At 31.5% G+C, this 288358-nt stretch overlaps 5 protein-coding genes and 1 long non-coding RNA gene across 25 annotated transcripts; 4 read left to right on the forward strand and 2 right to left on the reverse strand.

Moving 5' to 3' along the window:
• The first annotated feature begins 13049 nt into the window (after window positions 1-13049).
• LOC139524606 (uncharacterized) lies at window positions 13050-21056 on the forward strand. Its single transcript, XR_011664822.1, has 3 exons — window positions 13050-14044; window positions 17295-17364; window positions 19162-21056. It is a non-coding gene; the product is annotated as an uncharacterized lncRNA (long non-coding RNA).
• A 5708-nt stretch (window positions 21057-26764) lies between these two features.
• LOC139524605 (interference hedgehog-like) lies at window positions 26765-165662 on the forward strand. 7 transcript variants are annotated; one of them, XM_071319526.1, is made up of 20 exons: window positions 26765-26901; window positions 29364-29477; window positions 50015-50102; window positions 51403-51561; window positions 67366-67477; window positions 97345-97380; window positions 105799-105870; window positions 130203-130363; window positions 140246-140536; window positions 140961-141107; window positions 147551-147706; window positions 155071-155235; window positions 155681-155791; window positions 156187-156627; window positions 157208-157617; window positions 158071-158296; window positions 160256-160468; window positions 160763-161001; window positions 161713-162133; window positions 162630-165662. In XM_071319526.1, exons 8-20 carry the CDS (start codon window positions 130276-130278, stop codon window positions 162737-162739), a joined length of 3018 nt encoding a protein of 1005 aa, XP_071175627.1. In that variant the 5' UTR covers window positions 26765-26901; window positions 29364-29477; window positions 50015-50102; window positions 51403-51561; window positions 67366-67477; window positions 97345-97380; window positions 105799-105870; window positions 130203-130275; the 3' UTR covers window positions 162740-165662. The 7 variants fall into 7 exon arrangements, with proteins under 7 accessions (XP_071175627.1, XP_071175626.1, XP_071175632.1 ...); XM_071319525.1 differs by lacking the exons at window positions 26765-26901; window positions 29364-29477; window positions 50015-50102; window positions 51403-51561; window positions 67366-67477 and adding an exon at window positions 79208-79406; XM_071319531.1 differs by lacking the exons at window positions 26765-26901; window positions 29364-29477; window positions 50015-50102; window positions 51403-51561; window positions 67366-67477 and adding an exon at window positions 79208-79406 and having other exon boundaries at window positions 161716-162133.
• Window positions 165663-197759: 32097 nt separating this feature from the next.
• LOC139524607 (tubulin-specific chaperone cofactor E-like protein) lies at window positions 197760-213962 on the reverse strand. 5 transcript variants are annotated; one of them, XM_071319534.1, is made up of 8 exons: window positions 213793-213962; window positions 210520-210632; window positions 208612-208757; window positions 206511-206689; window positions 205477-205819; window positions 204967-205118; window positions 203292-203672; window positions 197760-199054 (listed from the first exon to the last, which is right to left on the reverse strand). In XM_071319534.1, the coding sequence occupies exons 2-7, from the start codon at window positions 210629-210631 to the stop codon at window positions 203300-203302; spliced, it is 1305 nt and encodes a 434-aa protein (XP_071175635.1). In that variant the 5' UTR covers window position 210632; window positions 213793-213962; the 3' UTR covers window positions 197760-199054; window positions 203292-203299. The 5 variants fall into 5 exon arrangements, with proteins under 5 accessions (XP_071175635.1, XP_071175634.1, XP_071175636.1 ...); XM_071319533.1 differs by having other exon boundaries at window positions 197760-199834; window positions 213793-213951; XM_071319535.1 differs by lacking the exon at window positions 203292-203672 and having other exon boundaries at window positions 213793-213951.
• LOC139524608 (prenylated Rab acceptor protein 1-like) lies at window positions 213932-227254 on the forward strand. 5 transcript variants are annotated; one of them, XM_071319541.1, is made up of 7 exons: window positions 214184-214305; window positions 218105-218122; window positions 218733-218756; window positions 223103-223312; window positions 223898-223995; window positions 224545-224646; window positions 225502-227254. In XM_071319541.1, coding segments are annotated over exons 2-7 (531 nt in total). In that variant the 5' UTR covers window positions 214184-214305; window positions 218105-218120; the 3' UTR covers window positions 225597-227254. The 5 variants fall into 5 exon arrangements, with proteins under 5 accessions (XP_071175640.1, XP_071175644.1, XP_071175641.1 ...); XM_071319539.1 differs by lacking the exon at window positions 218105-218122 and having other exon boundaries at window positions 213932-214305; XM_071319542.1 differs by lacking the exon at window positions 218733-218756.
• A 5201-nt stretch (window positions 227255-232455) lies between these two features.
• On the forward strand, window positions 232456-255927 carry LOC139524613 (lysosomal alpha-glucosidase-like). Of its 2 annotated transcripts, XM_071319556.1 has the most exons (20): window positions 232456-232617; window positions 234024-234418; window positions 234704-234852; window positions 235403-235571; window positions 236157-236253; window positions 237186-237430; window positions 239681-239812; window positions 240543-240647; window positions 241730-241843; window positions 242845-242929; window positions 243194-243308; window positions 244036-244169; window positions 245988-246139; window positions 246819-246970; window positions 247445-247529; window positions 248860-249035; window positions 249722-249810; window positions 252089-252138; window positions 253342-253488; window positions 255818-255927. In XM_071319556.1, the coding sequence occupies exons 1-20, from the start codon at window positions 232467-232469 to the stop codon at window positions 255878-255880; spliced, it is 2805 nt and encodes a 934-aa protein (XP_071175657.1). In that variant the 5' UTR covers window positions 232456-232466; the 3' UTR covers window positions 255881-255927. The 2 variants fall into 2 exon arrangements, with proteins under 2 accessions (XP_071175657.1, XP_071175658.1); XM_071319557.1 differs by lacking the exon at window positions 232456-232617 and having other exon boundaries at window positions 234128-234418; window positions 234704-234860.
• A 2436-nt stretch (window positions 255928-258363) lies between these two features.
• On the reverse strand, window positions 258364-281538 carry LOC139524615 (tetraspanin-9-like). 5 transcript variants are annotated; one of them, XR_011664823.1, is made up of 8 exons: window positions 281103-281459; window positions 266315-266554; window positions 265759-265833; window positions 264872-264976; window positions 263547-263657; window positions 262800-262883; window positions 260540-260712; window positions 258364-260116 (listed from the first exon to the last, which is right to left on the reverse strand). XR_011664823.1 is itself a non-coding variant. In XM_071319559.1 (7 exons), exons 1-7 carry the CDS (start codon window positions 281166-281168, stop codon window positions 259672-259674), a joined length of 738 nt encoding a protein of 245 aa, XP_071175660.1. In that variant the 5' UTR covers window positions 281169-281538; the 3' UTR covers window positions 258364-259671. The 5 variants fall into 5 exon arrangements, 2 of the variants coding, with proteins under 2 accessions (XP_071175660.1, XP_071175659.1); XR_011664825.1 differs by having other exon boundaries at window positions 258364-260133; XR_011664824.1 differs by having other exon boundaries at window positions 260269-260712.
• Between the last annotated feature and the right edge of the window lie 6820 nt (window positions 281539-288358).

The following is a 288358-nucleotide window of genomic DNA, read 5'->3' on the forward strand; positions in this document are numbered from 1 at the left end:
GGTCGTCCCCTAAGACAACATGTCCACATAAAACAGCAATGCAAATTAATACTCAAACTAATCTTACCATAAAAAAAAAAACCATATTCAGTCCCCCTTTATTATGAGAACACAATTATTTATTATTAAGAAAATAGCCAGTTTGCAATATCAAATTGATAATCAGACATCCTACAGGCTAATTTGATGCATCTTCTGAAAGTCGTACTTAATTAATCAAAATGGCCTAAATGGTTAAGCCCTGATGGTATTTCTGGTAAGGGCACATACATGTAGTAAACTTTACCTGATGAAAATTCAAAGCCCAGTGCATATTTCAAAATATTTTTTTAAGCTGACATTGCAACTGCCAGTCTAGCTTCAGAACCATGGCTCTTAGGGACAACATCAAAAGATCAATGTAAGATCAAAAACTTAAATCAAATAGTTTGGGGGTGGGGTGGGGGGTCAACATTCCTGCTAGTTTTCAAGGCCGTAGCGCATGTTTAAAGTGAGGCAAATTGGCGAGCGAAGCGAGGAGAGAAATTTTTGAGCCTTTTTTCAGGAGGGTTCGGGTGCCTGAACCAGGAGAAGCTTATTTCAGCATTACTATTTATAATAAAAAAAAAAAAAATGTATCAGAAATGCGTTTTTTTTATTAGCTAGCCTAGTAAGTAACAACACAAGTTTCAATATTAAAGTTAATCTCTATTGGTCAACCAAAACTTTCCGATTATCCTGTGACCTGGACCTTCGAAAAGCTTCAACACACGTTCTTATGTATATGTGTAGGACTCTAAAGTGCGATGGGGACCCTAAAGTGCGATGGTCCGCGAAAGTATAGACGTATAAAGACATCATTCGTAAATATAAAAGCTCAACATGCAGACTTCTAATTGGTTCAGGTATTTCACATCCAATTTTTTATGGAAATATTCTTTATAAAGCACAAAGGTGTCAGTATTCACCTCAGAAACTTACAAAAACTTTGAATAGACTTATTAAGAAGGGATATAATTACGATGCTGTTGTCAAGTCATTAAAGATTGCATATTTTGGCGTTAATATTGAGTCACTTATAAGGTCTTTGCATCGGAACTAAACACATTTATTCTAAAAACAGTTGTTGGCATGACATGGGTTATGTTCTTCTCATATATGTTATGATGGTATGATACTAAACCCCTAACGGGAAGGATTGTGCCTGATGTTCATATGATGAAATCATAATCTTTTAGTCAGTTTAATTGAAGTCTGGAGCTGGCATGTCAGTTAACTGCTAGTAGTCTGTTGTTATTTATGTATTATTGTCGTTTTGTTTATTTTCTTTGGTTACATCTTCTGACATCGGACTCGGACTTCTCTTGAACTGAATTTTAATGTGCGTATTGTTATGCGTTTACTTTTCTACATTGGTTAGAGGTATAGGGGGAGGGTTGAGATCTCACAAACATGTTTAACCCCGCCGCATTTTTGCGCCTGTCCTAAGTCAGGAGCCTCTGGCCTTTGTTAGTCTTGTATTATTTTAATTTTAGTTTCTTGTGTACAATTTGGAAATTAGTATGGCGTTCATTATCACTGGACTAGTATATATTTGTTTAGGGGCCAGCTGAAGGACGCCTCCGGGTGCGGGAATTTCTCGCTACATTGAAGACCTGTTGGTGACCCTCTGCTGTTGTTTTTTATTTGGTCGGGTTGTTGTCTCTTTGACACATTCCCCATTTCCATTCTCAATTTTATGTAATAAACGTACTATGGATTATGACGTGAACGGTCTTTTATACAAACAAAAAATGAACATGCCGAAAGAAAAATGTAGAATATTTGATTAACCACTTTAAACCAATTGCGACAAAAGGCGAAAGCTCGGAGAACATTGCATTTCTCTCTCGTTTAAATTAAGAATGTTTTAAACAAATAATTGTTTCACAATGAAGGATTTGTATTTGTAATTTACAATGACAACTTCAAGGGGAGATTTGACATTAGTGATAAACTGTGTGAACAAGTTACGCCAATTATCCAAATATTTGATACGCCCGATTTTTTTTAAAATTTATATACAGGATATATAGATTTTTGTCACACCTTAACTACCATTTTAGCAATTATTATGTGATCGTTCTTCTTAATTTAGAAAAAATTAGTTATGCCTACCGGTAATTATAAAGCCTAGTGCTATCATGTATGTTATAAAACCTTATCATACTAGCTTTTGCAAAAAGGCTATTTATCATCACATGCGTGTTCTTTAAAGCTTTCAGCCCTTTAACATTACCCTTTTGGTCCATCGCACTTTAGCGTGATAAACAATCGTACTTTAGCGAACAAACAGCCGTCGCACTTTAGCGTGATACACCATCGTACTTTAGCGTAGACCATCACACTTTAGCGTGACCATCGCACTTTAGGTTACCATCGCACTTTAGAGTACTACATATATATATATATATTTATGTCCAACAGCAAGTTATAAGCTTCTAAAAGAGGAGGACTTGTTATAAGCATCAATTAGGATATATTTATTATACATAATCATTAACCATAAGAATAGGTACAGAGAAGACTAGACCAACATTGTTACTAAACCGGATTTTTGACGTTCTGATGTCACAAGTTATCTGTAAACATTCCGCTGGAAGACATGTCCACCTACCTGGACACATTATTCTACCAATTTTAAGTCATTGGTTTGACCTACCGGGGTTCGAACCCATGCACAACCTACAGCATTGGAATCAATGGAACACACTAGACAATGCTGATCATAATCAGACAAAGAAACACGAAAAAAATATTTTCAAACAAAACCTAAAATATATTTCATACTTTTTTTAAAGATAAATAAAAATGAATTGCCTTATACATTAAAGACTTCCATAGAAAAGGCACTTCATGATTTTGTTTAAATTAATTATAAATAATGATTATATTTTTGGTCAATGAATTATTTTATCGATTAGCATTTGTTTCAGTGAGTTGATAGTATAAACATTGGTAACTATAGCGTTATCGATTCAAAAATAAACCAAGGAAAGTAATAAGCCAGCATACTTATAGGGGGTGTTTATACTCATGAGTTACCTTTTTCATCTTTTTTTCTCTTCAAAGAACCCGTGTTTCAACCAGTTTTGTAACGACATTTAGATTTCGGAACACTTATTTTTTTACCGTCACCGCTATGGTAAAAGCGGCAATCGCTGCTGCAGATTGGACACACTGTATCACCCTGTATGTAGTGTGGTGGTAGAGAGTTTGAAACTCGAATATTGATAATGTAAAATACATAATTAAAAAAAAATGACACTTGTAAAGTTTGGTCCTCGTTTCAAAAGTGAGGCATTTGCCTCATTTGCCTCCATTACGCTACGGCCCTGGTTTTGTTAATATAAAATCGATTTACATATATCCCTATTGGTCAATCAATTTTTCCCAAATTAAGTTAAGAGGGGGGTGTGGGGGTCAGTGAAAAAACTATGTGAATTAAGTTTTTTATCCCTCATTGAACTTTTGATGTTGTCCCTAACTTGCTTATATCAATTCTAAATAGTAATTCCCCAACAATATTAAAAATTGTTGTCAACTATTTGAATGAATGCTTGTTGGTGAGAAACTCATTATTAAAAGGTACTTGATTTCGGTAATAATGTATATGCTTTTCTTTTATTTTTATATATTTCTCTCATAATTATCCACTGTCAATCCTTCTTTGTATATACATTATTGTAGTTTGTCTTTAATTTGTTGCCATAACAATTTATTATCAATGCGTTAGTGCTAATAAAGTTATCTTATCTTAACTGATAACAAAAATCTGTAGCTCTATGATTGTAGATAGTAAAAAAATAATATAAGGACCAAAAAGCTTCATATTCCAGAACTAATACATATTGTTTGCAACTATAAAATTCCATTTTTTGAATAACGTTTATTTTTTAATGGAAAATATGGTAAACATATAAATAGCTTCTTCAAACAGACATTGTAGGTTTATTTTTAAGACACACTGGCAACAAATTTGTAAAAATTAAAATAATTTAGTCATTGTATTGCCATTAACACTTTCACAACTGATTTTATTTTTTCCGCGGGTTTCTGTGGCCGAGGCAAATTTGCACGATCAGATTCCCCAGCCTGAATTAATTTCGTGACCAGTGCTTCAAGAAAAGTTGCAAATTGAAAACGTGCTGTAACTCGAGAACGCAGTCTCAGATCGCCTAAACAACTAATACAGAAGTTCAAAAGGTTGCTCTGTAAAAGATTTTCCTAGTGAATTAAAATAAAACAAAAAATAATGTCTTTACAATGCTTGAAAGATCGATTTTTGTTACCTTTTTAGCTCAATGTTGCCAAAATGTCGACATTCTGATGTACTGTTTTACGTTAAAAATGTGTTTAAACGGATATAATTCAGCAAATCATTATAACCGAGTCTTCTTATTTATCTTATCACTCGTTTTTTGTCATTTAAACATCATTTATAGCAAAACCGAAGCTTTTTATCTCTCCTAAATTAACCGTTTGACTTTTCGTTTCCGACTGCCATTTGTATTGATGAAAAGACAACTCTGTCAATCGACGAACGATTACTCGTTTTCAAAGTGATAGATCATGATACGATCATATACTCATATACAGATACCACGGATACGTTGTTGATGTTGTAAACACTGGTATTAAAGAGTGTTATTAAACAAACAAGATATGTTTGTTGTTTCATTTTCCCTGGTAAACATAACAATACTTTATAAAAAAAAAAAAAAAAAAAAAATCTGCTAAAAAAAAATATTTTTGGTTCAATCAGACATATACGTCTCTGGTTCAATTAGTCCATGCTGCATATTTTAGAAGAATAAAAAAGCAGAATATAGTTGGTCATGATTATCTTTTATAAGTAGATAAACAAAATGGATTAATTATTTACCAGGGTCAACCATTATATATAAATATACAAGTATTTTTGTAGTTGGTCTTTTTTTCAAAGGTTTGGTGTTTTTTCAACTTCCTCTATTACCATGATTACCAATATGCAACAGCTTTGTTCTAGATTTTCTGATTATGTAATTTGAAAAACTTTTAATCACTGAGTATATAAAATATATTAAATTACTATTTTAATTATGATAGATACTTTAGTTATCATATATATGCATGTACATTGTCATCATGTGAAGAATAATCACTTACACAATGAATTTCTACTCTCATTACATATGTACACATATCTGTCATATGTTTCATCCTTTCTTGATAATTCTTTCCCATATCAAGTCACAAAACTTTAGATTTTGATAAAAAATTAAGCAATATTTTCCCATTTATATAATCAGTATTACAATTAACTAAGAGAATTTGATAACTAAATTATGAACTTTCAACAATAAAATTTTAACAAACAACAAGAACAAATTAAATACAGCAAACTTGACTTCTCTCTTTATTGTTCCAGTTTGAAGGCATGTGTGTGAACTTATGTCTAGTAATGGCCTTACCCTGCTAACCCCAGCACAAAATATCTATTTATCAATCCTTTTTACCAGCAAACAAGAAAACTAAAGAAATTTTAGGTTGGATGAATGGTAAATAATATGTAGGCATTACAAATTTAACTATCCCAAGTAAAATGAAATATACTTTTTTGAGCCATTGCATGGTTATTTGATAATATCAATAATACTAGATGTATTGGTCAGCCACCCCTGTTTGAAGGGTAGTCAACAATGGCAAAGGGGTAGTTTAACCTCTTATCTTGCTAACTGGCCAACATTTATTACACATTGAACTTGACCAATATATATATTATATTAACAAGATTGAGACATTTGTTTTGTTCTTCAGAGTTTCAACTAATGAAACAACAGGTTTAATATTACAGAAAGGATCAACATTTTGTTCACGTAATCAAGTTTCATTTACTATGATGGTCAGAGAAATGAAGGTACCATAAAATATGGGCATACCTGTCCCTAATCATTGTACAAGAAAATATTGAGGTGACCATTATTGGATCTGTTAACCAATACAACTTAGTAAATGGTATGCAAGACCAAAAAATGCTTTCATTTCTGATTTGTAGCTCCAAGGCATTTTGTTGTCATTTGGCCTTTGCCTATGTAGTGAATATGAAAATAGGGAGATGAGGTATGATTGCCAATAAGACCACTATCCACCAAAGTTCAAATACAGTGGATGTAAGCAATTATAGGCAACCATATGGCCTTCATCATTGAGAAAATCCTATAATGTAAAGTCAGCTATAAAAGGCCCACCAGACATGAGAAATATTAAACAATTCGACTGAGAAAACTAACTACTTATATATATAGCTACATGTTCTTGATTACAAAACAATTTATCTAAAATGAAAATGACAGACATGAACCAACAACAACCAGTGAACTACATGCTCCTGACTTGGGACAGGCACATAATGAGTGTGGCAGGGTTAAACATGTTTGTGAGCGCTCAACCTTTCCCCCTTATCTGGGATAGTGACATAACAGCACCTTTAAAAATCAGTGGAAAGCTTAAAGTTATCAGTTTTGTTGATTTAGAATGCATTCAAGAAAAGGATTGTCCATATAAAGTTGCCCTAAATCTGACACCTCCTTTTCAGTACCCATGACATGACTTAGCCTAGTATTCCCCCAAGGGGCAAATATATGTGTAGACTTTTTCAACACTACTAATCTCATTGTTTGTGCCACCAATCACCACCATCTCCTCACCAATTAATATTAACCTCCTGCTCCCCTTTGGCTTCCTCATTGTTTGACTCATTATAGCCCTCACTGTCATCTTTCCCCTACCCATTCTGGCCAATTATTAACCTTTCCTCATTAAGTAAGTAAGATCTATTTTCCGGCATTAATAACATCAGTTTCACTGAACCTGCAAATTCTACATCAGTTTCGTCTGACGACATTTTCACACTGAAATACTAGCAGACCAAGTTGCACTTCCTAGACTGCTTTCAATTTCGTGCATTGTTCTCCCGTACATTCACAGCCCTTTCCGCTTATTTCACCCGATACTCAATCAAAGTGTATGTGTCACCCGAGTACCAGCTTTTCAAAGCCATATCTCTGTTCCCTCGAAATCGAGAATTGTTTTTGTAGCAAAGCCATGAACGCGAAAAAAACTTACTTGTCTAGTTCCGATTTGTTGGGGGAATAAAAAGATCGCTATCATATTTATTTAAGATATATTGAACCATTTATTTTTATTGTATAGTTAAAACTACCTAAGAATAATAAAGGGCTTCATCAAAACACAGAAAACAGCTGTACTTCCACTCCTCGTTATCGAGAGGAGCCATTTTGAAACCCACATGACCTCAAAACGTGTTTCCGGTTCTAATTTTAGAAAATAAAATTTTCCGATTTGATTTATTTACCTTTCACGATGTTTTTAATGCTGTTGAAGAACTGAAATAATACCCTCAGATATCGTAGATTTTAATTGAAACATTGATTTCAACTGTTAAGAACGGCAAATAGCGTAAAATTGCGGCTTTTATTGGGACAATATTTATGTATCCTGAAGGATACACTCGCCCTGCGCATCGTGTATCCTCAAGGATACATCCACCCTGCGCATTGTGTATCCTCAAGGATACACTCGCCGCGAAAGGGTTAAACAACTTAACATGCCATTTTGTTGAGATAGATGGTGCTTAAAATCATTTTGTAGAAAAACTGCAAACTAAGGGATCAAAATAGCAATAATAGATTTGAAATGTTACCACGAATAGCTAATTGTTAGCTAAACCTTTACCATAATGTGTATCTGGTGTATTTTTTCATGAAATTATTGCGACTTCACATGCATGCCATCAAACAACCATCTTTTAGGTAAAGCTGTATATAAAACATTTGATCATACTCTTTACTCTTACAATATTGTGTGTAATATAAATAAGATAATATTAAGACATATCTTATATAATATAAATTAGATAATAATAAGACATATCTTATATAATATAAATTAGAAAATAATAAGACATATCTTGTATAATATAAATGAGATATTATTAAAACAACAAGGGAGTGAATCATCAGGTTTACCTGCAAGACCTAATAAATCTTAATTTATAGAAATTTTTTTTATATTTTATAATATCACAGTTATGTCCCTTTGTATGAAACAATTTATATATTATTATAAAATGAGAAAAAAAATGTATCCATGCTTATATTATTTTTATTTCCAAAATTGTGGTCATTTCTCTGCATATTTTATAGGAATGGATCTTCATTTCTCTCCATGTACACCGTGAAGGTTTCATCGAGTGTTTCTATTTGGAGTTTGGTTGTCACTAGAGTAAGGCTGTAATGACCATTTACTAATTCTTGAAGAGGAAGCAGATTAACTGGCATTTCAGGTATTAGACCGTTCCAGGATATTACATACATTTCACTGTCTACAATACAAACACTAAATATAGATATAAGAAGATGTGGTATGAGTGCCAATGAGAGTACTTTCCATCCAAGTCACAATTTATAAAAGTAAACCATTATAGGTCAAAGAACCGTCTTCAACATGGAGCCTTGGCTTACATGGAATAGCCAAATGAATGGTGTACCAACTGTATGTTCACTGAACATCAGGTTCCTGACTTAGGACAGGTACAAACAAATGCAGGGTGTACCAACTGTATGTTCACTGTACCTCAGGTTCCTGACTTAGGACAGGTACAAACAAATGAAGGGTGTACCAACTGTATGTTCACTGTACCTCAGGTTCCTGACTTAGGGCAGGTACAATCAAATGCAGGGTGTACCAACTGTATATTCACTGTACCTCCTGGGTTATTATGTTCTGATCACTAGTTTTTAGTACCAAAATTAGCAAAATATCTTAAAAGTACATAAAGAATACACAAAATAAAAGTTACAACCTGAAGAAATTGGATAAATCATGAAAAATAATATAAAAAAAACCAGTTTAGATTTAAAAAGAAACTGAATTGCTATGATATTTGATGAAAGTTAAGGAGTGACTGTTTTCTTGTAACATGGAGATGTAATTTACATTTAAAGAAAATGCAGGATTATATTTTCTTAGAAGAAAATTGTTGTTTAAAAGGTTGATAGAAAAATAAACATAAAATACACTTTTTAATAGGTACCGACTATATGTACCCTTTACTTACTTGGTTCTTATGTTCTTATCACTGGTACAATTCAAAAATTGATACAGTAGCAAATTATCTTAACAGTGCAAAATAAAACTCTGAACAAAAGTTAGTACCTGAGGAAATTGGATAAATCATGAAAAATAATTTAAAAAAAAACAAAAAATAGTTTAGATTTAAAAAAAGGAGAGTGAATTGCTATTATGTTTGTTGAAAATTAAAGAGGGAATGTCCTCTTGTAACATGGAGATGTAATTTACATTTAAAGAAAATGCAGGATTATTTTTTCTTAAAAGAAAATTGTCGTTTAAAAGATTGATAGAAAAATAAACATAAAATACACATTTCCTTAACTTTTATCAAATTGGACTCCTTAAAACATATGTAGCCTTTTATCCTGTTATTATCTAAATGTGTTCTGCATGATAGAGATAATTATGTTAATGTCATATTAAATGGTATACAATCTTGTTAATGTTTTCTTTCCTCTAGAAATGGGATATTTTCTAATAAATACAAGTATTGATGCCTAGAGAAATGCCTTTACATTTTGGTAATGGGATTTTTTCTATGATTAAGATTTGACTATGCTGATGTAATTATATTAATGACTTTGTGTTGATTGAAATGCACTAGATCATATTATATGCCTTTTGGATGTGGAAAGCTGATAATTTCTGTGAGATTTATAATGTTTTGTTTATTTCTCATTAAATTACACCTCTTTATCATCTATCCGTCTTCCATGAGAATCTGATTCAGTTTTAGTTATGGGTTGTTTGCATACATTTTTTTTGGGTTGAAGTAGAGTGCAAGTTGTTTTGAACTCAATTCTTAAAAGGGACGTTTAAAAAGTCAGTCAGTGAAAATTATCAATATTTTTATTATTTGACTTAGAAGAGATATTTCATTCAGAAAAATATTGAAATTAAAAAGTTATTGGTTGAGTTTGTGTTATGGTAGACACGAAAAAAATTATGGAAGTTGCAAGGCAGGAAGCACAACTATATTTTTTAGGACCTGATAATGAAATTTGGTGTTGATAAGAATGCCAAATATTTCTGAATTTGGAATATGAAAAAGTCTATTTTTACATACACATATAGTTATGTAGACACACAAATCTACAAACTGCACCTGTGTATGTTTGAATGAAAGGTTACAGAGTTTACTGAATACTAAGATTACTTAATCTAAATTTTAATTACTTTAAACCTTAAAACCGAAATACATGTTTTTTGTAATGTATAAAATAATGTAAAAATTATACATAAAATTACACAATCTCCAGAAGTAATTGAAATCCTCATATTACAATTATCTCCCCTTTTTAATGTAATAAATGAAATTGTCATTAAGCACTGAGTGGCCTCCCCTTTGTCATACACTAGTGACAATATCAACAGCTACAAATCATTTTAATGTATGTTTAACATTAAATATGGAAAAATTATTCTGCCATGCATCATTGAAAATAGCTTAAATGTTAACTTTAATGTCTTGTTGGACAAATGTGAATAGAAGTAATTGTAAATTTTACAAAATCTTCACATAAAAGCTTTGTCTACAAAAATAAAGAAAAAAATTGAAGAAAAATTGATCTGTTTTTAAACACCTGTATACAGAAGACTTTGTACGGTCCTGAGAATTTTACATCCGAGCATAACTTCAAATCGTATCTCAATAAAATATGATAATTAATCAACATTTAATAAGTTTTCCCATTTTAAATTAATCAATGTAGATTAAGGAGATAAGTGTTCATTATGCTAAGCCATGTTTAGAGAAAATATTTGAGGTCAGAAGTCAAACCAATATTGATATATACATAATTAAAATTAATATTAATTGCTTTTTGTAATTTATATTATATATGAGTAATTCTTTAAAGGCCTGACATAACAAATGTAAAACAAATTAAAAAAAAAGAAAAAAACTATTAGTTATACACTAACAATGATATACCGGTACAGCAACAAATGTCAACCACTGAATTACAGGCTCAAGACTTTCGACAGACACATACAGTATTAGATATAAAAATGTTCTTATTCATTTATATATCAGTTTTCCCCCCTTGTGAGAAATTAGGATAATTCTTAAGAAATGACTATCTGTGAAAGAAAATTCCTGATAAGATTTACAAGTTAAACTGCAAATATGTACATGTATAAGTTTTCTGTAGTAACAAGACTTATGGATTTTGGAACACCTGATATTTGCATGACCAGGGGACTTGGTCAAGACTTACTGGAATTGTTAGACACCTGATAATTGCTTCAACTTAGGCTTCTCTATCCAAGACTCTAGCTTAATGAGTTGGACAATGGATATTTGCAAATTGGCTTAGGCCATTCTAGCTAAAGATATTAGATTTTAAAGCACTTGATATTTGCTGGGCCTTAAATATGACAAGCTGAACTTAATTTTATGACACAAAATATTGACTTTGTTTCTGTACTTTTAGAGGTAGACCTGATTCAAGGGAGTTCATTCTTATAGCCAAATAAGAATTTCTCTTAAGTTACTAATATTTGCACCTTTTTATGCAGCTTTTGAAATAATTTAAAGATGTTGAGATTATATTGTCGAGTTAAAATTATTTTTTTGAAGTTTTATGAATGATGTTCATTCTGTTTTGTAAAATTTATGACTTAAGATTACCATATAAAGAAAATATAACTAATGGAAAAGTTTTCATCATTGAAAGAACAGTCCATCATTAGATAAATGAACATTTTAATTGCTTCAAAAATATAAAATTTGACTGGATTTGTGTTGTTGATTTATTTGCCTGCAATCGGTGAAATGAAGTTGTAATAAAATTGTAAGCTGTATAATTGTTTATAATGGATATTATACGATGTGTATTTTATCATCTTTTGTGTTCCGAGACAAATATTAAGTGATATACACCAAAGTATTAAATCAAAGTATTGTTCAATAGCTATTAACATTTTTTAACTGTAATATGATTCATAGAACCCTTCCTTTGGGACAGAAATATATCTGTCCTCTATTTTAAAGAAATATTTATTGAATTCTTTAATCAATCATGCTACTGAAATATTTTCACCATTTTAAAGAAAGCAGCCAGTTTTCTTATCACGATTCCCTGATCTATATTGATATATAAGGTGATATACATGAATTAAAACAGGTGCTTTAGTTAAATTACGATTACCAGCTAACCACTGAATACTTTAACCATGTTGACGCCGTACTTTGACCTATAATGGTTTACTTATTACAAATTGTGACTTGGAAGGAAATTTGTCTCATTGGCACTTATGCCACATCTTTATATACCTAATTATTAGTTCTTATAATTAATTTATGATCCATGGCCACCTACCAAAATTATGGTCTTGTGTTAATCTCTCCCTCTGAATATTAGTCCTGTATCAAGTTAAAGATTTGGTTATAAGTAGTATACCATGAAGTTGCATTAAAATCAACTGGAAAATTAGTAAAAAATGTTCTTTTTGGTCTGAGAACAGAGTTATTGTTCTTTGTTCTTCACTGTAAACAAATATGGCTAGAGTTTATTTATAAGCTTGCAAAATATCTGCCTAAATTTTCCCCATTCATTTCTGAAATTAGTGAAGAGATTCGGGTTCACTGTACATGGCATTGAGTGTGATTGATTGACATTCTTCTTTGCATCTAGATAAGAAACGTTAGATATTTTCCTACAAGTATAGTATACCAATTGAAGTGAAAGATTACCAGTACATTTAGGCAATATAGTACTTTACTTGGCATAAAAAAATAATAATAAAAAAAGCAATAAGATATATGTTTAGGGCCCTTGGTTGTAAATTATTCTTTGAGCTAATTTGTATGGTTCAGTGATTTGGAATCTCATTTTCTCTGAATTTCTAGATTATTGAAGTAGATAGAACGTAATATTATTTGTGCTGTTAGTTAAATGGATGTCTAAGAGAAAACCATGCAAAATAAAAAAAAAAATTATGAAAGGGGTTGTGGAATTTTCAGCTGATTTTGGGTTCCTAGTAAAGTATTAAGTACATCTAATAGTTCTATGGTTAAAAAATGACAATTTATCTCAAATTATGTGAATACAGGGCAATTCTAGTTTAGTACCAAATTTGCTGGAAAATGTTGTTGAAAATGGACATTTTGGGGTTTTTTTTTTTTAATAGTTCAAAGTATTATATGACAAAAAAAATTGTTTGGCCTTAAAACTCAGACTTTCTACTAAAATAAACTGTAATTTGGATCTTATTTCAACCTTTATCTTTGTTTTTATTTTTATTGACATAATTGTGTTTTTTTTAAATTTGAATTCAGCCTGTACTGAAAATGTCCATAAAACCTCAAAAGTCACTCAAATTGAAAAAATATTTTGTTAAACGTTATGGTTCACTACAAACTAGTATTTCTTAACGGGATTTTGGTTGCAAATTGATATAAGCTTATTTGAATAAAAGATGAAAAACTGAAAAATATAGCTAAAATTATCTCCCTTTGTAAAACTCTTCACAATAAAAGGTAGATTTAGTGTCAATAACAGAAGGAGGGAAATCAACAAATGTGCAGAAGGATAGGAAATAATGGTATTTTAGATGAATATGGTGTAGCCAAAAACTTATTTTTATTGAAAGAGTGCAACAAAGACATAGCAAACCATGTGGCAAAGACATTCCCACTGCCACTGGGATAAGTCTGATCCTGATCAGATCGCTATAGTCTAGACATGACTCATGAAGCTAGACTATCACTATCATGTCTAGCCCTAGGTTTCAGACTCACATTTTAAAATGCATATGCTGCAAACATGGACAGGAGTTGGATTGCAGTAGACAAGAAGACAAAATGAGTTGCTGCCATCCTTTCATGACCCTTCCAAATCTAGCAACGGAAATTCCAAAGCAAAACTTTCAGTTTCAGTTGGTTCTGGTAAGTTTGTTAATTTTTTTTGTGGTTAGAAAAAGCAATTTGACACCATAAAAAGACCTACTGTAGAAACATCACATCAACACATAAATATAGGAAGAAGAGCATAGACTATTTCTCTTTGGGGAAAAAAAAGGGGGGGTGGGTATTTACATAATTTTCTTGAAGCAAACACTGATTTAATTTTCATTGACATACATTTATAATGATTTAAAATTCTTCTGAAACTAAAAGATTTATGTGTTTGCCTTCTAAATTTTAATAGAAAAACTTTTTTCTCTCTCAGTCTCTCAAGAAATCTATAATAATCATGATAAATATATAGTCTATTACAAAGCCCCCCGGTATTAGGTCTGTTCGCCCTGAGTTTGTTTTCCATATTGTCAATAGAGTCCATTGACTCTGTTTTTTTTCTCCTAATTTAAAAATAATGGTTGCTTCAAATCCCTTTTTAGCTCACCTGGCCCGAAGGGCCAAGTGAGCTTTTCTCATCACTTGGCGTCCGGCGTCCGGCGTCCGTCGTCGTCGTCGTCGTTAACTTTTACAAAAATCTTCTCCTCTGAAACTACAGGGCCAAATCAAACCAAACTTGGCCACAATCATCATTGGGGTATCTAGTTTAAAAAATGTGTGGCGTGACCCAGTCAACCAACCAAGATGGCCGCCACGGCTAAAAATAGAACATAGGGGTAAAATGCAGTTTTTGGCTTATAACTCAAAAACCAAAGCATTTAGAGGAAATCTGACATGGGGTAAAAAGGTTTATCAGGTCAAAATCTATCTGCCCTGAAATTTTCAGATGAATCGGTCAACCCGTTGTTGGGTTGCTGCCCCTGAATTGGTAATTTTGAGGAAATTTTGCTGTTTTTGGTTATTATCTTGAATATTATTATAGATAGAGATAAACTGTAAACAGCAATAATGTTCAGCAAAGTTAGATTTACAAATAAGTCAACATGATCGAAATGGTCAGTTGACCCCTTTAGGAGTTATTGCCCTTTATAGTCAATTTTTAACCATTTTTCATAAATCAAAGTAATCTTTTACAAAAATCTTCTCCTCTGAAACTACTGGGCCAAATTAATCCAAACTTGGCCACAATCATCTTTAGGGTATCTAGTTTAAAAAATGTGTGGCATGACCCGGTCAACCAACCAAGATGGCCGCCACGGCTAAAAATAGTACATAGGGGTAAAATGCAGTTTTTGGCTTATAACTCAAAAACCGAAGCATTTTGAGGAAATCTGACATGAGATAAAAATGTTTATCATGTCAAGATCTATCTGCCCTGAAATTTTCAGATGAATCGGTCAACCTGTTGTTGGGTTGCTGCCCCTGAATTGGTAATTTTGAGGAAATTTTGCTGTTTTTGGTTATTATCTTGAATATTATTATAGATAGAGATAAACTGTAAACATCAATAATGTTCAGCAAAGTTAGATTTACAAATAAGTCAACATGACCGAAATGGTCAGTTGACCCCTTTAGGAGTTTTTGCCCTTTATAGTCAACTTTTAACCATTTTTCATAAATCTAAGTAATCATTTACAAAAATCTTCTCCTCTGAAACTACTGGGCCAAATTAATCCAAATTAATCCAAACTTGGCCACAATCATCTTTGAGGTATCTAGTTTGAAAAATGTGTCCAATGACCTGGCCATTCAACCAGGGGTAAAATGTAGATTTTGGCTTATAACTCTGAAACCAAAGCATTTAGAGCAAATCTGACAAGAAGTTAAAATGTTACTCAAGTCAATATCTATCTGCACTGAAATTTTCAGATGAATTGGACAATCGGTTGTTGGGTTGCTGCCCTCCAATTGGTAATTTTTAAAGAAATTTTGCCGTTTTTGTTAATTATCTTGAATACTTTTATAGATAGAGATAAACTGTAAACAGCAATAATGTTCAGCAAAATAAGATCTACAAATAAGTCAACATGACCTAAATGGTCAATTGACCCCTTAAGGAGTTATTGCCCTTTATAGTCAATTTTTAACAATTTTCATTAATTCGGTAAATTTATGTAAATTTTTACCAAATATTTTTCTCTGTTACTAATGGGCAAGGTTCATTATAGATATAATTGTAAGAAGCAAGAACATTCAGTAAAGTAAGAACTTCAAACACATCACCATCACCAAAATACAATTTTGTCATGAATCCATTTGTGTCCTTTGTTTAATATGCACATAGACCAAGGTGAGCGACACAGGCTCTTTAGAGCCTCTAGTTTTTTAAATACAACCCATTGAAATAGAAAACATTCAGTAGATAGATATAGGAAGATGTGGTATGAGTGCCAATAAGACAACTATCCATCCAAATAACAATTTGTAAAAGTAAACCATTATAGGTAAATGGACGGCCTTCAACACAGAGCCTTGGCTCACACGGAACAACAAGCTATAAACATGATAAAGGACCCCTAAATTACTAGTGTAAAACCCTTCGAACAGGAAAATCAATGGTCTAATCTATATAAAAAAAGGAGAAACAAGAAACACGTATAAATTACATAAACATACGAAAACTACTGTACATTTATGCCAACTAAAAAGTATGTGTGTTAACCGCACTACCCTTACCTACCTTTATTTTTATCCCTACCCTAAAGATTTTTGTGACAGGTTTTGATTAAGTACTGTTAAAGTCACAATATAGGTCCCAAAGAGTTGTGAATTTCCTGTCTTTATTCATTCCTTTACCAGTACTACATGTACATTGTACAATGCAGCTAGATTGATACAATATATGGTTCTCAAACTCAAAAAAATGTTTTACAGACTATTAGCTGGGTTTTTTTCTCTCTAAAAATTGGTTACTGTGAGACTTTTTCTTTACATTTCCTTAGTGCAGGTCATGTATCACAGTTATAAACATGGAAAGAGAACTTGTACATGTCTTTACTTCTATCGTTAAGAAAATAGAATCTGAATAGAATATGCTTACAAATGTATTCCAAATTAAAGGGCCCAGAAGGGGCAACATGAGATTATAACATTACAGATTACTCAGATAAAACAAATTCAAAATAACAATACTGAAGAAATAAATTACTTGATGATGTGATTGATATCATAGCATTTATGACATTTACACAAATGAATTATCATATCTACAAAACTTTTTTTTTCAATGAACCAATGCATTATGTTGAGCCAACTTAATGTACAATGTACATGTAGATGTAACTCACTGTACTGATCATGCAAATGTACAAATATACAATATTTTATTTCTTATCAACAGGTTAATGTTGAAGATGGAAAAGCACAAAAATAATGTTAAAATGAAGCAGATATGATAGGAGATCATATAGGTAAATATATGATATAATTATAAAAAAAATGAATCAAACAAGTCATAACAAGAGACTACTAAATAGACAGCAAACAAGACCTGTGTTGTGGCATTATTTGTGAAATATAATCATATAATATAGAAATTGGAAATTGACCAGTTACATTTTTTATTGTAAAAACATGATAAATAATCAATAAATTAGATTAACCCTTCAATTTTAAAAGTTCAATCTGGTAAACAAAAAGTAAAAATAACACACAGAACACTCAAATTATTATTTTATGATCAATTAAGGGCCATATCAGTACAATTTACACAACAAAATTTTCATTACTCATCATTGGAATTGTTCTCTTTATAAGAATTAAACCTAGAAAAAAATATGTGTTTTTGTCAGCTTGACACTGAGATCCTCATTTATAGTATACATGCATTTATGGTAAACCTGAAGACTACATTTGTATTTTTCATTTTTGAAAAAACACTTTTACCATTATTACAGCTATTTTCCTAATGCGTGTAGAGTAAAACTTTGGTAGGTTTGCTTGCTCTGTTTGTATAAATATTAATTCAAGCTTTGTAATTAAGGTTGATATCTTCAAACAATAAATATAGGCATATTTGAACCTTTATGGAGTACTTTTAAATTTGATTAGACGTTATGTCAATTGCAATTGTACAATATACAAACCAACCATGCAAGCTAACCAAAGTCTTAGATTTACATGCCTTAGAAAATTAGCTGTAAAATTAATTATATATTTGTTTCCAATGCTTATTGTTTTACCAATTTCAAATGTTTTGGCTTGTTTTTAAATTGGTCTATATCAGCTAAAGGGTCAAAAGGGTCCAAATTTAAACTTGATTTCATAAAACAATTGAATAATTGGTGTTCTTTGATATTATGCAAAATTAAACGGTATATTGTACTTTTTTGGGTTAAATACTTCTTATACATGTTATATGTTTAGATTGTTAATATTCGTTTTCAAATTGCAAAAAAGACCACGGGGGCAAAAAAACCTTTGTTCGTTTATTAAAATATTATTGAAGGTTTTTTTTCTATGCTAAATGTTATCATGCATTTAGCATGTTTAGATTTATGATTTGGGCTCAGTTTTCAAGTTGATTCAAATTGGGGTCCAAACTTAAACTTTGTTTAAATTCATTAAAAAATTGCATATATGGGGTTTTTTGATATGATAAATCTAATTATGTCTTGTAGACTTTAGATTTTGGATATTGGCACAAATCCAATTTCAAAATCATCAGTTCTTTTACCACATCTATTCTGTGTCAGAAACCTACATGTATGATGTGTCTAATAATTCATCACAATCCAAATTCTGAACTGTATCATGTGAATCAAGTTTGAATGTAGTGTCTATATAGTGTCCCCCCCCCCCCACACCTAATGAAGGTGCAATCTCTGCATTTGTAATATAATGTACCCTTGAGCTGTTTTATTCTCATTGTTGAAGGTTGTACAGAGGCATTACATTCATTTCATTTGAACTTTTGCAATCAATACTCATCTCCCTATTTTTGTATTGTCATAACGTCATAAATACAAGATGAAATCTACAAAATTAACCTCATAAAAATTAAGTTTGCTGCAGCTTGGAATAAGAAAAAAATCAAATTTAGGTCCATTTTTAGCTAGTATACTTTATTTCTTATTCTATGTACTGGAATGTCAGAGTTGTGATAATGGAAAAACATTTTACACTAAGACCAAGGTAATAATTAATTTCTTTTTAGGAAATTTCAATCATTTAATGGATAACAATTGTTTTCTTATTATTTTTTACAGACATTTGGTGATCCAAAAATGACTGGAGTTCATGAAAGAAGACTGATTGCTGAGACACATTTTTGTTGATAAACATGTTTATGATGAAGAAAAACTTAGATAATATTACTGATACTTGAATAAGGCCCTGATCTGTCTTTGAATTTTCCTGTTGATGTTAAAAAATTGCAAGCTCAAATAAAAATAAATTGAAATGGAACTCATATGCTTTGAAAAAAAGGAAAAAAACGGCAATGTGAATCTCGCTGAAAACCACCAAGTCAACACACAGTTGCAACACAAATCATGCAAATGAGAAGAGAGAGATATTTGCTAGGAAATAGAATGTTCTCACTGTCTCACCATCAGCAAGGCTTTCTCATCAGCGAATAAGAAGTCTAAAATTACTTCTGTATTAAAAGGTCATCAGTATTGAAGACAATCAAGAAGATTACAAATGTACTTGGCCATTTGATAAACATAATAATATTTTCATTTGTCAGAAATTGTTTCTTAGATTGACTAACTAGTTTTATTGATTGAATTATTAGTAAATTACCTTTCATAGTTCATGTAGTTACATGTATATAAATTCTTATAAGATAGTATGGAAACAATTTAATACTTCCCTAAATTCCATACCTTATGCAACAATTGTCTTGTGCTGCTAAGTCAATTCGAATTAACTTTTATGTATGTTTATAATAATCTTATTCTTGCATGTAAGCACCATTTAGTGTTATTGTATTATCTTCATTGATTGTTAAATATAATACTAATGCTATAAAAAATAATAACATTTATGATCATTTATACAGATTGAGATATTTAAAAATTTATCAATGCTAAAAGAGAATTTATAAATTTAGACATTTTTTTAGGCGAATTTTAGAAAGTACTACAACAAAAGCAAACCAATACTATATGCTCAAATGCAATATTAACTCTCTCTCCAGATAACCAAATAGAGATATGTTTATATTTTATTAAATTGATGAAGTGTATGTTAGTTTAAATTAATATGTACATGCAATTTTAAGGTTTTAAAAATCAGCATTTTTATTGGATTATCTCCCTTTGTACAATAGAAATTCAGGTTTTATCCACACTGTCTCAGGTACTCATGATCAAAATGACTTATATGGTAACCAGCATGCAAGTAAAAGGTTGCAACGTGTCTTAATTTTGTTTACCTGTCAGACACAACTTCTGAATGTCAATACTTTAGATTTTTCAATATGATGAACTTGACATTGAATTTCATATAATTTTTCAGTAACCAGAATACAACTTTAGTAATTAGCAAGCTACATTAACCAAAAATAGGATTACTAGGAAGAAATGAATGGATTTTACTCTTTAAAGTAATAGGGACAAGTGAACTAAAGGAATTTGGAATAAAAAAAAAATACCAAAAAAAAGTTGTCTTTGGCAGCTCCCCCCTTTTTTAAGCCTAATGCTTACTATTGTTTGAGACACAAAAATCCAATTTTCTATTTGATTTACCTATATTGCATGTTACAATCTGTATAATTCAAGTATTTATTTTTGAATGCTTGGTTTCATTAAAATATGAGACATTCCTCAATTTATTGCAAAAATACAAAAAAAGGGGGGGGGGAGGCTATCTAAATGATCAATAAAATCTATAAAATTAATTTGCAACCGAAATCCCTTCAAAATATTTTGAACCAAAGAAAATGCAAAGCATTTCTGAAATTTAGGGTAAATTAAAGCGACTTTTGGGCTGTAGTGTCTGTTTTAGTGTGATTTGATGAAAAGGCCATATTTTTTATCATTTTATGTGTTTTGCCACACCCTTATTTTCTATATATATCATTATGTTTAATAAAATTATGTGATTTATACTTCATACACATCCTATCTGTGCTATTAAAGTATTTAAACACTCAGAAGTATTATAGTATTTATTTCTATTTGAGAAATTTATGAAATCTATGCATTTCAGTAAAAGCATCTATAAATAAACTCGAAAATACCCTAAATCCCTATCGTTGCCATGGTTACCAGCAGTGTAAGGGCTTCAAACTTGCATGACTTTCATATGAGGTCAACCTGAACATGTCAGCAAAGTTTCATCAAAATCAAACAACTTTGCATGGAGCACCATCTGCATGGTTTTGTCATAGATGTCCATTTAATGCTAGTGCTGAAACTCTGAGCCAAGAAATTGTTTCTCTTTTGTATCTAAAATGTTTTGAATGTATCTACAATTGTATTAATGGCACCTTGTTAATGGTCATTTGATTTTACGATATATCATAATATCAAGCTGCGACTTAATTACTTTTTTGTATGTCCCGAACTAAGTAAGTCCAACATTAAAAAGAAACACAATTAATCTGGCGTGATAAATATCTCGTTTAGTTTTTAAGGGCACAGGAAATATGATTCAATTTCTTAAATTCGTTTTTTTAATACGCAGAATTCCGTACCTGTGGAGCAGTTATCAGGTTGCACCATCTACCTCTTACAGTTAAATATATTTTAAATGATGATGGAGTCAGCCTGAGACCCATTAAGATTTAACATTGTCAGTATTATTTATGGGGAAAAATAATATTCGTAGCTACCGATTGAGAAAACACTATATTCTCCTAATGATTTCTGTCAACATGATAAACTCTTTGAAGTTATGCAAGAGTTACATGAAAAATGGATTCTTACTGTTTTTACAAAACATTAGAATTTGTTTGATATTTCAAAGAAAAGAGCTCATTTTCATATTAATCAAGCAGTTGTGCTTTTATTTTTGCAAGATACAAACTTTTGAAGTTCTAAGTTTGTATGGAATCTAGGTGCATAAATGTTGATACAATTTTTTACATGATTTTCACGTTAAGATTTTATCATGTCCATACACTTCTAATGTAGTTTTGTTTTTCCTATAATTTATGCACATATATCAAAATTGTCAGTTTAAGCTTTAGATGTGATAGATATTCATAAAATACATTATTATAAATTATTAGTTTTCTGTCAAAAAAATCATTAACTAAAAGTGCATATTTTTATTAAGCTCTGATGTGCACAACATAAATGATTTGTTGGAGTTATCCCACTTAGAAGTACTTTAGCAGCTCCACTCCATGAGGTAGATTTAGAAAAAAAGATAAATCAGTTTTGAGGACTTTCAAATACTCATTTTCAGACGTGTGTCTTGAGATCATCCCCAGTGTTTGATCGGACTCGTGTTGCTCAGTCTTTAGTTTTCTATGGTGTGTCTATCTAACTGTTAATTTTTGGACATCCCATATATGTTCCCAAACTGATCTGTGAATGTTTTGAACATCCCATATGTTCCCAAAGCGATCAATGAATGTTTTGGACATCCCTTATGTTTCCAAACTAATCTGTGCATGTTTTGGACATACATATGTTCCCAAACCGATCTGTGAATGTTTTGAACATCCCATATGTTCCCAAACAGATCTGTGAATGTTTTAGACATCTAATATGTTTCAAAACCGATCTTTGAATGTTTTGGTTATCCCATTTGTTCCTTAACCTATCTGAGGATGTTTTGGACTTCCCAATTTTTCCCAAGCCTCTCTGAATGTTTTGGAATTCCAGTTTTCCCATTTGTTACCAAACCTATCTGTTAATGTAAGACTTGCCCATATGTTCCCAAGAATGTTATGACTTGCCCATATGTTCCCAAACCTATCTGTTAATATTAAGGACTTGCCCATATGTTCCCAAACCTATCTGTTAATGTTTAGGACTTGCCCATTTGTTCCCAAGCCTATCTGTTAATGTTTAGGACTTGCCCATTTGTTGCCAAGCATATCTGTTAATGTTTAGGACTTGCCCATTTGTTCCAAAGCCTATCTGTTAATGTTTATGACTTGTCCATTTGCTCTTAACTTACTTAAGCCTATCTGTTAATGTTAAGAATTTGCCCATTTGTTTCCAAGCCTATCAGTTAATGTTTAAGACTTGCCCATTTGTTCCCAAGCCTATCTGTTAATGTTTAGGATTTGCCCAATTGTTCCCAAGCATATCTGTTAATGTTTAGGAATTGCCCGTTTGTTCCAAAACCTATCTGTAAATGTTAAGGACTTACCCATATGTTTCCAAGTCTATCTGTAAATGTTAAGGACTTACCCATATGTTTCCAAGTCTATCTGTAAATGTTAAGGACTTACCCATATGTTTCCAAGTCTACCTGTAAATGTTAAGGACTTACCCATATGTTTCCAAGTCTATCTGTAAATGTTAAGAACTGACCCATATTTTTCCAAGTCTACCTGTAAATGTTAAGGACTTGCCCATTTGTTCTCAAGCCTTTCTGTTAGTTTTTAGGACTTGCCCATATGTTCCCAAGCCTCTCTGTAAATGTTTAGGACTTTCCCATTTGTTCCCAAGCCTATCTGTTTGTTTTTAGGACTTTCCCATTTGTTCCCAAGCCTATCTGTTTGTTTTTAGGACTTTATCATTTGTTCCCAAACATATCTGTTACAGTAAGAACTTGTCCATTTGTTCCTTATCTGATTCAGTTTAGTCTAGAATTTGTATTTTGCAGCTAACTCAAATTGATACATTATGGAAATATTCAATAAAATTGAGAATGGAAATGGGGAATGTATCAAAGAGACAACAACCCGACCATAGAGCTGACTCAAAACATTTTCTTTCAAGGACATGATACATTTAGCTTTTTATAAGTTTAAATTTTTAGAAAAGCTTCTGTCGTTCAGTTCGACTCAATTAATTTTTCTCATATGTTTGTCCTTATCAATATCTTTATTTTTCATATGGGGAGGTTTACCTTATAAATAAGTAAGTGTTTTACATATGGTCAAGTTTACTTGAAGAGGTCAGTAGTTTGTACGAATAAAAACTGACTTCTGTCATAAAAATGGTGTTAAATGTAAGAAAACTCGCACACACATGCATCGGAACATTTCATATTATTTAGTTATTTTACATATTTTTCAAGACTAGTGTTTTATGATGGACTTAATTTTAATACAAACTCTGTTTTTATGGCCCTGCAAAGAAGTTGTTGGTGCCATATAGTTTTACCCTTGTCCAAAATTCCGATATTTTGTACTTCGGAAATTCCGTTTTTCTGTCATTCTGCAACAAACCATTATACAGAGTTTTTTTTCTAAACACCTTCAGATATTGAGCTGATTTTTGGTATGTGAGTTAACCATGATGAGTTACAGATCAAGTTTAAGTTTTGTTCCGCTCCACTAATTTTTTGCCGAAATTACGGTCTTTGGACTTTGAGAAATTGTTGAAAATCACAGTTATACAGACTTTTTTTCTATACGCCTTCAGAAATTGGGCTGATATTTGGTATGTGAGTTAACCATGATGATTTACAGATCAAGTTTAAGTTTAGTTCGGCTCCACTAATTTTAGCGGAAATTACAGGCTTTGGACTTTGAAAAATTGTTGAAAATCACAGTTATACAGACTTTTTTTTCAAACGCCTTCAGATATTGGGCTGATTTTTATGCCCCACCTACGATAGTAGAGGGGCATTATGTTTTCTGGTCTGTGCGTTCGTTCGTCCGTTCGGTCGTCCGTCTCTCCGTTTGTCCGTCCGTCCGTCTGTCCCGCTTCAGGTTAAAGTTTTTGGTCAAGGTAGTTTTTGATGAAGTTGAAGTCCAATCGACTTCAAACTTAGTATACATGTTCCCTATGATATGATCTTTTTAATTTTAATGCCAAATTAGAGGGTTTACCCCAATTTCACTGTCCACTGAACATAGAAAATGATAGTGCGAGTGGGGCATTCGTGTACTGGGGACACATTCTTGTTGATATATGAGTTAACCATGATGAGTTACAGATCAAGTTTAAGTTTTGTTCGGCTCCACTTATTTTTGCCAAAATTACAGGCTTTGGACTTTGAGAATTTGTTGAAAATTCTGATTTTTGGTATGTGAGTTAACCATGATGAGTTACAGAACCAAAATTACAGGCTTTGGACTCTGAGAATTTGTTGAAAATTGTTGAAAATCACAGTTATACAGACTTTTTTTCTAAACGCCTTCAGATATTGGACTGATTTTTGATGTGTGAGTTAACCATGATGAGTTACAGATCAAGTTTAAGTTTGGTTTCTCTCCACTAATTTTCGCCGAAATTACGGTCTTTGGACTTTGAGAAATTGTTGAAAATCACAGTTATACAGACTTTTTTTCTAAACGCCTTCAGATATTGGGCTGATATTTGGTATGTGAGTTAACCATGATGAGTTACATATCAAGTTTAAGTTTAGTTCCGCTCCACTAATTTATGCCGAAATTACTGGATTTGGACTTTGAGAATTTGTTGAAAATCACAGTTGAAACTGTCTTTTTTTCTAAACACCTTCAGATATTGCGCTGATTTTTGGTATGTGAGTTAACCATGATGAGTTACAGGTCAAGTTAAAGTTTAGTTCTGTTCTGATAATTTTGCTGAAATTACAGGCTTCACAGTTATACAGAATTTTTTTTTCTATACATCTCCAGATTTTGAGCTGATTATTGATATGTGAGACCACCATCATGTGTGTGTCCACATGTGTTTATATTGAAATTGCAGATTTTTCAACTTTTTGGGACGGGGCCATTCGTGTCGCTTTGACACATCTAGTTTTTTTTTAAAATTAAGTTTATATATGAAATTGGAATGACATGATGTACAAGTGTTATGTTCATCAATATGAAAAATATTTATGGCATCAATTATTTGTAGACATATTTTATAAGAAAAATAACTTTTGTCAGTGCATTCTAAGACTTCTTTGGAGAGAAATGGATTTTAAATAGATCATGCAGAAATCGTCTGTTCTTGTGTCAAATCCAAATTTCCAATGATATACTGGCACAGACTTTTGTTGAAGTATCATTACTACGATTTAGATTTACCAAGTAACCAACATATCTTCATAACTGCTGCTTGTTTACTGCACCTCATAAAACAAATGTTCTTGAATGATCTTTGTAGTTCTTGAATGAATCATATTTCTGTTTTAATGAAATATGAGACAAATATTCTGCAACCATGAAGATGTAATATTTAAAGAAACTTTATGGTATTATATTTTTACAGTTTGAATTGCAAAAAGCTGCAAAAAATTTAAGGAAATTTTATGGTATCATTTTTTTACAGCTTGAATAACAAAAAGCTGCAAAAAATTCTGCCAATCAGTCTTACTAACAACAAACATCCATTTAATTAATGAGTTTACTAATCACACCTCTGTCCTCACAGTATAGGTGCAGTTCAGTTTCTGTTCTGGCAAGACAAATTTTCTCAAAAACCATTTGTGCATTAATGAGTTAGCTCCCCTAAATGTGCATGCTGTACCGTTTATCAAATAAAGGAATTCACATTAGTAGCTGTGATAATTACAGCATGTATATCTCCAAGCTTTGTGATGTCGGCTAATGTGCATACAACTTGAGATTTATGGGTCTAAGCTTGGCATGTGATTTGTAACGGCATACCACTATTTAATTAGCATTGCTTTGCACTAAATAGAAACATTTTAAAGATGAAAACATATTTAACAGTGCTGGTGTAATTTAAGTAATGAAATGGCTTTGGCTCTCTGTTGCTGTTATATTTCTGTTTTTCTTTCAGTCTGGATGACCATGTTGACATGTAAAGATCTATTAATAAGTTATTACAAAGATGGCGCTTTTGACCTGTAAATATCTTATTAATATGTTATTAGAAGTCAAGATGGCGCTGTTGACCTGTAAATATCTTATTAATAAGCGTTAACCTGAGGTAATTATCATGTCAGTTAATGATGGCACCATAACATTAGGGCACCATAATAAAGCAGGCATTTATTGCTAGATGTTGCCATGTTTTTATAGCTCTCCATATTTTTAGGGGCGTTAAAATTGGAATTCTTAAATTTCAGCTCTATTTAGATATATTTAAATTGGCATAATATTTGTAACAATTGCCTTTTTTTTTTTGAGAAAAAAAATATCTAAAGATTGAATTTAAGTTAAACTAAGTTTAAAAGGTTCAGAACTTTCCAGTGTTTTTACTTGTGAGATTTTTTTGTGAAAATAATTGCAGCACTTTCAGCTGGGGCATAAGTATGAACAATAGGAGATCTTGCATACATTTTATAGAAACAGCAACACCAGACCTGCCAACTATCCCGATTTTTGCGGTATCATCCCGATTTTCATCCCTCAACCCGAATCCCGATATCGGGATTCTAAAACAAGTCAAAATCCCGATTTTCACAAAATATACCTGAAAAAATTATTTGGTTTCCGATTTTGAAGTTTTTCTGATAATCTATAATTTTACCTGGGGACATATTATGACAAGTTTACAATACTACGCTAATCAACGGTCACAACAGGTGTCATAATTTGTTGTTGCAAGTAATCTGATGGGTCATAACAATCCTCAAAATTAATTAATATTATTATTTGTAAACAGAAAGTCGGTCGGTCAGTTGGCCTTTCATTTTTAATCAGTTTATCATACGAGCACAATTTGCAACGTTTACTGTAGTTCCATAACGAAATCGTAATTAACTTAAAGATGAGAACTGTATTGAACTATTAAAAAAACATCGTTTATCTTGAAATCCATTTAATTTTTGAAATCAGACATGTGTCTGTTGATTTAAAATCGACGCCATTTTGTATTCTTCTACTGTGAATAAACCTCCGCCGGTAGGAGCACCTCCGAACACAAAGAAAAATAACTCAACTTTTATCTATTTTCTCATTAATACTGATAGACTTAATCAAAATCTGTATTTATCCTTCTAACTTTAGGACATATAGGTTTAGGTCTTTTGAGTCATGGTCCAAAGATAAGAAGGTTTTTGGAGGGGGAAAAGGGGGGTTTTCACTAAGTATCCTTTATTTTTTAATGCCATTTTTCTCTATTCTTAAGTTATTTTGTCAATTTTAAAATAAGTACAAGAATCATGCAAATAAAAGAAATCAAGGCTTATAAGATCATTATCAGTATACCAAAAGAAAAAAGAAGAGACATGAGACTATTTTAAAAGTAAAAAACAGTGCACACAGAAACGCCGCAAAAATTGTCCCTTAAAAATCTGGTCGCGCACTAAATCCCCCATGGAGATTTTCAAAAGTTGGCAGGTCTGCAACACTAACAACTTGAGGAGGCTCGCGGGTGTAAGATTTTCAGAAAAAAATTAAACATTAATTTTTCATTACAAATTTCATTTATTACCTTAAGTAGTTGTTACTTTATCATATGGTACAAAAATAATTCCAAAAAATCAATTCGTGTTGGCCCCAGCGAATTTTTGAAATGTAGTTATCATTGAAAAAGCTCCAAATTATCTCCCTTTGGTGCAAAAATGCCATTTTTTGGCATTAAAATTGAAATATCTTTTTTAACTCATCGGTGACCTATATTTTTTATTGTTGTTTTCGAATAAGCTGTACATAAACTAAATAATTGTAAAATTTTAGCGATTTCTGTAATTTAGTTCTTTTTTTATATCAATATTACCGCTATTTCTCCTATTAGTTCAACAGAAAAAAAGGACATTAACAAAAATGTATGCTTCTTTCGAAGGCAGATTGTGAGCGTAAATGAACGGTGACCCCATTTTTTTATTTCATTTTTCCATTAAGTATAAGATAAAGTTCATTTATAGAAAAATATAGAGAAATCCTATATTAAATAAAAAATTTCATTTAGACCCGCGAGCCCCCTTAAAGACAGGTGTCTTTGCAGTATATTCATAAGCTCTTAGTAAAAAGTAAGTGGCCTAGGTGGTCTAAGAATTTCTACTACTGTAATCAATGTGAATTCAAACCTTGCTTGTGCAGGTACACCTGGCTCCAATCTTAATTGACTAGAATTGTCAGTTTTCCTATCTCCTGGAAATCTGGCTTTCTCTACAAATAAAAACTGGTTGCCATGAAATAGCCCAAATGTTGAACTAAAAAGTGTCGTTAAAACACTGGTCAACAAGCAATCAATCGAGTCACAATTCTTATGGAATATAATAAACAATAAACATAAATGACATGTGAATCTGATCAGCATCACAAAAAGTCTTATGACCAAAGTTGATAATAAGTGTACTTAAGTTTTTTTTTTTTAAAGTGATCACTTGGAAAGCAAAGTAATTAACTACAAATAATTCAAAAGCCTGGAACTGAAATTACAGATGAGCAATACAGGCTCTTATGAGCCTCTTGTTGATATTTATCTTAATTTTCTGTTAATAGCTTTGTTATAAAAAGAGAAATAAAGTTACTGAGACAGTGACAAAGAAAGAAGACACAGAATTGTGTATTTCCCAAGACAATCTGAATGAAATATGGAGCAACACAGGTGACAAGGCAAGCCAAACTATTTTTATGGATCAGTTGTAGAACAAAAAACGATTAAAAATAAATATGGCATGCGTGTCAATGAGACAGTAACCCAAGAACAAAATCAAAGCTAGAAGTCAACACTTTCTCTTCAACATAACAGTTGTCTATACAGTAAGAACAGGTGGCTCGGTGGCCGAGTGGTCTAAGTAGTTACTACTGTAATCACTAGCCAGTCAACACTTAGGTTGTGAGTTCGAACCCCACTCCTGCAGGTGCTTTTGACTCCAATCTTAATTGACTAGGATTGTCATTTTTTCTAACAAAGGTCAGTGGTTTTCACCAGGCACTCCAGCTTCCTCTACCAATAAAAACTGACTGTCACAAAATAGCCCAAAAGCAGTGCTTAAAAGTGGCGTTAAAACACCAAAAATCAATCAAGTACAGTAAGAACACACATTGAAAATTTACTGAAAACTTGAGTACAAATACATTTACGGAAAAATAGTAAGAATATCTAATGAGCATTTGAATGTTAACGAGCAAAAGAGACGAAAGTTAAAGATGGTGTATCTGTTACATGATACGGTAAAGGAATTAGACTAAGTACTGTGAAAGAAGTTTGTCGCTCACTTTTAAATAATTTCTATCAAATGTTTGTAATCATATCTATGGAGACAAATTTTTGTTTACATAACAACTTGATTATGACGGGTATTAATAGTAAGAAAACATTCCCGTCTATAGAGATAGTACTTTTTGTTATTCCCCGTATCAAATTATCAGGTCTGAGATATGATTTATGTACATTATGTGTTTTGTAGCCACCCTGATAACAATAGTATTTAATATGCAAAATCATGCATACAAAATTATCCACAGGTTGCTTATAACATTTTCACAATTGAACAATAGGTTTTATGTAACTAGTCAAATTTCCTATCCAGCTGATACGATGAGCTATGGCTTCATCCTACAGTTTTATATCCAACCTGTCGTTCGGTAAAGAATTACGTTAGGTCAGTAACCTACGGTATCCCTAATTGAATATCAACTTTGTGCTCATGAATATTTCAGATTTAACTGAAACCAATATAAAGCTGGTCATAATAAACAATACATAGTTCCTTTATGACAGGACATATAATAGTCTTATAAAGATACCAGTCATATTTTATGGCCTATTTTTGGAGCCCAAGATCTGTTTATTGGAAAAGAATAGATTCAATCTTTTTGTTCCGTTTGGTATAAAGTTATAAAGGCATCCTGTTGTGTGGAAATTGAAAATATTTAGTTTCATCTTACAAAACGTCTTTTTATGTAAATTTTTACTTAATATACATTATTTGTACATTTCCTACCTATTAGATTTTTGTTATACAACAGTTAAGGCTTAAAAGTACTAATGTTGGCTCTTAAAAGCTGGTGAAGGTTTGAAGAAATAGATATATTTGTTATGTGGTGAAACTTATATATTTGTCAGGGTATGACTGAGTGAAATGGTTTGGATATACCACATTCATTTTGAATCAGTTGTTTATTTTTATTGTGAACTAACGTTTTGATTGATTGATTGATTGATTGATTGATTGATTCATTGTTGTTTGCTTATTAAATTATTTTAGACAATTAACCAACTTGGCCCTTGGGTAAAAACAAAAAGAATGTATAGATGAATGCAAGTAATTCCCTGATATCTTGAAAACTAGAAAATTTGAAAAGGGTTGAACTTTTTAAAATGTCAGCAACATTTTCCTTTCCTCTTAAATTTTCTAATGCCTTAGGGACCGTTCAATATTTACCAGATGGATGGGCCAGTGCATTCTTAATATTGTTTCATTAAAAAAGCTAACGCCCATCCTTTTAAATTCTGAAAAAAAGTCCTTGCCCATCTAAAACAATCTATAAAAAAAGTCCTTGCCCCTCTAAAACTATAACACAATCAAAAATGATTTAGGTTCTTTTTCTATTTTAAAGTTTTTAAATTTTATGTCTTGAAATTAAAGAATAAACTTTGGTGTTAATACAAAATTTAAAATGTGCTAGTTAATTCCATATATATGTATACATTTAGTTCAAATATGAATATTCCTTTATCTGTTCTACTTTTGGAAAAAGAAATTATGGTCCTTTTTAGCAAATATAGGCAGACATGTTTTTGAATTTGATGCAGCCTTTTTCGCCTATTAATTAATTCCCTAAATTTGACAACTAAACACCAAACTATCAAAAAACCTAGCATTCTGTAAGATTGATATATAAATGAGAAAGCTGTACAGTTATACGAAAATCTAAGTTGATTTGAAAAAGTTAAAAACAAATTTAAAGGTGACCAGTCACCATCCAAATTTGGTCCAAACTTAAAATTGCAGCTTTTTTTAAAGCTATTAACTAAATCCATAAAAATGACAGCAAAAAAACAAAGTACTAAACAGCCTGGCATTCAGTAAGATCAATATAAAAATGATTTAGCAGTAGAGTTTTATGAAAATGCAAGTTGATTTGAAAAACTTATGAACAAATTTAAAGATGACTATCTTGAAATAACCAAAAACAGAAAATTTAGCTTTTTCTTAAACCTTTTTATTAAATCCATAAGAATGACAACAGCACACCAAACTACCAAACAACCTGGCATTCTTTTAGATCAATATATAAATGAAATAGTTGTAAAGTTTTATGGAAATCCATGTTGATTTGAAAAAGTTATAAAAAAAATTAAAGATGACTATCTGGATTTAGCATATACTGAAAATTTGAGCTTTTTCTTAAACCTTGTTATTAAATCCGTAAGAATGACAGACATACACCAAACTACCACTCAACGTGACATTCTGTAAGTTCAATATATAAATGAAAAGGCTGTATAGTTTTATGAAAATCCAGGTTGAATTAAAAAAGTTATAAAAAACATTAACGATTCAGCCTAAACTTAAAATTCTAGATTTTTTTTACCTATTTATAAAATCCATAAAAATGACAGCAATACACCAAAGTACCAAACAAACTGGCTTTCTGTAAGATCAATATATAATTGAGATAGCTCTTGAGTTTTATGAAAATCCAAGTTGATTTGAAAAAGTTATAAAAAAAATTAAAGTTAACTATCTGAATTTAGCCTAAAATGAAAATTTGAGCTTTTGTTCTTACCTATTAATAAAATCCATAAATTTAACAGCAATACACCTAACTACCAAACACCTGGTTTCTTATAAGATCAATATATTAATGAATAAGCTGTATAGGATTTTGAAAATCCAAGTTGATTTGAAAAATTTACAAAAAAATTAAAGTTGACTATCTGAATTTATCCCTAACTAAAAATTTGAGCTTTTTTTCTTACCTATTAATTAAATCCATAAATTTAACAGCAATACACCAAACTATTAAACAACTTGGTATTCCATAAGGTCAAAATAATTTATAAGATAGTCCGAACAGAAAATTTTAGCTTTTTTAATCCTTAATTAAATCCTTAAAGTTGACAGAAAGCTACCAGTTTTTGAGTGCCCGCAAAAGAAATTTCTTACACACCGATGAAATGGATAAACAAATTTCCTATAAAATATGTTCTGGCCCATCCACTAAATATTTAAAAAAAAGTTCTCGCCCATCCAAATATTTCCACAAAAAAAGTGCTTGCCCCGCCCCATTTTGCACCGGCCCATCCATCTGATAAATATTGAACGGTCCCTTAAAATAGGAGTTATCAGAGGCGGATTTAGAGGGGGGCTCGGGGGGCCTGGGCCCCCCCCCCTTTTTGGGAAAAAATTTGGTTGCTTATATAGGGAATCACTGAAGCGTGACTGGAGCCCCTCTTAGGTCAGTCAGTTGGCCCCCACTTATGAAAATTTCTGGATCCGCCACTGGTTATTGTTCTTACCCTTTATAGTATTTTGTCTATCAACTTGAAAACTACAAATGTATCTAAGAAAATGTTCAGAAAACGACATCTATGATACAGGTTCAGCTGGTTGGTCTAGCAAAGCAGGGTTCATATTCAAATCACATTACCATGAATTCTGAAATGCAGGTAATATTTGTCACTGGATTTTTATCTGAAATGTGCATCACCACCATCTTAAATTTATTTATTGATGTTTAATAATAAGTTTTTAGGAACTTTTTTTTTTATGATCTTGAAAACAATGATGGATAGACAATAACAGTATGTTTAACAGAGTCAATCTCTAGATTTATGAGAGACAATAACAGTAAAAGTTACATATTTACAAGCAATAAAGAGAAAATCATTTCATTGATTGTTAATATTTTGCTGATCTCATAGTGGAGGGAAATAATGCACCCCCTCCCCCCCCCCCCCCCTCTAAAAAAAAGAGGGAGGTAATGTGTTTTCAGAAGGAAATGAGTCAGCTTCATAATTCAGATTTTTTAATAAAACATTTATAAAAGTTAAGATTTTAGTAAATTAATAAAAGTGAACAAATTTTGGTTTGTCATAATTTGTCAGATTTCTTCATAATAAGACATTTAGGTTTTTTTCATCCTTTATATTTTAACCAGTTTTCAGTTGAAATATTATTTTACATCAAATTACATGTAGCTTGTTTTAACTAGTAAACACATATTTTATATTTTAGACACATTTAACTCCTATACACATTGTATTTATCATATGTAATTTATCTACATTCATTACAAGTTTGACAGTGTAATTCCCTATTGTTAGTTACATTCATGGACATATGGTGACATATATAGCACTATAAAAGACAAAAAAGGTGTTATTTATGTCATTGGAAAAACACAAACAGTCATTTTAATTTTGTCTGCATGTACATTTGGTAATTAAGTGGATATTAAGAAATTTTGTTTCAACATGGTCGTGTAACATTTTTCATTTATATAAATGATAATAATCATAATTTGCCACAGTGAGAGATGCAGCTCAAAGAAAAGTGTTGATTATTGCTTTGAAATGTGAACTGCCAGAAACAAAATATTTCCATAGTGCTTGATCATAGGGAGATTTTTTTTTTTTAGGGAAAAATTTGGTTTGCTTATATAGGGAATCACTGAAGTATGATTGGAACCCTCTCCTAACTGGGAACAGTGAAGTTACAGAACGAGACAAGAACAAAATTTAAAATTAGTTTGAAATTGCTTGACTCTTCTGATTGTGAGGAAACACAATCACAAATTAATATTAAAGTTGCTGAAAGCTCGTTCAAAGACACTAAACACTAATGAAGAAACCATGTTTCCCAGTCTAAATTGTCAATCAGAACATAGTCAACAGATTTAGTTTAGGATGTCATAAACACTCTGTAAAAAAAGCATGACCTTGTACAATGCCAATGGTTTGCTCATGACCTTGTACAATGCCAATGGTTTGCTCTAATGGTTTTGTGAAACATAGATATAAAAAAGAAGATGTGGTATGATTGCCAATGCGACAGTTCTCCACAAGAGACCAAAATGACACAGAAATTAACAACTATAGGTCACTGTACGGCTTTCAACAATGAGCAAAGCCCATACCGCATAGTCGGCTATTAAAGGCCTTGAAATGACAAGGTAAAACAATTCAAACGAGAAAACTAACAGCCTTATTTATATAAAAAAATGAACGAAAAACAAATATGTAACACATAAACAAACGACAACCACTCAATTACATGCTTCTGACTTGGGACAGGCACATACATACATAATGTGGCAGTGTTAAACATGTTAGCAGGACACCAACCCTCCCCTTAACCTGGGACAGTGGTATAAGAGTACCTACCACATAAGAACGAACTATAAATCAATATAATACTGAATAGTCTACTAGAGGCTCCTTTGGGATTGAAATTAATTCCTTGCAAGAAATCTCATCAACCCCCTGAAATCAATTAGAGACATTTTATGTCCCATTTTTGGGCATTATGTTTTTCGGTCTGTGTCTGTCCGTCTTCAGGTTAAAATTTTTGATCAAGGTAGTTTTTGATGAACTTGAAACTTAGTATACATGTTCCCTATAAAATGATCTTTCTAATTTTAATGCCAAATTAGAGTTTTTACCCCAATTTCACTGTCCACTAAACATAGACAATGATACTGCGAGTGGGGCACCATGTACTTGTACACATGCTTGTTTAAACTGAAATAATTTTTTTTTATCTATTTCTAAGTAACTTTTTGTGGGTTATAGAGATTGATTAAGGGAAATTATTTTCATTCTCAAATGAGTCTTTGAGTACATAGGACCTTAAGATGCTAAAGAGATAAGTTGAGAGGAATTAATTTTTCATTTCTTAGTAAACCAGAATTCTGCAGACTGTCCAGAGTGTAATTATTACTCATTGATGTATACTTTACTCTGGGTTATCATATGTAGATATAAAAATGTATTAATCTTAACAGTGATGTAATACTGCAGATAATTATGATAATCCGATCCAACTTCAAAGTTAGACATAAATTTACTTTTGGTTGTGTTTTGTAATTGATACTATATATTTTATTTTATTTATTCATTCATTGCCATTACACTCATATGGGGTCAAGGCCAAGCAAAAAAATACATGTGTACTATTATGGAATTATATATGTTTTGTTTCCTTGAAAAAGATTATTATTTTACTAAAAATCCATAATGAATTGCACCTTAGCCTTTTTGCACCCATGATGCCATTGTAGTTATTTTACGACCAGTCTAGGAGTGGGGCTATATTGCATTTTCATTGTTTGTCCAATTGTAATTGACTAGGTTTGTCAGTGGTTCTCTCTGGGCACTCCAGCTTCCTCTACCAATGAAAGACTAGGTTTGTCAGTGGTTCTCTCTGGGCACTCCAGCTTCCTCTACCAATGAAAGACTAGGTTTGTCAGTGGTTCTCTCTGGGCACTCCAGCTTCCTAGACTAGGTTTGTCAGTGGTTCTCTCTGGGCACTCCAGCTTCCTCTACCAATGAAAGACTAGGTTTGTCAGTGGTCTCTCTGGGCACTCCAGCTTCCTCTACCAATGAAAGACTAGGTTTGTCAGTGGTTCTCTCTGGGCACTCCAGCTTCCTCTACCAATGAAAGACTAGGTTTGTCAGTGGTTCTCTCTGGGCACTCCAGCTTCCTCTACAATGAAAGACTAACCACCACATAATAGCACAGTAGTGCTGAAAGTCAAACTGTAAAGACATCTCTTTTCTTGAAGACTGAATACATTTGCTGCCTGGTTCACATAACTTATCAGGTCTTGGATGTATAGTATTACTATCAAAAACAAAGTCTCAGTTATATGACAAACAGTTTGAAAAGTAACTGTTAAAAGTGGAGAGTGGTCTCATTGGCAATCATACAACATCTTCTTTTTTTATAGTTGTACATCTATATGACTACAAAAATGAAGTCAAACTTGTTATATGTCATGATGTAAAAACGATGAATCAAAGAATTCAACTTTCTATTAAAAATAACACCATTCCTGGTCCTTTTTATTTGTTTTCAACCTAAATAATATTACCAATAAATTCCAATTCCATGTGGAATCTGATACTGATAGTACCTGTTACATAATCTGAACATTCTGCCTCTGTCAGGTGCACAACCCAATGATATATATACAAGGGTCATAATCACACCTGAATTTGAATGCCTTTGTCATTACATACAGATTAACACCACTAAATTCAATCGTTGACCAAATAAAATAAATCTACAGATTGCCACCACTAAATTCAATCGTTGACCAAATAAAATAAATCTACAATGACTTCAGTATTCAGCTAACAAGCAAGTACCTTTACCTACACACTCAATGCAATCAGCTGTAAGTCACTTTGGAATTTTAAGAAGGTCCTTTTTAAAGTATTTTATCTTTTTTGTAGTTCCAAAACAATATTTATGTTTAACTTCTTATTATGTATCTAGACCATGAAACAATTTAGATATATTACAGCATCTGCTCCTATACTAAACAGTGAAATTAAAGAATCTAATTTTTTAAATGAGTTATGATACTCATTTATTCTGCACAATGCACATGTTCATAATTTAAATGCATTTGGTAATTTATTTGATGTGTCAGCGTTTTACAGTAATTTATTTGAATTTCTTTGATTTATTAAGGATTAAATTCTCAAAGTAACTGGTGTTTCTCATTGTAATTCTAATTTGCTGTTGGAGATTCATAATGTTGTTTTTATGCTTTGAGTTGAAGTGTGTTAAGGATAAAAAATAGAAATATTGGAATACAATTTATGATAGAGAAAGAAATGTTTCCTAAAATAAATCACGGAACCATTTGACAAAATTTTGTTTGTAATTGTATTAAAAAATGGTTGCTAAAATTTTCTCACATTCTTGTTTATGGTATTTTCATTATTAATTTGTGTAATATAGGCAATATAGGAAAGATGTACTGACATAAGTGGTCTCTAAACACATTAACTCCAAATAGAGCTTTCGTTAGTAGAAGCCATGTTAACTATGTGTATCAGTGAGAAAAATGTAAAAGCATAAAAATATAGTATATATACCAATACACATAATTAACAGTGGAGTTAATGGAGTGTTTTTGAGGATGTTTGTTTTGGGACAGATTTTAAACTTTAATTTACAAAAAAGTAAATTTAAAAAGCATTTTATTTTAAGTACAGAAAGTTGATAATTTTTTCTGTTGCTAAGTTGACCTCTGATCTTACATTATACTCAAGACTGAATTACCTTAATGTTCTACAGGTTTGAAAGCATACTATTAAAACAGAAATATAAAAGAATTTATACAAACCAAGCCTCAGTTGCAGACAGGAATTCTAGCCTGGTATCACTTATAGAAATGTTAATGTTTGGCAATTATTTAAGTTTGAATGCTTTCAATTGTTTTAAAAATATATTTGATGGCTGATTTGTGGTAGTTTCTGTTTGATATTCATTAAGAACTATTTTAGCCTCTGGAGGATCAAACACTTTAAATATGTAAATACACCTGTCTATAAGTTAAGACTTTCAGTACGTTGAGCTATACATGTCCTTTGTTATTTGTGTTGTTTGGATGCTGTCACATTGAGGTACATCTTCTTGTATTATATTTCATGAGCTTACAGAAAAAGTCAAGAAAACTAGAGTTATTTCCCTTTCCTTGAAAAAACTACACACCAAATAGTTAAAAAGTTTATTGAAAAATTGATTTGTTTCAATATATATTTTAAATATTTATATAGAAAAAATTTTGAATCAACATTTTTATTCTTAGATCATATTTTTTCTTCTTTTAAAATTACAGACTTTCAGCAGGGGGTTAAGACATTGTGGAAACTTATTCTTTATCTCTTTCATAAACTTTTTAACAAAACAAATAAAACATTTCAAAAGTTTTTTTCTTAAATAGATAATCAATTTCCTACATTATGATTAAAGTAGAATTTTCTTTAATAGGTAAAAAAAATAGTTTGAAATACTATTTGCAGTATTAGAATAGAGTTTTTGAATAAGTACAAGATAAATATTTGTGTTTTCGTAAGTCAAGATAAATAATAAAACAGACAATAATAAAAGTCCTTGATAAGATAATTGTGTTCAAAGAGGTTTTTTACAGAGAAATATGAGTTATGGCGTAGATTATGAAAAGAATATTCTATTTGTTTATTTGTTTTACAAGACTGCTGTTTGTAGTCCGTGGCCTATATACTGGATCTGCACGTTCTGACTTAGACTGGCGACAAAACTGGGAGCTAGCATACAATTATATGTTTAAACTTATTTTACCCAAAGAATTTTATAAAATATAATTATCTCTTGGCCTCAGGTCCCTGTTTTAATTCTGACTTAAACATTTTCAAATCTACTGCTAGAGATTATTTTACAAAAGGGATCTGGACATACAGTTGCCTATAACTACTTACATCCACTACATTTGGACTTGTGTGGATAGTGCTTACATCCACTACATTTGGACTTGTGTGGATAGTTCTTACATCCACTACATTTGAACGTGTGTGGATAGTGCTTACATCCACTACATTTGGACTTGTGTGGATAGTTCTTACATCCACTACATTTGAACTTGTGTGGATAGTGCTTACATCCACTACATTTGAACTTGTGTGGATAGTGCTTACATCCACTACATTTGAACTTGTGTGGATAGTGCTTACATCCACTACATTTGAATATGTGTGGATAGTGCTTACATCCACTACATTTGAACTTGTGTGGATAGTGCTTACATCCACTACATTTGAACTTGTGTGGATAGTTTTCTCACTGGAAATCAAACCTTATCTCCTTATTTTTATAGGGACTAATTAATCTTTTAAAGGGGCATTAGTTTTAAAAATTCATGTTCACCTATTAAACTCAAATTCTTTTATCTGATTTATAGCATACTAAAACATCTATCTAAATTATAAAAACTCCAAAAGAAACAATTTACAATGCATGGACTCGTTTAATGGATCAGTTTTTCATGTGTTTTTCACTTAAACTTTTAACATGCATCTAAGCCCATATCCAGCTGAGGGTTCAAATGCAGGTTCGATGAATACTTATTAGCTATAACTTTGATACTTATTGGCCAATTTTCTAACATATTCTCCACTAAAACTACCAAGAGATATGTCGTTAAGGAAATTGATGATCAGGAGACACACTACAAACCAGGCTCATTTAAAGTTGATGGAGAGGAAGCTTATTACATAGTTTTCTCATTGAATCCATATGAAACTTTCTATATATAAAATTCTTATTGTTAGAAATGATGAAAGGAACATCCTCTTGGAATGTTTATAATTTGGTTCCAAAGGATAAAAGATGATATCTGCCAGAGTCAAGCTTTTATTCTGAGAGGCCAATAGAAGATTCCTCCTTCCATCAGAGATGTTTGACAGGAGTTAAAGTGTCTCTGTTTCCATCAATAAAAGTGTTACCTGCATATTCCCAAACCTGAGTATTCAAACATCCTGCTTTAACCAACACATTTTCATGGTCCAAATATATATGCCTATCCTTGCAGAAAAAAAACTGAGTATTCGGACATCCTGCTAAGTGCTTAATCCGGTGTCTTCCTCGAATGCCAACATTTTATACGTTACCTATTCCTTGAATGCCAACAAAAATATTTCAATAGATGTTTATATAATAACAATAGGTGTTTTCATAAGTATTTAACTGTTAAAAATAATTAATGAACTGTATAGAAATGCAACAATGTTTGGAATGAATATTAAAAATTTTAATGAAATTTTAGTTTAATACAGTTATTTAAGGAATGACTGTAATATTTTTTCTGTCTATGAAGAAATAACATAAAAAATTTGGTGCACACTGAATAACGCGCATAGCGAGTTATTTAACAGTGTGCACCACATTTTTTTTTTTATTTTGAATAGGCAGAAAAAATATTACAGTCATTTCTTATAATTTAATTCTAAATTCCATTTTAAAACCGTAGAAAACCTTGAAAAAACGTTGATGACGTCACGGTCACATGCCTTAATTATGTCTATGGTCTGATAACAAAATAACGTCGGCCAATCAGAAGACGTGTTACATCCAAAATTAAATTATTTCCAACTAAATAAAGGATATAAGAGATTTGTTTAGTTCCATATCTATTTAAATATTTTATTAGTTAATATAAACTATATGAAGATTTCAGTTGTACACCTAATTAAATTTAAAAAATAATTAAGTTAATTTGATAACTTCTAAGCTGGAAACTTTGCAAAAGTTTGAAGAAAACTCATAAATTTATGGATAAAAAGAATTCAGATGAGTTGCGAACATGACAAACAACTAAACAATGTTATTTTACGAATCACTTACAATAAAAAAAAAGAGGGTGTAATTGTGTAACCAAGAAAAATTTCCTGAACAAACTGAAATAAACAAAATAGTAATCTAGCATGAGATACAAAGTTTCAAGAAATTTAATCAGTAATATGGTAGGATATTACAGTACACACAACTATAGAAATATTGAAAAAAAAACGACTTCAAATCCAAAGAGTCTATTGTAGAATTTGTGCAAACTGGAATTCCTTACAGTCCTGACAATATGCATATATTGACTTTGTGATGCAACACTTTTGAAAGTTTTATTTTCAGAGAATCCATATTTGTTCAAGCAGGAGCAGCAAAATATGATTTTTAACAACTTAACAAACATGAACTAGATTTAGCTACCTGTATTTACCTATCTGTTTAATTAGTATGATTTTTTTTATAAGCATGCGGGCGCACTACGTTTGCGCGCATTTGGGGATTAAAATGTTTTACGTTTGCACGCAGCTTTTGATTACATTTGCGCGCATTCATTTAACAGGAAAACTCAGGTAAAAATATAAATAAAAATTAAATTAAATTTTAATTGACTATATGTTTTTTTTTATTTTCATAATAAATATGACTATCACTTTTTAATTTTGAAAGTATTTCTTAATTCAAATTATATATTGTTCATATTGAATTCTAAAATAAATTATAAAGTGATCATCATTCACGTAGTATAGCTTTAAAAGACATACATGTAACTTCATTGCGAATATTTCAGAGTGAAAAGTGTTTCAACGAATAGTGATCGTTTTTAAAATTAGTAAATAATTTAAGTTGGTTAGTAAATTAGACCAAGACACAAACATGGAGTTTCTGCACGTACCGAAATGTAAAGTAATGAATTTATCAATACTTTTACCTTTAAGATTAGCTATGTTTTAGAATTTTAACATTTTTATCTGTATATATTTCTACGATTTAGTGCTTGTGCATAACAAAACGGACTCACCTTGCTCGATATCCCACTTCCAACTCATCATTGGTGAGCAGGGGACTAAGGGGACTAACGGAATGAGTACTTATACTTGTAAATAATTGAACAAATTATAAATAAATAAGTAGTATAAGTATTTTACCTGAGTTTACCTGTCAAAAAAATGCGCGCAATAGTAATCAAAAACTGCGCGCAAACGTAATGCTTTTTGCGCGCAAATGTAATGGTAATGCGCTCAAATGTAATGCACCGAAGCATGCACTTTTGTTGTGATAGCTACTTGCACCTATTCCTTGAATGCCAACATAATTTTACAGGTTAATTGTCGGTAGATCAAAGGATGTTGGCATTCAAGGAATAAACCCTTAATCCAACATTTGTTCTGGTCCCCAATTGTGTTGGATTACAAAGGTTACATTGTATATCAAAGTCATTAAGCAATAAATCTGTGAAAAAAATATATATAAGACACACATGTGCACCTTCTCCTATGTGATATGTAAAGACTTTGCAGCTTTATTGAGAAATTCTCCATTTTGGGGCTGTAAAATATTTTTTATGCCCCACCTACGATAGTAGAGGGGCATTATGTTTTCTGGTCTGTGTGTCCGTATGTCCGTCCGTTCGTTTGTTTGTCCGTCTGTCCCGCTTCAGGTTAAAGTTTTTGGTCGAGGTAGTTTTTGATGAAGTTGAAGTCCAATCGACTTCAAACTTGGTACACATGTTCCCTATGATATGATCTTTCTAATTTTATTGCCAAATTAGAAATTTTACCCCAATTTCACGGTCCACTGAACATAGAAAATGATAGTGTGAGTGGGGCATTCGTGTACTGAGAACACATTCTTGTTTCTTAGTAAATTATGAAAATAAATTCATCTTTGTCTTGTATAATTCTGATCAAAAATCAATGAATGATCACTATGAGTTAATAGTTTCATACCTCTATTTGAACATAGAAAAACCCTCAAATCTCTTTATTTATTGGTCCAAGAATGTATTCTGTATAACTTAAAATTTGAAACTAAACATAATTTCATAAATATGTTAATTTGCAATTGAAAAGAACATGTATGCTAATTTAGTGACCTCTAACTTTGGCATTTATTAAAAAATGATTATCTGTCTAAAACTTAATGTGATAGCGTTATATGCAGTTTTCATCCCAAATTGGGTCAAGTGAGCTATTTAGTACTATCCTCAACTTATTTCACACTTACTGAAAATTTCTTTTTCACTCAAAGTGATAATGGTTGAATTCTTTTTTCTTCGCCATTTATTTACCATTTTTTTATTTTGTATACCATATTATGTCATAGGCGGATCCAGGGGGGGCCCTGGGGGGGCCAGGCCCCCCCCTTTTGTGGGAAAAATTTGGTTGATTATATAGAGAATCACTGAAGCATGACTGGAGCCCCCCCCCTCCCCCCTTTAGGTCAGTCAGAGGGCCCCCCTTATGAAAAGTTCTGGATCCGCCACTGTATGTTGCCTGAGTGTTTTAGTAATAGTAATAAACAGGCAACACTTGGCGACCTTTGGCGTCCGTTGTCTATGATTGTCTGTTTAATTTTATAAGATTTTCTCTTTTGAAACCTATTATACTACTTGTAATGGTCCCAGCTGAAACTCATCTGTAAATGGGACCCAAACTTGACCACAATCATCATTGTAGAAAATGTGTCCAATGATCCCATCTGCCAACCAACATGGCGGACAGACTACAATGTAATCTGCCTAATCCGACACCTGAGTATTCCAACATCCTGCTTTAACAAACATATTTTCATGGTCCCAAAATAAGCTGATCCTTACCGAAACAAAACATGAGTATTCCGACACCCTGCTTTATCCGACATGTTTTTTTCTGGTCTGCCAGTGTGTCTGATAACACAGGTGACTTAACCCTTTCGCTGCCAAACAAATTGTTTACAAAACCCCTTCAGTGCCAATGCTTTTTTTGATTGTCTTAACGAGACCGCAAAAAACGTCGACATCATAGTAAAGGTATAATAGCGCCAAAAGATGTTAACTGCGAGTGGCGGGAAAATTAAACTTTTTTTACTAATAGTCCATTTTCCTACATATAATATCAATTTTTGACTCCGAAGTTATAATATTTAGACAAGTTACGTGTAATAAGATATTCTGGTCCCGGTTCTAGTAAAAGCAACAAGATAAAGTAAAATATTTTTTTTTGAGGGAGGGGTAACTATTTATGTTTTCCATGAAACATGACAAACTAATTGCACCGATTTTAAGTTTGACTTAACTTCTTTTAGTTGCCCTCACTTGAACTAATACCAGAAAATCCCTACTATAGAGACGGTAACCTGTCTAAAAATCATATACTCCTGAGTCAAAGGTCGGTAATACGAAAAGAGATAATGCAAATTAATTTGTCACTACTTATAAATTAAAGAAAGTTTGTGATTATTTTGTGTGAACAACTTCATTAAATGAGCTTGATACAAAATTCCAGATTCATATTAACATTTCTCAAGAAAGATATTTTATTGGTCGGTGTTACATCGTCTGTCGTGTTTCTTATATTTACTACATGGTTTATGAACAATTTTACGACAGAGAGCACACATGCATATACATGTTTCGGCCCTTTGCTGCAACCAGGCAGATGCGGATTTAGACGGGGGCCAGGGGGCCCGGGCCTCCCCCTTTTTGGGAAAAAATTTGGTTGCTTATATAGGGAATCACTGAAGCTTGACTGGAGCATGCCCCCTCTTAGGTCAGTCAGTGGGCCCCCACTTATGAAAATTTCTGGATCCGCCACTGCCAGGGACATTTCGTACAGAACACACAGAACAGTCTCTTCTTTTCGACCCGGCAATTTTCTCAAATGTCGTTTTGTTCTTATTATATGATCTTCGAAAATGTCACCAAACAATTAATTGTATAAAATAAAGACCTGATCTAACATTGTCAGAGTTCTTTTAATGGGAATTTTCTATCGTATCTTAATATGAAAAATAATGTGTTCATTAATTCTTGACAACCGTGATTAACTGTGATTGTAATTTTGAATGTATAATTGTTCACAAAGTTTTCAGGTTGTTTGCGGTTTTGTGATTGTAATTTTGAATGTATAATTGTTCACAAAGTTTTCAGGTTGTTTGCGGTTTTGCTATCTTTTATTTTGGAAGACAAATGGAAGAAGGGATAAATAATAAATGAGTACAGACATGCACCGATCAAAGAACACGTAGTTTACTAGGAAACATGTTACATGTATCAATTAAAAGTGTCATGTTGACCTGGAATGTTAATTTGGCCGGCACAATCCGGCAATACTCTTTTTTTACGATGCTTTACAGGACATTGCATTTTCACACGATAAATAAAATATTAAATATTTTCCTTGTATCTCTTGTATTATTCATGTTTAACTGTTTTGCCTTTGAAATTTATTTAAACGTATGCCGTATAAAGCCTAGAAAAATTAAACGCAGCAAAACAAAAAGAAATTAACGAAATTTGTTCCATGCATTAAAATTCTCTGGTGGCGTTTTAATGGAACATGGGCATAAATGTATGTTATCAAGACAAACTTCTTCGTCGAATGAATTGTGAAAAACAGCACGATATAGGCAATGGTTTTGAAATTTCCCTGCAGTATTCTTTTATATGGCCTACATTCTGGTTAAATAATGTGTGATCCCTCACTCAGGAGGATAACCACGGATAAGGATTAGCAAATAATCCGATGGATGCGTTATAAATGAATCACGTCATTAGATTAATTACGTCATTAACATGTAGTGCACTTTTTGCGTACTTTTTCATCTTTTTAAGTTTTTGATTTTTTTTGCGCTTTTTCTAATCCGTTCTTTGTTAAGGTATTTGAATAACTTCTATCTTCTATATTTTATGTATGTAAAATTTTATTTTTATTATATTCTTCCAATTTTGGAAAGTAAACGCTTAAAAACTTAAGGCAGTTTAGGAAAGTACGTAAGCCTAGAAGATATAAATATACTAAATGGCCTACTGCAATAGCGTCGGGACAAAAGAGTGGATTTGAAACTCTATAGTTCTAAATATTAAATTTTTTTATTTATATTTATAAACGCATCCTTACATAATTTTATTTTCATAAATTTCATAAAAAAGCTCCTCTTTCATATCTTTTAATATTGGTAAAAAAAACGCGTGAATGTTTCAAGACGGAGGAATTAAATTTATCACAAAAACGGCGACGTCATAGTACATTACGTAGTTCATAACATCATTTCAATCGGCCGATGAATCGGCCCTTTGGCACTGAAAGGAGTATGACTTTAGGCCGATCATCGGCCCTGTGGCACAGAACTCGTTAAAAGGGTGTGCTGTTTATTCATGAATATAAATTATTGCAAAATTTTATTCCTATAATGATGACTTGTTGAATGCAACAGACATGACACTGAAATAGAAATAATTTTGATGACTCAAACTTGTAATTTCTTAGAAATCGACAATGATACTGCAGTCTGAGACAATGAATAAAGACTGGAAATCTCAATATGATAACGAAATATGAATGAAATTTGATTTATATTACATGTTTTGTTTTACTATATCAAGTGGGAGGAAATTATTGTATTTTATTTTTCATTCTGTTACTAAGTGTTTTAACTGATTATTGTTATGCAACTGTTTCAGACTTGTGAAAAAGGATTCAAATCTCATACTAGTTCAAAAAGGGAAACACTTTCATGTATATGTATCCTTAGTATACAGTAAATACCTTTTCCATTACAATTATGCTTTGGTTTGTAATTGTTGAATCCATGCTTCAAGGGAGAAAGTCAGGTACCATTGAAACGTTTAATCCCGCTGCAAATGTTTGCACCTGTCCTAAGTCAGGAATCTGATGTACAGTAGTTGTCGTTTGTTTATGTAATTTATAAGTGTTTCTCATTTCTCATATTTTATATGGACTAGATCATTGGTTTTCCTGTTTGAATGGTTTTACACTAGTAATTTTGGGGCCCTTTATAGCTTGTTGTTTGGTGTGAGCCAAGGCTCCATGTTAAAGGCCGTACATTGATCTATAATGGTTTACTTTTAATTGTTTATATTTGGATGGAGAGTTGTCTCATTGCATACCTGCCAACTGTCACTATTTGCGGGGTATTTCCCCCATGGAGGCTCCCAAATTGAAATTTTAAAAAAGTAATTTTGTCCACAATTTTAAACAAAACAATTAATTTTACAATGAATTTAAGCTTATAGAAGTATAAAGAAGCCAAAAAAACAACATTGAAATGTATTTGAAGCCCCCCTTGAAGGTTTTTTAGGACTAAGACAGCCAATTTGTACGCAAAACCCCCCATGGCCATTTTGAAAAGTTGGCAGGTATGTATTGTCACTCACACCACATCTTCACATATCTATTCATCAAGATGCTTCATATTAAACAATGGGAGAATGACCATTAATAAACATCTAATCAGCTGAGGTACTCCTTAACTTAAAAAAAAACAACTTATGTTATACTGCAACACCACTGTCTCAAGTTAGGGGGAGAGTTGGGATCCAACTACCATGTTTAACCCCTCCACATTCTATATGTATGTGCCTGTTCCAAGTCAGGAGCCTTCAATTCAGTGGTTGTTGTGGGTTGCTGTGTTACATTTGTTCTTCGTTTATTTTTTGTATGTTAATTAGGCTTAATGTTTGAATTGTTTCACATTTTTGATATCCGGGCCTTTTATAGCTGACTATGTGGGACAGGCTTTGCTCATTGTTGAAGCATGTGACCTATGAATGTTAATTTCTATATATGTCATAATGGTCTCTTGTGAAGAGTTGTCTCATTGGCAATCATTCCACATCTTCTTTTTAAAACTCACTGAAAAAAACTCTGCTCAAACTTCAAGTAATTTTGAAAGAAGTTTTGATCAAAAGGGTCTTAATAACAAAAGCCTAAATTACAGATTATAAATACATAATTGTTTTTTTCTGCTCGCTGAAATGAACTACTTGTTCCAGTAGGGGACAGTGATAACAAGTTATGAGTGTTTGCGTGGGACTCCTTTTTTACAGAATTAATTATTATATAGTGAATTCAACTGCACTTAATTTTAATCTGCAGCCTCTTTTGTGTTTTAAACTGACATGCATATATTGTAAGTTATAAAACACTTGAGTAATAAAAAGGAATTATATCAGTACAATGCTAGCACAATACCTTTATGTGATAACTGTTTGAAATTTTTTTTTATTGAGTTTAAAGTGTTTTTAGTTTGATTTTTTAAATATTTTTTTATAATATTTAGTTTTGATTTCTATAGATATCCCCTGGTATTATGCAATGACTCCTTCCTAAATTTTCTGATAATTGAATATGGAATTTAAATTGAATACACTATTAAATGTCTAATTATTAAACCTTACACAACTCTTGCTTCTTAAGACTGACTTTACAAACATTTTAGTCAATACAGTTTGTTTGAAAATTGAAATTAAAAATTAGAAATTGAATGGAAACGTACTGAGGAACCCTAAGTGTTTTTGTAAAAAAAATCGTCAATTTGTTGAAAACTGATGAGAACATGGGGTTTCTTTCACATAGTATGTTTTGCCGTGTTTTCTTCTTTTGAAATAATGATGGGTATTTAGTTGTACCTGTAATTGTCACCAGTGTTGAACAATACATTTTAATATCATGGGTCTACCAGCTTAGTATAATCCTGTTTGAATTTTGATTTTTTTTGTGTTTGGAAATGAAAATTTAAAAACTATTAAGAGTATAATATTGTATTTTATTTTATAACAGTTTGGACTTGCAGTAATTGGTTGCCCTTTGCTAGAGGAGTTGTTTTGATCTTTAGGAAAATAAGTTCAGACTGGATTAAAGTTTTCTGCATTTGAAAGCAGACCTTGCTGCCAGATTAGAAAGAGCATTTTGAGATTTTTCCTGTTTTTCATAGTTGTTATATATACTGGTCTTGATTTGAGTTGTTGAGTTGATCATAAATAAATTCAATAAGTTAAAAAGAAAAGGAAAGGAAAAATAGTAGTTACAAACTTAGGGAATACAATTTTGTTTTTTTAAGTGTATGATATTTTGATTATTATTTGATTAAGCACTTGTTTCTAAATGCTCTTTGGTTGCAAATTGTTTATAAAAAGATATAAGATGATGTGGTATGAGTGTCAATGAGACTACTCTCCATCCAAGTCACAGTTTATAAAAGTTAACCATTATAGGTCAAAGTATGGTCTTCAGCATTGAGCCTTGGCTCACACGGAACAACAAACTATAAAGGACACCAATGATTACTAGTGCAAAACCATTCTAACAGAAAAAAACTGTTCTCTCTTTCAGTTTTCAAAATTCAGAAAATGGGACTTTATCTCTTGTTGGCTGATGCAATTTTCTTTTTACAATTTGAAATGTGATGTCCCTAATTTCTAAATTGTGATGATTTTCAAATTATTTTTGCATTGAAATTACTGAATACTTTGTTGATATTAAAACCTATTTCATAAAACACTTTAAGTTGCACTTAACTGTTTAAAAAAAATGCAGTTTCATGATAAATGGTGTGATTATAGGGTGCCAGGGTACTATTTTAAATCATCTGTTAATTATATTGTCTAAAATCTAACTTTTTGATGAATCAGTGTGTACTTTATTGGAATTCCTCATTAAAAATGAACTTCTAGACCTATCAGTTTTCTCTAGTAAAGGCTAGTGAAAGACTCAATTAGCCTCTCTGGCAGACATAACTGCATTTATCTTTATAACTTCAAATTATATAATAACGACTATAATATTTAATTTTTGACCCGCAATCCATCAGTGTTAAAAAATTGAATTAACCTGAAATATTACTAAAAAAATTTCTCTTTTTTTACAGGATTGATGGAGAAAGTCAGATATTTCAACACCATCAAATCCACAGGATACCATCCATCACACTATCTTAAGGTCAAGGATACAATGGGGTATGACAAATGACCAAAAAATAACAAGGTTTATTTATAATGGAAAGTATTCATAAGAGTAGAGTTACAAATGTGGTGGAACATGAGTGTTATTTTTGTAACATATTCTTTTCTCAATATTATATGTACTGCCACAGATGATTTATGTACATGTATTATATTATATTAAGTGATTAAATTTGAGAATAATACTCATATTAAACAATATTTTCCATTGGCAGCTTGTGTCACTAACATTATAAATTGAGTCAACTTTCATGAATGGAAATTTTCAAATTTTTTTTTTTACTGTTTTAAGATTTATAAAAATTTCGTAGGGAAATGTATTGAAAAATATTCTCCTTGAGCTGGCCTCAAGGTCATAACACTTTTGAGTATGATTATCGTACTTGACTCATAAATCAACCAATCAAATTACTGGATTTTGTGTTTCAAATTTGGCTTGAGAATTTGATTGTTCTTAGTTCAGTTTTATCAGTCAGGACAACCATTTGATACAGTACATGAATATGGGAGAATTGTTCATTCATTAGTACTGATATTGAACTGTGCCGTTGATGCCATCAACTGATCAATTTGGTTGCAGCTGAGGTTCTTGCGTTTTCCAGTCAGGCATTTGTAAATTAAAAAAATGTTTGGTATTTGACCTCAAGGACTTATTCTTGTACATGTTTATGTCCAGAATCATTTCTTTTTGCCTTTGTTGATGTGCTGACTTTTTTGTTGTGGACCATTTGAATTAAGAAGTGGATTTGGAGGCCTAGAGGAAGATTTTGACAAAAGCATGATCCAGATGTTATTGATAATTTTAATATTATGATTCAGGTTTTGAAGAAAAATAATAACTTTCCCTTGATTAAACTTGAATACCCTTAAAAAGCTTATATTTGAAAAAGTAATTAGTTTCATATAAAAGTTTTTGATTGTAGTTTTTTGCAAGGTGATCCTCTTGGGTTTTTTTTAACTTCAGGGAACCACATTTATCTTTCGTGCAATTCAAAATAAGGCAGAGTATCTTAGGACCAGGTCTTATTCAGAAAGTTATCAATTTTCAAAGGAGATAGCTGCTTTAGGATTTAAATTCAAAATGCAAAGCACCAAAGTTTTTATTTTGAGAATGATGCATTACACATGATATAGCAAAGGGACTTGAATAGGTAAATTAAATTGTCTCCCCTGGCTAAAGTTAAGCTTAGATTAGGAAGATTTTACTGTACATAGAAAGCAACATTAATAGCATATTAAATCAAATCTGTTTGGAAGTGATAAAACTGATTTATTGTAGAATTTTTTTTTTTAGAAGTCGTGAACTTTATCCTTTACTGTAAGAAATTTACGAGTGTAGAAATGATTAGAAAGTGGAAAACATACAGAACTGATTGTTGGTTATAGTGGAAAACATTTGGAGAACTCTGACTTTACTGTGACTTTGAAACTTAGAAAGATCAGTAAGATCCAGGTATTTGAAATTTTAGGGAGATAACTCATTAGATATGAACTATTGTTTCCTTTATGGTGGAATACATTTGGAGAAATCTGACTTTACTGTGACCTTGAGACTAAAAAGATCAGTAAGATCCAGGTATTTGAAATTTTACTGGAGATAACTCATTAGATATGAAATATTGTTTTCTTTATGTGAAATTAATTCACGATAGACAAGTCATTAATCTCACTTTTTATCTTGAGTTGAGATATTTATTCAGTCATAATTTTTGATACATTATTTTTTAATTTTTTGGATGAAATATAACTCTTTTCTATTAAAAAGATCATGATTTATAATTTTTCTTCAACAAGAAGAGAAATTACACATGTAATAGTATGATTTTTTTTTGGAGAAACACACCTCAAGTGTGCCGTCAAAACCAACATTTAAATAAATGTTTGTTTTTTCAGTTCATCTTCAAAGAGAAAAAATGGCCATTTATTTTTCTATCTTCAATTACATCTAATAAATGGGCCTATTAACATGATAGGGTATAATGACTACCAGATCTTTGGGTTCTAGATCCAGCCTTACCTTTTGATAAATTGTCTAGTTGGTTATACTGATGTATATTTTGTGATAATTTGGTTAACGTTATTTGGTAATGGGAAATGTCATATTTTGTGGGCAGAAATAGTGAGAAATGTGTTTTTGAAGGGTAAACCATTAACTTTACATCTCCTAATTATCTGCTAAAAGTCGTTCCACATTTATCTTTCAAATCTGAAGACTTTTTTTTACTAAGGTAAGTTTTTAAATCTTGATGACATATTATATATTTTATATTGGGGAAAATGTTTTACATCTCTTTATAAACGATATGGGTCCAGTTCTGTTGTCTATTTAAAACAAATTTAAAAACTGATTTCAAGGTTTTCAAGAGACACTGCATACATCAAAAATACAAATATGCATTAAGAAGATTAATTTCTCTTTATGAACATTGGTTTAGTCCATTTAAAACAAATTTGTTCTTCATGTGGGCTTAATTTTAATTCCTGTCTTAGGGTTTTGATTATTCAATCTTTTAACATCATAGTCTCATGCTTTTTATATTGATCAGAATGCATTTGATGTTAGATATACCCAGCAAGACCTTTTTCTGTTGTCCATTTAAAACAGATTTACGATTCTTGTTCCGATGGAATTATTGGGTAGAAGACAACCTAATATATTTTATATTGATCATGTATGTCTGTCTGCCCTGCAGGATCATATCTCTGTTTTGTTTGTTACATGCTGATGAAATGGGGTGTCTTGGCAAACAATAATTAATCAATCATTTCATGAAAAAAGTTACAGGAGAATATAAGTGTCTCTTTGTCCTTTCTTCATGCTTGTGTAAGAAACAAATGCTTTCCTGGCCTTGTGGTCGTAAAACTTTCAAGTACAATTTTTGTACTCAGACTCAGAAATCAACCAATTAAAGAACTGGATTTGTTGTATCCTCAATTGGGCACACATTTTGAACTCAAGAGTGCTGAGTAAGATTTATGACTGAGAGCCTTGATAATTAACCTTTGATAGATTGGAATGAAATAAACAGGGAAGCTATAGGGGAGGGAATAAAACATTCACTTTTACTACTAATTAGAATATATTTTTGCCTTATATTAAACCAGTTTGGACTGTTCTCATCACTAATTCTTTATTAGACACTTAGACACTTACCCACTATATTCTTAAGTTATCCAGTATAAAATTGTATTCTTAGAGTTTGTGTTGTTCAACCAACCTTAACATTGCCACGCTTTTTTGTACCTTCAAGCTGCTAACTATGAATAAAAGGGAGTTGTGTTCCGAAGGTCCTTAAAAAATGTGATGGAAATATTGGTTAGATGAGCCGACAGGCAAAGTGATTGTAATTTAGCCCTAATACAATAATAGTATTAAAAAAATTGTTGCTAGCCCAGTGGCGGATCCAGGGGGTGGGGGGTTCCAGGGGTTGGAACCCCCCTTTTTTTGGCCGATCAATGCATTTGAATGGGGTCATATAGTTGGAACCCCCCTTTGTCCTGGGTTGGGAACCCCCCTTTTTAAAATGGCTGGATCTGCCACTGCAACCACTATATTTTTCCTGGAATAGTCCTGACCTAATTGTTATGTTTGTCAACAATAAATGTACATATTGGTTAAGTGCACATTCTTATTTTAAATGTCAAATGAACAAGGTATTTGATCTGATATCACTAAAAGTGTACAACTTAAAAGGATGATCATGCTTTTCTCTTAAACAATGCTGCGGCAAATGCATATGAGTATAAATAAGTCATTTCAACTGGCGACACCAATGTGGATTCAGTTATTTTCGTTAGTATTAATTTTGGTAGATTTCTAAAACTTACATATTCATGATTATTTGATTTCATGTTTTTGCCAATATTTGTATACAAAGCCTATTAAAAATATGTTATTAGTAGATTATTTGAAATCGTGGTTCACCTGTATCCACGAAAACAACAATAAACTGGTATCCAACGAATAATAATGAATCCACACTAAACTATAACAAGACAGTCACTTTAGGCAATACACATGTTTGACAAGTAATTCTAGAACTTGAGTGATTGATTATAAAATCCAATATGATAAAAATATATGATCCTGGGTGAATGTCTTGCTGAAAAGGATCTGACAACACTCCATTCTACTTTATGTTCTAGTAATTATTACATTAGCGAAAGAAAGTCCTTCCTAAAAAATTGTGAAGGTGTGTATCATTGCAACAAAGCAAGAAGATGCCCCAAAAAATCTTAAGATTGGAAGGTAGAACAGAGGCTTGTCAGATTCTTGTAAATGTGGACACAGAATCTTTAATTTAATCACGTTGTAGAAAGCAAACATTTTGAAGTTCAATCCTTGGTTAGGACATAGTCTTATTTGAGGGATATTTGTGCTGAAGGTGGTACCAAACACCTTGAGTCAAACTAATTTGATGGTTTAATTTTTATAAAATCTTGCCAAAATATTTACTCTGACCCTTTGACAAAAATAAAAAAAAATCACAAAATTTGAATCACACACTTAACCTTTATCAGAAAAAAAAATCATTGGCAAACACAAATTTTGTTTATTGAAAAGCTGATTGCTTCTTTAACTATAGAACATGATTAAAATGTTCACCTGAATTTTATAGAGTTATCTCCCTGTAGTGTTATGTCATTCCTTAAGTTTGATCATTACTATGTAGTTCCTCAGATAGAGTTTTCTTATACTTTACCAAAATGTAGATTTTACAATGTTTTTTTTTCAAAAAATATTGTAAAAAATATGGGTCAATTATAAGCTACAAGTTTTACAAAACTGTCCAATTTTGCAAAGGTTATTTGTGAAGAACCCCCCACTTTTTACGAAAAGAAAGAAATCTATGAGATATAATTTGAAATAAAATACGAGAAGACTAATTTTATGATATGCTTTTAGAAATTAAAATGAACAAATGATGCCACCAAACTTAATTTCTTACTCAAAGTAGAAAAGTATGATTCCAATATAAAATAATATTACTATATGAGTTATCTCCCCTTATATGAATAAGTTGAAAATTTGATTGAACAGAAACATATGCGGCTATTGTAAAATCAGTAATGCTTTAATCATTAAATTGTGTCGTAAATATGCAGATCAAATAACTGGACTGATTGTGTTCTGCTATTTTACGATTCAAGATGGCGGTACAATAAGTTGTTAAACCTTTCCTCCTTGATTTTTAGGTCATCTGGCCCTTAGTGAGCTTTTCTTGTCCGGCGTCTGTAAACTTTTACAAAAATCTTCTTCTCTGAAACTACTGGGCCAAATTTTACCAAACTTGGCCACAATCATCATTAGGGTATGTATATTAAAAAATGTGTCTGGTGACCCGGCCAACCAACCAAGATGGCGCCATGGCTAAAATTAGAACATAAGGGTAAAATGTAGATTTTGGCATATATCTCTGAAACCAAAGCATTTAGAGCAAATCTGACATGGGGTTAAAAAGTTTTATCAGGTTAAGATCTATCTGCCCTGAAATTTTCAAATGAATCAGAGAACCCATTGTTAGGTTGCTACCCATGAATTAGTAATTTTAAGGAAATTTTGCCTTATTAAGTTATTATCTTGAATATTATTATAGATAGAGATAAACTGTAAAACAGCAATAATGTTCAGCAAAGTAAGTTTTATTAATAAGTCAACATGACCGAAATGGTCAGTTGACCCCTTAAGGAGTTATTGCCCTTTTGTGGTAATTTTTTAACAATTTTTCATAAATGTTTGTTATCTTTTACTAAAATATTCTCCTCTGAAACTACTAAGATGAATTTAACAAAAGTTGTAAACAATTTTGTTATTATCTTGAATATTATTATAGATAGAGATAAACTGTAAGCAGCAAAAGTGTTCAGCAAAGTAAGATCTATAAAAAAGTCAACATGACCAAAATGGTCAATTGATCCCTTAAGGAGTTATTGCACTTTATAATCAATTTTTATCAATTTTCATAAATTTTGTAAATTTTTACAAAATAATTTCTACTGAAACTACTGGGCCAAGTTCATTATAGATATAGATAATTGTAATCATCAAGAATGTCCAGTAAAGTAAGATCTACAAACACATCACCATCACCAAAACACAATTTTGTCATGAATCCATCTGTTTTCCTGGTTTAATATGCACACAGACCAAGGTGAGCGACACAGGCTCTAGCCTCTAGTTGTTTTACATGCTGTCTCACAAAGTTTATATACCCTAATGTATAATCTTATTTATGACTTTTTAAACAATAATTTTGGAATTTAAAAAGTGTAGAGAATTAATTGGGGGTAGAGTCTCAAATGGCCTGAAAACACAGTTATTTAGTAGTGCATGTATTTTAGACAATAAATTCATATTGAAAAAAATTGCACCTGCTCTATCTACAAAAGATTTTGACAGTGTAGTGTACTACTGGTGTGACAAATAATGTCAAAAGTATAGATAAGTCTACCAGCTTTAACTCAATATATAGACAATTCTAAGTTAAGGGGGTCTAAAATTCAGTTTGACAGCTTCAGACATACTAATTTTTTAGCTTTTTTAACTGGACCAAATTACTTCTGAACATAAAGATTCAGCATCCAAAATTTTTTTAACATGTAATTTCATCCCCCTACTTAATATTTCATGCATAAAATATCGAGATTTTGGGAAAGTTTATGAAAAAAAATGCAAGTTATACACTGTTCACAATAGGGACTTCATTTGTAGAAAACGAAAACCAAAGGATGATAACTGTGTCTTTGGATCAAATTAAGCATAATTACTTATGACAATTATTTGTACCAGTTTTAATGAACAAATCACTGATGAATTTTGTTTGAAAGTAGATATATGGATACAAAGATAGCATAAAAAGCCTTTTGTTTTTTCTTAAATTTTGAAAATTCAATAATAATTAATACTTTCAAAAATGTGTTACACAAATTTAGAGTAAACATGTATGAAAAGAAAATATTCCAATGTTTTTACTTGTGCAATAATATGTGTGCGTTAGATATGTCTGTCCAATGGAGAGAAATTGAGTATAAATGTCTAAAATTTTAACTCTTTTACCTCTTAAAGAAGCGCATAAAGGTATATTTTGTCATTACATATTTGCATAAACTGGATTAAAATTAGCTTGCATGCAAATTTCCCTGGATGGTTCATCGAAGGAACAAAACTGTAACATATGTATATACCTTAAGAAAATAAAGATCTTGTGAGGCAGGGTTATTCTTACCCATGCTTTTGCACTGCCTCATTTCTCTATTAAACTATTCTTTTTACCGATTATACTTTAAAAACCACAGTGCTTTGGGAGGTCTTGGAAAGATTTGGCAATAATTTACAGAATTGGCAAGGCTTTCGCTGTGGATAAATGTCTTTTTGTAATTCAAACTGAAGTACCTAATGTACAGAAGGTTCATGAAAAAGATAAAGTGTAACTAGAAATATCTGTCATTAAAAATGAATTTGTTTAACAATTGATATATCAATAGTCTTTCTCTAAAACTGATGACTTGTTTTGGTCATTGATGATGGAGGACGGTCGTGGGATATTTTTGATAAACTTATGTTTGATTACAAAACTTAGGAATTGAAATATATGTTGATAGGACTAAACTGAATTTTTAATATCTTTTATTTTAAGTGTTTAGGGTAAATATTCTTTTATTCCTCAAAATTATGGAAAAAATAATAATTAGACTAACAAATCTTCATTATAGATATTCTGAATCTAGCATTTTGAATCTCCACTGCATCTTATAGTGCGTCTATATGTTTTATACATGTTTTTTCAATGGGTCTCTTGATGCATATGTGGAAATAGCATCAGTTAACCTATAACAATTGTTTTTAGCCAACAGGAAGTCATTGGCCAGGTGTAAATGTTTTTTTTAAGTTTAATTAATCAGTGTTTGTTTATAAATTATCACCTGTCATGTGTCATGTAAGTTTTACCTGTGTTTTTTGGTGTTGTATTTTTTATGAGCCTTACAAGAATACTTAAAACAAAACCTCTACCATGTTTAGCATTCTCGGTAGAGCAAAATGTCAGAATTTGAAATTTTAATGTGTAACTAAGGCAGATCTTAAACTAGTTTTTTGTTTATTTTTTATAATCCACTCTTAATTACTTCTACTGTACAAAAATCAGTGTCCTTGATAGATTATGAAATAGCACTTTTTTATATATAATTACTTGTGATTCACTTGAGTAATGGTTTTAAAAATTTTAAATCTTGTTTCTGATGACAAATTAGAGGTCAAGTTCAATACTGATGATTCTTACATTTGCCATTCAGGAGTTCGGGTTCCAGTGACTGATTGCAAAATGGCACTTTATGATGCTTCTTTCTGATAAAGCTTGATTCAATTTTGGTATGTAATGTCTTGTGAAAAAAATGAGGACAAGGTTGTTTTTCATTTTTTTACTGCAAGAGTTTTCTAGATGGCTTTTAAAAAGACTCAATTTGGTGCCATTTTAACAGCTAATTCATGACAATAACTTTTATCCCTTTGTCATGGACATGATTTTGCTAGTCTTTGACCAGTTTTATTTAATCCCTTTGTCATGGACATGATTTTGCTAGTCTTTGGCCAGTTTTATTTAATCCCTTTGTCATGGACATGATTTTGCTAGTCTTTGACCAGTTTTATTTAATCCCTTTGTCATGGACATGATTTTGCTAGTCTTTGGCCAGTTTTATTTAATCCCTTTGTCTGTGGACATGATTTTGCTAGTCTTTGACCAGTTTTATTTAATCCCTTTGTCATGGACATGATTTTGCTAGTCTTTGACCAGTTTTATTTAATCCCTTTGTCATGGACATGATTTTGCTAGTCTTTGACCAGTTTTATTTAATCCCTTTGTCATGGACATGATTTTGCTAGTCTTTGACCAGTTTTATTTAATCCCTTTGTCATGGACATGATTTTGCTAGTCTTTGACCAGTTTTATTTTCATGTATGAACATTTTAGTGCACATGCTTCTTTAGCTGATATCTGCCTACTTTCTAAAACCACTTCATAGCACATAATATTTGTACATTTCTGAAAGATTTGTGTTTTGTTCCATTGTTAAAGTCATTGTGGCTGATGAACTTCCTCATTTTTCTTCAACAGTGCATTTTAGATATGTAAAGTCAAGTATATGATGGAATAATTAAAGTGTCATATATGCTTTCAATGCATCTCAAGTGGACCTCATATTCACATTTCGTGTTATTCTTGTGTGCTTACTTTTCTGGTTAGATTATGCCCAGATAGTCTTTTAAGGTAGCACAATACAAAGATTTTTTCACTCCCAATCAGACAACTTTAAACTGATGTAATTCATTTCATCCTTCTTCATATTTTAAAAATGAGGTACCAAAAGAAAGAAGAAAGATTACTCTTTCAAATTGTGATAATTTCATTATGACATAATTATTGCATAATTAATTATTATGTAATTAGTTGCTATATTGTGATGTCCACACTTGGATGAATTTAGCATCTTTGTTCTTTATAGCATCCCAAAATATTTTATAGATTCTTGTACAACACAGCTTGACCTCCAAAACTGTGTTCCAAAAACATCGATAGAACAAATTTTATACCCAGTTGAATTTAGTGGTCTCTTATGAATTGATGTTGCAAACTTTATTGAAGATTTATGAGAGAATGAAATGCAATAGGAAAAATCTGAGACACAGTTTCGGAGGTCAAACTGTGTTGTGCAAGAATCTATAAAATATTTTGGGATGCTATGAGTAACAAAGAAGCTGAATTCATTCAAGTATGGACATCACAATATGGAAACTTATTACATAACAATTAATTATGTTATAATTATGTCATAATGAAATTATCACAATTTGAAAGATTAATCCTTCCTCTTTCTTTTGGTAACTCATTTATAAAGTTTAAAGAAAGATGAGTGGAATTACATCAGTTTAAAGGTGTCTGATTGGGGATGAAAAATCTTTGTATTGTGCTACCTTAATTTGATATAAACATAAAAATATTGGTATTGTAATAAGTACAGTATATGCAATTGTACAACGATGATTAATCTAGCTAGGTTTGTTTTGAGTTTTTTATGCCATAGACAAAAATATATATATGTAAATGGTATCAGAAGGATTTGGTCCATAAATTAGAGTTCTTTCTAGTGGCTACTTTGTTTCACTTTTAAATGTTGACATTCTCTTCTTTTTGATAACCATACAATCTTTAAACATGCACAATCCATCTTAAGCTGAGGTAAAATTGAAAGCTGTATAATTATGGATTCAAATGTTATACTTTTGATCTGCAAGCCAATAATAAAATATATGATTTCTTTGTACCAATGCTGCACATTTCAGGAGATATAGAAACACTGGGTGCTTTCTGTCCATCTGGTGTTTTTATTGCTCTGACATGTACAATACTTGCCAGATTTTTATGAATCTAAGAATATATCACAGATTTAAATCAGCAATGTCGTCAAAGAGATTGAAATTAGTGCTATCAATGATTTAAAAAAGAATTATGTAATGCCCCTTTGATACATTAGCACTCTCATGTGTTCATTTCTTACCAGAATTTTATGAAACTTAAATCATAGGTTTATATCAGTAATATCTTTGACAAGGCTGAAATTCCATGCTGATAAATAGTTTTTAAAAGAGTTATGCCTCCTTGAAATATGTGTTGTATGGAAAATTGTCTTATGAGCGCTCATAAAATGTACAATTCTTGCCAAATATGTATAGAATAAATATATGAGTTTATATCGTCAATGTCTTTTAAGAGTTCAAAAATTTGTGCTGATCAATTATTTTTAAAGGAGTTATGTCCCTTGGATATATTGAGTTTATGGAAAATTGCATTGCCAGTGCTCTCATGTGTTCAATTCTTGCCAAAATTTTATGAAACTTGTATCATAAGAATATATGATCAATGTCTTTGACTTTTTCCATGCGAAGGACTTTTACAAAACTCACTGTTTTAAGAAAATTTAGCCACAAAAGTTTTCTTGGCTTGTATGAAAGGGAATAATCAAATTGCTCCAGTATATGTGATACCTCAATTCCATGCTGATATGCAGGGCCAGACCTGGAATTTGTCTTTGTTTGCTAAGCCTAAAAATTAAATATGAAAGACATACACTCTTTCTGGTATAGAATTCATTATTTACAGTGTAAACCCAACATTAAAGATAATTTGGTAGTCCCTTAGTCTTACAAAAATTCAAATTGTGCTTGAAATTTAAATTCTAGATTTTTTTTGTGAAAAGCATGATATGCTGTAAGTGTAACATTATGTCTGACTATAAATTGAACCATTTATATTATAGTAAAAACTAAAAACAGCATAATAATTGTGTTTTATTTTTATGTTTACATTTTTTTCTGATGAAAATTGTTGCATGTTAATTGTTTGAAAATTTATTGAACACGTTTATTTGTTCTTGTGAAACACATACTTAGCATAATGTTACTATTTTTGATTTTCAAAAACATTATTATGTTAGTTTATTAACTAAATATAATATAATGTTCTCTCCATGCCAATAATTTTGAAACATGTAAGATTGTTAAAGGTTAAAGGAAATTTGCCGTTATCTAAAGTATAATGGGCAATATTTTCTCAGAACTGTATAATTCTGACGCCATAAAATACTTATACAATCAGAACAAAATGGCTACATAGGAAATTCTTTAGGGAATTCTCAAACATGTTTTCTTGTCAATATTTAATAAATCTATGATATTAAAAAAATTCATGGAGTACTTTAGTAAGTTGGGGGAGGTGTAACGTCATTAAAAAAAACTGTTGATGCTCTAAGTCAGATCGTCAGATCATGGTAACATGAAGTACTAACATTTTTTATTGATCCATGGAAAGAGATATATTCTATAAGTTAAGTTCTATAGTACTTTGTCCTTAAAATATAAATGAATCTTATTCAAAAGGTTTTATTCCAGGTAAGTCAAATCTTTCCATAATAGTAGCAAGAACATCTACAAAGTAAGCACAGTTTTGTTGAAATTTGATGATTTTGTGCATTTTTTTTGGACAAAAGAGCTGTAAAAAATGAGGCTGCAAACCAAAAAGTGCAATAGATGATAACAATTCCCTAGACACAAATATTTTCTGCATTTCAGATTGGGCCAGACTAAATTAAGCCCTAACAGTGCTCAATACACATCAAAGGAAAACAGCATTTATTAGATTGATTTTAAAATTAGAATGCCTGTCATAAATCAATCATATTTTATATGAAGTTGCATTGGTATCAGTACTTTTCAGTTTGATAACTATTTTGAGGTCATATTCTGACTTTAAATTAATAAGCAATTTCCAATGGTAATTTTTCTGCTTTAATTAGATTGACGGGCACAATAGACAATTACACTTCCTATAAAGTTACCTTCTTCCAGTGAAGAGACTGTATTGAATTTTTAAATGTACACAATTTTATTTAGGGGCCAGCTGGAGTGAGATTTATCTTGCTGCATTGAAGACCCATTAGTGGCCTTAGGCTGTTATCTTCTCCTTGGTCAGGTTGTTGTCTCTTTGACATAGTCCCTATTTCCATTCTCAATTGTACCATTACTGTTTGTACATCTCAGTTTGTTGACCATTTTGTTGGCCCTGTTTACTAGTTCATAGTTCATGGACTTTGAATTGATTAGCAATGTCCATCGGACTATCTTTTTGTGAATATTATGCCTATAGGAGAGACATATCTCTGTGTCAACAGTTTATTAATATTTCATGTTTGACTTTGTTATCAAGAGTACATGTACTGATGATCTTATTAATTTGACCTTGACACAAGTTTCAAAGTTGATATAACTTAAGAATATCCAAGCATATTTGACTTAGTATACAAAAAAAGTAGGTATGAAGTTTTATAAAAGCAGTGCATCCTGTTAATTGATGATTCCATTTGACTTTTTGGTCCTTTGTCTTAATTTCCTATGTCTGTCTCCAAAGAAGTTTTTATGCCCCACCTACGATAGTAGAGGGGCATTACCGGTATGTTTTCTGGTCTGTGGCTCCGTTCGTTCGTCGGTCTGTGCGTCCGTTCAGGTTAAAGTTTTTGGTCAAGGTAGTTTTTGATGAAGCTGAAGTCCAATCAACTTTAAACTTAGTACACGTGTTGCTTATGATATGATCTTTCTAATTTTAAAGCCAAATTAGACTTTTGACCCCAATTTCACGGTCCACTGAACATAGAAAATGAAAGTGGGAGTTTCAGGTTAAAGTTTTTGGTCAAGGTAGTTTTTGATGAAATTGAAGTCCAATCAACTTGAAACTTAGTATATATGTTCTCTATAGTAAAATCTTTCTAATGTTCCAAATTAGATTATTACCCAATTTCACGGTCCATGGAACATGGAAAAGGATAGTGCAAGTGGGGCATCCGTGTACTTTGGACACATTCTTGTTAAGGTTCCAAAACAACAATAAGTTGCATACAACATGGAAATATCTAGGGCAGATTGTGAAAACTGTTTGTTTTGGTATATAATAATTTATACAGAAGATGGGAAAATAATGTAAATCAATCATGTCAGAGAGGTTGTTTATCATTGTCATAGAAATCGCTTTAAAATGAACAAAATATTCCGTTACTCTGTTGAATAAACACAACTTTTTTCTCTTCCTCAGCAGTCGAAGTCAAACTTAATGGATAAAACAGGCAATATTTGGAATGAAACTTTATCTTTGAAATGAGAAAAATGTTTGCAAGAACATTGTAATCAAACAATTCCATAAAGACAGTCAAGAACATTTCTTCGCAGTTGTCATAAATTGGTAATGATCCGTTACTTAATGTTTTTTACCCAGGGCCAACACATTTGAACATTATAATGGAAAAAACAGAAATGGTGAATGTTGATTTTAGCATGGCAGTCTATTTAGCTTTTCATCAGACTTTTTAGATAGGAGTTGTCAAGATTTTCCACTGTTAAGAGAGTGCCAACCACACCCTTGAAGAAATCATTCTTTTATTTTAGAATGTGAAAAAAGTGGTTTTACCAGCAGAAATTTCAATCTGATTTTTTTCTCATTTTATATCAAGATGGGAAGTTGATCTGACAGTAAGATTTTGCTAAGCTCATCAACAATAGCTTTTTGTGCCATTATTCTTACTTTATAAGTATTTACAGGGCATTCCAAGGGACCTTCTTGTGTCCTTTGCCAACTATCCAATGTAATAATTCATAAAAAATAATGAGTATTTTGGATATTTGGTAGATATGCCCTATCAACCATTTTGTAATTTAAGTCCTCAAAATGACTGATGATCAATCCAGAAAAAAATAAATTGGTGTTTGACATCTGGTCAAGTGTCAGAGAATCTCAAGTAGCATTAAGGTCAGTTGTATGAGAAGTAACAGATTCACAATGCCTAATTGTCTATCTAATATTTGTTATTTTAGTTTAACAAAACTTGTGCCAACCATATTCTGTTATCTTAGAAAAAATCCTAATTTTTCCATGCATACCTTTTGGATTATTGAGGCTTTCCTATCTTTAAAGGATTCCTACATTTGCTATGTCTATCTTTCTATTGCTAAAGGTTTCCCAGTTATGCCCTTTGTACTTGTCTATCGTCAAATGATTCCTGGATGTGCTATCTACATTTCCTTTATCAGATAATTTTTAGATGTTACCTGTCTACTATCATAATTCCTAGATGTGCCCTGTCTACCTGTCTACTATCAGATGATTCCTAGATGCACCCTGTCTACCTGTCTACTATCCGATAACTCCTATATGTGCCCTGTCTACTTGTTTACTATCAGATGGTTCCTAGATGTCCCCTGTCTACCTGTCTACTATCAGATGATTCCTAGATGTGCCCTGTCTACCTGTCTATTACCATATGAATCTTAAATGTCCCCCCCTCTACCTGTCTATTACCAGATGAATCTTAAATGTCCCCCCTCTACCTGTCTATTACCAGATGAATCTTAAATGTCCCCCCTCTAGCTGTCTATTACCAGATGATTCCTAGATGTACCCTGTCTACCTGTCTATTACCAGATGAATCTTAGATGTCCCCCCTCTACCTGTCTATTACCAGATGAAATCTTAGATGTCCCCTGTCTAGCTGTCTATTACCAGATGAAATCTTAGATGTCCCCTGTCTACCTGTCTATTATCAGATGATTCCTAGATGTCCCCTGTCTACCCGTCTATTACCGGATGATTCCTAAATGTGCCATGTCTAGCTGTCTATTACCAGATGATTCCTAGATGTGCCCTGTCTAGCTGTCTATATTATCAACAAATCCTAGATGTTCCTTGTTGACCATTATAAGACAATTCTTAAGTATGCCGTGTCTACCTATCCTTTATCAGACGTTTCGTAGATGTGCCCTTCAAACCTTTCTACCTGTATAAATTATTAAGATATGCTTGGCCTGCAGTTCAATGAGAGGATTCAAACAAATGCTTCATGAAAAAACTAGATTGCTGGTCTAATTTATCTTGTGCTTCTTGTTGGTGTTTACTTTTATTTTTTTACTCTAAATACAAATGATATTTTTGATGAATGTCTTGTATTTATAAATAAATGTGACATGATTTCCCTTGAGAACAGAATTTTTGTTGAGTATGACAATTTTTCAAACTTCAAAATTTAAATTATTGTCATCAATTTTCTAGATAGTTGTGACACAAATTTCCCTAGTTTCAATCATCGTCTGCTTAACAATCTGACAATAATGACAATGACATTTTAGGTCAACAATCTAGGTCCTCTGTATGTTTTACCCCCTTCTAGAATTACAATGGAGCAGGTTTTGAATATGGCATGTGGACGCTGAGATGACCCATTCAAAAATCACAATACCTTCTGTTCAGGTACTATAACATGCCATAGATGATAAATGTTATGGGGGATAAATTAAACATTTTTTTGACATTTTTCACTTTTTAAGAATGCAGATGTGATTGGTGTTTTATTGATGCATTCTTATCATTACAAAAGATGCAGGTTCCATATTTTCTCTTTTGAATATCAAGTATTCCATTAAATTTATTCAGAACCATATGGGTTATCTGATTTGAAGAAAAGTAAAAATAAGTTCCTAGGAATAAAAGTGATGTGCTTCAAAAACCCAATGAATATAAAATAACCTAAAAACAAAATCAGTAAAAGAACTCTAGCAGACAATAAGAAACTCACTTCAGTCTTAATTGTTCTCAAATAAAGTGGAGCATACATATATTGGCTAGTTTTATGTAATTTTATGTTTAAAGGAATCATTGCATATATTAAATTTTGACATTATGAAATATAAGCTCATGAAATGTTAAGATCAAATTTTTAATGCATTTGTATAAAGTTTTTGACATTATGAATTATAAGTTTATGAAATGTTAAGTTCAAATTTTAATGCAGGTTTGATTAATTCAAAAAACGTCTCCCCTTTAGTTAGAAAAGAATTTTGTGTTGACATCATAGTAGGAATTTTTTTTCCAGAAATAAAATTTGAACTGTTAGTCTAGTTTCCACCAATTAAGAAATAAAAAGGGGGAAGTGTTAGAGCTCTAAACATTTAATTGGCCTTTTCAGAATCTAAAGGACTATGGGTAATCCCATTGTTCGTACACCAAAATGAGAATAATGTTACATCATTGGTTGAATTTCTATTGTTTATCTCATTTTAAACCAATCACAGTGCTTAACGGTGTACGCTTTTGGAAATATTACCTAAAATGCATTAGATTCTGTAACAGCAAATTGGATCATGGCACATGTCAGGACAGATGTTGTCTTTGCTAAAATTGAAATAAAAACAACATATTTAATTTAATAACAGATAAAACAATTGAATTAAATTGTTGAATTTTACTTGATATGTTGTATTTGAATTATATTTCAGATATTTATAGACACTTTATAAAACAAGAAGACATGGCATGATATCAAATGAAACAACTATTTATTTAAGATATACCTAGATGTTAGAAACTATTGGTCATCTTCAATATAGAACAAAATGTATATCCTATAGTAAGCTAAATAAGGCCCCAACATGACAAAATGTCAAACAATTCAAACAAGAAAACCCAAGTACAGCAACAAATGACAACCACTAATATCACAGGCTCCTGGCTTGGTACAGGCACATAAAAAAAGTTGATTTTCAAACAATTCAAACAAAAAAAACAAGTTAACCACTAAATTACAGGCTCCTGTATGGGCACATGCATAAAGTTGCTTGTTTGTAGAAAACAATTTTTAAAAGATGTTTATTTTTGCTTCATTTCAGATGACCAAATGCTAAAAATACAGTTTTCAGCTTAATAATGAGATTTTGGAATAGAAAAGAAGAGAATTGAAGTGACTGGTAGAAGATGTGACAGGAGGCAGTATTAGAGCTAGTAAGATTAATGTATTGATAGTTAATAGGAATTTTTCTACAAAGATGAATGCATGTTTTGTTGGGGAATTTAAGGCTTGGTTTAAAATATTTTGATAAATATTTAATCAGATGCCAAAAAATAAAATTATATTGTAGTGACTGCTTTAAAAACTAATTTCCGCCTTTTAATGATAATTGCAAATTTCTTTTGAATTACACCGAGAAAAATTAATCTGTTTTAAAATATACGTTTGAAGAACATGATATGCAAAGTTGATTCGTTTAAAACTTTTAAAATTCTTTCTTTTTTTTCACATTTGGAACCATAATGAAATGTTTTCTAGAACATTAGCTAAACAAACAACAAAATTCTGCCTACACATTTACAAAGAGAACACATTTACCTAGGGCCCTAGATTCTAATGATAGGAAAATATTAGAAAAACATGCTAATTTGTATATAAATCATACATCACTATTTAACACAAGAACATTACCAGTTTTTGTCAGATCGAGAGTCTTTGTATGTCCTATATTCATGGTTATACTTCAGCGACTTTCAAATCCATTAGGATGACTTTTTGGTGTTTTCTTTAGAGGTGGATAAAAGAAAGATGTCATAAATCAAATATGCATTGCTTTTGTGAAAGTCATTCTTAAATAATGAAAAATTATAGAAAAATTAATATGGTAGGGTTTAATGTGTACAACACGGAGAATATTTCTTTCTTTAAATTATTAAAAGAGGTATAGCAGTAATGGTGAATAAATGGTTTGATATTTGTAGAGAAAAGTTTTTTGGTGAAGTAGTTTACCTTTGATGCTTTCATCTATGTATGAATTTGCTTAATTTTGTACAAATACCGTAAAAATGTGAGGTCAGAAAATTCTATAGGTTTAAATATTGATAATAGCTGAATCAAAGAGCCTTCCATTTGCAACAGAGCTGGATTTTTGAATGTTTTTAAGAAGCTTGTTTAATATTGATAATAGCTGAATCAAAGAGCCTTCCATTGCAACAGAGCTGGATTTTTAAATGTTTGTAAGAAGCTTGTTTAATATTGATTGATTGATTGTTGATTGATTTACGCACTCATCATCACAAAAAGGCTATATTATGGCAAAGTTAAACATTGATAGTTTAATCTAGGTATGTCCTGCCAGTGTCTTGTAGTAGGGCGGTTAATTCTTATTCTTTGCATCAGTATTGTCAAGTTAATCCAATGCATTTTCCTAAAGTTTTATTCAATGTAGTTTATGAAGCACTGTGAAATATTCATATACTGTTACATCAGAATATGAGCTTTTTATGTTATAGGTTACAGTGGGATGATATGACCTAATTTATATGGTTCAGTGATCATAGTTAAGTTTTAAATTTCAGTTTTATGTTTGAAGGTGGTATTTTGATGAAAAAAGATATCACAATATAAACTCTTTACAGAATACATATAGATATAAATTATCCAAAATAAATCTTGATTTACTTATATGAATTGTTACTTGGATGGAGAGTTATCTCATTGGTACTCATACCACATCTTTCTATGTCTTTATAATAAACCTTAGGTGCACAAATCTGTCTGGCAGGCATCATCTGACATTGACCTCATTTTTATGATTCTATGGTCAATGTTTAAGTTTTTGTGTTTCAAATACTAAAAGGTCAGCTACATGTATATTTGGTGTATGGAATAATTGTAAAGTGCACATGTCTGTCTGGTAAGTTTCATCTGACCTTAACCTGTTTTTGTAGAGTTCATTGGTCAATGTTAAGTTTTTGTGGTATTTTTTCAATTAGCATATGCAACTATTTGGTGTATAAAAAAGTTGTAAGGTGTATATGTCTGTCTGACATGAATAATCTGACCTTGACCTAAGTCTTATTGATCGTTTGCTTCTTTTTCATAACCTTAAGTCAAGAACAAGAAAGGATGATTCATGAAGTAGCAGTGCCTGGTTAGTTTAAACTGCCAATTGTTTACTTTGGATGGGATCAAACTGGATCAAGTGGTCAAATATAATCAAGGAAAGTTCTCAATAGAATGAAAAGATAATGATGTTGACTTTCTTAATTGCAACATTGCAGATACTTAAAACATACCTATATTTTTTTATTTTTTTTTTACAGTATGGTCTGATTACACAGTTATCGTCCTTTGATTTTCGTTGTCCACGAATATAGTCCTTAGTGTGGACAGTGTGTTACTTGCCAATTTTTGTTATACCCCTTCCAAATTTATTTCTCCATGTTTTATGCCTCATATAGCAAGTTGGGGGGTGAAATGAAACTGTAAAAAAATTTGGGTCATAAATATTAATGTAAAGTAGTGATTAGGTCCAGCTGAAAAAGGTAAGAAATTAGCACTTCGGAAGCTGTCAAAAGATTTCAAGACCCCCTTAACACGAAATTGTCCATATTTTGAGTTAGAGCTGATGAAGTTTTCTATAATTTTGATATAATTTGTCCCAAAAGTAGTACAACACACTGTAAAAATATTATTGAGAAAGCGCAGGTGGGATTTTTTTAATTTTCATTTATTGTCTAAAAGAAATGCACTACGAAATAACTGTGTACTCGGACCGTATAGGGGTTTCGAAATTATTAATTTTGAATCTTTCATTGAATTGGAGTCCTACTTAAATCTATGGTCATGTATCTGATTAGGGAGGGGAGGGGTATAAGAATCCTATTGATCATAAGTTCAACATTTCCAAAAGTTTCGGATAAAACAAAATTGTAGAGTTTGGGATGGAAACTTGAAGGAATGTGTTTTAGCCAACTGGATCAGGGTTAAAAGTCTAAAAGAATAGATCAGCACTTCCTGTAATGGGAAGAACCTATTAAAAAGGGGGTTAGTTGATCAACAAATTTGGTTCTTAGGAAAATAATAAATCTATTTTTAAAGAATTGAAGGATGCAAAATTACTCTTAGCTTCACATAACAACTGTAAGATACATGTGTTATTCCTTAATTGTTTTCTTGATGTTTCTTGGATTTTGAGTACACAGTTCCCCTGATATTAATGAATTCTGTCGTTATGACTAAGGAACTACTTAAAGGGCAATTTGACGCTAAAATAATCATCCATCTTCATAAAAAATGGTCCAGTATTATTCTGTTAGAGTTAATGGCCATATATCTTCATAAGTGGTTAACTTAATTTGGTAAAAGTTTAGTAACAACTTCTCACAGAATGCAAATAAGTCTCATAAATAACTAATCTGTCTTGTTCTATTACAGGCAAATGCTAAATGGACAAAATAAAAATTAACACGATTTATTATTCTCATAAAATTTAGAAATATTGTTTATTTAGCTTATTTTTAATTCAACATATGATACTAAAATATATGTAATTAAGCAATTGAGAATAAAATTAAAAAATGACAGAGAGGTAATTTAATGTCTATCTACACCTTTTTCTCTTAGCATACAAGCTTATCTCGTCAGTTGGCATCCATTGTCCTTGTAGTCTCTAAATATTTAAAAAAAAAACTACTCCTGAAAATTTTTGACCAAATTTGATAAAAAATTCATCATTAGGGTATGTCTGATGACCCAGCTTGCCTACTAATATTGCTGACATGGCTAAAAATAGAACACAGGGGTAAAATGCTGGTTTTGTCCGTTATCTAGAAAACGCTTTTGATATACAAAATCTGAAGGGTAGAAATTTTGAGAATGTTGAGATCTAACAGTAATATTTAACACATACAAAATGAATAATTATTTCAAAACGCAGATCAAGTGAATTTTAGTGGCGTCATTAAACAGTTCTAGAGTTATGTCCCTTTACAAATGGAAAAATCCTGAATTTGTCATTTCTGTTCTCTCACTTAAGTTTGCCTTAACCAAATGTTAGGAAACTTACACACATTGCTTATTACCACAAAATACAGATAAAGTGTGTATTTTAGTGGTGTCACTTTAAACGTTCTCGAATTATGCCCCCTTTACAAATGTAAAAAATGCTGACTGTTTCAATCCAACTTTAGTAATCCTCAACCAAATGCTAAGAAACTTAAACGAAATGCATATAACCACAAAAGAAAGATCAACTTTGATTTCTGATGGTGTCATCTTATCTGTTTTAGAGTTATGCCCCTTTACAAATGGAAAAGTTACTGATTTTTTATACGCCCGTCAAAATTTTGACGGGACGTATTATGGTATACAAATGTCCGGTGTCCGTCCGTCTGTCTGTCTGTCCGGCGTAAACATGTCGCACCGTAACTTGAGAACGACTTATCTAAATTTCATGAAACTTGATATAGTTGTTTTTTATGATGGTCAAATGATCTGTATTATTTTTGGTGAAAATAAGATTTAAACTTTTTGATTTACAGCACTTTGTAACTAAAACAGGGGTGTTTTTTTTTTCACATGTCGCACCGTATCTCAAAAATGATTCTTGATTATTGCTTAAAACTTTACACACTTCTTAGTTATATTAATCTTAATATCTGTATACTTTTTGGTGATGATTCAAAATTTCATTTTTGAGTTATTGAATATTTTGTAAAAAAGGGGGAGGGTTTTTTACATGTCGCGCCGTATCTCAAAAACGATTTATGATTATTATTTAAAACTTTACACACTTCTTTGTTATATTAATCTAAAGATCTGTATACTTTTTGGTGATGATTCAAAATTTCATTTTTAACCAGATTTTTGTGACAAAAATGTCAGTTATTGATTTGGGGATGTACGGCGGGCGGGCGGGCGGGCGGGCGGGCGGTCGGGCAGTCGGTCGGTCGGGTGGGCGGGCGGGAATCAAATGTTGTCCGTGCATTAACTCATGAACCGTTCAACCAAAGCTTTTAAAATTTTAATATGTTGTTACTGACAACTAACAGGGATGATTCCACTATAAAATTTAGGGCCGCAGAGCGGCCCTTAAATTGGCCAGCGGCCCCAAAAAAATGTACATGAAAATGAATTCCCAATTCAGGGAAATAAAATAAAAATTGATATTTCCGGAAAAGTTTCTGTCACCGATTAAGGCAACTATAATTTTTCATAGTTTGTTGTCAAAACGTTTTCAAATCCGGATAAGAATGCTGTTTACGATCGCATCTTAGTAACAACGATTTAATTATGTCAACATGTGGGAAACAATTTTAGCAGCCGAATACAATTAATTAATATGTTATGGGAGTATTGGATCTTGTAAAAGCAGATCGCCCAGCAGGTTGATAAAAATGGGTGTCAAAGCAGACTTCGGCAGAGAGCAAATTCAAATTTTGATATAACATTGATGGATAAGGTTTAATGGACGCCGATCTCGTAAAAGCAGATCGCCCAGGCCTAAATTAAAATATTGTTTGTTTGCCCTTTTCCGACCCTATGTTTTGAAACAGGGTAGGAAGGCAGGTAAAATATTTTATTTTTTTCCCCAAAAAAATAACTTGGCTCGGTATATTATTTGTCATGGGTAGGCAGGTAGGTAAAATATTTTATTTTATAGATACAAAATCTGCATAATGTCATTTTTTTGTCCGTTTGTTTTTGCAAATAAGTTTACCGCTGGGACTATTAGTTTTGAAAAAAAAATATATAAGAGATAACTTTGTACTGGTAAGATAATGTCCGGGCAGACATAAATTACTAGAAGAAAAAGTCCCTAGAGTGTTACAAATTTCGTGTGTGCCTTTTTTTCCAATAAAAATGCTATAAGACTTAAAACTCAATTGTCACGTATTTTGCATCACATTTATAAATGATCTGTATGGAAAACTTGGCGATTTTACTGCCAGATATTCTCCACTTTACAGGGTTTTTGTCACTTTTGGTTCATGTCAGATATAAATAATTTAGCGGCATCGTTAACATAATCATTCTGATATGCGGATCACAAAAGGCCATCCCTACATAGAATTCAATACAACGTCCGTTTACAAATTAGTTTGAACACACGTAAATACTTTTGTATCAAACGAACTTTTTTGTAAATGAACCCTGCTCTTTAAGTTTAAAGGTACAGAGTAAGGCAGCAACCATTTGATTTTCTGGGGGGGGGGGGGGGCTATGGTTTTTTTTTTGGAAAAAAAAGTTTGTTTCCAGTTTTTTGAGAAAAAAATAATTTGTTTTTGACTCTGAGAAAAAAAAATTGTTTGTTTCACCCTCTGCTGCCACTATATGTAATGCTAAAATTGAAAGAAAAAAATTGTTTTCGACTTGTCATAGGCGAAAAAAAAATTTTGTACAGAAAAAAAACCATAGCCCCCCCAGAAAATCAAATGGTTGCTGCCTAACGTACTTCATATCATGATTTCAGAAAGCGTTCAACATCGATTTCAAACAAATGCTGTTGAAACTTCAAATGCAAGTGTTCATGTCAAACGCTCAGGTGATACCAAACGGACTGGACCTTATACGTAAAGATAAAACCCGAGGATTCCGGTAAAAAAGTTTTGAGCGGGAAATACAAATATAAGATTTTTGGTAGGAACAAAAAAATAAAATAAAATAAAATCTTGCTGGTAAATACAAATAAAAGATTTTCAGGCGGAACGAATTGATAGGGTCGGTCGGTAAAGGGCAAACAAACAATATTTTAATTTAAGCCCCAGCAGAGCCGGTAATATAATATGATGAAAACTTGTTTTGTAAAAAAAATTATTTCCTCAAAAGACAAAAGTTTGAGCGTTTTTTGAAAATAATGTTGATGATAGACCATTCATGAAATACGATGTCATCATTATTGAACTATTTCAAAAGTTTTGAAGATGATCCAAATAATTTTAAAGAACACTGGTTCAATGCTTTAAATATCTTATCAATCAAGTATATGAACCTTTGTAATTGCTTTTCTGAATTCGACAATTGACCAGTTCAATTTGAAATCCATTTGAATTCAGGTAAATTTATAGAGATGACCTGCTGTTGAAAAAATACCAGATGAATGATTTTTTTCGGTGGTTTATGTTAGCTGAAATATATGTTTTTATAATAGGTCTAGGTAACTATAGCTAAGATGATAGACTAGTGCATCATGTTCAATGATATTCATGTAATAACAGTAGCCCATCCAGAATTATTAAAAATTTACATGAACATCAGTGTACCGGCATGACAGGTTAAACTTAATAATATACATTTTCTGTTTTTCAGGAAAATAATGTTATTTCGTCTTAGATTTTATTCTTAAAAAATTCCCAATTAGAATAAAAATTCCCAATTTGATGTTCAAGGGACCCATTTGAAAACACCTGGAATCATCCCTGAACTAAATGAAGGTCAAGTTCAATAATGGCGATTTTGACTTTTACCGTTCAGGAGTTATGGTTCTTGAAAGATTGAAAAATGGAGTTTCCAGTCGTGTCCCTGCATTTATGCATGAACTGTTCTACCTAAGCTTTCCAAATTTTAATATGTTGTTACTGATGACAAAATGGAGATCAAGTCCAATAATGGCGATTTTGACTTTTACCTTTCAGGAGTTATGGTTCTTGAAAGATTGAAAAATTGAGTTTCCAGTCGTGTCCGTGCATTTACGCATGAACTGTTCTACCTAAGCTTCCCAAATTTTAATATGTTGTTACTGATGACAAAATGGAGGTCAAGTTTAATAATGACGATTTTGACTTTTACCGTTCAGGAGTTATGGTTCTTGAAAGATTGAAAAATGGTGTTTCCAGTCGTGTTCGTGCATTTACGCATGAACTGTTTTACCAAAGCTTCCCAAATTTTAATATGTTGTTACTGATGACAAAATAGAGGTCAAGTTCAATAATGACGATTTTGACTTTTACCGTTCAGGAGTTATGGTTCTTGAAAGATTGAAAAATGGTGTTTCCAGTCGTGTCCGTGCATTTTCTCATGAACCATTCAACCAAAGCTTTTGAAATTTTTATATGTTGTTACTGATGGCAAATAAGAGGTCAAGTTCAAAAATGACGATTTTGACTTTTACCGTTCAGGAGTTATGGTTCTTGAAAGATTGTGAAATGGCGTTTCCATTCACGTTGTTGCATTTACTCATGAACCATTCAATCTAAGCTTTTCAAATTTTAAGATGTTGATACTGATGACAAAATGGAGGTCAAATTTGATATTGACGATTTTCACTTTCACCATTCATCAGTAATGGTTCTTGTGATATTGCCAGGACACAAATAAATATTAATAAATCCGGTTTGCTGTCATTGTGACAGCCTCTTGTTGAGTTATTGAGTATTTTGTAAAAAAGGGGGAGGGGGTTTTAACATGTCGTGCCGTATCTCAAAAACGATTTATGATTATTGCTTAAAACTTTACACACTTCTTTGTTATATTAATCTAAAGATCTGTATACTTTTTGGTTTGATTCAAAATTTTATTTTAGTGATATTTGTAAATAAAAAACAGGGTGGGGGGGGGGTTTCACATGTCCCGCCCTGTCTCAAAAGCAATAAATGGTAATTGCTTAAAACTTTCTCAGAAACTATTTATGAAATTGCATAAAACTTTCACACAAGACGTCGGGCGTATCATGCGCTCATGGCGCAGCTGTTTATTTTAATCTGTTCTCTATCTTAAGTTAGATGCAACCAGATGGTTTGAAATTTATACACAATGCTTATTAAAACAAAATACAGATGGAGTTTGGATTTTGGCGGTGTCGCATTTACTGTTTTAGAGTTTTACCCCTTTACAAATGGAAAAATTGCTGAATTTTTCGTTTCTGTTCTTACCTAAGTTTGCCTCAACCAAATGTTATGAGACTTATAACCAATATTTATTACTACAAAACTCAGATCAAGTACACATTTGTGTAGGGTCAATTTTACCAGTCGCTTTCATGTCAAATTTTACTGCTTTTTGTCAAGCCTTGATTTTTGTCTTAAAAGCTAGACATAGCATTCCTACATGCTGTTGTCTGCAGCATCCACAAATATTCATTCTGTGGTTAATGTTTTGAAATTTTATTAACTTTCTGATTCTATCCTGGATTTCTACCAAACTTGGACAGAGACTTGTTTATGATCATAAGATAGTATCTAGAAGTAAATTTTGTTAAAAAAAATCTTTTTTATCCGTATATTACTTATAAATGAACTTTTCTGCCAGTAAACATTATATACACTCTGTCTTAAAGTTTTAAAAGTTTCTGAAATTATCCTGGATTTTTACCAAACTTGGACAGAAGTTGTAGTTGTTGAAGATGCACATAAAACTAGATATGTAGTACAAGCTCTTAAGGGTCTAATTTAACAACTGTCATGAACATCCCAAACAGTAGAGTCAATATTTTCTGACATTTTATGCTTTAATATGAAGGATTTTTGTTTTTGTTAGATTAAAGACAACATTTTACAATGGAACCAACATTTTTACAATGGAAATATCTCATTTTACAACTGTATAAAGAATGTGAAAGCAATTCCTTACAGCATTGCAGTTTTAAAGTTTTGAAAAAGATAACAGGTCATAGTTTAATCTTAATGTATAAAAATTACTTTTGTTTTGAACATAATGAAATTAGAGATTTTTTTAAAGAAGATTTGTGATTTTTTGTAGGAAGAGGGTGTGGAATCTGTAGCTTGTATCATGTAACACTCACTAGTTTAGGAGAGAAGCAGGGAAATAAAGTAAACTGCTATGATCACACTATAAGAAAAAAAGTACACTGCTATGTCCATGCAGTTAAAAAATAAACAGCGTTCAAATTGTAGGTATGCCACATGAAATTTTCAATAGAATTTATAGATAAAATCAACCATTTTATTTGATGAAGCATAAAACACTGAAATCAGAACACTTTACATTTTAAAATTATCTCAAATGGTTCAAAAGTTATAATAAAAGAAATATTTTAAACGGCGGGGAAAAAAATGAACAATTCTATCCAAAATAGCAGGTTTTTTTTGCTCACCTGACCTGAAAGGTCAAGTGAGCTTTTCTCATCACTTGGCGTCCGGCGTCCGTAAACTTTTACAAAAATCTTCTTCTCTGAAACTACAGGGCCAAATTTAACAAAACTTGGCCACAATCATCCTTGGAGTATCTAGTCTAAAAAGTGTGTCCGATGACCTGGCCATTCAACCAAGATGGCTGCTATGGCTAAAAATAGAACACAGGGGTAAAATGTATATTTTGGCTTATATCTTTGAAACCAAAGCATTTAGAGCAAATCTGACGAAGGGTAAAATTATTGATCAGGTCAAGATCTATCTGCCCTGAAATTTTCAGACGAAATCGGACAATCTGTTGTTAGGTTGCTGCCCCTGAATTGGTTATTTTAAGGAAATTTTGTAGGTTTTTGGTTATTATCTTGCATACTATTTTAGATAGAGATAATCTGTAAACAGCAATAATGTTCAGCAAAGTAAGACCTACAAATAAGTCAACATGACCAAAATTGTCAGTCAACCCCTTAAGGAGTTATTGCCCTTTATAGTAAATTTTTAACAACTTTTCGTAATTTTTTGTAACTTGTACAAAAATCTTCTCTGAAACTACTTGGCCAAATTTAACCAAAATTGGCCACAACTATCATTGTGGTATATAGTTTAAAAAATGTGTCCGATGACCCCACCTACCAAACAAACTGGCCGACATGGCTAAAATTAGAACATAGTGGTTAAATGCAGTTTTTGCTTTATATCTTTAAAACTAAGACATTTAGGGCAAATTTTTCAAGATTTAAATGTCCATCAGAATTAGATCTATCCCCTCTCAAATTTTCAGATGAATCCGACAACCTGTTGTTGGGTTGGTCAGGTTGCTGCCCTAAAATTATTAATTTTAAGAAAATTTTGCAGATTTGGTTATTATCTTGAATACTATTATAGATAGAGATAAACTGTAAACAGCAATAATGTTCAGCAAAGTAAGATCTACAAATAAGTCAACATGATCAACATTGTTAGAGGACCCCTTAAGGAGTTATTGCCCTTTATAGTCAATATTGAACAACTTTTCGTCATTTTTGTAATTTGTACAAAAATCTTCTTTTCTAAAACTATGGGCTAAATTTAAGCAAACTTTGCCACAATCATTACTAGATTATCTATTTGAAAAAAGTGTCTAATGACCCCGCCTACCAACCAAGATGGCTGACATCAGTAAATACAGTAACAGGTCAGCGACACAGGCTCTCGAGAACCTCTAGTTTATTTAATATAAAAAGCATAAAAGTTTTTTACCAATTTGTTGCATGTAAGTTTCTTCTGTACCAATTCTTGAAACTGGAAAGTAATTTTAAATACTTAAATTTAATATTCAATTTAAACTATTCACAGATCTTCAATGTTTTTGCTTATAAATGAGACAATAGAAAAAGGACAAATACGTATTTTGTAGAAAACAAAAGACTAAGAATCTCAAAAACAGTCCCCCCTTTTTCAGCTTTTACAAGGAACAGTAAATAGATATTTTATTACACTCATAAACAAAAAGCTGCAAGAGATTCTTTGGCAGCATTAAAAAGTCATTTCCACGTTAAAAACAGCACATTTCAGTTAGCAACTAAAATTAATTAATCATATTTATGAGAGATAGTTAGGCCTATAAGATATGTCCTCCCTACTTCAAGTATAATCTTCCCTATAACTTCATCTGAAAAAAAGAAACGCTAAAAAACGCATTAGTACAAGGATTTAGCCATATTTGGATTCTATCTAATTAAATTAATAAATTTCTCATTTTTCATCCTCCAAGTGTCAACACTTATTTAAATATAATAAATTATATTTTTCTTTGAACAATTGGCTTGGTTGGTTGAACGACTAAAGCCGTTGAGTATAGAGCTATTTTTCTCTGTCATTATGTAGTGGTACGCCCCAGTGGGCAGAGCGCTATGTTATACTACAGCCATACAAAATGGATTGCTTCAGTATGTGATCTGTATGTTATTCTGAAGGTCTGCAAGCATTTATTGTCAAATTTTATGACTTTTAGTGGATTTTGTGACTTTTAAAGCTTTTTTGTGGATAAATCTTAATTTTTGTCTTGATTAAGGTAAGTAAGTATTGTATGTTTTATTTACATCGTAAATACAGCCAGGTAAACAATAACTTACCTGTAATCTACAAACAATATGTAAAATGATAAAAAAAAACTTTCATCGACCTGTGAACTATATATTGTATCAGATTGCATCTTACTTATATCCCTACTTTTAATTTTTACAGTTTATAATAATTAATGTCAAATTAAATTTTGCTAAACTTTTTATTGTGCATGTTTTCATTCATTCATGTGGAAAAATAACATTTAAAGAAAACGCTATAAAACCTATCAATTTACAGTAATTTCTCATATTTTCATTTTAATACCTCTCATAAAATGTTTAAATATATGTTTACTAGCCCTAGAAAACAGTTAAAATTGACTAAGGAGCATATGGAGTTAATACTATCAACATCCTTACGCTATAGCCTCAGCAGAGAAATACAGTTACATAAAACTTATCAATACATACTCATAGTTTGTTACCAACATAAAACAAATTTTATGTGTTTTTTATCATCCCCATGTGGAGTGAGTGTGAAATTATTTGAATTTGTGTGTAAACAAATTAGAGAGGTATAAGAACATGGACATATGATCTCTCTTATCAAAATGTACTTTTATTTCACGCCAAATTCCAATTTAGAAAAAAACGCAAATAATTTATTCTCTTGTAATAAAAACTAATGGATTTTGATTGAAGAATTTCTGAATGTGAAATGTTATCTTAAAATTTGAATTCGGTTTCTGCTTCCATTTTTAATAAAAAAAATCAAAAAAAAAATCCCATCCACAGAGAAAACTAGAGAGAATGAAAAACAAAGAAACAATATGTCTTATATGATCATCAAAAAGAAAAGAATATTTGAAGAAAAAAAACTGATTATGAAACTAATTCATGTGGTCAGGTAATAATAGAACAATGTAAATTACTATTAAAATCTACATCATGTTAATTTTACATGTCACAAAAACTCAAACGAGACATAAATTATTCATATTTAACATGAATTGAATTACATTACAGATAATTATCATTACTTTACAACAAACAGTTTCATTTCTGACAGAAGTGTTTTTTTAGCCATGAATAGCTTCATACCATATACATGTATTTTTTATTTTCTTTGATATTTCTTTATTGATTTATTACCTATATTGTTTTACTTTATGAAATAGAAAGATTTGAATTGATTGGAAGTAATAATTTATACATGTAGAGGTTTTAGAAGTGATAAAAGTGTCAAGCTTTGGGCAATACACATCATTTTCCTAGTCATATCAGTTTACAAGTAGTTAATTAAGATAAAACCAGCTGTGAACAGATTTCTAGTAATGGTCCTGATGCCTCAAATTCTTATAATTTTTAAAAATGATACGAAATTCAGTGTTTAGTTTGAAACCTAGTGTCTGTGAACAGATTTCTAGTAGTGGTTAGGATGCCTCGATTTCTAAAAATATTGAGAAATGATATAAAATTCACTGTTTGATTTAAAACCTGCTTCTAGAGATCACATTTGACTCTGTTTCTAATATCTTTGAGAAATGATATGAAATTGCACTGTTAAATTTCAAAACCTGTTTCTAGAGTCTGTGAACAGATTTCTAGTAATGGTCTTGATGTCTCTGTTTCTAATATTTTTAAGAATTGATATGAAATTCACTGTTAAAATTTAAAACCTGTTTCTAGAGTTAAAATTTTTTCTTTAGATAAATAATTTCATATGAGGAAACTATAATTATTAACATGTGAATTTTTTGGGGTTGTTTATCCATATTATGTCAAATATTTCAGAAGATTTATTTGAAAGAAAGATAAAAAGAAGATAGATTACCCGAAAGGTTATTAATTCTAACGTCTTTGAAGTCTGTTACCGATACATAGAATGAGTAAAAGCAGGATTTTTTTGCAAGTTTTTCTTTAGTATTTATACAAAGTACATCAACAGTTTGCAGTTTATCTGTGAAGAAGTTAAATACATTTAATATGAATATAAACCTCATACTTTAGGAGATTTCATCAAATTTCAAAGGGGTCTAACTTCTGCTACATTCATTAGTAAAGTGCAAAAAACTTAAATCCCACAATTCATAAGAAAAGCGTGAAAAATCATATTAAAAGAAATACTGTCGTGGTTTTTAAATTTTTGTTTATGGGCGTCAAAGATGAAAGAGAGAATTTAAAATTCCATTTTATTGATGGCTATTAAATATATTTCTACTACACAATGCCCATTTATACTGACGGGACAATTCTCTGCCTATGTATCCCTGCATTCAACATAACTTCTTACAATAAATCTATTTTTTCTCAGTTAGATATTAAAATGATTTTCGTAGGGATGTGATCCATCAATATTTGAAGTTTACGAGTTCTCCTGTGGAGGAAGCGTCATTTGTCTAAAATACAGAATATATTTGGTAGATTTTTGGTCTGCTGTATCAATACATCTAATAGGAAATGGAATATTTGTTGGCCCATAAAATCTTATATTTTAGTCATAATTGTAAAATGGTCAGTAGCTAGAGTTTATTACAAACAATTCTAATTTCTACTTAACCATCCTACCTTTGAATATTTAATCAGAAAATTTACCCATTTTAAAAGCTGTGGTTTTATAGGGATGTTATATTTTATAAAAGTTGAAAGAATACAAATCTTATTCAAAAAGACTGAATCACTGAAGAACTATTCTCTCTTCTGATGGGCAGATTTACTGTTCATATTTTTTTATAGAAACAAATATTTAGGACTTTTTTTTATCTAAAACATTTCAAAAAGGTGAATTAATAATGATAGTGATTCATTTATTTCATATCTTTTAAATTTCCTGATATTAAATTCTAATTGTACTCATTTAAAAAAAAATAACAATGCACAACTGTCAGATATCAAAATATTTTTCTGTAATTAAATTGCCAAAACGTTTAAATGGAGTTTGAGAAATCAATAGTCAAAATTTCTGATTTGAATGTGGAAAGAAAACGCTAAATACAAATTGATAAAGAGAAAAAACACACCATTGAATACATGGTGCATTTCAGTCACTCTCTGACAAAAACATGATATAAAAGAATTCAATCTATTAAAAAGTTTGAATATTGGCTTCACAAAATTTCGTAGTTTTGATTTTGACTTTTCTGACTTACATATTAGTCATGTTTTCAATGATATTTTATACCTTTGATAGAAATAAACAAACAAAAAGACAGAAGTTATCACTGTATACTTGGATCATTAGTTTAAAAAAATTATCATTAATGTAAAAATCAAACTAGAAAAATTGGTTAGGTCTCCTTCCTATTAAATCAAGCTGTCACCGTCGACTTGAAGTTTCAATGATTAAATGACTTTTAGATCAGATTTAATTTAAAATTTTAGAATTGATTCAGGCTTTTGTCAGGTAGAGAGACAGGAGTCAAAATATGGAGGACATTTTGAATATTAAGGGATAGACCTTACCAGTCACGGTTATCATTAAGTGGCAGTCTTTTTGGAAACTGTATTTTGATAAAATTAGATTCTGGAAGTTTTCCTAAATAGTGATTATATTGATACGTCTGTATGATTGTTACAAACTCAGTGACAAAGGTTGAGATTTGTATGTCAAGTACCTAAAGGTGTTATTCACTTTGACATCAGTTGAATAGTCACATCACACTCTACAATCCCTCATTTATTTTTATTTATGAATGAAATGCATTTTGGTAAAAAAATGTGAAGGAATAAAAGAAATATTAAGAAAATAGAGTTCCAACTCCCTCATTTTAAGTTAACCTTTGCTGAATTTGGTTGTCATTTTTCGGTCCGTGTTAGTCATTTAGCTCCTGATCTTTTTCTGTATTCAAATGTCCCTGTCTTTAACTTTTTTTTTAATTAATGTAATTCCTGATGAAGGTGAAATTAGAAAAGATATTTGGATGCACAAAACTTATAAAGAGTTATTTTCATTGTCAGAACATTTTTGGTTCCCTATAAATTCTCAAACTCTTTATTCTGATGATAAATAAGAATAGACTTGTGTTTCCAAAAGATAGCTGAATTATATCTAAAATCCTGATAATTTTATCATGATAGTGTTATTTTGGTAATAATTTTGCAAGAGAATCAAATTTGTTTCTCAATTTAAAAAAGATTCAATTGCCAGAATTAAAAAATCTACGGTTCCAAATTTATTCTAAAAATTTGGGAAATACACTAATTCTCTAGCTTTCTTTTGACTAGATGCTTATATATAATATCCATACGATGTTCCCATAGAAATTTGTTTTTGATGTCTGTAGACATCATTCTGGCTTCCTCCACCAACAAAAACTGGTCGCCATGAAATAGCCCAAAATTGGCTTTAAGACATAAACAATCAAGCAATCAATCAACCTGTAGACATCTTGTCCATTTAGAATTTAGAAAATTCTCCAGAGGAAATCTTGATTATTTGCTTCTTATCTGAAGATTTTGACATCATGTTCCTCTAGGATGTCCTATGTTGCCTACTGTTCCATTCAAAAGGTGCCATATGAGTGATTTGACTGTATCCTTGGGCAATCTGTTCATATCTCATCAGTTATAATATTCCAAAGGACTTAGTTGAGTGATGGGACCTTTTCCATTTCAGAACTGACAATATTGTGAAGACTTACTTACTAATGAAATATGATTCTCTTGTAATAGAGGTTTATGATGACAGATGATAATTATAAGGAAGATATACTCAGATATAGAAATATTATATGTAGCAGAAACCCCATTTTCTTTGAACTTGGATATATAAGTAGGAGAAGGAGTAAGGTTTTTCATCTTCAACTCGTTTTCTCAAAAACAATATAAGTCTTTATCATTAAAATTAAGCCTGGCTGTTGGTCAATATCTTCATTAATTTGATTGACCACTTTTAAATATTTCTGTAACTGAAATTGTTTTCCAAGAGTTGATTTCAGTCTTCATATCTAATTTTACTGGAAGTAAAATACAATGATCAATGCATTTTATTCTATCTATGTTTAATCTTTCATAGTTATTAAATGTGTTTTTCATGTGACCACTGAGGAAGTTTTGATTTGTGGTTTTTGGTCAGTTTTTGGTCACTTAGATATTGACTTTGTGGTCACTAAGTGCTGGCTATTTTGACCATTAATGATGACAAATGAGATTTTATATTAAGTGTAAATTACCATTTCCTTCAGAGTGGGACTTAATATGTTAAAAAAGTGATATGTCGTGTGATTTACTGAAAAAGTGACCTGAGGACACGTCCAGAGTCTGTGACAATACTTGTGATCTATGGCTGCTTTAATTTTGATATTAGCATTGGTCATTTGGTCATTTTGTTTGGTACATGATGATCTAATGAATAAACCAATATCATAAATAACTCATGCAGACATCGGCAGTCACATGGTCCAGTGACCATTGACGTTGGACCAGTTGACCGAACTTGATGAAAAAGAAAGTGATCATATTTCTTAAGTGACATGGACGGCTATTATCATTGATATGAACGGTCACTCCCATCACCGATTTAATTACTGGCTTGCTGTTCGGTACAATGTCTATTGTTGGATCCACAAACCATCAATTTAATTATAGAATTGATAGAGAAGATTGAATTCCCCCTGTATTACCCAATTCTTGTTACAATACACTATTATTGCACTTTAAAGTAGGGAAATATTGAATTGAATTATACTGGAAAGGGAGACAATCTTGCGAGTGTCTGAGAAGCTGTGAATGTTGGTCATTAAGATTTTATTGTCATACGACCACAATTTAAGCAAGGTCTTTTGACCGTCTTGTTAGTGTCACTATGAACAGGTTATTGTTGAAGTAATAGAATTATTGTTGACTTGACTTCTTGTGCCCTTATCATGTCCAAAAAGTTGTAATATGGCCAAGGTTCTTAACATGTCAGGTTGAAGGGACTATTATCTGTCATAGAAATTTTGTTGAAACTGAATTTATGTGAAGGTATCATGTCACTTTTCTATTAGACCTTTGACCTTGTTCATTTCGTTTTGAATGATTTAACATTGAAAGCATATGACATTAAGTGATAGCTATTTGAGTAAGATGTTAGTCCTTGGACATAATTCTTAGAACCAATCTGTACTAGTTAGGTGTCTGAACTACCACTTTAGGACTGACTGTTGTAGAGGTTTCTCTGTGCTCTGCCACTCTGGTTAATTGTCTCAAAAGAGGAGAAATTTCAATAGAACAATATGTAATTTATGCTTCACTTGAATTAACAGTGGTAAAAAATAAATACAATGATATGCAATGGATTAATTTATTTTCAAGGTACATGTACTTATTTGACTTTTACGAAAACTTGAAGCTTTGTGGATACTTAAGGATATATTATTTTAGTTTTGTGAACACTTGATTTTGTGGTTTTAACTAGTTCAACAAAACTGTCCTACAGAAAATCTATATTTTGTTAGCTTCAAGCCACTAAACCAACAAACATTAGTATCCTGTTTATTATAATGGATCCACTGTACTTGGAAACAATCAAAAAGCAAGAACAGTGTTCCTATCCTGGGGACATTTATAGCTTACTTTAAGGTACGGTTTTTAGCCATTGTTGGAGGCATACAGTGACCTGTTGTTGACATCATAAAATTGGCTTTTGGTGAATAGCTCTTGCAATTAAACCTACTTATTTTAATATTTCTGTGTGCATTCTACAATATTACAAAAATGGGGTGCTATTCCTTAATTGAAAGGTATTTGTACTTTGCTGAAGATGTTTATGGACATTAAACTTTAATTTAAATTTTATTTTAATAAAAATGCCTTGGGAGTTTGGGGTTGTGATGAGGTAGTATTAAATTACCAACTCTGTTTTATGAGGAGTTTTATCTACTAATTGTTAATAGGGTAGGCTGACAAAATACTCAATAAAATTCACTATTAAACCATCAGACTAAATCTGTGTAAGGTGAAGTAATAAAATAATACAAGCTCATAAAATCCTAATAAAATGACACAATAAAGGTTATGATTACTGTATAAAACTATTATCAGGGATCAAAATTTTATTGCTTTTTGATTGGCTATTTAGTTAAATGGAACTCAATTTTCTATGGTTTGATTGGTCTATGTTGAGATATTTTTTATATCAAAGTGATTATGGAGACAAAATGATGATTTGCAGTTTTTTTCTTGGTCAACTTACAATTGAATTTATTTTTGTTATCATTTTTCATATTTATAAAATACATTTTTTATGTGACAATTAAATAAATTGAAACAGTAGAAAGTAATTTTATACAACATTTTTACTGGTGTCGCCAGAAATGAAATCAAGGATGAAATGATCATTGTTAGTTAGACACTTAACACGCTACATCATAAAGATATTGTTTAAAACATAGTTCTAACCTTCTGATCTTTCAATAGGATAATAGTATATCCTTGTACAAGTATTGGTGTCATCTGAAAAAAATGACATGATTTTATCGTTGGCTTTGTCATCACTGGTATAAAATAGTCTTATTTTGGTTTCGTTTTTTGTCTAACCACATTGTCCATTGTTAAGTTCATAGCACATTCTACATTCTTGGATACATTTTTTAATTCTTTTTGTTAACTATAATTTTCATCCTAAAAGTTTACAGATAATGCCTTGGAGAAAGAAGCTGCTTATAGAGATAGGATTATAATCATTGCTGAAACTTTAAGATAGCTAGACTCTTTCCATATTTGATTTTGAGCCTTTATCAGCCCATGTTTTATTTCAGTACAAATAAAGGCAGAGAGTGTTAAACTAACCATGTTTTTTTTTTCATGTTTCATAAACAGCATAGGACAACAATAGCAAAATAACCACCATCATTGTTCCATTTCTGTCATGTCGATGCACTTTCTTTCAAAATATGGCCACCCACATTCAACATGCTGACCGCTGCAATGAAATCTAATTTCTAAAATGTCATTTAAGTTGTCATAGTGATTTTGTTTTGTATTAGAGGTCTTAGTTAACAATGGACGACTGACAGATTGAAATTGTTTGACATTGAACTTTTGTTATTGAAACTGAAAGGTTGGATGTATTGTCATGTTAGATGTCCATACTAATTTGGATGAAAGTGATGAGACTTTTTTGCTTGTTTTTTTTTGTACTGGATTATTGGTGTAATATGAATAGTAGTAAGTAGATTTTGTTCATTCATTAATTTATGCATCACATAGTTATTTGTGATTAGGTTATATATAAATTTCTAAATTTTTTCTATGTTTACCATTTAAATTTATTTTTTTATCTGTTTCTTTTGAGCCTATAAAATGTTTCTTTTTGACATGCACATATTACATCTTCAGTAGGTATTTGCTTCTTTGAATACATGAAAGGGTGAACTCTTGGGTGTACTGTATTCAAAGTCATTTCGTAAATTAATATTAACCAAGGGAATTCAGAACAAAATGCTTCAAGAGATAGAGTTAAAAACCAATATGGTAAGAAAATTGTAAGGTATAAGCTTTGTGATAAAGATTGTTTTTACAAGCCGAACAATGAGTTGTCTAACCTGGATACTCAATACTTTATTAATCATTGTGATAAAAGATGGTATTACATGTACATAGTCCAAAATATTCTATGTTAAGTTCCTAAAATGTAAGATATAAGATTGCACCAAAGAAGTCTTAATGCTTGTTATTCTTTTGCAGTAAGCTTTGTTTTGTTGACTTGGTTTATTTGTATCAATTCTATTTTATTTGTTTTATACACTACATAGTAAGTGTAGTTGATGGAATTCAATAAATCCTTTGCTATCAAAATAATGATTTCATGAGGTTTCAAGAGCTACTTAAACTTATATATACTGAAGATAATTCTGTGGAAGACTTGGGGTCTGTATGGGTACTCAAGAGTGATTTTCAGGCTATTCCCAAGTTTAAATTCAACACTTGGACTGCTTTTAAAGTCATTCAATATTAAAGTAATGGTCTCTAGTCAGACAATTGATAAAATAAGCACCTGAATAAGAATGAAGTAATCTTTTACAAGGAATTATTCCAACTTAAGTCTAATAGTATTGGTTGAATCAAATGTTTGTTTGGTACCTTGCAGCTTGCCAACTAAACCAGGTCTGTAAACAGATATTGTGAAAACTGCACAGTGATCTATAGTTACTTACTAACAAATCTATACCATTTGATCTCTTAGTGGAATATGGTCTCATTGGCTATCATACCACATATCTCATTTATTTCAAAAAAATTTCAAGCTTTGTCCATCTGGATGAAGTCTAGCTGATGTGTATGCTCATTCCTTTTAGTCATTGTTTTTAGAAAATTTGATGTTTGAAATTCTGACTTTTCATCCGAGTTTTGATCCTAGACCCTCCTATTTATTCTATTAAATCCTCATTACTTCAGGTTTAATTATATCTGTTCTCAATAACCCAATATTATCAGTATGTCTTGTATCATAATTTGAACAATTTGTAATGATAGTGTGTATATATATTTAGATATCCTATAGGCCTATAATGTTCTTAGAGAAGGTGATGCACTCAATAACGCTTTCATAAAAATTGTGAAACTTCTCACACATGTAATTAGTTTTTAAGGAGTTATGCATCAGACATTAGATATTGCTGAATTTTCTTACATTATACTGAAACTGAAGCATTACGTAGACATAGACATGTTCTATCTGAGATTTTAATTTGTATTTTTGTTATTTTGTTTAATATTCTATCAAAAATAATTTCTATTTAATAAAAAGGTATATTAAAGTTAATATGTATAAGAGGAGAACAAAACTGCAATATTTTAAGCATTACCAAAAATCCAGGGAAAAAACATCAGTAGCAGTTCCAGGAATATGAAAAGGGGTTAGGGAGACCTGAGGCCACCAAGGTAATGTTAGGAAAGGGACAGTAAAAAGTCTTATGTATTAACCAATAATCCATGTAGCCCCATAAGTTCTCACATTCAAAGCATTCTCAGAATATCTCATTCTGGTATAAGAGCCGACTGTGCAAGGGCTGTATAGCCAGTCAAGGTTGTTAAAAACTTCCATTTATTGGTATAAGATTCATCACTTCCATGTTTTTGGTTCTTTTATCTTGATCATTGTGAATGTTGCTTTACCACTACCAGCATGGATGGCATGTCATGAATATGAACTTCTTTACTCAGTATAAAGACATAACGATCTTTTGTTCGCTCGTCTTGTGGTCTCAAGTACTGTTTTATATCTGTTTACTTCGTATCTCTTCATTGATACACTCTGAAAACATGTTGTTTAAACAGCTTAACTTTCTTTCTCTGCAGCAGATATTTTGATCAAATGTTAAGTCTCAAAATGTTAAAAGACAAACCATTATTTCTTGGATTCAAGTGACACCTTTAGACCCTCGTGTCTTTGGGTTCTTGAAGGTCGTGCACTTGATCACTTTCTGATAATAATTGTGCAAGTTTTCACACATGTATTCAACAATTACTGACAAATACTGCAAGCATTGCCCAAGTGTTAAGATCATGCTAAATAAACTTGACTTTTGTGGATCACAAAAACACTCTTAATTTGTCATTTATAGCTTATAGTCTTTTTCAAATAACAAATCATGTATGTCTAATGTTTAGGCACTTTTTTCTGTTAGGCTTTGACAAAGTCAGACAAGTAGATAGGTTCCATTTAACCCAGTATAAGAACTGTTGCCCACAGAACATTTGTACTAGTATCTCATTGGCAGCTGCTGTTCAGAGTTATCAATGAAAACCTGAAAAAAAAAGGAATTTAAACAGTTCACTGCCATAAAGAAAAAAATGCATAGCAAACAGTACTTAATAAGATTTAAAAAAATCTGTTGATGGATTGGTATAGAGAAATTGTACAGAATATTATAGATTCCTATGATATAACTCAACACAAATACCTTTGACAATAAAAAATCTAGTAAATTCAAGTTTAAGAGAGAACAAAAATTTGTCTGTTTAAAAAAAAAGTCCACCCCTCTTCCCAATCTCCCAAATATACCTAAATTCCTGAGGGGATAAATTAATAGAATTTCAGTAAAGACTATGGCATGTCACGATGTGAATTACAGAAATGATCAGAATTGTACATTACTGGCAATTACATAATGGATTGTTTGTAAGAGAGTAACTATTTAATCTACGTTGATCAGATATATAAGATTTCATATGTTATTTTCATAGCTCGGCTTCTCTGTCAGATTATGAGTTGTGTTACACTTTTATAAGATATTTACTGACATTTATGTGTTTTTTATTAAAATTGAGCTATAGTCTGTTTCACAAATGTTATTTAATGCTTGGTTGATTATAAAGGAAGTAACTAAGATTTCTATGATATCTTTAATTGGATTTTTATAAAGTTTATAGGCATTGAAATCATAATCTGTAAACTAACCGAAAGAAAATTTTATTTTGATAAAGAATTTGTTTTTTTTAAAGGGAAAGGATTCACAAAATTTGTAATACAAATCTAATTATCCTGCAGTGGTCACAGATGTTGCATGCTATTAATTAAACATCTTGTGCTTATTTTTCATTTTTAACCCAAAGAAAAGAGTATAAGAACCAAGAAGTTTTGAAATTTTTGAATAAAAATTAAATTTTACAAGTGCTTAATTGGAAACTTTTGAACAATGTATAATGTTTGTGTTGGGGAGAGGGGATTTGTGGTGAGGTCATGACTATAGGTCTGGTCCTCTTTTAACAGATTTTTATCTGATTTTAAAAAAAATTAGAAAGAGGGTTTGAAACATACTCTTTCTTTGTTTTATATGGCATTTTTTTTTATCTTTAGCTATCTTTCGCCCTTATTTTAGAAGTTATACATCATCAAGTGCTTTTAGAATTATGAAATCTGGCAACTAAAGTCCAACCAGGTTGAAACTGTGTTTCGTCACTGTCTGAATGCTTGAAACATTTCTATTTTGAAATAAAAAAAATCATGGTGCAAAATTTGCATGAACCAAGACAATCAGTAAATTAGCTTCATTAGACACGTTTATTTTGGAATTTATCAGAATTTCATTTCTGAATCGTTACCATCATTACCTAAATATGTTTACAGTTCACAAAGAAAATAAGGAAATTAGCAATAATTGAATCACATGACATTTTCAATCAGACAGCGTTTCTGTCAATTTGTTCGAACCAAATGTAACTCAACATCAGTTATCAAAATAATACAAACTAGCGAGTATTTAGTTAAATAGTCATGTACTGTATGGAAACATGCTGCTAAAGTAAAGAAAAAAATAGCAAGTACTTATAGTTAAATAGTCATGTTTTGTATGGAAACACACTGCTAAAGTGAACATTATTGCTAGGATAGTTTCTTAAAAAAACACAACAAAGACGGATCATTATATAATAACGGGTGTATGAGGCTTTGTAAAAACATCACATCAAATGAATGTAGTTTGGAACTTTAGTAATGTTAGTAACAGAAGAATCAAGTTTACCGTATCTATAATAAATAAAGCAATTTACAACAAGAAGCATTTGTAACACATTTTTTGCATTATTCGATAATATCATAAATATTTATTTTCCCGTACTTATCAAGTTGATTTTTTGGCACCTGATCCCATCCTTTACATATCAAGATGAAACATATCAAAATTAGACGGAAATTGGAAATGATCCGTAGATCCCAGACGAAGCTCTGTTTGAATATTGTTATATATTAATATGCATGGCACAAATGTTGCATGTCCGCGTTGTATCTGGGAATGTATGAACAAGGTTATACCATGTTGATGACATGTGTTATTAACTGGTGTTTGATTGACGTAGTTACGTAACATGGTAGATATTGTTTTCATTGCAGTGGCTTTTATAGGATCATTCTTTGCAGTCATTCAAATCTAAGTACTGACTGTTTTTGGTACAAAAATTCAATGCACATTAAATTTTTCTTGTGAAATAAGCTACATATCTAAATGACATAAATGCTTAAAATACGGTCACAAAAAAATGTAAGTTTGGATTATAGTTGTATGATAACTGCTGTTAGCTTAAGAAAAGAATGGATGCACGCTATAGTGATCTGCTAAAAGTTAAACATAGTAAAAATATTCTAGAATCAAACAAGCATTTAAAATGAATGTTTTCCCCATTGACGGAGACATTTTTCCGTATCATAAGCATGATTACTCCAGGTTTTGTGAATGTTAATTCTAGTTGATTGGATACAACAAACAGCAGTGCACCGAACAACCCAGTACAAATTTGTCAAATTTCACACAGTCTTTAATTTTCAAATACTCTACTGAAGAACTTTTTTTCTAGAGTATTTATCAAATTTGTATTAAATTTTATGATTTGATGTTTAAAAAACAAAATTTAATTATTGCTTTGTTAAAGGATGTATTTTATCAATACCATATCAAACAGCGAAAGGACAAAGAAAAGATTGAATATATAAAAATGAATATGTTCGTCTTTAGAAATAGGGAACAAAGCCATTCGGTTGTTGTTTAAAGAGAATGTAGCAAGTCTGTCAGAAATCCCATGTCCAATTTGTCCATAGTATGTAGACATAAAAAGACCTATTTTCTGTACTAGTAGGGGGCTATTGGTTCAAAGATTGCCATTCAAAATATTTGTGTACTTGTGAAAGGTTACAAATATCATTGGTATTTTCTTATGTGTTTAAATATGTTTTAAATGTTTATCGATATCATTAAACGATTAAAACAGAAGTGGGGATCTTGATAATATTTTATCTTGAAATTATATACTTCATTATGATTTTTGTAAACATTTACATAATAAACATTGTGTGAATGAGTACTTAGAAAATTGAATATAACATTTAATTTATGTAAACATTGATAGATATCAGGCTTGTAAAATTATAAGTATGTTAAAATATAGCCAGAGTGGAAAGATAAACATTATTGTAACCCCCTTATGAATAGTTCTATCCATCCGACAGAATATTACCGTAACCATATTTAATGCTGCCCAGCTGTAAGATTTGTTTTATATAAAGCTCCTGTCATACAAGGTTTATAAGTCCAGGCAAGGAAATCAAAGGCAGGAAATATTAAGATGAGACCTGAACATGGCAAAGTTGTCACTGAATAGAATTTTCTTCATAATATAAGTTTCAAGTGGATGAAATATTCTGTAAAATTGTTTCCACTGGAACAAATATTTACAAAATAAATGTTATAGAATGTTTGTTCCAAAAGGAACAGATATTATGACATTGTTTATAACAAAGTTTCCAGGGGGAATTCTTTTGGAGGTGACAAAGTAAGGGTACCAGTAGAGAAATCATAAACAGTAACCTTTGACTTGTGTTAACTCTAAACTTGATCTCTGACCTGTGTTAACACTTAACTTGATCTCTGACCCTTGTTAACTCTAAACTTGATCTCTGACCTGTGTTAGCTCTAAGTTGATCTCTGACCTGTGTTAACTCTAAATTTGATCTCTGATCTTATCTCCAGTAACCCCTTCATATCACAGGCCAGGATGTTAACAGGAGCATCATTATTTTACATTGCAACATACTCTAGTTGCTCAATACATCTGAATCATTTGTTCTAAGGTGGATAGCTGTCTCATTGGCAACCATGCCACATATTATACTTATTGAGTTTGTTTTTTTTTAAGGGAAGGTTTGCCGTTTCAAATTTTGTTATGTCAACATTTCACCTTGATCTACAATAAAGAAAACAAATGATGGCCTTTTGATTGGTCATTAAAATACCAGTGATAGAATCTTCAAATTATTCACAAAATCACCTTAATAGACTTTAAAGTTCAGGCTGTCTAAATTTCACCCTATTTCTATTACATACAATGTTGTGTCACAAAATTGAAATAATACACAAAATATTAAATTATCTATTGACAAAAATATAATTATATGCAATCTTTAAAACTGCAATTATATATTTTATAGTAATACAACCTTGGAGGAGAGGAATTACTGCAAATATTATTTGTAATTTAAAACTGTTTAATTATTGTATCATTAAACAATTTGAAGACGACTCCAACAATTATTTGTCATTCTGAAAATGTTTTAGTTACACCAGTAGATATGACACGTGGCGTAAGGTATTGACAAATTCCACTTATGTAGTAAATTTTCAGATATCCATGCTGTTTGTTCTGTCTCTATCTGTATATTTCGATGACAATTTTAAGTATTTTGATAAAAAAATTTACGAAGAATTTTTAAGCAAAACTCCTTTTGTTAACACTACTATCTAAAGGTGACACAGAAAAAAATGTTAACTTGATCTTTTACTTTTATTTTCTGCTGACCGGTAAATTTTACAAATTTCCTTTGTGGTTGTATTTTGTGGCCGAATTTGTTTGTCATGGTTACCGGTCTGGTATTGATACCAGATTGTTAACAATGTTATATCAGTTTGAAGATCTATAAACCATTGTGTAACCCGGTGTCTCAATTACATTCCGAGTCCATAAATGAGCATTTAGTCTGTTTTTATTGCCGTATCGACACCCGACTTGAAATAGTTTAGCACGATATGCATAGAGGATTTCTATGGACTTAGTTAAGATATTTTTTTTAAAACCAAAGACGCTTAGTAAAATTGAATTGACGTTTTTTATGATGACTGAAATTCTACTCCAGTCACATACAATGGGTCTTTACGAAAAAATGTATCAGTTTGAATAAGACGGGTGTGTTTTCAAAGTAATTAGTCATGCTAAATAACCCACGGTGTCTAAGTTTGAATGGAAATCTTTACAAATCTTTAAGATTGTTTTTATTAGATTGCTTGAAATTGCATATTCAGAAAGGTGTTATATTTAGGGGGTCAATACTCTATACATATACTCTGCTAAGTTTGGTTTTTTTAACGAAAGATTAGTAATACAAGATATTCTTTAATTATTTAAAACAGGGTAATATTAAATCATTGCTTTAATAATATGGGTAGTAGAGTGGAGATTTCCTCTGTATTGAGATCAAAGACTTGTATTTTACAAATTTATTAGGTTTTATTTTTCCGCTTTATTCTTTTCTCTGTTGATTAAATGTAGTTTTGAAATATTAACATTGAAATTGATTAACATATGGCCATCTGCTTTTATGGTTCAAATGACCATATTAATTTTTATTTAATGTTCACAAGTGAGTTTTTCATGGTAGATAGACAATTTATTTGTAAATTTAACTTGCTTCTGTTTGATATTTAGTGTTTAAATTTCACACCTAAACTTTGAGAGTCGTCAATCTATTTCTTTCATAAAAAACAATTTTGAAGAAATTGACCATATAAATGCATAGTTTAAAAAAACGAATATTCACAAAAGGGTGACGTATAAAATACTTCTTTCACAAACCTTCCATTGATAATTTATATGAGCTATTTTGTGATTCGAAATTGGTTTAGAAAAGCTGTTAAAAATGATGGATGGAGAATTAAACTGGATAGCCAAGTACAGTTCTAAGTCCGAAGTTTCATTTGCATCCATATCCTTACAAATATACCAACTATTGAATCAATAAAATCATTTATTCCAGGTGCTGATTTCGTTGGAAAAAGGATTTACTAGCCATTTATATTGTTACCTTGTCGTGAAGCAAATAGAAAATTTGTCAATATCTTTAGCTTTTATTTTCCGTTTAGAAAGCAATTATATGACGGTAATGTTTTTGAGTACACTTGACTTTATTCATCTTGCCGTAGATGATTGTCCCATATCATTGTGATAGACGTCCACACGGAACAAAAGTTTGTAACATATCGTCAACATTACCTAACTTTCTTCACCTGTTTCTTCGTCAGTACAACACTACATGCATACATCAATCATTTTACCAAGCTTTCATACACCTTTTTAAATCTTGTGTATTCATTGGCCTTAAAATAACGTCCAACTGATTGTCATGACCTGTTGCACCAGCTTGAGATACAGAAATAAATGAACCGTTTGGAAAAATCAATTCTAAAATATACTTTGTCCATATTTGTCTCAGTGAGAGTCACTTGGGTGCAAAATTACCTTTAAATTTGCTAACTCAATTGAAGAAGAAAATCCTTTTTCTGCCAGAGTGAATTTGATGTATAAATTTAGAACCAGGAGGAGGGAGTACACATTTTTCTTTGATATTTTTATAGTTGTGATTTATTTATTTGGAAATATTATATAATGGATAGTTTGAACTGTATTAATACCACTTTAGGAGGGAAGTACTTTTGTATTAAGGGGACATAACTTTAAAATTGTTCTACATTTGTCATTTTGGGGCCTGTTATAGCTGACTATGTGGTATGGACTTTGCTCATTGTTGAAGGTCGTACAGTGACCTATAGTTGTTATTTCTGTGTCATTTGGTCCTTTATGGAGAGTTGTCTCATCAGCAATTATACCAAATCTTGTTTGTATAAGTCAATCAATCAAATTCAGCTATCCTATAGCTATGTAAGCAGGGATATGACAGAGCCTTTTATGTTAGAAGTCATTGTGTTTTTGATTTAGAAAGCATGCCTTCAGTTCGGCTATTAAGTGCAAGGCCTGCTATATTTAGCAGAATTGGGCAAATAAATAATCCCTACCTCCAAATTCTAACTGATGTCTGATTAGAACTTCCTGTCTGTTGCAAGAGTTCGACAGAAAACTAATAATTTCTAATTTAAAATGTCTTTTTGAATGAAACCCATTTAATGATGATGTATAGTAAAAAAAAATAGTAGATAATATTTTAAGGATAAAGCTCACCATAAACCACTATATGTTTAGCATGAATCAATTTGAATTTAACTAGAATAGTAAAATAGTCAACAAAAATTCCTTATCTAGCATGTAACACAACACACACTATCCATGGTGCTCAATTTGTCCTGTATAAGGCATTGGAAGCTCCTATTGGGAGTGTTGCTTTCTAGAATTAGTCACACATACTTAGTTGTTATTGCAGCAATACATTTGGTGTAAAATGCTAAGTATTTTCTTCTTCTTTTTCAGGTTTGAGTTGATAGTGAAGAGTTCAGAGTTCAGATAGTAAGTAAACAAACAATTACAATGAAATTTAAGAAATTTAAGAATTTTATTAATCTAATCAAGAACCCATAAGGGCATCATTTTACAACACAATATACAATGTATATAGTTTTCTAATCACATGAAAATTAATTGTTATTTTTAATTCAACAAATATTGCCATCCAAAAAAATCTTATAACATCTCGAAACATAACAATTGAGGCTTAAAACACAGGTAACCTAGCATTTAGAATTATTTTTACGTAAAACTTGAAGCAAGCACACTGTGTAGTAAAAATTTACAGACATTTTTGTGATAAAACTATGGGAAAATTGTCTCAGAAAAATGTAAAACAAGTGACCAGAGATGTTTGTTCAGTAAGGACATTAGTTACGGACTGAGCTGTCGTGTTTGTACTGGTTTGACATCGACAGTTTCCTGGAGTAAACATAAAAACTTCTTTGATTTTGAACTAACAGTCCAAATAAGACAAGAAAACATGGTGATATGACATTATGTTAAAATCATGTACTTCATATATGTATGTCAGTTGTCATGCAGATTCTTTACATTTTTATAAATGTGTCGCTATTGCTTACAATAAAAATGTTTTCTGATGTGGAAAGTAGTTAATAACAATGAAAACTATTTTAAAGTGGCTAGGGGAAAAGTCTTATATAAACTTATTTTGATTTTTTTTTTTTTAAATTTGAAATAAGTTGTCTTCTTTTGTCAGGAAGTGAATAGGAATGGAAACACATTTTCCTTTAAAAACAATTTTTGGGTTTTTTTTGTTTTTTTTTTTTGCTGTAATGACCCTTTTCAGTAGGAGTTATCTCCCCTGACTTTATGTGGTGTTCATTCAGAATTTCATTTCTGTAGTAGAAAGGTCCATTTCTCAAATGGCTAGTCATATTTTCTCAAGATGTTAAAAATTGATTGAAAAAGTAAAAGATGTTGGAAGTTTTTTTCTGAGGAAACAACATTTATAAAGATAAATTCTTAATGTATTTTTGTTACCGTGGAAACATAAATTATGAGGGACAGGTGGTAATTTTATCAATTGAAGTTTATTACATAAAACCTATAGCTCCTAGTTTTGCACTGTTACTTAATAGTTTTATGCTGAGAAGTACCTGGAGAATTTGTACTAATGTTCTCTCACACCTGGTTAATCACTTACATCAAATTTAATAAATGTATTGTTATTGAAATTCTTTTTTAGACTTTTAACCTTTTGCAAGCCCCCATAAAGTGATGGGAAAGGGTGTAGTTCTGTTACATTAAAATCCCATGACATTGGTTTTAGGTCCTGAACGTTTGTTCAACTTATGTATTGGTTTCTGTTCCTTTAAAGTCAGTTCAAAGGTATTCTTGGAAATTACTATTATTTATATGGGAGAAGGATATATCTAAGCTATTCTTTGGTAACATTCTCATGAAAAACCTAAACTATCATCACTTTTCGTTATATTGTTACATGCAAAATTTGCTTGTGTTAAAGTATAAAATTGGCAGACATAAAAGTAGGATTTGGTATTGGTATTGTACACTATCATGACTGAGCTCTCTGTCATAATAAGTAAAGTAATTGTTATGAGCTATATGTATAGAGATATTTTGCTAAACATATACAATAAACCTTGCTCAGTCCACAATTACTGCTGTGGCTGATGGTGTCCCTCTGATTTTTCTCATAAAAGTTTCCATGCAGGAGGATAATATTGAAAAATCATTAATAAGTTTAAAAAAATATCATATGACAGAAAGTTGATGTGTTTTCAATGTTCTGTGAAATTATTCCTGTTTATGATGTAAGGTTAGAAATCCTAGTATACTCCCTACTGTGTCTAGATACATTATAAATAATGAAAACTGTCAGAAAAATCTCTTAGATTCATCTTTGTTGCAACAACTTGATTTTGGACAAAATGAGCAGACTTTTTGAAATCAGGTGTCAAATGCTTTTTTTAGCAATGTAATTGGTCACTGATGATTTTGGACAAAATTAGCCAAACAGTTTGAACTAAGGTGAAGGTCAAATGTTTTAGCAATGCCATTGCTCACTGATGATTTTGGACAAAATGAGGCCAACAGTTTGAACTAACGTGAAGGTCAAATGTTTTTAGCAATATTATTGGTCACTGATTTTAGTTATATTTTTGATATGTCTTACTAAGGTTTGGTTTGTTTATTAAGATATATGAATTTTGATGTTGAAAGTTCTAATATCATTTCAACCTGTTTATATAATTTCAAGCATTTCTTATTATTGAAAAATAGAAACTGTGTTAGACCAGTCTAAGCAGGATGGGTTTTTGGGAACAGTATGAAGTGAATTTTCCAAACATTTTATGGATGGGATTTGATGTATTTATCACAAACCTATGTTTCTTTAGCTGGATGTCAAAATATCGTGATTTTTTTATGCTTCTGTTCCATCTTTTTCTTTGAAAACCAAAATCTTCCATTAAAAAAAAAATCATCAGTTTCCATTAAAAATATTAGAATTAAACACACCAGTCTCTTTGATGGCATTCTAAGGATGACTTTAATCTAATTTTATCATTGCGATGGTCCAAAACCATGTCAGTAAGTTATTTGCAAGTTCAAACTGATAATTTTTATCAAAGCAACAAAATTCTATATCCATCAAAATTTACAATTATAGTGAATTTGATGAAAGATTTGAAGAAATTGTGTGTGTAACTGATTCATGGCTATGTCAGTGAGGAATTCTGGATATCTCATGGGTACTTCATCTAACTGTCATGTACAGGGTCACAAAGCTAATCAACAAACAATTCTAGTTTATGTGATAATAGATATAATTCTAGTGATTTTACTAAGATGAATGGATATAAAAGAATACTGTGGATTCATTTATTTTGGTGGGTATCAGTTTTTGTGGATTCCTGAAAACTTGCATATTCATGGATATTTGATTTTGTGGTTTAGCTGTACCCACGAAACCCAGGAAAAATGGTATCCAACAAATAATGATGAATCCACAGCAGGACATTTCTTTGGATTTTAGACAGGATTTTGGAATATAGGAGGTTTTTGGAATTGTAGTTAAGACCATTACCTACTGTTGACCCAGGAATATATAACTTTCCAACAGGTTACCAACTCTGTGGTAGGATGTTCTGGTTCTTGGTCTTTGAGGGCAAATAATAGAAGAAAATCAAGCTATCTATTGGTGAAATTTGGGGGGAAATAACTGTTGTATATAGAAAGCATAACACCTTTAATTTTTTCATAAAAATTCACAGATTGATAGCTTAATTTAAGTTGCTCCTCCTGTACTGAAAACCAGAATATTCTGCAACAGAGAAGGTAAGCTGTCTGAAAGTTATATACTCAGGAGTCCAAAGTCATAATTTCTTTTGAAAAAAAAAATCAGTTATGAGGAAAATAGAAAACTAAATATGGTAATGTTAGACAACAATAAAACATCATTTGCAAAGTCCATACTTTAATCAAATACATGATTTTCCTACTAAAATAAATGTAAAATCTTTTTGTAAATCTGCCCAACTTTATAAAGAAAAAATAATGTAACAACTGATACCTTCAATTAATGTGGGTTGACTTGTCTTAATTTAGAATCTTTACAAATACCAAAACGTTTTTGCCAAAATTTTTCAAATTTATCAGAAAAAATGATTATAGACGAGAGACGCTGTGGTCATAAATCTCATGTCAAAAAATTCTGTTTGTCGAAAAAAATGTTCAAATCAAAATGTGATTATTTATTTGGTGTATCTGTTGGTTTATTTAAACTGTCAGATTCCCTCTGCTTGCCATTCATCATGTTCTCCAGCTATAAATACAAACATTTGTATCATCTACCAGTAACAATCATCATCTATACAGTTGTGCAACAATATATATTTGTTTTAATATCATTCATTTTTGTCAAGAATTTGGCATTATGCATCCTTGTTTTGTCTTTAAATTATTTTTTCTGGAGAAAGGAAAAAACAGAATATTAGTCTTTAATTACTATACCATCTGTTTAGATAGAATTGTAGTTTATTATACAATCATTTTTCATTCAAGTGAAAGCTCATTTTTCATTGTTTCGTGCTAAAGAGATGTATCATGAATCTTAGATTCTATATAATTTTACTCACAAAATAAAACCCACTACTAAGATTTTATCCAAAAAAAAAATAGTTTGTACACATCATCATCAAGGACTTTATTTACAATGTTTCCCATAATCTTTCACAAGTAGATTTTTCAGTAATTTCTGTATTCAAAAAGAAAAGTAGCAAAATATTATGCTATGGCGGCCTGGCTCAATACATATCAATGAGTTTATCATTATACTTTTAAAGCTGACCATAGCTCACCTTATATAATGATTTTCTACCCTACCCTACATACCCCCATTTTTTTGTGATAGTCAAAATAACTTCAAAATCCCTCGCTTTTAAAAAACTATCTAATTGATTTATTGAGTTTATGATACAATTTGTACTCATCTAAAGGTATGATACAATTCATACTCATCAAAAGGGGTTTCTAGTGGCACAAAGAAATCACAGAACAGTATGTAAATTCTGTACAATTTCAAACTTATTAGTAGCTCTGTAAATATTACTTCGATTTATCAAACGAAACAAAATGCTAAAACATTGTAACATCTTCCTATTAAGAAACAATAAAGCCCAAAGTGGAAATAACTGCGGTCTTTTTGTAACATTCAGTGATAATCCATGTCATGTTTCTCCTTAAAAGAACTATATATTTCCAAAAATAATTTGAGGAATGATATGTGCATCTCAACTTTGAGCATAATTTTCAGGTCTATGATCTATACATGTTCAATTAATTCAAATAAGATTCTTTTACACCCCTCCTTAAAATATGTGATAACTCTCCCTGAACAAGTATATTGCATATTTTTTACCATTCAAGATAACACATAAATACAGAAAGTATAATGTGTTACTATAGTAAATAATATTAATATTGAGTCAATATTTTCAAAATTAAAAAAAAACATGAAAGGAGGGAAATTTCTATGGTTATGTCAAGTTTACCTTTACTTGCCATACATGGCATTCACTTTGAACATAAGTTGTAAGGGATAAACCCTTTCCAAGAAAGACTCAATGATAAATTTACTGTAATTCTATACAAATAACTAACAAATTAATTTTTGTAACAGCATATCATCAATCAATCATTCTCAGATTTTGACATGCATTTTTTTTTTTAATATTCTTAAAGGATGGTTTATTTTTGAAAAATTTCTTGTTCAGACATTTAACTGGAATGATATTTTTCTTCCTGAATGTTTCTGATTCTTTACCGTCAAACCTTTTCCATCCTAGAATGAATTTGCATTGCCCCCAGTTCCCCCAATCATTACATTTGTTGATTAACATCTATATGGTGTTATAATGAGATAGATTTTGGTATGTTCTGCAGGTAAATATCTCACCTGATACATCATCCTGTCACATTTTTATCTGTAACCCCAAGGCAACTAACATTATCACTGGTTAAAGGGAAGTAACTCTAATGCAATAAACTGGTTCCATTCTTTTAAGCTAACATAGAATAAGAAAATTTTTTTTAACTGTTGCAAATAAAATTAAAAAAATTATGAAATGAAAACTAAGACTAAAATAAAAAGTGGAGTAAAGAAGTTTTTTTTATAGGAGATTCATTATATGCAAATATATTTTTTGCTTTATTTCAGTTATTTGGCAAATAAAAGACCCATGAAAATGCATGATAATTTTCCTGATGTGTCAATATTGTTTAACCAATGAGCCATAATATAGTTAAAACTTATAGGACTGTCCTTCTCATGAAATGAAAAAAAAATGTTAATGCTTTATTTTCCTATGATTTAAAAGATTATATTTATTTTGTATAAATATTTCAGAACGATAATATTTCTTCTTATATCTTCTAAATAGTTTTTTGTTAATATATTGATGTCCCAATAATCATATAACTTTGATCCTATCTTTCAAAAACTTTTTAAATGCTTATCCTGTTACTTATGTCTTGTACATCTCGATCATAACAACATTTCTTGTACTAATTTCACAAGTCAGACCGTGTTAAACCCATATCTGCAGAGCTATGCAAATAGTAAAGATATTAATTTTCTTATGATTGAAAAATCAGAAATATGTTGCAAGAAAAGAAACAAAATACCTGTAAGCTATGATAAAGCGTTACATAACTCTCCGCTTGTCATTACTACTTATCGGTAAATGTAATTATTGTAATCTATTCTCTCATTTCACGTATTGTCCAAGTAAAAGTGAAAATCAATGAAAGATATGCACATTGCATTTTAATTACGAAATTGACGGTTAGATTTTTAGTTCATTTATAAACATTTTAATGATATAGATCTGGCACATTGTATCATAATGTTGTAAAATTCAATAACAAATAGAACATGTAATTAAGTACAGGTCTAAAATTCTTTATTGTTTCATACTTGGATGATTTTGAATACTGCGGACGTCAACCGTGTAGAAATATTTGCACCTTTAAATAAGCTACCAATACCCTTCTCTTGTTGGAAATTTGACCTGTTCAAGTTGACAAAAACTTGTGAACAATACCCAAAACATTATTTAAAGAGGTCCTAGAGGGGATTCTATTCTCATACAGGTTAATGGTTTTTATTTTAATTTTTCTTCTTATTCTTTGGGTGTCTTATTTTAGGATATATGTGCCATAAAGGGCTATATTTTTATAATCCTTTAACCCTGCCCAAACAGTTACCAAAGCTCTTACATTTCTTTAAACTTAACGGAAACATAATCCTACCCCTAACGAACAGGGTCTTTAAAAGTAAAAGGAAACAATAATCTTCAGTAGCGACAGGGGCCAATATTGGTCTCTTTTGGCCTTAATATTCACAGGAATTTATATTTAAGATTTCTGTTTATTTCTATTTCAAATTTCCAATGATACATAACTCAAAACAGTCATTAAGGATTTCACAATAAAAAAGTTATGACATTGTTTAAAATAATTGTTAATTTTGTCTTCAAGTGCTGAATTGTTTTGCTGCACTGAAGGCCTTTTGCAGTTTTGTGCTCTTGAATGTGTTGTTGCCTCCTTGACACATTCCTAGTTTCCATTCTTAATTCTATACAAGGGCTACTGAAGCCATTTTTTTCCCCAAATTGAATTCTTTTGATGCTCTTAAATGTTTATGCATTTATTTATCCAAACTTTTAGTCTCAACAGAAAATGAAACTTCAATTTTCTCATAGGGTTTCAATATTGCAGCCATTTATGATCAAGTCATTACTAGATAAAAATCTTCTTTCCAAACAATAAGATTACTGCTGTATATTTGGTACTGCTGTTTGTAAAAGCAGTAGATATTGCATCAATACTGACAGGATTGAAATGATACATTGTTTAGATATTCAGCTTATGAATCTTGTAGTTTATAGTTGCCACTCCCTCAGGCAAACTTGACACAACTCTTTTGGCTTATCTGCTTAGGTCTGTGTTTAGAAGTGATGCTCTTAAATGTTCATCTATTTGCCTCTAAACTTTGTTCTGTGAAGGAACAAACATTTGGTGTTCTTTGGTGTTGTTTTTTTGGTAAATAACACTTTAAAAGTAAATTTTTAGTGCATGCATTTTTTTTTTAAAAAGACATTAAGTAATTACCTTATATTTTGTCTGTTTATATTTGCTTAATGTTTCATTATTCTTGGAAAAGGGAGATAACAAGCATAAAAGTTCTATTCCTACTGATATTCTTATTTATTCTCTTGAAATTTTGAGTGATTACCTCCCTTTGTGTATGCTTTAATCAAGTAGGCCTTTATAATTATATGTGATTGTTCTTTATCCCCAATCAAGTTCATAATTGAGGGCCTACTTTTTTAAGGTTTTGGATGAGGTTTGTTTTCTATGTGTTTTTTATTTGGGGGATTGGGGGATGATCAGGAGAATTTGAAAATTTTAATTGAGCTCTGTTTTCCTTGAAAAACTACTTGATTTAAAAAAATTAGGAGATAAAAAAAATTTGAAAGACCAAATTATTTTTTGTAGGATCTGGAATGTGTCTTTTGCTGGTAACTCGATCATACAAATTGTATTAATTTATTCTTGGTTTTTTTGCATAGGAAATTAAAACTTTTTATAATATGTATTCTTTTTACATCTTTTTTGCTCAGAATCTGGATTGGTCACCAAAACAGGAAATATTCTTTAAAGCTGTCACCAGAAAACATTGCATACTCATTGTAGAGTAAAACAGAGTAAAAAAGGTTCATCTTTACATTATTTCTGAATTATTATACCCAACTATTTGAAATGAGTTTTTGGAAGCAATGATTGATTTTTGTAATAATAAAACCTTTTTACAGAAATAATATATAAATCTTCTTCTATACATATATTTTTTATGCATCTTATCTTTTCCAGAATTGCTGTATCCAAGAAAACTGAGAAGCGAAGAAATAAAATCCAGACAAGAGCACCACAGGGTTTTTCAAAGTAGGTTTCTTATCTTGTATGATCTTTATGTATAATAATTATATTACCATGAAGATTTACCCTATTTGATGGCCTCTTAGTTGTCAGTCATCAAATTGAAGGTAATGGTTTAGGGAATAGAACACGTGGTCCTTCAAACAGGCAATGAATGGGTTGTATTCTTTATGTAGTAAACCAAGCGTGAAAACTTTGTGTGTTGGTTGTGTGTAAATGTTTTCATAAAATACAGACGATGGACAAGGATTAAAACCTATGTAGAGAATAAATTGTGTACATTTCTGTAGCAAAAATGCATTTTCTTATAATAGGAGGTTAAAACATTTTATTACACTATGTAGGGAATTATACTTGAGATTTAATTTGTTTATCGGATATTAAATGGTGGACAATTTTACCTGTTTTTTTTCACCTGATCATGAAAGGTGAGTTTGTGTATAGCATTGTTACATTTTACGGTAATGTTGATGTTACTCTTTGTTCAAGAGATATTACGGAGCGATTTGTATATATATTTCCTGTTTGTACTATTCATACAACTATGTTTATCTACCTATCGGAAATTTGTATCAAATTATGCCACAAGAAATATTTGTTATTCATTGAAACATGAACCTCAATCTGGCAGTAAGAAGATTAAACTTTGTTGACATTAAGTAGAAGATTTCAACGATTTTTTCATGACAAATGTGAGGGTTATCACAACAAAAGCGTAAAATTGTATTTGATTAAGAATACAAAAAAGAGCACTAACTTCCAAAATAAATATTGAAAATTTACACTTTTAGTGCAAGTTTTTGTAGCATTATATCCATTGATTCTAAGTTCAATGTAAACTGTATTAACATTAGGCTCTGTAATAAATGTTTTAAGCATAAAAATTGAATTAACAGATTCAGTGAAATTTCTTCTTAACGTTAAAGCTGATATGGTTATAAAAAACCTGTTGTCAGAAACCAATGACTTGTTTTTTTTCTGTTTCTGGAGCTTGTTAAAGTAAGTTGCATCTACTTTTTTAAGGCCTTGAAATCGAGTAAAATCTTTTTAAAAGCAATGAAAGATCTTTTTTAGAAAAATTAAATTTTGACTAAATATTTTTTCTATTTTGTTGAATTAAGTTGAATATACTTTTTTCATACCTGAAATTTGAATATGACCTTATTTGAAAAAAAAACAAGCTAATAAATATCTCCTTTGGTTTTGAACACTGACCTTTTTTTTTTTTAGAAAACACTAAAATAAAGATGAGATCATCATATCTGGTCTTGTATTAAGTGTTATCTTAAGTAAAGAATTGTGTCCTATAAAATAATGTCATAAATTATCCGTGGGCCATTACAACCTGTCATAGTTCTTTTAGGTCATAGGCTAAACCTTAAAACAAGTGTAGTACATTTGTGGACTTGACAGAAATATGTTAAGTTCTTAGTTAAGAAAGACTTAATTGCATATTAGTTCTATATATTCATTGTATTATGATTTTAATTTATTGAAAGTATAAAAACACATTTAATGTACATTGCATTCTTAAAATATTTATTTGAAGACCGATTTGAAAGTCATTTTTGGCTTTATTGAAAGTATAAAAACACATTTAATGTAAATTGCATTCTTAAAATATTTATTTGAAGACCGATTTGAAAGTCATTTTTGGCTTGCTGCATACTGAAATGCGAGATAATCCAAAACAAAAAATTATAAAAATTCTCTTGACATAAATGCCAATTTCAATAATTCTAATGTTCCCCAAATATTGAAGCTAAAGATCAATGGTAAGGGAGCATTTTTCACGCAGTCAATCAAATTTCTCCAAAATTTAACACTAAGGTTTTGGGGAAATCTGTGTTCAGAATATTTCTTTTTGTCATCTGCTTAGCTACAATAATTGTTTTCATCAAATAGGGGATCAGAATATTTTTTCAGGAAAACATTTGAACCAAAGTTGGATACCAAAATATTTTTTTTGGTCAGTTATAGTTTCGGAAACTTTTATAATTAATAGAATTGATCTTCAACTTTAAACTGAATTTTAACAAAAAATGTGTGTTTTTTTTGTTCAAAGTTTGTTGCTAAAGAAGATTCTAAATTTCAACAATATATAATTTTGTCAGTTATGTTTTAGTTTGAACCTTTACATCTATTTATAAGTCTGTTTCCCTTGTAAATTTTTTTGAAATCAGCCTATGGGCTTAAGATGTCAAAGTTCAGAGATTAACCTGGGTCAGCATGGTTCAGGTATAATTAATCGGTTTTCACACAGCCTATTTATTCATACACATTTTTTGTCAAGGGAAAGGATACCTGGCCTGTATAATTAATACTTTACTCATTTCTTATATAAAATTCCTTAATGTGATAAATTGTAATGTAAAATTTGTTAATTTAATATCCAGCAATTTCCCAATGCGGTATATGAATTGATGTATTTGTTGCTTTGATACAAATCACCATTTTCTGTGTGACTAGACATTATTCTCTACTTTTACCAAAACCATACATCTTTCTTTTGTTGTCATGCCAAAATGAAAAATTTCACCTAACTTTTGAAAGGGTTTTATATTTCTTCACATGGTGGAGATCTCCAAACTTCAATTATTGTATTATTCAGGGCTTTAAACTCATTAATTTCTGCCATTGTTAACCCTAGTGTGTAGCAGTTTAATGTAATTTTTTGCGATCAAGTCATTTTCTTTTTCTCTCTTTTTTCCCCTGTAAAGGGTATATTACATAAATGTTTATTAAACGATATGAGTACGTGACTTCTAACAGATTTGTAAGGGTCTATTCTTAATTGTTGAAAATGTTATGAGCTAAGAAATAAAAAGAAAGTTGAAAAATCATAATGTTCTTTTATTAATATTAAAAACTACACCTTTTATGATGAGGCACCTTTATGTCCTGTTATATATATATGGCATTACTCTAAATACAAGAAAATATCCTTATTTGATTTTAAGTTTGCACTGTAATGTTTCGCTGAAGCCTACTGTTGAAAATTTTTATTTATTAATCAAAAGGAAAGTGCTCTCATGACTGCATGTTGTCCTTCTTTTGTCTTTTGGTTTATCGTATTGTTACGTTGCTGTCTGATCAACAAATACACCATATCACCTTTTTTAGCTCACCTGGCCCGAAGGGCCAAGTGAGCTTTTCCCATCACTTTGCGTCCGTCGTCCGTCGTCCGTCGTCTGTCGTCTGTCGTCCGTCGTCCGTCGTCCGGCGTCGTTAACTTTTACAAAAATCTTCTCCTCTGAAACTACTGGGCCAAATTGAACCAAACTTGGCCACAATCATCATTGGGGTATCTAGTTTAAAAAATGTGTGGCTTGACCCGGTCAACCAACCAAGATGGCCGCCACGGCTAAAAATAGAACATAGGGGTAAAATGCAGTTTTTGGCTTATAACTCAAAAACCAAAGCATTTAGAGGAAATCTGACAGGGGTAAATATGTTTATCAGGTCAAGATCTATTTGCCCTGAAATTTTCAGATGAATCGGTCAACCCGTTGTTGGGTTGCTGCCCCTGAATTGGTCATTTTGAGGAAATTTTGCTGTTTTTGGTTATTATCTTGAATATTATTATAGATAGAGATAAATTGTAAACAGCAATAATGTTCGGCAAAGTTAGATTTACAAATAAGTCATCATGACCGAAATGGTCAGTTGACCCCTTTAGGAGTTATTGCCCTTTATAGTCAATTTTTAACCATTTTTCATAAATATAAGTAATCTTTTACAAAAATCTTCTCCTCTGAAACTACTGGGCCAAATTAATCCAAACTTGGCCACAATCATCTTTGGGGTATCTAGTTTTAAAAATGTGTGGCGTGACCCGGTCAACCAACCAAGATGGCCGCCACGGCTAAAAATAGAACATAGGGGTAAAATGCAGTTTTTGGCTTATAACTCAAAAACCAAAACATTTACAGGAAATCTGACATGGAGTAAAAATGTTTATCAGGTCAAGATCTATCTGCCCTGAAATTTTCAGATGAATCGGTCAACCTGTTGTTGGGTTGCTGCCCCTGAATTGGTAATTTTGAGGAAATTTTGCTGTTTTTGGTTATTATCTTGAATATTATCATAGATAGAGATAAACTGTAAACAGCAATAATGTTCATCAAAGTATGATTTACAAATAAGTCAACATGACCGAAATGGTCAGTTGACCCCTTTAGGAGTAATTGCCCTTTATAGTCAATTTTTAACCATTTTTCGTAAATCTTAGTTATCTTTTACAAAAATCTTCTCCTCTGAAACTACTGGGCCAAATTAATTCAAACTTGGCCACAATCATCTTTGAGGTACCTTGTTTGAAAAATGTGTCCGATGACCTGGCCATCCAACCAAGATGGCCACCACGGCTAAAAATAGAACAGGGGTAACATGTAGTTTTTTGCTTATAACTCTGAAACCCAAATCATTTAGAGGAAATCTGACAAGGAGTTAAATTGTTAATCAAGTCAATATATATCTGGCCTGAAATATTCAAATGAATTGGACAACCGGTTGTTGGGTTGCTGCCTTCCAATTGGTAATTTTTAAAGAAATTTTGCTGTTTTTGGTTATTATCTTGGATACTATTATAGAAAGCGATAAAACTGTAAACAGCGATAATGTTCATCAAAGTAAGATCTACAAATAAGTCCACATGACCTAAATGGTCAATTGACCCCTTAAGGAGTTATTGCCCTTTATAAAATTGAGAAAGGAAATGGTGAATATGTCAAAGCGACAACCACCCGACCATAGAGCAAACAACAGCCGAAGGCAACCAATGGGTCTTCAATGTAGCGAGAATTCCCGCACCCGTAGGTGTCCTTCAGCTGGCCCCTAAAATATGCATAATAGTACAGTGATAATGGACGTCATACTAAACTCCGAATTATACACAAGAAACTAAAATTTAAAATCATACAAGACTAACAAAGGCCAGAGGCTCCTGACTTGGGACAGGCGCAAAATTGCGGCGGGGTTAAACATGTTTATGAGATCTCAACCCTCCCCCTATACCTCTAGCCAATGTAGAAAAGTAAAAGAATAACAATACGCACATTAAAATTCAGTTCAAGAGAAGTCCGAGTCTGATGTCAAAAGATGTAACAAAAGAAAATAAATAAAATGACAATAATACATAAATAACAACAGACTACTAGCAGTTAACTGACATGCCAGCTCCAGACCTCAATTAAACTGATTGAAAGATTATGTCTTCATCATATGAATATCAGGTACAATCCCTCCCGTTAGGGGTTTAGTATCATACTATCATAACATATATGAGAAGAACATAACCCGTGTCATGCCAACAACTGTTTTTTTAGAAGTAAATGTGTTTAGTTCCGATGCAAAGACCCTATCAGTGAATCAATGTTAAAGCCAAAATATGCAATCTTTAATGACCTGACAACAGTATCGTAACTATATCCCCTTTTAATAAGTCTATTTAAAGGTTTTGTTAGTTTCTGAGGAGAATACTGACATTTTTGTGCTTTATAAAGAATATTTCCATAAAATTTTGGATGTGAAATACCTGAACGTATAAGATGTCTGCATGTTGAGTTATATTTACGAATTATTTCCTTATACCGGTGATAAAATTTAGTAAATGTTTTGACCAGTTTGTGATATCGAAAACCCTGGTGTAATAATTTTTCAGTAATACATAAATTTCTCTCGCTAAAATCTAATACATTGTTACATACACGAGCGAATCGTACAAGTTGAGATATATAAACACCATAAGATGGTGACAAGGGAACGTCACCATCTAAAAATGGATAATTAACAATAGGAAATGAAAAATCATCTCTTTTATCATAAATTTTTGTATTAAGCTTCCCGTTTATGATATAGATATCAAGATCGAGGAAAGGGCAGTGGTCATTGTTATCATTAGCTTTATTTAAAGTAAGTTCTACAGGATAAATTTCTTTAGTATACATACTGAAGTCGTCATTATTTAGAGCCAATATATCATCCAAATATCTAAAAGTATTGTTAAATTTTTGTATCAAATGTTGTTTTGATGGGTCTTTGCTAATTTTAGTCATAAATTGTAACTCATAACAATACAAAAACAGGTCCGCAATAAGTGGTGCACAGTTAGTCCCCATTGGAATTCCAATAACTTGACGATATACGGAATCTCCAAAGCGAACAAAAATGTTATCAAGTAAAAATTCAAGTGCATAAATAGTATCAAAGCATGTCCAATTGACATAGTTCTTTTGTTTATTGCTACTAAAAAATGATCTAAAAGAGTTTGAACATATGTACTCGCATTCCGACTTTTTAAATGCCCAGTTAATTAGGGATGTGAATTTTTTCTTAATAAGAATATGAGGCAAAGTGGTATATAGGGTAGAAAAATCAAAACTTTGAACAGATTCAAAATCACCAATATATGCATGCAATTTATCAAGTACTTCCAACGAGTTTTTGACACTCCAAAAGTAATTAATTCCACTATTTTCAAAGGCCTTATTTGAACAATTTATTATCAGGTTTTTTATTGTACCAAGTGTACTAGTAAGTAAAACAGACAATTTAGTAGTTGAACAATGGCTGGAAGATGAAATAAATCTATATTTGTAAGGTTTTTTGTGCAGCTTCGGAAGCCAGTACATAGTTGGGACTTTCATTGTGTTTGGTTCTGCTTGTAAAGAAGTAGCTAAAAGTTTATGTTTGTTACAGATGTCGTTTTCTGAAAATGAAGTCAGTTGGAATGTTGGTGAATTCGTGATTTCCTTTTGCAGAACCTCTATATAAAATTTACGTCAAACAATAATGATATTATTAGCAGCTTTATCAGCCGGGACAAAAACAAATTCCTTGGCTAGTTCTGTTAGTTTATTTTTGATACGCGAAATAGGGTTTTTATAGTTTTTGTTGAGGGTAAAATGTTCTTTAAAATGTTGTATTCGAATATCAACTATCTTCATTACTGAATTAATAAAAGAGTCCAAAGATTTTTTGTCAGCTTTTTCCCGTTTTACCCATTTCAAACAGTAGGCGCGGAGTGAGTCGTTGATGATATTACGACACTCATTCCAGTTAATAGTTGACGGGGGACGATATTTAGGTCCTTTACTGAGGAATGATTTTAACTCTCGGTCGCGAACGATGTTAAGGTCTCCTGTTATAACATGGGAAATTGGTCCATAGGTGTATTCTGAATTACTGCAATTACACGACATAGGTGTATTTTCAGTGATATTTACATCTTTACACAATTGGCTATAATTAAACACATATTTTCGGGTAGATTTCTTGTAAATATAACAAATGAGAGGGAGTTCAGTATTATCAAAATATCCAGGAATTTGGTCTTTAACAGAATGGTCGTTAAAAATACCGGCAATATTTACAAAATCAAAACCTTTATTGACATACTTTATTTTAATAAAATGTTTTTTATGATCTTCAGGTCGATCAATTTTTGGAAACAGTTTAGAATAACAATATGCCATTATAATTTGGACAATTTCATACTTAGGACTGTAATATGAAATTGTGTTGCAATCCTCTAAAATTTTATTTAATTTATTTATAGGTAAAGAACAAAGCTTGGTTAACAGATAATGTCTGCCGTTGTTTTTTGAAATGGAAATTAGGTCCGAAATATTTGTATGGTTGGTCCGAAATTTTCTTTGATTGCGATTTTTTCTGCGTCCATGAGAACGATTTTTACGAACAGTTTTAGAAACTATATCCAAAATGTTAACAGAATCGGTTCTTGATATATTGCCAATTCCCATGATATTATCATTTAGACCGAGAGGGTAGACTGTCTGTAATTTTTTAATCCAATTTAATTCATTTATTTTTCGTGATCGTACAAACTTGGAATGAGATTCACCAGGCTGCTTATTTACTACTTCTAAAGGTTGAACTGTTAAATATTTAATAGGATGACTGTGCTTCTTAAGATGTTGATAAATGATACTTTTGAATTTATTGGGTCTTTTAAAACGATACAGGTGTTCTTGCGTGCGTTTAGATAAATATCGCCCAGTTTCACCTACGTACTGAATACCGCATCCCGGTTTGTTTCATGTGAGTAAATAAATAATACTGTTTGTTTTTCAAGTAATATCAGTTTCAAAATTTAGAGAAAATGTGCGACCATTAAATGTGGACCTTACTGTATTGTTGGTGGAAAGACGGGGACACGTAAGTCATTTTTTGGCATGACACTTATCGATAGAAGGGTAACCACGATTTTTATTGTTAAAAACGTTAGCTATAGTAGTATTTTTAGATAAGCGATTCTGAAGATTGAGACGTGTAGATACCCAATTTTTAACAATTTTCATTAATTTGGTAAATTTATGTAAATTTTTACCAAATATTTTTCTCTGTTACTAATGGGCAAAGTTCATTATAGATATAATTGTAAGAAGCAAGAATGTTCAGTAAAGTAAGAACTTCAAACACATCACCATCACCAAAATACAATTTTGTCATGAATCCATTTGTGTCCTTTGTTTAATATGCACATAGACCAAGGTGAGCGACACAGGCTCTTTAGAGCCTCTAGTTTTTTTTTATGACATCCAAGGTACAATGATATAATGCGGGAGTTTGAAGCGAATTTAATTTATAGTAAGCATACCTATAACTGTTGTTAATACCTTCATGAATGATTAGATACACTTTAAATAAAACTATAATAAAGAATGAAACATGTCCAACATGACAAAATAGTTGTCAAAATTTCCTTTAGTTGAAATGCACTGTTAGAATTAGTCACCATGTGACACAGCTGATATAAAAGGTATCAACCCTATGAAGGATATCTGACAAGAGACTTATAAACCTGGCCAGAGGCTGTGTATCGTATTGTTGATGTAACCTGAAACACACGGTCTTATCGCCCAAATATTCCTCGTCTATTGAATTATGAAATATTTTCTTTTCCGATTTTCTATCGTCCATTGTCCAGTAAACATTTTACATGCTAAGTCATAAGAACAAACGTCTAATCTTAGTTTTGTTATTTCTCTATAGGTGAAGTAACCATTAATAATTTCTTATTAAAACTTTGTATAAGGGATTTAAAAATAGGGGTATGGTTAAATTTGGCAGAGAGTTACAAACATTCCTCGTAATTCATCTCTTTTGGAAATTATATTAGTGTGTTACTGTAATTCACTTTAGGTTTGTATGTCAGTTTCTTCTAAATTTTAATGTAAAGTGGCATTGTTATTTGTAATCGAATCTCAAGACACTCATGAAAATTATGATATATTTTTTATGGTTTCTTTATATCTTCAAAATATAGAATATCAAGATACCTAATCAATATGATATGCAGAAAGTTTAAATGTTTTAATTTGAAAGCATCCAAGTGATATGTTACCACCCTATTGATTTACTAGTTTTTTAATTTGATTTTGAATGGTATGTGAGAACATAAAAAATACCACCTCTCCAATTTTAGGTCAAGCATATAAATAAATTGTTTATCTACAGAAAGTAATCATTGTATTTAGTTAAGATATATACATTGTCTAATTGTTAAGGATTCGTTGGTAGAGGCCATAGAGGGTTGAAATCAGGAGGTTAAAAAAGATTTAGTTCAGGATTTTAAATAAAAAATCACCACAAAGGTCTGTCCAAGGTCGTGAAGATTTTTACTACTCAATACCTTTTAAAAAAAATGCAAGGTGATGTTTGACTTTCTTCTTCAGACGGTAACCTGTTAAGTCGGCCCTTGATCAGAGCAAAAATAATATATTAATATAAAATCCAGTTCAACTTTATGCAAGTATTTTAAAAACATACATAAACCTATATTTACGTGTAAAAAGTGCAAGGTGTTGATTTAAAAATATCGTTTGGAGGAAAATGTTTATGAAAGTAAATATGTTTATATGGTAACTGATCTGCAGTAATCCTATCGCCTTTTTTTTTCCAACCTCCTTGAGAGCACCCTTTAATTATTCATTATTTGCACAGACTGAGTGTTTTTTAGGATTATGAAGACTAATGACTTTATCAGTGTTTGTCTATTACTTAATTCACACATTTGTGTCAACATTAAAACTTCTATCTATCACCTAACAGGCCACAGACTTGATCACAGAAGTTAATTTATTATTCTATAATACCTCTATGAGGTATGACTTCATTGGAACGTGATATATAACACCAGAGAACATTTTAAGGGGCTAGATTATGTAGTGTTATGCAGATATTTTGGTTTGATAGTAGACTTGAGACTGTAATTGCACAGTTATGCTCACTTGTATAATGGACTCTTGTATTAAGTAATTTACCTTGTACATGTACTTAGAAAATTGAAGTTTTAATCTTCATACTTTTGTCAATCTTTTGTCAAACAAAACTCAAAAGTGTCATACCTTTTTTAGGAGGCAGTTTATCATGTTACCTATTCGGCTGTGATGTTTGTAATATTTGTCACTGGGACAATACATAATTAATCAGTTGATCACAGTTTAACTGAAGACAATGGATCTAAATTTATAAAAAAAATGAATCGCTCCCAACACTTAAAAAAAAAAAATAAAAAATTGAAAGAATTCTTGCTTTTGATTAAAATAAAAGGAATTTTGTTTCATTCATCTGCTTTTCAAATAAAGTTATAAGACACCTTAGCATGATCCTAAACAGTGTTCAAACGGTTAAACGTATTGTAGCTTTTCTATAAATATACAACAAAGACCCGACTCAAGGGGACATTTGTCATATTTAGATTGATGAATACCTTTAATATGAAAAAGAGAGGCTGATCGATTCCAACAACAAAAGCAAAAGCTCGGTCTTTATAAATTTGAATTGGTCGTTATGGAAACAGGTGAAGGTAAGGAGGGGAATGTTTGGTAACATTTTGTACCCATTATAGAAAAAACTTCTCAATAATTCAGATGTGTTCAAACGATTAGCCATTAAGTATTGACATAAAGTTTTTAAACATTTGACTGTAACAAAGATTTGTATTGTCTTGTCACCGTTACATTCAATTCTGGCTGAGAGAAAAAAGTAGATTGAGTCGAAAATATCTAAAAGCGTATTTCTGTAGTTTTATTGTGTTAAGTGTTTATTCTAATGTAATAGGTTCATTCTGCTATAGATCTTGTGACACACAAAACAGCGTTTATTGAAGTCGTCAGAGAAAACAACATTATATTATACCCGACAGTGTAAGGGTATATTTAACATATAATTTAATGTAATTTTCAAATGATGAATATGGCGACACAGAAATAAATAGCTAGGCGATTGACACAGGATCCTTTGTATGTTTTGGGAAAGCTATTTTATTTTGCACTTGGTGAAACCATGATTGACATTGTTCTCGACTTTAAACCAACCTATAGGCCATTCAACAACTTAAATTATCGTTCTTTTATGCAATATAATTTTGGCTTGTTCATTTTTTGAATTCAGCACCTTCAAATGGTCCAAGTTAATTTTACTATAAATGCTCCAGATGTAAAAATATGAATCTATTAAAGTATAAGAACGTGATGTGTTATACTAATTTACATTTTTTAATTGAATAATTTTGATTCCTTAGAAAATGACTTATAAACCTTAATGTCATTAGAAGTTTGGTTTCAATGATAAATGTAGCTTTCATATTTGTGGGAAAATGGGTTCAGTATTAAATTTTACAATTTTGAAGTTCAACCTTTGACATATTTGATTAAAGAATGTAGTAAATTTTAAAAGATGTATTATATATGTTGTACTAAATAGCCTAAAATATAGATTGCCTTAATGTTTTCAACATACTAGTAGTCTGAATATCCCCATGTATGCAAGAATTCTTATGTAACATAATCATTATAATATAATGAGATATTTTTTTGTCATTTAGATGATTTGATGTCTCTTTGAAATTTGCAACAACAAAAAACACACCTTCATATAAACTTGTAAGTTTCTGAAAAAATAAATCCCTTTTCAGTGCTTTATCATTATATCTTTTGTAGTATGTTTTGATATCAATTCTGTAGGATTTTTTTATTGGCAATGAGCTTGTGCTCTGAGCTATTGTTTCTATTGCCTATATTTTCAGTATGTTTTCTTGTCATTTCAGTAGGAGTAAGATCTTTGGCAATGTGCTCTTACTCTAATCTATTGTTTCTGTTGAACTTTGATTTGGTGTCAGTTCAATAAAGGTAGATACAAATGACATCTGTGTTTTTACAAACATTTCCTGGTCGCGTCACTCAAATTTGATAGAAATACAGCAAACAATTGTTCCAGATATTACCATCAAAAGGAGCTCATATCTATCATTAACAAGTTACCAGAGAGGCGATAAGTCTGAGAATTTTGTTTTTTGGCAGTATGTAGCAAGTTTGAAAAATGATTTCCTAACAAATTACAGTCAGGTGAGAGGGAGAATGATGAATTGTCCATGAAATGTTAGAAGTAGAATTTGAAAACCATTCCAAAATATGTGCAGAAATTGTTCAAAATGTCAGCGGGGAAGGAAAGTAATCTTACACATTGTGAAAAATGATATAATGACTTAAACAGACACAAGGTGAATTAGTTCTCTTGGAAAATTCTATTTTATCTTTAGGTAGATATTGGATACTTGTGAATTAATTGACAGTTAAGTAACAAGGTTTTTTACAACAATTTGATAAGTCATCTTCATTAAACTCTAAATTTTATTTGTTGTCTTGCTATTTATAGTAATTTAAATCAAATAGATTATACAAGTTTTTACCACAAGATATTAGTGACACCTTTTTGGTGAGATGGACTTGTCCAAAGGCATGTTTATGTATAGTACTCAGGCATTTTGTACAAAAACATTAGTGTTTTTATATTTTCTGCAGTTTGATTAATCTCTTATAGAGTTATTTCCCTTGATTTTGATTGACACCACAATGTTGATTTAAATCATTAGGGAAGATGCCCAGTAGGTGTGAACTTAATTAAGATTGCTTTTTTGAGTGCAGTTTGGTTGAAAAACTTATATAAATATCTTTGGAAGGTGTAAATTAGTGTATTTGACAGGTGCCATTATTTGGACTCTTTTTCTAAGATTTAATGGATATGCATGCAGCTTTTAAACTGTGATTAAAAACATTTGAAGAAAAAAAAATTAACAACTATAAAGTTTGGCTTTTGAAAATTAGGAATGTTACCCGAATTAGAGGACATTATTTTCACACAAAATTACTTTTATGAAATTTGTGTTCCTTTAAAAAAAAATTTAGGGGGGATGTGGGGGGGGGGGGGTACTAAACAGTATGGGTTTTTGTACAATCAACCGTAAGTTATTTGATTTCTTACATCTACATCATTTAATCTCTGGTGAAAGTTGTCTTATTGTCAAACATGACATATGTCCTTATTTTTTTTTCAGAAGTAAAAATACCAATTTACACTATGAAAGCTAACTTTAAGAGGACACAAAATGATACAAACAAAATTAAGAATTATAGATACTAGATCAAGCTTTGACTCCATCATGTCCATTCATTTCTTATTCAAATATATTAAGTTTAGCTAGAAATTTCAAAATAAGATAAAGAGAACATATTATGCTTTAGAAAACTTGAAAAATTTAAGTAGTGCAATTTAAAAATATATATTCAAAGGAACAAACAAAAAATTTCCTCTACTCAAGTTTTACATATTGTATAACCACCTGTGTTCCTATTGTTAAATCTATATGTAATCTACCAGACGTTTATTGGTTATTTGTGTTATTGGGTTGCTGTCTCATTCACATATACCCCAAGTTTCTTTCAACCATTCACAATTATGAATTATTTGTTTAAAGAATATTCTGATAAGATCTATGAAGAAATATTTCATAAAATTCCCTGTTTTCAGCCAGTGTTAAAAGAACACAATTACAAAAACTATTACCACAAGAACCTGGTATATAATCAGAAAGCTTTCCTTTATCAGCATTCCTCTGCTCTCTGATGAAGTATCAAGTGTACGAACATGTGGAGAAATTTATATTTTGACAAGAAAAACATAGAAATCTTGCCCTGGTAACATGATACTATGATACAGTTAATTCACCCCTAGCTCTGCTTGTGTACAAGATGGTGGATAAAATGAGAGTTTATAAAATGGTTTACTTTGTTTTTGTGCAGGAGGAGTAATTGTTACATTATGTTTCTAAAGGAAATTATTCTTCTGCTTCATTTGAAAGTTTTGTTAGTGGAGTTTTTATGAGGAAACCATGAGCTAAAAATAGATACTAGTTGTGTTGAAAGTTGTGTTGTACATATTGCAAAACAATGGAAACAAATGTATAAAACACAATATTTGTTGTTCAAAACTGTTTTGAGATAGTTGGATATGTTTATTTGTGTATTTTGGATTATTTAATTCACACAATTTAATTCCTTATGAATGTAAGTATTAATGAACTGTGTGCTATGTGTATGTTTGTGTAACACCTTTGGTTACAAACCAATCTATTTTGTTTCCGTTTGAATTAGATAATAGAATATCAGTGTTAGTTGCATGTTTTCATGCTCTAGCCTCATATTTACATGTTTTACGATAGGTGGAATTTAAAATGTGCAGCACATTTATTTTACCGTAGAAGAAATATTAGATCATTCATTCTTTTCAAAAATATTTTAAAACCGCTAACAGATACACTTAATGGTTTTTACAAAGTCTTTCTCAAGAATGAAGAATTTTTGTTTTATTGTATTTATTTATAATGTACTTTAAGATGTTTTGACCTGTAATTTATATTCTTTATTTGTACTTTGTTCTGTTTTATGTTTTCTCCCTTCAGAATGATAAAATTATCTAATGTGAACTGAAAGCTATGTCAGGCTTTGAAAAATGCTTTAGGCTAAAATGTTGGACATTAGCTCTATATATATATTATCATCAAAAAGGATATGTTGAAAAATTTATTCAAGTATGGGGCTTTTATCCATGTTATCTTTTGTTGATGGTGAAATATTATTTTGTTCATTGCATTGTACAATACAATAGGGAATCTTTTCTGCTATTGTTCTTTTTCTATCAAGAAGTCTTCATCAATAATGAAAATATAACCTACCCTTTAGACATGTGAGAACTGGTCCTGGCAACTGTTATAGAGCCACATATAAGGTTAATGCCTAGATGTTTTACAAGATGTGTGTCAAACGTTGCCTTCTTGGGCTCCTGTTTTCAAAATCCTGGTTCTGCAATGAATTTCCACATTCCTGTATAATATCAGGATTCTGATTAAACAAAGATGGTTTGATATTTGAAAATAACAGACTTTGTTTTGTATAGTAAGATGTTAGTGGGTTAATGTGTCATTGATGATTGTTAGTGACTCTCATGATGAAGAACATCAATATAAGCTACACTGCCTCAACCCCCTTCAATCCCTGCTTAATATTTATTTATTCTGAAAATTTTATAGTTAATATTTTAAAATATCTTTAATGTAGTTTGAAAGGATTCATAATTATTTAAAGAAAAGCTATTGCGTTATGACGCTATCACAAGTTTCCTGAAGACCTATAGACCTAAACAGATTTGTTATACACCTGTACCTACCCTAAGGCTTTGTTTACATCGGACCTAACAGGTGTGTTATATCAGGACTATTAACTAGTAATACAAGATGGCCAAATATCTCAGATATGTAATTAGGATGAAGTAAAATGGGAATAAAAAAGGAAAGGATATGATATGGGACAATTTTACTAACATAAAGATCAAATCTATTTACAATTTGGTTGAGGAATTATGATGACCCACTGACATTGTCTAAAAATGGAGTGGTCCAATTTTCTATGATCTTTTTGCATACTAAGGTGACTTATAGTCCTTATTTGAGGTGAACTCGTAACTCAATTATAGCTTCCCTTTATTTTTATGGTTATAATGATTGACATGTTCTTGTGACCTACATATACATTTGTTCTTATGCTTAAACTCATGTGTGCTTCTTGAGATGATCTACATTAAGTTTTGTGCTCATGTGTTTTTGTTGAGATGACTAGCAATTAGTTTTGTGCTCATGTCTTCTGGTTAAGATGACCTAAGTTAGCTTTGTGCTCATGTCTTCTGGTTCTGATGACCTAGTTAGCTTTGTGCTCATGTCTTCTGGTTGAGATGACATAAGTTAGCTTTGTGCTCATGTCTTCTGGTTGAGATGACCTAGTTAGCTTTGTGCTCATGTCTTCTGGTTGAGATGACCTAGTTAGCTTTGTGCTCATGTGTTTTTGTTGAGATGACCTAGTTAGCTTTGTGCTCATGTCTTCTGGTTGAGATGACCTATAGTTGGTTATGTGCTCATGCTTTCCTGTTGAAATGGCCTTCAGCTAGTTTTGTGCTCATGTGTTTTTGTTGAGATGACTAACAGTTAGTTTTGTGCTCAAGTCTTCTGGTTGAGATGACCTATAGTTAGTTATGTGCTCATGCTTTCCTGTTGAAATGGCCTTCAGCTAGTTTTGTACTCATGTTTGAATGACCTACAGTTTACTTTTGTCTAGTTTTTGTTTGCACACCTAAGGCTTTGGCTACCTTTGCACTCAATGTATCTTTCCTCCTTCATTATGGGAAGGCTATTACTCTGTTTTATGGTCGATAATTTCTTTTCATTAATAAAAGATTGCGTTCATTGACATATTTTTTTGTTTGTAACTAAGTGCATGCAGGCATAAATAATTATATATAAAGCCAACATTTTCTACTTTATCCTAAATGAAATTCCAGCAAAGACTCGGGTAATCAGTGTTATACTGCCAGAAATAAAATATCATTAATTTTTCTAGTGTGAAATTTTTCTAGTCAGTTTATAGGATGTACAGAATCTGTGGAATCTTTTATCTGTTTCAAGTGTATAATGTTTGAAATGTTCGTTGTGTGAAGAAGAAAAAAGCAGCGTTAGGGGTCAAGTTGTATTCCAGCTGTGTATTGAGGAAGGATTGTTTATTTGGTGAAGGTTCATGATGATAAACAGTAATTATTGTAACAACATAACAACAAAATTTGTATGGAAGATATCCAGGAAGTTAAATCTATCATTCTGTTTGGTGTCCAATAGATCATTGTTGTAACAGGCTCAGAAGGTCATTAGGGTGTGAGGTTAAGGAAGACCTACACTATTTTTTTTTTATCTGTGTCAGTTTGCAGCTTAACAAAGAGATAGCCATTTTCATCAGCTAACCTTTCTTTCTACCATATAAAATAGTCAGGGGCAATTTCAACTATATGTCCCCATTCAAATGCATTGATCTTTTTTTTTAAGGGGGAGGGGGTTTCAACCCCCTGGATCGGATCCACCACTGATAGTAATAGCATTTCCATCAAGATTTTTAAAGAAATTCCTTAGATGGCATGTAGAAAAATGTTGTGTCCAGATCTAGAAATCCCATACATAGCATTGGATAGAGAGTGTAAATCACAGGTAGTGTCCATTCTAAACACCTGTTTATCTGCTGATTTAGTCCATATAAAAATACTACAAAAAAACTATTTTGAGATGAGTCACTATGTACGGAATAATTACAGCCCTATAAACCTACTATTGCATGCTAACAACTGGTAATTAAAGGTTACTATTCTATACCTGAATAAATTGACCAGTGAGCCACAAGGTACGGTGTCCTTGAAAGGTATAATTACCAAAATTGGGTACATTTAAAAAGTATTTTGAGTTCAAAGGTCTGTGACTCTTAATTTCTTCCGTTGCTTTTGTTAACTTGAAGAAGTGTTGACAATTGTGTAGCCACTCTTACAAATAATGTTTGCATCGTAGGAGGTCACTACTCGCCATTGTAGTAGCAGTGAATAGTAATTAAAGTAAATTGCTGAATAAGATTTATACCTTTTTTGCGATTAAATCTCTATCAAATTCTATTCCCTTCTTATAGTTTAGCTTTTATTTTAAACACTTCAAAATCTATCCACTACTTTCTATTATTCCCTTTTTTACTGCGGTCTAAAGGGCCAAGCAGGTTTTGTCTAGATCACAGTAGCATTAATCTTGAGGTCTAGTGTTGATTAATAACCTGTTCCGTACCAGAGGAGAAGGGGTTAGGATTAAGTAACAATAATGTCATTTTTTAATTAGAAAGATTTGGTTGGTAAAGCATTACTACTGAAGCTGAAATCTTGATCTTTTAAGTGTATCATCAGTTTGAGATTCTCATTGAATAAAGAATTTCCTATGAAATTGACCCTCTCTAGAAAATCGTGTGTTTAGATAAGGTAACACCTGGTTGGTTAGAGGAAAGTAATTCATCCATAATTATTCATTCATTTTCCATGTAAAATATTACAGAGCAGTCCTAATTTTAGATAAAATTTATACAATAAATACATTGTAAAGATTGCATAACTAAATCCAATCTACCGTATCAAAATAATGTCACTAGACTATTTGTACCCCTTGACTTTGAAAAAGGGGTGTAATGTAGCTTATAAGTTAAATCAACCATTTTTCTTTATTTTGACATACAAATTGCTATATTTAATCATTTTGTACCATACATGCTGCACTGGATCTTAGGGATTGTTTGATCAAACTGAATCCACTGCAATAATGAATAGGTACGCTGACTTGAGGTCCTTACAATTACTGATCGTTCTACTTGTATTGTAGTACTAGAAAGTAAAAATCTTCGAAAAAATGTGTATGAATCAGACAAAAAAAAGGTTTCATTCTTGTGATGATAGTTCTGTCTTTGTTCTGCTATAGTTGACATGATATTTCAGTGAGTATGTGTTGTTGGGTGGCTGGCCACATTGATGTTTACCTCAAATCGTCTATCTTATTAGACTTTTGTTCAAATTGTATTCCGTTGAGCCTCAACTTTATAGTAATCTTGTTTATAATTTAGTAGTCTTGGTTGAGTTTTTATCCACCCTAGTCCTTCGTGAATAACCAGTAGTGAGATTTATCAACCATGATAGTTTAATGATAGACCATTTGATAAATTTGGGTGTGTTGTTAAAAAGTCTGGTCTGTTTGGTTGCATTGCTCTGAAAACATTTCTTGTATTGCCTAAGAAAACTTAACATCTTTTACAACACAAACCTGACAAGTGCCTTTGGAGCACTGAAATGTGTATTTAACATTTATATCACTTGTCAATTAAAAAGTGGGTAAAAAAAGAGCTTTTCTGCATTTATTTACAAAATGCATCATGTAAAGAGTACAAGGAAAATTACTGAACAAAAGACAATATTAACTGTTCCCAATGATAGCATATCAGTATAATAAAGTGCTTTTTATTGATTTAATAAGTTTGTAAATATTTAAACAAATAAATAGATTATATTATCACAAATTAAATATAAACAAGGGGACATTAATCTACTGAAGTGTTTACAAGGAACTGTTCCAATGGCAGAAGTGTAAACCTTAGATAACATTAAATGATTGTAAAATTGTAATTTTCCATAATATATTGTTTTGGGGTACTTTGGTTCAGATCAGTAGCCTATTGATCACTTAAAGCATATTTATATTTTCTTGACACTTCTTTAACCAGCTTACAGCCCTTGTAATGTTTAAAATAGAATTAATTTTTTTTATTAGTAAGTCACGTTTGAGTGACATTAGCAATCATGTTGGTTTGAGAGTATATGTAAGAGTGTTGATAAAGATTAAGACAAGTAGAGTGCACCCTTGAAAGGAGGATTTAGGCAAGTGTACTGCAGTTTAGGAGAATAATTTAGGTAAATAGAGTGCACCTTTGAATGAAAGATTTTGAGAGGTAATTTTAGTTTGACTGTCCCTCTGGTATCTTTTGCCCCTCATTTAAGATTAAGGCAAGTAGAGTGCACATTGAAAGCTTTCTAAAAGTTGTACTGATATCAGCTCATTGGACATGCTGTTGTTTAGCAAAAGCTTATTTTATAAGGTCTCAGCTTGCTTTAAATAAAGGCAATCCAGCTGTTCCAATTTGAAATAGTTATGAAATAAAACAGCATTTGAAATAATTTAAGATGTAAAACAACATACCTTCCTCTTGTGATTGGTAGTGTTTTCGGCCAAAAAGTTATCAACTTATTGACACAACAAATAAAATAGTAATTTTCAGTATCACATCACTGAAATGAAAAGAATATTGTTTTGACAGAAGTTTCCTTATCTTTTGTAAAGTATTACATAACCCAGCAGGAGCATTCTTACAGAGATCTTTGTGCAGAAATATACCAATGGCATTAAGAAAACAATTATGTTTGTTATAATTGTAAAGAAAGCAAGCTATTGGGGTTAGAAGTCAATTTATAAGTTGTTCAAGTCAGATTCAAAAGAAGAGGGTGCCTAGGAAGAGTAAATCTTTAATTAACTCTATTTTATAAAGTACTTAATAAAAGACTTTTCAATGAAGAGGTAGACACAGATTACTTTCACAATTGCCGCATCATTATGGATCATCTCAAATTGGTTGTACATTGAAATCAACGCTCTCTATACACCCTGTTCATTGCTTGTTTTGTCTTACAACAGCTGGAATGAAACCATGTTGTTGGACTTTTTATGGAATAAAATACAAAATATTCAACTTGTTTGTTCCAGATAACTTTTAACTGCGCTGTACTTTTCTTTCAATATTTATAACTTGCGGTATTGTCTTGATTGATGATGAAAATATCTTAAAATAGGTAACATGGCGTTAAAGGGTCAACAAATATAATATGCTTTTATTGGTGATATACATATCATTTGTCATAAACTTCTTTCAATGAATATCTTAATATTGTCATTTCATGTGTGAAAAACAATCAATCTTTATATTCCCAAGTTAAGATTAAGTAGCTGTGGGCTATTCTAACCAAATACCAAGATGTTTTGTATAAATTTGTCAAAATGAAGGATAATTATTCTAGTAATATATGTCTAGAGAGGTGATAGTTTTTGTTAATTAGACAAATCTGTGTAAATATAATTAATATTGGAGTCATTTGTAGCTCAGTATTTTGTACAAGACCACATCAAATGAATTGCAGTATCTTTGTATATTCAACAGAGACCAAATGAATTTGAAATGTTCATAATATGTCTTATTCTATTTACATGAATTGTGAACTGAATTTGAAATTGGCCTTTTAAGATCTAAAATTCTGAGTCGCAGAAGAGTCTCAATTTTTTTAGGACATACGCATTCACCAATTTTAAAAGTTGTTGAAATTATTAGAGGCCTGCATGTTTGTTGACCAATCAAAGAAGCCCATTTCGATCCGGGGAGATAATCAAAAGTTATATCTGTACATTAAATTTTTCTCTTTCCCCAAGAATCCAGATAATTTTGTTTTTCTACTAAAATAACAAGAAGGTCAGATGAATGTCACCTAGTTCCTGCTTTATCATGTTTACAATCAGTGTTAATCTGGTCTGATTATAGAATCAATCGGTCACTTAGCAGCTTTATGATACAAATGACCACAGGTGGCAATTTAACTGACCAAATAACTGACCAATCAATCATCTTCAAATACCATCACATAAAGGCAAACATGTTTATCAGTAGATTTTATTGTTCAGGGACTATCTAGTGATTAGAGGAATCCTGTTATTAAATGGCGCAAAATTTGGAATGCCCAATCAAAATCTAGTTATTATCTTGTCATAAATGGTGCCAAATTTGTTTTCTGCATCTAAATCTACTCATTATCCTGGAAAAAAGCAAAAGACTTGATACTTCAGAGAATTTTAGAAAGATTCAGAGGGAAATATTTTGGCAATGTATATCCAAAAAGGCCTGAATGGTTGTTTGGTTGTATGCATTTGGTTTTGCTGAAGTCTGCATATATGCCAATAGAAAATTTGTACTTGTTGAATATTTAAATTCATGTATTAACTCTGAGTATTAACTAGACTGGCAAAATCTACAAAAAAATTGATATCCAACAAATGATAATGAATTCATGGTATCAGAAATAAATAATTATGAATCCCTGGTATCAGAAATAAATAATTATGAATCCCTGGTATCAGAAATAAATAATTATGAATCCCTGGTATCAGAAACAAACAATTATGAATCCCTGGTATCCGAAATAAACAATTATGAATCCTGGTATCCGAAATAAATAATTATGAATCCCCGGTATCAGAAATAAACGATTAAGAATCAACAGTATCAGAAATAAACGATTAGAGATGGTGAGTAAGTTGTGTATTTTGTTGTGCCGACAGATGGAGACAGCTTTGTAGGTTATTCAGCTGTACCCTGAAGGAACTTTCTGTAATTGTTTGCTTGACAGGAATAAGTATCAGTAAGCAGAAAGTTCCCCCACAGACTTTGTTGATAGATTATATACATTCTTCTCGGAGATAAAACGATTCACCTGTTTAAGTTGGCCAATCTTCAAATGATAAGTGGTCATTGATTATCATTGAAATGACCAATCATTAGGCTGAGATTATATCACAATGGTCAATAGGGGGTGTATATAATAATCGTGATAATACTTTAGAAAGTTTGGAACAGCGGGATTTTGGATTAACATTCTTGTATTGAGGTATGGTCATTTTGTACACCTGAATCATGATGGAGATTTATACCGTCATGTGATGTTACAATCATTGCCAAAAAATATTACAGGAAATTCATCACATTAATAAAAAAGTTTCTTTTTCTGTATGTTAACATAGTTTATGATACGGTTTATTGATCGCATAAATAGATCTTGTATTTCAAATGGTCATCAGGGCAATAATAAATAGCGAATCAATGGACTAAAACAATATTGACAATAAAATTGTCATTTCATTTTGATTTTGGCAATTTAAAAAAATTAAAATTTGAAAAAAAGATGTTGTTTGCTCAATTATGCATTAAAACAGCAAATTCAACAAAATCTTTAAGTGCACAAAAGTTTTGTTCATAATGACTTAAAAATTGTTGCTATTACTAACAAGCAGACAGACATGACAGAAGGTACATTTGAATTTTCAATTGATGCATTTATTAAACTATTTATTGTTGAATTTTAACCAATGTTTGCACACCTGAACTGCAGTTTGTCAAAGCAGAAGGCTGAGCTGTACAAACCAAATTTTGTCCCAATATGCAATCCTATGAATAAACAGAAAACCTGTTGCAGCTTACGAATGATTTGTAAAAATCATTTTGGTTACAATATAAAACATAATAGAGTTGGCTTAAACCAGCTTTCTCTCTTCTATGACCTTGTGTTAGTGACATTTAACATTGTTATTGGACAATACAAATTGCTTTTATTCTTTATGTTTTCCAAATACTTAGAGTTTCATGATTTTAGAGAATTATAATGAAGAGGAGTTTATAATTTTTTATTAATCCTTGATACAATTTCATAATTCTGTTTTACATGTTATATATAGCTGCATTTCCGTAAATTTATGAGGAACATATATAACGCAGGATTACCCAAATTATGATCAAAATGTTGATTGAGAAATCGCAATTCTATAAATCCCAGGTCATCTTTCACATATAAAACAATTTCAGTTCTTGAAGGTGTTTCAGTAAATACATAACAAATTATCTAAAAAGTAAATTGACATAGTTTTTACAGAGAAAAAAGTGTATCTTTATAAAAAGTTGCCAATTTTGATAGTTGAATGTATTTGAGAAGTGTAGACAGTTATCCAGTTCTGTTTGAAAAAGGTCGTAAAAGTTGTTTAGATTTACTTACATCCATAGATTTACGACTTTGCTACCAGTATACAACTTCACTTCTGTTGCTGGTTTTATGGTCTGTTATCACGGGTTATGGAATGCTAGCAGACTTTTTATAAATAGACTAATTTTACTGTTTTTTTAAGGGATTTTTATGTCTCTAAACAAAAACAGGGAACATGTAATCCCAAAACATTACTTAGTTGTGGTTGACTTAAATATATAGGGTTTAGAAAGCATATGCTAATAATTTGCACATGAATTTGACAGTTATTGTTATGAATAGATATTTAGATAAGCTATACAATTCTTTGTTTTCTGGGCAATATAATTATAGTTCTTCCTATACGTGATTGATGAGTGAATTTCCAGCATTTGTCAAATTTTAAAAATAAAACTCTAATTTTCTAATTTCTTATTGGTTACATTTAAAATGATTTTTACAGAATTTGTGCAAAATCACTTTCCTTTTTGTTTATTTTTTGGTTGATGCATAAATTCTGTCAGTAAATTGTCAAAACAAAAATGGTCAGAAAATTGAGTAGTACATGTACTGTCAAAAAGCAAATACTGCCAGTATGTGTGAATATACACATACTGTTCTGTTAGAAAATAATATAAAAAGAAAAAAATACTACCTCTATGTTGAATTTTGTTAGAGTATGTTGAATAACACTGACAACCTTTCAATAATTTTTTTACTGACAATTTTTTAATCACAGATATTTTTGTATATTTCAGGATTGTTGCGTGGATTATAAACGGGTGATTCAATGAGTGGATTCTATTTGTCTGTGTGTCTTTATGACAGAGTATGAAGAGGCCTGGCATCAACAGGATGCTAGTAGAGGCTCTGTTACTATGGATCCTGGTCGTCATGGTGAAAGCCACAACTTCTGAAGGTAAAATACAGAAATAATACAGAAGATTGAACAGTGATTTTACTGTTGGGAATAATAAGAATTTTGTATATGTATATATATATTACGAGATTTCATGCAAAAACTGATTTGTTCAAATATCAAGCCACAGTTAAAAAATTATATTTGAATAAGCGTAAGATTTCACATGATCAGAAGGTCACTTATGTCGGCTCTATACTTAAACAGATTGAACAAAATATTTGTTGGATGATTTGGTGTATTACTACTTCCAATAGTTATCTCCCATTTCTTGAAATTGACAAGATTTCTCTGTCTCTTTGTAAAGTTTTTGAATATTTCTCAGTGTTATGCCATTGAGTTCAATCTTATGATACAAATTTGTTATTGAGACCACACAAAAATTCTTCATAGCAATAGCCTTGTTGAACTATTAAAGTTAAGAGACTGCACAAATTACAGGGCATCAAATACTATTGTGGCATTGATAGGACAATTGAATTTTTTTCCTTTTTACAAAAGTGTGTACATGTACCAGGCAGTACATAGATACTTTGTTCATGACCTTCAATTGTACCAGGTAGTACATTCACGACCTTCAATCTTTTCAACATTTCCTTAAATTATAAGAGTAAGAAAAATCAGAATTAGTTCATCCAGGTTCACTCTTGTCACATGCAAGAAGCCATAGGGAGTTAAATGAACAATCCCTGAAGAGGAACTTGGAAAATGTGAAATATCATCCACTCCTCTACAAACAAGTTCTTACAAAGAAGCAAAGAGTTGTATGTTGACAATGACACTGCAACCTAACAACACACAGAATGTCTAGTTAATTGAGGATTTCAGTAAAATGTGCAGGATTCACCATATTTCCTTATGGAGAACCCCTTAAAAACCTATAAATAAATCAATAAGGACATCTTGAATTACAGAAAACCTTTGATCAGTTTTCGGTTAAACCATTAAAGTAAAAATTCATTTTGCCTGTAAAAACTATATGATTTATGTATAGTAATATTGGCTATATATTAGTGCTATCTGATTGGTGTCTAGTTACACTGGGTTATTAAAGGAAATCTTAATGTGTTTTTTTCACAGAGGTTTACTGGCATGGTATAAAAATAGAACAGGTCCTCTGAATTTAATCTTTGAAGGTTTAAGAAAAATTATCATCAGGTAGAATCTCGCTATTTAGAAATTTAGAAATGGTGGTTAATGTTCTGTAGGTTGATGATTTCACAGAAATGAATATTTGGTTTTGAGTAATTTATTAATGTTATAATCAGATCTCAGACAGGCATGCAGTTTTCCATGACAAAAATTAGAGACATTAATTAAAAAAGAGGGATAAATACACGGCGGGCAAAGTAAAATTGTGAATCAACAACAAAAACGGAACCTTTTCCAAAGAATAAAGAAGCAAGAATTAGCAATATTCAGAAGAAATATATCTCAAGATTGATTTATAATTACTAGAACTTATAAGTAAAACATTAAAGTTTAGTCCAGATAATAAATTCAGAACAACCTAAAAAAAATAATTTTGGAACTTTAATTTTCTTATAGTTTGGATTCTTAAACTCTCTGTGTTAATTTTTATTGATGTGCACCCTTCATTATTAAAGTACATTTTAGAATTATATTTATGTATTCCCACAAATGTTTTATATCATTATAAATTAGAAATACATTGTATTACCAATAAAATCTTTCCTTATAAACCTACAGGAAATGTTTGAGCCTATTACAGTGAGTTGACTGTTAGTGTTGCTCTCCACCAATTGCAACTCATTCAAAATTTTGACCAAATTGCAATTTGTTTTATTAAACCAAATTGTTCAACTGGTCAGAATATTGAACAAATTGTTCAGTCAAAATGTGAAAGTGCAAGGTGATAAAATAAAATATACTTACAATCCTATTAGACTTTAACTCCACTTTAATGATGTTGTGACAAAATTAGTTTATCAGTTTGTATAGTTATATTATAGTCATTTCCATACTGAAGAGGAACTGTTTATTTTGAATTGCTATAAAATTGTCCAAACTAAGCTTTCATATAGTTTTTCTCTCTAAAAGTATTCTATATTTATAAGAATCAGATATCATTTTAAATAAAACATCATATATTCAGTAAAATATGTGTGAAATAACAATATGCTTTTGATAAGTTTTCAGGGGAGATAACCTAAAATATTATTCTTTTGAATAAAGACTTTTTGAAAGAAAAGTTATTATCTCCCCCATGGAAACTTCCTACAAACATATATTTCAATTTTACACATATTTTACTGAATATGAAATGTTTTAATTCACATAATGTCTGATTCTTATAAATATAGAATACTTTTAGAAAGAAAAACCATATGAAAGCTTATTTTGGACAATTTAATAGCAATTCAAAATAAACAGTTCCCCTTCAGCATGGAAATGAATATAATATAACTATATAAACTGTTAAACTAATTTTGTCACAACATCATTAAAGTGGAGTTAAAGTCTTATAGGATTGTAAGTATGTTTTATTTTATCACCTTGCACTTTCATGACTTGGCTGTGATTTTCTACAGCAGTTGGTTCAAATTTCTGACCAGTTGAACAATTTGATTTTATAAAACAAATTGCAATTTGGTCAAAATTTTGAATGAGTTGCAATTGGTGGAGAGCAACACTAACAGTCAACTCACTGTAATATAACAGAAAAAAATTATAAATAGGTAGTAATTTAAAGCATGCCTTTTTAGTGTGGACAACTGATGAAAAATGTAGATATGGAGAGTTATTTATGAGAATTTTATTCAGTAATGAAACTAATGACTATTCATGTTACGCTTGGTTTAGAAGTTAAAAAAAAAGGGGGGATGGAGGGCTGATCAATAGGTAAATATCTATTTGATATTTTATATTATTTCAGCAGTGGTGCCCATGTTTTGTTATGGTTAGTCACCTAAGAATCTCAACCAGTTACACCTCAGACATGATAGCCAAGGGAGATAACTCAATCTCAGATTACCTCATATTAAAATCTATTTATTGTTGGTCATCTGCTTTCAAGATAATGATGATGATCTATATTTGATTAACGTCCAGTGGCAAATTAAAATGCATATTCATCTGACTCAGAGCCAACAGCAGCAGTCTTGCAGTCACATTTTGGGGAGAAATTCATTGTAAATTATTTTTGTATTGTTGTATTTTTTTGTTCATTCTAATGAACTCTTTGATAATTTGATATTTGACGTAGAGATGTCCCTTAGAAAATAGAGAAAATTGACAGGGGTTTTATAAAAAAAATACAGTTGAGACAGTTTGCTATATATGAACCCATTTGAGTATGTGGGAAATCTTTGACATGAATGAAGATTTATTTTCAAAATATGGAACATTGTCATATTTTTGTAATCTAGAAAATGTAAAATTAGTCATAATGTCTTCCTCCAACAAACATTTATATGGTAATGTGTTAATTGGTTGGTTACAGGTTTGAATACAAAACTCATTCTAATTACTTCTTTCAAATTTGATGGCCTTAAATCATACTAGACATGAATTATAGTTGTTTTTTTCATTCATTGTGACAGAAAACATTAATATATACAATTGCTACCTTATGATCTCTGACATTTTTTATATTTATAGACTGACCAATCACATAAAAGATATGATTTACTGCGTGTTAATATGGAGCTGTTTTGTAATAAAGTTAAAAATGTGCAATATAATTGATAGATTAGCATTTTGTCCTTATTGCACTAGTGATAAGTTTAGCAGGTATAAATGACAAATTTGATGAAATTAAATTAAAAATAGAAATTTTATATCAGTTGTGGTGACTTTGACAGCAAATGATTTATTAGCCAATGGAATCATTTTTAAACCTTTGCAAATCTGGCTTTGCTTAGTATAGAATTATGACCAAAAGACTGTGTACGTATATTCATCAGTATTGATATACTATGAATTGAATATCTTTTATTTTAAGAGTATAACTGCAACCAGTTTCCACTTTATAAAACAGTTGTTTGTAAGATGTGCACCTTAATGCCAGGTCTGAAAATTAAAGGAGATATATGTTTTAATTCAAACATTCATGATATTTTACTTATATACAAATTGTGACTTGGATAAGAGAGTTGTCACATTGGCGCTCATTCCATATCTATTCAACTAAGTAAGGATAAGGCAAGTGGCAAAAGCTACGAAAAATGAGAATTGTTTTCTGTAAAAAAAAAAAAAATACCACAAAAATGTGGATCTACGATGCATGCAAAAGCCATTGTAGAAACTGTCATTGGTATGTCTTAGACATTACACATTACAGCATATTCACATGTCCATACTGCCAACATTAGGATGTTAACAGTGTAGATCTGACTGATCTAATTACCAACTCAAAATTCTCAAACACATTGACAACAGTAAACAACAATGGCCTATTTTTACAAAAGTATCAAACTGAAGTAATTTTCTTTGAGTTGCCAAATAAACCATATATTGATAGATAAATAATCAATGGTTTTTCGACTTTCTTTAACCTTAGTAATTTTCTAAAGGGATCTCTTTTTCACTAGTAGTAAAATAACAATTTGTGTAATTTTGTAAATTGTCAAGAATATGACAAAACTCAGAGAGAGAGAGAGAGAGAGAGAGAGAGAGAGAGAGAGAGAGAGAGAGAGAAAGAGAAAATAAATCACAAAGAAAAATCGGCTAAGAAGGTTTTCAGTTTATGTACAAATATATAAGTTTTATTTGTCATTTTCAAATTCTACTTAAAATATAGCCCACAAAGTTCAAATGTCAATAATAATTTCCATTGTAACACTATTGTGTAATTTCATTGTATAGTACTTGACCCCAGAAAAAAAGTTGCTGAATCAACCAGCACTAGATGTTAATGACATTTTAATCGGAAAATTTATGTTTGAATTCTAAGTTCAGTATCAAAATGAACCTGGTCATCCATGGTCAAACATCCATAAAACAAAACATTGAAGTGAACAAGAATTCCTGAGCAGAAGATCAATCATTCTACCTGCGTACCCTTGACTTGGTTTTGTCTATTACTAGGCAGTATAACCCGGTACAAAATCATCTCGTAGGACACAAAACCCATGTATAAGGAACATTTATAAACATTTCCAAAACACACCTCCTTTAATTCAAATCCCCTATTATTTCATGATTTATGTTTTTAAGTGAAATTTCTGAATGCATTCAGCCAAACACTATGTACAATACCTTATGGGTCCATTTGCATAACATTCTATCCACACCTATAGAAATGTTCAGATCCTGATCTTGTTAAATGGTTATTTAATGCAAAGTAGAGACATTAACCTTCAGGATATAGCTGAAGTCCAAACTAGATTTTCACTTTAATTTTGATATTTTCCTCATTAATCTTTAGAATTGATGACTTTGATCTCATATTTTAAAATGGTGCCCATAAATTAGTACAACATCAGGATAAAATGGCCAACACTGGGAACTATAGGTACCAAATTGTGCAGAGAACATAAATTTGATTTGATTTTTGGTGTTTTAACGCCACCTTTAAGCACTCCATTTAGGCTATTACGTGGCAGTCAGTTTTAATTGGTGGAGGAAGCTGGAGTGCCTGCAGAAAAACACAGACCTTCGATAGGAAAACTGACAATCCTAGTCAATTAAGATTGGAGTAGAGTGCACCTGCATGAGCAGGGTTCTAACTCACAACCCCAGTGTTGACTGGCTAGTGATTAAAGTAGTAACTACTTCGGCCACTGAGGCCCCTAAACAAAAATTTGAGATAGAGGTTGATATAATATCTAATCACATCCAAAGCAAGGGGTCAGGGGATTCAAACATCCCCTACCAGATTATGCTCCAAAACTTTGATATAGAGCTCAGCCTGAACATAATATCTAATTGCACTCAAAGTCAGGAGGTCAGATGATTCAAACATCCCCCACAGGATTGTGCAGTAGAAGAGACGGATATGTTCAGAATTTTGCTATTGTGATAATTTGGTGTCATGTCAATTTGGACTAAAATGTATAGTGTGAAAAGTATTTTCCCATTGAATACTTCATAAATTGGCTCTGGCTTCTAACTTTAAAGAATTGTTATCAGGGACAGCAAACTCGCACATGTTGGGATTCCGCGTATACTTATGGCAGAAATTCAAGCTTATCTTTATTTGGTTTTATTGTCTTCTAGGTTGCTGTCTTATGAACGACAGCTCCAGCATTCTTGTATTCATATCAAAACAGAAGTAGAAAAACATGAAGTTTTTCTAAAGCAATAAATTTAAAGTTGTTTTTATTTCTACTTTATACAAACTTTCAACAGATCGTTTGGATAGAGTGATGAATTAGCTACTATCTTTATCATTTCTGCATTCTATAATGTTTTATCAATGAAGACTTGAAATCAACCATACACCTCTAGACTGTATAAAAATGAAACAGGGCATGTTTTACATATCGTAACATCAACAAAATATCTGTATTTAAAATTTCACGGGTCTTGTGAATTTTATATCTTCTATTGATATGGTGTGTGATTCAAATCGTCATAATATTAATTCTTATTCCCGTCATAAAACTTATAAAAATTTTGTATTATCTTCTGCATCATTTAACCTTGACCTTGATGGTTTAACATTTGTATGACAAACAGGGTATATGTATCTAAAGTGTGTGTTTTTATGGGGTATTTGATAGTTGTTTTATGAGTGTTAATATAGACAAGTTATTGTTATCATAGTGAGAAGAGAAACTATAAAGTTAAATCAGACCACACTAGCGATACCCTGAATTACTCTTCAGAAAGACGTCATAAAACTATAACTTTAACATTTTATGGATATTGTTTAAGAAATATCTTGGCTGTGATTTGAGATGTCAGGCACTTAAAGAGCTGTAATAATGTAATACCTACATCATTGCTTTGGTTAACTGTAACTGTACACTGTACACCACGGCCTCAAATGATACATTAAAAATACAGTACACATGATAAAAAGGAATAATACATTTTAATGGAATATGTATGCCATATGTGCTTTTCCTTTGGACTTTATCAGTTTTCATACATTGTTTATTAAAATAATGGACAAAAAATAGTTCCACTAATGTGTATCCTTTGCCACTCAGAGTTAAAGATTTAGATTGTGTTTTATTTGTAACACCTGTACTTTTGGTAGTATAACACCATATAAGTTTACAGCAGGCAGGGGCGTTGGTGTACTCCCGACACATTTAGTTTCATCATTACATTTTTGTTTAGGGCCCACCTGATCCCTGCCTCAGTGCAGTCTGCACCAAAATCTTTTTCATCTACTAGTCCAAAGACCAATATTTAGACATTTTTCTTATTGGTCCAAACAAACTTTGGCAAAAACTTGCTTGTCCAAATGAAATTTTACTAGTCTGGGGCATCGGACTAGTGGCTAACCATGCAGACTGTCAGTGCTGAAGACCAATTGGTTTCCTTTGGCTGTTTTCTGCTTTTTGGTTGTTTGACAAATTCCCCATTTCCATACTCAACTCCAACATTAATGAACTTCAAAAATCAATCTGTTTTATATAAATGTGAACAAACCTATTGATTTGGTTGACTTCACTGTAAAAAGTCCAACGAATTTACTAACTTTGCTTGTAAGCATGAATACGTACCAATACTCAGAAACAAAACAAAACAGAGAAAAGTTTTAATCATCATATAAGCTTGTTTCCTGTAAAATAAATTTATTTGGGTTTCCATTTCATATAATTCCAGTTTGACAAGTAGGAGTAAATGAATTTCAACATTTTCTAATTTGTTATATTTCAAGATTTTCTAAAGAATGTTTTGGCATTCTGCAATAGTTGCAGAGTAATTGCTTATTTGAAAATTGAGCAAACTTGATAAATTAGAGTAAATATGTTTTAAATCTACTACAGATGGTCGATAGGCAAAAGAAAATGACAAAAATGTTTTTGAAAAAGACATAAGCAACACACATTAAGTTAATATGTTTATAAACTGATTGTAGAGTGCTGTATTACATTCTTTGTACTTGGCACTACATGGCCATTAAGAATATTAGACAGATGTGATACTATATAATAATGGCTGAAGAAACAAATCTTTCTTCTTTGCCTGCTCATTTACAGAGTGCAGATATCTCTAACATTTATCTAACTCTTACAGCAAATATGTTTTTATATCTAAATGTGAATCCATAAAGCGTTTTTCAAGTGTGTGAGGCTGTTAAACCATTATTTTCTATAGTTCTACAATCATCTGATATTTCACTAAGTTGTACAAGCAGGGGAAGATAATTTATTTTCTTTTGAACATGATAAAACTAATGAGGAAAGAAGTTAGACGTTTAGTAAATGACTTTAGATAATATCCAATAGGTAACACCTTAAAATAGTCTGTACCTAATAATAATCATGGGTGGAGTGTTCCTAGATGAACAGGAGGGAGTTGTTTTTTATGAACAGTATGGAACATTAGGACGGAACCTCCTTCATGAACAGGAGAAAACATATAAACCATTACCCTAAAACTGAACTGTTTAATAGTCAAGGCTATATATATATATGATTGTTTATCTCTTGAATGCGTAAAGGATAGAATTAAGATTTGAAACGGGGAATGTGTCAAAAGAAACAACAACCCAACCAATGAGCAGAAAACACCCTGAAGGCTAGCAATTAGTCTTCCAACTCTGAGAAAATCACACACCATGGAGGTGAGCTTTGGCTAGTCCCTAAACAAAAATGTGAAACTATTTAAAATGCTGAAGTTATTTTCAAAACATTATGGATCTCATTTGGAGAGAATTAAGATTCTATGTAGAGTATCCTGATTTGAACTACATCTTTCAATGTGGATTTCATTTATTGTTTTATAAGGACAGTAATGATAACATATATAGAAGTTTTTTTGGTAAAAAAATGGTTTTGTTTAGTTGCTGCCTCAATACATCTTATAATTATTTTCAATCAAAGTTTTAGTTTTAAATCATTATTTGATTATAGTCTTCTTGAAGCATGCTCCTTACTTATTGTTGATAATTTTTATGGAAACCTGGAGTGTGTATAACAATGTCTATTCTGTGTATTTGGATTAAGAACACAATATAACAATTGTCAAAGTAAACTGAAGAGTCTACACATATCGGTGTGAAACTTTGATACAAGATTGATGTATAAAATATTCACGTCTAATCTGAATGAAATATTTATAGAGTTTAAATGTAAATTTCTACACACTCTGATTATTTTTCTATTAGAAAAAAAATATCATTGTTAGAAAATCTCCATTGTGTCGTCTGCTTCAAAAGAGAAAAAAACCTCCATTTATATTTTTTGTATTGTTCTGGTTTCCTGTTCTTGCTTTAGACTGGTTGAAATTTTATCTGCAAAATACAATAAGATCAAGAGTATCCAGAAATTTGACCTTTAAATTAATATAGATTTATATCATGGTAAAAAGACAAGATTTTTCACTGTCCAGACAGGCAGATATTGAAAGTCTCATGATGGTGTCTAATTTCATATTTACGATTACTCATGTAATAGATTAAGATGTTGCATGCTAACTTAATTTTAAAATGAATAAATTCAAGATATGGAAAATTTTACAAAGTGTGTATAACAACCTTACCTAAACAAGTTCATGTTTAAGCAATATGAAGCCAGTACCTCATACAGCAAACTCTAAATTTGCATAGAAATTAAGCAATTTGTCAGGAATTCTGCAGAAACCGTTGAATATCTTGTGACTTCAAATTCCTAAAAAGTTCCCCCAAAAATAAGATTTTTATGATGATATAAAAAAAACTTTGCTATTTCATTATTAGTACTATGTATAAAAATATTGATATTGTTTCCGATTAATAATTTTTTATTTTTTTTATTTCAGATTCTTTGCCTATCTTCTTAGAAGAACCAGAATCAGCTGTAATATCCCATCATGCATCAGTGACGCTACCATGCAAGGTGTTGCCTTCTAGTGCTGTAGTACGGTGGAAATTCAATGGTGACACTGTGAAAGAGGGGGGATCAAAGGGGTTTAGCATTGTTGGAACAAATCTACATATAGCAAATTTTAAACATAAACGGAAGCAGGATAGTAACGAAGGGATATATCAATGTATAGCAGAGACATCTGTTGGACGTGTGGCTAGCCGGCCAGCCAGACTTTCTAAAACAGGTATTTATGTTGACAAATTATCTATTCTTCAAGTAACCTAAAACAGTTGATAATGTCACCGTGTAAGACACCTAAAAGAAATAGAATTATGATTGTTGTGGGGAAAAGTATGTGATACAAAACAAAATAATGTGTAGACCTAGTTACAATTATTTCATACCAATTCAGGATGACAATAAGTTAATCATATATTAGTATATTAGGAACTTTCTTAGCAAGGTACTAACTGACAGTTGGAATAAATCTAGATACATGTAGCTTTAAAGTTTTAAATCTTGGCTACCTTTATGGTGGGGTTTTCAGTAGAAAGTATCTTATCATTGAACATTTTGTAAATATTCAACCCTCATTCCATTTTTAAGAAAGATAAAGTGATTGAAAAAAAAGTCTGGAAAAGTTAACCTTTTATTTTTTTAAATTTCAGTATTAAAAAGATTCCAAAGTCGAGAAGATTTACGATTGAATGGAACTATAGGCTATAGTATAGTATTGCCATGCCAACCTCCTATCAGCAGTCCAGAAGCAAATATTTTATTTGAACTGAATGGAACAATTATATCAACTTCATCTGGTAAGTCAGAATCTATGGATTGTCTCCCTTGGATTTATTAAGTTGGAATCTAGGGTTGTCTCCCTTGAATTTGCTTAGTAAAGGGAGATAGTTATATGGTAAGATTGACCTCATACACATAAATTTTGCACAAGATTTTTTTTACTGTGGTTTCAATATTATTTTTTGTGTTACCCTTTTTCATGGATATCATTAGTACAGGGAAACCACAAATCTAAATTAAAGATTTTTGGAATGTATGCAGACTTTGGGATAACCATGAAATCAAACATTCATTTGAAGTCAAATTTTCTCCAATTTATAAAATTGGTACCCCCTAAAATAAATGAATCCTTAGTAGTTAGAGAGTTTATATCCCAACATCATTCACATTTTTGATAATGTTTTTCGTTTTGTAACATATATTTCTAATTCTTGTCATCTGTATATTTCTCAACATTCTTTTTTTCATCTTACAAAAAATGTTTTCCTCTCTGCATAGTTCATTCAAATTACTTAAAAAACTTAAAACATCTGTTAGAAATTTTCAAATATCATCATGATAAATATTTTAATATGAGGTTGAAATATTTGAAAGATATATGAGTGTAAAGTAGGCTAATGTCATTTCTACACTCCTTGTATCAAATTTTCCACAGAAAAGTATTATCCATTTACTAAGACATATATATGGTTAATAATACTGAAACCTAAGCAATATTTTTAAACTGATAGCTTAAGGTAGCAAAAAGAGGAATTTAGATTTATGTTTTTATAGTTCTTTATGAGACTTTGACCAAAGTGTTAAACGATTCTCTATAAAATTTAGGAGAAATAAACACCCTTTTCAAGTGGTACCAATGTCATTAAGAGATAACTGGGGGTTAAACTGGATTAACTATGATATCCCGCATTTCTAAGTTACGCAGAAACTTGGCATCATAACACACTTAACCTAAAAGAGTGCAAGAAAACTAACCTTAATTTTTTTTTTTGAAGAAAAACAAATCTGCAGAAAAAGTTTCCCAAACAGCACCCCTAATGTTTTCAAAACATTTGTTAGTGATAAATAAGAAAAATGAGAAGGAATTGTTTTTGAATGATTCTGGAACTTCTATTTTCCCATTAACACGTCTTGGTGGTGTTTGAAATATATAAATGAGCTATGTCCTTGTAATAAATAGAAGAAAAAGAGAATTTCTATAATGTATGATAAAAGAATGTGAAAATGATTACAAATGCTTTCTTTCAAAAAAAAACGTTCAGGTGACTCTGACAGATACAAATGAGAATTTTTTTGGCGTGTAAAGCTCCCCGCTGCAGACGAACACATTAGTATGATAGGACTAGGATGGATAGATTACTTCAAAGTGCCAAGTGGAAAGCCCCATCTAATATATCTTAATTTTAATAATCTTCTGCTGGGGTTGTATATAGAAATTGTTACAAAATTCTTTACAAACTTTGCAGGTGCTCTAATGACTTAAGGGGTGCAGTTAAGGTTTTTTTACTGTAATTAATAAATGAATTAATCAGTTCAATATATTTGATTTTTAATTGCCACTGTTTTGAATCTTTAACAAAATGAGCTTCAGTAATAGGTGGAAATATGTTTTAATATACTGTACAAAAATTAACTTTGAGATTCTCCCTTTAATTAGTATCGCCCCCTGATGTTTAAAATGTATCATGTTTCCATGGTAGTGACTTTTTAACAGCTGCAGTTTTACAACAAACATATATTAATCATTTTGATATATTTTGGTACAATCAGTGCTGAAGTAATGAGGCTATAGAGTAGTGCTTTAGTTTCACTGGCAAAAATCAAATTATGTAATATTCTGGAAATTTATAACTTAATATTGGTAATTCTAAGAGCATGTTTTTCCTATCAGTAAAAGATGTTTTCATATTTGACGCTAACTTAATTTTATATCTCTTTTTGAAAACAAATAGGAAAAAGAAAACATTAACAAAAAAATCATTGATAATATGAAATGAACAAAGAAGAATAAATCAAGTTATAACAAAGACATTTTAATATTTCCCAACCATCAGAAAAATCCATTTGTTATCTAAACTTTTTGAATTTAAAAAATAAAGATCAAAATTCTTGACCATAGCAGAGACTTAACTTGCTTATAATCAGATGTAATGCTGAATCAGAACAAAACAAAATTCCAATTAGGTGTAATACAGAGTATATCATTGGCCTTAGGTATGTGAAGTGTGATCGGATATTATATTGTTCCGTAAGTTTAAAGGGACAACAACCACATTGACCCTATCCATGCTTTTGTCTTTATTCTGATGTCTATCATACCAAGGAGAAAATTAAATGGCTCTGCTAATTAGAATAATCAGTAACTTTAGGAGTAAATCATCCTTTTCATGTAAGACAAATTAGTCAAGTGTTTAAAACTCCGTGGACAAATTAGTGGAGATTGTATATAAAGGATAACATGTTCAATCAGATAAATTCTCCTAAGTTCCTGCACTTCCAGTCTTTAGGCAATATTCGTTGAAAATTTATAGTCTTATATTGTTTTAAACTAGGTTTAAATCTGAAACGTGCGATCTGCTGTAAGAAATATAATATGTATGATAAAGTGAATGACTTCAAAGAAAAAATGTTTTTGGTTTTTAACTGTATTGTTTTATTTTAAATTTGTTAAATTTTAAGTCTGGAAAACTAAGAATGTGAAAATCAGAGAATGATTTATGTATTCAGAAAAAATTAATATGTAGTGGCATTTAAACTTGTAATAAGAATAAATTTGAAATACTGTAAATTCAGAAATTATTGCGTGCATTTATTATTGCGATTTTGTAATATTAGACTTAAATGCACCTTTAATTTTGACGATTTTGAGGAAAAATCGTTTTTTAATTGATATATAAATTATTTCAAAATGCAAGTTTAAATTATTACGTTTACAACTCTGTCCCATTTTTCGCAATAATAAAAACCTCAATTTCTGAATTTACAGTATGTAGATATTGATAAAAACTAATCCAGGGGAGATAACTCTATGAATTCAAAAGTTACAAAACTATCATGTTAAAAGTCATTTATGTTTGTGAATAATAAAGTATGTCAAACTTCCAAGGCTACAGGTATTAAATGTTAATATGTTTTCCACGGTCAGTTTCATTTTAGTAATAGAGTCCTTTGAAATCAGTAAGATTGGGAAATCTGGGTGTTGATTTAAAACTGTATGTTAATGTGATTTGTACATGCAAGTAACAATGTGAGAACAACTCTTTGACATGTTAATGTATTTCTAAAACAATATCAAAGATTAAAGTTACATATATTAAGTTAACTAATGTATTTTGTATAAAATCTGCATTTAGATTGTATTAGTCAGGTTGCACGACACAACTCGTTTACTTGGCCTTTATTTTAGAATAGATGAGTTCTTTAAGCTAATGGGTATTTTTTAATGCATTTTCAAAGTCAATTTAAAAAATTTAATATGGCTAGGTCAGTAATTTTGCAAGATAAATGTGAATTCATATCAGATAGGAGTACTCCTTATTATGGCGTAATTGGTTTTCACGTAATTAATTACCTGTATTATCTTATTTATTTTTTTCCATTTGTAATTTTAACCTCATGTAGAGAATGATATATGTATTTTATACATATTTATTGTGAATTTAAAACCTTCCAACATCACCCCTTGCTGATATTTTATCTATAATACTGTGCAATGGTATATCTTAAAAGGCATTATTTAAGATTGTCAAAAGTTTATCTGAATGCAATGGTAACAAATTTCATAAGAACATTTTAAGAATGTAAGTTATAAGGATTCAGACTTTTATCATCATCAATTTTGACACATAAATTAATCATCAGACAAGACTTTGAAATTTGACCTTCCTTCAATCCAACTTTTTGTCCATCCCATTTTCATTTGAAAAGCAAGCTTGAGTGATGGACACATTCTTCTTTTATTTAGTGCCATAGTTTATGGTGGTAACATGCTGAAATAAAAATGGACATAACTGTGAATTTAAAAAAAATAAAAAACCTTTATTACCCTCTTTTTAGTTACCAGTTACAAATGACTTTGACATACTAGAACACTAAATGCATCAAAACTATTTTAAATTTGCATGAAACCATTAACCTGAATATTTATAAGTATATTAACAACATGAATTATACAGTTGGAAAGGTTATATAGGACCTAATATTATACTCAGCTAAGCATTTGCAGCTATTGAAACTTAACAGGCTTAAATTGATTGTACTGCAATGGTACTGTTGTTAAAAGTCCGACAAAGTGGTTGTTTTACCTTATAAAGTTTATTGTTCTTCTCCTATATTATTTTTGCCTTGGATCTGTCTAAAACCTGTAACGGTAATAAATTATATCACCTTACATGTTAAGGTAATTGTTATAATCACACTACACATAAATTTATAATTTCACAAGTTTTATTCTTGATCATTTTCTTTTTATTGACAATAAAAATATGCCTCAAACTATTTCATACTTTTGATAAGGCTCCAAAAGGATATTTTATTTTTTTTAGAAACATGATGGGGATTATGTTAATCTTTAGGAAATATATAAAAAGGAATTGTATATTTGGCGTTAATTTAGTTTAAGATTCACAGTTTCTCCTATAATGTTGTAAAAAGGTAAAAATAAATATCCATTTGTAGGCTATGTTTTTGTAAATTCCCCCTTGAAATTGTGAAATAAATAATAGAAATCCATTCATATATCTCATTTAAATCACCAAAGTATGAGACTCGATAGAGATTATGTAGTAACGGATCATTAAGAGAATATATTTTATCTACGCTGCTTGCGATTATAATTTGAATTTTTTACTTTGTTGATGAAGTAAATTTGACAATGTAAAACTAGACTACAGAAGTCAGTGGCCTTGTACAGGAGCTAAGAATGATAAATGATAAATTTGTGTTCCTCTCACAGCTGTGCTTTGTATAGCTGCATATTTAAGCAATATGGCAACTGCCAACAGTTTCATTTACCAACCATCATTAGGTTACATATATTTTTGCAATGTATCGACATAAAATATGATAAAGTATAATTTGTTACCATAGTAACCTAAACCTGGCAGGAAATGTCTTATCTTGAAACTTGTCTGCAATTTATGAAATGTTATTAATTAATTATTTATTAAAATCCTTGTTACTTTTTTGTATGATATTGTGTTCTGGATTTTGTCAAGTTTTTTTTCTGTTTGAGAATGAGATTCTTTGAAGTGAATTTTTTCTGGGGTTCATTGCTTCTAATGAAACCTCTGTCTGATGTCAGCCATCAGTTCAAAAGTTTCTGACTCTCTGATGCTTCACCCAGGTCAAAGGTTAATCAGCTCATTACATCATGGGAGGTTGGGGATAGAATTTTTAAGGAAAGGGGTGCTGTGACAAACTAATTTTTCCATAATTTGAATTCAAAAGTGTCCATTTGTTTCCTGCATTTTGAGGTTAGTTAAACATATAGTTAGGTATTTAGACATTTCTTTTCATATCCATTTGCTTATTGTTTACATTTGGACCCATGTACATAATTCTTAGTAAGCTCAGATGAAGCACGGTGAGATTGATCCTGCACAGATGTATGTCATCGTAAACAGGACTCCTTTGTAGTTAGATGTAAGTTATTCTAACAATCTAGGGCCTCACTTTTGATGTTTGCACACTTTATCAATTAGGTATATTAAATATTGGGTAATTAGCTGCAATCTGTTTAATGTGTTTTCTTGTTTGTTTTATCTCTGCTTCTGTATCTTCTTTGATTCATTCTGATGGATATTAATTTTACTAAAGATTAACTTATACTGTGTTCTGTGTAAACTGTAAATTACTGTTAATTATTTTCATTTTATATCTCTGATGATGAAAGTATAAGAATGTGCAGACTGTCAGGTCCTTTATAGGATTAATCAACAGAATGTGCAGACTGTCAGGTCCTTTATAGGATAAATCAACAGAATGTGCAGACTGTCAGGTCCTTTATAGGATTAATCAACCATCAATAAACTGGCTTGAGAAATAATGATATAAAATTTCATAGGCGAATCAAAATGGGGGGGGGGGGGAGTCTGTCCACTCCCTCATGTAGAAAAATTTGGTTGATTATGAGGGAATCACTGAAGCATTACTGCAGCCCCCCACCCCAATATGAAAAGTTATGGATCCGCCACTGAATTTGAAATAAAAAATTCACATGTACTGATTTAAAAGTTTTTCAGACGGTGATTATTTATCATTTTTTTAAAAATTGAAAACTTTTTATATTCAAAATGGTCTAATGTTGAAGCAAATGGAAGATGGGAAAAACTTATTTAAGAAACAAATTGTGTCCAGATATGGATACAGAAAGCAGTGACTATTGTAAATATCAACCAAATTTTCAATGTATTTCTAAAAAAAATTGTGAATGATTTTCAGTGTTGCATTTTTATTTCAGATCATTACCGAATTTTATCATCTGGCAATTTACTCATCAGAAACCTTACATTAAATGACCAAGGGACATACCGGTGCATTGCTGTGAACCCAGTATCCAATCAAAATAGAACATCTAGCCACATCATCTCACTCAGTGTCAGGAATTATACCCAAGGTAATTATTCCATAAATTCTTATTGCTATATGAGAGCAATTTCTGGAAATGCCTTATAGAAAAAATGGTCTCAGAGTTGAAAAAAATGCCATAAATAAATGCCATAAATAAATGCCATTCTCACCCCATTGCATTTTAAAGAAGAAAAAAAATGCCATATAAATGTAAAGTCCTAATTTTGCTTCATCTCTGTGTGAAACATTTTATGATGAGAATGTGTCAAAAGATATTTAACAGCAATGAGCATTTTCAACTCATCACCGTAGGATATACTAGAAAATTTGCAAACTTTTACAGAATTTAATCCAAATTCGTAATTTCATGACTAAAAAAAATGTATGAAACACATCTTACAATTATATGTAACTGTCTTAAAATATAAGATTTTTTTAAACTTTTTTTCTATCTCCACTATATAAAAAAATCAAAGTGAAACAGAAGGTGACCGATTTTTCACAAAATGCAGATCATTGTAGTTACGATGGTGTCCTCCAAGAGTTGAAGATCAAGGAAGGGAACAGACAGTACATTATATATTCTATGTCTAATGATATTTGCACTTATACTCACCTGTCTGTTTTAATCTACAAGATTATATATGTGTATGAACACAGGACCTTTGAAATCTTTTCCCTATCATATATGTGTGAACGAATATAAATTTGACATTTAACTATTCATGAGGGTATATTAAGAGCCATAAAACTCATGAATGAGACATTTCAACAATAGTCTGTATTAATATAAAATTTAAGCTTGGTTAAAAACAAGTACTGTTTTTGATCATCGGAGGTGGTCTTAAATATTTCCAAATTATTTATTAATCTTAAATAATTTGCTAGGTTCCAAAGCGTGGTGCTTTGTTCAAAAGTGAAATGAGCTCATAATAGTTCACACGTTGCCCAGTTAAAAACTTTTATCTTTTGGGAAGCATTAATTTACGGGGCAGGCACCTGGCGCTTACTGAAAAAGATCAAAGACGATTTCTTTGATTTATACTTATATTTTCTACCTATTATCTGTATGTTGATAAAAAGACTGCCAAAGGTAACGAAATCTGAAATAGATTCCATTATCTCTGTGTATCAACATTCTCACCAAAACCATTTATTTAAAGTACTACTGTAATTAAATAGTAACTATTTATCTGCTAATAGTAAACAAACATTGTCAAGTTATACTATAAACTGTCTACATCTATAAAGTAGGTCACAGCTACCAAATTATGCCTAAAGAAGTGTAACTTGTTTATCAAAGCTTTATGATTCTGACCTTAGCCATTAATTTGAAGTTCTCTGTAATTAAATAATAACTATGTATCTCCTTCTATAAACAGTCTACACCATTAAAGTAGGTCACAACTACCTAGTAATGGCTAAACAATATTAACTGGTACAAACTATGTTCTTTTAACCTTAGACATTTATTTGAGGTACTCTGTAATTAGATAGAAACTATGTATCTGTCTACATCAGTAGGTCACATCTACCTAACTAAGGCTTTTGAGTAATAACTTTGCAAATTAATATTCTATCTATTATGGGCATATTTAAAAGTTGGTCGCATCAACCTAAATATATTCAGAACACTTATCTTTGTAAATTTTTTACTGTAATTGCCTTCATGTAAAACAAAAATTACAAATTATGAAAATTGTAATTAATTTATTAAAAGATCACAATAACATAAGAATTCTATAATCTTACATTTTGTTAATTATTGTTCAAACTGTCTGCCTCACTTAATAATAATAATAAGTCGCAATTACCTGAAGGTTTGTCATACTTTCAAAAATAAAATTAAAAAAAAAGTGAGTGTTTTATTTGTGTTGCATATATTTATGTAATTTGAAAAGAGATATTGTAAGGAGAGAAGGCATATTGTATTAAACTTACGGTAATAAAAACTTAAACTTAATTTAGGAGAAAGTTTGATTGTTTGACATGGGTTATAAATAGAAATAATTATGGCATTTATTAAAAAAAATATTTGAAAATGTATGGAGTGATGATTTAGACTGTTCACCTGTTCAATAGAGTCACATGATTACACGAAAAATAATACTGATTTCAATAAAATAAATGGTATAGAAAATGGTTGATAACAACTTTGTTATGTCAAAGGTCAACCTGATTTCTGTGCTGACTTGTTTTTAAGGTAACCGATACGATTTTTTCTCAATAGAATGGCATGATATAGTTCTACCATGCAGAAGTAATACATTCATATGAACTACAGTTTACAATATTAAGGCATGATTTTTTACTTTGATAAGACAGCCATTACAATGGCTTTTAATATTATACACCGATATCACCAAATTCCTATGTCATATTTTATAGAAGTGCTATTATAGACGTTTATAATGGAAGTTTGGTACGTGCCAATGAAAATATTTTATAATTATGGATCTCTATTTACCAAATTGTCAGTTGAGATTTGGCAAAATAAATCAAATATGAATTATTATAATAATTGTTAAAAGTCCTTGAAAGTAATGTTCTGACTTTACTGAAGAAATTATTATGAAGTCAAGTATGGCGGTTAGATAACAGAATTAACTTGTATAATGGAATTTACATGTAGGAATTTATGTGACATAACATAAAAAGTGTTTAAAACATTGGGTCTAAATGTAATTCATCCTATTAAATGTTCTTCACTGGGTTTATGACACGTGAACAAGGTTATATATTTGTTAGGGGATTGGTAAATATTCAATTGAAATACAATTCTAAAAAAATAAACATGGAAATAAGTGCTGAAATTAAAATTACTTTCAGACAAAGAATAATGATATTAGAGATGCCATATATAATTTTTTGTGACATGTTAGAGTGTATTTTTATACCAAGTTTACGAAATATTTCAGTAATCTTCAAATAATTAATTTTAGTTTGTTAGTTTGAGAAGTAAACTATAAAAGTGCTTTGAGCGCTTTGATTATTTCAAGACAAAAACCAGTAAATGACAGTGTAAATGCAAGTAGTTTATTTGTAAACCACTACATTTTTACATTCAGATATTTTTCTCAAAGGATTTTTTTTTTTTTTTATCTAAAACTAAAAAAAAAGCAATATACTTTTTACATCTGACAAATAAATCTGAGACATTATGTTTCCCCAACATTTGTTAATACCATAACATTACATTCAACCCTAAATTCATTTTCTATAAACCTTATATTAAAGTTGATTGACACCAACCTAATGTAGTGAAACTTTGACATACACCAACTAATAAAGCATCAATAGGCCTATACCATTAATGGTTCTAATTATTTCAGGGTAATTAAACTTTCAAAAATAATTTGGCCAAATTGTTGACTGTGTTCATTGGGCTAGAAAGATATCCTAAGATTTTGAACATTCATAATGGACAAATTGTTCAGGAATTCATGAAGGATAAAACCAAATTTATTTTGTCCATTTTTATGACCATGAATTATTCTGTGTTTCTTTTGATTCATCAAATATTTTGTTAAAATATGACATCAAAATAAAGACACAGATTTGTCAGGGAATCCTAAAGGGTTTTTTGTATCTCTTCATTGTTCATTTAATTACACAGTAAAAAAAAGTGCCCACCCTATGATTTATAACCAATATAAATTTCTTAAGTTAACTTTAAAAAAAAAAATTATGTACATTTGCCTTGCGTCTTTTTACTTGTACAAATTTGTTAAACAAGCTATTTTGACATCTGTGTGCAATATTTAATTACCTCAAATTTAGATTTAACAACAAATTAGTGTATTAATTACAAGATTTTAATGCTTTATTATTAAATGTCATGCAATTTGAAAAAAAAATAAAAACAAAGGGGAGTAACTCCTAGAGTCTAAGATTTGTAATAAAAGTAAGAAAAAATTAAGTTGTATTTTGCACATTTCCTATAATTTTAAACCACTTATGATTTATAATGATATCCCTTATTCAGTGTTTTGAGTAGGATATTTGCACCAATGTTTCGGGATGACTAACAGCAGAATAACCCAGTACTTATAATGGTCGGCTACATTTATGATTGGGTTTATTACTTAACTACAGTTCTAAACTGACAAAGCTACTGAAAATAAGGATACAGTAATTATAAGTTGTCATGGGTGAACAATCTACCAAAACAGACGAGCATGGTATTAATACGCCAAATTTATCCTTTAAATTACGGAGAGGAAAGAAACATGAGTGTGTAATTTAGCAATCCGGTACACTTTTTGATTCACTGAATATAATAATTAAATTTTTGAAGGAATGTGTTTTGATGTTAGATTTAGTCCAGGTTTGTTTTGACAGAATTTGATATATAATAAGTATATGTTTCCACATGCTTTTAATATGAATTCTTTTGTCCAGTTTTGATTTTTTACTCAAGGTCATATTTAAACTAAATATTTTTTTTCACAGAAAATTTGCATTCAATAAAACTATATATGGATAAGAGATCAAAGGAATTTCCTTGCCATGAAATTATATCCTAGATTTATTTTTAAAATTCCAGATCTTGCATATTTGTTTTCTTGTTTGCTAGTAAATAAACTCCCATCACCCTTCTGACCTGAGAGAAATGACAACTTGAGCGATAACTGCCGAAAGATGCATTTATTTTACTTGTTGGCAAAGCCTTCATATTGTTGGTAGACATACTTCTTAGACATATTCTGATGAAAGAAGTTTTCCTACTATATCATTATTCATCTTCAGAAATTAGACATTTTCAATACCATGGTGAATATGTGAATGAGTATCCTGGTTCTGATACCAGTCAGGTACCGCCTGTTGGTTCCTGTCAGCTGCACAGTACTGACACTCCCTCTTTACAGATAACAGTCAGGGGGGACAGTTTGACAAATGAGATTTTAAAGTCATAGAATTATATCATTGGATTTGATATGACCTGGAAATGGATACCAGGTCATTATTAATGGCATTCTGATTAATAAGGGTACCAGTAAGGGTAACATTTGTGTTCATGTTTTCTTTAGAGGGGTGTTGTCACCTGTGCAAGTCACTAGAGGTATAAACATTATGTCATTAATTTCAAATGCCAAAAACTGAAAAGAAAAAAGAAATTGAAAGGGGACAAAAATCAGCTTCTCATTTGTATGATGTTTTCATCCTCTATGATGTGAAATGTATCTTTGTGATTAGAAATGACATTGATAAGTGTTGACCATTAAGTGACCACTGAGATGACCAGATAGTGACAAGAATTGTATGTTGAATATAATGACAGGTGTTAAATTCAGGTGTAGGGCATGTCCGCCATGATTTAATAGGCATACCATTCATAATGAAATCTGACCCTTGTTTTTTAATAAAATTTAATTTCATTAGAAAAATACTGAAGACGATTAATCTAAAATGTTATCGGATGCCTTTATATATTAGAAAGTGAGAATAATGATTGCACCCCATGGCTGGCCCCTGTAGATGTGGTTTTGGTATCTACTGGGTGATTGATGAGTTCGCCTGCTATCTGATGATGAAAAATGATAATGTTTGTGAGGGTCCAGGGAGGGGAGTTATTTGATTTGATCTTTGTACAACTTTGCACTAGATCCAAGATAAGGGTATATGGTTACTACAGTTTTCATATGTCATATTTTAGAGAAACTTGACATGTTAGTTGGTTTATAATAAATGAACCCTTAAAATTAATTAAAAAAAATTAAAATTACACTTGTTTCAAAAGTCTTATTTTGCCCTTAAATAACAAAGAAGCTTGTATATTTGTCTGATAATCTTTTCACTACAATTTCCAAAAATAAACGAAGACAGAAACAAAGTTTAATAATTTATTTTTTTCGTGAATATAATCTAATGGCCCGGGTTAAACTCATTTTTAAATTTAGAGAAATCCAGACTACTTAGATAGTAAAATAAAACGTTATTAGAAAGATACATGTAAAACATCTATTTTATAGATTTTGTCAGATGTATATATCTAAATCCTAATTATCAATAAGTTTGAAACGGCAATATTGCCAAATATATCGTTCTATTTTTGTTACTTTCCCATTAATCTACACGTTCAGGAAACCTTGCCAGCTTTCCGGATGGTTAATCTATGTTCTTACCAAGAAAACATTATTGTAGCAACTTCAAACAAAAAAATAAATGACTTTTGAATTCACTATTTTGGAGAAAAATGTCCATTTATCACATGTTTTTCATTACAGTATAATTACTCACTGTTAGTTAGATGATCATTAAATAAATGGGGTACACATTACCAATCGCTAATGACTTTTTAACAACAGTACTATAAAAACAGATGTGTACCAACAAAACTGCCATTTTGAGCGAGAGGTTGAAGCCTTATTATTTACTTAATGTTACAGTTTATAATATATAACGCGATCAAAATAACTTATTCTTGAGTTTAGAAGAAATATTAATTCCGACATGAATGTGCAGTAATTACCTCCCCTCTATTTTTCACTTCTATATCAGAGTAATAGGCTATTAATCCACAAGCTAAAAATCTTGTTGAAGATAATTTGTTAGATATGAACTTATCTTACAAAGTTTGTTTTACAAATTAAATATTTTTAATAGATAATAAAGTCTTTATTTTTTGCGAATTAAATATTTTGATACGATAATGAATTCTTTGTAATTTTGCAAATTGCATGTTTTAATGAGGTATTAAATGTTGTATGATATGTGAAAACATCAATTAAATCAGCTACTTTAAATATCATTTTGCCAATAAACCTTGATTTTCTATAGTTAGTATAACTATAGCTAAAATTTGAATAGAATAATGTATAAGATATAATTGCAAATTAATTTGAAATGATATTTTGAAGAATTTTGGGAATTACACATCATTTGCCTTTGATGGTTTTCCTTGTTTACAGTCTAAGTTTATTAATCTGCAAACAAAAGAGTCCTTACTAGAATTACATTAAATCATCCTGTTTATGCCCCACCTACGATAGTAGAGGGGCATTATGTTGTCTGGTCTGTTCGTCCGTTTGTTTGTTTGTTTGTTCTTCCGTCTGTTTGTCTGTCTGTCCTACTTCAGGTTAAAGCTTTTGATCAAGGTAGTTTTTGATGAAGTTGAAGTCCAATCAACTTGAAACTTAGTACACATATTAACTATGATATGATCTTTCTAATTTTAATGCCAAATTAGAGTTTTTATCCCAATTTCACGGTCCATTGAACATAGAAAATGATAGTGCAAGTGGGGCATCCATGTACTGGGGACACATTCTTGTTTGTTAATGATAATCATTTTGTTAGTAATTTTGATGGCGACTTCTCTGTATGCAGATACATATAGCAATTTATACAACAGTCAATTTAGTTGGAATGACACCATTATTATTTCAATTTTGAAATTTTATTTTCCAGGTTCAACTACTGGTAATGTAAATGTTTACAGACCAACAGAAGTTGAAGCCCATGAAGGAGAGGATGTAACGATAGAATGTGTTGCTATAGGTCTACCTCAACCTGTTGTATCATGGGACAAATATGGTGGCAGTTTTCCAAAGGAAAGAACAGACACTATTCAGGGTAGGTATTTCCTACAACCCACCATATTTAACCTTGTTATGTCTAAACTGGCTGTTCTAAATTCCATTTCTTCATTTTTGTGACTTAAATCTGTTCAAATATTAAGTGTCTAACATGCAGATTTAAAAACAAATTTTACAATCAGTCAAAACATTGACAACAATTAATGGAATATAGTCCAAATTTTGAAATGAAAAACTATAAAACATTGTTTGCCTGCTAATAATTTTAAAAAGTATATTTTGACAGAAAGACCTAATTCAATTTTACATTATAAAAGTTTGTAGTTCATTAAGGGTATGTTATATTTCACACACCACATTTTGCTGAATATTTAAATTTGTGGTCACATAAACCTCAAAAGGAACTAAATTAAGTACTCCAAGAACAATGAATATGATATATCAACAGTAATAAAGATAATCATTTGGTTCTTTTTTTGCAGGAAATTTAATAATTAGAAATGTGACTCAGGAAGATACAGGTACATACCTGTGTAAAGTGAACAGTGGCAATGAAGAACAGACTGTAAAGGATGTTTATCTGAAACTAATAGGTAAGTACTAATAACCTGCCCACGGCACCAAAAAATTGTGATTTGAAGATGTTTTATTTATAATCCTATTGTAGCAAATTGATTCAAACACTCTGGATTATTTGAATATATAAATTATAACCAATAAAATGAAGCTGTATTTTTGTGGATATTAAAATTGTAGTCATATAGTCATATATTTAAAGTAGCAAATATTGTTCAAGGAAATTAAGATAAAAGAATGTTTTCTCTTCATCAAACTGAATAAAGGGACAATTGTTTTGGCAAAAAGTATGTGGAAAATACAATATCCAAAGTTTTAACTGTTTGGACAGTTATTCACTATGCAATATTTTTCAACCAGTCGATAATATAAATGTATGATCTTAAATGTTTTCTTTACAATTTATTTACAGAACCTCCAACAGTTACTGCAGAAACTACCTCAGTTACCTTGACCCCATCAAATTCTGTCAAGTTACGTTGTCAGGTGAGAGGTTCACCTAAACCAGAGGTAATATGGTATCACAATGCTGTCCCAATTTCTAACATTCTCAATGTAGATGAGAATCAAGGAACAACTTACAGCCTAAATAATGTGGTCCACGATGATGCTGGACTTTATCAGTGTATGTCCAGTAATGACATTGGTGTTGATTATGCAGTTATTAGAGTGGACATCACAGGTGATAGAATGGCTTCTACAACATCCAATAAAAACAATAACAATCCCAGACAGAGGCCTAATGTTAAAAGGAAAAATGGTAAACGTAGAAGGAAAAATAGGAGAAACAGAAAACAGAGAAAGAATAAAAAAACAAAAGGTCCTCAACCTGTTAATGATGGTCCTGATAATAGTAAGTTAATTCTTTACTTTAAAAAAAAATACAGACACTACTTTAAAATATATTTGACAACAGTAAGAAAAAATGTATTTATGTATTCTAGTTAAATTACTTTCAATATTTGAATATGTGACATGAATTCCCCTTTTCAGAATCTAAAGGACTGGGTAATTTCATTGTCCTTACACAAAAATGAAAATAACGTCGCATCATTGCATGGATGTCCATTGTTTTGTACGTTTTAAACCAATCACAAGTTTTGATGTATGCTTTTGCATATATTACCCTGAATGCATTAGATTCTGAAACGGTGAATTAAGAACTAATACTGCAATATAGGCTAGCTAACGGAAAAAAAAAGAATCATTATTTAAAAAAAAATATGTCTGGTAACAACTAATTAGAAAAACAGTCTCAAAACCACAGAGTATTATACTATCTGTATTTGTTGTTTTTCATTTAAAAGCTTGATATGTAATATAAAATTTTAAAATACAATTTTCAACTTAAAACAAAGTACAGATAGACTAGTTCATAAAGCTTTATCCCATGTGATTTTATAGTCATTGTAATGTCTTGTCTTGTTTTGTAGCCAATGTAAAACTGGTACCCCCTTCAGCACCAGATGTGTACCAGTTATCAGATACATCAGTCAAGTTAAATTGGACTGTACCAGCCAATGATGGACTGAATATTATATTTTTCCGTGTTCAGTATCGAGTGATCAAACCAAAGAAGAGTCCGTGGCAGACAGATGATAACGAGATTCAGGGGGATCGTAGGCAGTACGAAGTCAAGAACTTGGTTGCCGAGGGAACGTTTAAGTTTCGTATTGCAGCAGTGTACTCCAATAATGACAATAAAGCTGGTCCTAATTCAGACAAGTTCACATTACATCTACCAACGTACCAGCAGCCACAGGTTCCTAAGAACCCGCCGACTATTGTAGAAGTTAAACCGATTACATACATGGATAACTATGCTCTCAATATCAAGTGGAATGTAAGTGTAGCAAGTTTTCTTATAAATTAGGACGTTAGTTTTCTTGATTGAATTTTTCATGTAGGAGCCATTTAAAGTGGACTATATAGTGTGGGGTCTTTTATTGTAGAAGGCTGTACAGTTGCTTATAATTGCTTATTTCCACTTCATTTAATTTTGGTGGATATTTGTCTCTTAGGAATGACATTTTTTTTTCAGACTAGGCAGATGTTCTCTTTTCAAACAATAAAATATATAGGTCTTTGAGGGTCTTGTTAAAGCTTGATGCATTTCATAGATAAATGTGCTTTTCGTTGAAGATGTTGACCTCTAGATTTCTATTATTTGTGTTGTAGGGTTGCAGTACATTGACATATTTTCAAGAATTTCTTTTATTGATATACCAAGTAACAATAGGTTTCATGGACTAGTTTTAAACTGCAATTACTTACGATTCAAATTCTTCTCTTTCAGTACATCCCAGTTAAGTCATCACCTATAGAAGGATTTTTCTTATATTATAAACCATTCAATTCCAAGGGAGATTATAAGAAGGAAATGTTGATGCAACCATCCATACGAACCTATCTGGTGGTCGAACTGAAAGCAGCGACAGAATACTCACTTAAAATGCAATGCTTCAACTCAGAGGGGATGAGTGACTTTAGTAACACTGTGGTCATGAAAACTCAAGGTGAAGGTTAGTATAGTGTGTCTATATATTGTTAGTGACTTTAGTAACACTGTAGTCGTGAATACTCAAGGTGAAGGTTAGTATAGTGTGTCTATATATTGTTAGTGACTTTACATCACAAGAGTTCATAGAGTCAATACAATAGAAAAACAAAGGATATGGGATATCTATCTATGACACAAAATCAGTACATGCTCAACATGAAATTAAAAGGAACAGTACTTTTATTGCTGTTCTTCATCTCAAAGTCACAGTGATGCCTCTACAGGAGAAAAAAAATCTCACCCACAACAAGTTTAAGACTGCCCCTAGCACAGGCATAAGAAGAATTTTTGCCAAAAATAATTTTGATTGCAAAAATAGTTGCAGTATGAATTATAAAAGGTTCATTTACAAATTCCCTCCTAGTTACAATTAAACTTGCTAAAATTTTGGTTAAGGTAAAAACAGGTTATAATCAGTTTGATGAAAGTATAACATGAATGAATGCATTCTAAGAGTTCATACCTATTGTATGATATGTACATATATATTATTTATGGATTGATAAAATCACTTTAAATAGATAGTCATATCATAAACTCATTAGAATTGAAAGTTTAAATATTACATTGTAGATAAACTTGATAGTGTTTTGCTGAATCTTGCACATATAAACCACACACATCGATAGCATGTGCAATAGACAGCAATTTCATCTTTTGAAGATTTTCTCATGTTTACATTTTAGAAAAAGGACAAAAGTAATGGCTCCACTCTAGTGGTACGAGTATGTCTCATCCTGAATACCTGCAAAAAAACAGTGTTGTTTTCTAGATTCCTAAATATTAAATATTTAGTTCTTAATAATGAGAATAGATATAGGAAGATGTGGTGTGAGTGCCAATGAAACAACTCTCCATCCAAATAACAATTTATAAAAGTAAAACATATCTCGTCTTGAGAAAAATGAATTTCCAATCTTGACATTCATAATTAAACCACCCCTCACTCTTATGTTTTGACTAACTGGTGATATTTTTTGATAAACACTGATTTTTTTTCTTCAAATTTACCCATAATGCATCTTAATTTTCTAGAACTTACAAACAGGAGAGAGAAGAATAATGACATTTTTGTTTTTGAAAGTGACTTTATCAGCAAGAATATCAACAGCAATAACATTGACCTTTGCACAATTATTAATAAAAAATCAGAATCTATTACTTCAATCAAATAAATAGGTATGATCTTATCATCTAATGTTTTATTTCTGTAATTACAAGAAAAATGTAAAGTGAATTACAAATCATGACTGTAAAACAGTTTGGTGCTAAAACATACATCAAATATTTGTCAGATGATAGACTTGATAGATGCAGAGGGAGCAAAAAGCTCAAATTGTTTTGTTTTCAAATATCCAATAAAAAGAACTTAAAAAAAACTATATAGGTGAATTATTGTTACTTTTGATGAGAATACCTTCTCTAGACAAAAGATGTTATGCAATATTTTGATTTAATTTAATGGCAGGAAATTTTATGTCAGTGAATGCATAGATAACTTCCGTTGTCTGAGAAACTTTGAGTAACCCTTTGTAACTAGGGGATTGAATTTATATGTGACTTACATTGTATCAATCACCCCTATCTAAGAAGAATTTTAAATTTAGATGCATTGAAAAAGTAAAGGCTCCTTAAGATGTATATATACAACTTCTATTCATAATTTAGTATATATCCATTCTATCAATGTCTTAATTCCAATGACATCTTGAAAGCAGATCACACTAACCTACATTATATGGAGTGTGTTGAAGAGTTGTCTCATTAGCAATCATATCACATCATAGTATTTATAATTTTTTTTTTTTTGGGGGGGGGGGGGGGATTGTTCAATCATTATCTTAATATGCAGATAGCCAGTATTTGCAGTAGACCTGTTTATAATAATCAGTGAAATTACAATGCTATTTGTATTTTATAGGAAAGGAACCAAAGTTTCCATTTATCCCACCATCCACATCCAAACCACCAGCAGAACAGAGTAACGAGGGTTCACCAACTAAACCTGACAATCAGGCTAATAGTGAACTATTATACATGATCCTGGGAATAGTCTTCGGTGTTCTTATGTTGTTGTTGATTGTTTTTATCTTCATGTGTTGGTGGAAACAGAGACAACAAAGAAGAATGATGGGTAAATTTTTATTATAAATATATTTTCAAAGTTTTAGAGATTTATTCAGCACTCTATTAGCCTTTACCATTATTGAAGAAAATGATTTGAATGGACAATATAGAAACATTTTGTACTAATTTGAGAATAATTGAACTCAGTTATACTCTTGCTTCAAAGAATGCTAGTTGAGAAATTTCAATAAAATTTTCCTAAGGATTTTTTTTAAGTAATTTTCAGAGAATACATAGCATTTTTTTAAGGATTTTTTTCCCTTTCATCCTTACTTCAACAAAAATCTCTGTCTAATTACAGATGCTATGAATGATGCTGTTCTGAGAAATAAATTTCAAGATCCATCTCAAAGAATTTATGCTGACAGTCTGCGGAAGAAATATGTTAATGGTGGATATTCCGCTGTTCCTACAGCGCCACCTGTTCAGAATGGACAGGTTCAAAATACTTATACCAAGATGAATGTTAATGTTAATCCATTGTCAGAAATGGACATGCATTCAATGAGCAATGGACACACTGGGAATCAACTTCACCAGGTATGTAATCAGGGTCAGAAGGTCATGTGTCAGAGTTCATATGCATTCAATGAGCAATGGACACACTGGGAATCAACTTCATCAGGTATGTAATCAGGGTCAGAAGGTCATTTAGATAGGGGTCAGAGTTCATATGCATTCAATGAGCAATGGAAACACTGGGAATCAACTTAACCAGGTATGTTATTAAAGTCAGAAGGTCATTTAGATAGGGGTCAGAGATCATATGCATTCAATGAGCAATAGGCATACTGCACATCAGTATCAACATCTATTTTTATATCGCTATGCATGTAATATTTGTAACTGAATGTTTTAAAGTACCAATTCAGTATCATCATCAGCAAGTCAGATTGGAAGAACATGCAATCTTTGCTCTGTAGACTAATTAGACATTAGTGCTATCTGGTATGTATTCAGGGTATGGGACATCATATACAGTTTGAATCTTATGACATGCATTTAATATTGATGTAAGCTTCATTCTGAAAACCTTAAGGATTGCCACTTTCTTATTTGTTATGTGTTCAATTTTCAATACTAAAAAAACTGGTGCAAATCTGTAACATATGACAAACACAGTAAAATATATATGTATATTGAAATACAATGTTGGTATTCCAATTGTCAAAAATATAAATCTGCTTTTCAAAATAAACCTTACATTACTTACACTTTAACATAAGATTGACCTTTGATCTGTTTTTTCAGCAGTCCACCACTTTTGTTCCGAATGGCACCTTACCTAGTCAATATAGTGATAATAACAATAAACAGAATCTGGACAATTCTTTGGAAGGCAGTCAGTGTCTCAATACTCCAGATTCTATGGGTAGTGGGGAGGCACCGGCCATCCCGCCCTCGCCTAATTCTTACAGTGTGCCAATTGGTTATGATCAATTTACAACTTCAGACTCTCAGGAGCAATATTCTAATAAGTCATGTGATCAGCTGGCTGAGTCACATGACCCAAACAATTTAGATTTTGTGAAGCAGTGTTCTAATGACAGTTCTGTGGCCAGTGAAAATAGTGTTCATTCAGGAAAACATAAGCGACGACGAAAAAGGAAAGCAGCAAGTAGTGAAAATTCTACAAGAGATCAAGCGACGAATACTGATTTAAGCAGTAATGGTTAGTATATTAAATAATGAAAGTGACAGAATGTAAACCATCAAACTTTGTTTTAATGTGAGAAAAAAGTTACAAGCTATATAGTGAAATAAAATTACTGTAGCATATAAATATATATAGGAAGATGTGGTTTAAGTGCCAATGAGACAACTCTCCATCCAAGTAACAAAACACGAGTAACAAAACACGTTTTGTTTTCTTTCTGAAATATATAACAGTAAGAAATAAACCAGTTTTAAACATTTGTTGTCTTTTTAGTACATGTTTGAATGATAAACAACATATTTTGCTTATACATTATTCAATTGTGCAGATCTGAATGTTAAGCATTATTATTACACCATCTTTCCATGTGCACCTCTCAGCTTTAAGCAATAATTAATATATATATGATTCATTCAGTAATCTGTTATTGTGCATCTCCAAATGAAAATCAGCTATAAATCATTTATATCCTGCAAAATATTCATCTATTAAATCTCAATTTATTTTTCAGAAGGAACAATGGAGTTTTCACATGTAAATAGAGATACAAATTCACCAGAAGCATTTGAACAGTGTTATACACGGACTAGCTCCAGTGAAGATTGTGATCAGGTCGTATGACACGGAACTAACCTCAAATAAAAGACTGATATACACAGCTTTTATTCAACAAAACGAGAATAATGTACAGTCTACCTGGCATTTCATTTAATACGAGAATCTCTTCTATGGTGCATCATGTTATTAATACTCAGGATTAAATACTTGTATGGAGTGCATCATGCTATAATTCCATTGGATAACTTTACTGCCAAAGATTGGACATATTTTTGCAGTTCTTTATATAGTAACTGTAACAAATAACCAAAGTTATTTATAGTACCATGGAAACTGTACATCACAAGTAAACAATAATTTGATTGGCTGTGATATAAATTCCTGAACAGGAAGTTACTTGTGATGTGACATTGTTGATTGAAATCCATGGAAAATATTTTCATTTTTGTGAAGTATGAAAATATTTTCTAAAATGAAGTATTGTTGACCCCTGCCAGGTCGTATCGTTGTATACTGGTACCCTGTTAAAGGGTAAACCAGTCCTATAGGGTAAATCTACAGATTGTTATTTGTGCTCAAATGGGTACTTTAATTCAAATTTATACAAGTTTTAAGTTAGCAGAACAATCTTTCTTCACTTCATATTTCATTCAGATTCTTTCTTAATTTGCAGAATATTATAAATATATAAATAGATAATAAGCCGAGAGAAACCATTTGTAATCTCTGCAGCATTTCTTACTTATTATTAATATTCGGAAACAATATTTCCATTCAAATAATAGCTCTAAATATGGTCATTTTTCAATAATAAAGACATTCATGTTTTTATATCTTTTATTTAAAAGTGTCATAGCTTAAACATAAATTCAAATGAGAAATACTATTCAACAAAGTTTATTTTTAACATGGATCAGACTTGGATGACATTTGTCGAAATCTTTAAATATTTAATTTCAATTTAAGAAGTCTTCATTCATTAAGCATTCACTGTACATTTACATTGGGGAGGGGAAAGTAACATATCGTCCAATTTTTTTTTTTAATCAATGAAGTGAAGGAAGATTGTGTCACTGTTGTGTATGATTATAACGAGAATTTTCCCTAAATTATATCATTTTGTACATAAGCATTGTTCAGTATTAAAATTGGTGTCATTGTTATGTCCCACCTATGCAATATATTATAGAAATGTTAGCAACAATCAATGCACTGATTGACAGTAGGAAAAACAATTATGCATTCACATCTCTTAGGATCATAATCTTGTTATCAAACAACAATGAACTTTGTAAAGGAACATTACAGTCTCACATAGTTCTTAAAGAAGCAGATATTTTATTTATGAAATTTGACACATCTTCAAAAATCCCTTATATTGAATGATACAGATAAAGATACTTTACACATAGAATATGACTGTAACATTTGTAAAACAAGGTATGGGTTTTGCTCATTGCTAAAGGCCGTACAGTGACCTATAGTTGTTAATTTCTGTGTCACTTGGTCTCTTGTGGAGAGTTGTCTCATTGGCAATCATACCACATCTTCTTTTTTTTTATATTTTATGATCATTCAAATTTGAAATATGACTTAAAAAAAGTCCCTCAATATTAGCTATATTATTCACAGAGTTTTTTCCTTTGTCAGTCAGTGTTAGTCTTTCAGGGTCTATATTTATTTCTGTCGATGGTGCTATCTAAATCGAATGAAGAACATATTTGATTGTTGCATACAATTCCTTATCTACAAGTTTTTATGTATTTTTGGTTGTAAATTTTTGCAGGGAGAAATTGGTACTTATTTTAGCAAATTGTTTTTGGAAAAGAAAATAAAGATTAGAAATGTAATAACATTAGTTTCTATTTGGATAATTTATATGATGGAATATTTGTAATTGGAAGGCAATATTTTATTCTTGTCCTCAGATTAAATGAAGATATATTCTGCCCAAACATACTGCTTTCAATGGGTTTTTGTTTTTATAAATATATTTCAAAAATTTGAAAAAATCAAACAGATAAAAAATCATATTTGAAAAATATTCTTTAAATTACATGAAAACTTGCAGACCAAAATGTTTTTAAGGTTGTTAAGAATATAAGTTTGTTGTTGATAGAATGTTTAGGGCATCTGTTGTTGAGTGTGTATATGTGTAGTGGATGTAAATGTTTGTGTATGTGTGTGCAGATGATACTTAAGAAGATTTTGAGCCACCTTATTATTAATGAGGATTGTATTCATGAAACGGGTAAAATTACTTTTTTTAGTTTATATTGTCTATCATTGCACCTTTTTTTTTTATTTACAATCATTTTGTTTAACACTAGAATACCTGGAGACTTTATAGTTAATAAACTTTGGCCAGCTGAATTATTTTTGTGTTCTCATCTTCCTTTTACAAGACCATTTGATTTATTATTCGGTTATTATTTATATTATTTAGTTGTTTTCACAGAAAATTGTGTTATTTTTCAAAGAAATAAATTAATAAAAAGGGGATGAGAATCTAAAATAATTTCATGTGGTCTTACAGGGATTTGAAATATCATTACACCTTGATCATTTAGTAAAAACTATTGTGACTTACGGTCAGTTTCGAATTATTTTTTTTTTTTCGGTAGATGTGACTTTTTTTATTAGATTTTTTTTTTAAAAACATTTTTATATCTTTTATTTTCTAAAAATACAAAAAACTCAGTCAGAAAAACATATTTTTTTTAATTTGAATGCCATATAAAACAACCCAATTCATAAGTATCACCAGAGAAATTTTCTTATTCACAATTCACGACAAATATGTCAGTATTTATTATGCTATGAATGATATATTTTGTTAAGACTGGTTGTATGAATGTTGAAATGTGTGTATCAGCCAATGAAAAATCAAACCTTTGTCATGTGACGTTAATGCCAGTCTTTGTTATAAGTCAATATTGTATATAATATTACAATAAAATTTAATACAAAGTTAAAAACAATAAAACTTGTTATGTTATTCAGAAACCTTACTAGGATTTGAGTTCATGGTAAAGCTAAAAAGTAGAATAACAAACAAAAATGAACTACAAGGAACATTCAAATGGAAATCCCTTATCATACGGCAAATTCAAAAACTCAAACACATCAAACAAATGGAAATCAACTGTCATATTCCTGACCTGGTACATGCATGTCCTTTTGTAGAAAATGATACATCAACTTAAATATAACACTTTCGTATATAACACTTACAGGTTACCTCTCATTTAACCTTAAACAATAGACACTCAAAAAAATAAAAATGATTCCTTCTGTTTTAAATGAATTTGGCAGATGAGGCACACTGGTGAATGTTTTTAGTTGGATATTTTTGCACTTCAAAAACTGAAAACTGAACCAATAATCAAAAGTATTCTATACAATAAAGAAATATGTGTAAAGTTGACACTGACATCATCATGATCATTCTTACACTCAAATCGTTATGCTCATTTAGATAGCTTCAAATGGAAAGAAATCCCCCTTACACTCCTATCAATATTATCAGACGGAAGACAACCATCATTGAGACAACTCCAGATGGAAAGAAATCCCTCTTACACTCCTATCAATATTATCAGACGGAAGACCAGCATCATTGAGACAACTCTAGATGGAAAGAAATCCCTCTTACACTCCTATCAATATTATCAGACGGAAGACAAGCATCATTGAGACAACTCTAGATGGAAAGAAACCCTCTTACACTCCTATCAATATTATCAGACGGAAGACCAGCATCATTGAGACAACTCTAGATGGAAAGAAATCCCTCTTACACTCCTATCAATATTATCAGACGGAAGACCAGCATCATTGAGACAACTCTAGATGGAAAGAAATCCCTCTTACACTCCTATCAATATTATCAGACGGAAGACAAGCATCATTGAGACAACTCTAGATGGAAAGAAATCCCTCTTACACTCCTATCAATATTATCAGACGGAAGACCAGCATCATTGAGACAACTCTAGATGGAAAGAAATCCCTCTTACACTCCTATCAATATTATCAGACGGAAGACAAGCATCATTGAGACAACTCTAGATGGAAAGAAATCCCTCTTACACTCCTATCAATATTATCAGACGCTCCTATCAATATTATCAGACGGAAGACAAGCATCATTGAGACAACTCCAGATGGAAAGAAATCCCTCTTACACTCCTATCAATATTATCAGACGTAAGACAAGCATCATTGAGACAACTCCAGATGGAAAGAAATCCCTCTTACACTCCTATCAATATTATCAGACGTAAGACAAGCATCATTGAGACAACTCCAGATGGAAAGAAATCCCTCTTACACTCTTATCAATATCAGTGGCGGATCCAGAACTTTTCCTAGGGGGGGGGGGGGGGGGGGGGGCTCGAGTCATGCTTCAGTGATTCCCTATATAATCAACCGAATTTTTCCCACCGAAGGGGAGGCCCGGGCCCCTGGATCCGCCTATGAATATTATCAGACGGAAGACAAGCATCATTGAGACAACTCCAGATGGAATGAAATCCCTCTTACACTCCTATCAATATTATCAGACGGAAGACGAGCATCATTGAGACAACTCCAGATGGAAAGAAATCCCTCTTACACTCCTATCAATATTATCAGACAGAAGACAAGCATCATTGAGACAACTCCAGATGGAATGAAATCCCTCTTACACTCCTATCAATATTATCAGACGGAAGACGAGCATCATTGAGACAACTCCAGATGGAAAGAAATCCCTCTTACACTCCTATCAATATTATCAGACAGAAGACAATCATCATTGAGACAACTCCAGATGGAATGAAATCCCTCTTACACTCCTATCAATATTATCAGACGGAAGACGAGCATCATTGAGACAACTCCAGATGGAAAGAAATCCCTCTTACACTCCTATCAATATTATCAGACAGAAGACAAGCATCATTGAGACAACTCCAGATGGAAAGAAATCCCTCTTACACTCCTATCAATATTATCAGACGGAAGACAAGCATCATAGAGACAACTCCAGATGGAAAGACATCCCTCTTACACTCCTATCAATATTATCAGACGGAAGACAAGCATCATTGAGACAACTCCAGATGAAAAGAAATACCTCTAAGGTTAACATCATCAAGATAAATATGAGTTGTGTGAGAAATGACAGTATGTACCTATATAACTAAGGTGTTAAACTTTTGTAACTAGCGTTTGAAGAAAGTATGAATTTCGAACAGCGGTATACTATATACTGTTGCCTTTTATTTACAAACTAATGCAAACTTTGAATAATATTTTCCAAGCCCCAACACATGCTTGCATTATCAGAAAACAGTGCTCAACATATATAACAAATTATAAATTAATAGGGATAGTTCTGAAAAGTCTTATCCAAGTCAAATTTAGTTCATGTAGAAGAGGGACGAAAGATACCAGAGGGACAGTCAAACTCATAAATCGAAAATAAACTGACAACGCCATGGCTAAAAATTAAAAAAGACAAACACAATTACACATGACACAACATAGAAAACTAAAGAATAAGCAACACGAAACCCACCAAAAACTAGGGGTGATCTCAGGTGCTCCGGAAGGGTAAGCAGATCCTTCTCTACGTGGCACCCGTCGTGTTGCTTATGTGATAACAAATACGGTAAATAGTCTTATTCGGTAGGTCACATTCATGAAGGGAAGGGGATTGTAGTTACGACGTAAGGAACATATCCGATATCATCTGTGAAACGGTGAAAGCTATCTCATGCTTCTTTAACTACATGTACTGTATGTACAGAATGAGAAGTAAAATAATATTTTAAATCATATTGAATCCAGAGATATATACAAAAATTCATCTACTTAAATAATTACATGAAAAAGTTATATTGCCAAGGGAGCAATGCTAACCATAAGTATCCAGAATCATTATAATAGCCATATCAAACCAGAAATAAAGATAAACAACAGTTAAAGAGGGACAAAAGATACCAGAATCTGGTAACCAGAGTGACATTGAAACTCATAAATTAAAAATAAACTAACAATGCCATGGTTAAAAAAGAAAAAAGACAAACAATAGTACACAAGACACAACATAGAAACTAAAGACTAAGCAACACCAAAAACTGGGCGTGGTCTCTGGTGTTCCACAAGGGTTAAACGCAGTATCTTGATTGAGCTACATTAATCTTAAAATAATTTAAAAAAAAAAGGTGCTCCGCAGGGCGCAGCTTTATACGACCGCAGAGGTCGATCCCTGAACAGTTGGGGCAGGTATGGACAAAACATTTAAGCGTGATACAGCTCTGAATTTGGATTGTGATCAAGTTTTTGACCTTATATGGGTTTTTTACACAAAACTAATGTCAAGCCACTCCATCATCATCATCATCATCATCTCAATTCAAATTTTAAATGGACTTTACAACCATAAACACTCATTTAAATACATCAGAAAATTATAAAAATAGAAAATGACATGATAGTCATGTCTGGCAAATTTCCAACATACATTATCTAAAAACATTTTAGAAAAGATGAGGAAAAAAAGCTTCATCAGCAACATTTTATATTGGCAAATTTCCAATGAAGTTATTTACATAAAGTTATTGGCAAATAAAAATAGAAAATGACATCATAGTCATGTCTGGCAAATTTCCAACATACATTATCTAAAAACATTTTAGATAAGATAAGGAAAAAAAGCTTCATCAGCAACATTTTATATTGGCAAATTTCCAATGAAGTTATTTACATAAAGTTATTGGCAAATAAAAATAGAAAATGACATCATAGTCATGTCTGGCAAATTTCCAACATATATTATCAACTACTATTCTATACAAAGAAAGATAACTCCAATTGAAAATTAATTGCTATTGCACAATATTGTGCAATTAGATATTTCCTGCTATTGTGCAATACTGTGCAATTGAAAATTTCTTGCTATTGCACAATACTTGATATGGAATCCTGATTTGGACCAACTTGAAAACTGAACCAATAATCAAAAATCAAAGTACATGTTTAGATAAAGCATATCAAATAAGCCCAAGAATTAAATTTTTGTTAAAATCAAACTTAGTTTAATTTTGGACCCTTTGGACCTTAATGTAGACCAATTTGAAAACTGGACCAAAAATTAAGAATCTACATACACAGTTAGATTTGACATATCAAAGAACCCATTTATTCAATTTTTGATGAACTCAAACAAAGTTTAATTTTGGACCCCCATTTGGACCAACTTGAAAACTAGGCCAATAATTAAAAATCTAAGTACATTTTTAAATTCAGCATATCAAAGAACCCCAAGGATTCAATTTTTGTTAAAATCAAACTAAGTTTAATTTTGGACCCTTTGGACCTTAATGTAGAACCAATTTGAAAACGGGACCAAAAATTAAGAATCTACATACATTGTTAGATTCGGCATATCAAAGAACCCCAATTATTCAATTTTGATGAAATCACACAAAGTTCAATTTTGAACCCTTTGGGCCCCTTATTCCTAAACTGTTGGGACCAAAACTCCCAAAATCAAACCCAACCTTCCTTTTATGGTCATAAACCTTGTGTTTAAATTTCATAGATTTCTATATACTTAAACTAAAGTTATGGTGCAAAAATAATGCTTATTTGGGCTCCTTTTTGGCCCCTAATTCAAAAACTGTTGTGACCTCAACTCCAAAAATCAATCCCAACCTTCCTTTTGTGGTCATAAACCTTGTGTTTAAATTTCATTGATTTCTATTTACTTATTCTAAAGTTATTGTGCGAAAACCAAGAATAATGCTTATTTGGGCCCTTTTTTGGCCCTTAATTCCTAAACTGTTGGAACCAAAACTCCCAAAGACAATCCCAACAGTCCTTTAGTGGTCATAAACCTTGTGTTAAAATTTCATTGATTTCAATTCACTTTTACTAAAGTTAGAGTGCGAAAACTAAAAGTATTCGGACGACGACGACGACGACGCCAACGTGATAGCAATATACGACCAAAAAATTAAAAACATTTCGGTCGTATAAAAAGGGTATAACAAAGGCCGAACAAGGTCAGAACAGTCTGCATAGTATAACAGAAAACTAAAGATTGAACAACACTTACCTCACCAAAAGCAGAGAGAGATCTCGGGTGCCATGAAAAGGTTAGCAGATCTACCCCACACGATTGAGGCTCCTGCCGTGTTCCTCGTGCAAGATCAAAATCGTTTACTTAGGTTGTTATAAAAAGAGTAAATAGCTTTTGAATCCGTATTAATAACTATAATGTTACTAATGTTCTATTCTAGTAATTCATTGTAATTTGTAAGGCGTGATGTACAGTAAGCCACATTTGAAGTTGATCGGTGTTGGTATCCGCGATTGGTATATGCACTATGCTTTACTATGTCACAAAACCAAAACACATGTGAGTTGGTATTACACGTATATGGGTGTTGCTATCTCTGTATATACACTTTGCCTTACTAGACCAGAAAACCAAAACACATCTGACTTGGTATAACAGGTATATGTGTGTTGATATCCCTGAATAAATACCATTCCTAACAAGGATTTGGCACAACTTTGTGGAACTTTGGGTCATCAATGCTCTTCATCTTACTGGGCTTTCTTTACTATTTTGACCTGAGCGTCACTGATGAGTTTTATGTAGACGAAACACGCGGTACCTTTAATAACTATTAGCATGTCGTAATGTTCTATTGTATTGTTTATTTGTGCATTTCTCTGTCCTGTATGTTCTTCCATTTATTTGTGTTGTAGTCCTGTCATGTAATGTTGTCATTTTAGTGTTATATTTAACATTGCCTTAAAAGCAGGAGGTATGGCCAGCCACAAAGCCAGGTCAACCCACCTTTTTTTTCTTAAAATGTCCTGTACCAAGGCAGGAATATGGCAATTTTTATCTTATAGTTCGTTTCTGTGTGTGTTACATTGTCGTTTGTTTGGTGTTTTTTTTTTTTTTTTTTTGGTGCTCTTTAATGTTTCTGTTGTTTTGCTGTTTTCCTCTTATATTTGATGTGTTTGCTTCAGTTTTAGCTCACCTGGCCTAAAAGGCCATGTGAGCTTTTCTCATCACTTGGCGTCCGTCGTCGTCGTCGTCGTCGTCGTCGTCGTCGACGTCGTCGTCGTCGTTAACAATTTTTCAAACATCTTCTCCTCTGAAACTACTGAATGGATTTGAATGAAACTTAACATGATTGTTCCTTAGTATATCCTGCACAAAATGTGCGCTTCGATTTTTGATCCGTCAAAAAACATGGCCGCCGTTACTTAAAATAGAACATAGGGGTCAAATGCAGTTTTTGGCTTATATCTCAAAAACGAAAGCATTTAGAGCAAATCTGACATGGGGTAAAAATGTTCATTAGGTCAAGATCTATCAGCCCTGAAATTTTCAGATGAATCAAACAAACCATTGTTGGGTTGCTGCCACTTAATTGGTAATTTTAAGGAAATTTTGCAGTTTTTGGTCATTATCTTGAATATTATTATAGATAAAGATAAACTGTAAACAGCAAAAAAGATCAGCAAAGTAAGATCTACAAATAAGTTAATATGACCAAAATTGTCAATTGACCCCTTAAGGGGTTATTGTCCTTTAATGACAATTTTTCACAATTTGTTCATCATATTTGCTAACTTTAAAAAATCTTCTCCTCTGAAACTACTGAATGGATTTGGTTAAAACTTAGCATGGTTGTTCCTTAGATTATCTTGCACAAAGTGTGTGCTTTGATTTTTGATCCGTCAAAAAACATGGCAGCCGTTACTTAAAATAGAACATAGGGGTCAAATGCAGTTTTTGGCTTATATCTCAAAAACGAAAGCATTAAGAGCAAATCTGACACGGAGTAAAAATGTTCATTAGGTCAATATCTATCAGCCCTGAAATTTTCAGATGAATCAAATATCCAATTGTTGGGTTGCTGCCACTTAATTGGTAATTTTAAGGAAATTTTGCAGTTTTTGGTCATTATCTTGAATATTATTATAGATAAAGATAAACTGTAAACAGCAAAAAAGATCAGCAAAGTAAGATCTACAAATAAGTTAATATGACCAAAATTGTCAATTGACCCCTTAAGGGGTTATTGTCCTTTAATGACAATTTTTCACAATTTGTTCATCATATTTGCCAACTTTAAAAAATCTTCTCCTCTGAAACTACTGAATGGATTTGGTTAAAACTTAGCATGGTTGTTCCTTAGATTATCTTGCACAAAGTGTGTGCTTTGATTTTTGATCCGTCAAAAAACATGGCCGCCGTTACTTAAAATAGAACATAGGGGTCAAATGCAGTTTTTGGCTTATATCTCAAAAACAAAAGCATTAAGAGCAAATCTGACATGGAGTAAAAATGTTCATTAGGTCAATATCTATCAGCCCTGAAATTTTCAGATGAATCAAACATCCAATTGTTGGGTTGCTGCCACTTAATTGGTAATTTTAAGGAAATTTTGCAGTTTTTGGTCATTATCTTGAAAATTATTATAGATAAAGATAAACTGTAAACAGCAAATATGATCAGCAAAGTAAGATCTACAAATAAGTCAATTTGACCAAAATTGTCAATTGACCTCTTTAGGAGTTATTGCCCTTCAAAGACTTTTTTCACAATTTGTTCATCATGTTGACTTACTTTAAAAAATCTTCTCTTATGAAACTGCTGTATCAATTTCAGCCAAACTTAGGCTAAATGAGTTTCAGAGTTTCAGAGTATCTAGTATAAATTTTATATTTCATTTCCTTGTATGTCAAGAAACATAGCTCCTATGGCTAAAATAGAACATAGGAGAAAATGATTTTTTTTGGCTTTTGAAGAAAATAGGACGATTCAAAGAACATTTAAATAAATTGAAAAGACAAAATAATCATTGATGAGAGATTAAACCAAAAAAATTCAGGTGAGCGATTCAGGCTCTTGAGAGCCTCTTGTTTGTTTATAACCCGGATTTGTATTTTCTCAATCTTTTTATGACTTTCGAACAGCGGTATTATACTTTTGCCTTTATTAACAAAGTCAGAAAACGAATAAACACATCTGACTTTGTATGGTTGGTGTAGGTATCCCAGATTATGCACTATATCTGAAAATAAAAGCAATGAACATATTTAACCGGGTACTATTTAGTATGACAAGTATATGAGTGTTGCTTTTCTTGAATGTACACTGTAACCCACTGAACCAGAAACAATTTGAAACAACTGACTTGTTATGACAAGGATATGGATTTGGGTATCTCTCAGTATACACGGTAGCCAACTCCATAATGAAAACTAACGAACAAAACTGACTGCCTCTGTAAGTATTAGTGTATGGGTGCCCTGAATATGTACTATAGCCATAAGATACGAAATCCAGTGATCATATCTGACTTCGTATTATAAGTTAACGGGTGTTGGTATCTAAAGAATATGTACTATACCTCACAACATCAGAAAACCGATTAACACATCTGACTTCGTATTACAAGTGTGTTGATATCCCTGAATATACAATATGCACCACAACGCCAGAAAACAAATGAACACATCTGATACCGTATTACAAGTGTTGATATCCCTGAATAACCAATTTACCTCTCAAAATCAGAAAACCAATCAACACATCTGACTTCGTATTATAAGTTTACAAGTGTTGATATCCCTAAATAATCACTAAACCTCTCAAGATCCGAAAACCAATGGACACATCTGACTTGGGATAGCAATTATTTATCTGAATATGTATAAACATTTAACACAATAAAATATCATTTGACAAAACTGACTCGCAACTGCAAGCACATAGGTATGGATATCCCTTCAAATGCACTTAAACTAGCACGGAAAGAAAACTAGCGAACACAGCATTACTGAAATGTCATTGCAAGTAACAATGTATGGGTATCCCTGAAATATGCACTTGAACTCATATGTCTAAAAAAACCAATGACATCACTGACAAAAGGATAACTCAATAAAGGCAACAGTAGAATACCGTTGTTCAAAGTTATAAATCATTTGAAAAAATACAAATCCGGGTTACAAACTTAAACCAAGGGAAACAACGGAACAACTAAAACACTGAAGTGCAACAAAAACAAACGCCAATGTAACATACATATAAGCGAACAGTTAGATAACAACTGACATATTCCTTACTTGGCACAGGACATTTTAAGGACAAAATGGTGGGTTGAACCTGGTTTTATGGCTAGCCAAACCTCACGCTTTTATGGCAATGTTACAAATGCAGCTAAAATGACAACATTAGTTGACAGGAATACAGTACAATTAAATGTAAGAACACTGAGGAAAGAAAAATACATTAATAAATTATATAATAGTACAATTCGACATGTTAACCACAGAATAATATCGAACACCTAAACTGAATTTACGACAGTATACAAATACAGCATAATAGAATTATGAACTGTGCGTCACACAAATGTATCAACGCTACAGAAAGTCACAGGTAAATTTTAAAAAAATTGAATATAGAATCAGAATAAAGTTTGTAATGGTGTTATTTGAAGTATTTTCTCACAATTACAAGAATAAAAATATAGAATTGTGTTAGTTGTGGTATTATTAATTGTATTTTCTAACCATGTCAGTTATTCTTCTAAATCAAACTGTTTATAAACAAACACATCCTGTGCATATTGTTGCTTTAAACTAGCAATCATTTAAACGAACTATAAAGGATTAATTGTCTATACTTTTACATACATATAGAAAATAAAAATAAATTTAAACCATAAACTGTGAGATATGAAATAGTATAATTAATATCCAACAAAATTACAAACAAAACATAACTAAATACATGAATGTTGGATGTATAAATAGTAAATACATCGTTAGATTCAGCATATCAGAGAACCCCATATATTCAATTTTTGTTGAAATCAAACAAAGTTTAATTTTGAACCCTGATTTGGACCAACTTGAAAACTGGGCCCATAATCAAATATCTAAGTACATGGTTAGATTCAGCATATCAAAGAACCCCAAGTTTTTGTTAAAATCAAAAGTATTTTTTTTACCCTTTGGATCTTAATGTAGACCAATATGAAAACGGGACCAAATATTAAGTTTCTAAAATTTTGGACCCTTTGGACCTTAATGTAGACCAATTGGAAAAACCCCAAAATCAATCCCAACCTTCCTTTAGTGGTTATAAACCTTGTGTTAAAATTTTATTGATTTCTATTTACTTATACTAAAGTTATTATCCGGAAATCATCCGTCATCGGACGACGTTGACGACGACGTGATACCAATATACGTCCATTTTTTTTTTAATTTTTGAGTTGGTATGAAGACCCACGAAAACAACATGACTTGCCACTTCCTATATGGGAATGTTGGTATCTTTTAATGTGCACTATAATTAATACGACCAGGAAAACAACGAAGGCAACTGACATTTCATTTCAACTATTTGTCTACTTGTGTCCGTTTAGATGCACTTTAACCCTTTCGATCAAACATATATTGAAACAACTTTCCTTTTTATATGACAACGCCGTGGATTGGGGAATCTCTCAATATGAACTATGACCCACACGATCAGAAAACCAATGACCACAACGAAGTTGGTATTGCAAGTCTTTTGGAGTGGATATCACGGAATATTCCCTGATACTAGAAGAAACTTATTGAACATAATTTTTTATTGCAAGAATATAATGATTTCTTTCTATTAATAATTTTTTGATCCCTGTAACCCACCTTAGGTTTGAATCCCTCGTGTATAATCTATTTAACAGGAAAAGTGTTCCGGCTTCAATATCAATTTTGAAAACATTGAATTTTCTAACATAGAACCGCTATAAAGCTGTATTTTCAAAAATGACGGCTTTTCGGGAAACTGCAATTGTTTTTTAGATTTTCCTTTTGAATTAGCAATAAGCTTGATTAAAGTCGTTGCTATCTTAATCAAGGTTTCACTAGTTTTAAATTAGGTGAATAACAGTTGTCTCTTATAAACATGCATGGTGTGGTTGTTCCCCTTTTTTCATTTGAATCTACAGAGAGAGAGAGAAAAAAACAATTTTATTTTATTAAAACTACGTCATTAAAATTCTAATGGGCATATGATAAGTGACTAATAATCCCCAATCTAAAAGTCTTTCCATTTGCACCCATTGGTTTGTTACACAAAAGACATTATGTATAAAATGCTCACAACTTGAAAAATAAGTCATTGTACGTCCTTGACTATTGATCTTGATTTAACTGATATTGCTACGTACGAATATTTGATGACCGGGCTAAAATATAATACAGATGATACGCTTTCAAACGATATATAACTTTTTAGTTTGGTGCATTAAGAATGAAGTGGTATGGTTTAGTATTAAACTCATCACAGATACCAGGATTTAAATTTTGTATATGCGCCAGACGCGCGTTTCGTCTACAAAACATTTATCAATGACGCTCGAATCAAACAAATTTAAAATGCCAAATAAATTACGAAGCTGAAGAGCAGTGAGGACCAAACATTCCTATAAGTTTTGCCAAATACATCTACGGTCATCTATTCCTGAGATAGAAACTATTGTGGGTATTTATGAAACTAACAACCACCGCGTCAGGAAATAGATGAACCCAACTGACTTGTTATAACAAGCATTGGGACGACGGGTTATCCCTAGATATGTACTAAAACTCAAATTATAGGAATGTCTATCGTAATAACTGAATTGTAACTGCAATTATATATACTTTGGGATTCTAACAGAAAATAACAATTTTTGTTAGCGTGTGTTTGGTTTGAATTTTTAGAGCTTTCCTTTGCAACACAAAAAGAGAAGCACCCATGAGAATAAATGTTGTATCATATTTTAACATTCCTATACTAGTATTATAATTTTGTAAAGACAAAATTTAAACTAGGTATGATGATTATCATTTTTTGCCAGCTTAAGTCTTTAAATTGATATTCTTCGGACAAAGCGGCATAACTCAGATCTGTATAATGCAGCAGATACATTAAATTGCAGTGATTTCACTCCACGTGTAAAACTAAAATAAACAAAATGGCGGACAGCGGAAATTTTTTGAACACAGACAATATTATCAGAGAACATTCATTAGACCTGACAAGTATCTATGATGATTATCCTTATGAAGATATGCCAAATAAATTTAAATTGCCAACAACTGATAAGGGGAAACAAATATTAATTGAAACCATAGACCAAAATCTATACGCGGAAGCTGCTCACATGGTCGCCTTTCGCATTCCCCATGATAAACTGTACCCTTGGATCAAAGCGTTACATCTCGTATATTATGAACACTATGGTAAATCGACCAAGTATGCAGTGAGCTGGTTTGATGAACCTGACAACTGGTCAGAGAAAACAGGAAATAAAACAGTCTGTATTGAACTATCAACAAAGACAGATCAGCCAAATCCATTACTGTATAAAATACAACTACACATAAACACTGGCCTGATTCAAATACAAGGAAATCACAAAGATACATTCGTTACAATTGACTTCCCTGTCTTACTCCAAATTGTTGAGAAAGTTGTTGCCCATAATTTGTCAACTAGTGAAGACAAAGACTCAACAAAGATTAAAAATGCCAAACAAACATTACAATCAGATATCACGGATACGGCTACTTTAGATATTAACCATAACACCTTCGTAAAGAGCCCATCAGGCACTAAAGAAATATCCAACAAAAACAATGAGAACCAAACATTGGAACAACACGAAAAAAATGTAGTGTCTCAGACAGTGGACCAAAATAATAACATGGAAAAATTTATGACATGTATGGAAAAACATTTTACCAACGCTCTTGATAAAATATGTCAACAACAAACTGACATGCTGGTTTCGAAAATGACTTCAATGGACATTGCATATAAACATACCATTCAACAAAATGAAGAAAGGTTTACTCAAATGATGGACAAAGTAGAATCTGTGATTAACAAAAAGGCTAATTTAGAAAGAGAAAATGGAGAACAAAAATGCAAAATTCAGCATATAAATCATGAAACTACACTTGAAAAAGAACTACTGAAAACCAAAATGGAAACTAAATGTGAGATGCTTACACAGAAAAATAAATCACAAAGTGACAAAATTAATAAACTAGACCTGGATCTTGGTGAAATTAACAAGGAGATGCAGGTAAGGAAAAACAAAATAGAATCATTAGAATCATCATTTACTGCTCTTCGCAAAGACATTGAAGACAAAGAAAAAGAGATTCTTAGTTTAAAAATACATGCCAGTAGTGGCGACGGAGAATTCCAAACTGTGCCAATATCTAGACCATCAAAACCATCAGTTATTCTCATGGGCACCTCAAATACTGAAAACATAGACCCTAGAATCTCACCAGACTACAATGTGCACAAAGTTACAGCATATACCCTTGACGAAACAGAAAAAGAACTCCAAAAGCTTGAGAGTGAACCAAACGTTATTGTGTTACACTCCTTAACGAACGAGTTAATGAACAAAACTCCAAATGACTGTGTTGACAGAATGACTAGGATATGCGATGATATACGTTCACGTTTCAATAATATCAAGATCGTGATCTCCTTGCCAACACCGAGAAGCGATTCTGAAGATTATAACTCAGATGGACAACTTATAACAATTCTAATGAAAACCAAGTTCAGGGGAGATGACTCTGTTATCCTATGCGACAATAGCAACTTGGCATACAAAGGACAAGTGATGAATAGATATATAGCTCAGGACCAATTTCATCTTACTCCTGATGGAACTGCTGTACTAGCTGCAAATATCCGTGACTGTATCGATAAAGCCCTTAATTTGCCTCCACGCAGTACACAGGGAAGAACTGGATATGGAAGAGGACGACCCTATAGAGGTAGAGGAGGCAGAGGCGGCAGACGTGGCTATAGACGTGGCCGTAGAGATTACCGATAGACTGTTAAAATTACCTATAGTATAAACCTCATTGATATCTTCTTTTTAAACAAATTGTACTGAGCTGTGTTGTTATTTTGAATATTATATCAGCTAAATAATCCTCAGGTAGAGAGATTATTTCAATTAACATTTTTTAGTACTATTTTTTTTATATATAACATATCGAGTAAATTCAATTTTTTGTGTACAACTAAAAATAGATCTAGATATACAACGTAATAGATATTCAAATATATTGTACAACCAAATACAGATATAAGAGATTAAAAAAAAAAAAGGCTAGTGTAGTGTGTACACATAAATATACAAATACATATATACGTTATTATAAGATACAATATGAAAACTAGTCTAAATATATGCAGCTGGAATGTTGGGGGGTTGCTGTCAGAACATCATGATAAGTCAAATGATAAGAATTTTTTATCAGAATTAGCACAAAATGATTTAGTTCTATTAACTGAGACCCATGTTGGTTATGAAAATCATTTGAAATTTGATAACTTTTTGTACTATCCATTCTGCAGACCAAAATCTAAAAATAACAGATATTTTGGTGGTCTAGGGATTCTCATACGTAAAGAAATTCGTAAAGGTGTAAATTTTTTGAATAACGGGACCTCAGAATACCAATGGCTAAAATTGAAGAGAGAATTTTTCAATTTAAACAAAGATATATATCTGTGCTTGATATACTATGCTCCCAAAAGCCAAACAGACCTACTGGAGATAATAGAAAAGGATATAACTGATAGTTATGGGTCTATGGGGGACATCCTGTTAGTAGGGGATCTTAACGCCAGAACTGGGTCAGAAAAAGACTATATTGATGGTGACAGCACCTCCCATGTTCCTTTATTTGATGAAAATTATGATGTAGACTGTTTCACAGAGGAAAGGGTCAGTAAAGATTTAATAACTGATTCCAGAGGGAAAAACTTGCTAGAATTTTGTATAGGTAATCAGTTACGTATCTTGAATGGGCGTATGTGTGGTGATAGCATGGGTAAATTTACATGTTTTAAACCTAATGGATGCAGTGTAGTTGATTATGCTTTAGTTTCTCAAAGCCTACTCCAGCAAATTTTATATTTTAATGTATCAGATTTTAAGGCAAATTTTTCTGATTGCCATTGCAAAATCACTTTTAAGATTTTAGCATCTTTCCAATTGGAGAAAAATAAAAGTCATATGACAGACTTTCCTTTGAGGTATAAATGGGACACAGAAAGTATTCAAAATTTCCAGGAATCATTTACACATCCTGTCATACAAAATGAGCTAAAATATTTTTTAAATAACAAAATTATCTTAGACAAAAAGAATGTGAATGATGCCACATATAGTATTCATTCAATATACGAAAAAGTGTGCAAAGTATCACTAAAAAAGAAGAAGAAAAGGGTAAAAACATGTAATCATAAAAAATGGTTTGACCAAGATTTAAAAAGTTTGAAAAAACATGTTAATGATAGAGCTATATTAATGTCAAAATTTCCGAAAGATCCGATAGTGCGTGGCTCTTTTTTAAAACTTAATAAACAATTTGCCAAACTAAGGAGGAAAAAGAAAAGAGAATTTAGAGAAAATATTTTGGACCGTTTAAGCAATCTAGAATCAGAAAATCCAAAGGATTATTGGAACCTTGTCAATCAACTCCGTCTTGAAAATAATTCAGAAACTAAAAACAACATAGATGGTGACATTTGGTATAAATATTTTTCTGACTTGTCATCAATTCCTGAAAATGAACACATAAAGTCCAAGATAAAAGAGATAAAGAGTAAACTTGAACTATTAGAAAAGAAAAACTTTGGATTCAGTGAGATTGACTTTAAAATCACCCCTGGTGAACTCCAAAAAGCCCTGAGGCAATTAAAATCTGGGAAAAGTCCAGGTCTAGACACTATTACAAATGAAATGTTAAAAGTTTCACAGAGTTATATGCAAGATTGCTTACTAAAACTTTTTAATGCCATTCTTCTATCTGGCATTTATCCCAGTAATTGGTCTGAGAGCTACATTACTCCTATATTCAAATCTGATAACCCACAGAACCCTGAAAATTACAGAGGTATTGCCATCAATAATAGTCTTGGCAAACTTTTCAATACCATTCTGTATAACAGACTTGATAAATTTTTATCTGATAATAATATCATAAACAAAACTCAAATTGGTTTTTCTAAGAAAGCTCGCACTTCGGATCACATTTTTGTACTAAAATGTCTCATAGAAAAATATGTTAAAAGAGGCAAAGGTAAATTGTATGTATGTTTTGTAGATTTTCGCAAGGCCTTTGACAAGGTTATTCATATTGGTATATTATACAAATTATTACAGCATACAAATAATGGTATTTTTTATAACATTTTGAAATCTATGTATAGTAACGACAAAGTGTGTGTTAAAGTAGAAGACAAAATAACTGATTTTTTTAGATATAATGTTGGTGTACGACAAGGTGACGTTTTGAGTCCCACATTGTTTAAACTGTTTATTAATGATTTGCCAGATATATTATCTAACAATTATGATGATGTCAATTTAAATGATGAAAAGATACCATGTCTACTTTATGCTGATGATCTTGTATTAATATCTGACTCAAAAGAAGGGCTTCAGAAGAGACTTGATACTTTGTGCACATTCTGCAAAGATTGGTGTATGGAAATAAATGTGAAGAAAACCAAGATTATAATATTCAATAGGAGTGGTAGACTCCTTAATGAAAATTTCAATGTAGGAAATAATTCTATTGAATGTGTTAAACAATACAAATATCTTGGCATAGTCATCCAAAATACTGGAAACTTTAATGAAGCCAGGAAACAATTATTCCAAAAAGGTCAAAAGGCCAGTTTTAAACTTTATAAAGATTTGAAATCATCTAATCCTCCTATTAAAACTCTTTTGCATTTATTTGATCACTGTATACAGCCAATTGTAACTTATGGTTGTGAAAATTAGGGTGTTATTAACATTACTTCTAAAAGGAAAAATTTGTCCCTTTATGACATATTTAAAGATTGGGAGTTTGAGAAGCTAAATTTAAAATTTTGTAAGTATATTATTGGTGTTACAAAGATGTGCACAAATGTAGCAGTCCTGTCTGAATTGGGTAGATATCCTCTTTATATAAATTTGCTAACACATATGTTTATGTATTGGCATAGACTAGAGAATTCTCCATCTGATTTATTGAAAAATGCTTATGCTGAGTTAAAAATGATAGAAAGTAAAGGTCAAACCAGTTCCAATAATTCATGGCTCTCTAATATCATTTTCTACAGTGAAAAATTGGGTATTGACCTAAATATATGTAAAAATCTAGGAAAAAATAAATTTAAAAACTTATTGAAAAAAACAGCTCAAATTAAATTTTCAAAATGATTGGGAGAAAATGCGAGATTTTTATTTACAGAATCAAGGCAAATTGGACACTTATTTTTCATTCAAAAAGTCATTTGACTATGAAAATTATTTAGATTTAAAGCACCCACAAAAACATTTATTAACAAAATACAGACTTAGCAATCACTGTTTAAGAATAGAAACTGGCAGACATGAACGAATTACCAATGTATGTGGTAAATATGAAATATTACCTCGACATGAGAGGATATGTTTATATTGTAATACAAATTGTATTGAAAATGAAATGCACTTTCTTCTGGAATGCCCTATTTACAATAACCTCAGAAGAGATATCACTGATTATATAAAAAAATACCCCAGTTTAGATAGTTTAAATATAAATGATCTTTTTTCATGGATCATGATTAATGAAGATAGCAGATTTCTATCTATTTTATGTGCATACCTGGATAAAGGCCTGCAACTAAGAAAATCAGAAAATTAGTTAGATACTCTAAAATATATCAAAATTATCTCCCCTTGACCACTGATCCTTTCTTCATGCATTTGAATTTCAATTATTATTTTATGTTTCTTTAATCACTCTGTAATGTTTATGTCATGTTGTAATTAATGTTATGCTCTTAATGGGCCCTTTAATTTGGAAAATAAAAAAATATTGTAATATTGTAATATTGTATTAGTATCTTACTACAAAAGTTTGTTTTATATCTCTTTGTTATAGGTACCCGATATGAATCAACACTAGTTTGCCCTTCTTTTTCTTTTAAGTTTATTTTAAGGCTATGAATATCCCTGAATATACACTGAGACTACTATAACACATGTGTTATAGTAGTCTCAGATATACACTATGACTCACAAGTCAGATCAGAAATCAAACAAACACAACTAAGTGTAATTGCAAGTATATGGGTGTGGATGTCCCAAACTTAGTTCAAAGGGTCAGAAAACTAATGAACACAACTGCTTTACTATCACAATCACATGGGTGTGGCAGCCCAGTGGTGTTAATGGTTCAAGTACTGCATCACCGAGGGTATCACCAGCCCAGTAGTCACCGCTTCTGTGTTGACATAAATTGTCATTGATATGTTCATTACTATAAATTCACTGTTTACAAAATTTGAATTTTTGAAATACTAAGGCTTTTCTGCCCCAGTAATAGATAACCTTGGCTGTATTTGGCAAAACTTGAAGGAGTTTTGGTCCTCAATGCTCTTAAACTTCATACTTCATTTGGCCTATTTAAATTTTTTGGATTCGAACGTCACTAATAAATATTTTGTAGACGAAACGCACGTTTGGCGAAAATACAAAATTTCAATCCTGGTATACGTGATCAGTTTATTCACTAGCATGTCAACACTGAGGTTGTGAGTATGAACCCCATATGTGATAAATGAATTCGACTCTAATTTGAATTAAGATGCACAAGGTCACATGCGCTTTGAAGACTGTTTAATTATAATGTCTTTTTCTTTAAATCCGTTAGATGTGTACTGATTAATACTTAAGGCTGGAGAAGATAATTTATTTATCAGTTGTAATTTGCTGTGAACTAGCTTTCAGTAACTGTGAGTACATTTATTTCGGTGCTTCGTTCCAATTAGTTTTATGTTAGTTTTATTGTGCCTCGTAACGTTTTGAGTCAAGCCAATTGCTACTTATTTTTTATAGTTTGTTTTTATGTTGTGCAGTTACCCCGGTGACCCAGGTTATGGGATAGTTAAGCGCCCACAAACATCTTAAACCCGGTGTCATATGGTATTTTGAACCCCATGGTAAATTGACCCCGGGGTCAAAATACCGCTATGGTAAATTGACCCCCCCCCCTGTTTTTTTCATCCTAGATGAATATTAGAACATTTTACATTATTCTAAAGCTTATCATAGATTAAAAAATCATTCATACAAGAAGGGGAGGTACATTTTCCATGCTTAATTAAAAGAAATATCTTTGCTTGGTATAAGTGCTCTGAAGTCTTTACCAACAAAATGTCATTCAAAATACTTATTGACACATTATAACTAGACCATATGTAGCTTGAATGCTTTAATTGTTTGAAATTATAACATATGTATGTATATATATATATATATATATATATATATATATATATATATATATATATATATATATAAGGGCAGTTTTGATTTTCCATGGTAAAAAAAGGGGGAGGGGGTCAAAATACCATGGCAAAGTAAAATTTTTAAAATATCTTTTCCAGCCAGTTAAATACATACAAACTACTTATTGGTGTATTCTTACTACACAAAAGAGTAAGAATTGCCAGATTTTTGGAAATTAAAGGTCTAGAGTAGGGGGTAAAATATACTGCAGGGGGGTCAAAATACCATGGCAAAGTAAAATTTTAAAAATATCTTTTCCAACAAGTTTAAAACATACAAACTACTTATTGGTGTATTTTAACTACATAAAAGAGTTAGAATTGCCAGAATTTTTGAAATTAAAGGCCTAGAGTAGGGGGTTCAATATACTGCAGGCGGGGGTCAAAATACCATGGCAAAGTAAAATTTTCAAAATAACTTTTCCAGCAAGTTTAATACATACAAACTGCTTATTTGTGTATTCTAACTATATAAAAAAAGTTAGAATTGCCAGAATTTTTTTAATTAAAGGTCTAGAGTAAGGGGTTCAATATACCGCAGGGGGTCAAAATACCATGGCAAAGTAAAATTTTCAAAATATCTTTTCCATCAAGTTTAATACAAACAAACTACTTGTTGGTGTATATTAACTACATATAAGAGTTAAAATTGCCAGAATTTTTTTGAATTTTCTAGAGTAAGGGGTTCAATATATCGTAGGGGGTCAAAATACCATGGCAAAGTTAAATTTTCAAAATATCTTTTCCAGCAAGTTAAATACATACAAACTACTTATTGGTGTATTCTTACTACATAAAAGAGTAAGAATTGCCAGATTTTTGGAAATTAAAGGTCTAGAGTAGGGGGTAAAATATACTGCAGGGGGGTCAAAATACCATGGCAAAGTAAAATTTTAAAAATATCTTTTCCAACAAGTTTAATACATACAAACTACTTATTGGTGTATTTTAACTACATAAAAGAGTTAGAATTGCCAGAATTTCTGAAATTAAAGGCCTAGAGTAGGGGGTTCAATATACTGCAGGGGGGGGGGGGGGGGGTGGCGTGAAAATACCATGGCAAAGTAAAATTTTTAAAATAACTTTTCCAGCAAGTTTAATACATACAAACCTCTTATTAGTGTATTCTAACTATATAAAAAAGTTAAAATTGCAAGAATTTTTTTAATTAAAGGTCTAGAGTAAGGGGTTCAATATACTGCAGGGGGGTCAAAATACCATGGCAAAGTAAAATTTTCAAAATATCTTTTCCATCAAGTTTAATACATACAAACTACTTGTTGGTGTATATTAACTACATATAAGAGTTAAAATTGCCAGAATTTTTTGAATTGTCTAGAGTAAGGGGTTCAATATATCGCAGGGGGTCAAAATACTATGGCAAAGTAAAATTTTCAAAATATCTTTTCCAGCAAGTTAAATACATACAAACTACTTATTGGTGTATTCTAACTACATAAAAGAGTTCGAATTGCCAGAATTTCTGAAATTAAAGGCCTAGAGTAGGGGGTTCAATATACCGCAGGTGGTTCAAAATACCATGGCAAAATAAAATTTTCAAAATTATTTTTCCAGCAAGTTTAATACATACAAACTGCTTATTTGTGTATTCTAACTACATAAAAAAGTTAGAAATGCCAGAACTTTTTAAATTAAAGGTCTAGAGTGAGGGGTTCAATATACCGCAGGGGGTCAAAATTTTCAAAATATCTTTTACATCAAAGTTAATACATACAAACTACTTGTGTGTGTATATTAACTACATATAAGAGTTAAAATTGCCAGATTTTTTTGAATTGTCTATAGTAAGGGGTTCAATATATCGCAGGGGGTCAAAATATCATGACAAAGTAAAATTTAAAAATATCTTTTCCAGCAAGTTTAATAAATACATCTACTTATTGGTGTATTCTAACTACATAAAAGAGTTAGATTTGCTAGAATTTCTGAAATTAAAGGCCTAGAGTAGGGGGTTCAATATACCGCAGGGGGGGGGGGTCAAAATACCATGGCAAAGTAAAATTTTCAAAATAACTTTTCCAGCAAGTGTAATACATACAAACTGCTTATTTGTGTATTCTAACTATATAAAAAAGTTAGTATTGCCAGAATTTTGTTAATTAGAGGTCTAGAGTAAGGGGTTCAATATACCGCAGGGGGTCAAAATACCATGGCAAAGTAAAATTTTCAAAATATCTTTTCCATCAAGTTTAATACATACAAACTACTTGTTGGTGTATATTAACTACATATAAGAGTTAAAATTGCCAGAATTTTTTTAATTTTCTAGAGTAAGGGGTTCAATATATCGCAGGGCGTCAACATACCATGGCAAAGTTAAATTTTCAAAATATCTTTTCCAGCAAGTTAAATACATACAAACTACTTATTGGTGTATTCTTACTACATAAAAGAGTAAGAATTGCCAGATTTTTGGAAATTAAAGGTCTTGAGTAGGGGGTAAAATATACTGCAGGGGGGTCAAAATACCATGGCAAAGTAAAATTTTAAAAATATCTTTTCCAACAAGTTTAATACATACAAACTACTTATTGGTGTATTTTAACTACATAAAAGAGTTAGAATTGCCAGAATTTCTGAAATTAAAGGCCTAGAGTAGGGGGTTCAATATACTGCAGGGGGGGGGGGGGTCAAAATACCATGGCAAAGTAAAATTTACAAAATAACTTTTCCAGCAAGTTTAATACATACAAACTGCTTATTTGTGTATTCTAACTATATAAAAAAGTTAAAATTGCCAGAATTTTTTTAATTAAAGGTCTAGAGTAAGGGGTTCAATATACCGCAGGGGGGTCAAAATACCATGGCAAAGTAAAAATTTCAAAATATCTTTTCCATCAAGTTTAATACATACAAACTACTTGTTGGTGTATATTAACTACATATAAGAGTTAAAATTGCCAGAATTTTTTGAATTGTCTAGAGTAAGGGGTTCAATATATCGCAGGGGGTCAAAATACTATGGCAAAGTAAAATTTTCAAAATATCTTTTCCAGCAAGTTAAATACATACAAACTACTTATTGATGTATTCTAACTACATAAAAGAGCTCGAATTGCCAGAATTTCTGAAATTAAAGGCCTAGGGTAGGGGGTTCAATATACCGCAAGGGGGTCAAAATACCATGGCAAAGTAAAATTTTCAAAATATCTTTTCCAGCAAGTTTAATACATACAAACTAGTTATTGGTGTATTCTAACTACATAAAAGAGTTCGAATTGCCAGAATTTCTGAAATTAAAGGCCTAGAGTAGGGGGTTCAATATACCGCAGGGGGGTCAAAATACCATGGCATAGTAAAATTTTCAAAATTACTTTTCCAGCAAGTTTAATACATACAAACTGCTTATTTGTGTATTCTAACTACATAAAAAAGTTAGAAATGCCAGAACTTTTTAAATTAAAGGTCTAGAGTGAGGGGTTCAATATACCGCAGGGGGGTCAAAATTTTCAAAATATATTTTCCAACAAAGTTAATACATACAAACTACTTGTGTGTGTATATTAACTACATATAAGAGTTAAAATTGCAAGATTTTTTTTGAATTGTCTATAGTAAGGGGTTCAATATATCGCAGGGGGTCAAAATACCATGACAAAGTAAAATTTCAAAATATCTTTTCCAGCAAGTTTAATAAATACATCTACTTATTGGTGTATTCTAACTACATAAAAGAGTTAGAATTGCTAGAATTTCTGAAATTAAAGGCCTAGAGTAGGGGGTTCAATATACCGCAGGGGGGTCAAAATACCATGGCAAAGTAAAATTTTCAAAATATCTTTTCCATCAAGTTTAATACATACAAAATACTTATTGGTGTATTCTAACTACATAAAAGAGTTAGAATTGCTAAAATTTCTGAAAATAAAGGCCTAGAGTAGGGGGTTCAATATACCGCAGGGGGTCCAAATACTATGGCAAAGTAAAATTTTCAAAATATCTTTTCCAGCAAGTTTAATACATACAAACTACTTATCGGTGTATTCTAACTACATAAAAAAAGTTCAAATTGCCAGAATTTCTGAAATTAAAGGCCTAGAGTAGGGGGTTCAATATACCGCAGGGGGGTCAAAATACCATGGCAAAGTAAAATTTTCAAAATATCTTTTACATCAAGTTTAATACAAACAAACTAGTTATTGGTGTATTCTAACTACATAAAAAAGTTTAAATTGCAAGAATTTCTGAAATTAAAGGCCAAGAGAAGGGTGTTCAATATACTGCAGGGGGGTCAAAATACCATGGCAAAGTTAAATTTTCAAAATATCTTTTCCAGTTTATCAAATACATACAAACTACTTATTGGTGTATTCTAACTACATAAAAAAAGTTAGAATTGCCAGAATTTTTTGAATTAAAGGTCTAGAGTAACGGGTTCAATATACTGCAGGGGGGTCAAAATACCATGGCAAAGTAAAATTTTCAAATATCTTTTCCAACAAGTTTAATACATACCTCACCATGGTATTTTGACCCCCCTGTGGTATATTGAACCTCCTACTATAGACCTTGAATTTCAAAAATTCAAGCTATTTTAACTCCTTAACATAGTAATAATACTCCAATAAGTAGTTTGTATGTATTGAACACAATGGAAAAGATGTTTTGAACATTTTACTTTGCCATGGTATTTTGACCCCCCTACCATGGTATATTGAAACCCCTACTATAGACCTTAAATTTTTTTAAATTCTAGCAATTCTAACTTTTAACATTGTAATAATACTCCAATAAGTAGTTTGTATGTATTTAATATACTGGAAAAGATATTTTGAAAATTTTACTCAGCCATGCTATTTTGACCCCCCTGCGGTATATTGAACCCCCTACTATAGACCTTGAATTTCAAAAATTCAAGCTATTCTAACTCCTTAACATAGTTATAATACTCCAATAAGTAGTTTGTATGTATTTAATATACTAGAAAAGATATTTTGAAAATTTTACTTAGCCATGGTATTTTGACCCCCCTGCGGTATATTGAACCCCCTACTATAGACCTTGAATTTCAAAAATTCAAGGTATTCTAACTCCTTAACATAGTTATAATACTCCAATAAGAAGTTTGTATGTATTTGATATACTGGAAAAGATATTTTGAAAATTTTACTTAGCCATGGTATTTTGACCCCCCTGCGGTATATTGAACCCCCTACTATAGACCTTGAATTTCAAAAATTCAAGGTATTCTAACTCCTTCACATAGTTATAATACTCAAATAAGTAGTTTGTATGAATTTAATAAACTGGAAAAGATATTTTGAAAATTTTACTTAGCCATGGTATTTTGACCCCCCTGCGGTATATTGAACCCCCTACTATAGAAATTGAATTTAAAAAATTCAAGCTATTCCAACTCCTTAACATAGTTATAATACTCCAATAAGAAGTTTGTATGTATTTAATATACTAGAAAAGATATTTTGAAAATTTTACTTAGCCATGGTATTTTGACCCCCCTGCGGTATATTGAAACCCCTACTATAGACCTTAATTTTTTTTAAATTCTAGCGATTCTAACTTTTAACATTGTAATAATACTCCAAAAAGTAGTTTGTATGTATTTAATATACTGGAAAAGATATTTTGAAAATTTTACTTAGCCATGGTATTTTGACCCCCCTGTGGTATATTGAACTCCCTACTATAGACATTGAATTTAAAAAATTCAAGCTATTCTAACTCCTTTACATAGTTACAATACTCCAGTAAGTAGTGTGTATGTATTTAATATACTGAAAAAGATATTTTGAAAATTTTACTTAACCATGGTATTTTGACCCCCCTGCGGTATATTGAACCCCCTCACTAGACCTTGAATTTCAAAAATTCAAGCTATTCTTACTCCTTAACATAGTTATAATACTCCAATAAGTAGTTTGTATGTATTGAACACAATGGAAAAGATGTTTTGAACATTTTACTTTGCCATGGTATTTTGACCCCCCTACCATGGTATATTGAAACCCCTACTATAGACCTTAAATTTTTTTAAATTCTAGCAATTCTAACTTTTAACATTGTAATAATACTCCAATAAGAAGTTTGTATGTATTTAATATACTGGAAAAGATATTTTGAAAATTTTACTCAGCCATGCTATTTTGACCCCCCTGCGGTATATTGAACCCCCTACTATAGACCTTGAATTTCAAAAATTCAAGCTATTCTAACTCCTTAACATAGTTATAATACTCCAATAAGTAGTTTGTATGTATTTAATATACTAGAAAAGATATTTTGAAAATTTTACTTAGCCATGGTATTTTGACCCCCCTGCGGTATATTGAACCCCCTACTATAGACCTTGAATTTCAAAAATTCAAGGTATTCTAACTCCTTAACATAGTTATAATACTCCAATAAGAAGTTTGTATGTATTTGATATACTGGAAAAGATATTTTGAAAATTTTACTTAGCCATGGTATTTTGACCCCCCTGCGGTATATTGAACCCCCTACTATAGACCTTGAATTTCAAAAATTCAAGGTATTCTAACTCCTTAACATAGTTATAATACTCAAATAAGTAGTTTGTATGAATTTAATAAACTGGAAAAGATATTTTGAAAATTTTACTTAGCCATGGTATTTTGACCCCCCTGCGGTATATTGAACCCCCTACTATAGACATTGAATTTAAAAAATTCAAGCTATTCTAACTCCTTAACATAGTTATAATACTCCAATAAGAAGTTTGTATGTATTTAATATACTAGAAAAGATATTTTGAAAATTTTACTTAGCCATGGTATTTTGACCCCCCTGCGGTATATTGAAACCCCTTCTATAGACCTTAAATTTTTTTAAATTCTAGCGATTCTAACTTTTAACATTGTAATAATACTCCAAAAAGTAGTTTGTATGTATTTAATATACTGGAAAAGATATTTTGAAAATTTTACTTAGCCATGGTATTTTGACCCCCCTGTGGTATATTGAACTCCCTACTATAGACATTGAATTAAAAAAATTCAAGCTATTCTAACTCCTTAACATAGTTACAATACTCCAGTAAGTAGTTTGTATGTATTTAATATACTGAAAAAGATATTTTGAAAATTTTACTTAACCATGGTATTTTGACCCCCCTGCGGTATATTGAACCCCCTCACTAGACCTTGAATTTCAAAAATTCAGGCTATTCTTACTCCTTAACATAGTTATAATACTCCAATAAGTAGTTTGTATGTATTTGATATACTGGAAAAGATATTTTGAAAATTTTACTTAGCCATGGTATTTTGACCCCCCTGCGGTATATTGAACCCCCTACTATAGACCATGAATTTCAAAAATTCAACCTATTCTAACTCCTTAACATAGTTATAATACTTCAATAAGTAGTTTGTATGTATTTAATAAACTGGAAAAGATGTTTTGAAAATTTTACTTAGCAATGGTATTTTGACCCCCCTGCGGTATATTGAACCCCCTACTATAGACCTTGAATTTCAAAAATTCAAGCTATTCTAACTTTTTTATATAGTTATAATACTCCAATAAGTAGTTTGTATGTATTTAATAAACTGGAAAAGATATTTTGAAAATTTTACTAAGCCATGGTATTTTGACCCCCCCCCTGCGGTATATTGAACCCCCTACTATAGACCTTGAATTTCAAAAACTCAAGCTATTCTAACTCCTCAACATAGTAATAATACTCCAATAAGTAGTTTGTATGTATTTAATATACTAGAAAAGATATTTTGAAAATTTTAATTAGCCATGGTATTTTGACCCCCCTGCGATATATTGAACCCACTACTATAGACCTTGAATTTCAAAAATTCAAGCTATTCTAACTCCTTAACATAGTTATAATACTCCAATAAGAAGTTTGTATGTATTTGATATACTGGAAAAGATATTTTGAAAATTTTACTTAGCCATGGTATTTTGACCCCCCTGCGATATATTGAACCCACTACTATAGACCTTGAATTTCAAAAATTCAAGCTATTCTAACTCCTTAACATAGTTATAATACTCCAATAAGAAGTTTGTATGTATTAGATATACTGGAAAAGATATTTGAAAATTTTACTTAGCCATGGTATTTTGACCCCCCTGCGGTATATTGAACCCCCTACTATAGACCTTGAATTTCAAAAATTCAAGCTATTCTAACTCCTTAACATAGTTATAATACTCCAATAAGAAGTTTGTATGTATTTGATATACTGGAAAAGATATTTTGAAAATTTTACTTAGCCATGGTATTTTGACCCCCCTGCGGTATATTGAACCCCCTACTATAGACCTTGAATTTCAAAAATTCAAGGTATTCTAACTTTTAACATAGTTATAATACTCCAATAAGAAGTTTGTATGTATTTGATATACTGGAAAAGATATTTTGAAAATTTTACTTAGCCATGGTATTTTGACCCCCCTGCGGTATATTGAACCCCCTACTATAGACCTTGAATTTCAAAAATTCAAGCTATTCTAACTCCTTAACATAGTTATAATACTCCAATAAGAAGTTTGTATGTATTTGATATACTGGAAAAGATATTTTGAAAATTTTACTTAGCCATGGTATTTTGACCCCCCTGTGGTATATTGAACCCCCTACTATAGACCTTGAATTTCAAAAATTCAAGGTATTCTAACTCCTTAACATAGTTATAATACTCCAATAAGAAGTTTGTATGTATTTGATATACTGGAAAAGATATTTTGAAAATTTTACTTAGCCATGGTATTTTGACACCCCTGCGGTATATTGAAACCCCTACTATAGACCTTGAATTTCAAAAATTCAAGCTATTCTAACTCCTTAACAAAGTTACAATACTCCAGTAAGTAGTTTGTATGTATTTAATATACTGAAAAAGATATTTTGAAAATTTTACTTAGCCATGGTATTTTGACCCTCCTGCGGTATATTGAACCCCCTACTATAGACCTTGAATTTCAAAAATTCAAGCTATTCCAACTCCTTAACATAGTTATAGTACTTCAATAAGTAGTTTGTATGTATTTAATAAACTGGAAAAGATATTTTGAAAATTTTACTTAGCCATGGTATTTTGACCCCCCCTGCGGTATATTGAACCCCCCTACTATAGACCTTGAATTTCAAAAATTCAAGCTATTCTAACTCCTTAACATAGTTATAATACTCCAATAAGTAGTTTGTATGTATTTAATATACTGGAAAAGATATTTTGAAAATTTTACTTAGCCATGGTATTTTGAACCCCCTGCGGTATATTGAACCCCCTACTATAGACCTTGAATTTCAAAAATTCAAGCTATTCTAACTCCTTAACATACTTATAATACTCCAATAAGTGGTTTGTATGTGTTAAATATGCTGGAAAAGATATTTTGAAAATTTTGCATAGCCATGGTATTTTGACCCCCCTGCGGTATATTGAACCCCCTACTTAAAACCACAAATTAAAAAAAATGATAGCCAATAAATTGTTAATTAGATTATCTCCAATACTATTTATCAAAAACAGGGGGGTTCAATATACCGCAGGGGGGTTCAAAATACCATATGTGAAAAATGACCGCATGGTATTTTGACCCGGGTTCACTTTTTAGGGGGTTCAAAATACCATATGACACCGGTCATAATTGTGAATGTGCATGTCCGAGCCGTTATGATTAAATCAATGATTGTCGTTGGTTCATCTCTATTATATTTGTTTTTCATAACTTGTTTTGTTATGATTGAGGCTGTTGGTTTTTTCGTTTGAATTGTTACACGTTATTTTATATATTGGGGCCTTTAACATCGCCGAAGGTCGTAAGATTGTTTTTAATTGCTAACATATAATTCTTATGACATGTAGTGGGTAGTTAACTCAGTGATAATTTATCATGCCACATCTTTTTACTTTCTTATTTATAGGACTGTTAGTTTCTTGTCGAAGGAGAGGGTTCTCTCCAGCTTATTCCATCAATAACATCTGATACAACAAAAAAGCTAACATTGCTGAAATGGGCGTTAACCATCAATCAATCAATATGTGCTCATTCTCAAACTATCAGAAAACCAAAGACACTTCTGTTTTAATATTTGAAATATATGTTAAGCTGTGTCCATGAAAATGCACTAAAACCCACATTATCAGAAAAGCAATGATCACATATTCGACTTTACATTACAAGTATATGGGTGTTGATATCCCTGAATATGCCTTATATGGGGAGCAGAATCTGCTTACCCTCCCGGAGCACCTGAGATCACCACTAGTTTTTGGTGGGGTTCGTGTTGTTTATTCTTTATTTTTCTATGTTGCGTCATGTGTACTATTGTTTGTCTGTTTGTCTTTTTAATTTTTAGCCATGGCGTTGTCAGTTTATTTTAGATTTATGAGTTTGACCCTTTGGTATCTTTGATCCCTCTTTTATACCTCTCAAGATCATAAAACAAATACACATAAATGTATCTGACTTGGTGTCATATTTTTGTGATTTACTTTTCACAAGATCACAAAACCGATCAAATCATATGACTTCGTATTACAAGTCTATGGGTCCTGATGTTCCTGAATATCCAATATACCTCACAACATCAGAAAACCAATGAACACATCGGACTGGGTATTAGTATATCAAGTTTACGGATATTGGTATTCCTTTACAAGCACTATACCTCGGATAAGATCATATCGGACGGGTGATCTGCACCTCATACAATATCAAACAAACCAATGAACACATCTGAATTCGTACGACAAGTTTACCGGTGTTGGTAGCCAAAACCAGTGAAGACAACTTTGAACGGACTTGAAATACAAGTATATGGCTATGGGAATCCCTGAATAGGCACTTTTAGAAAATCGAAAGCCATAATTAACTTATTATTAATACAAGGGTAAAGTTATCTCTAATTTACCAAAACCCGCACAATCAATAACAAAAATGATTTGACCTAGTATGTCTGTTTGATTTGTTCACACATCGTTGTCAATAAAATGGAATTTTAAGCGACTTTCATACAAATGAGAGGTTATAGCTAGCTATAAAACCAGGTTTTATTCACTATTTTCTACTTAAGAAAATGTCTGTATCAAGTCAGGAATATGACAGTTGTTATCCATTCGTTTGATGTGCTTGAGCTTTTGATTTTGCCATTTGATTAGGGACTTTCCGTTTTGAATTTTCCTCGGAGTACAGTATTTTTGTGATTTAAACTTTTTATCACTCAAGTATATGGGTACATATAAATAAATATGCAGACACAATTGTGATTGTAAACAAAACGGACACATAAAGGACATCATACAACATTCAATAATGGTATTACACAGAAATAGTTTACCTCTCTGCGGAAGATGCTGAAGGTGGAATTTCCAGACAATATATAGTTCTCAACACCTATGAATGATGCTGGATTATAGATTATTTTAGTTTTGAGGGAAAAAAATTGATGAGGCAAATACTAGTAGGTGGAATTTCAGATTTTTTTTCAAGATATGGCTAGATCCATAGGGGGGGGGGGGGATCGCAAAATCCTAGAATAGACCAATAGTCAATGGTTCATACTCTGTATTGAAAGTCGTAATTAAGCCTCAAGTCTTATAAGGGTCAGTAAATTCCATATATACTGTATTACGTCAGTAGCACACTATGTAACAAATTTATATTACCGACTATCTGAACGTGTGAAATTAAAACTAGTGATTCTCAAAATGAGCAAGTCTTCAATATTGTTAGCATTAAACAATACTTCCATTGATCCTACAAAAACAGATGCCAACAATAACGACTTGTAAGGTTTAAATGTGTTTTATGAATTTATTTCAATCTTAATCATCAATTTCTTTGTCTGTTGGAACTTTTAAGATTTTTTCTCAGTACCATTTTGTTTTTATAAAGGGACATAACACCATTACTAACCGTGTATGAAATAAGCCCCGCCACCCTTCTTACATAATATGGAATATAAAGGGATGTAACTCCACTACTAACCGTGTATGAGATAAGCCCCGCCTCCCTACTAACCTAGTATCAAATATATATGGTTTGCACGCAGACGCTTTTAACCAATCATATTCCTGGAAATGTATAGGAGATAAGATCAATATATATATCTGTAAGAATGTTATAATTCAAATATACATGAATTTGACACATAATTTTCCTATGAACTTGATTTTTTTATTTTCTAAATCATTAGTAAAGAATATTCCTAAACTAGACATGTTTTTGTGTCAAACATATGAATGTAGTAAAAATTCAGAAAAACCACCACATTTTGTGTGTGCCTTTCTCAACTCAGGAGCATGTCAATCGTTTTCTTTTGATGCTGTATATCATATTTAATTCATTTGCTGTTTTGTACATAAATCTGACACTCAGTTTTCTCTTTAAAATTATTTTACTTTTTGTTATGTCAGAACCTTTAATAGGTGGCTATGCAGTATGAGCATGATGAGTTTTTCTCATTGTTGAAGGAGGTTTGGTGACCTATAATGCTCAATTCTTCGTCATTTGATCACTGGTGAAAAGTTGTGTGATAAGCAATCATGTCACATCTCCTTACTCTATATGAAAGTCATTCTATACATTAAAACAAATCAATGTTTTAATAAATGTATTTCGGTTGAGAGAATAGAAATATTCTGTTGAGTGAATAAAACACAATAATGATCACAACCACTATCTTTAATGAATCAAACATACTATTATTGTGTTGGTAGGGAAAATTATCGCAATTACATTTCACAGTTTCAAAACACAATAGTAAAATATATACATATATATAGCATTCTAAAGTTTACTTAATATACAGAATAACAAACAAACTTATCACAAAGTTCTTAAAAAATATTACAAAAAATTACAAAATAAAATTTACAATATATCATTCATCATTTATACAATTTCTATTAAATGTGCAATATACAGCTGTGATTTTTATTAGTTGTGCAATTGAGCTATGATTTCTATTATTGTACAATTGAGCTATGATTTCTATTAATAGTACAAACAGCTATGATTTCTATTAATAGTACAAACAGCTATGATTTCTATTAATAGTACAAACAGCTATGATTTCTATTAATAGTACAAACGGATATGATTTCTATTAAATGTGCATGATACAGCTCTGCCCTTTGATTATGATTATGACATAAAATAGGTTTCTGACACAAAATGAATGTTGTCAAAGAACTTATAAATTTGAAATTGGATATTTAACTTGAATGGTCTAAAATCGAAAATCTAAATACATGGTTAATTTATTGATTTAACCATATTAAAAAATCACTAGAATTCAATTTTTGATGAAATCAAACGAAGTTGAATTTTGGACCCTTTGGACCTCAATGTTGACAATTTTGATAACAGTGCCAAAAATCCAAATTTACGATTACATTAATGATTAATTCAGCATAATAAAGAACCCCAAAAATTCAAATTGTTAAATTGGACAAGAAATAAATATTTGAAAAGTATTGTTTTTTGCCCCTTTTCCTAAACAGTATGGGCCAAAACCTCCAAATAATTCCAACCCTTACTTTTTTGGCATGAGCATTACAAACAAAATTAACAGTACGGTAATGGATTATTTAATCTTTTTAGCATGCACCTCACAAATATGAACACTGAGATCTGGACTTACATATGTTTCTGTAGGATAAATGTGTATTTCATCCATTTCTGTCCAACGATAAGAATGAAGTGACCTTATATTGGACTTCAACTGATGTAACTGATTATAATCTGGTTTATACTCAAAAATTTTAATTATTTTACTTGGGAGTCCACAAAAGTTTTGAAGAAATTTCTTCAAATCTTTGACCGTTTGATCTTTTAAAATGTCCATCATTTCTTCTTTATCTTCGTATTTGACCTTCATGTGATAATAAAGGTCAGGGGACAAATCAACATCCACAAGGTGTTTTAATTTTCCATGAATTTCCTCCAATTCATAAAATCTACAATCAATAAAACTTTAATTTTAAAAAGAGTGATTAGCATAAACTTTACGGTAATTAACTAATCTATATGAAAATATTACAAAGGAGACGAAACTGTAATAGAAAGACAATTGTATTAATAGAATGCATTTTGAGCTGGTACTTTATGTTGCTAATCTGTAACATCTGAAATAAAAATGGCTGATGGGCTGAGCCATCCAATACGTTTTTAAACTAAATACTCTAAGGATGATTTAGGCCAAGACTTGGTAAATTTGGTTTCATTTGGCCAAGAAGTTTCAAAGGAAAATATTTTTGTAAAAAATCACAAAAATTTACAAAAAATGAAGAATTTACTTAAAGGGCAATAACGCTTTAATGATCTATTATTCCATGGAAGTAATATATTACTTCCATGATTATTCTTTATCCTGCCCTTCACACATATGAACACTGCACTCTGGACTTACATATGTTTATGAATGGTAAATGTGTATTTCATCCTTTTCTGTCCAGCGATAAGAATGAAGTGACCTTATTTTGGACGTCAACTGATGTAAATTATTATCATGATGATAATCTGCTTTAAACTCAAAAATCTTAATTTTGTTACTTGGGAGTCCACAAAAGTTTTGAAGTAATTTCTTCAAATCTTTGACTGTTTGATCTTTTAAAATGTCCATCATTTCTTCCTTATCTCCATATTTGACCTTGATGTGATAATAAAGGTCTTCAGGGGATAATTCAACATCCACAAGTTGTTTTAATTTTCCATGAATTTCCTCCAATTCATAAAATCTACAATCAATAAAACTTTAATTTTAAAAAGAGTGATTAGCATAAAACTTAATTAACCAATCTATATGAAAATTTTATAAAGGAGAGGAAACTGTAATAGAAAGACAATTGTATTAATAGAATGCATTTTGAGCTGGTACTTTATGTTGATAATCTGTAACATCTGAAACCAGGTGCTCCGCAGGGCGCAGCTTTATACGACCGCAGAGGTCGAACCCTGAACAGTTGGGGCAAGTATGGACAAAACATTCAAGCATGATACAGCTCTGAATTTGGATTGTGATCAAATTTTTGACATTACATGGTTTTTTTTTACACAAAACAAATGCCAAGATTTTACAAATCAATTAAAGATTTCTTCTTCAAACTTTTTAAATCTAAAATTAAATAGTTGACACAGCATAGGTTTCTGACACAGAATGAATGTGGTCTAATGAACTTAAAAGGTTTTTTTTGCCTTTGAGCAAATCACTATGCTGTTGAATATTAATCCTCTCAAAAAAATGTTTGAAGAAATTTTCTTTTTATTTATGAAATCTGAAATGAGAAAAATTTAACCCCCCCCCCCCCCTTTTTTTCACATCCCCGTTTCCCTTTTTCAAAACTGATATCAATTCAAATTTCTAATGGAGTTTGCAACAATAACTACTCATTTAAATACATCATAAAATATTAAGATGTAAAAAAACTGCTTGTTATCACTGAATGGTAAAGATTATTTAAATTTATCAGTTGGTAGTAAAAAGTGTATATACATTGTATATTGTATATAACAAAGATTTAAGTTGATTCTGGACAAAGAAAGATAACTCCAATTAAAAAAAATTCTTGCTATTGCACAAATAGGATATTTCTTGCTTACTATTCTGGACAAAGAAAGATAACTCTAATTAAAAAAAAATTTGCTATTTCACAATATTGTGCAATTAGATATTTCTTGCCATTGCACAATACTGTGCAATTGAAAAGACTTGCTATTGCACAATACTTAATATAATAATTTTAGATCCTGATTTGGACCAACTTGAAAACTGGGCCCATAATCAAAAATCTAAGTACATGTTTAGATTCAGCATATCAAAGAGGCCCAAGAATTCAATTTTTGTTAAAATCAAACTTAGTTTAATTTTGGACCCTTTGGACTTTAATGTAGAATTTGAAATTTGAAAACAGGACCAAAAATGAAGAATCTACATACACAGTTAGATTTGGCATATCAAAGAACCCCAAGGATTCAATTTTTGATGAAATCAAACAAAGTTTAATTTTGGACCCTTTGGACCTTAATGTAGACCAATTTGAAAACTGGACCAAAAAAACTTCAATAATCAAGAATATAAGTACATTTTTAGATTCAACATATCAAAGAACCCAACCGATTCATTTTTTGTCAAAATCAAACTAAGTTTAATTTTGGACCCTTTGGACCTTAATGTAGACCAATTTGAAAATGGGACCAAAAGTTGAGAATCTACATATACAGTTAGATTCGGCATATCAAAGAACCCCAATTATTCAATTTTGATGAAATCAAACAAAGTTTAATTTTGGACCCTTTGGGCCCCTTTTTCCTAAACTGTTGGGACCAAAACTCCCAAAATCAATACCAACCTTCCTTTTATGGTCATAAGCCTTGTGTTTAAATTTCATAGATTTGTATTTACTTATACTAACATTATAGTGCGAAAACCAAGAAAAATGCTTATTTGGGTCCCTTTTTGGCCCCTAATTCCTAATCTGTTGGGTCCTAAACTCCCAAAATCAATAACAACCTTCCTTTTGTGGTCATAAACATTGTGTTTAAATTTCATAGATTTCCATTTACTTAACCTAAGGTTATTGTGCAAAAACCAAGAAAAATGCTTATTTGGGCCCTTTATTGGCCCCTTATTCCTAAACTATTGAAACCAAAACTCCCAAAATCAATCCCAATCTTTCTTTTGTGGTCATAAACCTTGTGTCAAAATTTCATAGATTTCTATTAACTTAAACTAAAGTTATGGTGCGAAAACCAAGAAAATGCTTATTTGGGCCCTTTCTGGCCCCTTATTCCTAAAATGTTGGGACCAAAACTCCCAAAATCAATACCAACCTTCCTTTTATGGTCATAAACCTTGTGTTAAAATTTCATAGATTTCTATTCACTTTTACTAAAGTTAGAGTGCGAAAACTAAAAGTATTCGGACGCCGGACGACGACGACGACGACGACGACGACGACGACGCCAACGTGATAGCAATATACGACGAAAATTTTTTCAAAATTTGCGGTCGTATAATAAAAAAGGCTGATGGGCGGAGTCATTTAATACATTTTTAAACTAAATACCCTAAGGATGATTTAGGCCAAGACTTTGCAAGTTAGGTTTTATTTGGCCCAGTAGTTTCAGAGGAAAAGATTTAAGTAAAAAATCACAAAAATTTACAAAAAATTATGAAGAATTTACTTTAAAGGGCAATAACGCTTTAATGGACTATAAATCTTTAGCATGTCCTTCACACATGCACACTGATCTCTGGACTTACTTATGTTTATGCATGGTAAATGTGTATTTCATCCTTTTCCGTCCAGCGATAAGAATGAAGTGATCTTATTTTGGATGTCAACTGATGTAAATTATTATCATGATGATAACCTGGTTTATACTCAAAAATCTTAATTCTGTTACTAGGGAGTCCGCAAAAATTTTGAAGTAATTTCTTCAAATCTTTGACTTTTTGATCTTTTAAAATGTCCATCATTTCTTCTTTATCTTCATATTTAACCTTAATGTGATAATGAAGGTCATCGGGTGCCAAATCAATATCTGCAAGGTGTTCTACTTTCCCATGTATTTTCTTCAATTCATAAAATCTATAAACAATAAAACTTTTTTCTTTAGGTTCTTTTGGTAATTTGAAAGTATTTTTGTAATATCTTATAAATGAAATATGAAAATTGTAATCAAATCGGTCAACCTGGGTTTGACATCCATTGATTCCTAAAACCTGAGCTGAAAATATCAAATTAATCTCTTTTATTGTGAATTGTTGTTGAAAAATGTTCTTAAACTTGACATGAAATTGTTAAATATATGAAACATGCATACTCTGTTAGCATGGTTAGGGAAACTGGTAAAAAATAACACTTATAAAACAAAGTTTATCACATGTTTTGATCTAACAGTATAACAAGTTTTATGTTAACACAAATAACTATGCAAAATTTCAATAATTTTGCTGGGCTTTTAAAAGAGTCATAATTTCACAGTGGAAAGAAGCATACAATTCTAGATAAAATAAAAAAAGCCAATAATTCTGCCTGTTGTCATTTAGTTTGCACAAAATTCAATATAAATTAGACAAAGGGAAAGAACTTGTCCAGACAGAAAGGCAGGCATACTAATCATATATTCTAAAACATTTGGTAGTTAAAAAGCATATACACATATACATATATATATATATTGAAATACTACCTTTAACATCATTTTTTTCTATCTTTTTTCTCCACAATTTCGTAATCTCCCTTTGAAATTACTTTAGTTTCTACACGATAAATGTGTATTTCATCAAGTTCTGTAAACCGATACGAATGAAGTGACCTTATTTCTGATCTCATTAGATATAAATTATCATAATCAGATTTATACTCAAAAATTTTCATTTTGTCAACCGTGAGGCCACAAAAGTTTTGAAGTAATTTCTTTAAATCTTTGACTGTTTGCTCTTTTAAAATGTCCATCATTTCTTCTTTATTTTCAAATTTGACCTTGATGTGATAATGAAGGTCATCGGGTGCCAAATCAATATCCGCAAGGTGTTCTACTTTCCCATGTATTTTCTTCAATTCATAAAACCTACAAAAATAAAACTTCACTTTGTCAAGAAGTTTTAATATGAATTTTAATTAACTAATTTTCAAGAAAATGTTTCAAAGGATATGAAACTATAAATTGTAGACAAAAGTGTAAATAGAATCCATTTTGTGCTATTACCATACAATACATGTATGTTGATATATAGCTGATAATCTCATCACTTGAAATAAAATTTCTATTTGTTCTCAGCATTATAAATAGAACAAAGAAGTACAGAATGAAAGTGAACTGATTCCAATGGAATTAAGAAATTACAAATACAACAACAAAGCATGTGTTGTTGTGTCCTGATGTGTGTCCTCACTCTTAATTCTAAGTATACATGTGTTGTTGTGTCCTGATGTGTGTCCTCACTCTTAATTCTAAGTATACATGTGTTGTTGTGTCCTGATGTGTGTCCTCACTCTTAATTCTAAGTATACATGTGTTGTTGTGTCCTGATGTGTGTCCTCACTCTTAATTCTAAGTATCAGATCAGCAAGGAGGTGTCTCATAGATCCACATATACCATAGTCAAAATACTGACTAAATATCAAGTCATTCTATTCAGAAGTACTTAAAAAGTTGTTGGAGGAACAAACAGACAGACTTACAAACATAACAGACAGGCAGACAAATAGAACAGACAGATGGACAACCAGACAAACAGAACAAACAGATGGATGCAGTACAGCCCTTCCATATATTAAGGTAAAAAAAATATATCTATATTCTTACATAATTTCATTCCTATCTGTCCTCAAAGATATAATTATTTGAGTTACCGGTATATAGTAGATATACAGTGCTGTCAAGAAATGCAATGTACCTGAAGCTTTGGTTTATTTTACATCCTCAAGGATTAAACCAGAAAAAAAATATCAGAACTAATGAGTCAATTCCCATTATTCTGTATCATCTCTGAGACAAATGTTTTCACTGTCATGAATCATCGATAGATTTGTAATGAAAAATGTGGGTCTTAATGGAGGTACCTTCATGACAAATAACAGTAAAAATTCTTGACAAATTTAGTAATTTATGGTGCATGACAATAAAATTTACACTTTCTTTAAGACAATAAAAAATACCCTGATTTTGACAAATCACACTTAATTTTTTCCAAAAATGACGGTATGGATAATTATTTGAGACTTTTTTTTACGAAACACGATAAAATTTAAACCAATTTAAACTTACAATAGCCGAAAATGACCGTTTAATGCCTGATTATCAAGGCCATTCTTATCCTCATAAATACACCATAGCAAATGCAAAACTAAATTTATTGTACCTTTGAGGTTTGGATTCAGCATCTAGAAAGTTTCTGATATAGGCTCTTTCTGCCTCTTCTCTCTCCTGTTCATGTACAGGACTACCATTTAACTTGGTGATGTTCGGAAGTCTGGCTACAATATTTTGTCTTCTCTCTTTCTCAGGCAGCGTCTACAAAAGATGAATTAGCCTATAAAGTTTATACATGTGTTTACTGATACAAAATTTATTTAAAATGAGTGGCTTACCTACATTAATGGCAAAATGTAAAAAAAGTCAATGATCTCCTAGAAATTTTATAACGTACAAAAATGTGTAGCATGTTACCAATTTCCTGATCAAGTATTGCAACTCTAACAATCAACAAAATTCAAAAAATTCAAAGTAGGAATTCTAGAGCAAAAAAATGTTTTATAACATTAAGCTGGGGAATAATTCAGGTTAGAGACCAGAAATTAACTTTAGGATTTACAGAGGGGTAAGGGGCAAATTTAATACCCCTCTGCTATGGCAGGGGCATAAAAATTACCTGTATAAATGGTAGATCTTTTATCCTGAGATCAATTAACACTGGAAATTCTCTAAATACTTCAATGTCTTCCCATGTTGCCAATTTGGTTTTTGTTAAATTAAGTGATTTTAGGCAGGGAAATGTTTCTTTCAAAACAACATCGCTCATGATGCTCATTAATTCTGATTCCATAGCAACTAAATTTTCTAAATTAGGAAAGCACTGTCCTAAACGACACATTTGAGTCCAATCCTGGATCTTATTTCCATTGAGATATAACCTGGACAGTGGGGGATATCTGAAATCATCATGCAAATCCACAGAACTGTATCCATTCAAACTTAGATGTAATTCTTCAACCCTTAAAATATAAAACAAATAAATAAATTATATTTTCTTGAGACCCAACACACAGAAAATACATAAAATCATTAGACAATTCACATTGATTACCTGTAAGTTATACATATGATCCCCATATTTAATCTTATACAGAAGCAACTTTTTACCTGTCAAAATACAGCTGGAAAGGGGTTAAAACTTATTTTTATTACAGTAAAAATAAATGAAGAGTAAGGGAATACTTGGATCTGATTACACAAATAGTTGTTCAACAAGTTAATCTTAATTCTAAACCTATAGAGAAGTGCCTATATTTCAGCAAGCTTTAGGAAGTTTAAGACCTCCTTACTTTGTGGATAAGAGAAGGACAGTGAACACCTCAAGCAAAGGCCACTTAAGATTGACTTTGGGTTCATACTACATTTCTATTTATTATTGATTTCTATTTACTTATACTAAAGTTATTATCCAGAAACCATCCGTCTTCGCACGATGCTGCCGACGACGTAGACGTGATACCAATATACGATCGCAAAAATTTTTGAGGTCATATAAAAAGGAAATTACTGAATAGCACTCTCAACCCCATACGGCTTAGATCTTGATAGTTAAAACAAAGGGACTTTCCTTTGTTAAGGGGGTGTAGGAAATATCAACCCCTTTAACAGTATTTACAGCTTTAAAATTATTGTGATTTTTATAAAATATACCTTGGAAAGACATGTAGAAGTTTCATCAAACATTCCCAGGATACATTTGTGTCATTTAGAATTAGATTGCTTATGTTTGGAAACTGTTTATCACACTCCCATGATGCCCTGTTCTCAATTGGATTACTGGTCAAATTCAGGAATCTCAGTTTTGGTAGTCTTTCTATAATTTCTATTATCTGAAAAATCAACAGATTTATTCATCAAAATTAAAAAGCTAATAATGCATGTTTAATATAATTTAAAGAAATATTACTGATGCAAAAATGGAAAACTTTAATTTTGTTATCAAGTGATGCACTGTAGGTAATACATGTGTACATGTATTGTGGAGACAGTTTGACAAGTTTAAGATCACCCCCAGGTTTGATGGGGTTCATCAGGGTTCTCGCTAAGGATTTTTGAAGGCGAGTCCAAGGACTCATCATTTTTGTCTATGATGAGTCCAACAGCAAGAAGATAATATTTTATTGCAATATAATGTAATATTTTAGTCTCCATGGCCTAACAGAGCAATGAAATGACATTAAATTCAGATCACTTTTAAACTTTTGCTATAAAATGATGACATTTGTGTTTAACTGTGTTCAGTTTATACAAAATATTTCAATCTTGATGCATCTGTGGACTCACCAGTTTTGAAAATGGTGAGTCCAGACAGATTTTGATGAGTCCAGGACTCATGGACTCGCCTTAGTGAGACCCCTGGGTTCATGTTGCTCAGTCTATAGTTTTCGATGTTGAGTTTTGTTTACTTTTGTTAAAAAAAATCTGTTTGTCTTTTTCCTTTTTAGCCATGGTGCCAACAGTTTATTTTCTACTTATGAATGTCCTTTTGGTATCTTTCGCTAACATGCTTTCCTCTCTCTATTTCAATATTTTACATCAGTCTTATAAGGTTATGCCCTACTTTTCTTTCTCTAGACTTTGCTAGATTTAAATTACCATGGAAACAGGTGATACAGGATTTTAGGGGCATTGTATCATCATGAAATCTGCCTAGAAAATACAGAATATTAGGAGAATTATATCATCATGATATCTTCCTGGACAGTCATTATTGTGTAAAATTAATTGTGAAATTTTAAATCTGGAATTACTTCCCCTTGAATACACAATTCTTTTTTCAAATTGCTTCATGAGAAAATGCTTAGTTTTCTTTCATGTGCATTTTAAATATTTGTCTTTTATTTAATGAACCGCATTGTTTGTTTCGAATTCAACATATAATGGGCAACTCTTGTTATTGGAGAAAAAGGATATGTGGTAGCTGTATAATGTAAAATGTAATCATCATTTTTATACACCCATCTAAGATGGGATGTATTATGGTATACCGTTGTCTGTCCATCTGTCCTTAGTCTGTCTGTCCATCATCCACCCTTTGGACAATTACTAAAAAACACTTCCACCAACTTTTATGAAACTTTGTTGAATTGTTTATATCTATTGACATAAGCTCCCTTTCAATTTTTATAAATTTCAGATTTTTCATTTCCATGTTATGAAGTTTTATCCTTAAAAAAAGGGAGATTTTCCAGTTTTCAGACAATAACTCAAAAATGCTTTCATCAACTTTAATGAAACTTTTTTTTATAAATTTCAGATTTAACCTTAACATGTTATGAATTTTTATGCTTAAAAAGGGGGGGCTTTTCCAGTTTTCGGACAATCACTCTTTAAATACTTTCACATAATTTTATGAAACTTTGATGAATTGTTTATATCTGTTGACGTTTAAGTTGCCTTTCAAAAATTAAAAGAAAATGAACAACTATAGGCCACCGTATGGCCTTCAACAATGAGCAAAGCCAAGACCACACAGTCAGCTATAAAAGATCTTGAAATGACAAATGTAAAACAATTCAAATTAGAAAACTAACAGCCTAATTAATGAACAAAAAAAAATCATTTAAAGCATAAAAACAAGCTAAGAGGGCAACAGGCATATCATGAGCTTTTAGTGCAGCTCTTTATTTTAATTGCTGTTGTAGTTAAGACTCATACTTAATACTTCATTCATTCATTCATCAACAAAACTGTACAGTAACCATGTTTAACATCACCAGAATATTTCTTAGAATTTGTTCACATTGATTACCTGACTCCAATCCTTGATACAGTTTTTGGTGAGATCTAGTTCTTGGACTTGTTTACATAGTGTTTCAAGACGGTCTGTATCTCCTGCTCCACTTATATTACTGTCATGCAAAGCTAAGATGGGTGGTATCACTAAATTACCAGATTCTACAAAATTACAATAAGATAATATTCAACTACATACAGAAACCAGCATTTACCTCATTCTTTTAATTAAACTTAAATGAAATTAAATCCTTCACACATAATACTAAGATTATACTTTTTTTAGTTAGAATTACACAGTTTGTTTGGTTCTTTCTTGTGTATATTTTAATGACACACATTTCTATCATAAATATAACAAATCTAACAATGGGACTCTTCTACATGCTAAAAATGTTTTCTTCATCATTGTCCAAACAAACAAAATACATAAAGCTATAAATATGAAAGTCTTTTGGGACTTTATAAAAAAATATATATTTTATGTAGTTTGCTTTTAGACGTACCTTTGAGCATACAAACTTATTAACCTCTGCTTGTCAAAATTAATCCAAATAATTTAATATATATTTTTTGGGCTTTAATCCAAATTGCATGTACCATATAAATAAATTTATTTGCTGTGATAGCTAAACAGAAAAAGTTTGGCAAATGACGAAGATAGATTTTCTGGACAGGTCTTTTAATAAAATACAATAAAAAATGTCAATTAAATAAAGATCCCCATATGCGACAAGCTCACTTATGTCCTCTAGGAAAAGGTAGTAAGGTCTTTAATCATACAATTTGACTTCAACTTTAAAGTCATTAATGATATATGTTGTTCTTCTTATATGTTCCACCACTATCCAAGGTTAGGGGGTGGGTTGGTGTTTTCAAACATATTTAACCCTGCCCCATTCTATATGTGCCTTGTTTTAGTCAAGAAACTGTAATTCAGGGGTAGCAGTTTTTAGTTTATTGTTTTGCCTATTATTGTTTACATCAAATTCATTTAAACTTTGGTGGATAGATACATTCTCATTGGCATTTATATCACATCTTCTTACTTTTATATAATTGCCATAATTGAATAAAATTGAGAATTGAAATTGGAAATGTGTCAAAGAGACAACAACCCGACCATAGAAAAAACAACAGCAGAAGGTCACCAACAGGTTATGCATCCTTATTCATTAAAGCATCCAACTTAAATGTTATTCTATTTTTTGATGGCCAATATTGTCTCATTGGCTCACCTTCACCACACCTATCCTCTTCATGTCGGTCTGCATTTAAGGCCCTGATACATTTTTTTTCCCTCATTGGCATTTATACAATATCTCCTTATTTTTATACATGTGTATTATATATTAATTAGGATCCCTAAATAGACTAATAGAGTGACTACAAAAATGTAAATACAAAATGAACATCTATACTTCATAGTCATGATAGTCACATTGGCTGAAATGCATTTGCTGTTTTTGAGAAGAAGAAACAATTCACTGCAGACTTTTTTTCAAATCTCTATTGTTTGAAGCTTAAGTATAACTACACTACAGAGAGAAAAGATAAAACTTACTAAGTTCTCATCTTCTAAAGAGAAACAAATTTATTTAAAATGTTACTACGTATTATGGGAAGAAAGACTAACTGACATATTTATACTTTTTACTACAATAATACTAACTGCAAACAGAACAGACTACTTAAACTTTGCAATTGACAGCAAATCTCAATTCAAGAAAGTATGTTAGGCAGACACAGTCTTTGAGTATTACACTAGTATAAAATCAGATATTTTGTTCAGTTATCCACTGGTGCATGTGCTTACATGTATACTCATCATGACATGTACATGTACCTGTTTTCCCAGGCGCTGAAGCTAGTATGTGTATATATGTATATTGTACATGCATACCATCATGACAATAATGTTTACCTGTTTTCCCTGGAGCTGAAGCTGGTATGTGTATATGTATACATGTTTCCACATCATCATCATATTTTTGATGAATTGCCTCAACCATTGTTATTCCTGTAGAGGCAGTCATTCTGCCAAAAAAAAAATTAAAATGAAGAAGAAGTTTTATAGTTAATAACTTTATTCTACAAACTGTATCTTTTAAACTGAAATGTAGTCTGGGAAACACTATGCTATAACAACCACAAGTATAGATTTTGTTGAAGCTAAATTAAAATAAATGGGGAATGTCATTATGTGTATAATTTTTTCATTGGTAATGGAGCATTACTCTAGAACAGTAAAAGTGACACATCTTCATCTGTATTTGTGGTAATAAGCATGTTGTATGAGTTTCATAACATTGCTCTAAGGCTAACTTTTAGGTTATAAATTTAATCAAAATAAATTATCAGAAGAAAGGTCTAATAATTAATATGCTTTCAAATAAGAAAAAATAACATTTTTGCTGTTAACAGTTTATCTATATCATTTTAATAATAATCAAGATAATAACCAAAAACTGCAAAATTTTCTTAAAATTACCAATTTAGCAGCAGCAACCCAACAATGGATTTATGAAATTTCAGAGCTGATTTAAACTTCACCTAAGCAACACTTTAACCCCATGTCATTATTTTCTCTAGATGCTTTGATTTTGAGATTTAAGTAAAAAAATGCATTTTCCCTCTATGTTCTATTTTAGACATGGCAGCCATGTTTTTTGACAAAACAAAAAATAAGACAAAAACTTCAGTCTAGTTACCCTACGGATAATTCAGCTTAAGTTTGGTAGGAATTGGTTCAGTGCTTTCAGAGGAGATTTTTGAAAAAGTTCTCATCAGACAGATGATGACAGACAACGATGGACACAAAGTGATGGCAAAAGCTCACTGTTTCTAAAGGGGGTCTCATTGGGGGGTTCAGATCCCGGATTCCGCTTACTGTTTTGTCAGATTCCCATATCTCGCTTCACTACATGTATGTACGTAAGCAATTCTCATTTTTAATCAGTGATCGGGAAGGTCGTGCGCCCTGCGCCTATAGCGCATATTGACCAGAAATGGCGCATAGAGTGACAAATGTAAGCGCCCACGTGGCGCACGATATTTTTCACATCGTTTCGAAATGTTTAGATATCGTCAAATGGATTTCTGATCGTGTTCCGTGCCGCCATGTGTGTGTACACAACTGTATAATGTTGCTCCAATCATAGGAGCACCTGTATATATTTTTGGGACGTCTCATTGTTTTCCTATGGTAATAGAACCATGCGGTTTAACGTCTCGGGTGTTTTCCTATGGTAATAATAGAATCATGCGGTTTAACTGATAACCCAAAAAACGTAATTAACCATCATTCATGATATAATTTTTTATAAACAACTTTAAATTTGTGAAATTTGGCTATTACAGACGAGATGTAACTCTAATAATAATCTTTAATTTAGTTTCCCTTGCTATATTCGATTGAAAACCCCCGAAGCCTTTTTATGAATATAGTTTTTGTCTCCATAAAAGGCGCTTAACTACAACTCCTGGTCATTTTTTGGTCTTTGACCAGTTTTGACATTTTGTACACATGACCAGTGAATTATTGTTTTGTTCTATCAATTAGTGGTACTCTCTACTGTCATCATGATAAAGTAATAATAATAATACATGAAGTGCAGAGGAAGTGCGTCTGGAATAAGTATGGTATCGACGAAGACCCAAATTTATTGTTAAAAAATCCAACATGAACATGAACAAGCCAAGGCAACAGTACCAGTTTAAACATTGTAAATAAAGGTTATCTTTAATATTGTCTGCTTTGGAAGAACTTATTGTATATTCATTGAAATTACAGAATCACAGGAACAATTATTATCCATGATATTATTTAAAATCGTAAAGGTAAGTACCAACACCTCTTTGCCAAAAAATAATGATACTTTTTATTTTTTTTACCGAAGTCAATTCAAATGGCCCTCTCATTTGACAATATGGCCCATTATTTTTTAAAATGGCCCATTGAATTTATTTTTGAGGGGCCATGGGCCCATAGTGAAAAAAACCTTCCAGATCACTGAATTTTTTTGTCATTTCCCGGGTCCCGCAAGACCTCATTTCCTGTTTTCCCGACACAAATAATTTGACTTTCATGTGTCACGCTTACAAAAAATGGTCAATCCCGCATCATGCTTATACGTCCCCAATGACTGAATGAGACCCACTCTAAAAATCCAAAATGACATTTATCATGCTGAAGGTAGCCAAAAAAATAATAAGTCTGACGTTAAAGGACATTTTTAAACTCTTATAAGATATGCAGCTATAAAATAAATGAAAATGTCAAAATTTGCACAAGGAGGCCTTGGTCAGACTTCTTCTTCTTCTTGTCTCCGTATGAGCCTCCTTTAAATAGGAGCACCACCATAGTTATGGCGTATAAAGGAGGACATTTGGAGCCTGTATCGGTACAGATTAATGTGAGCATTTGCCTACCCAATTCCCCAGCCAGGCCGTGACGGGTCTTATTACCAGAAAGTTAACCTTCCCAAAACATAAATACAATGCAATCAAATAAAACATACGAACTCACACACTCACCTGATTCGCTCAGTCCTCAAAGTATAAAAAGTGTATTTTTTCTATGTATCAAATATCCTTTTTTAATATCTGTGTGTTTTGAATGGGAGAGGGTCACCCCGGATGCCCCACAAATGCCTTGGCAAAATACGTCTAAGGTAATAACGAGGAATCGGTTAGGACAAAATCTATCAAAACCGACACTACCAAATGCCCTGCTGTATCAAGGTAGAGGAAAGCCGAAAATCCTACTGAATAGGATCTCGGAAAGAAACTACCGAACCATTAGGAGAACAGCAAGAACTCTCAGACTTCAAATGATAGGTCTGATAGTTTCCAATGGAAACTACTAATGGTTCCCATATGGGCAGAGCACGTGTCTCAAACATACCTAAAAATATCTGCAGAGGTTTTCCTCAACAAGAAAATAATGACCGAAATTGAAAGTATATAATCTATGGATGATAAAATGCATCCAAGAAAGCAATTTAGAAGACTAATTTGGATGATGTTGATGGATTCTCTCTGCAAAAATTTCACGTCCGTTCTCATCGACACCCACTCACAATCTTTAATTTTTTTTTTTACTACAGTGCCAGTGGCAGTGACAGTGTTCTTACAATGTAGTTTGGAAAGATATAATTAACATCATCATTGATCATATGCACTTTTGATACATTACCTAGATGTAATATTCGGTGTCAAAATGAATTAGGTGAAAAGACCAGGACAAACCGCTTAGTTGACTTTCATTCTATTATTAGCTATTTGGTATTTGAATGAATCATTGATAAAAAAAAAAAAGTAGAAGCCTATATTTTGAACCGGAAGTGTGAACTACGTCATGGAAGTCGTGACTTTTTTTTGTAGCTTTATGTACATGTTCTATTTTACAGTTTTAAGTAAGAAAAAAACACTATTTTATTAATTGCATTTTGTAATTTCTGTTCATAATTAATCTTCTCTTTGCTTTCCTTATTATTTATTCAAAAACATCCTAAATTCAGAAGGTCCTTTTCAAAAACAAATAGCACAAAGAACAACAAAAATATTTTGACACATCACTGCAACATCTGAATACCAAAAAGCTTGTTGTGTTGTTTTGACAAGAAATGACAGATACAAAGTTAGATTTTGGGAACATAGCAGGAGACATTGATATTCCAGATAAACAAAGCTCTTCAACAGGAAAAGGGTAAGAATCAGTTTGAATAATTGCAAAGGTCGAGCAGAATTTTAACATTCAGACTCAGTTGTATTTTTCTGTCTTTCTCTTTCAAAATTTAGTCTTCGACACATTTCCTATTTCTATTCTCAATTTCATTGAAATATAATATTGCCAAATAATATTCATCACCTAAAAATTATATTTCCTATATATTTGAGAATTCTTGACAGTCAACTCATCCTTTTGCCAAAAACTCCTGATGGTGAGTGACCAGCTTGCCTAGTCCAAATAATTATGACGTCTTGAAAGGCTATGATAATTTTTTTCTTTGACGCCTTACTTCGACGTCGACGTCGTCGAAGTAAGGCGTCAAAGAAAAAAATTATAATAGCCTTTCAAGACGTCATAATTATTTGGACTACCAGCTTGCCCAGAGTGGGTCTTTTCACCACCGAACACCACCGTACACCACCGAACACCGCCGAATACCTGAAAAACCACCAACCACTAAGAAAAACGTTGATATCATACAATAAAACGATAAAATAAATTAAATTACATATTATTTAATCAATTTTTCGATTTTTATGGGCATCATTTTGATGTTAAAATCGTAAATCATTACAAGAAAAAACGTCTCCGGATTCATCACTTTCCGGATTACATTGTGTGTGTTATAAAATTCAAATATATTCATAATCAGTAATCAGTTCAAGTATCCTGGATCTCTATTCATTGGTTAGATTTTTATATTTTTCTCTTTTATTATTATTGGAACAACTATTTTATAGAAGAGTTAGAAGAAGAAAAAATGGGAAAAATGAGGTGTCCATGAGGGTCAGCGGAGTTCAAAAAGTGGGGTGTTATAAGACTCTTCCTTTCTGTTTTCTGTAGATATTTGGACTTTAAATCTTCTTATTTGTTGAATTAATAACTTGAATATCATATTTAATTCACATTGATAACGATAAAAGACAAAATAATAAACTTTTGGGGTGTTCGGCGGTGTGCGGTGGTGTTCGGTGGTGAAAAGACCTACCGGCTTGCCCCAACATTCTACCAATTTTCCATAGTAAAAGATTTTGAATTACCCACTCCATATAAACATCAATTACCAGTCAGAAGACTATATGAATTAAAAAGCTGTGGTCCAATCTTACAGGATAGCTTGAACGGACGCCAAATGGATGTAAAAAAAATCTGTTGACAAATTTGTATCCTTTGGAAGTGCATAGGTGTATTGACCAAATTAAACAAGCGGATAACAAATGCCTAACGTACACGGATGTGGAATGTACATTCAATGGACAAGTACCACATAAAATGGACACCTAACGGATATGTACAGGATAAAATGGACACCTAACGGAAGCGTTCAGCATAAAATTTAAGAATGAGATAAGCAGAAAATTATTGGTGGCAATAATGATACATAAATCTTTCAGCAAATAGCTTCCAGTCTTATGCTGTGCTTGAGAAGGGCATGACTTCATCCACATACTTTTCGAAATTTGAATATACATTTGTACATGTACATGCAAAAAATTGATAGAATCTGGCCTGTAAAATAGTTTTGGCACTGTTGTCATTAGCAATGACGAGAGCGTGTCTGATAGACATGGTATATAAGCTAGTATGAGCCATCCCTTTATCATTATATTTGCTTTTGCAAAAGTGGGATCAGATGGACAAAGTTGAAGGTCACACCTACCAAACAAATGGATCAATTTATCTGATTCTTTTAGCATACAACCGCAATGAATTTTGCGGTTTTATATTGGTATCATGTTGTCGTTAGCGTCCTCCCATGCCAAGACATTTGGTTTCCAGACAATAATTTTAGTATGACATGTATAAGTACATGTATGTATACATGTGTAAATAGAATCTATGAAATTTGAACTCAAGGTTTATTATCGCAAAAGGATGGTTGGGATTGATTTTGGGGGTTATGGCTCAAACCATGTAGGAATGAGGGGCCAAAAAAGGAGGAAAAACACTTGGGTTTCCTGGTTAATGGACAATTACTTTTAAGTACAATGTTAAGTTTGAATTACCTCCCTTACTCTGCTTTTAAATTAGTTATAAAGAAATGTTCGTTTTGTGTGGAGGTGATTAGCTGTCAAATTATTTTCAAAAGTTACTCCCAGTATTATTATTTTTTGGGGGGAGGGTCTAATCTTAACAGCATATTGTATTGCACAAATGCAAAAAAAAATTAATGAACATATTTTCAATTGTCATTTATCCGTTTTACCTTCGTGACATATCTGTTTACCAGTTAACCTTCCATTCATGTCTGTTTCACATTTGTTCATTGTCTGTGTTGTACGGTCCATATTAGTTCCAATCTTAATTGATTACCATTGTATGGTTTCCTTTGCAAGATCATGGTCTGCAAGTTGTGCGGTTTTCCTCAAGTAAATGCTAAGTTGCTGCTATCATCTGATCATAGTTTAGAGTTTTGAAAGTGGTGTTCTGTATCAGCAGACAATCAATTCAATTCATCAAGATATTTATGCAGATCCTGATGAATACTAGCGAACAAAAGTCTAAACTACTTATAAATTGAATATTAATATTTCATTTCAGTTTGTAAGAAAGATGTCTAAAAATTCTCCTTTTGTATACTCGTTTTGCATTTTTTATATAGATAAGCCCCTTTGTTTTCATGTTTGAATGGTTTTACACTACTGTAGTAATAATTTTTAGGGCCCTTTATAATGTAGATTGCTGTTGGGTGTGAGCCAAGGCTCTGTCAGTGTGTTGAAGACTGTACCCTTGACCTATAAAGTATAATGGCTTAAATATAAATTGTGACTTGAATGGAGAGTTGTCTCATTGACACTCATATCACATCTTCCTATATCTTTATAAGACAAATTTAAGAACACATAAATATGTAACTTTGGCTCAAACCACGAAATTTGGTACCAAATAAAATTGAGAATGGAAATGGGGAATGTGTCAAAGAGACAACAACCCGACCAAATAAAAAACAACAGCAGAGGGTCACCAACAGGTCTTCAATGTAGCGAGAAATTCCCGCACCCGGAGGCGTCCCTCAGCTAAAAAAGAATTTTAAGTAATTTCACAGTAAATATCCTTACAACCCTTGAACTTAATACAAGTTGTTTGAATTATGTAATAATTAATCTTTTTGAATATCCTCAAGCTACCTATATTAAGAAATGAACATGTTAGAGAAGTTATAAATGAATATTACACAAAATGTATTTACCTTTATAAAATATTTCTTGAAGTAGAAAAATCAAAGAATGATATATAAAAAAATCTGATAAAATTTACAGATGGTGAAGATTTCTTTAATCAATTTAATGTTTTAAATAAAATTTATTACTTTAATCAGCATAAATTTGTAAATTTGTAAAAAAATTGTAACAGTAGGTCTTAAAATCATTTAGTCAATAACTGTAATTAATTCAAAGTATGCTTGTTCTGTGTTATTAGTGATGTACAAACAAAATTAAGTAGGAAATCCTGGATATAAGATGAAAAATCTCTGTAATACGTGTAATTATTAGGTTACATTGTTATTTTATGGAGAATTTATAGTGTTCCTATCAAAGTGAAGAAAATATATCAAAAAACAAAAAAAATGTAAGTATCAGCTTTTAATAATGTACATGATGTATAAACACAAACAATTAATCAGGTTAATTATTTTTTTTGAAACATAAGAAATATGTGTGTCAATCCCAAATCATGAACTTACATGTATATATGCAATTTGAAGGGAAAAAATCACCAGCCTGAACCATGACTCAAATTCATATTAAGGACTGTTTTAATTATGACATTTTAGGAAATAAAGATAAAACATGTAAGTTTTCTTGATTTTTTCATGGAAATATTTACTTGCATGAGAAGCAGAAAAGGATGATATCAAATTGAGAAGTTATATACATGTATAGAGTGTTGATCAATTTTATACCTTTTACTAACCAATAATAAATTGAAATAATGATTGGTGATGAGTTTAAAAATATCATTCAGTATTGTTTCTTGAGTGGGTCTAAGTGTTATGCAGGATTGGCAGTTTTTTTGTAAGTGTGACACTTGAAAGTCAAATTCATATTTTGTGTGAAAACGGGAAACCAAGTTAGACGGAACATATTAAATTACAAGAGCTATTGTTACAATGAAATTATCTAGATATAGGACTCTTACATAACAAAAAGACATGTACATGGGATCTCTGATCAGACCTATTACTGTCTTACCATGATCATGATAGTAAAGGGATTTTTTTTTCACTTGAAAGTAGGAAATAATCCTGTAGGAAATAATCCTGTTTTTCATAAAAAAATTTGTTGACTTCATTGTTCCCTACGCTTCTAAATAAAATTTGGAAAGACGATTGCTCAGATTTCAAATCTTAGCTCCCTTCAGTAAAAAAGACAATCACTAACATATGCTTGTATTATACACAGGCGTATATCAGGATTTAAAGCCAGGTATTGTATGAGTTATCTTTCCTTTCTTACCTTTCACAGCATATGGTATTTATTAAAATCTTGCTGTCCATGCATGGGAATATTTGTATATATATTTAGAATTATTGAAATAATTTTATTAGAGATGGTAAATTCAGTAAAGCTCATATTAAATGTATAGTTTAGAGGTTAGTACATGTAAACTGGGTGTTTGATAAATTTAACTTGAAATTGAGCATGAGTAAACATTAAATCTGACTAAATTTATCATGCATGCATGTACATTTTGTACATGTATGTGTATGGAAAGTTTTTAAATTTCATAAAGTTTCATAAATTCTATGTCTAATTATATAATGTCTCACACTAATATTTCTGCCAAAGGGTTGTGAAATTTGTCTTAAATAAATGCAATTTGATATTACATATATATTCAGTTTCCAAATATATTTTAATTAGTTTTAACTGAACTTAACTGTCATGAATCTGAATGCAGGCATCCCATTTTTGAGGTGTTCAGTTTATTATAAAATAAAGAATTTCAAAATTCATACATGTATATATGCATGCACATTAATGTAAAAATATAGTAGTAGATTTAAAGCACTTACAGCAATGAAGCAAAAATCCCTCACATAGATTTTGAAAAGTTGGCAAGTATATTTGTGAATGAAATAAATGTATGTCTAAGGGAGCTACCATTTGATTTTTATGGGGGGGCTAGGATGAAATTTGAAAAAAATAGGCAGGACAGGAGTTTTGAGTAAAAAAAAAGGCAGGATGAGACACTTTGCAAAAAAAAAGGCAGGATGACAATTTAGGTAAAAAAAGTCAGGATAAACTAAAAAAAAAAAGGCAGGACCGAATAGAGTGAAAAATAAAAAGGCAGGACAGAGATTACAACTAAAAAAAAATGCAGGACAAAATTTTTCATCCTAGACCCCCCATAAAAATCAAATGGTAGCTCCCTAATGATTTATATTGCCCATCTTTAATTTTGTGTTTACCAAATACATGTTGTTATACATCTGTACATAAAAGTAATAAAATATAGATTTGTATGCATTATCCTATTTACTTATATTATGATACATGTATAACCAAACTATAATATTTGAGACCTAAATGCCATTATTTTATTGCATTTGTGTCACCCATGTATCTAAGTAAGATGTAATATATTTTTTGGAAGTAAAGTGGATCAATCCTTTTTACAATTTTTTTTTTTCTTAATTTAAAAGCTAGCTAGCACCAAAAGAATGGTTTATGTAGGAAACAAGCCCTTTTGTTTCTTCTGTAGACAACAGATAGTAGCAAAAAACCAGTGTTTCACACTTTTTAATGCATATATCATTTAACTTTTATGACATATTGAGTATTTTGTTTGTTTTTCTTTAAACTTAGGAATTAATTCTTTCCAGTAAAGCACTAATTAATCTAAGACGTTATATAAATTACTTGGTAAATTGTTAGTCCAGCACACTTATTTGTCCATTTTCCTATTGATATACACTTTTCAGCCTCTCATGTATTAAAATACCACACCTGACCTGGCACTTTATTTACAGTATAATTTTAATGTACAAATTGAATATGCTTATCTAACAAAATGAACTCATTTTTCATGAAAGTCTTGCTCAAAAGTACACTGAGTAGAATTTATCATAATGTTTAAATGATTAGATAAAGCAAAGTTTTTGAAATGATCCTAATGTTATTGTAATCTCATATACTGTATAGTTATATTTTAGAATTAATATGTATGCGTTTACGTTTATACATATATAAACATCTAAGAATGAAAATTAGGAATTACATATATAATGATATATAATTAAATAAAAACTATAACACATGTTAACATATGTTTTGGCAATTATTGCCTTCTTCAATGAAAAAAAAATTTGCCCGACTTATTGTTGTATAAGTAGATATGTTTTACAATGTTGGTATACCTAAGTGTGTCATTTGCATTTACGAAATATATACATGTATGTAAATATATATAGGTACTTTTTCATAGTTTGTATATACATGTATATCGTGTTGTTTACATGCATAAATGAGTGTATAATTAATAAATTTTCTTTATTTGTATGACATCAACAATACTATGTCCTTTTAAGTTTTACTAAATCATTAAACATATTCTGAGTGAATATAGTTGAGCAACAAATATTTTTAAGTTGATATTTCAAAAAAATAAAACATACTCCTTACCCTAACAATAAATACATTATTGTAATGTAACAGAGACAATAAGCCATAAAGAGTAATTTTCACTTGACAAAAACTCAGTTATAAACTTTATTCCCTCTACTTTAGAAATTTTTAATGTGATATTTTATAAATTAAGAGATCATAGTGGTGAAGCTTAAAAAAAATCATCCTTTATCAATTAATAAGGACACCATCAGCAGTTGGTTGATTGAAATGGAATATCTATTTCACAGATGATGACAGATATGTTCCCTTTGTTTAAACAACAATCCCAACCTCATTTCTCAATTTTATGTGACCTAACCAATGAGATTGAACATTATGATATGAATAAACACTTGACCACATCTGCAAGCTCGTATTAAATTTTGTTTGAGTGCAGAACCCTCCCGCTATACAGAGGTGACCTTACAGCACAACAATGGAAAACATGAAATTATTTCAACTTATAATTATTTTCAATTATGGAATTTGTAAAATTTCTTTGTATTGATTTTTTTTTATAAATTCCATGTTTATTCTGTATTATAATGTTTTGAGTGGTGTATATCACTTTCCATTCAATATATTTTTTAAAGATAGTGTTGTGTGCTGCACAGTACATTCTATTAAAAATGTGCCATCTTCTTTGTAAAAGAAAGTGTTGTGCACTGCACATAACATTAAAATACTGAATAAACATGGAATTCATTTAAAATTTCTAGCTCAAGAATTTATGCAAATTCCATAATTAAAAATAATTCCAAGTTGCAATAATAGTCTGTTTTGAGAAGTATTCTAACCTTGTGATAATAGTCTTTATTTAAAATCATAGCTATATCTTATATTTAATACATGTTTTACATGCTTTTTGGGATACGATTGCTTTCAAGCAATCTGTAGACTTATACCGGTGGCTCAGATCAATGCCCTCACGTCAATCGTTTTATTCTAAACATTAAGGAAAATCTCACATTCTTATGATTGTCTTGCTTTAAAAGGTAAAAACAAACAAAGGGATTGAACTTCAACAACTTTCCTATAATATTCTTTTCATAATCTTCGTGTTTGATAATTCCCTTGACTTATATACGTGTTTTTAACAACACGGAAAGTCAGAATTAAGCAGTATTTATATTTAGTGTTTTTATAAATTTAGAAACACGTCAGAAGGAATTCCCAGTTTTGATAAAATGAGAGTTCTCTGAATTCCGATAAATCTATTTCTGTCATATAAGAACTGAAGTGGAGATTTTCTTATATGTTACCGTTATGAAAATGATATTTGAGATTATACTTCCATAAAGAAATAGAGAACCATCTAGGTCGTTTAATAAACATTTAATATACGTTCTTGCTCCAGGGTTTGTTTTGGAAATTATGCGCATGCGTATAGATTTCTTGACTTCAAGGGGTTTTAGATTGAATGGTTGCTCTGGATTCCCCACTCAATTAATTAATTAATAACTCATTGGATCTTTTCTATGTATGTCTGTTATTGAGGGTTATTGTTGTTGCATAATTTTAAATCATTTGCAATATTTAAATTAAAATGAATTAGTCCACATCGTCAAGTTGTTACTAGAACATCCCTTCAGGCGAAATGGAGTCTTCCATATTATTGTTTCGAGTTGTCTCCCTTCCGGAAGTAAATCCCGTGAGTTCTGAATGAAAAACAATATTAGCTCGTTCTGTCAATAAACGTCGTATAATGTTAAAAACGATCGCAATTTAAACCGTGGAATGTGTACGGAAAGGAGTCATGATCACTGACCCAAATGAAATTAAAAAAATTTAACAGTTAGGAATGGGGTTCCTCCTAGAATTAACTTAGGAAAATAAGTGATAAGATACGAAGTGAAAATACCTTCTCTCACTCTGACTGCTGTCAGTATGGAAAGTAAACTTGGAATTGATAGTACAAAAATAAAACACAAAAGGCCTAAGTACATTGTTCATACACTTTTATCCGGGATTGGCTATTTTGTAACTACAGTATTCAGATTACGTAAATTACATTTCACATGTGCAGTTGAATTAGTTTTGAAAATAATATTACCCAGCTACATGTATACATGTGTCAATGAAACAATGGCAATCGTATCCCTCAGAGCAATCTGCTCTTTGATTAATTATTTTTACTTAAAAGTTAAAATTTTACATTTCAGAATAATGTCTCTTTCACTATCAAACGTATCAGCCCGTGAATGGATTTCAAAGACAAGAGAAGGAATCAAACCATGGGGAGAATTCATCAGTACCAGCAAGTTTAAAGTACCTAAGTCTGTCAAACCTGTACCAGGGAGAGTTATGAAAAATATAGAACATTTCCAGAGCAATTATATGTTTGTTTTTCTTGGTCTGGTGGTATTTTGTGTGTAAGTGCTTACAGAGGTATTCAGTGTATGAATATACGGGGAAAAATACAGGAAACTTGACATTAGAAATGAAAATTTAATTTGTTACTTTTTAAAGCCCTGTGACAAAATATTACATGCATATTAAAGAGGATAAAATCATTTGAATGTTATATGAAGATATCCAGCTTTTCACTAGACCAACATGTTGAATTAGATTTGTATCATGCTAGCTCAAGGTAACTGTCAGCTACTTACTCAAGCACATAATTCTGGCTGAGAAACAACTATTAACTGCCACATACTTATAAGTAGAATGCATTTCTCAACAAATAACCAGTAAAAAGTTTTGAATTCAAATGGTGATCAAGCACAGTTGTTGCAGGCAAACAAAAAGTAGAAAAAAATAAAGAAATCTATAATAACATAAAATAAAAACTTAATATTGTTAAAATTTCTGACTAATCATTGTCATTTTGGATTGGTAACTTGCAATTGGGTTTTACATGAACAAAATGACTTCACAATTTGAAATGATAAATCCACTCCATAATAGACATATAACTTTTAATTGTACAAACCTAAAATTTAAATATTATATTACAGATTGACATCCCCCATGTTACTGGTTGCCATTGCAGCTTGTTTGGGAGCATGTTACATCATCAGTTTAAAAAATGCAGAACATAAACTTAGAATATTAGGTAAGTATGAATATAAAGTCAGGTACGTTTTAATCATTGCAATTCTTTTTGTACTTCTTTGTTTGATTATACCTAGAGATGGGGTATAAATTTGATGGAAGATCAACTTTTACAAACTTCAGTGTGACTTAATATACAATGTAGCTTTTCATATAATATATCTTAGGAATGTATATCTTTTTATATATTGCATGGGTAAAATTGTAACCTTTTCCCATATTGGTTTAGTTTCTTGGGGTGTGTTGGAAAAGTGAAATATTTAAAGCTAAGAATCTGTGTGTAATGTTTACTTATGGCCAGACTTTCGGCTGTGAAAAAATGACAGGGCTTTTCTTATACAAGTAATTAGAACTTTATCGACCTTATCATATATTTCTGATAGATTTCCCCACCTTTCTCCATATTTTCAAGCTGGAAAAAGTTACCTATTCTAGCGGCACATAGGAAAAGGCCCCCGAGTAACAAACAGCATGATTTATGTGCAAAACAATAAATGATGAACAAATATGAAATGCATGGTATACTGAACATTTGTTTTGATTGATTTAGGTAAAGAATTAAGTGTTGGTCAACAGTATGCAGTAGTTGGTGTGTGTTCATTTCCATTGTTCTGGCTAGCAGGAGCAGGATCAGCTGTTTTCTGGATTATTGGTAAGAAACTAAATTTAGGATATCTTTAAAATTGGAATATATGTATTTAGTGACTGTTACCTGTAGTATATGTCATACATGTATAACCTTTAATTCATCATACTAGATTTTTTTTTTTTAAAGTTATCACTTTAGACCAAGCAACAACGTATTGATTACTGATATGAGCACATGCTGAAGCACTTAAGTTACAAAGATGACAATTTGTTATTTATTTTTAAAGAAGACTAGAACACACCCGCGAAATCGCGGGAATTAAGAACTTGGTTGAATATACGCATACGGAGAAATTTTATAAAGTATTTTGTGTCTGGAGAATTTCAGTAAAAGAGTTCAGGTCTGGAGAATTTCAGAAAAGGTATCAAAATTCATAGGTTCTTGGAAACAGTTTCAGCCCTCTCCCTTGTTTCCAAAGTCTGTTATTTTTTTTTTTCTGTTGAATTCCATTATTTTTGCGTTTCTGTATACTATGAACATACGTATCCTATAAATAAAATGTATTTGCTATTAACTATCAATTTCAACTGACATAAAAGTCGGTTTGATGATGGAATGAATATCCGGTCGCCTTTATTTTCTTTTTTCCCCAAATAACCCAAACTTTATAGTCATAAGAATGGATGACAAATGAGACTATGCATGTTACCTATAGGACACAGAGGCATGATGATTAATTTATTGTGGGAGAAAGAGAAGTGACACACAAAATCAAGTCTTCTCGTTTAATAGTATAGATTACATATTAGATCCATTGGAACCCTTGCAAAGTTTGATATAAATATATGACATTCATTTAGTGTGTGGTAAACTTTGAACGCTTTTAATTCTCTTGTTCTAATGGTATTGTATTTGCAGGTGCTTCATTCTTCTTCATAATGCTTCATGCCTCTATGTACATGACACCAGATGAGCAAGAGGCTGTAGAACTAGAGATGGACGAGGTTGTGTAATAGGAGGATATACTAATAATGATAACAGTCAGTATGCTACGGGTGGCATTATATAATAGTGGCAAACATTGGTTTATGGGACAGTTACCATGGTTTTAAAAGGATGTCACAGCCAACAGATACTTTCATCTATAGAATATTTATGTGCATTTTCATCGTCTAGGGTATCATATCATGATTCAGATAGAATCTATACCTGGTTAAGATAGCAATTGGATTCGTTCCTCGTATAACTTCTTACTGCCTTTCATCTTTCATAAAGATATTTTGACACGCCAAATTAGTGTTTCGGATATAAATGTTCATTCATTTTACTTTCACCTATTAAATTGGTTGTATATAGTTGTCCTTGGGTTTGTTTGTTTGTTCATCTATATCCACTTTGCTTCTTCAACTGGATTCGAGAATACATTAAACTTGACAGAAACAATTGTGTATTAATGTAATGGCATTTAAAATCTCATCTTATATTTATTGAAAGGATTGGAGGGTCCCTATAACAAAAAACATTTTCAAACCTGTCCAAATCATGGTGAATAAGTGAGTTCTGCTTAAATTCTTTTCATGTTTTTTTTGTAGTTATATGTGAAAATTTCAAGTTATGATTTTATAATGTTTTGTGAATTTTATGTTCAGATGATGTCAATGCGCTGATTTGAATGAGAAAGATTAAGAATACTATTTTTTTACTATAGGTTTATAAAAGTAAAACTTTCAAATATTTGATTTATGAAATCTCATCTGTATATTTATTACAACATAAAACATACATATTTTATACCTTTGTTATTGCAAGTTATGAAGCCAAATGTAAACTGTCAGGTTTAAAAGAATTTCCTGTTATTGAAACCTCGATTGACCAGCTGAAAGTCCTATATATATTTTCTACATGTACTTTATAGGTATCTGCAGGAAGCTTACAGTTGTGTCATTTGATCTAGGTACAATGAAATTGTATTCACAAGTTATCGAACTAATAGGTTAAAAAAAAAATGGCATTTACACATTAAATTATATAATCATTAAGCACCAGTTTTGCATAATGTTTTGGTTTTTTTCATTTTTTTATAACCATAAAAACATGAATACAGGTCACATAATATTCATCACTTCTTCTTAAATCAAAATAACTCAGAAAGTCAAAAATTCTATTTTTTATTTATTGAGATAAGTTTTTATTATTTATTAGGTTTTATCATAGAAATGATAATGTTACTGTGTTGATTTTATTCTATTCACAAGCTTGAGCTCAATTTCATATATAAAGTAGGAACAATAAATTTAAATTTACTTTATTGCCATAATGCTTTGTTAAAGTCATATATCATGAATTACTTTCTACTAACTTAAAAAAACAATGTAAAGGAATTAAAGTAATTACATTTGATATATTGCATCAGTAAAAGAAACTTAAATGCTGTTCCTTTTTTTTTAATTTGGAGAGTATTGTATCATGTGCTCATTCTATAAGAAATTGGAAAAAATTCAAAAGATAAGACTGTTTAATAATGATTAAGAAAAAAGTATGCACTTTAGTTGTTATCTATGTGCGTCTTTGTTTAAAAAATAGAATTATATTATTATAAGATCTGTGATATGTGTTTGTTTATGAACTAAAATGTGTTCAAGAGGGATATAATAAATTATTTACATAGGTATACAAATGTGTTTATTTGTATAAAAATAAGGAGATGTGGTATGATTGCCAATGGGACAACTATCCACCACAGTTCAACTGGAGTGGATGTCAGCAATTATAAAAGGTGATAGTACGGTCTTCATCTTACTTTTTTCATGCCCGCTGTAGCTGTGTCCCCTGGACACATTCCTCATTTATTTCAACTTTGTTTGTCTGTTGTTCCTAGAAGACGACTGTGCAATTTTCGTTTCTTATAGGGTCTTGCAATTTTGAGGAAAAAAATACACCATCCTTTTCATATATTGTATTTGTTTACAAAATTACACCATAACCCACACACTTATCCATTTTCAAATAAACAACTGTAGAAGTTCATACAAAACGTAACATGATTGTGTTTATTCAAAAAACACAAAATATAGTTGCATGTCATCTTTCTATCATATGTGAAATAAATTACAAAAGTCAAAACTGTTTCAGAAGTGATCAAAAACAGACCTATTGGTGACCTTCTGTTATTGTCTGTTCTGTGTTCAGATTGTTGTCTCTGACACATTCCCCATTTCCATTCTCAATTCTATTTATACCCACTTCAAGGAAAATTCAAAAATAAAAGGATATTTCAAAAGGCTAACTGAAAAGTTCAAACACATCAAATGAATGGATAACAAATGTCATATACCTTACTTGGAACAAGCATTTCCTTATGTAGGAAATGGTGGATTAAACATGTTTTATAGCTAGGGAAACCTCTCACTTGTATGACAGTCACATACAATTCTAAGATATGTGATATGTTTGTGTATAAACTGAATTATGTTCCAGATTTTTACACAGGTATATAAATATGATTAATTGTGTCTGATCTTACATTTATTTTTGTCTTAGTTTGCCCATTGCTTCATCAAGAGTATACTTATAATAGTGGCTTTGAAACTTTGAGACTTCTGTCCATGTGCAATTTCAGATTATTTGAAATTAATATTTAAAAGAATGTTGAGGAAACATTACACTATCAAATATACAATACTGCACAAGCTTTGTCTTGTTTGGGATACACAATTTGCCACTGGAACAAAATTGCATCATCATCATTATTTATTGTATTTTTAAGAGCAAGATTTCTTTAAAATGCAGAATTAAAACTTTACATATACATTGTAATGGAATAAAACAACCTTTAATAACAATAGATTGTCTTTTAAAATATTTCAGTCTTTAAGGGTCAATACAGTTTTGTTTAGGAACTCTTTATGATTATAGATTTTAGTCAGTTAAGGTCAATGGTATGTTGAGAAAAGGAACTCTCCATATGTGGAGAGATTTCAGTCATTTATAGTATCAGTTGTTGAGATGATGAGCTTTATATGAAGATAGATTTTGGTGAGAACAACTATTTCTAAGATAATATCATGATATTATATCATTGGTGTACGAAAAAAAGTCACAAAATCCCTAGGAAAAAATAGTCACAGGAAAAAGAGTCACAAGAAAAAAAGTCACAGGCTTTCTTCCTATACAGGAAGTGAAAGGTCTACAAAAAAGGAAAGGTGCCACAAGAAGACACTAATCAATATCAACAGTCCCTATCAATAATGATTGGAAATACAACACTATTATTAATGACAATGAGATGATGAAGGATTCTTATCTTCAAAAATCAAAATAACATGTGGTCAAGTCATATACTAAATTTTATACTTTGACCCAAATTAAAAAATAATTACTGCCTAACTCGAATCTCCTTCAAAAGAGATATAAAACAAAAATAATTACAACTTAATAAAATGTATCAGTAGCACACCAGCAAGTACACTTTTCATTTAAGGTAGATGTCTTCCTCCATTTTGGATTTGGAAATACCAGAAAACAAGGTCTAGATCTATAATAGAATGTGCAAATTTAAAAAAAAAAAGAGTAGTAGGTAATTCAGGTGTAAGAACTTTCATTTCAGTATAGAAAATAACATTTTACAAAAAACAGAAAACTTTTGTTTGATTAAATTTTTTCTAACTTTGGCACATAAGGGGAGGCAACTCAATTGCAAGGGCAGATAATTCAGATTAAGGTACTTTTACAATAGAATGTGTTAGGAATTTACCTATTTTATAATGTAGCAAGAAAACGGGTCCGGTGACCCCATTTTTTCTTTTTTTTTTTTAACTGAAAGCATACTATTAAAGCTATCTTTCATATGTTATCTCAAAATTCTATGGTGTAGTTTACGCTTTATTGCAGAAAATTGGTTTTTTTTTATGCATAATCTATACAAAATCTGTCAATTTTAAACACCTTGTAGCGTTAAAATAAGCCTCGTGAACCATTCTTTTTATTATTTTTTTTTAAAAAGCATAATATAAACTACTTTTTGGCAAATTATTAAAAAGTTCTATGGATTATAATTTAGACACCCCACCTACCTTAAATGCTTAAAAAGAGTGTAAAACTGAATTAAAATATGTTCATTTCCAGACATAATATATATTTGATGTTTTTTCCAATATATATTCATATATAAACAGTTACATGCGGCTATATGACCATTTAGAAAAAATACATATATTTATGAGGAATATTTCTCCTATAAATACATGTATGTGCAGACCATATGACCATATATAATATGCATTCAATGTGCTTTTTTTCCTGTGACGTTTTTTCCTGCGACTTTTTTTCCTTGACTTTTCTCCGGGACTTTTTTCCTGAGACTTTTTTTCCTGCATTCGTCTCATTATAGATACCAGGATTAAAAATTATCACACAAGAAATTTCTAGGACCTGATGGACATGGTTTCTGTTATCTCACCCCCAGATGCGATGTTTTCTATGTTGTCTATATGTCACCGGCCCTCACGTTCGTGTTCAAGGGAAGTGAATGAACGTCTACCATGACACCACTCTATTAACGGCAGTCGGTAAGGCAGGGCAGGTACATTGTATTCACGTTTGTTTCGTTTGTCAATGAAAAGTAAAAACACAAAAAATACCGAACTTCGAGAAAATTCAAAACGGAAAGTCAAATGACAACTTCAAAAGCTCTAACACATCAAACGAAAGGATAACATATGTCATTTCCTGACATGGTACAGGTATTTACTTATGCAGAAAATGGTGGATTAAACCTGGTTTTATAGCTTGCTAAACCTCTCACTTGTATGACAGTCACATATATTTCAATTATATTGACATCGATGAGTGAACAAAACATACAGACACAACAGGTAAACATGTCAAAAGCTCGGGCACAGCAGTAAACATACTCTATATTACTACAAAACACAAGTATGTAGCAAAGAAACATAAAAAGCCATATGGACAAAAATGAACGACAAGAATACGAAATTATCACACAAGAAATTTCTAGGACCTGATGGACATGGTTTCTGTTATCACCCCCAGATGCGATGTTTTCTATGTTGTCTATATGTCACCGGCCCTCACGTTCGTGTTCAAGGGAAGTGAATGAACGTCTACCATGACACCACTCTATTAACGGCAGTCGGTACGGCAGGGCAGGTACATTGTATTCACGTTTGTTTCGTTTGTCAATGAAAAGTAAAAACACAAAAAATACCGAACTTCGAGAAAATTTAAAACGGAAAGTCAAATGACAACTTCAAAAGCTCTAACACATCAAACGAAAGGATAACATATGTCATTTCCTGACATGGTACAGGTATTTAATTATGCAGAAAATGGTGGATTAAACCTGGTTTTATAGCTTGCTAAACCTCTCACTTGTATGACAGTCACATATATTTCCATTATATTGACATCGATGTGTGAACAAAACATACAGACAAACAGGTAAACATGTCAAAAGCTCGGGCACAACAGTCAACATACTCTAAACTACTACAAAACACAAGTATGTAGCAAAGAAACATAAAAAGCCATATGGACAAAAATGAACGACAAGAATACGAAAACTTACCATAACACAATGATGGAATGTAAAAGTACTAAGCCACGTCATATGTTACATAGAAACTAAAAAAAGACAGAGGAGATCAAGACAAAGCCAAAGACCATATGTCTAAGAAGAACATAATTATTCCATGAGAATCATAACCGAAAAACAACGGAGAAGACTGTTTAGAACATGTCTGAGTGCCTGTGGTTTTTTTTATGGACATTAAACTCTGGAAGACTAATCTCATCATAAATATCAGGATTGAAATTTTATATATACGCCAGACGCGCGTTTCGTCTACAAAAGACTCACCAGTGACGCTCGAATCAAAAAATTTTAAAAGGTCAAATAAAGTACGAAGTTGAAGAGCATTGAGGACCAAACATTCTTAAAAGTTTTGCTAAATACAGCTAAGGTAATCTATTCCTGAGGTAGAAGAGTAAGTCTTTCTTAGTGGAAATCTGCTGGGTATCACAGACACTTTTTAGGATAAACGATCATCAATCTTTTCCGAAAGGAACACCCAGGTCTCTCTACAGCTAGTCGCATTCGTTTAAGGTGTTGGGAGAGATTATCATGTGAGCAAACATAAGTTCATATAAGGAATTAAAAGTTCGGAACGGGTTTCTTTTGGGGGATTGGAGGATCTTTTTCTCTGTCTTTAGATGTCTATGTAGTCTATTGCGGAATTATTCTTCTTGGTTTTTTTTAAATGTTTCATGTTGTCTGTCCTCATGGACTTTCAAATTACAAGGTCTGTGTAGTGAAAAAAGTCGAAAGATCAGGGTGAAGAACAATGTTATTCAAAAATAAATAAGAAATCGAGAATGAATGGCATGATGAATACTGAATAGAATGAAGTGGCCCAAAATATTAAAGATATTACAGAAATGAAGACCCTATGTCATGAACCTCATTTTAGGAAGTCAATAGATCTACATCTGCATGAATTGTTTAGATTCAAGACGAAAGGTAACGCACATTCTGTTTGTTTGATATGGGAAACACAAACATTAACATTCCAATATGATAATAATTTCATACTATAAAATTTTGATATGGCGCAAATAGAAAAAAAATAATGAAAGTATTTCAAAGACAACCCAAAAATTATCAATAAACTCATCACAAATATCAGGATTAATTTTGTATTTACGCCAGACGCACGTTTCGTCTAGAAAAGACTCATCAGTGACGCTATATATCCAGCATAGTCAATTTTATATTGTTCATAATCAGTCAATGGTATATTGATACGTGGAAATCTTCAAGGCAGGTCATAAGGTGCAAAGATAAAAGAATTAAGCCATTATTTGGAATGAAAATTACAAACCAAATGCATGGTTTGGGTTTCAAGATGTTTTCAATAGCTTCCCTTCTTTGCATTATTTTCATTCTTAGAGCTGCATCACAAGATGTCTGCGACACCACCGATCAGGCTTCGCGTGAAGATTGCCACCCAGAACCAAGTACGTTAATTCTTTTGTTTAATTATCACTCAAAATTTTCGAATTAGAAGAACAAACAAATAACTCTGAAAGTCTTCATTGTATATATATGAATCCAGACCCTTCTGCATCGATCAATTGTTGATGGATTGGTATTAGCTAGAACCCATCGTTAATCGTTTGGTCTGTTTACCTGCATCTGCAAATATTGTTCTAAGATTACACTTTTGTCCGTCACTCTCTATTATGACATTATTCAGTTTAAGTCAGAGTTTTATTCAAGATAAAACGTTATCTGCGAATACTTATATACAAAATATGTTTGCTTTTAGCAAGTGTCCTTTTTTTACAGAACGTGAAGGTTGTGTCAAATCCCCCCTAAATACATTTCAAACAAGGTCAAATTTCAAAATGTCTTTCAACTCTTGCATAAATTCATTTGTTTCGCTGGAAGTTGAGTATTTAGCAATACTATAGATACCTTTAACCGTTTACTAAGTTATAAACGCTCAAATGTAGCTATATCTAAAAAAAAAACACACATTTTGGCGAATTTTGAGTACTCTTTCTTAATCAAAACATAAATTATGTTAGATGTTAAGCTGTGTATTCTATTCAGTGTGTACGCTTAAAGAATTTGATTTGGTTAGTCCTTCGATTCAAACTGTCATACACATATAAACGTTATACAACTTTGTATGGAAATGTCTACAACAGCATTATGAAGAAATGATGAACATTTCGATTTTATATGTTAACTGATAAAAGATAGGGAAGATGTCAAGAGGGCAACCAAAAATCAGAAGTCCAATTTAAAAACAACAATACCTTTGCCTAAAATCAAAATAAAAGAAAAGACAAAACAATTCACAAACAAATCAGATTAGAAAAATTCCAAACTCCATAAACCGGTGATGAATTGTGGTGGATAGTGTTTATAATGAATGATCTAGCTAGACTCACTGGAATTTGATTTTGCAATGCGGCAGCAGGTTTGTCAAGAGTGGTGAGTATCCTTACGAACAAAAGAGTGATTTGTTTTTGAGCTAACATTGACCTAACTAGATTTTTTTAACTTCTACTATACTTTTTAACTATATTTTAGGGACAACATCAAAAGTTCAATGTAGGAAAAAAAAAACTTAATTCACATAGTTTTTTCACTGACCCCCCCCCCCCCCCCCCCCCCCCCCCACCCCTCTTAACTTACTTTAGGAAAAATTGATTTATCAATAGGGCTATATGTAAAAATCGATTTTAGATATACAAAACTTGCAGACTTTTACCCCCCCCCCCGCCCCAACCCTCCAACCCCGAACTATTTGATTTAAGTTTTTTTTATCCTACATCGATCTTTTGATGTCATCCCTTATAGATATAGTGTCTTTTTATTTGGTGTGTTTTAATGACATATTTGGTTCGTGTAGATGCTGCAGAGACAACATGCCGGGCGAGAGGATGTTGCTGGCATAAAGTTGATCAGCTTGGTATACCATGGTGCTTTCGACCACAGTCTAGATCTGCATCATGTGGTATACCAGACATAGCACGTGGAGATTGTCACCCGGAACAAGGTGCTTCACCAACAACTTGTGCCGCTAGGGGTTGCTGTTGGATGAGCTCATCAGCTGCTGGAGCTTCCTGGTGTTTTTATCCTGCTGCCGACAAGGGATACACTTTAGGAAATATTGCAGAAACCAGCTTAGGAAAATCAGCCAGCTTATCAAAGGCACTTTCGTCATCATCACTTCCATTTCCTAAACCTTTATCAAAACTGAAAATAGATGTACAAGAAGAAACTGAAACAAGGATTCGTGTGAAGGCAAGTAATCCCTTTATAAGAAATAATACAATATTTTAGTGGCTTCCTTTTGCAAAATAAAATTTTAGAAAGTTGATTTTTATGGAATAAAAAAAATTATATAATTTAATAATTAGTTATTTCCAAAGACCTTTAAAATTTGTAACAGATCAACAACATAACAATATATATCACCACTTTAAAAAAGCAATTTTGAAAAGGAATGAAAATACATTCTTAACTCACTACTAATGATTTTGCCGTAATCTGTTGTACTCGTACATCATATATATTGTATTTCTATAGATTTATGATCCAGCATCCCAGCGATACGAAGTACCAATAGATACACCAAAAGTTTTATCGAAAGCATCCAGTACTTTCTACAATTACACAATAGTAGGGAATCCATATGTTGGTTTGAAAGTTTCAAGAAAGTCATCATCTTCTGTGGTGTAAGAGAGCAAGTATACAAAGAGTGTAATGTTAAAACAACATATAATTACGAACATTAAGATTATGATTACAACTGATCAAGATATTGTACTGTCGTCGATACTCATTTAGAATTTATAATTTTCCTTATTAATTCAATGTTATCTCTTTGGAATACACCTAAATTCAATGTTTACAATAATACGCTGTGTTTCCTAAATATAACAATTACCATTTTCTTATAATATCACTCACCAAATAAATCACCCTAGTAGTCAGCACTTCTGCGTTGACGAATTATCATTTACATAGTCATAATTATAAATTAACTGTTTACAAAACTTAGAATTCTTGAAATCCCAAGACTTTTCTACCTCGGGAATATATTACATTAGCTGTATTTGGCAAAACTACATTTTTGGTCCTCAATGCTCTTCAAATTCGTACTTTATTTGGCATTTTAAACTTTTTTTATTCAAGCGTCACTAATGAGTCTTTTGTAGACGAAACGGGCGTCATCTATGCTGTGTTTATTATTTAAATATACCTTTTAAAGTATTGTTATTTCAGTTTTGACAGTACAGTTGCGCCAATGACATTTACAGACCAATACATGGAGATAACAGTAGCGGTACCAACCAGTAACTTGTATGGACTTGGAGAACGCACCGGTTCTTTGAAACTGAAACCAGAAGATGGACCAAAAGTCACGTTTTGGGCACGTGATCAACCTCCAGATGTAAATAAATTAAAAATATTTATGATATTTCTTCAAATTAGAGTTTCGTGTCGTATCGTTTGATTTTTTCAAACAAGTACTCAATAAGGGCAAAAGTAGTAAACCGCTGTTCAATAGTCATTCGATAAAGCCAAAAAAGTCTATGTAACAGACTTAAACTGAGGAAGACACACACACCAACTACAAGAGGAAAACAATGGAACAACAGAAAACTGAACTACAGCAAATGCAAACATCAACATACAAAAACACGGACTTTAGATAGAACTACCATAATCCTGACTTTGAACATCACATGTAAAGAATAGTACAGTGCACATGCAAACATTTGTGAAATCTTTTACTGTTTCAAATAAAAGTCTTCATCTAGAATTTAGACAAAGAACTTTGTAAAATTACTTTCTCCTATATGCAACCCTTTCAACATATATAAGTAAGTAAGTAACATATATAAGTAAGTATATAATTACCATATCGTATTCTGAATAAACAAATTTTACACATATCAACATGATAAGTTGATTTTTCATGTTGAATACTTTCAACGTTGAATACTCCCCATTTCCATTCTCATTTTTATTTCAGCCGGACAAAAACTTATATGGTTCTCATCCCTTTTTGCTAGGCGTAGAATCTGATGGCAAAGCATTCGGAATATTCCTACTCAACAGCAATGCTATGGGTAAGACACACATATTTCAATAAGTAAGTAATCACAGATTTAAAAAAAATCATACAACGTTACATTTTAATTTTATTGGCCCGCAATGAAGTTGTCGGTGCCATATAGTTTTGCCCTTGTCGTCCGTAATTCCGTCATTCCGCAACAAGTCATTATACGGAGTTTTTTCTAAACGCCTTCAGATAGTGGGCTGATACTTGGTATGTGAGTTAACCATGATGAGTTACAGATCATGTTTAAGTTTCGTTTCGCTCAACTAATATTTGCCGAAATTACTGGCTTCGGACTTTGATAAATTGTTATACAGTTTTTTTCTAAACGCCTTCAGATTTTGCACTGATTTTTGCTATGTGAGTTAACCATACTGAGTTATAGATTAAGTTTAAGTTTTGTTTCGCTAGGCTTTTTTTGACGAAATTACAGACTTTGGACTTTGCTAAATTGTTGAAAATCACAGTTATACACACTTTTTTTCTAAACGCCTTCATATATTGGGCTGATTTTTAGTATGTGAGTTAACCATGATGAGTTATAGATCAAGTTTGAGTAAGTTCCGCTCCGCTGATTTTTGTCAAAATTAAGGGTTTACGACTTTGAAAATAGTTGAAAATCCCAATTATACAGACTTTTTTTTATACGCCTTCAAATTTTAGGTTGATTTTCTATATGTGAGACTACCATGATGTTTTGTGTCCACATGTGTTGTTGAAATTGCAGTTTTTCACTTTTTTTAAGATGGGACCATTGTGTCGTTTTGACACATCTAGTTTGCGTATAAAATCAGGTATTAAAAGTTTCGATCATTGGTATTTTTATTTTTGTGCATGTGGTATAAGTGACTGAATACATGTATATGATTATTGCAATAAAGAAATTGATAGAATTTGCTCTTAAAAGAAGTTATATCTATATCTATTATTCTATTACCACAGAGGTAGGTCTTGTCAAAACGAACCCTGTATCCGTGAACTACAAAACAACAGGTGGAATTCTGGATTTTTATGTTTTTCTGGGACCATCACCTGACGACGTAATACAGCAATACTCTGAAGTTATTGGAAAGACTATGATGCCTCCATACTGGTCTCTCGGCTTTCACCTCTGTCGATGGGGATACACGAACACTGCAAATCTACGACTGATAGTTGATGATATGCGTAAAAAGCAAATACCTTATGTAAGTATAGAAATATATTATATTATTTTGACCTGAATCACATATCACAGTGTTGGAAAACCTTGATAGTTTGAAAATGTTACAAAGAATAAATGAATAAACTTAAATTTAAAAAAAATATTAAATAGTTAAATGAATTCTTAAGAAGTTCCTGTATGAAATAAGCCTCATGAGAATAAAAAAAACAAGTCTGCAAGAAGAGGGGCTCAGTTGGTTCCCATGTGAATGCCGATAGTTTGGTAAAAACACGTCCTTCAACGTAACAAATATGTTGTCAATCAAGAAATCAAACATCTTTTAAAACAATGTCAGTTTCTGGGAAATTTTTTGTTTGAATCAGAGTGATTATTTACAAAGTAGGATTTATCGCTCCCTATAGGGTTGTTTGTCTTTTGGTTTTTTTTTCGTTTTTATACGCCCGTCTTTTAGACGGGACGTATTATGGTATACCGTTGTCCGTCCGTCCGTCCGTCCGTCCGTCCGTCCGTCCGTCGTACCGTCTGTCCGTCCGTCGTCCACACTTCGGACAATAACTCAAAAACACTTTCACCAATTTCCATGAAACTTAAGTGCATTGTTTATATCTATTGACGTAAGCTCCCTTTTGTTATTTTTTAATTTCAGATTTTAAGTTTTGGATTTATGGGGCTTTATTCATAAAAAAAGGGGGGATTTTCAACACTTCGGACAATAACTCAAAAAGGCTTTCACCAATGTCCATGAAACTTTGGTGAATTGTTTATATCTATTGATGTAAGCTCCCTTTCAGTTTTTATAAATTTCAGATTTTAAGTTTTGGATTAATGGGGCTTTATTAATAAAAAAGGGGGGTTTTAACACTTCGGACAATAACTCAAAAAGGCTTTCACCAATGTCCATGAAACTTTGGTGAATTGTTTATATCTATTGATGTAAGCTCCCTTTCAATTTTTATAAATTTCCGATTTTAAGTTTTGGATTTATGGGGCTTTATTCATAAAAAAGGGGGATTTTTAACACTTCGGACAATAACTCAAAAAGGCTTTCACCAATGTCCATGAAACTTTGGTGAATTGTTTATATCTATTGATGTAACAAATAATACTTAATAAAATCTGATGAAAACATAAAATTTGTAAAATCTTTAGTTCAATTTAAAACATTAAATTTCTTGTAAAAAATAGGTTCCATGAATGTCTTACGTTTGTACTATTATTGAATGGTTGCAAGGATGAAAGCTCATTAGCAGTCCCTGAAATACTAACTGTTCCCTGAGGCATATATCATTTTATGATAACATTTTTACTATCTAAGCTATGGATAAAAATCAAATACTGTTTTTGCATATAGGATGTTTTACTCTTGTTAAAATTGATTGCAATTGAAATCACAAATAATACCTTAGCATTGCAGCTTTTTTATAGAGTTCGGTTTCGGTGGAAGGGTTAAGCGCAATAAAAAATGTTATAAAACATAACTTGTCTACAATAGCACATAATAACTGAACAAGTATGTCATATGCCAATGTTAATGATATTTGTTTTTTATGCTAAATATTGAAAAGCTGAACTAGGTTTAATCATCAGTGTCTTCTTCACTGTAATCACTGTCCTCATCATCAGAAAAATCCTCATTTTCATTCTCAGAAGAGGCCTCCTCATCATCAATGAAATCTTTATCTTCATCATCAATGAAATCCTTACTTTCATCACCTACTTCCTCATTTAGATCATAACTTTCAGTAGAGTCACTTTCACCATCTTCACTTTCCCTGTTGTCTTCTTGCTGCTCCTCATTGTCATTGTAGTCTTTTTTGCCATTTTTATACGCCCGTCGTCAATGAAATCCTTACTTTCATCACCTACTTCCTCATTTAGATCATAACTTTCAGTAGAGTCACTTTCACCATCTTCACTTTCCCTGTTATCTTCTTGCTGCTCCTCATTGTCATTGTTGTCTTTTTTTGCCATTTTTATACGCCCGTCGTCTTTCAAACAACGGCCGTATCATGCGCTAAAGCGCAACCCTTTATTTGTCATGCCACTGTCCGATCGACTCATGAGATTGCATATCCCTTTAGTAAATATCTCTTCTCTTTAACATGGACACATGAATAAAAAAAACACACATAATTCGGAAAAAATGTCGAAATGCTCTCGCTGAAACAGGAAACAAGCTATAACAGCTTCTTTGACAATTATAGTCAGTATATTTTTGAAAAAACATTCTGTAAAATAGCTACATAAACTCATGCATAATATAATGTTTTAGGACACTCAGTGGGTTGATATAGACTACATGGATAGTTACAAGGACTGGACTTTGGACCCTAACAACTTCAATGACTTACCAAATCTTGTTAACGATTTACATAGTTATGGAATGCATTTTATACCAATCGTAGTAAGTATTCTATTTCTATTTTGCATGTTTTTTTTCTATGTTTTTCCTTATTGTTTTGTTTATGTTTATTCAGTAGTAAGTTTTTGGCAATGACTACTTTAACTTATTCAAATGCTTATAGAAATATTTAGATGAGAAATATGTATAAATTAGAGACAACAGTACCTTACCGATGTTCTAGTGTCTCAAAAAAAATTAAAAAGATACGAATCAATGTAGATTGGACAAAATTGAAGGAATCGTATGAATACAAAATGAGCTAGATAGGATAAGCGTCTCATGCTATGTTTGAATCAACCGCCATCGATTACCCCACCAAGTCGGAAGGTCATAATCATAATGTAAAAAGTAAAATTACAAAAATACTAAACACCGAGGAAATTTCAAAACGGAAAGTCCCTAATCAAATTGCAAAATCAAATGATAGAATACATCAAACGAATGGATAACAACTGTCATATTTCTGACTTGGTACAGGCATTTCAAATGTAGAAATGGTGGATTGAACCTGGTTTTATAGCACTAAACTTCTCACTTGTATGTCAGTTGCATCAAATAAAGCGACGCATATTAAAGAAACAAAACAAAAACAATGTTTCATAATTGTGTATCCTATCCCATGATTTGCTAGAGGTACGTTTATGCTGTTGGTACGTGCGTCTGGAAAAAATACATTACGTTTATACTTTATTATTTTTATCAATACATATATTTTGTATTATAATTCAAGGACCCTGGAATAAGCAATACTGTAGGATATGCCCCATATGACGACGGAGTGAATAGGGGGATTTTTATAAAGACTCATGACAACTCAAGCTTTATTGTTGGAAAGGTAAGAAAAAACAAATTCGGATCATTCGTTGAGACAAGTCCTCGTACTTTTAGTGATAGCGTGAGGAGAACGTATCCAATTAAAATAACAGAAATTAGATACAACATGATTGTATAAGCCTTAAATAGGAACCGGTCTCCATTTTCATGATTATAATTCGACGATCTACCATGTGTATGTTTTCATATGTGTTATGAGGGGCATGGTCTTTCACCAAAATATTTTATCCAGATTCTTGGAAATCGTATACTGTGGGTTCATTATTATTCGTGGGAAATCAATATTCGTGGACTTTGTTGTTACAGGTGAACCACAAAATTAAATGGTCAACGAATTACAAATGTCATATTTTTATGTAGACTTTGACAAAACTTCGAAATCAAATATCAACATGTTTTCCTCAATCCACAAAACATGGAACCAAAGAAAATAAATGAATCCAAATCCTTCAGATGGGAAGTAACCAAAATAATTTATTTCTATTTGGAAATTTGGTGAATCAAATAAATTAAACATCCAGCTAAAACAAATCTTGTTCTTCGATCTTATTAAAAAAGTACATTTGGCAATTGTTTGTTACATGAGAAAAACTCAGTGCACCCACTTATAGTGAATGGCTGGTGTCTTAAAGTAGAATATGATATAGTCAACAACAGTGTAACAGAATAAAAATAATGCGATTGGGGAATATCATTCATTCATTACAAAATCACGCAAACCATTAGACAACTACAACGCTTCTTTGTATTGATAGAATCAGCTAATACAGAAAATGAAACATTGTTCTCCACAGAATAATAACATTTACAGGGCTATTTTACTGGACTAGATATACACTCGGACTCAAAATGAATAAAAGTATTGTTTGTGTTATAAGTTGAGGTCAATATATTTGAAAATCCAAAAATTAAATAAATAATTCTGCAATCGGAGTGATGTTTAAAACAACATTAGATCTGAAAAGCTGATACAAACAGAACGGAAAGGACAAAGATTTTAGGATGTGCAGAAACAAATGCTGATTACATGTCCTCTGAGTTGCACCGCCTGTGTAATTGATAAATTCAATATACACTTTACAGGTATGGCCAGGTAACACTGTGTTTCCTGACTTTACTCATCCTGATGCAGGCAATTACTGGTATACACATGCTAAGGCTTTCCATGATCAAGTCAATTATGATGGACTCTGGATTGTAAGTATACTGGTATACACATGCTAATGCTTTCCATGATACAGTCAATTATGATGGACTCTGGATTGTAAGTATACTGGTATACACATGCTAAGGCTTTCCATGATCAAGTCAATTATGATGGACTCTGGATTGTAAGTATACTGGTATACACATGCTAAGGCTTTCCATGATCAAGTCAATTATGATGGACTCTGGATTGTAAGTATACTGGTATACACATGCTAAGGCTTTCCATGATCAAGTCAATTATGATGGACTCTGGATTGTAAGTATACTGGTATACACATGCTAAGGCTTTCCATGATCAAATCAATTATGATGGACTCTGGATTGTAAGTATACTGGTATACACATGCTAAGGCTTTCCATGATCAAGTCAATTATGATGGACTCTGGATTGTAAGTATACTGGTATACACATGCTAAGGCTTTCCATGATCAAGTTAATTATGATGGACTCTGGATTGTAAGTATACTGGTATACACATGCTAAGGCTTTCCATGATAAAGTTAATTATGATGGACTCTGGATTGTAAGTATACTGGTATACACATGCTAAGGCTTTCCATGATCAAGTCAATTATGATGGACTCTGGATTGTAAGTATGTCAGTCCGATTTCGGTACAGGTAACTATATTTTATTTTTACTTCATTATTAAAAGATGTCTATTTTAACTGCTGAAAGACAATAATATATGTGAGAAATGATTACCACACATTGCATTCAATTAAAACGAAACAAGACACCTTTAGAAATATAAAATAATTGTATTTATTGTATAAAAATATCAGCCTCCCGTTTTTCTGGTATTCCCCCCAAAAAACTCTCCCGAATCCAGTGCTGAATCAAATAAAAATCCAGGGTCTAATGAGTGTTATGTGTATGGTTTTATGCTCTATAACCAATGAAAACATTGAAAAACATTCGTTTAGACGCTGGTCATCAGCTATATATCTTAGGTTACGATAGTCTTTAATAAGCAATGTATCTTTCAGGACATGAACGAACCAGCTAATTTTGTAAAGGGTTCGTTAACAGGCTGCACAACAGGAACCAATGACGACCCTCCATTTGTTCCACGTGAGTAACAAACCGGTTTTCATAAGGATTAATGATTGGAGAAATGTATTCACAATCGTGAACGTTTTCAAACCATTTATAATAATATAAAAACAAATAGTAATTTTCACATAATAATTTTTGTCATTTATTTTTTCATCTTATTTTGTTTTGAAAGTGGACGTATTTTTTCTTCAGTTGGTAAGACGCATTTGATGGGTTTTTTTTCTAATAAAAAAAGTGAATATAAGTAAAAGTATAAAAATGTTTTACAATACATTTCAGCTATTACTGGTGATATGACTGACAAAACATTATGCACATCCGCTCAGCAACATCTCTCATCACATTACAATCTACACAGCTTATATGGACATTTTGAGGCCAAAGCCACTTACGAGTAAGTGATTATAAATTTGTTTTGTTGAATTAATTTATCGCGTTTTATGTTTTTGAAGCAATTAAGAATGAATATATATAGATAAAGTCAAATGCGTTTTGTTAAAATATACTTTTTTGGTCTTTTGGAAAATGTTGTTTGTGCTGTATTTAGACCCTTCTACAACGAAATTTGTTTTACATGCACAGTAAAAAAATTGCGGTTTTTATCCAACGCAATCATAGGTTTGAATGTAGTTTTCAATTTAAACTTGTTTATATTTTTTCGTTTGGGCTTGTATCATATTTCCCGCCGGTTTATATGATCCGTTCATCCTTTTTTGACTCTTCAAGAGTCCTAAATTGAGGTAAATTATATGGCCTTCCAAATACCGTTTCGATTCGTAACATCACCGAAGAGACATTAATTGTCGAAATCTGGATCTGGTGTACAAATGTTTGCACCTCATGTTTGTGGTATAACATCTTTGCCGCAAGTTTATTGTTGTTTTTTATTAGTATATAATCAATTGATACAGACATAAATAACAGTTAAAATACACATTTCCTTCAAATTTCGAATTCTACAGAGAAATTTCAAAAACCCTCTCAATTAGAATGTTTAGAAGGGCTTATATCATGAACAAACTGATGATTGCTATTGATCTTATAGTTTCAAAAGGTTAAATGGTCATGATATAAGTAATGATTGATAAAACAATACTATATTGGAAGAAATTTCATTTCAGAACCTTAATGAGAATTCGTGGGAAAAGAAGTCTTATAATATCTCGCTCTACCTTTGCTGGCAGTGGAAAGTATACCGGACATTGGACTGGCGATAACCATAGTACCTGGGCTGATCTGATTTATTCTATCTCTGGTATATGTAACATGGTGCAAACATGTTTTTCTTCACCAGCATTATCAATATGATATACAAAGACAAGCTGTCATTGTCTATCTAATTAAAAACACTGTCGAGAAATATAATTCAATGTATATTTGTATTTCATATGCCAAAAATAATGGTATGATTTATACCAATTCGGGTTTAATAATCAATTAAAAAAGATAAAACCTTTAAAAAAGAAGACAAAATCTCACTTCCTACACTAACTACGGGGCGCCGAATGGGACTCTTGTGGTTTTGTACAAAATTCAATTCTGTCATAACAAAATCATTTTTGTCTTACAAAACTATGTGCTACAGACTTGTTTTGTGAGAACTTCAATTTTGTGATGACAAAATTCATTTGTATAGACAAAATTCATTTTTGTCATGACAAAATTCATTTTTGTAGACAAAATTCATATTTGTCATGACAAAAGTCAATTTTGTCTAAAAGGTATGCAAATATAAACATATTTGCATACAAAATTGACTTTTGTTACCTGATATGGAAATTAAATCACACAAGTCAATTGTGTGAGGTAAGATTCAATTTTGTGAGACAAAATTGACTTTTGTGAGACAAAATTAACTTTTGTGAGACAAAATTGATTTTTGTGAGACAAAATTCAATTTTGTTGAGACAAAAGTAAATTTTGTTAATTTTGTTGAGACAAAAGTCAATTTTGTTAATTTTGTTGAGACAAAAGTCAATTTTGTTAATTTTGTTGAGACAAAAGTCAATTTTGTTGAGACAAAAGTCAATTTTGTTGAGACAAAAGTCAATTTTGTCAATTTTGTTGAGACAAAAGTCAATTTTGTGACGACAAAATTCATTTTTGTGACGACAAAATTGACTTTCGTGAGACAAAATTGACTTTCGTGAGACAAAAATCAATTTTGTTGAGACAAAATTCAATTTTGTCAATTTTGTTGAGACAAAAGTCAATTTTGTCAATTTTGTTGAGACAAAAGTCAATTTTGTCTCATAAAAGTCAATTTTGTCAATTTTGTTGAGACAAAAGTCAATTTTGTTAATTTTGTTGAGACAAAAGTCAATTTTGTTGAGACAAAAGTCAATTTTGTTGAGACAAAAGTCAATTTTGTCAATTTTGTTGAGACAAAAGTCAATTTTGTGACGACAAAATTCATTTTTGTGACGACAAAATTGACTTTCGTGAGACAAAATTGACTTTCGTGAGACAAAAATCAATTTTGTTGAGACAAAATTCAATTTTGTCAATTTTGTTGAGACAAAAGTCAATTTTGTCAATTTTGTTGAGACAAAAGTCAATTTTGTCTCATAAAAGTCAATTTTGTCAATTTTGTTGAGACAAAAGTCAATTTTGTCAATTTTGTCAATTGTCAATTTTGTTGAGACAAAATTCAATTTTGTCAATTTTGTTGAGACAAAAGTCAATTTTGTCAATTTTGTTGAGACAAAATTCATTTTTTGTCAATTTTGTGTAACAAAAGTCGAAACCAAACTAAACTAATTTGAATACAAAATTGACTTTTGTCGCCCAATTTTCAAATTAGGTAACAAAATTCAAGTCTGTGTAACAAAAATGAATTTTGTCATGACAAAAGTGACTTTTGTCCGCTGATAGATAATTTTGTATGACAAAATTTTAAATTTGTAGTATGATACAAATTTTGTTAAACTGAACTTATTTTTGTTGAACAAAAGTCACTTTTGTCCGTACAAAATTGAATTTTGAGTACAAAACCACAAGAGTCCCATTCGGCGCCCCGTACTAACGTCCTTTTCTACTGAATTTTACAAAATATTTTTTTTTTTTTTTTTAGGTATTATCAATTTCAACATGTTTGGAATCCCAATGGTTGGGGCTGATATATGCGGATTTGCTGGAACAGTTGACGTTGAACTGTGTACAAGATGGATGCAACTAGGTTCTTTTTATCCCTTTATGCGCAATCATCGAGACAGAGACGGAGATGTAAATAGGCAGTTATATAGATTTAAAGAAAAAAACAAATTTATTTACAACTCTAACAGCATCATTTTGACATAGAAAAGGGGACATGGAATTCATAATGTTGAAGACCAATTGGTGGCTTTGGGTTGCTTTCTGATTTTTGATCAAGTTGTTGTTTCTTTGACATATTCTATTGAAAAATTTAGAAACGAGGTACTATCCAAATTATCCGGCTGCTGTTCATCGTGCAAATCTGATGAGTAGAGGCTATTTCCAACTCAATTTTGTAACTTGTTTTTATGTTGTGCATTTTTCTAATGGTTATATTAAAATAAAATTGGAAAAGATTGCAAAGGAGACAATCAGAGTCACCGTATTACCTTCATCAAAAAGTGCCAAAACACTCGATATAGTAAGAAGTTTAATTACAAAAATACTGAACTCCAAGAAAAATTCTAAAAGGAAAGTCCCTTATCATAAGGCAAAATCAAAAGCTCAAATACATCAACCGAATGGATGACAACTGTTATATTTTTGAATTGGTACAGGCATTTTCTTATGTAGAAAATGATAGATTAAACCTGGTAAGCTGTTAAAGATCATAACGTGGCCAATTGTAAAATAAATCAAACTAAACACTTGATTAGTGAACAAATAATAAATAAAAGCAAATCATTTAAAGAATTTATCATTTTTACAGGGTCAAGATCCAGCCAGTTCCATGTTTACAAGCACCTTACCTATAATGAAAAAAGCATTAGAACAGAGATACAGACTTCTACCTTACCTTTATACATTATTCTACAGGAGTCATATAGATGGGAAGCCAGTTATCAGGCCTTTATTTTTCCAGTAAGTGTTAGTTATAGATGTATTAGCTCTACTTTTACTATTAAAATCAGATGTACGTTTGTTAGAGTAAATTTTAGCATTTTGAGATAAAAGTAGATACGGTTTATGTATACGTGAAAAAATAATAGGATATGGACTACCAACATTATAACAATTAAAGATGTTTCTTCAGTTGAAACCTATTTTACCCTCTTTTTGTTTTTTGTATCGACGAGTTTCTATTTAATCTATTTTTTACATATGATAATGAATCATCTTTAACATTATTAAATGAGTATTTAAAACACAACCTCATTTTACATACTTTGCACAAACATTTTGGATGAACATATTGTCTAGAGTATGTTGTACATCAATATTGAACTACGAATTAAGTCTTTAGGACACTATAAATATTTGTCATTATATTCTTGTAATTGAAAGCTAATTGTACATGTACAAAAAGAGATGATGACTTATTATGTGAAACTGCAGGTTTCCACAAGATCCAAAAACCTATGATATCGACAGACAGTTTTTATGGGGCAGTGGACTTTTGATATCTCCAGTTTTGGTCAAGGTGTGTGTTTCTTCATGTCAAAATCATATATGAAATATGGATTTTAGTAGTTAATTCCTAACAACAGTACGCAATAAATAAACTCATCATAGATACCAGGATTGAACATTTATATTATAAACAGCTGTGTGAAAAAACAACATTGTACACGTGAAAATATAAGTAATCATTAATGAAGCAAAAATTGATTTAAGAAAAGTCGATAAAAAAAGATAGATGATATGTAAGTTATAACAAGCTGTGTCAAAAGTGAAACCAGAAATCAGAATCAGGGAGGAAATATTACAAAAGCGTTAACTCAAGTTAAGAGAAAAGTACAATTGTCTTTACAAAAGACTATGTTAGAAAAGTAAAAGAAGAAAAAAACTTGCATGAAAACCCAAAGTGCAGTCGGTTGCTTTAAAAGTAAAGCATATAATATAGAAGATGTGGTATCATTGCCAATGAGACAACTCTCCACAAGAGGCCAAATGGCACAGAAATTAACGAATATAGGTCACAGTACGGCCTTCGGCAATGTACAAAGCCCAAACTGCATAAATTCTATACAACTGAATAAATAGACAGCTTTATCACAAGAAAAAACTCTAACTATAATAATAAAAGGACATGCACTTCAGGCACGGAGAAATGCCTGTATTCATTTAAAAGTTTGTTCGCTTTTTGATAAGCCATTTCTTGTGTAAAGTGAGGTAATTTTGTATGATATTCACATCTACTTTCTGTACTTTGAATCTTGTGTAATTTCCTACTATCTCAAGCATTGTTTCAAAAACTTAATGCGATTTGTTTATCACAAACAACATAAAAATAATTATAAAAGTCAGCTATGGAAGTCATAATTTGTAAATATTTTTATGTTATCTCGCAATAAAATTAGAAAAATGATCACCTGAACAGAATATTTATTATTCAAACTCAAAACTTTATTGAATAACAAAATGTCTTAATTGAACTGAATGCACATCTTAGATTATGTGACGTGAGAGTCTATTGTGTGTATATTTCAAAAATGCATTAAACACTATCTAAATATCATGCTTCCAAATAAGTTAATGATATCAATTATGTCAGCACAGGCTACCGATGATAGGCTTGGAGACTAACAGTTTACCAGTAAAGGAAATTAATACTTTATGAATTTTTATGCGTCCGACTTAAATGAAAATGAAATTTAAAAATACATTTTTTTTTGTATAATCTTGTATATATTTTTGTACTGCTTAATAAAGGTTTTGAAATTTACTTGCTTTAAATACACTAAAATTAGTATTAAAGGTAGTACATAGATTTTATTTTGAACATTTATTTCATTTTATAATTCATTAAGGGAGCTACGACTGTAACCGCATACCTTCCTGCAGGAAACTGGTTCGACATAGAGACTGGTGTAGAATCAATGGGAGGAACACATGTATTTGATGCTCCCCTCAGTAAAATCAATGCACATATACGTGGTGGTGTCATTATACCTACACAAGACCACGATGTAACTACAACTAGAAGGTGGGTGATCACATGTTACATATTTCTTATTGCAATGTCTGGTTACATTACTTTACCGATGTTCAAACCTACATTTAGAACGTACAAATCAAAATATTAAGTTACGGTTATTATAAACGTTGTTGTCCAATCGTTTGGTGTGTTTGAACTTTTGATTTTACCATTTTATATAGGACTTTCCGTTTAGGATTTTCTTTGGAGTTTTGTATTTTTGTGATTTCACTTTTTAAGTGATGAACAAAGTAATATAGACCAAAATAAATGATAGAAAAGCTGATTTTGAAAATGCTGATAAATCATTGATCAAAAGCAAAAAAAAAAAAAAAACAACAACCCCAAAACAAATAGCAAATCAGGTTAATAAAAGACCAAACATTCACGTACAAAATTATGCGAATGAATAAGTCATGCATGTACATGAACAAACATAGCTTATACCTGCAAACGCTGTCTACTAGTATTTAATTCTGTACAACTTAACGAAAATACACTGAAAATCTTTTTTTGACATTTCATTAATATTATATGCTTGTCTTGAACAGGTATGTTCTCTTTCATCTTTGCCTTGAACAGATCTTTTGCCACCTTTTACTTATACACCCTCTTAGTCCGCCTCTGAATACATTGTAACTGATATATTTCTGGTCACCTCAGTATATGTATGCTCAAATATACTTATATTTTAGTCGAGTCAAAGACTTTACTTTATTGGTGGCACTCTCCACAACAGGTTTAGCATCAGGAGAGTTATTCTGGGATAATGGCGAATCCTATGGTATGATTATATTATACACATATTTCTGTTTTCTTTTAAAAAAGATATGAGTTTTGTTTCTTTTGTTAATTTATTTTTGATTTTGTTGATTTTTATGGAAGACTTGTTTATAACTTCATTGCAATTTTTTTTAGGTAAAAAAAGGCAGTCTGCATTTTTCGCTTTGCTGAAAAATAAATCATACTTTTTATCAAAATGCCGTGCGTCCAAATCACTTTTCTAGATTAACCTTCATCCACAACACTCAAACCTAAAAGAGACATCAAAAGAATAGTCAAATTCATCCGTTGTCTATTGGACTTCAAACCTTAGTTTCTGAATTAATTCCCAGTTAATAAACAGTCAATATAAGGTATGATTATACAAGACAAAACGAAGGATACCACAGAATAATAACCAAACTCAAAAGTTGAAAACAAACAGACAAGGCAAGTGGAAAAAAATTAAAACAACCAAATCACAAAATACTGAAAATAAAAGCAAAATGGAAAACTAGTATTTCGGTAGATCATATTCGTATGTAAAAGAGGGACGAAAGATACCAAAGGGACAGTCAAACTCATAAATCTAAAACAAACTGACAACGCCATGGCTAAAAATGAAAAAGACAAACAGAAAAACAATAGCACACATGACACAACATAGAAAACTAAAGAATAAACAACACGAACCCCACCAAAAACTAGGGGTGATCTCAGGTGCTCCGGAAGGGTAAGCAGATCCTGCTCCACATGCGGCACCCGTCGTGTTGCTTATGTGATTACAAATCCGGTAAATAGTCTAATTCGGTAGGTCAAATTCATGAAAGGGAAGGGGATTGTAGTTACGACGTGAGGAACATATCCGATATCATTTGTGAAATGGTTATTCCATAACGGTCAACCAACTCGTGATGGCGTCCGTAAAATTTACGAAGGGATGATTTCAACTTCACCATTTGGAACTCTTGATTTAATAGCTTCCTTGTGAGCAGTAACCCTCTATCAAGAAAATCATGATAGGAAATGCAAGCACGGGAATATCGTATCAATTGAGAAATATATACCCCGTATGCAGGTGCTGCTGGAATGTTGCTACTTAGAAATGGAAAGTTCACAATTGGAAAGCTGAAATCATCTCTTTTGTCGTAAAGTTTTGTCTTCAACCGACCCTCATTGTCAATTTCTAGATGTAAGTCAAGATATGAAGCTGACTTAACTGTATCTGTAGTATCCTTTATCTCCAATTCGATGGGATAGATGCGTTCCACATAGTCACCAAATTTTGAATTGTTTAGTGAAAGAACGTCATCTATATAGCGGAAAGTAGAGTTAAAGGATATTGCTAACTTCTTATCTTTCTTCCTAAGAAGTTCCTGCATGAAGTCAGCCTCATAATAATAAAGAAACAAGTCAGCAAGTAGAGGGGCACAGTTTGTTCCCATTGGTATGCCGACAGTCTGTTGAAAAACACGTCCTCCGAACGTAACAAATATGTTGTCAATCAAGAAATCAAGCATCTTAATAATATCGGTTTCAGAGAATTTTTTGTTTGAATCAGAGTGATTCTTTACAAAGTAGGATTTATCCCTCCCTAAGACAAGATACTTGTATCTACGTTGGCCATTCTTTTTTATGAAGCAAAGTAATACCAACTCTTTTAATTTGTCTTTAAGTTTGGAATGTGGAATACTTGTGTAAAGAGTAGAGAAGTCAAATGTTTTAATACTGTTACAAGATGAAAGAGAGTTAGATTGTATGTACTCTAAAAGATCTTTGGAATTTTTAAGTATCCACATCTGATTCACGCCACCTCTAGAATAGGCAGTTTCACAATAACTTTGAAGCCCGTCTTTGATTGCTGATAAAATGGATGTTAATAATTTAGAAAGAGGTTTTGTGGAGCACTTGTTTCCAAAGTATGATTTCCACTTGGAACTCATGGTTGAAAAGCTTCTTGTGAGCTGCAACCCTCTATATAGGAAATCATGACAGGAAATGAAAGATTAGGAAAATCGTATTTACTGGCAGATTTATGCTCCAATTGAAGACGCTGCTTAAAAGAGGGACGAAAGATACCAAAGGGACAGTCAAACTCATAAATCTAAAACAAACTGACAACGCCATGGCTTAAATGTTGCTTCATCTCGTCCATGCTGTAACCTTTTTCTTAAGTTTACGTTCAGCATAGTCACCAATCAATTAATAATTTAGCGATGGACAAATTAAGTAGTAAAATTATGAAAAAGTTCTCAATTTAAATTAGCTATTATATATATGATGTGTATTCCTAATTTCAGGCACAACAGGTGGTCAAAATAATAATTTTATTGAATTCAAGGCAGAAAACGTGAGTACATCGGCATCCACAGTTTAAAAAAAGGACAAAAAACATCAAAATATAGAAACAGAAACAAATAATAAAAAAAAAAAAAAAATAGTCAAAAACAAAACAAACAGACATTTTTTTTAAATTTCAATGAACGTCATCTATGTATACTGGTAAGTATTAAATCAGGGATTTCGTTACCACACATTAGTTACACCTTTACTAAATTCTTCAATAGAAAAAAAAAGTTTACTGTTGAAGTTTTGTTGTACCTATTTCAAACGGGATACCAGATGCTCATTTGTACAGAAATATTGTTTACCGTGCTATGAAATTTAGACACGATCCCGGTAAACTTATCGATCCTTTAAATAAACTTATTCTACAAGGTTACCAATTCAACACTATAGTTAGATCTTTGAATATTGTTTTATTGGTATTAATATTATCTTTCTTATCAGTTAATTAAAAGCAAACTAAATATTATTGTTTTATACGCATGCACTTTAATGGATCTACAATCTGTCGATACCTGTATGTATCTTGGTATTGGACAATGTCCTGTTATTTTTTGACTATATAACGTCTTTACAATAATCCATTGGTAAAGAAATTCAAACGAAACAACATACGGCCTAATTCATGAACAAAAGAATGAACGAAAAACAACTATGTAGCACAGAAACAAATGACAACCACTGAAATACAGGCTACTGGCTGAGGACAGGCGCCAACAGAATGTGGCGGGGTAAAACTAGATATAAGGCGCCAACCATTCCCCAAACGTGGAACAGTGGTGTTATAGTACAACATAAGAACAAGCAATACAAATCAGTTGCAAAAGTCTGAACACATCAGATGGATACAAATAGAAACACATCTAGCAAACAAACAGAGTTGACGTGGATTGGTACTTATACATCTCAACAACAAAAAGACACTAAGTACAGCTCTAAGAGTACATACAGTTACTGACAGCTAGAACAAAGCAAAAAACAACTAATTAAAAAGGTTCTAGATATAAGACAAAAATAGCAATCAATACACATCCAACATCCTGTGGATTTAATGTAAAGACGCCAAAAACAATATATTTCTGTTTCTGGTCTCAGGTAAAGAAGCAAATCATCGACTGTCAAACATCATTTTTTGAATTAACAATTTCTTTCTAAATACAACATAGAACTTATCATATTAAATACAACGAATTCTATACTATTTTAGGCCCGACTCACATCCACAGTTGTATTATACGACTATGCAGTAAAAATGACACTAGGATCAGTAGTTATCTATGGTGTCCACTCCAGACCAACCATAGCTAATTTCAATGGACACCATGTTCCTTTTACTTACGATAGTAATGCTAAGGTAATAACTCAAAATTTACGTTTTCCTTACAATATGTCTTGTTCTGTTTTACTTCAACAGAATAGCATAAAACAAAGTTTAGCACATTATAATGATAGAGAGAAAAAACATGTCCTTTATTATCAAGCCTAAACAAAGAAATTAACAATTTATCGAGGCTATGTTAGCAAGCGCTTTGCATTGATTTGCATTCATCTAGAATGCTCAAAGCCACACATTTAAAAGCCTAGGATGTATACATAAGTACACTTCAAGTGCTATATGACTAAATGGGACCTACCAGTAATATTCAAAACCATACAAGGTCAACTTTACCTGTGGAGTACACTATGCATTCCGGGATTTGAACATCTGGCGAAATCGATTCCCAAATAGTTTGATGGGGTTCGTGTTGATCAGTCTTTCGTTTTCTATTTTGTCTTGTGTACCATTATTTGTCTGTTTGTCTTTTTTTTAACCATGGCGTTGTCAGTTTTTTATCTATGAGTTGGAATGTCTCTCTGGTATCCTTCGCCCCGCTCTTTGATTACTTTCAATGTCGTACATTTTCCTTTGTAACAATACTGATGTGTTTACAACACAGAAAGGACCGACTTTTCAACAACGTAATTTAATGCGGTTGACCTGGGTTACTATGTGCAACTCATTCATAAAAATAACACTCCATGACGTAGACTAATATACATTGAATCATATAAGGATTAACGATGTGCATTTCAAACATAACTTGGAGTTCAGGTCGATGAAATTATATCTGTTTGTTTTGTTCACACACCGATGTCAATACAATGAAATTTTAGCGACTGTTGAAAAGAGAGAGGATTATCTAGCTATCTAACCAGGTTTTATCCGTTATTTTCAACGTAAGAAAAGTCAGTACCAAGTCCGGAATATGAAATTTGTTATTCATTCGTTTGATATGTTTGAGCTTTTGATTTTGACATATAATTAAGGTTGCAATACACAATTAGGAGTTTGGTTTCGCATTTTTGCCCCGGTGGATTTTTCAAATATGAAAGTAATTGTGTAATAAAATTCATTTTATAGACAGCTGAGTACTAATTTAGCCTTCAAAGATGGTTTATAAGAACATTAAGGGACGAAAGATACCGAAGGGACAGTCAAACTCATAAATCGAAAATAAACTGACAACGCCATGGTTAAAAATGAAAAAAGACAAACAGACAAACAATAGTACACACAACATAGAAAACTAAAGAATAAGCAACACGAACCCCATTAAAAAACTAGGGGTGATCTCAGGTGCCCCGGAAGGGTAAGCATGGAAACTGTTTCAGAAAAGGTATTACTTTAAGCGATTAAAATTCTACTTTTAGCCAAATATTTGGGAAATCTCTTCCCCCCCCCCCCTGTTTGCAATATTTTATAGCAAATAAATGCAGACTGTTTCCATGGATACACCCAAAACAAATCATATTTTAGCATTTTACATACTGGATATAAAATCTATTGAAGATTCTGATTACATAAATATGCACATATAGGACACAAATAGTAAGCTTAATCTTGCAAGAAAGCAATGTGAGGGGATGGTACAATTTATGAGGGCAAATTTGATATTTTTTCTCACAGTTTATTGCTATCTAGGGACTTTCCGTTTTGAAATTTTCTCGGAGTTCTTCTTACTTTTTTATGCCTTTATAATTTTCCTTGTTACGCGGGACACTGGTATATAAACTCATCATAGATACAGGATTAAAATTTTATATTTACGCCAGACGTGCGTATCGTCAACGAAAGACTCGTCAGTAATGCTCAAATCCAAAAATGTTTAAAATACCAAATAAAGTATGAAGTTGAAGAGCATTGAGGACCAAAAGTTCCTTAAAGTTTTACCAAATACAGCTAAGGTTATCTGTTCCTGAGGTACACAAATTCTGTGTACACGAAACACTCGTATATAAAGCGTACACAATTTCAAACCAGATGATATAAAAAAAGAAGATGTGGTATGATTGCCAATGAGACAACTATCCACAAAAGACCAAAATAACACAGACATTAACAACTATAGGTCACCGTACGAACTTCAACAATGAGCAAAGCCCATACCGCATAGTGAGTTATAAAAGGCCCCGATAAGACAATGTAAAACAATTGAAACGAGAAAACTAACGGCCTTATTTATGTAAAAAAAATGAACGAAAAACAAATCTGTAACACATAAACAAACGACAACCCCTGAATTACAGGCTCCTGACTTGGGACAATCATTTATTTATGAATGAAAATTATTTTAATATAATGAAGGCAAATCTGACTATGTTATTATGTTAATATGATTTATTTGTTCTTCTTTTGCATGAAGGTTCTTCGATTCCAACACCTGAATGGAGATTTATTGAAGTCATTAACGTTCACTTGGTCATAAACTTGTATGTAACTATGTCATTATTCATTAAAAATCATTCGGATTAATTCATGGTTATTTTTATTTCTATTTTCCCCATATATATCATGTATTGGTAATGATTTGACGTGATGGAGGACATTCCATCGATTGTTAAGTATCCATACCGGACAAAGGCAAAGGACAAAGGCACAAATGAATCACATTGATAAAAAAAACTGTGTTGTCAGGTGTTGAAAAAATTAGGTTTTGTTAATTCATTTACCGTAGTATATTTTTGAAAAGGGCAAGTTTTGTTTTTAATAAAATTTGTTCACAGTAAATGGTCATCTGAGAAATTTTGGGTGTAACTAAATTCTGTGATTCATGTTTACATAGTATTTGAATCTAAATCTGAAATTTTGTCACATTAACCTAGTAGTATGCCTGTTTGTGTAGCTCCCCAAATTTTGTCAATAACGGAATGGAAAAAAAGCTGTCATACAAGTGGGAGGTTTAACTAGTTATAAAACCATTTTTAATCCATCATTTTCTTCGGAAAATGCTTGTACCAAGTCAGGAAAATGGCAATTGTTTATTCTACTTGCTCCATTGATCTATAGCGTTGGATTTTATCAGTTTTATTGACTTTTTTAATGTAATGTACTTTTTAAATTCGATTGATATGCACAAGTTTGCAGTAAATTTTATGATTACTATACACAAAAATGTTGCGATATTAAAAAAACTTTTCAGCAGGGATAAAAATATCAGAGATTTCATAAATTGTTCATATTGTTTGCCAAGTTTTATGACAATCATATCGATTATTGCATAGGAAGTATTGTTGCATACTTGCAGGACTTCAGGTGTCTGTAGAACTTGCAAGTTAAGAAATTGTCTTTCAAATCTGTAACCTGGTATTTATAGAAAATTTTGGTAAAGATCATATTTATACTATCGTTCAATAATAGCTGCTACTTAAGACTTTGTAAAATTTCACCAATGTCTTAGCAAAAAGATGATTAACAACGTCTCCTTGTTTTTCTAAAAAAAATCATCCGAAGATACCAAGCCCTTGTAGATAAATATTTTGTATTAACTTTACAAATAATATAAGATTTTTCTTGAAGAATAGATTCTAGGTACTGCCGTTGTTCATCATCTCAATATCGTGTTATAATTCCCTTGATTTGTCTTTGGAAATCATTACTTTTACTGTTTAGTTTATTTTTTGTTATATCCATTTGACGAGGCTCGGTTTTTTTACCGTCGTTTTATTTTGCTATGGTAAAAATTTTCTGTTCTTGTCTTTCGTTTTTGCTTAGGTGTTATGTCTTTATGCCTCTTTTCTTCTTCTTTGATATAATTCTTTTTAATATAATAGTGATTAAGATTATAACACAATGTTGACTACTATACCCCGAATGTGGACATGTTTACGTGTTTGTTTTGGTCACACATTATTGTTAATGACAATGAATTTTATGCGACTGTCATACAAGTGAGAGTTTAACTATCTGTAAAACCAGGTTAAATCCACCATTTTCTACAAAAAAATGCCTGTACCTAGTCAGGAATATGAAAGTTGTTATCCATACATTTGATGTGTTTGAGCTTTTAATTGTGCCATATTTTCTTCAAGACTTTAAACCCTAGAATTTCCCTCGAAGTTTGGTATATTTGTCATTTTACTTTTAACAGCAGCTTGTACCTTTGACATGATTATCAATTCGCTAACTGGAAGTTTAAAGCAAAACGATGATGTTTTCCTGGTCAATATATACAGATTGAGTACGTTGAGTTTGTTTTTTAGTAATTCTAATCATTGATATTCTTAATACGGCGTATTTTGTTATTGTTTTTATTTTTGTTCTATATCATATCATTATGGTACAGTAATATGGGTTTAATTCTGTAATTGTTTATGTTAAAGTTTTTATTATCTACGTTTAATTAACTCTACTGATGATCTGCTTACCCTTCCGGGGCACCTGAGATCACCCCTAGTTTTTGGTGGGATTCGTGTTGTTTATTACTTAGTTTTGTCTATGTTGTGTCATGTGTACTATTGTTTGTCTATTTGTCTATTTCATTTTTAGCCATAGCGTTGTCAGTTTAATTTCGATTTATGATTTTGACTGTCCCTCTGGTATCTTTCGTAACTTTTTTAAAGAGAGCGATACTAAAATGGTTCAGCTCAGTCTCATTTTTCTCGAGTTGGTCCCAAGCTTGTCGTTGCAAGTCACATTTGACTTTCATTTTATTCATTAAGAATGTGGTGTTGATGACAGATTCTTTTTATGACAGATTTTCAATTGATTGTGTTAATTTTTATCACAGACTGGGATTGATTTCGAGCTTGACAAACTGTAAAGACACATATCTATTGTTAAAAATTTATGTTGACATATACAGGTCTTGGTGACGTCTTTTTGTTGGGATTCTGTCTCATATTTATATATCCCACATTTCTCTATTCCTTAATAACTGAACGTATATATAAATAACACAAAAATACATAATTATTCGCATACAAGTATTTTTATTCTAAAATAATAATTTTACAAAGATAAAAGTCAACAAGTAAAATCGATCTTGATAAAAAATAATGAGTGAATAAAAAATGACATTTATCAAATGATTTAAAAGTCTCTTTGGTGTTTTAAAATAATAGAAATATAAGACCGTTTCATATAAAAAAAAAAACAGCTTTGGGACTCAGCAAATTTAAAACCCGGGCAACAAAAAGTCGATTTTTTTGCACTGCATGTAAGAGTATAATCTGGCATCACTTTTTCTCTCTCTTACAAATGACTTTCAAAATTGCAAAAACCATCAGAATATAAATAAATGATTAATAATGAGTTAATTACAAATGACAATAGTGTCTGTCAGATCATTTTTTTCTGATATGAAGTTTGCCTATTGTAAGACAATTTGTACATTGTATTTATGAATAGGATGCCTGTATTTTTTTCTTTCATTTTTTTTATTGAAGGAAAAAAACAAATTTAAAATGTACTTTTTGATAATTTGTAAGAATCCCAATACAATTTCAAAATGATACTGCCTGGGTAAATGTTGGTCTTCGAGAAAAATAATTTAATTATTATTTAAAATTTTGATACGATGTTTTAAAATAATTTATTAAAACAAACCATAAAGCACAAATGACCAGTTTTGACCTTTAATTATATGTTTCCATATAGGTCATGTCTATAGTCTTGTTGCTAATAATATGAACACATGTATCCGGATAGAAATAATAAAATGATGATAATTTAACTTCATTACTTGGCATGGTAATATATAAAATAAAATGATACAACGTAAAAAATAATATATATATACATGATACAAACTAGAACACTTTATTTAATTGATCAATCCACCTGAGGGACTCAAAATTTAGTCCAATCATGAGGAGGGTACTGATATAAGCTTGCTGACAATTTGGTTATCATTACTCAATAAAAATTACCAAAATTTAGTACAAAACAACCTATTCAATTCAGCACCATTCCTCATTCATTTTAGACCAAACAAATGGATTCTGAAAACAATAGTTTTTGGAAAAAACATGTGAGAATTACTATTTAAAAATTTGAAAGCAATGAACAATTTTAGGTAGAGTAAGAAATCTATGGCATGCTGTAATGAGATATTAAAATGTGAATATATTCAATAAAATTCGAAAAAAGTCGTAAAGCTGAACAAATGTTCATCTCTTTATACCCTCATTCTGATTGATCGATTCCTTTTACCCTTCACATTTAACATATATATGTCGTCTATAGATTTGATTGTTTGTTCTTGAAATTGTACCAGTTTTATTCCTCTCTTCCAATCGCCACGCACAAACAGAAGGAAAATAGCACACATAACAACTGAAAATTAGCAAAATAATTCTATTAAATATCGATGTTTAGTTTGTTTGCTACAGTATTCAAGAACCGTTTAATGTACATATACAAATATATGGATGGGAATCAGAAGAGAATTAGTAGACACAATTTCTACGGGACCCATTTACTGTGGATTCATTTATTGTCATGGTATTTTCTGGACATTTATGTTCGTTGTTTTGCCAACGTCTGCGTACAATCCTATAGAAATTTGTTATTCGTTGAATATTTAATTTCGTGGTTCACCTATACCCACAAAATCCACGAAAATTGGTATCCAAGTAATAATAATGAATCCACAGTAGAAGGAAGAAAACGATCAATCATATTTAGTTTGTTTTCCACATGGTTCAAGAAATGTTCTACACAGCTACTTTTGCATAGGTACTATTTCTGTACTAAAAATATGCAGTACTGGAAATTTACTTTTAATATTTAGTACTATTTCTTTACTTTAAAATTATTGTAATGTTTAGGTACTTGTATTTTACATTACTTCATTTGCACTAAATATTTTTGTACAGAAATAATACAATATTCCATGTTTGAAAATCATAACTTTGAGAGATTTGAAATAGAAAAATCTTACAAAATGCTGAAAATGTAACAGTAGTAACCAAAAATCTGTAGTACCTAAATTTCAAGTACAAATACAGTACTGTAAAATACAGGTACCTAAATATTACCATAATTTTGTAGTAACACAATAGTACTGAATATTAAAAGTAAATTTCCAGTACTACAAATTTTTAGTACAGAAATAGTACCTATGCAAAAGTAGCTGTGTATGTACATATACAAAAATATAGGTAGTGTTGTTAAGGATTCAGAGAATTAGTACAGACACAATATCAACAGGACAGTATACACGTGGAAGGAGGAAATGTAAGAAAACGTTCAGTATCACACAATACTATCTCTTCCAATAGCAGCACACAGACAGAAGGCAAAGATAACACATATTAACTGAAAAACAAATGATAACACATTTAATTCTTGAAATTTAAAAACAAAAGATGTATAGTGATAGACAGAGTAAGTAAGTGGTGTGTACAGAAAGGTAGTTCGTACAGTCAACATGAAAAGGTATACGGTTAGAATCGAAACATAAGACATCGTGGAAAGGAACAGCCTATGGAAATAAAGATAACACTATTTATTTCGTTCATCAGAAGATCTTTTAAAACAACATTAAAAGCTGAGAATACGTTCAATAATCATGGGTCCGACGTGCTATTCTGGTATTTACCTTCATCAGCAACACTCACAGCCGAATATTTGAAAGTCAATGATGTATTTGAAGAGCTATATGACTATAGAATAGCCAAATCAATCTAAGGTAAACTTTGCCTAAGGGAGTTGAAACCTTAGTTTCTTTGTAATTTCAAAATTTATGAACAGACATTTTTACAGATTTGTTATAAATCATGTCATTCGAAATACTGACTACTGAGTTGATAATACGCCTGGGAACTTATAGTCCACCAGCAGAGGTATCAACTCAATGCTGTAAAAGAAACATGTTAAAGAATGTTGTTGTTGATTTAAATAAAGGCAACAGTGGAATACCGATGTTAAAACTCATAAATCCATGGACAAAAAACAAAATCGGGGTAACAAACTAAAACTGAGGGAAACGCATTAAATATAAGAGGAGAACAACGACACAACACTACAATGTAACACACACAGAAACGGACCAAGCAACAGACAAAATCCCACGAGAATAACAAATATAACATCAAAACCAAATACATGAATTTGGGATAGACAAGTACCGCGACACGTCTTATCGCAATGTGAATAAAACTTGTTTATAAGTAACTTTTGAAAATTTGAAAAACTTATAAACATTTTAAACTTTTCAATTTAATATTGTTTATCCATGCATTATTCGTGCACATCATAACATATGTTAATGTAAAGGAATAGATGACATATGTTAATGTAAAGGAATAGATGACATATGTTAATGTAAAGGAATAGATGACATATGTTAATGTAAAGGAATAGATGACATATGTTAATGTAAAGGAATTGATGACATATGTTAATGTAAAGGAATAGATGACATATGTTAATGTAAAGGAATAGATGACATATGTTAATGTAAAGGAATAGATAAATGATTGTTATCCCTTTCGGCCCTTGTTTGTCTGTCACGATATTGTCCTTATTGGTCATAGTCAATCCGTCATGAATGCGCTTTTATCTTATTTTGGTTGAAGTTGTGATTAATCTAGGTGGCAAGGTAATGCCTAACTAATATTGTACAATTGTATTATCATGTCGGAATTTTTCAACAAATATTTGAGCAACCATTTGTCGAAGGTATCACCTTGAATTAAGGTTCCGAACTCACTTCTTACTAATTCATATATTCCGTTAATGAAAATGATTTTACTCACAAAAGAAAGTTTTACTAGATCACGATGAATTTGTAAATAAAGAAAGAGACGTTGTGCCAATGCAGATAATTCAAATTGCAATAAATGTTCCCTTAGGTAAAGTTGACTTTAAATGGATTTAGCTAGCACTTTAATGTTATTGGTTTTTTTTTTGGTCATGTAGCTCTTCAACTGTTTCGGTTTTTACATAAACCCTGGATTTCAAATATTTGCCTTGAGTGTTCATGATGCAGATAGCTACCGGACATGCATTTCGGACGCATGGAATTTATTGAAAGAAAATTGTTGTTTCCATTAAAAAAAAATTGTATTGGCGTATTCTGGTTAGCTAAATAGAGTTTAAATATCGATTGGAATATTATTTTTTTGTACCAAAAAAACAAGATCCAAAAAAAATGAAACAAAATGAAACATGATATTGAGTACAAATAGCAGTGCGACATGCAATTTTTATTCGGTTTACGTTAGCAGCTACAGTTCAATAATGAATGTGTATAATCATTTATTTTTTTTAAAGAATAAAGATGTTATTTTACTGCTTTCTATTTCAAAAGTATGGATCTTTGTTTTTGCAACGGTTTCGATTTTTGCTTATCTCAATGTATCGTCATTAGCATATGATTGTATATACGTATCTCTACTTACTTGGAAAACCAACACAGATACTCCAACACCAATAAATACGCTGTTGTATTGGTCTATTTGGTCTTTCAGCTTTGTATAACAACCCTGATAAAAAAAAAGTGATATACTTTGTTTAAAAACTCTTTATTAACCTTTCATTTGTAGTCCGTCAGTTGATCTTGAAAAAAACAGACACGTGTCAGATAAAAACTAAGGGTGTACAAGTATGCAGTCTGCAAAATATTGATAAAGAAGCATTAGATTTTTTTTCTTTAACACCTAAAAATGTCGCTAGTTCTGGAAAGGCATACATTGACTTTAGCAAAATAGGTAGTAAGCGAGAAATAAAGATTCCAACAAAAATTAAAGAAAAATATAACAAACTTCGCCTACAACGCTACTAAAAAAACCAGATTTACACATCGAATATATTCTAAAGAGAAGTACAATTTTGATCAATCAGAAAATAAAGTTAATAAAATAAATTTGGCTTGTACGACAGAGAAAACACTTCAACGCTCTATAATCAAAAACGAAAGAACAAAAACAAAAATAAAATTTATCTAAAAGTAGCCCTTTGGACCATATCTGTTTAACACCGACATGTATTAGCAATATCTTTAAATACCCAATACCAAAAGATAAAGTACAAGAAAATTGCTTGAGGATTACAATATTTTCCAATCAATTTTAAGGTTTTTACGGGGATATTAGTTGCACTTTTAATGATCTATATACAACCATAATTAATATATTTTATGTACTTACCGGTCGAACATCAGAAGATGTCTTGACACATGGGTTAGTAGTTGCACAGCACTCTTTGGGTAAGTCATTCTTTGGCATATCCGTAGAATTATCTACACCGCAACATTCATACTGCAATCATAAATGCAATTATATACTATAAATGATCATGAATGAATAACCGGCGCTGATATTAAATTATACAATGCTTTATAAAACGAAGCTCATCAGGAAGCCTCTTGCAGCAACTCCATGCTTAGTTTTTTCTCCTGATAGTAGCTGAATTTCAGTTTAACTTCGAAATTCTTTTTATAGTGCAGTTTCATGTATTATTATAAATAAGCAAGTACCAAAAAGTATGACGTCCAACACTGTGTACATGCGGTAATGTGTCAAAGTATGAAGTCACACACTGTGTACTAGCGGTAATGTGTCAAAGAATGAAGTCACACTGTGTACAGTCGTTTATGTGTCAAAGTATGAAGTCACACACTGTGTACAGGAACAATTATATTAGCACGAGAATATTGTGTTATTCGATGATCACTGTACTCAGTAATGTTGACTCATTACAAATGTATTTCACTTGACCCATACATTTAGTTTTCTTGAAATGTGAAACGTGGTTGTTATTATAACAATGTTTACCTTTGAAAGGAAAACAAATTATATAAATTGTAGTGAATAATTATAACATTTGTTTTTGTTTTATACTTTTAAAGGACAACGCAGTGGTCTCAAATAAAATTGAGAATGAACATGGGGATATGTAAAAGAGAAAAACAACCAAAGAGCAGATAACAGCCGAAACTCATTTGCAGTGACAACACATGTGTTTATAAAACGTGCACCCTAGCTACTTCTTATTCACGGTAAGGTGGTTATCAATGTTTAAACTCTTTTTTTAAACTCATGCAGTGATGCAGACGCAGAGATGCAGAGATGTAAATTAATGATTTAAACAGATCAATAACATCTTAGTATCTTTATATGTGGAAATGTATGAATACGCATCTTCAAGATCCAAAAGTATTTGCAGATGCAAAAAAAAAATCAGTTGTTGTGCCACTATTTAGCTTCAACAAAATTATGCTATTTGCTGTCCAATCATTAGAACTGAGAAGGGTAGATTTAACATCTTTAAAATCATTAAAATCACTTTTACTCAAACTTATGTTTAAGTAATTGCGTTATTCCTTTTGTTTATACCATCAAACCATTGAGGCTTAAACGTGCTGCTGCATATAGGATTTAGATATTAGTGGATTCGGTTGATTCCACGACACTTTGTATTATTGTCAACTGTATGATACCAGATACTAGCTTTAATTATACCTATTACTTACTACATTGAAAAGTGCATTATAAGAATTGGTTAAATCGTCTTTTCCAGTCGTGTTGTACTGGGTTCTCAATATTTCCTTAAATCCATCTTTGACTGAATCATCAAACTGTAAAATATAAGTTAAAATATAAAAAATTAAGAAGTAAAACCCATTTAAATAAATGTTCTTCTGTGGAAAGTGGGTTGATCTCATCATGGAAGTATTATATTGACATGATCTCATCAAAGGTAAAATAGATTATCGCTATTTTGTTCATTTTTCCTTCGATCTTTTTTTGTGATAATTTTTCATATCATGCTACTCGCTTGAGATGGAAAATTATCGCTAGAGACTAAGGATGCACGTGGTGTTTCTAATGAAATTGACATGAAATTGACAACGTCGTCATAAGTAAAATAGCGATAAACAGATTATCATTGGTCATCTCAATTCGATTGGTTTTCTCGCTGAGATGATCAACGATAATTTATAATTATATCCCTGAATCGAGTGTAATACGATATTTTTCGACTCGATACAGGACAGTTCAATTTTGAAATATAAAAGAAAAAAAATAATAGTAAAGGTGTTCTTTGAATCCAAAGTCTGGTCTATCATTAAAATCAGAGTACAATATCGAATTATTGTGCCAAATAAAATCCATGTATGGCTGTTAGGGGCACTATGAACTTGACCGACAAAAAAATGGAGAATTTATGTTTCCATTATCCGTCAAGTAGATGAAGAGGTTAGGGTCTCGAAACCACAGATAAATATTTCACACATTAACCTGTGAAATTAGAAGTTTCCCGGTTCATTATCATTAAGTATGCTTTAAATGCAACGAAAATAACGGGAGGCATACTTTTTATGGATTAATAATGATCATGATATGAAGAAAAAGTTACCTTAGATCTAAATCCAGCAAATAGTGCTACACCAACGATCTGAACAATCAGCAATATGGCAACAATGATGGCATACTGAAAATAGAAATATACAATTAAAACTGTGAATCATATTGTAAATAGAAGTATTGTATAAAAGAATACAGGCACCATACTTATATCATAATTGAGCACCAAGACAGTTAATAAAGAAAAACTCAAACATCTTTAACTACAATAAACTGTTTATCCTAAGTGAATAAATACTGCCTACGATTCTTTCTTATTATTTCATTTTGAGATCACCCCCAGTTTTGGTGGGGTACGTGTTGCTTAGTCTTTAGTTTTTCTATGTTGTGTCTTGTGCACTATTATTCGTCTGTTTGTCATTTTCTTTAAGCCATGGCATTGTTAGTTTATTTTCGTTCCATGAGTTTGAATGTCCCTCTGGTATCTTTCGCCAATCTTTCTTAAACGACTCGGTTGTTAACTGATTAGTGTTTTCTTTTTGTTCGTCGTATATGCCATGTTACTATAATAATGCATGATGATTATTCATGCTTATACATAAACTTACCACAACTAAGAGAACTCTGTTATTACAGCAAGCTCCACAGCATCCGAGGCCACCAACGAGAAAAATGAAAAACCCTACAATGATGAGCAACAACGAAAGAGAACCGGCGACATCATAAACATTTACGCCCCCGACTACATCAATCTTCAGACTCTGCATAGCATCTTTTAACTCATCTCCTAACAGGTCTGTTCCAAACCGGAACACTAGACCAGCGATTCCTATTCCCAAACCAAGGATCTGAAAATATAAGAAAAACATGTTTTATACTTAGCTTGTGTTTTCTGATTGATTACATTGATCAGAAAATACGGTTTGCTCATGTTAAAGTTGAAGCGATACCACTTGGAGATGACTACGTGTATGTTCCTATGTGTTATTATTCTATTTCCATCCTCTTTCGTCATTCATGTACAATCCAAGACTTATCGCCGATATTGTACTTTATGAGCCACACAGCGTCACTGGCAATAACCACGTACTCTATCGGGTGACATGAGATTTTTCCAATTTTTTAGAAGTTCGGGTTGCTCAAATATTTGATTATCGTTATTTATTCTTTCCTTTTCTTTTTACGTTATGGCATGCTGTTGTTTGTTCCCCTTGCATATATGTGTTTTGTCTACTTCACATAATTCATCACCCCACAAGACGAAAATTATTACATATGCTGCTAGCATACGTTAGACAGCTACACGTGTATGCATCGAATTTCAATGAAAAAAACAACTACGACTAAATGCAACTACTCAGGGTTAGCCATAATGAGGTTTTATTGTGGAAGATTGGAGTGGATTTCTTACAAGTCGAATGTGCATATCCACGATGTATACCAAAGATGACAAAACTTATAAAAAATACAAGGTTTATACTTTTGTATGTCAGGCGTTTCGTCTGTATAAGACTCATCAGTGGCGCTCGATTCGAATATTTGGAAAGCTAATTCAATAAACATATCTCTGTTATGTCGAATGAAACCCTTCACAACTTTTTTAACAATGTAAACAATTATCGACATATGTCTTTGTACATTTTATACTACTATAGTAGTAACCTAGTAAGCAGTACATTAGTTTTTGCAATAAAAGTCGTGTAAGAAAACTGTTTTATTTCTGATTGGTTTTACTTGTGATTGTTGACAATTTTATTATAAACTATTAAGATTAAAAACAGGAAAAAACGGTTACGTGAGTCCGGTATCGTGTATGTCAGATCTATCGTAAATATACACTTGTATGTATAGCTTTTCAATGATCAAAATATGACAAACATAGCGTATTTACTATGGGGAAATAAGTCAAAATGAGGTTTTATTGTGGAAGATTGGAGTGGATTTATAACAAGTCGAATGTATATATCCACGATGTATACCAATGACGTTAGAAATTTATCAAAATAAAAGGCTTATATTTTGGACACCAGTCATACGCTTCGTCTACATAAGTAAACTCTTTATCATTAGCGTTATCTTATCTGGCAAACAGACCGGTCTAAAAAGACATCACACACAAGAAGTTTGATATCAAAGTTCAAAAAGATGTGTTTTGTAGTAGATCAAAAGGTAGACGGAGATAATCTGTATACATTTTATATTTTAAAAAATACAATTTATCAAATAGAACATCGATTTAAGCGCATACTTTGGAAGATATATTCTTTGCTTGTGTTTTAGATATTTTATTTGTTTATACCCGCCCAACATACTTGTTTTACCCGTATATATCAAACTTGAAATAGTTTTGATAATGTATCACACAATAATGTTTCGAAAACGATTAAGATATCAAAATCGGATGCATGTTAAGTTGTGAATTTTGAAGAAAAAAAACTTAATCGCTCTTTTTTGATTACTCTATATGAAAATGTAAATGAAACAATATCTGAAAATGTCTAATTTTTGGCAATAGGAAAAACCGTCTTTCAAATCGGTATTTAAATAGCTCAAATTGAAGAACAAACACTAAGGATTCAGGAACTGTTGATTGCAATTCAAACAATTGTTAAATGTGGTAATAATTGCCAATTATAAAAACGGTACAAAACAATTCCAGTTCTTTCTTGTTACAAAAATGAATCAATTTTAAAAAGTTTCTAATGGGAATAAGAAATAAAGTTAAAGATACTATTTGTGGTTTACTAGTATAGCATGCAATAGTTTATCAAATGCCAATTATTTATGTTAGCATTTTTAATACAAAAGGTTAAGAAATATACTAAAATATAGTCCGATATGTCGGTAACATGAACCAATCTTGAGTAACAGGACAAAGTTGGTAAAAGGAAGGAATTATTTTCAAAACAATTGCTTTATTTCATAGTTTAAGAAAAACACATCATTTCAAATTGGACACAATTGGAAGATAACAGCAAACAATGTCATTTATCTTTTGAAACTGCAAGTTTGCAAGATGAAAATCTGCCTAGGTAATGAAAGTTCTAAAATAAATTCCTTTCTGTTACTTACTTCTATACTAGAATTGCACAATGGTCTCTGCTGTTATCAAAAGAAAAAAAAACTGTCTTTTCATTTAATATCCTGTATATTATGTTGAGATTTATTAAATATGGTGATCATATTAACTTATATTAAATGAAATTGTTGGCATATATAGTAGATTAACGTTGTGATTCATCAGTGAAATTGTCTTTACATCCTTCATGTTACTGATTATGGCTATGCTGTTACTTTTTATCAGGTAACATGACAGAACGTAACAGATAGGAATTACAAAGTACTTTTTGTCCTTTTATTCGAATTGCGTGGAAGTTTGAATTTGCCTCCATCTACATACTAATTTAATAAGATACTATAAAAACACATTTACTGTTATAGTGCTGACAATGAAATATTCTCAGATGGTACACAAAAAGGCTGTAACAGCACAGGCACTCGTCTCAGAAAAAAAAATTCCTTTATACTTTTATGTTATATAAAGGTATACAGGATTTTTTTTTTCTGAGACGAGTGCCTGTGTGTAACATTCTGGTCTTTGGGGATTTCGGATTCTTCGAACTGGCTGCCATTCACCTATACATATGGAGTCATACATACAGGAAATGATGCTCTTCGCATTATATTACAATAAATGAAATCCTGGGTCTTTCAAACATTTCCACAACTGAAAAAAACCCAGTGGAAACAGGAGGCAAATTACTCCTTGGGACAAAATTTAAAAGACCCTTAGAAATGCAAAATGTTATCATATGCTTTAGTTACAAATAATAAAAATCAGACCAGTAGGGGTCAAGTTTTCTAAATGATCTATCATATTTGTGAAAATAGGAAGTCTGTTTGCTTAATTTGGATACTCTTTTTTTTCGGGGGGGGGGGGGGGGGGGGGGGGACATTCAAATTATAAAATTTTATTCGAAGAAATTTAAGAAAGAGTGTTTAATTGGCAATAGTTGGTGGATTATATACACTATAGTTAATACTGAAACTAAAAAATTTCCAAGAGGTGGTTCAATAAAAAAATAATTGCTGGTGAACGATGGGACATGGAAATTATATACTTTTTTAGATATTGTCTCTTATATATAGACCGAACAAGATGCCGATAAGTGGGTTATGATGGACAAGCACATAACAGCTATTATATTCTGTGTAAAGCTCACAACATATGGTACATTTGAAATATGAATGGCTGTTTAACACCCAGTGGCAAATAAAATGAATATTTAGGACGAGAAGATGCTAATGCGATAAGAATATGAATCTTGGTTTGTACTAGACCAACGTGATAAGTCATTTTTTTAGTCTGCTTGTTCAATAGTTCAAAAGGCAGAAGTCCGCAGCACTACCAGGGCACATTATTCTGAATTCGAGACGACCAGTCTTTGCTCTTACTCTTCAATACCGCGTATCGGCGGAGAAGCAACAAGTATCAATTCTAAAGTAGGTCAGGTTTATCCCGGCCTGGATTCTAAAACCACAACATTCCGATCTCGAGGAGACCACGCTTACGCGAGACCACTAACCTGGCGGTCAAATTGAAGATGAAAACGAACAAATTCTTTAACGACATACCCAGATATTTAGATAACGGGTATAAAAATATATTTATCCGTATCTTAACCGAGCGAAGGTTGAGAATTAATGAACAGTTTCGCCCAAGTCAACTTTAATCCGAGAGTTTATTCCTCTTTAGGTTCGTCATCATCTACACTGTTTACATTACAAGTAAATATCCTTTCACAATGTTGTGTAACTACGGATGAAGAATCGATTTGTAGAATTATAAACATCCTACGTATTAGATTGGGTTTTTTACCAGGGGAAATTGGAGGTACATATAAAAGACTTCTTCTTAGATTCTTCGTTATGTTCTTTATATTTTTCTTTCTTTTAATCCGTCTCAATTTTATATTAGTCGTTGATGAGTGAATGATGTACTTTTACAGGTGTTCCCCCAAACGTAGTGTACATGCAAAACTAAATCTTCTTTAATACGACACTAAGATTAATTGCATTTTTTTCTCTCGTTAACAACATTCTTTATCAGACTGATATTTACAAAGTGAAAAGCCTATTTGTAAACTTATTTCATTTTCCTTCAATACTAAATATGAACCCAAACGATCCTGCTTCCTTAATCACCCTAAAACTTACCTATAAGTGAATTATAGAGTGATCGCTGATGAACGTTCAGCGGCAAGTTAAAATGAATATTCAGGACGAGAACATGTTAATGCAATATGAATATTTACCCTGCTTGGTACTATACCGACCCATTGAGCCGGATTTTTAACATGCTACTTTACAAGGTAACAGTCCGCATGAAGACGTGCCACCTTACCCGGATACATTATTCTGACTCCGACCCGACAAGTGGTTGTTCTTACTCCTAAATGCGGCGTGCTCACCGGAGAAGCAGCAGATAACAATTTTAGCCTTTGGTTTGACCTGGCTGGGGTTTGAACACACAACCTCCCGGGCTCGAGGCAAACACTCTACCTTGACTGAGCCCAACAAGGCGGTTTCGATTTCGATTGTAGAGAATGTAATGAGAGCGTAATCATGTGTTCCTCTACATTTCCATATCTCATTTGATGGATGTAGTTCTGACCACAGATCTTGACAATCAAACTGACTCCCGCTGTACTAGTCTTACTAAACCCCTAACGGGAAGGATTGTGCCTGATGTTCATATGATGAAATCATAATCTTTCAGTCAGTTTAATTGAAGTCTGGAGCTGGCATGTCAGTTAACTGCTAGTAGTCTGTTGTTATTTATGTATTATTGTCATTTTGTTTATTTTCTTTGGTTACATCTTCTGACATCAGACTCGGATTTCTCTTGAACTGAATTTTAATGTGCGTATTGTTATGCGTTTACTTTACTACATTGGTTAGAGGTATGGGGGGAGGGTTGAGATCTCACAAACATGTTTAACCCCGCCGCATTTTTGCGCCTGTCCCAAGTCAGGAGCCTCTGGCCTTTGTTAGTCTTGTATTATTTTAATTTTAGTTTCTTGTGTACAATTTGGAAATTAGTATGGCGTTCATTATCACTGGACTAGTATATATTTGTTTAGGGGCCAGCTGAAGGAAGCCTCCGGGTGCGGGAATTTCTCGCTACATTGAAGACCTGTTGGTGACCCTCTGCTGTTGTTGTTTTTTATTTGGTCGGGTTGTTGTCTCTTTGACACATTCCCCATTTCCATTCTCAATTTTATTTAATGTTTAACAGTAGATGTAATCCAAATAAAAGGACCTTAAAATATGTACGGTGTACTAAGATTATATATTTTTTAAAGATGATGTGCAATAGAATTATAAGACAATGTTCATGATGTTAAAATGAATATTGAATAAATCGACAGTTTCAACGGTATCTGTTATTTAATGTACTAGTATATAATTGTTGGTTTGTATTAGTTTGACCGTTTTTGTTTACTTGTGCAAAAATTTATTGAGTTTTCGATATTGAGAACTTGTACAATCTTCAAAAAAATATGTACGAGTTAAATGTACAAAAAAGCATACTATTTCTGTTTCTTTGTTCATTGTAAATTATAAGAACGGAAAGAATGGAACAATAGTTTTGTCGTAAATATATGACTTTGCCCGTTTAATCGGTTATAAACCTAAATGTTTATTTCCACTTCCCGGTTGGTTTGGCTAGTTAATAGTCCATGTGCTTATGATTATAGAAGCCAAGGTATATAGTCCAGTCATTCTAGCTTAAAATTGGTCCGACCTCGAAGTAATTGGTGATTATGATTATAGAAGACAAGGAATATAGTCCACGCATTCTAGCTTAAAACTGTCCCGATCTCAAAGCAATTGCAACAGAAACTATTGTATGCTTACAAGGCAGTATCAACCCATATCTTTGCCATAGAAAAAATCGGCAAGTGTCAGACCATGGGAAAATTGTAATTTTGGGGTAAATACCTGGAATCGACCGACTGTACCTACTATGTATTGCTACATGAAGAGTATTTTAACGTTTATTTCTTTTTAGTTTGTACAAATATACAATTACGAATAATAAACACATTAGTGCTATTATTTGACTTTTGAATATGACAGCTGGGGTATATTATTATAATAAAAGAGATATTTATAAACTTATCGGGGGTGTGTTCAAAGATAAAACTAGGATTTATCCACTGTCATTTGATACTTAATAATGTGTTTGTGTATGAGACTAACTGTAACGCCCTTGCTTTCAAGGAAGTCTAAATTCTTAAATTTCACGAGTTGATGTTTTCGCATAAATTTGTTGTGGGAGTGGGTACATTTATATAGCATTGCTTACACATTGTACGGTAACTAAACAGAAACGGGTTTAAGAATCGATAAATTCTATTAAACCAGTTGGTTGTAATGTTACCCAATTTTATTACCGTTAAGTTATTTATGGAGCCAATCTATCGAGATTTGACCCATTTAAATTTAGCAATACTTTAAATAATTTTTTTCTGAAATTGCGGGCACTTTAAGAACGGTATCATTCGTGTCTTTTTTGTTAAGTTTGTTTGTGTGCTTAGTGCCAATCTGCAGGGATCTCCATGGATGAAAATTGAACCATGGAGGAACTTTCACCATTACAAACCTTGTCTACGCTGTACAGTGTAGCGCGATCGGAAGTATTTTATCCCTCCATACAAGGAATGGTGAAAATGCTAATTCATTGCTTATTTAAATTATATTTATTTGAATTTTCATTATAGAATTAGAAGTATCAATATTTTCATTTATTGCCGTTTTTAACCATTCAAATGCCAAGTCATCATGGCCCCCCCCCTTAGTCGAGAATGACCAAAAGCTGTCATGAAGGTCCCCATGCAGATTTCTTTTATTTTTGGTAATTGTTATGGGGGTTAAAAATTATCTAATGTGGAGCTTATTTTTCGTGGACACTGTCAAATTCAGAGCCCATTACCGGTATGGCTGATTTGCAGAAACAACAAAACAATTCGTACGGGTTATGTAAAAGGTTAAAGAGATTTGTAAAGCAAACGTCGACAAATGAAAAGGTTTTTAATGACTATCTGGAAAAATTGATGCTCTGCAACATGCATCTTTCGAGTCTGAATAGAAACCGGAAACGCGGATGTATCAATTTGATTGTAATATACGAAATGAATTCGGAATTTAGATACGATATTTCTTTACAGGAAATATTTTTAAGTTTTTACTTTTAAACTTTTAAAGTAATTCTAAATTATCGTTACAGCAGTACTCGATTTATTTACGATGAAATAATATTTACTGTTTTGCGTCTTATTTTGTACTTCTTAAAAAGGGGGATGCTGATTGCGTAAGTCAAAATAAAGCACGTGTTCGACTTGTTAAACTGTTTTCTTTGTAACTGGATTAATTTATTAATTTATTTATTTAATCTAAATGATCATAATCATTTGCTGAAACTTAGTTGATTACTTCGACAAATGGATCGTCTATCCTCAGATAGTATTCTCCTGTTTGGTTTGTTGATCTACCTGTACAAGCTCAGGTACAAGTAATTAGCGATCTTAATCCGGATATCCCTCAGGCGTTAGAACTGCATTGGATTATAACATAAAAAGCCTAAGGGTTATGCAATTACATGCATTTGATTATAATTGATAAAAAAAATGGCGTCGGGCTACAAAAAACGATGAAGTTTTGAACGATGGCGGAAGACAATTTAACGATGGCGCAAGACAATTTAACGATGGCGCGAGTCATTTGACGATGGCGCAAGACATTTGAACGATGGCGGGGCTCCATCGTTAAACAGGCCATGGAGATCCCTGAATCTGGTGACTAAAATCCTTTTCCAACAGATTTTATAGTTGACGAAGAGCACTAAATGCTTACAAACATGTGTAAACCCTCCACATTCTTTATGTTTATATCCCCAAGTCACAAAATAACAAATGGATAATCAGAAACATACATTCCTCTGTCTGTTGAAGGTCCGTCACCGAACCGGTTATTATATATTGTCGAGTCCATACATTTTTTGCCGGGGTAGTTTAGATACAGTGGAACTCAAGTGATGATAGATCATGATAGTAATTAATGAGTGAGTTGAAACACGTGCTGATAGTTATTTCATGAGTGAGTTGATGATATTTCAACTATAATTATTTCTTCTATTATACCATGAAATTAACACCTTTAATTGGTTTGCCGCCTTTAGTTTTTGTTTGTCAGATATATGTTTTATTAATAAGTTCACACCTATACTCTTCACGATTGAAAATGAGAAATGCAACATCCACAAGTATACATTAGTATATTAAGCGAGCTACGCTTAATTGGGTTAAAAACTATAACCATCACTATGTTTTACCTTTGTTAGGAAATCGATGCTGACATTTTATACCTGATGATTTACTCTATTTCCTGATATGAACGACTTTCTAGGTAGTAAATACAAATTCAAATCAATATTTTGCAATCAATTTTCTCATGTGACAAATCGGAAGATAATACCAATATAATAGACAAATGTCAGGTTCGTGATGTGTTCAACCGACACAACCAATAAATTATAGTCAAGTACTACTTTAAACAACCTGTTATTATATGAAAAAAACTCCATGAACTATGATCACGTGGGTTACTTACATCACATGTGTATTTAACTGTGATTGATTGATTAGTTGTTGGTGTTTAACGCCATTTTCAGCACTTATTGTCTATTTCTCGGCGAACTACTTTTATTGGTATTGCCCGGACAGAACCGCCTACCTTCGGCATGAAAACTGGCAATCCTAGTCAATTGAAATATTGGAATCGAAATATCTGACGCATGCAGGGCTACAACATTCAACCTCAGTGTTCACAGGCTATACACATACTGTAAATAACCTACTTTATTATCTCTTAGACCACTAGGCCACCCGGGGCACCGACATTTCTGATAAGGAACAAACACAAAGCCTAATAAGAGGTAATCGGTATTGGCATGGTAAGCTGATTGGCAAAAGGGGCTGAGCCTTATAGTTAAGCGTCAAGATCATCTTGTCTGTACTTCTACCACTAGAAAGATGACAATCTTAATCCAAAATATATATGCCAATACAGTGTATTACACTTCAACTTGCTGACAGAATATATCACCCACTTATGCCTTCACGTAATGGAAGTACACTTCAACAGTCACCAAAGTTGTTGACTTTATAATCTATTGATATGATTTAATACCGTGTAACAGATGTACACATTATTTATCGCCTTTTGTCATGTCATTATACATGTATCCTTGAACGTTAACTTTATTTTATCGTTATTGTTTTATGTCGCAATGGTTTAGATAATGAAGAAAGAGATTAGAACTACTGTCTATGAAAGATTAATCAACAAGGAAGAACCCAGAAATTCTCGTTTCTGTTTTTTGTATAGATTAGACCGTTGGTTTTCCCGTTTGAATGAATTACACGAGTAATTTTGGCTATATAGCTTACTGTTCGGTCTGAGCCAAGGCCGTACTTTGACCTTTAATGGTTTTTCTTTTACGAACTGTGACTTGGATGGACAGTAGTCTCATTGGAACTCATACCATATATTTTTAGATATAAAACAGAACCATGACTTTCCCACGTTGATTACTTATTTCCTTATACAGACTGGATAAAAGCTTAAATGCTAAAATGAGTAATATGCTTTCGTTATCCAGCAAGTAGCTGCTGCGAAACGTACCAATATAAATATAAGAAGATGTGGTATGATTGCCAATGAGGCATATCTGCACCAGAGACCAATTGACATATAAGTTAATAACTGTAGGTCACTGTGCGGCCTGGAACAATGAGCAAACCCATACAGCATAGTAAGCTATAAAAGTCATCGAAATGACAAATATATAATAGTTGAAGGATAAAGCTAATAGCCTGGTTAATGTACCAAACAATCAAAAACAATCAATATAAAAAAAAATACTTTAAAGAGCAACAAACGACAACCACTGAATAACAGGATCCTGACTTGGGACAGGCACATATAGAATGTGCCGGGGTTAAACATAATTGTTAGCGCAAACACCTCTCCCCCAACCTACGACAGTGTTCTACTTCATCAATGCGACATAAGAACAAACTATAACAATCTAGGAAGTTTACAACTGTTTTTTTTCTCGTGTTGCAATGAAGCATTGCTTGCTCAATGGACAGGGGCTGCTGAAGATTTGTGTTCCTTATTCATTATTAAAATGCTTTCTAGTTAATAAAAAACCAAGATGATACTTTTCATCAACGGTTTGTACGAATAAAATGATGTTTGGTGTATACTTCAATGAGACAGCAACCGAACGACTAAAAAAATGATAAATAAGCTGTTCGGCTTAGGGTATGAATGGCTGTTTGATGGCTGCATGTTGATGATGTAGTAAAACGTCTTTTGTTCAAAGAGGATGGTTGCGTTTACGGTGTTCTAGGGAGATTCGTTTGATAGCTGGGTAGTTACAGGTTTCAATCGGCAATCATCGGATGATTCCGCTACTCTCCTATCAGGTACGGAATCGGCCGAGTTGTGACGAATGTAACAGGTGTCTGTCAAATATAGTTAATACATATCTCTGGTGCGATCAACCATGTCTTGTCACATCCATACCCAGTTGCATACATATATTATTTTTTTCTCATTTTCGTTTCTAAGTGAAGCATGAAAATAGAGGTAATTATTTCATATATTCAGCGAAATGACATTAAGATATATTGCTGATACAGCTGTAAATGTGTCTCGTTTCTGTATATATGATATGACCCCTAAATTATGATGTTAAAATGTAAAGATTTTTGTCATGGCAATGTGATAACATCTTATGAAGCTGCAATAAATAAAATAACCTACACAAATTGAAAACAACACTTAATAAATCTCATGCTTCTGAAGAGCTTTTGTTGGTTTGCCTTAATCAGCAATACTCAATGCCTAATAATTACATTAGATGTATGTTTCATCATAATACGTTATTCTGATTGGCTAACTGCACTTCACGTGCTATTCCTGAAACAATTGTATTAGACAATAAAATTTATCATTCATGATGACACGAGGTCCCACAATAAAGTGCACAGGTGAATTAAATGAAAACTTGATAAAAATCGTTTTTTCATGATTCTAGCTAAAAAAAATATACTTATAAGTATTGAATGCTTCTTTTTGTAACTTTATAGGGTTGTAAAAGCGTTGACCGTGCGCACATTTTTAGTATGAAGCGCTCGCTTCATACAAAATGTACTTCGGTCAACGCTTTTACACCCCAATAAATTTACAAAAAGCAGCATTCAATTCTTAAATGTTTGAGATTTAAAGTTAAATGATAAAGTTATGTGACCAGAAAAATACAAACTGAGGGTCTCAGCATATTACATCACCAATCCATACATACATTTAAATTAGTATTATCATTTATTTCGTTCGGGTACGGGGGATTTAAAGTTATCGCACATTGAGCTGTATACATTCTTGTTGAAAAATTTAAACTTTAAATTTCACTGTTTACATAAAATTTTCAAATAATTCTGCTTTGTTATACACATACTCGCCTACGTAAGAAAGGATAGGCGTCGAATTATTTTCTCGTAACGATCTTAAAAAACTTTAGCAAATATTTTGGTATTGTTTCTGTAAACACTTGCATGTTTTCAATAGTGAAATGTTCAGACTCCGCATCCAGTTTGGGGTAAAATCAAGTTCCAAAAAGAAAAAAAAACTTAAATAAAGTGCTCTTCGTTTTGTTTGTACATGTATAACCAAATAGCGTTGACCACATTAAATATAATGATAAGAAGATAGTGTATGATTGCCAATGACACACAATAGTTCAAATGAGTTAACGTAATCAAATAGAGACAACCGCTTCATTCGACAATGACAAAACCCCATAATTCAACGTATAGTCGACTATAAAAGCCTGATTGGTCTATAAACGACCATGTTTCCGTTTTAAAGGCAATGCCGTTTTAATGAAAACATGTACATTTTTATTTAAAAGTGTTCACAGTTAGAAATACAGGGAAACACTATCAGCAGCCAGCAACAGTTTGAATTTGTTGCGTCAGTTGTAAAACATAAAAATCAATTATCCATTCATTCAAAACCAATCATATGAAGTATTCTTTATAGAATATCTACTATTATCACTATTTTGCGCATTTTTCCTTTGATCTTTTTTTTAAATAATTTTTCATAGGAGGCACGTGGCATTGCTAATGAAATTGACATGTCGTCATAGGTAAAATAGCGATAAACAGATTATCATTTAACCCGAATAATTCAGTCTCTCCCCGTAATCGATATCTCCTACTTTAATGTAGTAAGCGGAATATAACGACTGAATTATTCGGGTTAATTATCATTGGTCAACCCAACTCGATTGCTTTTCTCGCATTCGGCGTACCGGCTCAAGCGAGAAAATCAATCTCGTTCAGATGATAAACGATAATCTATAATTTTTGTCCAATCTTATATAATATTAATCGGATTTAGGTCCTCGTGTCAAACTTCGTAAAATAGCGATAATTGCTTGAATTGTTTGACTTCGAGGAGTATCAAAAGACTGTCTTTCGCACCTTTTACTGACATCGGATTAACTGGCAAATCGTTGAAATCAATAATCGAATTCGGTATTGAAATATAAACACGTACACGTTTAAAATAAATAAATATACAACTCAAAACCATAGTTATGTAAATATTAAGCACTGGTTCTCATTGCTAGTTCGACATCCCAACCATCCATTGCCTTCGACTTATGTTGCAAAACATACTTATTGTATCGATTATGAAACAGGCTCACTTAGTCTTAGTTAACACGGATTGGCATTATATACTTGTAAATATCTTTCGCAGATAGACGTAATTAAAAACAATATATAAATTTTATGATGAGCAACTCCTACAATAATGTTCAGTCAGATCTCAAGCCGATAGCTACATTCATAATATAACTGACGCTGTAAATACAAGTTGTAACGTCAAGTACATTTCCCCCTTGTATATAAAACGAAGGAAGAGTCTCATATCCGTTGTTGTTATGTGGTTTACATGTTATAATGTACGTTTAATATTATTTATTTATTTATATATTTCTTTGTACTAGATGTTCTTGCGTTTGTTTGTGTTTTTTTTTAACATTGCCATATAAGCAGGAGGTTTTGCTAGCCGTTGTTTTCCTCTAATGGTTGATGTTACTGTGTGCTCTCGGTTTTAGTTTGTAACCCGTATTGGCTTCCTCTTACTTGATTTATGACTTTTGGACATTGGTTTACTACTGTTGACTTTTTGTATAAAAATTGTTAACTTGTTTTTGTTACAAACAGTCATGAAATGTTTGCCATTGGACTACTACTGTACGGTATTATGTTTGATCATTGTTGAAGGTCGTACGGTGACTAACAATTGCTTCAATTGACGTTATTTAGATTCTCTTGGATAGTTGAATCAATAGCAATAATACCTCTTCTCCTTATTGTATACTATCCCCCCCCCCCCCCCCCCGCAAAAAGACCTATTGCTGGAATATTAGTAAAGGGATAATCTGGCTACATGACTTTAAGTGTTACTATTTATAAACGGACACAGATCTGCTTCACTTAATTATATGCTGAAATAACCCCAAGGCCGCTTCCATCAAATCTACCGTGAAACCACGAACATAATTTCCCTTTTAGGTATTTCAATTAAAAAATATATAGTCCATGTTATTGTTTATCTTACAACATCTTTGCCGCAAGGCCATTTTGATTACACACCGAGTGTTGTGTTTGTGGTGTTATGGATATAGTCTTTGTATGTACAGAACGGGTTTGATATGTAAACATGTTCATATAAACAAATAAAACGGACATAATATATAGATTTTAGCTTATTTGGATTAACTTGAAATAACGTGGGTATGAAACCATATATGAGGATGGTAACAGATCGACAAAAGTGATGATGCATAAATTAATATTATCGGTAATCCATTTTCTCCGTCACGACCCTACTTTTACAGAAGTTTGATAAACAATTACAAAAGGATCACTCAACCAGGCAGTCTTGACTAACTAGATGGTCATATTTCATTTAAACTCTTCCTTAGTATTTTCCCTTATTCGGGTTCACTGGTTCCTTAATCGAATCAGGGCGGTTCTGTTTAAACTATTGTCATTTTGTTTTCTCAGTCATATAATAAATAAAGAAAGTAATTATAAAGTATAATTGCACAATGTGATATTTCCAATAGTGAAAGGGCGTGTCAAAAGTTAGGGCCTGATCTAGTCTAGGGTTTTTTTTTATAAAAGAAAACAGCCGTAAAAGTAAGAATTGAATAAAAGATAGAACAAATTAAAAGTAACTTACCAGGAATATAGTGTTAACTATAACCAGTATTACTTTGGCAACTGACGCACCACATCCCAAAGTCATTATTGCAGGTTTAATAAACTGTCACTTAAAAAAAAAGTTTGAAAATCCTCCTGTTAGGTATATATTAAATTAATGAAGTTTAATTCACTCTCGACTACACCGCAGGTAAATCTACAACTGAGAATATTTATTACCTGTACGATACGGTTTATAGTCAATACTTTGTAATTGTCATGTGACCGGCGGTCTATTTTGAAATGTCCAGACCTTTCATGAATGAAATGACGTAAATTGAGATATAAACAAAAATAGAAAGGTACACCTCCTTACGAATATGAATAAGAATGAATCATTGTATTTTTTTTTAAGGTAAAACCATAATTTCAAATGAATAATAAAGTGTACGAGCATGAAAATGTATTTTTATTCTTATTTTCATTGGTGAATAAAAATATACGTCAATATCGACGGAAAACGCCTTTCTTGAAATAATAAAAAAGCAGGATTAGAATATTATCTGTAATGTCATGAGACTAATCAAAACTGGGTCATGGAAAAGGTAAACTCTTAGAAAATCGATTGCTGTAGATTAACATCTGCTGAATGTCCATTGTCAAATATTTGATAAATAACATCATATTTTGTATTTCACAGGTAGAATCTCCGACAGTCCGAAAGGAAAAGGCTATCCAACGGACAAAGATGAACCAATTAACGACACAACACCAAACTTAAGATAAAGTAACACCCACCCCAAAAAAACCTGGTTTGGACTTTATTCTGAATACACGATGCTTGTTGAGAGATGAGCTTTAATATACAGGTGCAGACAAAAGCCCGGTTACACATTGTCGTTACGCTTATATCTTTAATTTGCTATATTTTAAGGTCAATATAACTTTTATAAGAAGAAGTAAGCAATTCAAGGCTACCGTACGGTCTTCAACAATGAGATAACCCGATACAGTATAATCGATTATAAAAGACCCCGAAATGAAAAGTATGGAAAAAACCAATGGAGAAAACTAACGGTCTAAATTATCACAAAACAATTTGTAATTTCTTTGTCATTTGATCATCTTATTTTTATATAAACATCAGTTAAAAAGGACTTAACTCAGAGATTGAAAGTGGCTGTAGCTATATATGCACAAATAAATAAATGCGGAGTGCCCCTCCTATATGCATCTTATCATAGCGAACAAAGTGTCCAACAGCATATACCAAATAAACTAATAGCTTACAAACTCATCGACCATAGATGGATTTAAACTTGAAAAAAAATACCTTATAGACTAGACAAACAAATTAATATATATATAATGAAGGTAAATTGAGGTAAAATATTTAAAGAAAGAAATTTTAATATTTCATATAAAACTAAGTGAATCTAACATGTAATTGTAGAAAATAAATAATTCTTGTGTAAAGCTTTTTGTATAAAAAGATATAACTAGAGAGTCTATAATGTTATGTAACTTTTACTTTATAAGTAGTTGATGAGAAATTCTTCCTAGTACACACTTAAGCGATATAAATAAGGTTTGACAGTTTAAACTCTTAGAAGTATCCCAGTAAAAAGTTAAAGTTACCATAAATATCCGGTGATAAACGGTTTCAATTAATTAATAAAGTATTTTGATAATTGTTAATTCAAGTTCATTTTAAGAATCAAACTATTTTATTTCACATTTATGTATTTTGCTTAAATTACACTTATGGTTGGACTCGAAATAAACATATAGACATCATTGTTTTATTCACCAGGAGGCCTCGAAAGAACGCAAACGACAGTCCCCCCAAATTGTCGTAGTTAAAATAGTGAGCAGAGACATGTAAAGCAGAGCGACAACACTTTAACCTGCATATTAGAAAGAAAGAAAACAGGAGATTGTAAACACCTAAAAAAAAAATTAAGACAAATTTATAGAAAAAAATGCGAAATGTCTTCTTGAAATATATTGAATACATGATATTTGACATTGGAATAAACTGAGAATCCGAAAACCAGTTTCAATGAAACAAACTCACTCTTTGCATTCCTTGAAGGCAAAAACAATGAAAACACTGGTATTGCTACTATTAAAAGTGAGGGTTTACGCTATAGATACAAGACACTTAAAAAAGCAAATATCCTACTCGAACAATTTAAATCAGCATTTATACACCAACAAAGTTCATCAACAGGTCCAACGTGGGACTACAAAGATATCATCAGAGAAGGCATCTAATTAATTAAAAAATATAAATCATAAGAAAGCAACATGACCAGATACCATGACTGGAATAGTACTAACAGAAAACGTTACGACATATATAGATATAAGAAGATGTGGTATGAGTGCCAATGAGACAAATCTCCATCAAAGTCATAATTTGTAAAAGTAAACCATTATAGGTCAAAGTATGGTCTTCAAAACGAAACCTTGGCTCAAAACGAACAGCAAGCTATAGACGGCCCCAAAAATGACTAGTGTAAAACCATTCGAACGGGATTTAAGACATGCTCACTTTATTTTTTACGAAATCAATAGAAACAGAAAAAGAACCTCCTGTATGATTGGAATCACGCAACCATGGCAACGAAACGCCTGTTTTTTAAAAAGGAGACAAGCATCATCCTGAGAACTATAGACCAATCTCATTAACATGTATTTCCTGCAATTACTAGAACAGATACTTGCAAGCAACATGACGCAATACCGTGAATCAAAAACATACTTTACGACTTAAAAAACGGATAAACAGATCTTGCAAATCCCATGTATTTTCATTTATTCGCCAGCTATAATTAAATAACGATAAAAAATACAAACCGATCTTATCATCATAGATTTCGAAAAAAACAACTTTTGATAAAGTTTTATACAATAGAATATTATATAACACAAATGTAATGGCGTATAAGAACAAGCTAAAAGCTTGATAAAATCTTTTCTATTAATCGAACACAAACATTTATACTAGAAAACAATACAAGTTATATCAGGTGTTCCTCAGGGAACTGAATTACATGTACATCTAGTTTTCTTAATCTACATTAATGATTTACCTGACTGTATATATATATATGTCGTGTACAAGTTGCAATTTTGTACAGGTTATAACATGTACAAAAATGTTGTACAGGTTATAATTTGCACAATGCCAAAATACAAGTTTTAACATGTACAAAAGTACCTCGTACATGTTTAACATGTACAAAATATTGCTTAAAATGGTTTAAACATGTACAAAATTTAAAAATAATAATAAAACAGAATAAATATTTACGATTGAAATTCATCAAATAATAAAGAACAATAATCATAAATGCAAAAGAAGGTGCACTATTTACAGCATGCATAGAATACCTCATTTTCATACATTTTAGAAACAAGATTTTTTTACTTGTTGCTACAAGACAGAGACATGTGACACCTTTGAGTTGCACAATTTGCCTAAAAATTTCGTTATCCCCGAAGAGAATATGCCATTTTTTTTTATCTGAATATATGCAAGATTACTAAATATGCCAGTCGACTGGTATGTGTTATACATTGTGTTAAAACTTAAAAGATACGCGCTCCCAGTGATTCAGTTTCGTGCTTTCCTTCATTGCCTTATGTTTGATAAAGGAATAAAACTATTGATCTTTTAAAATATTTAATAGAACATTTACTTATTTATAGCATGATTACTTGAATGTTGATTACCTCATCACACATTTATTTCATTTGATTTTTCATTTGATTTTTTTCTTAAATTTGCAGGTTTTCTTTATCATTTTGAGAATTTGTTTAAATCCACATTCTTTTTCATTTGAAATTAGATATTCATTAGCTAACATTACAATTTCTAATGATTATTTTGTATTTATATCTTCTATTAATTAAGATATGTCAGTTTCTGCAAGTAGTTTCTACCAATGAAAGTAAAAGGTACCGGCTTGTTAATAAAAGGATTATCTTGGATTTTTTTTATCGACGCCAAGTGATCATATTTATACTGCACTCATTCTATTAAACAGTCGAAAAGCGTTGACTGTATATTTCTATTTCATATACAGTCACTAAACCGATATCACTTTTCTTCATGAATATTGAAATACCTAATTTCAATTACTAGTATTCATGACGACGTGATAGTTATACACCTCGGGACAGTGTGTCTGGATAAGAAACCCTGTCGACCTGAAGCCGGAGGGGTTTCTTATCCAGAAACGCCGTATCCCGATGTGAATAACTTACTTACACTCGATGCTTAACCCTATATGGTTCCTATATTTGTAACCATTGATTATTTAATGAAAAAAAACCCGGATAGCATATTTATTGACAATATCTAACCAATATTGATAAGATTTTTTTTGGATTTTTTTTTACATGAAACCCAACCGGTCACCTTACTTTGGCTACCAACCCGGACCCCCCCCCCCCCCAAATTGGTCCGCCATTAGGCAATCCAGGGGGAGGTTCATGAAGTAAGAATCCCCGTTTGTTTAAGATCAAAGAGCAATGCTTTATCAAAGGATTTGTTTGTATTCAAAATAGTTGCTTAATTTTTTTTTCGCTGTTGGAATTCCTTAAAATGTGTTTTTTTTTTTTTAATATTTTGAAACAGTTTGTAGGAAACACTATTATTAATTTCTTATGTTCATGCTATTTAAAGAATAATCGATTTCTATTGTTATGAATAACAATGGACTGTGTTTCGGGATGTAGAAGCAGAGGTTTCCAGAAACCCCGCTCGTCAAACCCTGTTGTCATAATCCATTGTTATTCGTAACAATAGATCTATTCAATGTATACTTGTTTCAGAAATAGAAACTATGAAGTATAACATGGGAACAGGGGTGAATTCTTCAATCTGTCATTGTTCCCAATGTATATAATGATACAGTGAAGCATTGAACGACTAAAACTTATTTCTTTTACAATTGTTGGGAAAACATAGTTCACTCGTTAATTTTTGTTTTATTTATAAACTATAAATCATTATGTTTTGTGCTTATTGTTGACATTTTAGTCCATACTCAAACGAATTCGTTCATCATCGATTGGTTTCAACAGGCCACACGTACCAGTGGCGGATCCAGAGGGGGGGGGGGGTTCCGGGGGTCCGCACCCCCCCCCTTTATTTTGGCCGATCAATGCATTTGAATCGGGACATATGTTTGCACCCCCCCCCTTGCACCCCCCCTTTGCCCTGGGCTAGCACCCCCCTTTCGAAAATTCCTGCATCCGCCACTGCGTACATTTAATCATGTTCATAATTGTGTTGTATTTTTCTCTGCCAGATATGGGTCAATATCTTTAATTGTTTTTCCAAAGGCGGTTATCATGGTAACGGTTTTTTTCCTGTAGCTCAGTCCATATGGTTACCTTGGATATGTATGATAGCTCGTTTCGAAGCTGTGGAATTTTTACAGATGTGGTTAAATTTTCGGGGTACGAAGTGGGATTACTTTTTCCGTTAAAAAGCATACCCCGAAAATCCATTCGTGATGCGGCTCCTCGTGGTAAAAAATGGTTAAGCTGATCAGTCACTTGTTAAAACTAGAAACATGTCTAATATCACTTCAGGTTGCACTTTGTAAATACAGCTGTTTCTCAAACCACGCCTCTTTTGGGGAGTAGAATATTCATAGAAAATTAATTTTGTTTACATACTGGTTCCCAGTTATGCTCTGTGTTCCATCTCATAGAGACATAACTTGGGAATGTTACCAGTAAATATACATGTGCATATTGTTTACATTGAAATCTGTGGTAACCCTTCATTCGAGGTAGGGGTAGTTAAGAAAATTAGTTTTAGTTTAAAATCTGAAAAGTTCAGGACATATAAACGTCGAAAATATGCCACACAGCCCTATATTTTGACCTTTGAAAAAAAATGTAGTGTATAAAATGGGTCAAAGACCATCATATGTTGATTCACTAAATAATTTAAATGATAGAGCAGCAATATGCAAAATACACATAAGTGCACATCCTTTAATGATTAAAAGGGAAGACATCTTAATATTCCTAGAGAGGAAAGATACTGTCCTGTCTGTAAAAATGGGGAAATTGAGGATGAACAACATTTCTTATTAAAATGTAATAGATATACATCAAAGCAAGAAATATTAGAAAATAAAATAAATGTTATATTTCAAATACAGCGTAACATTACCGCTATTGGTCAATAAAAGCTCAGCATTATTACTTAGACTGTCTTCCTCTTTCATATCAGAATGTCTAAATATAAGAAATAGTGAACTTATATAATACATCATTTTGTAACTTTTCATAATTTAGCATGATATGTTATCATGGAACCTTTCATTCTACCATGTCAATTATTATAGTTGTATGTAATGCCATAGGTCTTAACCATTTTTTGTTAACGAGTTTGTGCCAATAAAAATACTGATTTGTATTTGTATTTGTATTTGTATATGAACTTTCAATTCTAGGATAAGATTTTTTTCAAAACTTCACTAGTATTAAAGTGGTACAGTTTCCTATGGGAAATAGCATTGTCAATATTTACAGAAATGTAACCTACAGAGAGATTTTTTGTTTACTTAACTTTTGACTCATTTTGAGGCGCATTATGGATATTGAAATGCGAGGCTCTGTCGTTTCAAAGCCTTATCCTTATATCGTTGATATGTTAAGTCAATACACTATTATTGTCTAGACATACCGCCTTGCTTACACGTGGTGTCACATGTGGATCCGGATCTGTTTACCCCTCCGGAGCACCAGCGATAACTTCCAGTTTTTAGTCAGCTTCGTCTTGCTCGTTCTTTTAATTAGTCTTCACTGTATACCACTGTTTGTCGTTTGGTAGTTGTCTTTTTTTGCCATGGGTTTGTCAGTTTATCTTCGACCCATGATCGGTGTTTTGTGGTAATAAGCATTGTGTTTGTTTCAAAACATTTGGTTGAGGCAAAGTAAAGTTAGAGAACGGAAAAAATCAGCAATTTTTACATTTGAAAAAGGCTTAACTCTAGAACGGTAAAAGTCACGCAACCAAAATTCCTACTTGATCTGTGTTTTGTGGCAATAACCAGTATGAAACTTCTTTTCATAACATTTGGTTTTGGCATTCTAAAGCTAAGAGAACGGAAACCAATTTTGGGACGTACGTACGTAACGGAAAGCCTTAAGGGTCAAACTTAATACCACCACCGCTACGGCGAGGCATAAAAAGTATGATGTCCATTAAAACCACAAAGACCATATAAAAAGACATACAGATTTTAAAAGAAATATCAGCTC

Source organism: Mytilus edulis, chromosome 5, assembly GCF_963676685.1.
Source record: "Mytilus edulis chromosome 5, xbMytEdul2.2, whole genome shotgun sequence".
NCBI classification, from domain to species: Eukaryota; Metazoa; Mollusca; class Bivalvia; order Mytilida; family Mytilidae; genus Mytilus; species Mytilus edulis.

Excerpts from the sequence above, each read along its gene's own strand:
- LOC139524605 (XM_071319526.1), top strand. The coding sequence starts at position 130,276 with ATGAAGAGGCCTGGCATCAACAGGATGCTAGTAGAGGCTCTGTTACTA. Across the intron at positions 157,618-158,070 it reads CTCTCAATATCAAGTGGAAT|TACATCCCAGTTAAGTCATC; the intron begins GTAAGTGTAGCA and ends CTTCTCTTTCAG. Across the intron at positions 161,002-161,712 it reads CTGGGAATCAACTTCACCAG|CAGTCCACCACTTTTGTTCC; the intron begins GTATGTAATCAG and ends CTGTTTTTTCAG.
- LOC139524607 (XM_071319534.1), bottom strand. The coding sequence starts at position 210,631 with ATGACTGCCTCTACAGGAATAACAATGGTTGAGGCAATTCATCAAAAA. Across the intron at positions 205,820-206,510 it reads CTTCTACATGTCTTTCCAAG|GGTTGAAGAATTACATCTAA; the intron begins GTATATTTTATA and ends TTATATTTTAAG. Across the intron at positions 205,119-205,476 it reads AAGATCTACCATTTATACAG|ACGCTGCCTGAGAAAGAGAG; the intron begins GTAATTTTTATG and ends CATCTTTTGTAG.
- LOC139524608 (XM_071319539.1), top strand. The coding sequence starts at position 214,223 with ATGACAGATACAAAGTTAGATTTTGGGAACATAGCAGGAGACATTGAT. Across the intron at positions 223,996-224,544 it reads ACATAAACTTAGAATATTAG|GTAAAGAATTAAGTGTTGGT; the intron begins GTAAGTATGAAT and ends TGATTGATTTAG. Across the intron at positions 224,647-225,501 it reads AGCTGTTTTCTGGATTATTG|GTGCTTCATTCTTCTTCATA; the intron begins GTAAGAAACTAA and ends TTGTATTTGCAG.
- LOC139524613 (XM_071319556.1), top strand. The coding sequence starts at position 232,467 with ATGAAAATTACAAACCAAATGCATGGTTTGGGTTTCAAGATGTTTTCA. Across the intron at positions 234,853-235,402 it reads AAGTCATCATCTTCTGTGGT|TTTTGACAGTACAGTTGCGC; the intron begins GTAAGAGAGCAA and ends TTGTTATTTCAG. Across the intron at positions 247,530-248,859 it reads TATCTCCAGTTTTGGTCAAG|GGAGCTACGACTGTAACCGC; the intron begins GTGTGTGTTTCT and ends TAATTCATTAAG.
- LOC139524615 (XM_071319558.1), bottom strand. The coding sequence starts at position 281,168 with ATGACTTTGGGATGTGGTGCGTCAGTTGCCAAAGTAATACTGGTTATA. Across the intron at positions 264,977-265,758 it reads TTGCTGGATTTAGATCTAAG|TTTGATGATTCAGTCAAAGA; the intron begins GTAACTTTTTCT and ends TATATTTTACAG. Across the intron at positions 262,884-263,546 it reads CATCTTCTGATGTTCGACCG|GGTTGTTATACAAAGCTGAA; the intron begins GTAAGTACATAA and ends TTTTTTTATCAG.